Raw genomic sequence first — 269,874 nt, 5'->3', positions numbered from 1 at the left:
CTAATTGTGAGCGAGGCCGCGAGCGCGGCAACGCAGCTACTCATCTGGAGGATGGCTGTCAGCGCCCGGCTGACCTGCAGCCATACAAAGGTCGGCAACGAGGGAATCCATAACATGGCCAACCTTGGACAAGGGCTACTGAATAGCCACTCTGATTGAATGACCCCGTTCATTTTTCCACCATGTGACCTGTGACACGCGAGAAGTAATCATGAGTTTATGGCTGCGCGAGGAGCTAGCGCTGCTGCGCACGCTGAAAAGGTCTTATCCTCATGCACTTAACCCTGCAACTGAACCCAGCCAGAAAGACAATATAAATAAATAAATACATCAATGAAAAGGTAAATAGGAACCCGTGGTTTTCTTTCACAGCATTGTTCCTATATTTTGACAGAGGCACTTCCATCTGCTCTTTGTTGCTCCACAATGATAAATTATATGTATATATATATATATATATATATATATATATATACATACATAAAAAAAAAGAAATCGTTAAAACAAGTAACATTTTTCAGCACATATAAGCCCCAATTCCACTGCCCAAAAAACATGTTTGTTTTTTTTTTTTAAATAATCAGCATTTGGTGGCGGTGGAATCTGCTCACCGAGCCGCGCGACAAAACAGGTCAAACGAGCCGGCAAGCGACCCGGGTCAAAATCGGCTCCGATCGGCTCCGCACCAATGGGCTTGCGATGCAATCGGGTAACCCGGGACAACACCACCTTTCTTTACCTGCCGCACGGGGTGACGTTGAGCGTAACGTGCGCTAAATCATAATATCGCGCCAGTCGCGGCGTACATTAAGCACTGATGCATAGAGAAACACGCTGCACCTCAGAACATTAATTAAGTTGTAAAGAAGATTTGAAGGGTTTAAAACCTCATTTTGTCCCCAGGGGGCCTCAGAGAGCGGAGCCAACACTGATTTCCAAAATGCTGTGTTTAATTTAGAGAAAAGACGAGGTCATTGACAGAATAGAGATGCTAATTGTATAAATCTTGATGGGCACCTTTAAAGCGTTGTCTTGAAACCCACAGTGGTACTGTTATGTTTGAAATGGTATCCAAAAGAAATAGTGCATTGATCCTTTTATTTATTTATTCGTTTTTTTAGGGACACTCATGCTACTGTAAGTAGAAGTTGGAGGGAGGTTCTCCGGACTCAGTTTAATGCACCTTTTTCATCATTTTACATTGTCCACAAATGCACATATTTACTTTAATTGATCATTTCGGAGGCCCGCAAGAAAAATAAGCAATTCAAGGAAAAAAAACTACCCACCCCTCCCCCCCAAAAATCAACAACAACAACAAAAACAACAACAAAAACAACAAAAACTGCTGAAGTTGGGGAAGGGGAACATCATTGACCTTCAAATATCAGTGAAACACTTACATCATACTGTGCTGTCGTGCGTGCGTGCGTACGTGCGTGTCTTCGATTCTGGAAAACGATGAGAACCGGGTGTTTTAGATTCCTGCATGAAAGCTATGAAAGACGTTTTTCAGGGAACAGATCAGACCCCTGTAGGGCGCGCAGATCAAAGCCCCGCCGTTACAAAAGACCTTGCACCCCTCCGTATTAATCTCCATGCTCTCAATGGCCTTCGAGTGGACTGGCTCTGCAGCTGGAACCACTGTGCATCACAACAGTCTGTCGCGCTGCACAGCGTCCCCATCGGAGGGAACGCTGTGTAAACTACTGTGGTTAGTCATCAGTTGCAATAGGCTGTCGGTGCAATGTGCTTGGTATTGTGAAATATATTGAAACGTATATATACATAAATATTTACATTCTACGTGCTAACCATCTTAGAAGAACGTAAACGCCATTTAGTCCGTCCATTTTAGTTAGTGTGGGTTTTTTTGCGCCATTAAAACAATATATTTGTGTACGTTATCAACTCCGACTGCATTTTTGGATCTGTACAACAGTGTCAGAATATGTAAAAGTGTCTGTGCTGCAAAACAACGTGCACTGTGGAGGAAATGACTTTCACAGTCAGCCAAGTTCCACTGTACACACCCACTCAGCTGCACCCCAGATCCCCTCCAGGTCCACTCTGAAGAGCCTGCAGAGTCTCATTGTCACCATAGAACTGCTCACAAGCCTTTTAGCTTCTTTCCTCCTCCTCCTCCTCCTCCTCCTATCTTCCTATTTCATGTGCTGAAATAATAAATATAAAATAAATAAAAGGCTCATTTTGCAATTGTTGATTGTTGGATTATGTGGGATGTGTTTTTTTTCTCTTCTCTCTCTCTTCCAAGTTGCCAAATATTGATTGATTCCGATAATCATGCGGCTTAAAATTGTGGGTTGCCATTCTAAAAGTCATTGACACACTTGATTGCAGGTGTAAACACCTCCCCCTTGTTTTCTCCTAACATTAACATTCCACTCGTCTCATGAAACCATCCGGCGTGCTAATCTTGGACCACGTTAAAAAAAAATAGATTAAAAAATAAATAAATAACAAAAGTCTGATCATGTACTTGGAGCCTTTGCAGTGTTCAGTATATTGAATAGGTCTATATTGATAAAGGTCAAGTGCTTCAGCGAGATGTGCGGGAAGTTATCCATCAAGGCGGACATGGATGTGGTGTGCATGAACGATGAAGGGAAAGCTGGTGTTTCATGTATAATCTGCTCTCTGAGGTGATGGATCAGAGCTGCACATTGTTAGCTGTGTTGCTGTTGTTATTGCAGCATTAGGTCTTTCACTGTGGTAGGAACTTTTCATTTCTTACCAAAAAATTTCACCCCAAAAAAAAGTTTTTATAATAAGTCTATACATTACAAATCACCTTTACAATGGTGTGTTTTTCTGTGAAAAAACAATTGTGTTTCTGGTTCATATCGCATAAACAAATAAACAAAACATAAGAAACCTTGAGGTTAAAATGATCAGCAGCAGGCAAATTAAAACCTGGCTTGTTTTCTGCTGCAGGGCTTGATTGAACAAGATGATGCTGAAAAGGTTCCCACTGATGTTTATCTCCAAGAATATGAAAGAGGGGGCATGGGGGCGGGTGGGTGTTATTTGATTTCATGACTGAGCCATGTTTCAACCCTGGTGCCGAAATTGCATTTCTTTGTTGTGTGAATGCTTTATTGAAATCTTGCATTTCAATTTGTGTGCCCTTCTGTTTTAAAAATCTGGGACAGATTCTGCCTTTCCAAAGCCTGAGACGTCAATCTAAAGAGTTGTTTCCAAGAAATGCATCCTATCTGCTCATCATGGTCATAATGCTGTATTTTATGCATTTCATCACTAACAAATAATCATCAATAATAATAAAAAATAAATAAATAAATAAATTGAATATACTTTATTATGGTTTAATCCCACACAGTTGCCTCATATGAGGCTCTAAAGGGTCCGTATTATTAACTCATGGGATGAATGATATGAGGATGAGATCTATTTTACATGCAGCAAGGTCACCGTCAAAGGTCAAAAGGTCAAAGGTTTGTTCATTGTTTATCTGACTAAGGCTTTAGGCTAAGGATTTAGCGACAGTACGAGGCGTCTTGTGGAAAACCATATACAAAGATCCCACCTGGTCTTTGCTGGTGCAGTTGCAACTGATTTAGGTTTAATGAAAAAAATGAGTTGCTAGTTGGGTTCCTTTACTGCTTGTACGCTTGTATGCTGATGGGTCTTTCTTGATTATTTTTTTACTCGTTTGGCTGTTTTGATCTTCTTTCCACTGCAGCACTTTTATTTTATTACTAATGGTACAGCCAGTACAGTGCTGCAAACACAAGCTCTTCGCTGCTGTGTGATTTACGACCTTCGCGTGCAAGCTGGGCTCCTCCACCTCCCCCAGTAATAGCTGTTAAAGGCTCCACCCCTCTGTAACCTTACAAAAAGCTTAGGCGTTTATTGATTTCAGATGGAATGACAGAATTTTTTTATCTGACATACTTGATCCTCCTAAATACCCAAAGCACTCCACTAATCTATTCCCTCTCTTTTTTAATCTTCCTGATAAGTTCAGTTTTGCCTACCAAGCATGAAAAGCAAAGTTTTATTGTAAGCTTGTAATTGTAACGTTTTGGTTTTGTTTTTTTTACATTTCCTTCCATCCCCACGTATCCGGACATGCAAAAGTCGCCAGCAGATCTTCAAGAATACGCCATCTCGTTTGAATCGAATCAAACAGAGATCATTTCACATGGCACACTTTCTAAATTCTGCAGGTGTCAAGAGGACCGACTGGCAGACTCACGAGCCGAGTGACGCACGAGATGTGCACGCGAGAGCCCTGAGTTGCCTAGTGACACCAAATGGTACCTCGTGCCTGCGAACGATGAAGTGTCGGCGAGTGAAGGCCCAGGATGTGAATGTTATAATCATCATTAGGCCACGTACGACGTCTCGCCCCCTGAGCCCGAGTTAGCATTGTAGCCTGATTTGCTAAGACGTCCGCTCTGAAGCGCCATGCGTGTATGCTGAAAACACACAAGCGTGTTTTCCATCAGCAGCAGGTTTCACATTACTCGCTCTGCGTCGCCTTCTGCGAGAAATGCTAGCCGCGGCAGTCGCTCTCCGAGGGGTGATGTCATGTATCGAGTGCTGCCCCTTGCACCAGCAGAAAGCCATAAAGGGGTATTTTGGATATCGACTCATTGTGCTGACGTCTTACCAACGGTAGATTACTTTCAAATCTGCCTGGGTTCGGGGGAATGAAGCGGCCGCAAGCAGAGGATAATCCTTGACATTGTTCAGCAATATTGATCCTTTTCACCATTAAAAATAAAAGACCACCCATCCCAAGCTTAATTTTTTTTTTGCCCATGTCAATGAACTCTTTTCTTTTGGGTCTATTTTCCTCAAAAGAAAGCTGTGTGTTCCCATACACGGAGCTTTAGTCGTAACCTCTGTGCACTATTACACCCCTAGATCAGTAGATCAGTTGGGCTTTTAGTAAGAAATGAGCGAGTGAGTGCAACAGCGACAACCAGATGCTCTTCAAGGTGGCAATTAGAGAACACTGGCACGAAGAAGACCGTGCAGACGAGCGACTTTTCAAAATGGAAAAACTTTCAAGAGTTAATGTGATTATATGTGTTATATGTATCTATATGTTGGTGCAAAGAACAGGAAAACCACATCTTTCAAATCTTTGTCAAGGTTTGGAGATAAGACGCAGACTGGGCATTGAGTTTCAAGTATAACCTCACATCAACATGTCCAAACAAACCTTCAAGCCTTTTCTGGCTTGCAAAACTTGCAGTAACAAAACTACTAACAACTAACTAACTAACTAACTAACTAAATAACTAAATAAATAAATAAATAAATAAATAATGATTTGTCCACTTCAAATGTGACAGGCAGACGACTTGTGAGTACTCCTTCAGTTTTTCCCTTTAACAAACTTTTTTTAATGGGCTGCTTTCCAGATGCATGTGTGAAATGAATCACATTGGTTCAGTAAAACACCTGGTTTAACTGTTTGAACTCACAGCAATTGAACTTTTAAAAACGAAACACGGCCCACACTGTCAAAAAGTGAGGGCGAAACCCTGTCTGATAGTGCAGTCAAATGAGAGGGAAACGCAGAGCGTAGAGGTCTAAGCAAAGCTGCGCTGATCCCATCCCTGCTGTAGCTCCTGCCCTCATCAGGGGACCACTGTTAAGAATCTGCAACTTTCCTCTTATCTTCCCTCTCCCTCTTTAATCTCGACCTGAGAGGTTTTTTTTCTTCTTACTGTGAATGAAGTGTGCCTTCTAAGCCTCGCTGAAGGAGAGACAAGGTTATTTGGCTCCCAGCAGGTCTGAGTAGTTCCTAATGAGACCCCTCAATGAGCTGAGCCTTCATTTGATGCTCCAAACAAAGCCAGATCTTGACGTCTTCTCCATGCGGCAATCTGCCACCCCTCCTCCCGTAAACTTTTGTGTCAAAGTTTTGTGATTTATTACGTCCGATTATCCTCAATCAAAACAAAGAAACATTAGAAGTTTGCCCTAAATGGAGCATGATTGCGGTGGAATCGTCCCTAAATGTGTTTGGATGTCATCACATATGGTTTGGTTAATTTCACCAGAATGAGGTTTTCGAAAGAGCCACCTGTACTCGACGTTAGCAGCATTTCAATCAGGGATATTGGATCAAGCTTGAGACAGAATAATGCATTACTGTGAAGGACCCTCTGGGTCATTGCCTTTCTTTACAAGGGAGAAGGCCTTACCTGATTGTGCCTTGAATAAAAGCCTGAGACCAACCATTTGCAGTCTTTCCCTTTAAGGCAGTCAAGCCGCACAGCAGTGCACAATAGCACAAGTGTTGACACCGTCCTGCTGACAGACATGCTCTGAAGGCAAATTAGCAGCAAGGTAATTGGGACCTACTGCACTGTGTAGAAGGCAGGTGATTATAGCGTCCACTTGGATCTGCAGTTTCTCTTTCTTATGAGAAACAAAGACCAAAGACTGTGGGACTCAACATCTTGCAGCAATTAGCCACCTGTGCAGTGCGACCGTCCTCAGAGGTCAAAGCTTTTCAATATATTCCAACGTCAATACTATATGCCTTGAGTTTTGGACTATGAACTGCCTAAAGGAAGAGCATGAGATGTAGCTGAAGAGAAGGAAAGAAAGAAGAGAAGAAATAATTAAGGACAAAGTATCAGATGCCAAGCCAATACACCAAATTCTCCACTTAGGTAATTCTTTGTGTTTGAATAATATAGTTTGTCTTATGTGGCTTTGGTTACGGCAATGGGAAACTGGGACAAGAACTAGGACACAAACCATTGTATCCACTGATTATATGTGTCAGTGCTACTGTGTGCGTGTGTGAGTGAGAGACTGAGAGAGAGAGGGAGCTGGACAGTGGTGGTGGCAAATGTATAATTGTATAATGTATAATTGTCATTTCCTGTTTTATTTTGACAACTTCCTCTCGTTTCAGGTCACAACCTCTCCTCATGTTCCACCTGTTCGTCTGACCCAATTACCCATTGTTTCCAGCTGTGCCTTGTTACCTTGTGCGTTCAAATAGTCTGCGTTCCCCTTGTCTTGTGCCAGAGTGTCTTCGGCCGCCACAGCCACAGCCACAGCCACAGCCACAGCCACAGCCACAGCCACAGCCACAGCCACAGCCACAGCCACAGCCACAGCCACAGCCACAGCCGCTTGCCTTAAGAGGCCACAGTAAGACGGTTGTTCCTCGAGATCGAGTGATTTTCTGTTAAATGCTAAGTTTTGTTATTAGAATAGGATTTTGTTTACGAGTTAGTCTTTTTCCTCCTTGTGAGTGATTTTTTTTTTGTTTCGTCATTAGAATGGAACTTTTGTTAGTTAGTCAGTCCCTTTTCCTCCATGCGAGTGATTTTGATTTTGTTGTCAGTGAGAATAGGATTCTTACAGCCTGTTTTATTTGATCTCTCTGATCTGCGGACAATTGCTTGTGTGAAATAAATTTACTTGTTTTCCGTTAATGCATCTGAGTCCTGCCTCAAGTCCCGGCCTGACAATAATCTAATATTTGCTATCCATACCTACCAGAGGTGGCAAAAGTATTTGCATTCTGTACTGAAGTAAAAGTACTAATTCAACTCCTTTTTCCAGTAAAAGTACGAATATTACGTGTTATGAACTGTGAGGAAGTAAAAAGAAAAATCTTTTTTACAGTTAATAAAACAGATTTGTTTTTTTATGTTGCAAAAATGAAAAAACAAAAATCAAAATATGAAGCATTTGTACTTTGTTTCTTCGCATGTCTGAAACCTACCCACTATCAAGAGTCACAATGCTGTGGGAACCTTCACCAGATAACAATGATAACAACTGGGTTGCCTCCACATCCATCAAAAATAATAAAATCTAAATAAATTTAAAACCAAAAAACGACTGCGTAGCACTGTATCAAAAGTCTGGTGGTACTTTATTACAAAAGGACCTCAGTACTGTTGTACTGACGTATGACAGTTTCCCCCGGGAAGAAAGTGGAAATGGGAGTTTAAAGAAGGCCTCCTCAAACAGACAGCACCTTTCATCATTCTTTAATTGGCCTTATAAAATACTGTGGGTGACACATTGCAATGGTTTGCACTGTTGCATTATAGCAAGAAGGACGCCTGGTCAATCCCTGAACCTGGGACCTCTCTGTGTGGAGTCTTCATGTTCTCGTTGCGTCTTGGGTTGGGTTCTCCTGGGGCTCTCCTGCTTCATCCCACATTCCAAACACATGGACATCAGGTGAATTAGTGTTAGTGACTCTAAACCGGCCGTTGAAATGAGTGCGTGAGAACGCCGATGGTCGTCTCTGTGTGGCCCAGTGATGAAGTGGAGGTGATAGGCAATGGTTGGAAGGGCTGAATAGACACAATACTGATGCGCTACTTAACATAGATTTAATTTGATCTGATTGTGACATTCCTCTTAATGTCAAGTATCTAGAGGCCGTTTGTAACAGAGACACTCTTGCAGAAAAATTTTAACACTTGCCCGCCATCAAAATACTGTTTTCATTTCTCCCCACGTGATAAATGCCACGTCCTGTGGGGCAGGGAGATTTCATGCAGTATCAGTGCCTATGCCTGAATTTTAACAAGCAAAGACAGATCGATGGCTCTCTCCATCAGACATATAGGAATACTTTCTGCAAGACCTCTGATTTAATAAGAGGGGTGTCTCTGTACATACTGATTTACTGATTCTTGCTCTTTAAATGCTGCAAAATATCAGGGAAATCAATCTTAAAAGTTGGTTTTGATGTCGCCGCGGAAGCAGTCAGTGCTCGGCCATGCTCTGACAGCATGTCATTGAGAACATGTTATCGCGCTTGATCTGTTAGCAGCCGATCCCTCGGGCCTCTTCTGGTGTCCCTCTGACACTATCTGCTCTGCTGCAGTCAGACAAGCAGACTACATGACTCGCAAATCAACCAGGAGAGACTATTTTTCCCTGCTGATAACATCTCCCTGACGCTTTTCTGGCCGCTGCAGCATTCAGCAGCTGCTATTCAACACCCCATCCTATTCACTCACAGCCCACTGAGGATAAGAGACAGATGTTGCGCCACGTGCATGCAAAAGCAGATGAATGTGAGACCTACACAACATGGCAATAAGACATGTTGCTATTATTAGGCATGCTAGCTAGTAGCAGTGTGTATTTAACGTAATTATTGTCAGATGTCAGAATCTTGGTGAACCAAATGATACACGATCTGCAAGGAAATTCACCTGGAAACAGGACTGTAGCCACTATTTCCACGGTGAGGAGCACAGATTTGTCTGGAGTAAGTTGACTTTTAGTGAGAGATTTATCGCCCGTTCACATTCAGTTGCTTATCGCAATAGCGGCTGGAGAACCAAATGACCGCAAAATGCCACCGAGCAGCACTGAGCAGGGACTGACTGGAGTGCTTTAAAGGAGAAAAATCGCACATTCAGCCGATTCATCTTTAGCCAAAACAAATTTTGCTATTTACAGAACTGCCGGCATTGTTACATATACGATACAAAGTGACGTCATAGCCCTGTGCAGGCCTGTTAACAGATGTGCCTCTGCTGGCAGAACCGTGCCGCACCTTTTTCACCAACGACCTTGATTGTAACAAAATCGCTGAAAAACAGAAAATGAACGCCACTTGATTCTAACCGTGGCATAGCACACTAAAATCTTAGCGTGGATTGTTTAGGGCATCCCCTAGCTGGAATACTAATACTCTTACTGTATCGGTTGACGTCATTCACAAGGTGCTGATAGGCCTGCTTATCTGTGATCTCCTCCTTTGCTCAGTGACAGTTCAGAGCTAGCGACACTGGAGGCTTGAAAAAGAGATTTTATCTCAATGAGTCTTTTCACCTGGTTAAATAAAGGATATTGATTGATTGAGGCTGATCCGTATGTGCAGGGAGAGGGTTTGTTTTGGTGAACATGCGCAAAACTTGCAAATATGACTGTAAAGTAATCTCTTGCTAATATCAATGTGATGTAACAGACTTGCTTAACTGCTTTTTACCTTGAAATCAGTTGTTTTCTGTCTGTGCTGATGTAAATCACAACCTACCTCAAAGCAGCGACATCGACAGTGAGCGCAGCCAACTGCGTGCTTAAAGACATCTCAGAAGTTATAGCTCGTTGCAGATAGATGGAGCTCAATGGAATCGCAGGGAACTAATCCTGTGCATTGGCCTTGCAGTAAAATGTAAATTCCTGACTAGACCTTTCATGTATTATGTATGTGAGCAAATGGTATCAGGAGAAAACCAGAATTTAGAATGAGGATGTTTTCAAACTTTTATTTGACCCCGTAACCCCGCTGAAGCACGAGATATTGACGCCACACACCAATTATTCTGCGTGCACCATGGAACTGCTGTGAATATTTCTGAGGCAAGGGCGTGGAGAATAACACATAGTGCCAAGTGCTGGCAAGTTCAGCTGTATCCGTCCATAAAGAAGAGGGATCACTGGCCACGTTATCCGACATGGCTCTTCACTAACACGCCGCAGAATATTTCTGAATAATCTGAATAACAAGCTAATGTTAGAGCTAATGTTGGCCGTTCCTGAAAATGCTGAAGTCCATCCTGTATTTAGCACTCACAGAAGCATGTTAAATGAACAAAAATGCATTCATACAGGATCTCTGTATTTGCACGTGTTTCCAGCTGTTGCATATATTCCATTTTTTAACACGAAGAGCACGATCTTTGGGATGAAAATTTGCTCTGCCACTCCTCTCTGTGCGGAGCCGTCTTCCCAGACTCACCTAAACTGTCTCATTGCGAACCCAGCGCTCATCCCTTTGTACATCAGCATGTTTATTCATGGCATAACTCACACTGTGGCACATCAAGAAGTTGCCGGAGGAAGAGTGGCAGGGTGCTGTGCATTTCCAAGCTGACAACATGTCAAAGGCAGACACACAAAAGAATAATTTGAAAAAGAAGGTGGGGGGGGAGTTCAAATTCAATTGCTGTACGGCACTCGGCACTCTGATAGGAAATGAACACCGGAGGATTTACACCTGGCAGTCCATTCACATCGCCCCGACCAGGGTGACGGCTGGTGCACCGCACATTTCCCAGAAATAAACAGTCTGTTCTGCATCGATGATTTACAGAGAGGAGAGCTGGCGCCTAAAGACAAAGAGGATCAAAGACGTGCCGAGCAGCAATGTCACATCCTGTGGACCAGCAGACTTTGGCGGGGGGGGAGTTCAGGGACTCCATCGCCAGTGGCAGTAGACTCTTTAGCCAGCCTAAAGCAGTGGAATCCCAGATTAATTTACTCACTGAGGGCAAAGAAGGAGACAGGCCACGCAGAGAGGAGCTGGAGCCATGGATTCCCATTGGGTCTCCACCTCCTGCATCTATGTAGGCTCTGTGTTTGAACGTAAAGAACTGAAGAAGGGGGTGAAAGAGTGCCTCCTTCCTTTTACGCTAATGGGGCCTCAGGGTCGACATGCTAAATAAGTAACACCGACTTGACCGAGGAGCATCTTTTAAGCCTCCATGCATAATTCAATCAAACAGAGGAGAGAAAAGAGTGTATTTTCCACTGCGGAAGGTGCTGCGAGGATATCTCATCATCCTCTCCTGCACGGCTTGACAACTTGGGCTGCGCCAGAGAGCGGCATCCAGACAAAAGATTGTAAATTTCAATCAAGGAGAAGGGGAGCTGAGGATAAGACAGCCAGCGTGTGCGTGCATGTGTGTGTGTGTGTGTGTGTGTTTCTGAAAAAAAGTGGTGAGGGTATTTTGGGGCGGGAGAGGGGCGTCCGGCTCTCAGAGTCGGATGCACCGGCTGCTGCTGCTGAGTTGCTGCTGTCGCAGCCAACAGCTGGGAGTTGTGTTGATAAAGAAAAAAAAAAAAGGCATAGTCAATGCAAAATCGTGTTATAACACAGACATAAACATGTGCAGAACGGCACGGCTACACACACACACACACGCACACACACTAGCAACAAATAAAACACACACACTCATATTACTAAGCTCTGCGGCGCTTTGAATTTAGAGCATGGCTAATCTGTATATCGGCAAAAATATGAACCAGCGTCTTTAAAAGCTGTGTGGAGTGGGTAGTTGGCTGCACACGCACAGACTCAAACGTTGAAAGACACACACACACACACACACACGCAAGGAGCATTGACGCAAATTCCTGTGAGCCGTCTGCAAACTGATTTGTTGAGGATCCTGCAATTAATGGAATATAGATCTTAAAACGTTTGCACTGCAAAGTACACAGGAAACTTTCCTCCACCCTAAAGACAGTGAAGAAAAGGGTGAAAAATTCTTTAAACACCACCGCCGTTCACAGCCCTCAAGTTAATTCTGTGTTAATCCCCCCCATCATACATTCATAATCCCTGATCAAGATGCTCTCAAAAGGTTGTAGGCCTGGGCTTCAGCGCTACTTTAAAAGTTGAGCAGACGTTCAAGGCCAGCGGAAGCTTTGGGGGTCTGGCAAGTAGCGCGTTCATTAAGTGCACCCATGAAAACAGACAAGGGCGTTTGATAGACAAGAGACGCCAGGCTCGTCTGGTGTGTGGGCTACAACAAGCGAGGTATTAAAAGTAAAGCTTCTCCTGAAACGCAGCAGGAGAATATCAGTAGCACAGGTCGATCGCTGCCTGAGCGCTGCTGTCACAGAAATAAGAAACAACACGCGATATCAGACATTTCAAACATTAAGTGGGTTCAGCGTTGCCAGGCTCAGGGCGGATTTATTGTGCAACCTCCAGCCGTGTCATTCACAGTGTGTGAGCAGCCAGTCAACAGGCTGGGAAAATAGACTTGAATTTGAATAGGCAAGCACACCGACGCTGAAATCTAAGCAGCTACTGGAATGAAAAGAGGATCACAGAGGAGGAAGTTGTTGGAGCCACTGTTATTTTGGGACTGGAATTCAATTTGTGTTAGCATTTTTCTTTTTCTTTTTTTTTTAGATTTGTCCAAAAAAAAAAGTTTAAATACGGTAAAGTCAACACCTCGTAATCCAGCTGTGCTAAATCAAACTTTTCAAATCCTTTAAGGCTTTAAGAGCGGCACAGCTGGTACAGTTCCACATCTGAATGACGGCCCATCACCGTGTCTCATGTGCAGTGGCCTCTTTAAGCCACAGTGTTCTTAATGCCGTATGACCATTACGCCAGCTATACAGCATGCCATACAGCTATAGCGTACAAAACTGTCCACGCATACACACTGATGAAACACATACAGAGTGATTGGCTGACGTGCTTCTAGTTTGAGCACCTTGTGTCAGTTGTCATAGTTTTGTTTATTGACTTTGTCCAAGAGAAGCCAGACGCCACTCGCAGTGTCACAGATCAAGTCCCATCCAATATATCGCTGGTTGCAGTAAAAGAAGATGCAGCAACTCCAGCACTTTTCACAGCTAGGGACAGTTTAAATATTTTAGCTTGAGGCAGCTAGCACAAAAAAAAAAAAAAGAAATCTGACCCTCTCTGGCAAAAGCATTTTTTTTTTTTCCCCTCTCTCCAAGCGGTTGGTTGCATGCTGCCACGTAAAGTCTCTTCATGTTGCAAATAATTGAAAAAGACACCAGGGGCTCTGAAGCAAAACAAAGAGGGGACAGAAAAAAAAAAAATGCCGTGGACACAGGCTCTTGCTGCATCAGACAGTCAGCGCTGTTGCTAGATGGGACTGACAAAAGGAAGCCCCAGTGGAACCCAGCACTCTGGTAAATATCATCGCCATCATGTTCTGTTTAGCAGACACGAGGCGGCTCCCCACAGAGCCGCGGGGACAACACAAACCAGCGTCACAGCCTGAATAATGCCGCTGCCAGGGACCTTTGTGTGTAAAATCAGAGGAGTTACACTTAATCATTTACCACAGGAAATGAATGGAAGAGAAAACGTCGTGTTAAGAACTACGTCAGCAGATGTGCACCACAGTTTTCTGCCTAATTTGCAGGAAACATCATTTATAATGTGAGCGTTCCATTCCAGGATTCAGTGATTTTTTTTTTTTTTTTTAAGGAAACTCCATAAGATTACCAATGCCAAACAACAATAGCAAACATTCACGGAAAATGTGAGCTATTGCTTCCGCCACTCTTTGGTGTTCATTCTCTTGGCGAGCGACTGAATGTTAAACTGCTGTCCATGCTTATCAGGAGTGCTTGACATCCCCGTCTGGAAGCTGTGGCAATGGCTTGTGTGATATCTGCTGTGGGACAGATGAGTTCTTGAGAATATTAATTGGATTTTCATGCTTGGGTGAAAAGACATAGTATTTAGTCTATGGTATATTGAAAAATTGCAGCAGCTGAATGGGACTGGACACACCAAATGGAACGTTTCCGGAATCTTTTAGCTATACTTGATGCATCCATCCCGTGATGGAATTGGGAAGGGGATGGGAAGTGGTTTGAGAGGGAAAGCTGATTGGGCAAACATGCGTTAAGGAACAGTGACAATAGGATTTTCTACTGTGGTCAACACCGTAACCTCACAGTAAGGAGGCTGAGGGTTCGATTCCAATGCGGCGCCTCGTCTGCCCGTGCTCTTTTAACTCTGCGCTTTCTCTCCTGCTTCCCCCCAACATTCCAAAGACGTGCGCATTAGGCCAAGTTGGCAGCTCTAAATTGCCCGTAGGTGTGAGTCTGGATGATTGCTTGTCGACTTGTCCACAAGTGTAACCCCAACCTCTACCACAAAACAGCTGGGACGGGCGCCAGCACCCCCCCCTCCCCCGCGATGTGAGTGCAAGATAGCAGTGATAGATGCTGGATGGATGGATGGATGGATGGAACATTGGCTGCAGATCGCCACCTCATGGCCAAGCCAATGTTTGTCCAGTCAGAAGTCAAGTGAAACAATGTAACAATGTTGCCAGTCGATGAATAACAACTATTATTCATTAAACACATGCAAAAAAAGATAATCTCCCATACCAATTGTCACATTTGTATGGAGCCTTTCAGCAAGGTCCTTTGTTTGGTTTATATGTCGACCGTAAAACAGGTGCATTTATTTACTTTTATAAAGCTAAAATGGAAAGTTTGGCAGCATGGCACCGGTGTCAGCAATGTCCACTGAAACAACACAGATTGAAAATACATAGAAGATAGAAAAGGGAAAGGGTGCCGAAGTGAACTCAGAGGAGGTGAGGGCTTAGCTGACACTGGCTGAGCTGTGGAGGGAAAGGCAAAAACACCTCCACAGAGGCATGACTAAGGCACCGTGATGATCAGGAGGCAAGAAGCTTGATCAAGTTATCATGATTCGGAGGAAAGAAAAAGTTCCCATTGTGCTCCAGTAGGCGGCATGAATTGAATAGAGCGGTCATGTTATGTCAGGTAATATGAATTAGAAAAGACTCTGTCATCATAGGATGGGAAAGAAAGAAAAAAAATGTCCCAACCTGCTGCCAAGCTCCCCGTGTCCCTGCAGCAATCCTCAGATGAGTCTTTGATTGACAGGCCTACAAATGAGGGGCAGTACCTGGGAGCCTTAGAAGACAGGGATTGGGTATGAGCTGTCTGTGCGCATTCTAATAAGACAGTGCCTTCCAGAGGAGTTGGATTCACAGCAGGCCGGCCTTAATCTAGACGTCAACACCTGCTGAGTGTGCAGCAGGTTGCTGTGGGGGTGACATTGCCCATCTTCTGCTTCGCTGTGAAGAGTGAACGCGGCAACTGATTCCACCCTCCCTCCAGGAGCGAGAGCGGAGGTCGGCATCATGGTGCTGCCGTGCATGACTGTTCCTCCTGGCATTTTGGCTGCTGACCCTGTTGCTTGCTTGCCTGCTTGATTGCTTCCAATCTAATCTGGCCCAAATCCAAACCTCCTCTGTGACATTCCCAGAGGCGGGTGGACGGTCGGTCTTTGCGGACAGCGTGAATAAATTCGAGTGGGTTGAGACGAGGAGAGGCGCGGCACCAGCACTCTGCCTGTGCCTTACATAAGAAAATGAATGGGTGCTATTTAGATCACAATGGGGTGATGTGAATTAAAGGGACAGTTAGCTCAAAACTGAAATGTTACCTCTTGGCTACTAATCCCTATGTCGTCAGCTCCGGTCCGAGTAAATAGTTGAAATAACCATTCCGACGGTTACAGATAGACAGTGTTTTTGGGATTACTCCATAAAAGTAATTCAACTACTGATTACTCCTTTAAAAAAAATAATCTAATTACTTCTTTAACTACTTTGTTTCATAGGTAATCAGTTACTAATTACTAATTACTTTAGTTAAAAAACGATAAAGTAACAGTCGCTCAGTGCTTTGTAATGAACTTTATCAAAGTGCAACTTTTGCAATTCCAAATATTGCCTCTGTCCTCTTAACATGAATGCATGTTGGCTCTCGGAACACAAAGTCATGTACATCACTGGCGCCTTTTGCACAGCCTATATTGTTAAAAAAAAAATAATAATAATTAGGACACGGTAGTTAAGAGATTTCTCCTGTGCAGAGTACTGCTGACTTACCAGTAAACATGGCTTTCAACAATTCATGAGGTTCAGCGTGGATATCTTGGAAGCTGAGAACGTCTTGTTTCCTGATTTAAACGAGAACTCAGAATAATGTTTGTATTTCCAGCTATCAATCGCTGTTTCCTCTTTTGCCGCCGCCATGCTTGTTTTGGTGCGTCGTCACATGTCAGTGACGCTGCATGCACGGCTGCGTCATCAATCTGCGACGTCATCGTTGTCTGTTGCTTTTCTAAAGTTCAGACATTTTGTGGATAATAAGACATTATATAAAGTAATTATGATATAATTACCATGTTTTTTGCCTCAGTAATCCCATTACATTAATCCGTTAATCAGAAAGTAGTTTAATTACAGTAGTGGATTACTTAGTAATAGATCACTTGCCAACACTGCAGATAGAATGGATGCCAGGAGTAAACATGTTCCTAAAAGTTAAAAAGCAACCAAAGAAAAACACAGCTTGTCTCCAAACAGCTAGTGTGGTGCGCTTCTACCCCCCATATTTACTGTTCCCTCCTGCTCGGGAGCTGCGGTGCGTGTGAGATCAGCCACAGTGTGACACAGCGTCTTGTGTTTGCCCCAGCAGGTTGCCGTGGTGCTTGTGTGAAGTTATTTCAAACCGTACAAGAAATGTGAAAATGTCAGAGAATTTCATTGTAACTCAGGAATGTATCCGCTGTCTCGCTGAACATTGTGTGTGCCCTCAAAATAAATGCAAGCGAGGAGGCTGCAGTGGATATGTTTGGATGAAACGTGCGCCCTCATCAACAAAATGTCGAGGAGAAAACTGTGGAAATTAACATTGGGGGAACTGTCCTTCAAAACCATTAAAATGAAAGAATGAATGTTTAATTAAATAACCTGCAATTAATGTTGTAAAAAGTAATGCTGTATTACTTTAATTACTCACTCACTGACTGCTGAAAGTAACTCGTGACACTACTAGCGACATTACTCTTGGATTACTCCACAGTGTCACCTGAAATGCATCATGCCCTAACTACCAATGAACAATATACAACTTGTCTGGATCTGTTTGGCTCAATTTAAAAAAGAAGATATACACACGATATGTATTTTCACGTTCTTCAATAAGAATTCATAGCTGCAGAGAGCTGTTTGTCCCCAGGGCAGAGTTTACATTTTACAGTCACGTGATGTTCCTTCCTTTCACCCTACGGTTACCATCCATCATGCCATTGTTTCTCTTCCTGTTTATGTTTGTATGTGCAAGGTAAGCACACAAGATGTGTGTCACGGTCCCCACAGGGAGTATAGCAATGAATGAGGTGTTTTTTTGGGGGGGGGTTTAACTGTAATGTGATTACTGGCATTATCAACAGTAACTATGTTACATTACTGCGTGACAGACACATTTGATTACAGTTACACTGCCTGCTATCCAGTTTTAAATAACACAGGTTTAGACAACTCAAGCTTCTCTCACAGCATTTAATACAATGAAAGAGTGTAATATTGTGATTTGCCTTGTCAGACCAAGCCCTTTTCAGACGGACTTGAAGCGGCACACATGTGATTATGACTAATGCGCTGCCATCATGATGTCACCTGTGGTTGTTGCAGCTCTGTGTGAGTTCGTACCAAAGAGGTGGGTCAAGAGGTGTCAAACGTTGGTATAGCAGCAGAAGTGCTGTTGAATGCAAGCAGTCTTTTGCTTGACAGAGAAGAAAATACAGTGCGCAGCCCCATCCCTGTGTGTCATGAAGAGAGAAATACGATGTGTCTGTCCTTTGCACAAGATTTAGTGCTACATTTCTCCTCCTCGCCGCTGAGTGCTGGGGAGTGCTGTCCCCCTATGGTTATCGTGGTCAGGTGTTTAGCGTCGTCACAATACACATTGTAAATGTTGGTCAGGATGTCAAATCAGACAATGCTACGCTAGTTTTGTGCCGTCTAACCTGGCCTGGAATTAATGAATTAATGCTGCTGCTGCACTGTCTGAACAGAACCAAAGAGCTTTTGAACTTTCTTAAAGGTGCAGTGTGTAATTAACAAAATAAATAAATCACAGTGAGTTTCATATTTAGGGTGCAGTCAGACGCAGAGCAAGTACCCTATTGCTCTATGTACATTCATATATATATATATATATAGATATATACAGTATATATGATCTACATCTGCTTTTACTGTACTGTAGGTATACACTTTTGTTAATGTGTTTATGGGCTGTATGTTCAGCTTTTATCAATATAAAAATCATAAATCAAACCCTATTTTCCACACTGGACCTATAAACAGCAAGACTGTTCATCTATATGTTGTACAGCAGACCTGTGAAATTGCTGCAACACTGGTCGGTACACAGTTCAAGGTGAGGAGTCCAGTGTATCGCTGGGTTTTACCCGCTCTACCTAAATGATTTGACAAAACACTATTTAGGAGGAACCTCCAGCCGCGAAATCTCATTTCACCGATAATTGTAAGCGATTCCACATCACAAGAGTCACTTAACCCCAGAAACCTTCTTATAATCTCACCCCCACACTTTCTGTCACACTAGCTCCTCTAATCCCCCCTGCAACACCACCTCTTTTACATTTTGTCAAAATTCATTTATTTTCTCTACAGATCAACCTAATTAGAAGCAAGGCGTGTGGTGAAAATAAGTCTTTCATTGTTGTCATCATCAATATCGCGCTCGTTATCTGGGTCAGCGCTCGCTGATTGGCTGCATGGCTAATGGAGTGGAAATTTTCCATTTTGTTCGGATGCTTTCATGTTCCAAACGCGCTCTCCATTGGGAGAATGGTACGCTTATTGGAGACTGTAAACAGTTAACAGGTCTCCCCCACACCCACCCCCCAACAAACACCTTGTTTTGGAGAGAAAAGAAAGAGATGCAGAAATAGAAAATAGGCAAGATAAAGGTTAGCCCGTCTTCGGGGGACTGAAGGCTCTATTCAATCACACTTGATAAGAAAGCCCCGGGGATTAGTCAAAGGCATTCTCCCTGGGTGGTGAGAAGGCAGCTCTGGGTTCAGGTACTCAACAAATAAAAAAAAGGAAAAAAAGGCGCTGTTTACAGTCAGATAGCACCGGAGACTGCTTTGAGGCAGAATAGAAGATTATGATTTCTTAACTTATCATGCGGAAGGAGCCATTTTTGATCAACAGCGACGGGCAATTTTGCATTCAAGGTCAGTTCATCTGCAAGTGGGAAAGCTGCAAGGTAGTGGATTATAAAATGAGCGTGGGCCTAACTTCCCTCTTTGTTTGGACAACCCTTTCCTCAAAAACCAGCTCGCCTCCACATTTTTTTGGCCGAAAGAGCAGAATCCTCCACAACCCATTTCCTGTCCTTGTGTTTTCTATAAAGTCCGCACAGTTTGCAATAAATTCCAATGGCTGCTTTCATCCACAGCGAGCTGACACAGCTGAATACAGTTCAGGATTAGTTTGAGGAAATAAGATAGGCCATCTTCAGCAGGGAGAGTGAATCATTTCCTTGTAGTCATTTCGGGTTTCGGAGAGTCAGAGATGAGGGTGAGTCAGAGCCTGAATGCTTGAAGGTAGATGCACTTTTAAAGCAATTTAGAAATGAGACTTTTTTTTTTCTCCCCCCCGCCCCCCACTGAATATATTCTGAATTGTCACCCAAATGTCTTGGCTGTGTTGTAGCACTCGATGCAGACGAACAATATTGGAATACCAAAAAGCAATCTGCCAGGGACGTATGGCACATTCTCTTAAACATAGTCACAGCAGCAGATGTTTTTGCAACAAACTTGGGGAGCAGACAGTCAACCTCAAGACTCCCCTGCCATGATTGACTGCTGTTGTTACAGTGCCGCCTGACAGTGCAAAGTTCAACAACACGCACGAGGCAGTGGATCAAGAAAATAGCAGTGAGGGTGTGGGACGCGGCCCATCTCATAATGATTTATGCAAAACAACAACAGCAATATTAAAATTGATTTGAAGCGTTTTTCAAAACAAAGCAAAGCAGACAAGGTGTAAAAACCGTCACATTAGACTATTTTATGGAGGCCAATGCAGGAGTAGATGTTTCTTTTAGCACAAGTTAGAGGTAGACTTACAGTTTATTACGCAATGTGGACTTTTTCCCTCTCAGGTCTTTTCAAAACGTTGGATTGCTGGATTGATTTTCATGTCTTAGATGGTGCAGTTTTTATTTTAAACTTTGGACCAACTTTTCAATTAATGATGTAATCTTCAACCCATGCATGAGCTTTTTGAGGATCTCTGTTCGAGTGGAAGATTTGAAAATTTGGAAACCTAACTGTAACTGTTAATTAACGCGGTGGATCAGTCGCTGCCATTCGCAGATTTAATAATTAAACTGACTTATTCGTCAGTCGTCCGCTGCAGTTGGCGGGCTTTTATTGCCTTTCTCGTATTGACATTTTTCCTCCGTCCGGAGTGCATTTCGCGAGATGATGTTACAGGGCGGCACTTACACGCGTTACACGCAGCTTGGACATTGGACACTTGAGACACTCAAAAATAGAAATATGACCTCACGTCTACACACACAGAGACGGACGCGCGCACACACACGTTCACACTTGCGGCGAAACCAAACATGTGGAGAACCACGTCATTGTAAATCAATAAACAATTAAGGTGCTCTCATCATAACACACTGCCGACTGACCTCAAGTCCCTTAGCACCAACTGTGACTCCATTTTCCTGCTGTTTGTAAGACCGCGGGCCGAAAAATAATGGGATGGCTGTCGGCGAGAGTGGAAACTTGCCACTGAAGCATGCGGCGTCAAGAAAGCGGCGGTGACGCCTGGTTTTCTTTTCATGCATCACCAGAGTGTGAAGTTACATTTTGGAGTGATGGATTAGGTCTTTGAGGCAATGTGCAGATCACAGAACCACACATGCACATGCCAAACCACATGCACACTGGTGAGTTTCCTCACAACACCCCCCCAGCTGGAAACTCGCTCCTGTTTTATTCAGTTCTCCGCCTCGTACAACGGCGCAAATCTGTGAACAGATAAGATAAACTTGGAACAACAAACAAGGAGATTTGTGTTGGATGATTCCTTTGCTGTCACAATGCTGCTTGGTAATAAGTCGTATAGCCTCCGAAAGACTTTTTGTGTCTTTTAAATTGTGCTCCATTTGGAAGGAACATGAATTTGTGGGATTAGCTGCAGAGCCGAGTGTCGCACCAATGAGAAATATTCCACGTCCAGCGGCTTATTCTGTTGACTCTTTTTTTGGTGGGTCAGGTGATTGAGGCCTGATGAATTGAGAAATTTTGGCAATTTAACAATTCATTTGACAAAGAGCTCTCTACAGCTCAGAAGAACCATACACAGCCACAACAGTCTGGCGCCTCCTCTCCATGCTGGTCATGCACTGTTGTGGGGTGGCGTCTCATTCTTCAACCAGCATTATTCTCAAGTCAGCCGGCATGGTTGTGTTTATTGTGTTGTTCGCCCAGCACAGCCAAGCTGATGAATCATGCGTTTACGAAGTTGAGGTTGGGATTGCTGGGAGGCCATTCCATCCATTCCATTCCCAAATTGTGCAGACTTCTCAGAAACTGACCCTGCTGTGCAGGATTGAGCGTTGTCTTCTTAGGCGGTAGAATTCGACCAACACATCTGATATGTCAAGGTATCAGGTGTCATTTACACACCAAATTGCCCACTGGATGGTTTTACAATTCTTTAGTTCAGCTAATTAGTTTAAATTCTTGCCTTTATTTTTATTTGATTATATTAATAACTTCTTTTTTGGCGTGAGTTCGTTAATCTTGAGCGGAGACGTTATTCCATTCCTCACCTGTGGGTGGCGGTGAGTACGGTGTGCTGCCTTGGGGAGACAGGAAGCGCTCTATAAAGACATGTTGGTTGTACTCACATACACACGCGCGCACACCCACACATGCATACGTACACATTCGCTCGCACATACACGCACGCTTGCGCATCCACTCGTACACGCGCTTAACACAGTGGCTGTACCACTTGTGTAAACTCCGTTTAGGGTCTCGAGTTTATGATTTGATCGCTCTTTCTGTTATTTTCATTTTATGTGTAATGTTGACAAATGTGTGTTTGGATTAGCCAGTTTAAACATATGTCTAAAATAGCTGAGCACAACATGGAAGTCTGTCTTAAGTGAGTTGATCAAAGAAGGAATAATAATAATAATGATAATAATAATAATGTGTCCAAATTACTCATTAAGTTAAAGTGTGAAATGCTGGGTAAGCAATATAAGATATGTTAATGAATTGAGAGAGCTCATGCTACGCCCGAGGGGGCAACACGTGTTCTCCGCCTCTTCTCTGTAAATGTGTGTCTTCTGTCCAAAAGATGAGGTGATTTTTAAATGGCTGTCCGCACACCCTCTGCTACTGGGGTGCAACATCAGCGCAAGGGTGTCCCAAAAGCTCAAAAAAGGAGTTAAAACTAACAGCAAACTACACTGGTTGGCATTTGCAGACCAGCGTTGGTATTTTTATTTTTATTTTCACATTTTCTCATTCCTGACCTCACAAATGCCATCCTTCTAAATGTGGCACTGCTTAAAAGGAAAGAAACAGCCTTTTCAATGGTGACAGTAATGTTGAGTGCAGTACACGATGTGTATTTTAAAAGGCTTTGGATTTGCTGTCTGGTCTTTGAGACACTTTTAACTTAACTTTAAGAAAACGCTGCGTTTTGTGATGAAATGAAATGACCCAAAGGAGAGTTTTGTTCAGCAAAGTGTTTGACTAAGTTTGACTAAGATTGAGTAAAGCTGTGGAGTGAGAGGAAGTATTTTTGTTGTCTTTTTTTTCCGTAAGATCTAAAGACAGCTTAAAAAAAAAAATGGAGATAGCACAATACATGCTGAAACATATTAGAGTTACTTCCTGTCTTAAAACAGTGCGGGCGGTTGGAGGCCCTTCTATGGCCATCAGCGAAGCTTTCAAACATGTCGCATGCTGTACTTTTGACAGTTTGGTGTTGGTCTGATTCTATTTCGCTGAGGGTTGTGTCAATCTCGGATCGGCTGAGTACAGCCGAGTTCCATCGGCCTGAACGATCAACACGAGGAATCGATCGCTCGGATCCACAAATCTGTTGCGTAGCCTGGCGTAAGAACCAAGAGGCAGACGAAGCGTGAACATGTGTTGCCCATGGTTACGCACGCTGAGGCAAGCCAAAGCGAACGACGCAGACTTGTAATGGCGTACCGTTTAGTACAGTTGTCGTACTTTTGCACATTTTTCAGGAAATAAAACAGAGAAATAGATTCATCGTGTCAAGGAAGTACTGGAAATCACCATGAAGGAAAATAAATGGTTCTGCAGTGTGACATTTTCATTTGATCTTCACCGCTAAGCACAAATGTTCTGCAAAATATTTGCTTTTCTTTTTTTTAATCAATATTATATTTTTAAGTCTATCTTCTACTTCATTCCACATTTTCCCTCTCAGTAATCGCGAATGGCCTGGGTACATTTGATCCAGACAATGCCAAACAGTCCACAAACTGACAGTAGCCATTAGGCTTTACACCGATCATATCGGCTGTATCGGATCGGCCGATATTTGGCATTTTTTGAAATGTTCGTGATCGGGCGTCATGTCATAAATCACCGATCCGATCAATGACGTCATGGTCGTGTTGAAACTTTTTAAATCTGTCTCATTTACTCCAAAGTGTTCACAGCATCGACATGTTTATTTGTTTGTATCCGAGAGCCAATGATTCATGATTAAAAAAACCTTCATTTTCGTCTTCGTGCCTCTTCCTGCTTTGACTGCTGTCGCTATGTGACGGACAATAAAGTTTCTTTGAATCTTCACGACAGCAACATCCATGTGCGACACAAACAAACATGTCGGAGGTGTGGACGTTTTTCATAAGTGAGAGAAACAGACATAGCACGAGCTATCTGCAATATATGCAACACTACAGTACCTCGCGGGGGAACGTCGGCAAAAAATTTCAACACGACAAATTTAATCAGGCACTTGGAAAAGATACACACGGAGGAGCATGTCGAGTTCAAGAAACGCAGCGCGGAGAAAGAAAAAGAAAAGCAAACTCCGAAACGGATGCTAAAGCAAACAACTTTCGACAGTGCTCGTCCGCATAGTCGGGAAAGTGAGAAGGCAAGGGGTGGCACAAGGAAGCTGCTGGAGTTTATTGTGGTAAGTACATAAACAAGTCATTTAAATATTGCTCCTCGCGTGATCGGATTGGTGATCGGTTTATTTAAACTCACTGATCGGTGATCGGCACAAAAATGAGTGATCGTGTAAAGCCTAGTAGCCATGGTCCTTGCTGCAGCAGTAGCAGACAGCAGCACTTTATCACTGCATCTTAGTTTGCAGTCAGGATCAGGATGGCGGCGATGTGTGGGCTGAGTTTAGCTGCGGATCTGAATAATCTTCACAGTCACTTGAGAATTTCTTGTCCTGCATCTGCACCACTTTTCATCTCCTCTTTGTGCACGAGTACAGTAGCTCTTTATTCAGCAATCAAGAGAGATTTACAGTGGCTTTCAGCAGATCCATGCTTCCTGCAGCAGAGGTTTAGAGGTTTGGAAGAAGATGAATCTACTTTCCCGTCTCAAAAGTTTCGAGCTGAGCTTTTTCCCCTTCTTCTTGCCGGAGACGCCGCTGTCTGCTTCATTGTCTGTTGCTCTGCCCTGTTAATAGAATCAGCCACATGGTGAGTCCTTTAATTTTGAGCGATTGTGGCAATATTTTTGTTCTATTTAAAGGTGAGCCCACACAAAAATAGTTTAGACATAAAAAAAAAAAAAAAAAAAGACGACACTTGGATGAGCTGAGGACAGTCGAGCAAAGCTGTCACACATGATGCATCTGAACTGGAACATAACCGAAAATAACTTGGAATAAAGCCCACCTTAATTACACACACATACTGGGTAGTTTGCTATGAAAACAATACTGTGAAAGTGGGAAAGTGCAAAATTCACTTTAACATTATATATACAAAGTTAATGCGTGTGTGCAATCATTTTCTCTTCACTGAGACACATGCAGTAGGTCTTTGTCCTGTCAACGGACATGTCAGAAATGAGAAAGAAATGCATCTTTAACTTCTTCAATCTGCTTCACTTTTAGAAAGTGTGTCTTAAAGCGGTGGTTCAATGCCGCTGGAGTCTGAGGTCCCACATTTTTTTTCTTATCTTAAAGTTGCAACCCCTAGCCCACTTTCTATCGTGTGTAGTCAACAAATTATTGAAATTATGGTATGTATATATATATCCCACTTTTGGGTCACGCCCCACCAGTTGAGACATGCAGTCTTAGAGCACGGTCCTTGCAAGACGCCCTTTGTGATGTCACTAAAACCCGCCTCAGGTTAGTGACAGTACCCTCAGTAAGGTCTTGGCTCTCCCTGCTAAAACCATTTCATTTTTTCCCCTTTCCAAACTTACGGGAAGTCCAACAAAGCATCAGTCGGCCAGCGTTTTGGCAGGAGGCTGTAAACAGAGGGCTATCCAAACCTTATTTGGAGATCTATGGTTTTCTGTTTTGGCTATTTGAGCCGGAGTCCAGGACAAGCAAAGACGTGGCAATGGGTATGACTGATCATTTAGATGACAGCAGTTCTTCTGATGGACAACTAAACTTCTGTAGGGGCTTGATGGTACATGACCATGATCACCCTGTGACCCAGCACACACCTTCATGTGGTTTCGCTGGTAGACACAGTACATACAGTAGCGCAGCAGACAGGACAGAACGCACACTAAACACATGCCGTTGAGCAAGAGTTTGTTCAATTTGCACATCTTTATAAGACAGGACAAAATGGAAAAGGAGATCGTCTGATTGTTTAAAGACATTTTCTTAAGAGAGTCACATTAATACAAAGATCTATCATGGAATACCAGTATTTTATGTACTGCAGTTGTTATACCACATTTTTATATTCTGTAACATGTGTACATGGTAATATGCCAACTTTGCTCAAAAAGTGTTTCAGTAAGTTCATCCAAGAAAAAGGGAAAAAAAAGAGAGAGAGAGAGAGAGAGAACTTTTCAAACAACATTCAACTCACCATGAAAGGATTACAACACTCTGCAAATGCTCAGGCCTGTGTCATAATGTCTTTCAGCGTTTGTCTTCACCACAAGAGAATACACAAAAATCCAATGCTTCGGGTAAGTTGTTGGAACTCATCCTGGCTTTCATTTTAAAAAAAGTTGGAGTAGCGCGGTAGGGGAGGGGGGGTGTGAGTAAGCTCATTAATGATTTACACAGTCCCAAGACGGAGACGACGCTGGGATAGCAACCAACCGCGAGGATTCATGTCGAGATGATAAGGAAGAGATGTGAGGAGCTCCATCCACACCCCAATGCGAAAATATCCAGATAGAACAGAGAAATAAAATCGTTGCCTGAGGTTCATCATCCAGCGTGTGAGAGAGCTACAGGTTCCACTTCTCTCTCTCTCTCTTTCTTTTTTCTTTTTGCTGTTTTTTTTGGGCAGGGGTGGGTGGCAGGTCCGTCTCTCACACGCTGGAACTAAACTTTTCCTGTCTCCATAGACTTGATCAAATGCTGCGGTATTTCAAAAAAAAAAAAAAGGTAATTTTTTTGATAGCCTACAATTAAACTGCGCGAGCGACAATCGTTTTCATTCGTTTTATGCAACGTCCATAAATTAATACAAACGTCTCCCTGCTTCAGTGGCTTCTCTCTGCATTCGGTGAAGAGATTTTTTTTTTTTTCTGTTTTATTATTTTTTTTTGTCTTAAATCAAAGCAACGGACATTCGTGAACATGCAGAGGGTGAGAGTGCCTGGATGAAAGGAGGGACTGTGAGTCGAGCGCACGAGGCAAAAACAATGAATGAAAATGATAAAAAAAAAGAAAAAGAAAAAAAGGAAGGTTGGTAATTTCATTATTGTTGAATAGAAATGGGGAGGGGGTGGGGGGGGGGGACGACATTCTGCTGGCAGAATCCTAGTAGATGGAAATAGCTTGAAAAAGAATACTTTTAACGCTCCACTGTATGATTTTTTTGGGTCGGGTTTGTTTGTCAAGTTCAAGGTGGAAAACGTGATTGAATCTTCACACGCACACGACCATCTCGGATTCGATCCGTCATCTTTAGTTAGCATGTGGTGGTAAAAAAAAAGGGGGGGGGAATACATTGCAAAAAAAAATCAAAAACTGCTGAATCTGAATCCTGGCGTCTTTCGTGTGTGAACTCAGCAAACCCAGATCACAAATAGTCGAGAAGAAGTGCATCCTGGTGGCGACACGTGGTAATGCCACATGGCCACTTCTCAAGTGAACCTGTGAGTGATTATTATTCATGAATGAAAAAAAAAAACGTGATGAATTTGTTAGCACATACATATATTTTATTTTCCTTGTTACGCCAATAGATTCCTTTCAATATGGCCTTTTCAACTTTGCTCGTCAGCTTCTTCCCTGAAATGAACGTCGCCGCCAGGGTGTCGGGTGGATTCCTCGTTCTCTGTGCGTGTGTGCAGAGCTGTAGCCCAGAGGACGGAAACTCCTGAAGCCACACAGTAGCCTAACTTAACATGAAAACTGCCAGCCAAACTACAAAGTCCAAAACAAAGGCTCACCTTGTTCATTAATTTATATCTAATTTAATTATAATCATTTAATCAAACATATATACAAAAAAACAAAACAACTCAACACTGAAGCAACTAAAATTTAAGCTAAAAAAAAAAAAAAAAAAGTCTAGCAAGCCACTGACTTCCAAGCAAGCCAAACTCTTAACCCTTTAAATGTGTCTTTCCATGATTTTAAATAATTCAAACATGACGCTTAAGTACAAAAAAGGAACTTCTGGACAACTTTTCTTTCAAATTAAAGTACTTATAACCTTTAGCATTAGCAATAGCTTGTTACAGATGGTGTGTCTTTAGGCTGAGCTAGGCTAACTGTCCCTTGGCTTTAACCTTTTTTAATTTTTTTTTGCCCACTCTTAATGTTTCAGATGTTAGCATGTGGCTGATATTTCCATCTGCTGCTTGATATAAAGTCAATAGAATATGCCCCAAACTATCATATTAGTCCCTTGCAATATAGATTTAGTTATGGCTGGATAATGGGGTCACACACCTGCTGTTACAAAATAACAAGAACAAAAACCAAAAAAGAAGAAAAAAAAAAATCAGGCTTTAGTTACAAAAATGTCCCTTCCAAATGGAAAAGCGGTTTCACACCAAAAAGCCGGAAAATTACACAGTTCCTCAAAGCTTGCGTGTGCGTGTGAGTGCTTGTGTGTGTATTTTTTTTTTTTGTGTGTGTGTGGTCATATTACTTAGCAACGCATTATTACCGCCATAAAGAGCAAATGAAGTGGAAAGCGAGTGCAAGGTTTCATCACCTCTCCGGGAAAGTGTCGTGTTGATGGCTCTGAGTTTCCGCCTGTCCTCCAGAGTGTCTTTCTGTGATTCCGTGTCGGGGAACTCTCCCCACTGGATTCACGTTCATCAAGTAGGACAACTAACCAGCACTGACACAGGTAAATACCAAGAAAAGTCTCCTCTAGATTAGGATGAAAACAAATACCATAGCTTTATACTTAAGCCACCCAGGTCACAGTCAGAAAAAAAAAGAACTAAAGAAACACCAGAAAAAATAAGTTAACATAATTTTGACACATAGAATTTTACACTATGTACATTTGTTTTTTGTGTTTTTTTTTTCAAAATTAAAATAGATTTGTCAGTTTTCTGATTGGGTAGGTCCTCTACAAAGCGCTCCATTACGTGTACGTGTGCGTCCGCCCCCCCCCACCCTCCCTTTTTTTTTCCACCCCCCTCCCCTCTTTAAATCATCCAGCGTAATTCCACAGAGGCGGAGTTCCAGGGGCCAACCAACCAGGGTGCAAGTAAGGCTACCATCGTCAAGTCCCTGCCAATAGTTTGTCGGTGGCGTCCTCAGACAGGGCCGAGCCCTTAGCAACGTACATGGCAGACCCTTGAAATACTGGGACAAAAAGAAATAAATATAAAATATATGTAATATTTCTATATATATTCATAAAACCAAACCCCCGGATAGATTTGAACTCTGAAGCGTTCCTCTCCGTCCCGGAATCAGACCGTGTCCCGTATTCCCGCTTGCCTGTTCACTTCCCTTTTCGTCTCCGTTGTCGTGTTTTTGCAGTATCTTTGTGGGAAAACAAAAAGTCATCTTCAAACCTGTACATCGTATGCGCAAGTAAACAAAATGTAAAAGTGCGTTGTTGTTTTTTTTTGTTTTTCTTTTTTTTAAATATGTTTTTTTTGTTTTTTTTAATCCACTATATCCAAAAGTGTTGCAGGCACTTAAGTCCTTCCCGAACTTTGTAGCTGTTTATTCGACAGTGGAGCAGGTTGGTTTGGTTATTCCTGGATTGGTGTGGGTCGGTCCCTCTCTGTCTACATGTCTCTTGTCCGTCCGTCCGTCCCGGCGTAGAAACGGGCCGCCCCTCCCCGGTGCTGCTGCCGCCGCTAGCCCAGGATGTCCAGGTAGACCGGCGTGGCTTTCCCCATGGCGAAGAGGACCTTCTGAATGTCCTTAATGTTCAGCCGCTGCTGCGGCTCCCTCTGCCAGCAGCCCAGCATGATGTCGTACACCTCCTTGGGACAAATCCGTGGCCTCTCCAGAACCCGACCCTGGGTTATGCACTCGATGACCTGCAGAGGGAGAGTAGAGGGGGGCAGCGGAGTGAGACCGGCGACGCGGACCGACCTGATTGCTTCGGGTTTGTACGTAATGAGAAAGCGATGAGCCCGACAGGGCTCTCCTTTGAGGTCTGAGCTAATGAAAGCCAGATGAAAGAGGCAAACAGTATGCATTCACTCGCACATTTGTCCAATACTGAAGGCAGGATTGATTTGTTTACTTATTTTCAGCTTCTTCCGCTCGTCAAAGCAACAATAACCCTGGATATTTGCGGGCGTGTATGTTTGAAAAACTGCTGAAACGCCCATTAATTCTTTCTTTGCTGGACTCGCGCGCTAATTAGCCGCGCCATTCGTTTGCTGCTCCGAAAACCCCGCCTCGATATTTCAGCAAATTCAAGGCCGCGGCCGCTGTAATGTGGCGTATGGGGATTTATCGGCGTATATCAAGTGTGTTTGCTCTGCAACACCGTACAAGGTGTGCTGCTTTCTTTCCACCGTTTTTTTTTTTTTTTTTTTAATTCAGGGTTACATCCAAAACAATATTTACACTTAAACTTATGACGGCAACTTAATGTTCTTTCCATTTGCTTCTCCAGTTGTTAGGGGAGTGAAAAGTAATTACCAAAACACCTGAAGAGAGACAAAAACAGCAGGTTCTCTCCGGAAGAGATATTATTGTGTCGTGTAATTTCATGCTCATCAAGCCAGCAGAGGAACAACAGCGTCTGATGATCTCCTGCTATCCGAAGCTTAATTAGGAACCATAAAGCCACAGTAATCTGTGTTTATGTGTGATTTGATATCATCCAGTTTAAAGTCGAGGGGGAGTTGGCAATGCTGAACACAAAACGCAATACTGGAACAGGCCTATGGGAGAAACTCGTCTGTTCCTCCACCTGTTGCCTCTGCTCTGCTCTGCTCTGCTCTGCTCTGCTCGGCGCCCCCGCACTGCCACCGAGAGAGAGGAGAGGATATCTTCAAGCTGAGCGCGCCCAGTGCAAGGACCCCCTTTGCATCTGACCAAAGATCGGAGCAGATCAAAGGCAAAGAGGCGGAGCGGTCAAAGAGGTGCATCGGTGGCGGCGGCGCTCGGCTCAGCAGCTGTGAAACACAACGGAACATCCTGTTGGTACTTCAGGTTTCTCTCAGCTGGAGGTTTGCTGCTCCGTCGCCTTCCGCAGGTCCTCCAGACTGAAGCTTGAGAGCTGAGAGCGGCTGGAACGCCTGCTGTTACACTTAACACTGACTTTCTCTTGCCATTATCTGTGACATTATGGCCTAACTCGTGTTGTCACAATACTGGATTTCAGACTGCGATACGATATGTTGAAACGTATTGATTTTCTCCTGGAGGGAGTGGAGGGAACGCTCTGAGTGTGTGTGTGTGTGTGTGTGTGTGTGTGTGTGTGTGTGTGTGTGTGTGTGTGTGTGTGTGTGTGTGTGTGTGTGTTGGCGGTGACGCGCGTTGAGTATCCATGTACCGATATTACGGAAAAGTCATATTGAACCGTTTTCAATATCGATATTTAATCAATATATCGATATTTTTGGGCTAACTGTTAGCTCTTACTATATGTACACAATCCCCCCACCATTTCCCCTTTTATCTGGTTCCTTTAGGTGACCTCCGACCCTGTCTGCAAAGGGGTCAAAAGTGTCCTGAGATAACTTTGGCTGGATGAATAAAGGAAAATGGAATATGAACTGATTTGAACACTATTGGTGGTATGACTGCCGGAAAAAAATGATTGATTGATTAATAAATTTAAATGGCCCATATTACTTCCATTTTCAAAGTAAAGTAATTAGTTTTGGTCCGCTTCCAAAGAATAAGCAAGGTTTGTTTGGTCCAAAAATGTCCTGGTTTGAGTTTCCTGGTTTTCCCAGGGTTTCTCTCACAGAGCCTGACGAGGCTGTTTGGACTCTCGCCCCCCCCCCCCCCACCCGCTCCACCCGTGGCTCTGCCATGGAACAGCTCTCGCACTTGTGAGTGGCCAGCCGCTCACTGCTGCCGTGAGCTAGTGGCGAACATGGCTACTAGCTCTCGCACACTGACGCCTCACTCACATTTAAAAGAAAAAAAAAAAAAAAAAAAAGGTCTGCAGAGGTGTTACTATGATAATCATGCCGTCCCCCCAAAAATCCTAATGGCTCCTTTCAGCAGTATTCCGGAAAAAAAAAAGAACCGAGTTGTCATTTTTGTACTTGGTGTGCTAGTTGGCATGCTAGCAAGACAAGAGCTGAAAAAAAAAAAAAAAAAGAAATCAGTTTCCCATAATAATACCCCTTTAAGTAATTATGCCATGGCAGTTTTTGCCTTATGCTTAACTTAATTAAATTCCGTGAGGGAAAAAAGGGAGGAGGGGGTGACAGAACCCTGATGAACCCCAATTATTCATTTTCTGACTGACATCACACGAGTCCAGTGCCAAAGAGTTCAGTGGGCAGATTCCGCACACATCAAGACGTCTGAGACGTGGATGTTTTACTGCAGCATTTACATCGGGCCGACTCTGCCACCGGTTAGTTTGCAAATCGAGTGCACGCAGCTGTTCTCAATTACTGCGGCTGATTAGCCCTCTAGTCAGGTGTACTTTGAGCGGCGCTACGCCGGGAATAACTAATGCCGCCCAAAATTATACTAAAAAGAATGTGAGCTGTTGTACAACAAAGCCTTACACAAGGGTGAAGGAGAGGTGAGGACTGTAAAGGAGACGGATTTCAGATCTTTTGGCTTTTTCATCCAGCGGTCCGGATTTGTGAAATATTCGTTAGAACGGAAAACTCTCCGCTTTCCTGCAAAAAACTCCTGAATACATAAAAACACCAGGCAGGGAGCGTTGCCGCCAGCTTAAAGAAGTGGAAAAGTAGTTCAAGGCAAGGAAGTAAAGGACAGGAAAGGAAACTTTCGTATTTCCCAGTCATTTGAGCTACCAAAACTAAACATTAAATGTGTTAATGTTAGATATTACTCGGTCATATTTTCCAAGATTAATTTTCTCGGGGTAGGAGAGTAGTTCTTTTTCCCTTCAGTACCATTTCTATTGGGTTAGATCAGCCAGGAGTCGCATTCAGTGTTCTTCACACGTCATCTTGTTCGGTGCACGTGGTGAGGTGATGGCAGCGTGCGTCCCTGTTTGCTTCGAACCGCTGCAGCACATTGGTGCCTCTTACTTCAAAATGCCAGGTTGTTCTTTTGAGGTCAATGCGGTTTTCTCAATTTGGCTGGTTTACAAGAGTAATCCTAATTGAATTTTATTGATTCAAAGCGGGGGCCCCCAATGAAGGAGTTAACAAATCGTGGCCATTTTGTCTTGTTGCATCTTGTCTGATGACAAGCGGCATCAATTTATCACCTCGTCGAGTCAGCCCGAGTCTTAGAAACGGAAAATAAATAGCGGCAGGCTGCAGATTTAAGATCCAGTATGTTCTAAATGTTTGTTTTAATCCGTTATTAAAGACGACCATGCTTCCACCTTAATTTCACTTTAATTACTGCTGTGGTTCTTTGAATGTGTGTGAACCAAAATGACTGGTTTTGCTCAATGGGCAAAAAGGAACAGAATCACTTTTAACATTCACCACTAAACAACAACAACAACTTGAAGCTTTTGCTCTTAATGTGTGCACAAATACTGGAAGTGTCCTTTGGTAATATCCACACTAAATACCAGCACCAAGGGTTGTTTTTGAAATAGCTTCAGGCTGCTTTTACCTCGTTGTTGCCCAGCTGGAACCAAGGCTGCTTCCCGTAGGTGAAGATCTCCCACAGGATGACTCCGAAACTCCAGACATCGCTCTCCGTGGAGAACTTCCTGTACATGATGCTCTCCGGTGGCATCCAGCGAATGGGTAGCATGGTGTGTCCTCCAACCTGCGGAGAGGAGAGGAGTGGAGTGGAGTGGAGAAGCCATCTTTACTAGCGCTGGGGGAAGCACAGATTGAAAAACACAGTCACCCACGTGACTAACCCCCAGGGAGTCTGGGGATTAAATGGCCCTGCGTGTAACTGATACAGCCAGCTTTACATCTCATGAATGTCTGTTTTGCTTGCACGGAGCTGCAAACGCTGGCGCTCCCCCCCCCCCCCCGTACACCAACGTGGCTCTGAAGATATTGGAATGCTTTCCATATTCTTCGCATGGAAGCCGCCCCTTTGTCGAAGACGTGAAATAGCAATCTGAAATCCCTTCTGTGCGGAAGTTGTGGCCCAAAGCCAAGGAGCCAACGACCAGTCAGAGATCAAAGGCATGACAATAGATGTTATCATCATACCTCACAAAAAAACAAAACAAATATATATATATATATATTAGGGCTGTTGAAGTTAACGCATTACTATAAGTACGTATAGTATATGTATGTAATCGTTTTGGAATGTTCCAAAGAAAATAAATATAGAATATTTATGAGGAATTATTACTGTCCTCTCCGATTTCTCCAAGAGTGTAAGAAACACAATGAATTTCTTGTAAACGTTACATATAGAGCAGGGTAAAGAAAAAAAAAAAAAAAATTCATTCGCGATTAATCACGAGTTAACTCAGGACACTATGTGATTAATCACAATTAAAATAAAAAAAATTTAATCGACTGACAGCCCCAATATATATGTGTATAGATATATATATTTATATGTGTGTGTATGTATGTATGTATATATATATATATATATATATATATATATATATATATATATATATATATATATATATACATATATATGTGTATATATATATATATATATATATATATATATATATATATATACATATATATGTGTATATATATATATGTATATACGTATATACACACACACACACACACACACACACGTATGTAAATGTGCGTATACACTATATCAATGGAATTGAATGGATTTCCATGGATGGTAAAGGACACTTCCATTGCAAATCCATCTTAATTTATCCCCCCTCAAACACGCCTCCTGCATTCAAAGAGGCAGCGGAGGCATCAACCGTTCTCAAGGCTCGGGGACGTCTTCACACCGGCAGAACATGAAATGAAGTCCCCCCTTCTTTCACTGTAAATCCTCAGAGACGGGATATTAATCGATTAAACAAGCAGCCATTAATCACGCTCGCTAACGGCTTCCATTAGGCCGCATTGTTTTTAAATCCATTTCCCTCTCGTGCCAGTGGCTGTGCTTTTTAATCACGGCGGCGATGAGCTGGACAAGACGGATGCAGGGACGTGCGAGCGAAGTTTTCAGATCGCAATCCTCGGGCAGTATTAATTACTGTGATCACCACGGAGCTCGGGAGTAAAGACAATTATTGACACGCGCCGTTATTAACATGCCGCTGTGATTCCATGTTGTCAGAGCTGTCGGAGCTCCGACGACCTGCTGAATTGCTGCTACCGCTACTGCTGCTGCCGCTGCCGTGATTTGTTTCCATCCGACAGACGTGCCCAGAAGCACAACTGCTCGGTAGAAAGAGACGTCGTCGAATGACATCAGAATCACGTAGAAAATAATTTATGACGATCTGCTGCCATAATGAAGCAAGTTAACGCAAACACCTGTGCTGTTTACGATAACAGACATGCAGTTCAATGTTTTGCTCACTCGGGCTATTAGCTAAGACAACTCACATCTCTGATGAAAACATCACTCTGTTATAAAGATAACAGACTTACAAATTCAAAAAAAATTTAATGTATCCTAATAGTGAGCAATGGAAAAAGTCAACCCTGGCCCAATAATCCCATCTTTATTGTATATAGCCAACAACCAACCGCTCATCTGCATCAACGAATTATCAGCTTGACACGGTTTAGAATTCAAATATTGGTGAAATTGGAAAGTGGCAAAACACAAAGTGAAAAAAAAAAAAAGAGCGTAAAGTAATAGGAAATAGGGAAGGATTTACTTCTGCATAAGTAAAGCCTCCAGCGATTCCTCTGACTTGCAAATCATCTTGTGATTCATCTTAAATACACAGGTGCACAAGAGCCCAACACATCTACACAAGTACCAAAATGAAACAAAACAGGCACAGCCTGGTGATAACAGTGATGATTACTGCCTAGCCTTGGCCGAGGAATGCTAAAAGCACTGCTGGGAAAAGTAGATTTTTAAAACCTCGCTGTCCTTATGGTTTTATCTTCGTATTTGACTTGGCCACTGAGGAAAAGCATAAAACGCTTCTTCTCGCCCTCCCTCTCTACTCAAACTCACTGGAGGCGGCACGGCCGGGCAGAGGAGGGGCAGCGTGCAGCTGAAGCCACAGGAAAAGAGACAAACCAAAAAAAAAAAAAAACAGCCTTCGGTCAACAAGAGAGGTAAAAACCAATAAAGCCATAATCCCATTATATCCCCATTATAAGCCATAAACCCATTTCAACAGGAAAATGTCACAGCAGGCAGTGTGCACATGTTCACCCGCCACACCGTACACACACACACACACACACACACACACACACACACACACACACACACACACACACACACACACACACACACACACACACACACACTGCAAATTTCTTTCGGGGCCGAACAGGGAGGAAGATTACACACTGCGGCAGTCTCCAAATCTTGTACAAATAAGTTGGGAGAGAGCACACAGCCTGAGAGTGATGTCTGTGTGTTTAGCGTCTGCTGCGTCACTGGACGCCCTTAAACACACAAGGACTTATAGAAAGGAAAAAAAAAACAAACTTTGAGGGCTCACAAGTGAACGCGAACAAAATGGACGAGCAACTTGAGGTGCCGCAACAACGAGGCGAGTTTGTTTTTAGCACTCGGTAGATAATTGCGTTCCGTCGTCAGGGATGCTGAAGATGGAGCCGCCAGGTAAGAGGAGAGGAGCGATGCCGCTAAGGAGGTTCATGAATGCAGTGCAGGGGAGGCACGAAGAGGCTGGGGGCAGAGGAGGGTTCAGAGGACAGGATGGGATAGAGGCGTGAGAGCCGCCGTGGCGACCCGCTAACGGGAACAGCCACGAGAGAAAGAAGAAGTTGTAGGTAATTATGTTAATGACCTTGCAAAGTTGTTTTCACCCCTCACAGACAAACATCTATAAACCATTCAAAATAAATGGACAAAAGTCACAAATTAAAAAGAATACAGCTTACCGAGATTATTTGAAAACTATTGAAAATAAAATGTTAATTGTGAGAAATAATAAAACAGACAGTTATCTGCACGAAGATGAATAGCTCTTTGGTTTGACCCTTGATCTTGTAACGATCTCATGTGTTACATTTGAAGGCCCCGTCTATACAAATTAGCTGCGTCCAGCAGTGACAAAGCATATAAGCCAATGTTAATCCTTTCTTGCCCCCTCTGATGTCCCACTTGATCTGGCATCTTTGTTAAAGCAGCTGAGATGTCAGGGCAAAGTCACTGACATCCTGCACGGTGTCACTATTAGGCAGCGAGCTTATAAGGAGTCCTACTCTTTAAATCCAGTCAGAAATGCTTATTATTATTGGATTAAAGCACAATAGTCCTTTAAGTCGAGTGGCTTTTTCTCAAGAACCTGATTGAACAAAAAAAAAAAAACAAGGTGATGGATTTCTTCAAAAATGACACGCTGGGTGTCTGCATGACTTCTTTTTTATTTATTTTTTTTTTACATTTTTGCCACAATGACACTTAGCACTTAGATCAACTTTAAGATGCATAGTGTTTTTTTTTTTTTTTTGATTTCCACTGTTTATTTGACTGATCACCGTCAAGCCATCGCCCTAAATTCATTTTCTGAGCTTGGGGACAAAACGAAAACAAACAACAGTCGCATGGGCACCACATGGTGCGACACATGCAGCCCCTAATCAAGAAGAGCCTTTTGCTCTACAGCTGCATGTACCCTTTCATTCTGCATCTATCATTCACCTCCAGGTTACAAAACAATCTGAATCTCCATCCACCAGCTCCAACATCTGTGCGCCTCAAGCTGTATGTACCACTGGCCACTTAAGAGGAGGGGAAAAAACAAGAGAGAGAGACAGAGCGAGTGAGTGAGTGTGAGAGAGAGGGAGAGAGAGAGAGAGAGTGAGTGAGTGTGTGTGAGAGAGAGGGAGAGAGAGAAAGAGAGAGAGAGAGAATTACGAACTCCCACCTACTTCCACCCCACGCTCACAGAGTACTTCATTTGACAGCCAGAAACAATCTTTGACTGTTGTGTTAAAAAAAAAAAAAAGCTCCACTGACAACAGGCTGCACTATTTTGGGCATTTAATTACAATGTCCTCCAGCGGAGACACTTGTTAAAATTGAGCCAAGTCTGCTTGTTTTCACTTTGTCTCTCACCTTAAAGCCCCGGTGTCTGAGGTGTAAGAACGTCAACGTGAATCGCTGTCTTCCCAAGTACAACTTGATCTATAAACTTTCCCCGTCAGGGTAAAATCACAAAACCCAAGAAGATCCATATTCTGGGATGTCGAAGATACACGGTGGAAGTTTATGTTTACTATTAGAGCTGGCACTTACTTTTTAGCGACAATGTTCAACGTTGAATTGATCTTTAATTTCATACCATCAGATTCCTTCAGATGTTTACTATTAGAGCTGGCACTTACTTTTTAGCGACAATGTTCAACGTTGAATTGATCTTTAATTTCATACCATCAGATTCCTTCAGATGTTTAGCACCACATACAGAATGATGGAAGTTTAATGCATTTTTATGTCTTCTTATATATTATACAATGTTATTAAATATCTAAGAAAAATCTTTTATGGGACCAACATATGCAAAACCATTTTCTGTATAATTGTTTCCTAAAAAGTATATCCTGTTGATGAACGGCCATGACGTTGGAAGAACTGAGAAAAAAACACTTTTGCTGGCTCCTTTATTTTTATTTTTGGCTAAAACCTTACCCAGGTCAATAACAAGACCCCAGTCAGGTATTGGGTCCACCCTGTTAGGCCACCTTGTTTTTGAAGCCAAAACCTCCTTTTATTTATTTTATTCTTACTGGAGGCTGCAAACACAGGGCTAAAAGACTTTATTTGTTTTAGTTGTTTTTTTCTTCATTTTTAATTGGGCTTTATTAATCCTTTGTGCGAGGCATCTCTACTGTAGCCAATAGTTAAACAATAAAACCTGATTAGGAGTTTGATGAGGGACCTTCCCTGCAGGTCTCCCATTTTAGGTTCCACTTTAATTCATTTATCTCAAAGCAACAATGGAGCCCAGTTTGATTGCAGATTCAGTTGCGCAAAAGACAAAACGGACAAGTGAAAATCATCCTCTTCACTGTTTCCTGGGTGGATGGACCTGAGCTACATACAGTAACTAGCTAGCTATTGTATTCCGTATGTGCTAGCCATAATAGTAAAACAGAGCAATATGTGATCAAGCTGAAGGTGATTATGACATTGTGACTGCAGCTGTTTGCAGATGTCTGTGCCATCCAATCTGCTGAGGACAACATCTCCCCCCAAAATCCAAAACTGCGTCATTTCAATGAGGCACTGATTGGATGTTGAAATTCATAATTATCCCCTACGCTCTGAAATAAGCTTCTGGAGAGCCGATCCGCTCAGTTGGGGGCAACACCATCAGCTGGTTGGAATGGAACTAAAATGCACCAGTTCACATGGCTGCAACTTATCCGGCTGAAGAAGACACATTCATTCAACAAATTGATCTTTGAGTCCTTATTATCCGCTGGTTCTAAAGATTACCTAGTCATATTTTGCTGTTCTTGTTCAGGTTGTTTTGTCACGTCCAACATGCTCGGAAGACAAACTGGGGCACCACGACTTAGAATTGGAGATGTCATAAATGTCTGGTTTGCAGAATAATGACTTGTTTGAGAAACACACACAAAAAAAACAAACATAAAACAAACAAACAAACAAAAAATAATAACGAGCAACAACTGCCTGACATAATAATACACCTTCACAGTCTTCTTTGAGTATAGATCGTAGTGTTGGATAACAACCACCTCCATGCGATTATTTACCTCGGAGCACCTCAAAGTAACACTAGTGGATCCATCAGAAGTCCATCAGCTCGTGCAGGCACTTGCCTTGGAGCGACATTACAAGGTCACGAGCCGACTTTACATTGCACACAAATCAATAGTTGAGCGCGAAGCCCGGGGGTCAACAAAACCATACGAGACACTTCAACAGCACCCATGTAATGACTTTGAATCAGATCACACAACATCAACAGCATCAAACTCAAGAGTGCTCAACGTTTGGTTCTCACTTGTATCACAGCTAAAAACACAGAGGATCTTTAAACTCTCTGTTTACATTGCGACGCTACACAGATGGAGCACACTTGTAAAATGACTGACCTCCACAGAGTTATGTCATCAGAGAGTGTCTTCTCCCCCTCACATTAAACCATTGCAAGGTTTGGCAGTTTTTCTGCCTCTAATATTGGACTGTGTCTCATCAAGGCGTCTTTCCTCCGTTCGATTAATCTGTTGGAGAATTTTTTCATTATGTTGAGCATAATATTACCACGGCTCCTGGAGGCCCCTCTGCCTCATTTGCACTCGGAAGCCTTTCAAAGCAAAAGCAGCAGCAGCAGCAGCAGCAGCAGCAGCAGCAGCAGCAGCAGCAGCAGCAGCAGCAGCATTTCTCTGCTGTTTCTAATCTAATATTGCTGCATTTATTTTCACACATACCGTAGCGTAGCGTCACCATGTTTACGTTGTACCCTTGCAGAATATACCCGTGAGTATCGCCTTATGTGAGAATGCGGAAACCTTTCATCTGTTAAAGACGCCGTACCTGGCCTATTCTTGTATATATATATAGTTAATTTAAAGTTAAGTTAAAGACAACATGTTTTCTTTTTTTGTTTCACGTCCACAGAAAAAAAACGTTTTTCTTGTGTGAGACTTCGATAATTATTATTATTAGTGGGATTCCAGGCTTTTGGTTCTCAATTAACAATGATAAAGGTAAGTGTAAATCCACGTCAGTCGGTCTTCCCCTATAAAAGAACTCAGATGGTGTTTTGCCATCCAGCAGGGTTGGAGTTTTATTTCCCTCGCCACACAGCATTGATTGCGGTGGTTGGTCTGCAGGCCCCGGGCCAGACGTACGCTGACTTTACACTCCGCCCAGCCTCATTAGACAAGCCACATTTTGGCATTGTACACAACATTAGGGCAATATCGATGGCACAATCTTTTGACCCCGTCGTGGCTCGGGGGGGGGGTCAAGATAGGTGGGGTGGAATTGAGTGGTTGGCAGGGCGTGGGGTGGGGGGGGTGGGGAGCACCAATGCTCGTCCCGGTGGAGTTTTAAAAAGATTAAACCAAATTAATTAAGTTGCTGTTAGTCTAAACGACTTATCTGAGGTCTAGCCTGCCCATCGCATGCTCGGCTAAACCCCACCAGATGCATACTAATGACTGAGCCCCGGCTGCTCTGACTGGTGGACTCTCCGCTTCCCAAGAGATCAAATGCCATCACCTTGTGTTTTTGGTGACAAGGCGACGGCAATTAGCCCGAGACATTTGGGAGGGAAGGAGGGACAGAGGGGAGGAAAAAAACAGAAAGAAAAAAATGAACATGCAATAAAAATAAAATAATTGCCCCCCTGTAATTACCCTCATCTTTCTCACTCAATGTCACATGGAGATGCTGGCAATACTCTGCGGGGAGTGAGGAATGAGTCTGGGGCTCTTTTTTTTTGTTGCTGTGTAAACTGGATTAGTGCTCTGCCTGTCCCACCGTGGCAGGGGAGTGATTGGATTAACGGCGTGGAGAGCACAGCTGCATAGCAGGGGGATAGATTACCGGCCCAGTAGGGCTCTTCGATGGGCGCTTGGCGAGCCGGCAGGGAGCCCTGGGACGGCCCCAGACATCTTAAAGGCGCTCCGATAACCATCTATATACTGCCTCTCCTGGCTCCGAGCACGCTGCTATCTTTGGTCTCGCGTCTCAGACGGGAGCGAACACAAGTTCACTTTTAGAGGCTATGATGTCCATTAGGGTCTCTACCTGCTGCAGCTGCTGCCAAGTGGAGATAAAGTGGTATCTACTGGGGGCTGCCGGGTGGTGAAAGTTTCAGAGGGGTTTCAGTGCACACATGCGCACACACGGCTACAATTTTACTCTATTTGTGTATTTGAAATTACTTGTGCAACGCAAGACATTCCCCAGAGTTCCCGACAATTTTCTGTCTGCGAGTAGCCGTGTGAGTGTAAGATAGACATCAGTAAATTAAGGAAGGTGTTTGGATCTTAACTCTACCCAGAGAATATGCATCCTAGGATACCTAGAACTACAGTGTATGCATTCACAGCATATGCTGATAAACTGATTTACCAAGGTCCAACATCAGAGGCGTATTTTTTTTTTTTGTGTTGCAGGTGATCTACGCTATACACATAGGGGTAGATCCTCAAAGCGATTGCGTGGCTTTTGCGGCAGAAAATCCGTGTAAACAGCGCCAAAAACAGTGACCCTGATCCACAGAGGGGTGTTGGTGACTAACGCGTCTTGCGTCTTTGACTTTCTTTCCATTATGGCAGCAGTCTTGGTGAGACGGAGGAGGCATCGTACTGCCAGGCGCGCACAGGAGCGCGTTTATCCGAGCAGAGTTTCACTGTCAAACTCACGCACTCACGAACAACCTTTGGCGCAAACTGCTCTCGGGTTGCCAGACCGCAACATTCGCACCTGTTTCAGGTGCCGCATTCGTGGGCGTGTTTGCGCCTGCATGTCATCAGCGCAAAAACCTTTGTGGATCCCCGCATCTGTGGCGCAGATTGCGGGCGCAATCCCGCCGCAAAATGCGCCGCATTTTAGCGCTGCGGCCCCTTTTTTTGAGGATCTGCCCCTCAATGTTTTACGCCTTCTGTCAGAAACTGCTGCATCTATAAATTAAACAAGTCAATATCACTAAAGTGACTGTGTGTTATTTTGCCCTTGTGACAGTGGCGACCCCCTTCGTAGATCCGTTTCGTCGTCAATTGATGACGTCTGTTTCCGTTTTTCCCCACGTACAAACCTTTAATAACTCTAAGGGTAAGATGCACAAAGGAAGGAGCGCAGCGGTAAATTGCGCCGCAGTTTGCGGTGACTTGCCGGCCATAATCTCCGCCACCTTTGCATCATATCCAGAGAGAATGTTTGCGCTAATGATATGCAGGCGCAGAAACACCCAGAAATGAGGCACCTGGGGAGTCAGATGCGCAAATTGCGCCCTAGTAATCTGACCGCGCGATAGATGGTCAGATATTATAACGTCGGTGCACACCTCAATCAGCAGAAGTTGAATTTCTGACGGAATGCTTTATTTCTGTTGTTGTCAAATAACACGCGTATTGGCTTTCTCCTGAACTCACGTCCCTCCAAACTCTCTGTCGTCCTCTTAAAGGGGCATTATAGCATGTTCGCCCCATACCAACAGCAACATTAATAAACAGTGGAACACATACAAAACTGAACACACGTCAGGAATGTCACAATACGAATTTGAGTGTAGTTGTGCAGCAAGAACAAAGCCGAACCTTTGAATAATTTGAATTAGTCTGATTTCACAAAGAGAAACTCTGGCGCTCCTGTGCACTCCGGTAATTACGACCGCTGCCATGATCGGAAGGCCGTCAAGGCTCGTCAGTGTATTCGTATATATTTCATTGTGTTATATATTTTACAGTAACCGCCACCTGAGTGTGATTTGAAGCTCTTAAGTGGCTGATCTGATGGAGTAAGTGCCGCTTTCAAGTCTAAGTAAATACATAAATAGATGAATAAATAAAAATATTGATTTCATATTCAATAAGATGTGTGTGTATGATATTTTTCTGCATACACACACCTCACCATCGGAGAGAGTCGCTCTGACGGCACAAACACTGACGGAGGAAACTGCGCCTGGTTTTGGCTGGCGGTGTTTACGTCTGTCAAATTACGAACGACGCGAGCGCGAATTCTTCTAATCTGCCACTGTTTCCAATGAGGCACATTTGCATAGAAGGGGTTGTCACTTTGCACGTAATGACTAATATTTCACCTTTATGTCGCTATGTGGATAGGGCGCACTGTTTTTGGCGCTATTAACACCGGATTTTCTGGCGCAAAAGCCGCACAATCGCTTTGTGGCTCCGGCCCTAACCGCCACATTCGGGGGAAGCCACGCTATAAAGCAAGCGTCCAGTCCAGTATCGACTCAAGTCCTAGTTTTTGCAAGGCAGTGTGGAAGAATCTGCTCATCAAAGCAAAAACAAGGCAAACTACAGCCGGTTTTGCTGTTGTTATAAATTAGAGTTTCGATCTCGGAAAGTTTTTGGAAAATCAATAGGTTGCATTTACTCCTGGGGTAATAATAAATGTGTACACCAGCATCATATGTAAAATGCCAGCCACCTCCCAAAGGTAGCGCTGGAGAAAAAGTCAAGTTAGCATAATGTCAGCGTGATTTTACTTTTTAATTTACTGTTTTATTGTTTAAGAAAAAAATATAGCATGGAAGTCCTGCATACTCATTTGTCATACTTTCCTTTCATACTGGACTCCAGTGGAACAGCCTCACATCATTAATTATGCAAAACACTTTATATTTCTAGAAAACAACATACTTTGCTCTCCATTTACAGCCTGTGCAGAATTCAAAAACAAGAGGGACTTTTCACATTTCTTGGGAGTTGTCTGTCAGGCTGGAGACACATTATTGTGGGGAAACACTGGTAGATCGATTAATGTAAAATCTGTCCAAACATCATTGTGAAGAGCATCTTTCAGTTGAATATTTTCAAAGTAAAACTGATGCTAACCCAGACTTAAGTGGGAAGATTAATGCCCTTTTCTGCAGGTATGAATTCCCCCGCATCTGATTTTATTTTTCCAGCCACAAGTATTAGCAAATAGGCTTCACAAAATATTGAGCTAGCACAAAAAAGCTGAATAATTTATGTCGCTGGCTATTGCAGATAGCTACAAACTTAAAGGTTAACGATGGCATCGCCTTTATTTCTGAGCTGGTGTAAGAGTGCTGGAGCCAAAATAAATAAACAAATAAGGAGTTTTTTATTTTTCCTTTTCCCTGCAGCAGTAATAAGTGTGGCCTGTGTTCCTATTAGCGCCAAGCTGCAGACAGTTTTGAGGAGCTTGTGCTTGATAAATAATACAACAAAGAGTATATGTTTGATCCATGAAACGGTGGAAACCTGGGGAGTGTTTGCCTTTAAAGCAGAGCAGCAGGTGAGCTGAGGTTCCCCCCTTGAAGCCACAGCGAACACCGAGAACAGGGCGCCAGATTCGGTAACGCGCCCTTGCTTTGAAAGTTGTATTTTTTTCAATTAACTTGTTAAAGCCACCGCCCTTTATATATTTGAGAAAATCTAACTTGACTGGTGGTGGTCGGTTGCTCTTTGGTTGCACTCGCTGCAAGGGAATACGTACGGAAGCATGTCCTTAGAGCGCACATGCATACATATCAGCTTTGGACTGTCAGGCACCCAGCGTGAGATGCCTTCACTCGGTGTTGTTCACTCCCTGCTAATTGAAGGGAGAACAAATAACAAAATCCCCGCCCAAATAAAAGCATCTTCAAGGCTTTATTTGACCTAAAAATGAATAATTCAGCATTCACGCTCGCTCGCTGAACTCAGAGAAGTTACCTGTTGTGAAGCAGCTGCGCAATACATCGACATGCAGCCTCATCGACCTCACGAGCCATTGTTGTTGTTTATTTTTTAACTCATTTATTTTGTTCCCCGCCTCCCTGCTCTGAAACGGCGCATAAACACAGATAGTGCGGGCGGAGAACGAGGACGTAGCGGCCAGACGTGTTCTGAGTCGTTCCTTTTAATGAAGCTGCTCCTAGTCAGCACTGGGAGGATTGTGTGCTAGTTATAACCACCAGTCAACACGGGTGGGGAAAGTGTCCAACAGCAGTGGGAGCTCCTTATCTCAGGGCTCTGTCAATATGTCCCTGTGTAGGTGGCTGCTGATGCTATGAAGTATTAAAAAAAAAAAAAATAATTGGCTTAAAAAAACAACAGTTTTTATTATTTATCCATTTTAAACTATTAAAATCTATATTTTTGAGTGCAGCCCAGTGTTTTGCTTGCTTATCATATTGGCTCCATTCCACAAGTGGTCTTTGCACATATCTACATACATATGCAGTCAACACTATGCTGTCGGGATTTTCAGTTCAGCTCAGAACGCCTGGTGAAAAACTGTGAAAACCTGAAAGGTGAATTTGGTGGTGAGGTTTTTTTTTTTGTTTAGCTTTCACGTTTAAACTGGGAATGCAGTTGTGATCCAGCTGCCACTGGTGGTCCCACCAGTAAAATATTTTCCTCTTACTCTGCAAAACAGAATTTCACTTAAACAGTGATCAACTCAACCATATTTTGGTGTTCCACAAGGCATTCAGTTTTTGTCCAATTTCAGTACCGCGAAAATCTTAGGGGTCCGACTTACACTTAGACAGAAATGACATTTTCAGACAGAAAGCGCTTTTCCCCTTTGCTACTTGCACTGAGACACTGCAGCCCTTTTAGCTGCCGTTTCCATTTTCAGTCGAGGGAAAATGAAGATACACAGTGGAGTCACCAGCTCCTGCTGCCACTGAGGAGTATAATCTACTCCGGGAACTGGCTCTCACTTCCAGCTGCACTCATAATCCAACCAAAAGACTACGAAATGGGCTGGAACTGACTTTTTTGTTTCATTATTCTTTTTCAGAATGTCTCACTGTCTTTTGAGCATCGGCTGAATACTGCCAATACTTGTCATTTCAGCAGCGGATGATCAGAACATTCCACTATGTAACACCTGTGCTAAATCAGCAGTGGCTTTGTTCTCATGACACAACCATCCTACTTCTCGTTAGGACCAAAGCAGTGATGGATTGATAGGACTTGAGGCAATCGGCTACGAGAACTGACTCATAGAACGGCTTCAGTCGTACATTTAGCAAACTATGTCGATTAATATCACTCAGTAATTACGTATGAAATAAAACACATTTGTTCACATTTGTTTCAGTAGCAGCTTTTGGTTAATTGATAAACAAAACTTCAAGGCAAACCAATGATTATTGATATTAGGTTAAATGTAGCAAGGAAAGAACAAAGAGTTCTTGATTGCATATTCTGCTATAGAAAATAAAAATCATTTGGCCAGTACTAAAATCATTTGGCTTGTATCTCAAAGCCAGATTTCATGACAAACTTCAGTTTGGGACATTCCTCTGCACATCTATAAAAAAAAACAAAAAAAAAAACGATTTGTACATAACTATTCATTTACCCACATGACAGTAATGTGTCATTAAAAACTTAGTGCATTAAAATGTATACAGTTGTGCACATCAGAAAGGCAATAAATGAATACTACTGCAACCATTAAATAGTAACAGTATTTGCAGTACATCTGTGAAGGTTCTCAGTCATCCAGTCTTACTTACAAAGTCTGACTAAGTTACTACCAACAACTTTGAGGATTTAAAATGATTTGAAATGTCATAGTTAGGTCCTCATAATGCACCAGATTTGTGCGTTTAAATCAAATATATACAGAGTTTTCTTCTAGGGGACCATAACCCCCTGTACCCTGTAGAGGGTCAATATGTAAATGCATGTATGCAAATCATGTCACATCATCTTATATATTTCGAAAAAATATATTTCTATCTCTAGTATCATTGACAGACTCAATCTGATGCTAGAAACCAGATGGCGTTGATGTCTGTCAAACAACGTGAGGAGTGGATAAGGTGCTTTGGTTTTTCTAAAGAGGCATGTTTGCACAGAAGAGGGTGTCATTTTGGGCAAAATTATCCATTAGAAAATACATTCAAAATAGTCTGGCAAAGCCCTGCCGCTATCTACGCCTATCTGTGAGTTTTCAGCTGCAAAGGCCGGGCAATCACTTCACCCAAAGACTTCTCATATCACTCTGATGAGTATAACCACAGACAGTCAGGTGAGTGGAAGTTTATTTCTTTAGTTGAAGTGTGAACTTTCTCCAACTGTGTCCAATCTCTTGATTTGTCCAGTTGAGGGACATATAAAAAACAAAAGGTAGTTAACTTAACCTCTTCTTCCCCAAAATTATCTTGGTGTCAGAATAATGGTAACACTTGGGGGATTGCATCAGAAGTGATTGAACATGGCATAAATTTAGGATTTTTTTCCCCTCACCATATTATTTTTAGTGTATACCCTATATCCCACTTGTAGATGCTGATGAATAAGCTTTCTTGACTTCAGCAAACATCTGGAGCAACATCTGGACAGCACCTGGACCAGTGTAGTTTGGTGCTGGAGGTTTTAGTAAAAATAAACGTCCAAGCGTCCTTCATTTTGGCACAGCTTGGCACAGTTTGGCACAGGGTGTTGTTCCATTTGAGGTTTCCATGGAGCCAAGTTATAAAATGAATTTGACTTCATTTAAATGTCACCGTGGGTCTGAATGGATTTATTCATTATAAAAACATGAAAACAATTATCCCAGATCTACGAATAATCCCTTTTAATAAAAACCATGCAAAAGTATTACGTTTGTCTCCGAAAGGAACTCATTTATTCAGATTTATTTATTTGTGACAAGTAAATGACACAGCGGTAACATAAAAATCACTTAGCCGTTGTTGCCTTAGGAGAAAGACCTGCGTAGCGCAGATTGACGCCACCTTCCCCCAGTTAAAGCCCCCAAAATCCAACTCAAAGTGGTCGCAGGAAAACAGCAAAGAGTTGTTGTTGTTTTTTTGTCTTCTCTGACTGCTGGGTCAGTGAATCTTAAGATTCTGAAGATTTTAATAAAACTGCCACTGTTGAAATTGAAATGATCGATTCATTTTATGATCCCACTGCTGCAAAGGACGCATTTCTTTTTGGTTACGTTGCTGCTGTGGTTTCGACATCTGCTGTTATGACTGCTTGGTGGTTTAACTGTGTCTGATTGTTAGAGCAACGCTCTATATGAGCTTTTAGCCGAGTGTGCGACATGTGTACATTTATACAAGGCAGACGTGGTTTCCAGAAAAAAAATGGTCCCGGGGCATCAGGGAAGAAGAGGTTAATAACACATCACAGTGTGCAAAGAGTACCTCGCAAAACCTTAAAAAAATAAATTAAAAAAATTCCTTCCAAATTATCATTTGTGTGCAGACCTGCTCACCCAGCAGGCAGGTACTTTGCAACTGCTGGCAGTGCTCAGAGCAAAGTCAAAAACCGGCTCAGCTGCTGTGCTGGGAAAACAAAATAAAGGTCCAACTAAAGTCATTTCCGCTCATCCAGAGAAGCAGCAGCAGCAGCAGCAGCAGCAGCAGCAGCAGCAGCAGGATGATTGCGTTCACTTATTTATTTAACAAAAAGAAAATGCTTAAATTCCTGAGCAGCAGCAGCAGCAGCGACCGCTTCCTCTTGGTTTGCGGCATTCACAGTGGCTAATCGCGTTAAACAGAAGAGAGGACATGAATCTAAAGCCATTTAAACCTATATATAAACCTCCAAGCGACGGGCTGAAGGCTCATCACCGCATCATCTGCTAGCACACTGCTTCACTTCTCCACGCCGGCGAGGCCGTGTGAGGGCTGCCTCGGGGCTGCAACAGGGGAGGGCGAGCGCTTAACTCCGCTTTGAAATAGTGAGGACAATGAAAAAAAAAAAAAAAAAAAAAAAAAAATAGAGGAGGAAACAACGAAAAACCCAGAGGGGCTTTCATAGGGGGTGGAGTGACAAATTCATTCCAAACAAGACTCAACAGCAAAACTAAATTTTTTACTTTTTTTGCATCATGTGACCCTTTTAGTACATTCTAAATGTGAAGACAGTGGTGGCAGCTTCTCACAAGAAGCCACTGAACTGAACTGCTTTTAATTCATTCTGATTACTGTTGTAGCACTTTGAGATTTTCTAGTCAAGATAATTATAACACACTTTAATTATAATAATTATTATAATAATAATAATAATAATAATAATAATAATAATAATAATAATAATAATATAATAATAATAATAATAATAATAATAATAATAATAATAATAATGATAATAATAATATCCCCGTCCGCCAGCGTGCGAGTGTCTTACCCTGTAGTAGTCGCTGCTGTAAATGTCCCTGGACATGCCGAAGTCTCCAATCTTGACCAGCAGGCCGTTGCCCACCAGACAGTTGCGAGTGGCCAGGTCCCTGTGGACAAAGTGCTGGGAGGCCAGGTAGACCATGCCTGAGGCAATCTGGGTGGCGATGTGCAGCATCTGGGAAAGGCCCAGCTCCCCGTTGGACTGCAGCGGCTGGCCGTCCACCAGGATCATGGCGTCCGGGCCGTGGGCTCTGCGGTGCACAGAATCATAGCGGGTCAGTTCTCCAGTCAGCCTGCAGGGGTCCGTCAGCGTGGACACTGATTCAAACCTTCGCAAACCTAATTCAAAAAGAATGGGACACGGTGGACAATACAGACTTTCTTTTATAATAAAACATCTTGGAATTTGGAAAGAACAAAATAGACGAGAGAAAAACACATTGTTTGGTCAAGTTGGAATTTTTCCTCCCGGACTGCTGTGGAGGAGCCTCATTGGAAAAAAGAGAAAACCTCTGTTTACAGCCTGCCTAAAACTCCCTCCTAAAATGGATGTTTTGTTGCACCTCATTTGTGGGAAGTTCACTGACTGGCAGGGGACTCACAGTATTGTTAGAAAACATTGACTGAGTTAATTTTGCATAATATGGAAGCTTTAAAGTTTATGGCACTCTGAAAAGGGGCTTCTTCCAGACAATCTGCTTGATAAGCATCATGTCATATTAAATAACGCTTACATTTGGCAGCAGGGGCCATCAAGCTATTACAAAAATGCATATAGAACTTTACTGTGCAAGTCTTTCACATTTGCTCAAATGCAATTAGGCACGTGAGGCTTTGCTTTGGGTTTTCATCATTACATTTTGGAACAGCATGCGCGTCGTGGATGTGTGAGAGAAAACTATCACAGACGTGCTTTATGCTGAGCAAATTCAACCCAATTAGGATTAAAAAGAAATCTGGCCTCACAACACCTTTTAACTGTGATGGGAAATGACATTCTGCAGCTGCGAGGGTGTGACATAAACATATTCTTTAATAAATGCACTAGTTCACAAGTGAAGAAGCAATGGGGAATTAAATTATTGTGCAAACGGAACAGCAGAACTGTAGTGGGCCAGGCAGGGCTGTGTGAGGACGGGCCACCTTCTGCTTATCTGAAGGTTGTGCCGCACATCTGATAGTCTTTTCATTCCCCATCACCCTCCTCCCCAACACACACACACACACACAGACACACGCACACACGCACACACACACACACACGCACGCACGCACGCACGCACGCACGCACACACACCTCATTTGTTAAATGTGACCAACAGGTCCAATAGACCAAACATCAGCCTCGTCTTGCACCTTGGATGAAAGAATTTCATCACTCGCGACGTTGCCTTTCATTTCAGGAATGATTTCCCAGCAGAAAGTCTCCACGCACTTGAACGAACACACACACACGCACGCGCACACACACACACACACACACACACGTACCCACGCATGCACGCACGCACACACACACACACGCGCGCGCGCACATGGACACACACAATCGTGACATGCCATCGTTTCAACTACAGCTCTAACTTCAAAACAAGACACCTCCCTCCCCAATGCACACACACACACACACACACACACACACACACACACAAAGTGCTGCCATTGACGCACTTGAAACACCATCACACTTCCCTCCCAGAGTACCTTGCTGCTGATGTGACATCAACCACACTGAATCTCCCCCATTACCAAAGCGCTCCCTGTACAGCCATCGTGTCGCCTTTGTCAGAGCTTATCGGGGGGTCACTTCCCCCAGCACAGTCTGACATTACCCCAACAAAAGCGCAGAGGAGCCGCTGTTTGTCCGCCAAGACCGCCGGATATTACAGACGGCCCTTTCCCAGGCGCCGTTCTTTCAAAATCGCGGCGGCATTCACGACCTGTCGCCGCGTCCATTTGAAAGTGCGAGACTCAGGAGGAGGGCGATTCAACGAGGCTGCGGGTCGCCGTCGGCCCATAGCGCTAAATTTCTCACTTGGCTCGGCCGGTGCAGGTACAAAATCTGTCCGGCCTACACAATCTGTCCGGCTTCCACCATTTCCGGCAATTTCAATGACGTGTCAAACTGTCATTGGCTTAGCGGTGTCTGGAAGGCAATGAGATCTGTTGGGGGGGTTCGGCGATTGTCAAGGGTGATGGCGAGATGGTATCAAAGATTCGTAAGGAAGTGACGTAGATTCTAGCAAAGTCTCGTAGATTCTTTCCAACTCTGGTCGGGAGAGATGCAGGGTCCGAGTAGCCCAGGCTTCACTGCAAGCTTGAATCAAATAAAGTCAATCAATCAACGGTTAGGTTTAGGATCAGGACTCGGGTGACGGTTAGGTTTGGTATTGGGGTCCGAGTCACAGTTAGGATCAGTATTCAAGTTACGGTACCGGTCAAGAACCCTATCAATGGTAGCCACCCTCTTTGACGTTAGCTTCGTCTTCAACGGGATTTTTCGAGACTTTCTAAGAATCCACGTCACTTGCTTACTAATCTTTGATACCTTCTAGCCATGACCCTTAGACTGCGTCGCATACGGCAACTCTATTAGGACGGACGGACGGACGGACGGACGGACGAACTAACGATAGATAGATAGATAGAAAATGCTATGTCTATCTAAGCTCACATTCATTTTTCATTACTGTCTGGCCCAAAAGATATTTTCCTACCCATGTATTGCCCTCCCAAAATTTGCTATCTATCTATCTATCTATCTATCTATCTATCTATCTATCTATCTATTCGACCGCAATGTAGTTTGTCCTAATAGTGTTGCCGTAAGACCCCGGACCGATTCCGTAGGCCGGACAGATTTTGTATCTACACCGGCTCAGTGTCACGGTTCGATCGACTCCGCCGCCGGGGGAAGGGCTGACCTGAGGAATTTGTTGAGGTCTCCGTGCTTCATGTACTCGAACACCATGATGAGAGGGTCTCCGTCCACGCACACCCCATAGAATTTAACGATGTGGTCGTGCTGGAGGTTGGTCAGCAGCTCCGCCTCCCTCTGGAAGTCCTTCCTCGCAGACAGGTTGGGATCTTTTAGCGTCTGTGCGGAGGGGAAATTAAAAAAAAGAGAAAGAAAGGCAGAGCGGGTTAACGAGGGAGTGGACGTTTAGGGCAGCGGTTATAATGAGCTGACGCGGCGCGTCCGAGCAGGCAGAGGAAATATACTTTATATTTTTCCTTCCCTGAACGTTTTTTTTTTCATTTATTCAAGAAAAAAAAACAAAACAGCGATGTGACGTTTGAGTAAAAGACGAGAAGTTAGACAAGCGATAACTGAAGCCTGGGAGCTATACGATGCGTCAGTCTGATGTGACCTCAGCTGGCGGGTAACGTGATCGAACCCATCGGCTTGTTTGAGGAGGAAGAGCCTGGCCAACAGGAAGAGGTTAGCCCTGACAATGGCAAGAAGCTACCAACAGAGGGCCTCCCGCCGACTTGCACCTTCAGTCACAGAAGCCGCCTTCAGACTGCCAGCCAAAATCAGGTTTTCAGCCCATCCAAACCGGAGGGCTCTTTTGTTGTCTGAACAGTCACAAATCACATGAAATCCGTTTTTTTGCAAAACACATTGAAACCACCTTCGGGAGGTATTTTCAGATGGCATCTGGACAGATGCGTCTCAGTGTGAACAGCTCCAACAGAGATCAGATCCCATTTGGACACTTGGCAAAAACAGTGTGGACTGTCAGCCCCTACAAATGGGGGATTTGAGAAGAAATCTGTTTGGAATCAGATTCGCCTGCAGTCTGAACGCACGGGTGCTGACTGTACCCATAAAATAATAATTACCCCCCCCCACACACACACACACACACACACACACACACACACACACAATAATTGAAATCTCAATCTATATTACTTTTATATACACCACTGAACATGAGCCATCCATTTTCCATTGTTTTTTTTATTGCATGATTTAATATCTCTTTATGTCTCTGTACAGCATCGCAATCCAGCCAGTCGCCTCTCTGGCCTCGGCTCCCTCTTTAGAACCCAGCCGGCTGCTGACGTTAGAGATGGAGAGACCTTGGGATGGGAATACACTTACCTACGCGGGCGCGAGCGTCGTCGTCCGCTCCGCAGAGCTTGGAGGTTGGCGAAATACCGCGACGCACGGTGGGCTAAGCAGCCATAAAATTCTATTACCAAATCAAAGCGCGCTCTCAAGAAAATGCCTCTCTTCTGGGCGTTCCTCCAAAACAATACCTCCAAGTGCTCCACTTGAGTAAATTGAGGGGACGAGCGGCAATGAATTTTCCATGTATCGACCTTAAACTGTGTTCATACATTTCTGCCTTAATGTGAAGAAAAATAAGCAGATCGTTGGAGTAAATGGTGCCTTCGAAACAGCGGGAGACATTGTGACGCAGGCTGGTTTTAAACTGACTCATCGGGTCTGATGTCCCTTCCTTGTTTTGTTTGTTTGTTTGTTTTGTTTGTTTTGTTTGGGTCGGTGTGGGAGCTAATCTGACCGCTGTGAAACTCCAAGCTAGTGTTAAAAGCTCTCTCCCACGTTGCGGTAAGACATGGTAAATATTTTCTCTGGGAGCCTGGACCCCGTTGGGAGCTGTTCATGACTAAGGTCGCAAAAAAAAAAAAAGAAAAGAAAAAGTATTTTATATTTTGTGCAAGATGTTCACATTTGATACTTTAACTTAGCATAACTGAGCATACAAGTAAACAGGATTTTTTTTTTTTTTTCTTAAACCCACCCTAAATTCAATCAGCGACGCTTGTTAGCAATGCGACGGCAGCATTCACCTTGCAAACAACATCTTGACAGAAATGATAAATAATGAAGGTTAGGCTCTTACAAGAGTGCAACCAGAAATAATGAACAGCTCCGCATTAATCGCTCGCAAAATGAAAAGCAAATGGATTTTGAAAATCAAAGTAATTTTCAGTGTTCTAGAAAGTTCAGAGACACGAATGTTACAGGCCCTCACAGTTGACATGTCACCACACGCTTTATTTTTTGTGTTAACATATTATGCTTGAATCTGGCTATTACCTTGATTTATGAAAAAAAGTGTGAATTTGCAGATATATTTGTTTATAGATCTAAGATCAGACAATCTGAAGCCACCACACTCGGACATAGAGAGCGTTTTCTGAGGCCGGAATCTATGGATCAGCACACTGTTTTTTTTTTTTTGCATTTCTCGACTTAAATGTTGTTTTGCCTTCGTTGAGGTTTAATGGCCAAAGCATCTTTCAACATCGCAAACCGACGGGGCTGACAGATAAAGTAACGACGTACCTTCACGGCTACCAGCATCTTGTCTTTGGTAGGGCTGAGGTTGTAGCACTCCGCCAAGAAGACTTTACCGAAGGCTCCTTCGCCCAGCTCCCTCTTCAGAATGATGTCTCGCCGCTTGATGTGCTGGACCACTGAGGAGAGATGGTGAGAGAAACACAGGATCTTTAACGAAAAATCTGTTTTGAAAAAAATCAAAAAAATATATATATTCTTCCGCCATGCTACACACTGAAGAAAATGAAAACTTTCCACAAGGGATTACTTTACTGTATTGGAACGGGGATTAAACAAGTGCAAATCAAGGAAAAAAGAACACAGGGAAACAACATGCGAGTCTGACAGCTGCCATCTGCCGCACTGTGGGCACAGCTATTGTGAAGTTGGATTAGAGTTCAGATATTAAGTTGAATAGCACGTCAAGAATAAAACCCAGTGTCTTCAGAATGAAATAGTGGAGGATGCACCGCACATCCAAAAAGTTACATTTCTTTCTGACACCTTGAAGGTATAAAGGGGCCTTTTTACTACTTTACCCAGTGATAAACACCACGTGTCACTTTTCTTTTTACGAGACAACTTGATGTTTTAAGCATTTTTTTGAAGTCATATCCAAAACCATTGGTGTGTCAGAGGCTGAATGTAGAATGTCCCAACAGTGCTGAGAAAATGGATCATTTTTACTACCCTGAGTTTGTATGGGAAACTCACTTAAAATAATTATGTTCTAGAGTCATGAGTCACTGAGTCAGTCACCTCCATTATGCAGAATTCTGTATGCACAATCTTGGTTGCACCCACTCCCAGAGTAACTGAGTGACTCATTCATTCACAGCGCAGCCTCATAGAGAAGGGAAGAGGGTGCCAAGTTGAAAAAGTTAGCCAGCCAGCTGCAGTTAGTGAGCTAGCCAGCAGTAGGTAGTTAGCTAGCTAGCAGTAGGTAGTTAGCTAGCCAGCAGCAGGTAATTAGCTAGCCAGCAGCAGGTAATTAGCTAGCCAGCTGCAGGTAGTTAGCTAGCCAGCAGCAGGTAATTAGCTAGCCAGCAGCAGGTAGTTAGCTAGCCAGCTGCAGTGGTTTGGTCATGTCAATGAACGAGTAAGTAGAGACAAAGAATCATGATACAGGTCAGTAACACGACTCTTGGGTTCTGCAGCATCTGTTGAGGACATGCTGATCACTAATCCCTGTCTTGAAGTGTGCTGTTGAGGTCTGAATCAACTAAGTGCTCTTTTGCAAGTAATATGTTGCTTTCACTCTTAGGCCCTTTTCTAGCATCACATCACCACTATGATCCCATGATATGCGAATCTGTTCTGGGACGATAAAGGGTCATCTCATCTTTTAACAGCGCACACGATGACTGAACCACTTGTCTCGACTGGTACCGGTCTAACAAGTGTTTTCAGAGCTCAGCTCAGAGCTCAGACTAGAATTCTAAATGAAAAACTGCCTAACATAAAAATAGAACTTGGTTTCCAGTGGTTTTCAAAGATAACATAGGACCCAGCATATACGGATCTGATTTTGAATTCTTTTTAGTTTTTTATTTTGTGTGTGTGTGTCTTTCTTTTTCTTTGTTTTTCTACTGCTGACACTCAAGCAGCACAAGGCACTTTGCAAGTTGGACAGTTTTTAAAAGACCTCTTTCTGAGGATAATAAAACAACTTGCAAGACAGAGAAGAACAAGAGCACAACCCCCTGTCTCCCTCGTTGTACTTCTCGTTCAATTTACCAAACAGCCATAAAAGGATCATTTCAGACAGTTAAACGTGTTTATTTTTGGATGTGACCCCCAGTCTGCTTAATGCTATGGAGGACCCCGCTTGTGATTGCTGACCTGCCGCTTGCTCCTCTAAAAATTGCTCTGACTTAAATGCTAAATTTAGAGGGATGACAAACACTTGTCCTCATAAATAGTGGAGTTCAAAAGTACAGAGACAGACGCAGACAGAGGGGCGACAAAGCACACACTACGCAATGTGGGAACTTTAAAGCATCAGATGCATGAAAACCACTCCTATTCTGTCACGTGAATGATGTTTGCCATCCATAATAGAGAAAGACACCGGTGCTCGGTACAATAAAACTTTCCTTACAGATGAGGTCTGAACAATCACTGGAGAGTACCAGGTACCTACTAAAGTGGTCAGTGAATGCACATATATGCCATCATAATAATGGTATGTAATAATATTATTTGTGTGTGGAAATCTCAGTCGACGTGAGAAAAGATGTGAACAAGGCAAATACTTTGCACACTGGTCGACTATAACAAACCACATTTTTTGATATTTTATTATGATAATTTAGTAATTCTATATCTATCATCATGCAAAATTAGCTTAAAGATAAAATAGACACAGGGGCTATTAAGACAATTACTGTAAGTGACATCTGACACCAATTTTATTATTGTTTTATTATTATTTTTTGGCATTGTTTAAACAAAAATAACAATTGCTAGTTTTTTTTTTTTTAATGAATTATGCCTAAGTAGAAGCAATATCTTCAGGAAATATCTCATCTTCTGAAAAAAAAACAATGCTGCCGTCCTCTCTTGCACTTTCTACATTCAAAAAATACGCTAATCTACATCATGTGCTTGAGGTTTTTTTTTTTTTTTCTAATTGACTGGGTGGGCTTTTCATTGCAGGTATACAACTAAACCCTTCTGCGTCCCCTGCCTGACACAAAGAGAGTCCCTCCGATGCCCTAATGAGACACAGGAGACGACGACAAAATGTCAACATCTGACGCGGCTGCCGACGAGCACAGGCAGAGAGAGACTGGGGAGGTGGGGGAGCTACTGCGGCAGAACTGCTCTTCACGCTCGGCTCTGAATAAAACATGACAGCCTGTATAGGTTTGCTGTTCCTCCGAATGCACACACTCACACACTCACACACACACACAAAAAAAAGGGGCAATACATAGTTGATAGCACTATGTCTCGGCTCAGCTCTCAGCTTGAAATATAACGGTCACAAGGCCACCAAGCGCGACGTCGGACAGAAAGGGACGACGATGTTTTGAAAAAGGGGCCAAAGCCGCGTGCAGCCATTTGCACGCACTTAGGCGCCCTCTCGGATCGCTCGCCTCCTTCCTGTGCACTTTTATGGCATTCAATTCGGCATCGGCAGCTGTAAGCGACGTCTGCGCTTCATACCTGCACCTCTACCGTTCGGAAAAGATGGTGGTGAAAAGGTCAGCGGGTACCGAGTGCACGCTAAACTGAAGATGGGAGATCTGGTCGCTGTTGAGTCGGCGAATAATGACGGCGGCTTTGGACTGACTGACTTTTATTTTGTAATGTGTTGCATTGTGCACTTTGTTTCGCCATGTTTTCACAACAGTGGCTGTGAATTGCCACCTGAAAACATTTGCATAACATTTTCAGTGGGGCAGCTGGTCACCACACACACACACACACACGCACACACACACACACACACAAATAAAATAAATAAAAATAACAGAATTATCCAGCTGTGCTGCTCCTGAATGGAATTTTGAGAAGTGCTTTTCGGGACATTTTTCCCGCTCAGTCAACAACAATCTTGCTCACTTTAAAAAGTAACAACCAAGCAAACACACAAACAAAAAAATTGAGTTGGTTTCTCTGGAGAAACAGCGTACAACTCACTCTGGCACAATGAGTGTTTGTCTTCTCTTCCGTCCAAATTAACTGAACTGTCTTAAGCAAATCATTCAAAAGCCAAAGAGTCATTCCACTGACTCAAGTCACTCCTGATTCCTTTGTTGATTCATTCACTGGCTGTGTCTCAATTCAGGGTCTGCGTCCTCTGTCGGACGGCGGGTCCTCCGAAGGACCCGGCCGAGAAGGACGAACCCAAACCCAAACCACATCTAGCCTTCGCCGTATTTCCTGGTTGCGTCACCGCCGTTCCCTCCTGCTGGCCAACCCCGGAAGTGACGTTTTTACAGCATCAAGGTAACCATTGGTTCGCCATCAAACCATGACGTTGGATGTTCAAACAAGTAAAAACCCTACGGTAAAAACGTAATATTTTATGTGAAATTGGAATACTTAAATGTACATGTCGTGTCTCTGCCAGTAGATGTCGCAATTTCAGCTGACTTCCCAGGATCTCAGGGGTATAGAAGGACGTGAAGGATAATAGCGGTGCATCCTTGGAATCGGCTAAAAGTAGGCCGCATTTCAAGGGCGCATTTGGAGCGTCCTTTGGATTTTAGTGGATTGGGTCAAGCCTTCACGCAGTGCTATGACGCAACTGGCCTTCAAATGACAGCTTCGAAGGATGCAGACCCTGAACTGAGACACAGCCACCGACTCTTCCCACCTTCCACCAGCTAGATACCTGCTGAGACAGAGCTCAGACAACATGTCACCATCACGCCACTGCTTCTGAGGTAAAAGCAACAGCCAGGGTTTCAAACGCTCCCTGCCATCCTTACCTGCTATGAAGACGAGCCGTGAACGAAACTAATCAATCAGCTGCTCAAAGTAGCCAGGCCTCACTCATAAAATGAACAAGCCGCTCCGTCGAGAGAGAAAAATAAATGTTTCCCCTTAGAGAGCAGTTGATCTCACACTCTGTATTCACGACGAAATGGATCACTTTTCCATTTCGAATCAGAGTTTATAGCGATACAAATCAGTGGGGACTGGGAGAGGGAGGAGCTGGTGTGCTCCTCTGGAATCTGCACACACTCGGAGTGACTCACCCAGTGGCTTTGAAGACTCAAAAACCCCAGTTCCTTTAAGAGAGTTGCACATGTAAAGTTGCCTCGGTGGAAAAAGGAAAAAGGAGTCTCCCGTCACAAGGCTGATGTCAAAGTGACATCAAGTGCGAACGAGCTTGAACATGAAGCGACCATCTTTGGATGCTCAGCTCACTCTGGTCTCGTTCAGCTTGAGCCAGAACATGTTAAATGTGGCAGGAAGCCTTCACCAGACTGGTGCGCTATGCAAAGGGTGATCAGACTCCACCAGTTGAGAACTGCTGGTCAAGGCCATATGTTTAAGCTGTAGATGTAAAAAAATAATATATTATACAATATATATATATATATATATATATATATACATACATATATATATATATATATATATATATACATATACATATATATATATATATATATATATATATATATATATATATATATATATATATATATAGTGTTCTGGACAGACTGTGTTGTATTTTCCTGAAAACCAGAGTTAAATATGAAGGAATGTCCCAGTTTGAAAGCGGATCATAACACAGGAGTCGACTTGAACTGGCAGCCAGTTTGGCTGTCTGAGAGCCCCACCAGGGACCGTGACACATCACCGCTGTCGCGCTTTAAAAAACAAAAAACAAAAAAAAAACTAATAAAAAAAAAAAAATCTGCTCTGCAAGATTTATAGGGGAGGAAAAAAAAAAAAAACATTTTAATTTAAGATGTTTTTTTTCCCCTCCCCTGCATTTCACAGGCCGCAACGTCTCCGACGTTTTTCCACAGCGAGGGTTTGACATTTATTCCCCGTGGAATCAGAGCGCGACTTTTCCACAGTTGTACTTACTTTTTGAAAAGGGAAGTGTGAATAATCTACACGTTCATCTGTGACTGCCGCTGCATCCCGCCGCAGCCCTCCATCATTCGGCATCATTAGAGGATCAGCGTCGGGCTGGCGGCTGCCTGTCATTGAGCACGGAGGCTCGCCTATACGTCGCACTCGTCATTAAGCCTCCCCACGCGACAGGGCAACTTTAAGGTTTGTCATCCATCAGCCAGCGGTGGAGGCGGCGAGATCTCTTTCACCCACATGATGAATACGGCATAATAAGACGGGAGTTTGATCCCCAACTGACGAGAGAGCATTTGATTGTTATCTTAACTTTTATTCCATTTATCTTTTTTCCTTTGCGGGGAGGTTAGCACACATTTCACAGCTGGTGTCCTTGTCTGCCTCATGCTATGAAGGGAAAAATCACACTTTGATTACTTTTATCGCAAAGTTAGCATCGGATATTCGTCTGAGACAAATTTAAGCGCTGCAGTTGCTGTTTGGACTTCTTTTATTTTCCAAATAATATGGAGAGCCACAATTAGTTGCATCCAAGTCTTGGACAAATAGTTCCAAACAAAGAAGAGAAAAGGGACGTTTTGTCTTCAGTTGGACTTGTGAGTCACGACTCTTCATGGTGATTAACTTGTTTGCTGGCTGCCGCTAGCTAGCTAGCTAAGGGCCAAGACCAACAGATCAGACAATATCTCACGATTATGTGACAGTTATTCAAACTGCATTCAGATCATTTTCTTAATACAAATGCTTAGTGTTTTTATGTGAATATGTGTTGTGAAAAAAATCTTGTTTTAAGCTAGCGCCCCCTTTCCCTCCATGCTATAAAGCTGAACTGCCAATGAATGAATAACTCAGTCGCTCGTAGTAGCGCAGCCCCACTGACAGGCAAAACAAACACATCACTAAGTTGCTCTGGGTGTCTGACTCAGTGACTTAAATTATCACTAGTTCCAGTCACACAGCTTAGCCTATTAAAGTGCATTCAACCCATAAGGTGTGCGCTTAATTACAATTTTTTGCCTTCCTATTCAGCAATGGCTAGTCGCTTGTTTCTTGTTTTTTGTATTTTTTTCTTTTTTATGAAAATCCCATGCAGACACAGGCAGCTGTGGGCTGTTCCTGCTGTTCTCAGTGGATATTTAAGATAAAAACACGATGACATGGTTAAACTTTCAAGAGGGTTTCTGTGCACTGATTAACAATGTTCGGGCAGCATGTCTTTTCTTTCTTTTTTTTTAAATAATAACTCCTTCCACCTAATAGACTAGAAGACATAAAATGCCTCCACGTATGAGAAAATGTCAAAATAACCTCTTGTCAAAGTGGTAGAAGTACGAAAGGACTATTACTATTCAGTGAGTCACTCTTTGGGTCGGCCCTGAAGCGAGTGCATTCAGAATACTTGACTTTAAGCAGAAACATTCTCAAATGTGACTTGTTGATAGAAAAAGACGTGCGCCATGGGAACATGGGAGTGGAGAGAAGGGCCGTAACATTTCCCTGCCCTCGGGGTTGTGTTGTTTCAGAGACAAAGGGAGGGAACAGAAGGTTGAGCGCGTTTCTGAAGGTCAGCCGCTAACTTATTGATAACTCACTTGTTGTGTCTGAGCCGGTGATATTTTCCTCTAAGCTGACCTAAGCCCTCCGTGGCTTTACGAGTACACATGCGCACGTGGCTCCACGCTCGGCCCCCACGGCCAATCCCGTTCAGACCCACGATTAAAAAGAAAAACAACCTGCTTGTCCTCCGCGTTCTCCAGCAAGTGGAAATGAAATAGTGTCTGTCGGAGTGGGCGTTGCGGAACACGATTCCCTTTTTTTTTTTTTTGTTTTGTTTTGTTTTGTCTTGTTTTGGCGCCTTGCATGTTTACATTGAAGTTGACACAGGGGAGTTTTGATTCTAATTTCCATTATCCGAGAGGACTCACTTTGCTCCATTCAGCTGTACATTGTTTAGCTCGTAATTTATAGCAGAAAGTAGGATGCATCCGGAGCGGCTAACGTACACTTTCCGCTTTGTAGTCTTTAGAGCCGCAGGCGATGGCGCCGCTTTTGCACAGGCCTCTGGAGCCACGGCGGATTTTCTTTTTTTAACTAATTCCATTTTTTTTTTTTTTTTTAACTCACTCATGCTGAAAGCCAAGGAAATAAATATTGTGAATATCAAATCGCTGAAGCTCAGCGTCAAAAACATGTTTTGGGAAAAAAAACAAACACCTTTTCATCGTGTCTGGTGTGTCAACACTGACTCCTGCACACTTATTCAAAAATATTTTTAAACTCTTATTATTATTATTATTATTATTAATAAATAATGAATAGTGAACATTTCATATGAATATTGCATTGTCCCCATTGCTGGGTGGGTTGAAGGCGGAGGTTTTTCCTTTTTTTTAAAAAAAAATATTTAAATTAGTATTGCAATTGGCTGGCATTGACTGTAAAACGGCAAAATAACGTCTGCACAGCTGCGGCAAATTAATGCAGGGAAATGAGTTCTCCGGAGGATAGCGCAGTCCCCGCTACTAAATCTGCAACATCAAAATACTGTTTAACTCTTCATTTGTACCAGTTGCCCCCACTTCATTATTTCCTGGATGTGAATATTCAACGCGGGCGCACGCGCGCTACCCGCCTCCCCGAACACGCGCCAGACCACCGTCTTCCTCCCCGACGGATGGAAATAAAGCGGCTATTACGGAGGCGAGGACGGCAGACGGCGGCGAGGACGAGTCGCTTTAACCTTCGGTTTCCTCTGCGAGCAGAGCCAGGCAGCCCCCCCTCCTTGCCTATTTACCCGGAGTGGCATGCTGAAAAGGGCCCAGATTAAATGACCACCCTGCAGCTCAGCATCATTCATTTGTCCCAGCTCACCTGAGGCCAGGCACTCTCCCTGGAGGCTGCGTGACGAGGCGGTGGGCAGGTTTGCTTAGTCAGGTCAGGTGCTGCTGGGGGGCGGGGGAGGGGGTCGGCCATCAGGGCCAGCAAGGCCTTCTCTGCGGGCCTAAACATTCATTTTTGCAAGATTTCCCCTATATATGATAATAAAGTTATTATTTCTCTTATTCTTTTTCACGTCACACTGCTTCCATTGTTGTATATTACGGTAGAGTTTTTATCCAATCATATTTCAGCTGACTGGTGTTGTCAGGTTCTATGAAGTCTGCCTTCAGATTATACACTGCAGGCTGCTGGCTGCTGTCCGCTGTAAGTGAACGGACCACCGTCAGACGCCGGTCTCAGGCCATGACGAAACCACGACGGCTGAAGGAGAATATGAAGATTCAGGTGCTCAATCATCTTTAATTCATAATGTAAATAACGTGGCACATTGACGCTGCAGCTGCACCGACATGTTCAATTGCTTAATAATTCAATAGTTTAATGGTTTCGTTACCGTCTCGTTGATGTCTCATATGAAACACGGCAGCTTATTGGACAAGTTTAAGCTCACTGTACTTTTGGTGGACTTGTTAAAACTTTGTTGAGGAGTCTCTAAAAAATAAAATAAAATAATGCCTTTTATTTGTTAGTGTTGACAGTATTGCCTTAGTCTTAGTCAGTATTGCCACAGTATTAGCCTTAGGGTGAATTCCAATTCCTCCCTTAACCCTCAATCTCAAAAATGCGCGCTCCCGCGAGGTGCAAGTGCTGTCCCGATTCTAAGAACGTCAAGTTGAGGGACGAGTTTAAGGGCTGTATCGCCCTCAATATTGAGATTCTCTGGCACCACCCTTGACAGTAAGGGCTACCCAGAAGGCATTGCGTATTTTCGCCAAGACATCTTCGCGATGTAAAAGCGAGCTACAAATGAAAGTATTTTCTTAGTTAATAAAGAAATAAATATTACGAAACCATTTTATTGTCTTAGTTTAAGACTTTTTTATGGATTATTGACATCGTTGTTGCGTAACATTTTTCTTTTTTACTTTACGAAGTTTGTCAACCGGACTGGCGGTCCCGGCTTCACGTTACTTGTATACCTCGTTGTGAAGCGAAGGAGGACTTCTTCCTTTTTCGCCGTCTTTTTCTTTTTCTCCTTCTTCTTCGTCGCCGTCGTCTTCTTGACAGACTGGACGTAGCTTTGGCGTAAGGCCGCCCCCCCACAGTCTGAAGACGTAACTGCACTTAAGGGGTGTCCCATTTCTAAGCCCTTACACTTATTTTTGAGGGCCAAGATTGAGGGTTAAGGGCGAGGGTTGAGATTGAGGAGTTAAGGGAGGAATTGGAATTGGCCCTTAGTTTCTTGCTCTTAATTGTGATTTTAAATGCTCCAGAAACCATGTGCTGCTTGCCTCGGCCACCCATATGAAGATGATGTACTATGCAAGTGTGATTCTGCGTGGATTCTCTAGCCGGGGGGTCATATTGAGGATATGAGGTGTATTCATTTAGGGCGGGCCAAGTATGACGTCATTAGCTGTGCTTACGTGGACACAAATAATTGGAATAAAGGCCCAATCAGATTAAAAATGCTTCATGTAAACACGTCAATCGGAAGATTCTGATCCGATCCGGTCCGTTCGGAACAAAATTTTATTCCGAACGAGAGAGGTGATTTATGCCGATCATTATTCCGAATGGCGTCCATGTACGCATCCATTCGGATCCTGTCTCGGACTATCTCCACTGCGCATGTGTGCTACGTCCGCGTTCTGGAAAATTCGACAACATGGCGCGTGCACAAGTGATTCATTCTGATTAAACCCTCGGTGCATGCATACGCACGTCACGATCGGATCATTGCATTTAGCTGTCCATGTAAACAGTGGATTTGGAATATCTGCTCAACCAAGGTTCAGATCGGATTGGCGAAATGTACGCATGTAAACATAGCTAAAGATGGCCTAGGCGTGAAATGCATCTGTCCGGCCTACGGAATCTGTCCAGGGTCTTACGGCAACACTATTAGGATAAACTACGTCGCGGTCGAACGGATGGATAGATGGATAGATGGATGGATAGATGGATAGATGGATAGATGGATAGATAGATAGATTGTTGCCGTATGCGACGCCGTCGACAATCGCCGAACCCCCGAACAGATCTCGTAGCCTTACAGACACCGCTAAGTCAATGACAGTTTGCCACGTCATTGAAGTTGCCGGAAATGGCGACTGAAATCACTGGAAATGCTGGACCCCGGACAGATGCCGTAGGCCGGACAGATTTTGTACCTACACCGCCACTGGTGTGTGTGTGTGTGCGCGCGCTTCTTCCCACGACTGCCTGCAAAGTTCTGGTGCGACGTGCAAAAGATGCGAGTGCCCTCTGAGGCAACACCCGGCTCTCAGCGTCCGTGCGAGTGTTTGTTTCTGCCTCGCAGCGTCGGGCGCTTCCCCGCCTGAAAGCTTTTTCTGAGCGTTTAGCGGGTCAGTCGATAGAAGAAGTCTCCCGGTCGCCGACACCGTGTCTTTTTCAGGTCGGGTGATTTGACGGCGGGTAGCCCGCAGCTCGGTCGGAACTGCAGAGGGCACCGTCCCCCATCACTCATTTTATTCCAGGTATATATTCAGAGTGCATTAGAGCGCAGGTACAAGGGCTCTTTGGGTGCATTTTTGAAAAGAACAAAACACGCAAAACAGATGAGTGAAAACAGAGATGATCACAGAGGGCACATTCAAAGCGAAAAAAAAAAAATATATATTCCACAGCGGTGCTGAGAGACAGCCAGACAGTAACAGTGTGAGGCTTTGAACCGGTTGAAAGGCGAGACACTCGATGCGAGTCGCCGCCCTGCGACGAGCAGAGAGCCAATCCAACACGTATTTAATGTTTTGCCAACGACGACGATGTGAAAAACTCTTGTGCCATTTTCTGCTCATCTCTTAATGAGGGAAGGCTGTGCAGCTCTGACAAAACGTCCTCATATCGCTTCCCGTTTTCTGTCTAACTACCGAACCAAGAGTGACGCTGCCGGTTTTAATGTCAGCAATCCGGTTGCCTTGCAGAGAGAGAGAGAGAGAGACAGAGAGAGACAGACAGACAGAGAGAGAGATAGAGAGAGACAGAGAGATAGAGAGAGAGACATACAGACAGAGAGAGAGACAGAGACAGAGAGAGAGACAGAGAGAGACAGAGACAGAGATACACTGAGAGAGAGAGAGAGAGAGATAGAGAGAGAGACAGAGACAGAGACAGAGAGAGAGAGAGAGAGAGAGAGAGAGAGTGAGAGAGTGTGAGAGAGAGGGAGAGAGAGAGAGAGAGAGACAGAGAGACAGAGAGACAGAGAGAGATCAGTGCAGCCGAGTCAGAGGCTGGATGCAGGGATGGTGCTCCATGAATTCTTCCACTGCTGAATCCCAGCGGACGCCTCTTTGTCACCTGCTGCCGCGGGCTGACTACCTCCCTCCCTCCCTCCCTCGTCTCCCCGGCACTGGGCACAGAGTGCGAGGAGTCACGGCTCCACTGCATGTACGGACACCACCTACGACATGCATCTGCGGCTGTCCGGGTGGTGAAACACAGGGAAAAGGCAGCCAAAGACTTAAAGATCAGGCAAAGCTTTTCCAGAAGTGCCACTTCTGCTCGCACCTCTTCTCCACTCAACCCGAGAAAGCATCAGAAATATGGAGGACTAAAAGTGCCAAATGAAATAAAATAAATACATCATGAAATATATTTAATATCATATGATATTATTTAATGAAATGTATATATATATATATATATATATATATATATATATATAAATATATATATATATATATATATATATATATATATATATACATACATATATATATATATATATATATATATATATATATATATATATACATACATATATATATAATTATTTCACTATTTAATTAATTATTTCGTGGTCCTATGAATTTATTTTATCTGTCAAACTCGCCCATCAAAGTCGGAGGGTGGATCCTAACACCTGATTGGTTACCCTGCCCATCAAGTCAGGGCAAATCCGAATTGGTCGGAGAGTGCAAAAATCACTCCGACAATTTCAATAAATTCCTCAACTTTACACGCCACACGCTCGGAGTCAGCAGGTCCTGATTCCACATAGTCTGCAACTTCTGAAATATCTCTCACCAACTCCCTCGAACGTTCATGGAGATCCTCCACCAGCAAAGGCGCCATGTCTAGAAAGACTTCAGGCCAAAGCGGTGGATTAGACTACATTCATGTTAGCCCCGCCCACTGACTTTGATGGGCGGGTCTGACAGATATAATAAATTCACGAAGCGCTGCAACACAACCCTGAAATTATATATATATATATATATATATATATATATATATATTTATATACATAAAATGAATTGGTATTTTAATCAATTAATGACACATTTAATAACACATTTTTGTATTTAATTCAAACTTTAATGAATTAATGACACATTTAAATAATTATTTAATGATGTATTCATTTGTTTAATTTTGGCACTTTTAGTCCTCCATACATAAAAACGTCCCGGAGACGCGCTCAAAATTAAAGCACAGCGCATGAATTCCCGGGGAAGACAGGCGCGCTCGCACACACACCTCACGGCCGCTCAGGGGACGGCTGGAAGTCTATAAATGTTGGGCTGGCTCGCAGGGAGGCATTCGCAGCCTTGCACCGTGAAATGAGAGGAGCCGTGTCACGGTTAGCAGCAGAGGCTAAGTGAGCTGACGTACTGATGGGACCGCTGACAAAAACTATCGCAGTGAGAGTTCGAATGAGATCAATACGAAGCGACAACAGCAACTTCATTTGCACCTCCAGTCTTACGCTGCGTGTCAAATGCTACATGATTCATTAGACAATTTAATCTCTGATTGCAACCACAGTGGAAACAACCATATGAATGACTGTTGAAAAAAAAAAAAAAATTCAATGTTTTTTTTTCAAACAGGCTCTTTCCCCTGAGCTCCACCTTAGTGTCATTGCTGGATTAAAGTTTTAGCTCAAAGTACTTCAGCCATTAAGTGCTTTACACTGGCTGCGCAAGGGGATTTTTTCAAAGTCTCCAAACACTAAATAGTTATAATTGCCATCTGGGAGAATAGCCATTGTAGCCACTCTGACATGTCTTACATAAAAGTGAAACAATTAGACTCCATGCTACTGATACAAAGATGAAAGAAAAAATGTCAATTAAGCAGTCTAAAGAATTATATTCATAATATACAAATGTTTAGTAGCCACGTTCAGTTTGTGTGTTATTTTACAATGTATTATTGGGTCACGGCAGCTGGATCAACCCAGAAATCTTGCTTGTACATTGTTTGATCAAAACAAAACGCTTTGAAAAACCACAGACGACTACTACATACAACTATATAGACAACTGCATACTAATATCTAGACTACTATATAGACTACCACAGACAACTATGTATGTACTACTAAATGATGAATTGTAAACATAGGATGTTGCTAAATAGAGGAGCATGGATGTTTCCAACTAGCTTGCACTCTGCTAAACACACCGTCCAGCCGCGGCTAATGTCACCCTTTGCACCACTAGTTAGCCGTGGAAACAAATCACAAAATCACCTCCAGACTTTCATCTCCCATTTCCAAACAGACTATTTTGGCTCTTTACCAGATGGACAGAAATTTAAAGGACTTCCATATGTCGTGCCAATTCAATAAAACACAATTTATTAAAACATAAAGTGCTAAATTATTTATTTAAGTGCATAATATATCCCAGTGCAACAACAGCTCCCGTTGAATGATTTCAAGAGAGGCTTAACAGGGATGGATTTTTAGTTAAGAATAAATCACTTCAGGCATCAGGTTTCAATGTCTAATACTCATAATTATTTAGCACTTCACTGATAAAGACATCTGCAGAATTAGTACAAATATGCTGCGACCATGTGACCCACTATTGTTATAATATGGTAATACAGAAGGTTGCAAGCACTTGATTCAATCTTGGGGAATGTTTTGTTAATATTTGTGACTTTCCAGCCAAACAATTTGGTGTTTGTCTATTTCATTTATTTTTTTGGGTCTAATGGGATGTTCAGTAAATTATTTAGTCTATTTGGACCAGGCTCAGCTGGATCCTATTTGGATGGGGTGGGGGGGGGGGGAGAAAAAGTTCCCTTTTCACTTCTTTTGTGAAGATGAAATGAAGCCATCTTGGACTTCTTCACCAGCAAATTAAAAGGGGGAACGTTTGAAGTCACAACTGGCTCCTCAGCGGGGGCTGTCCTGTTTCCAGCAATAATTCATGGAATCATAGCCTTGGAACACGATGACTGCCTTTTAATCCATTTGCATTTTTCATTCGTTTGCTGAGCTTTAAAGCAGTCAAATCACTTAATTAAAAAAAAAAAAAAAAAAAATACCTTGAGCAAAATTAGACCATAACAGGGGAGAGAGAAGGAAACGCCGAAAGGATGGCGGGGGGGGAGGTTGTCCGAACCCTGTCCACGTGTGATATCCCTAATAACAAGGGCATAATGAAAGGCTCTGTGTTATACGCCAACATCAAAAGCCATTGTATGAATTTGGCTAGTGGGATGTGACAAATCCATAATTAAAATAGCAAGCCGAGTGATAAAACAAAGCCACTTGCTGGGAGACAGCGGATCCGGCAAGATAGGGATCTGTCATTAGGCTAAAGAATTGTCCTTTGCCTCTTCCAGCCTTATCTCCCTAATGCGGCTATATTTCCCCACGATTGGCCTTTCTCTAGTCGGCACAGAACGAGGGGCGAGCGGGGGAGGCGGCTTAATCGGTAAGGCTTCGTATGTTTACCGCAGGCAAAAAAAAAAATAATAATAAAAAAAAGAAAAGTCAGGGTCGCCACTTCACCACGAGATGAACCAATCACCGCCATCACGGCGGCGACTGGGGCCGAGTGGTCGACGCGACTCCCATCCAGTCTCCCCAGCTGTTTGCATGTGCACAGGTTCAACTGGAGGGCAGCTCCAACTTGATGATATTTATGTAACTTGTTCACATTTTTCTCTTTTTTTTCTTTTTTCGGTCCTCCAGCGAGAAAATGTCAAGCAGCAGTGGCAGCAAAAGCAGCAAAAGCGGCAGCAGCGGCAGCAGCTGTATTTGCGCTGTTAATGTTTCCTCCCAGAATCACAAACCTGATGGCACAATAGCCGTGTTTTGACCAGCATTGACTCACTCATGAATAAAACATGCGGCGGGGCATGCTAAGGAAGAAGAAGAAGAACAAGAACAAGAAGAAGAAGAAGGTGGGGGGGGAGTGGGGGTGTGGGGGGTGTCACAGAGTGATCTCCTCCGCGGCGGTTCCTCCATTAAGGTGCAGAAGCCGGGCGCTGCCTCGGCTACTTTAGCGCGGCGGCCAGAAGCCGCGTGGCCCTGACAGGTGGGAATAACCATAAATTAGACAAAGGAGTTGGCGGTGAAAGCAGAGCAGCACTGACCAGCACATTAGTGAACTCCCGATGGACACCAGTAAGGAGGCGGCGTTTGAATTTATGCGCGGCGTGCCTGGCAACTGCAGCTGGACCCAAGAGTGTGTGTGTGTGTGTGTGTGTGTGTGTGTGTGTGTGTGTGTGTGTGTGTGTGTGTGTGTGCGCGCGCGCGCGCGTGTTAGTTTTTGTGTGTATTTGAGACATTCTGGCAACAAGCTCCTGGACAAGAAGCTTTCAAGCAAATGAATAAATGCATTATGGATTGGGGTGGCTTGCATTATTACAGCAGCCACACAGTAGCAACGCAGATACACAAAATAAAACAACAACAACAACAACAAAAACAAAAACACAAACACAGGGCGATCAGGCTGAAAGAGGTCACATGGCAACAGGGGCCCTAATTCCCCCTCACCACCACTGACCTGACCTATGTGCACACACAAACACACACACACGCACGCACACTCACTGTCCACACAGGTCAAAAACAAAGGAGTGTGTCGAGGGAAGCTCGCCTGCATCCGCACACATGGCTGAATTATTATTTTTTTCTGTTCACGCCACCTACACACACACACACACACACACACACACACACACACACACACACACACACACACACACACACACACACAGCAGGTGCACACAAGGGCACGCGCCACTTTGGCCCCTCCCCCCCGTGTGTTTGCACCCTCTGGGCTGAAGAAAACATTCATATGCGGTGAAAGATGGGCATCTCTCTCTCTCTCTCTCTCTCTCTCTGAGCCATTTTTGTTATTTCCAGCTGATGGCAAAAAAACAAAACAAAAGGCAGCGGCTATTGTGACCTTGTGATGAAATCCAGTTTCATTTCCCCACACGCTTCCCTGTCTTTTCCTTTTGCCACGCAACAGGCGACGGATGGCCTTCAATTGTGGAAGAACGCCGGCGTGATGTTAATCCACAGTCTCTCTCTCTCTCTCGCTCTCTCTCTCTCTCTGTAGCTAGTTTGCAAGTTTCACTTGGCTCCACCCCTTCCAACCCTTGCCTGTGTCACTTATTCATTAGCCCGCGATCAGATATCCTGCGCGAGTCAGGAGACATTATAAATCAGTCACCCGGCCGCCCGCCCACATTAACAATTCATGCTATTCATAATACATAGAACCTGTCATTTATTTATTTAGCGCCTCTAAATGGGATTTCCTTCCCTCCCATTGGCTGCGACTCGGGCCCCTCGTTCTCCTGACCAGTGGTCACACTGAGAGCTAGTCGGCGCGTAAACAAAGCTAATTCGAGCTGATGGCGAGCGGAGGGGGGGGTTCACGCTCGCGTGGAGGGGGGAAGGGAGGGGGGCTCCGTCCCGGGCTAACTCAGCCGGTGTGACTGGTACCGTCTGGAAGTGAACAGCAGGCGCCAGACTTTGACTGGCTGGCTGGCTGGCTGGCTGGCTGGCTGGCACAGTTGTTTCCCACTCGTTCTGCGTTGAGCTGTCGACGCAATCTGCGAGTAATTAGGACGCGAATCTTTCTCGTCTCCAATCCCGAAGCCGGAAGCAAACCTGAGCTATGAATCCGGGGGAGGAGGGTGGGTGTGTGCGTGTGTGTGTGTGTGTGTGTGTGTGTCACATGCGCTCTATCTGCATGCGATGTCGCCACCAGATGCTAACGCCATATGATGGCCGTGACTCTGCGGGCGACACTAAATTATCCCGTGGCCCCGCAGGTCCCGGCATTTCTCCTTGTAAAGATAAGGAGCAAATTACAATGGAGATGAGGCAGTTAGAATGGGCGCCCATAAAGAGGCTGTGTTTAATATCGGGCTTGCTGACCAGATGCTGCACTCTTTTACTTTGCAGTATATTCCGTTCTGTGGGGAGTTACTAAAAAGGAGGGCAGGCCTGGTTTTTAAAAAGCCCTGGTGTCTAAGAATGGGGCCGGAGGAGGGGGAGGGAATTAATCCCCGCAAATCGTTAATGTTTGACAAAAAAAATAAAATAAATAATATATTCATATACACCAGCTGTGTCGTCTTTATTAAATGCACACATTCCGGGGACAGTAAAACAGATGTGGGCCATATTTAATTAATTTACTTTTAATTATAATTAAAAGTAAATTAATAATACATCTGCGTTGCCGCTACTTGGCCATTAGCTTGTCCACGTGATCCACTATGAGACAGGACAAGAAAAACACTCGATGGTATTTATAAAGCTCTCCCCCTCCCCACCAGCAGGGGGCTGTCAAGCGGCAGGCGTGATGTTGTGCGCTTCATGTTTCCCCCTGAGAAGCTAACGGTGCGATACCTGCACACACAGATTCGAATAAACGTACCAAATGAGTAAAACTCAGCATCCTGGGTTGCCAGCTCCAGCGATACCCACAATTGGCTCTAGTCGATTTGGTGCATAAACAACAACAACAACAACAAAAAATGTAATATCTATGCAACTTGTTCAAGTTTGGATTCCAGCAGAGAGGAAATAGATTTTTCCCCCCAGTGCCCAAACACATCCAAGCCAAAACACTCGCACTAAACAGCCAAGCGTGATGGATTTGGCGAAGTCACCGTTAGCGCGAAGCTCTGAGCACTTTGGGGAAAGCAAATAAAAAATGTGTATGATGATCTACAGTCGCCCTTTTCCCTCAAACAGCTACTCCAAGTGAGGTGTTGCTTGGCGGGGCCGCCGACTGCGGCCACCTATCATTCCCAAAACTCTGTTTATTTGACCGTCACTCAGTGGCACAACCACATATTTTACCTTGTAGCATGCAAGATCATATATCTCTAAACACACACACACACACACACACACACACACACACACACACACACACGCAGGGACTCACGAGTGGCCGGCTTGTTGCAGTTGTGTCCGTGTCTGAAGTACTGCGGGTTCTCCACAACGGGGATGCGGGTCATCCCGATGACGACCGCATCCGGACCCGCGTCCAGGGTGCAAGGGGTGATAATCCCGTGGTTGACGTGATGAAGGGGGCTGGCCGAGTCTTCCTCACCGCTGATCACGGCTACGGGACCTGCGACGAGACAAGAGGAGGTGATTGGTCGCCCGCTTTGACACCAACCGCAGCTCGCATATTAAAGGTCGGCAACACCGAGGTTAGAGTTCAGGAGCATCCGCGAAGAGTTTTCACTGTACGGGAGCTTCGGGCAGCGTGGGATTTAATTTTTGAAAATGGATTCTTTCAGAGATTTTAGTCCAGTCTTTTCAGAAACGATGACGCAATAGCGCCACCTCTCTCTCAAGCCACATGAATAGAAAAATAAAAGATATTTCTTTTGTATGCCAGGAAGGAAGAAGGAGAGGTTTGTTTTTAACGGTGACATCTTTGTTATTCTGGCTTTATGAGGAGTAGACGTTGTGAACATTAAGACGTTTCCATGCCAGTTCGGTTTTGTCTGTGTGAATTTGACATTTTGAGGGGAAGTCGAGAAGGACAGTGATTACGTGTCTTCAGCGATGTGGAGGAATCTATTGCTCATGTACTCTGTGAATGTAGCGTTGTGCATGATTCTCCAACTTTTTAAGTGCTTCATACCTGTTCACCAAAAATACGTTCTTTCCTATTTTACTCATGACAACGTTTTAGTTACTTACTTACTTATTACTTGATTCTCCCGTCAATTATTTACATACAAACACAGATTTCTGAGGACTAAACCACGAACCATGAATTCAACTTTCTTCTGAAATCCCTCACAATTTTAAATATCTTATAATTGATCTATTTCTGCAGTATTATGACAGCCTGATCCAATCTCAATACATCTCCTATAACGTTACAATTTCTGTTACACTCAATCAATTCAGTCTTTAGTGTACTCTGTATTCTCTGTGTATGTATGTCTCTTCTCTCTCTCTGTTTTCTCTCTTCAGTGTTGATTGCTACCTTGTTTCATATATTCATTTGTCTAGCATGACTGCATTACGGCTTGCTTGTCAATGAAGATAAATTAAAAAAAAAGAACCTGCACGTTATGGCCGTCAACACCAACGACAACGGCGGACTGCTGTGTCGCATTCGTCCCAAGTTGTCGCTATTCTCTCTTTTCCACTCCCGCATTTATTCGCCACCATGTTTGTGTTCTTTTCGTGTGCTTTTTCCTCCTTATTCTTGTTTTTTTTCCTCTCGTACGTTTTCTTTTTCAACGCGTTTCTACGCCGGTGTCGCAGCGCCACTTGTAGGCCTGGCATGCACACTGCAGCGTTTTAGTTTGTATGGCTTTCGCGCTGGCAAACGCGCTCCTCGATAAAGCGCCGTGTTTCCGAAAACCCTCTTCAAAACAACAAGAAACGGACTGTTTTCATCTCGCCTGGACGAGGCCTTCAAGTGTTTTGTCAAAGAGCTCCTGGCTAAACGCCTTTTGAGCTGCGAGCACGGAGCCACTGCACCCCTTGACGGGCACTCATTAAAGTTAAAAAAAAAGGAAAACATGAATGAATCCATCTTATTAAAAATAATCGAACGTCAGTTTTATTTAGAGGTTCAAATGAGCCAAAGAACGTTGGTTCCCTGAGTCCAATTACTTTCTGTCTCGTTTGCCAAGAGATGTAAAAATTCAGCTTGACTGGAAACAAACCTACAGCCATTGATGAATCATTCAAGAAATTTATCTCACTTTGTCCACCCACAGTTTTTTTTGTTTTGTTTTGTGTGTGTGTGTGTGCATATGATAGTAAACTGAATGTCTGAATTGTGATGTTTTAGCGCTGTGAAACATTGAAAAAACCCCAATGTATCAAAAAGAACACAACCTCTAAACATCCATGACTTGTGGCTCAGACCTCAGTATTTCTTTTTAAGCATTGCCTATTGGTGTGCTGCTGATTAACTGCATAAAATGTCCTCAGCAAAGAATTACCTCTTCCATTTAGTAATTAAAAATAAAGAAGAAATGTTTTACTGTCAGCTTTCTGTCATATTACTGGGATGTCAAGAGCGTCACAGCTGTAATCTTCAGGCGGGGGTTGGGGGGGGTTGGCGGAGGCTGGAAAACAGTCAAGAGCCACCACCAGCCAGCGGCTGATTCAAAGGAGCTGTGGCAGTAAATCTGTTTACCCACAAAGTTGAGTCTCTCGCTCACTCAGACAACCCCGTAAATAGTAATCAGGACCCAGTCATATCAAATTATAGTGCCCGAGTCGCGGGAGTCACGCGTGCGAGCGGCAGTTTATTTACAACGCGTTGCTTTTTTACGCAGTCGGCCGCGCGGCGGAGCTGCGAGGGGTCCTCCTGACAAACGCCCCCGACAGCTCCGGCAGGAAGGACACGCTGCTTCAAATACCATTAAGGTTTGCAATGGAATCGTTACATGAAAGGTCGCGGTGAGTCACGGGTAAGAGTCCTTAAATAATTTACAGAAAAGAGAAGAGGCGGCTCCGAGGGATTATCGTATGATGCTCGACTTTTTAATTGAAGACGACATGGAATGAAAAGTCATCCGTCGGTAATGCAGGAGCAGATCGATGAGGCCTGGACTCCCTCCAGTAGTCCTGCACAATACTGCACGCACACACACACACACACAGACACACACACACACACATACTTTCCACTTGATCTTTTGGACAATTTTTTGGTGGGGTGAAAAGGGGAATATTGAACACCTTGACCTCACAATGCTTGAAGAATTGCATCAACGTTACCTGGCTGATGAAAGGGTCACCGGCCAGCAGGGGAGTTTTTATCATCGGCGCAGAATGGAACTCGTTTTGCCCCCAAAAAAAGTCCATCTGTAGCCAAGGCTCCTTTCTATTAAAGCAACTGTGATTAATTCAGGAGAAATGGGGCACACCGTTTCGCAAAGTGCTATTACGCCGCCGCGCTCGGGCGAAATTCCGCCTGGTGCCGGCTCTCTGCCGCAGACCTTGACTCGGAGAGGTGATATCAGGCTGACTCGCCTCACAGAGAAAATTATTTTGGATTCTCGGTCTCTGCAGACGCATATACAAGGTCACTTTGAAGCATATAGAGAATCTTGCAAGCATTCCTACTTACATTTAGACACACGCTTGCACACACATACACAAATTGTTGACTTTTCATGTTGAAAATTGCTGTTCAAACATCAAAACAAAAGATCAGGAATTAACATACAACTTTCAGAACTTCCATATACACTATACTATATATATATATATATATATATATATATATATATATATATATATATATATATATATACATACATATATATATATATATATATAAAATCATAACTGCACCCAAACACACATAAATTACAATGGTAGTGTTTGTTTTTTCTTCAAGACAACCTGACTGATCTTTTGCAGCATGCGTCTATGAGCTCTGGCAGGTGCTGCGAGTCCTCGGCTGACTCTGCGTGTGCCGTTGTCATGGATAACGTTCCCGTCCGGTCAATTGCATGTAAAAGAGGGAACAGTATCATCATCGCAGCTCTGACTCAATTAATTGGTCAAAAATGACTCGGCAGCTGATGGTAACCTCACGCACAACAACCCGCTGAGCAACAGTCGACAGTTTTAAACGACTCCGCTTTCATCCGGGTCCAGAAATGAACGATTTTGAGACTCAAACAGCTGCATCGAGCGGACTAAATAATTAATCGAGATCTTTTTTTCTTTTTCTTTTTTTCCCTAATCACAAACACAAGCCCGCCTCCTCGCCGCACACGCTGCTCCGCTTCACGCACGGGTTGGCTGATAACTGATCATCAAAGGGCGCGACCACTGCAGGCGAAAGAAGGAATCGTTCTCTTAAACACGTCCACGGCAACAGACGCGATCGTCAGATCGGCGTGGCCGCCCGCTTTCAGAGGATTATTTAAATCTCAATGCTTACATGCTTCTGTAATTTGCCAACTGATATGCCTTATAGCAGCAAATGTCCTTTTAGCCTTTTTTCCCCCACCCCCTGCAGGATGCCGAGAAGGAATCTCTCCGGCTGGAAGTTTTCCACCATTAGCTTTCCGCAGGCGCGGCACTGCGTCGCCATTACTCAGTGTTCTCCTCAGCCAGCGCGGTGTAATTCCGGCGCCGCTCATGTTTTATGTCGGCGCGAGGCGCGGGTCACAGGTGCATTAGCTAATTCAGCCAGATCAATTGATCAAGTGCGACACCGAGATCACGCGTTGCTCCGAATTCAGTAGTCAATCCAATTTAGCCGACGGCGGCAGACACAGAGACACTTTTCCCCCCCTCGCGGGTTTTTTTAAAAATGGACCCGTTCATTATGATGTTTTACCATCACCGGGCCCGACACGCCTTGTGATGGATTACAGGAAGAAAAAAAAGAAGAAAAAAAGCGGACACAAGCCAACTTTTACATAATCACTTGGAATCTTCAGCGGAAGCCGAAGTCTCGCACAGTTTAATCTATCCCAGAAATAACCCTGCACCCAATCACGCTCCCGTGGACGATACCATCAATTTACCTCAGCTGTTGGTCCATTTTTCTTGAATGAAAAGTGCCTCATTGAAGGTTATTTTGCAGTTTGAACGCTAACCTGGATTTTGCACAGGAAAAAAAAACCCAGTTCGCTGCAAAGATGTGGCTAACGTTACGCTCTTCTGTGTTCAGAGGGTTTGTTGGAGCAGCAGTTTCCCAGTTTCCATCCCTTTTAGTCATTTCTGCCGTTTCTTCCTAAAGTCCTTATGTATCCCAATTGCCCTGCTAGCATTATCAAGATGAGCAAAGATCTGAGCTGATAAAGATCTCGCTCTTGGAGTCACCTTCAGCAACTACCGCGACCTCCGCCACCGGTGGCGGTGTTGCTCTGCGGATCCACGATTTTTCACCCTATTTGTCTTTTTGGTGAAGGTCGACGGAGTCGACACAGCATAAAGAATGATCCTGCGGAAAGCACTCTGGGGAAACTATAATTCTTTAGTTCTTTTAAAACTATCTGTATGGATTATTTATGGCCCAGCCAGTTTAGGGAGGTGAAAGTAGTTCTCTACAATAATAAAATATTTTTCCTTTTTTTTGTAAAAAACAAAATAAATGAATACAAAAATGTATTTTACATGTATTTCATAACTGCTTATCATTTTTTTTTTAGAAGAGAAACTACAACTCTGGAGCACACAGAAGGGGTGATCATGACTGCCGGTTTAAAAAAAAAAACACAAACACATAAGATTGATTGGACCAACTATCAGACCATGATTAAAAAAAATACAAAATCTCAGACTCCAGATGCTTCCTTGGGTGTTAAACTATTAAAGCATCAGTAAAGTCACCTCGACACCAGACTGTTTAGCCCCTCCTCTTGTTTACCAGCCCGGACCCTAGCAGCACTTAACATGCACTGATACCAAGCAGAGGGTTTCTGTGCCCGTTGTGACATCAGCAAAGGGACACTTTCAGGCCGTGCCTACTTCATGCCTGCTACAGGAGGGAGGGCTGAACTCCCCATGACAGGAACGACACACAGATTATTAAAACCCGGTGAAGTTCTGCACCATGTGGGACCTTTAACCCTTTAGGCGCCATGGTGGCAAAATTGCAACAAGCGTCATTGCTGAATTAAACAGGCCACAGCGGCAAATATGGTGCTGAAAGTAGTTACTACTTTACACCAGGAGATGGCAGACACCTGTGGCTTCAATCTGAGCAGCTTTTGTGGGGGTGTTTATACCCAGGATTCAGAGTATAAATAGAGAGAAAGCCTTGGTCGAGGAGAAGAGGAAGTGGTTGTAATGGGAGCAGAGAGAGAGAGAGAGAGAGAGAGAGAGAGAGAGAGAGAGAGAGAGAGAGAGAATTTTACAGAGAATACATTGCTGTGAGGTTTGTTCGTTGACTAAATTTACTCCGTCAATTAATGTCTGACTCAGATAACGAAGAGGAATATTCGCACTCTGACGATGATGTTCAGTCGTCCGGTGAGAGCGAGTCTGCCGGTGCGTCTTTACGCAGCTGCAGCGAGTCGATGCGCCACGACAGTCACCAAGCAGCACACGCTTCGCCTCAGCGTGGCCGGGGTGTAGTGGGAGTAATCGACGAATGAGGATGAGGGGACGTGGTGGAGGAAGCAGGAGTGCTCAATGCCCGCTAATGGTGACGGAGGTCAATTACAGTACGGCTTTATCTCTAACCAATTTCAAGTCACAGCCATTTGAAATCTTCACATCAAAATGGAATATTTTCTTGAATGAATTCTGGCGCTTAAAGGGTTAAGTGACCCTGTCACTTTTCTAGCTATTGCGGGTTTTATTTAGACCTGAACTGCACTTTTTAGTTCCTCTGTTGACTTTAGAGGTTATTGCGTGTTTTTTTTCACCCCTTCTCGTCTGATGAAATGAAATAATTCATTATTTATTATTTATTTAATTGTGTAGTTGTTTAATTTACCTGTGCAGTTTGTGCTTATGCAATGTTCTATTGCTATTATCATTATATATATATATATATATAATTTATTTCTTATGCACTTGAGGACACAAAGGACAAGTAGGCTACCCACTTCCTCTTTCACCCCCCCCCCCACAGTTCCAAAGTGACGGCTAAAGGTGATTCTCGGACCACCTCCCCGAAAAACTGGCCGGCGGGCGGCTCTGTGGGATTTTTCCCCGTGGTGGCAAATAAATTGTGCAGTGTGTGATTGCTTCCGTTCCACCTCCTTGTGGTAATTATCACGCGGATTCCTTTCAAAGGTAGTTAATTAGGACTGGAATTAACTTGAGGACATGTAAAATGAACAAGAGAACACAGGAAGGATAACTCGCTGAGGCAAGGTCTCACTACTGGCTCCTGACGGATTTGGAGCAAATTAAATCCATGCGTGGGGAGGGAGGGTCGACAAAGACATTTTGCCCGTGAAGAAAGGGGTTGGAGGGGGTTTGCTGAGCAGGTTAAAAAATGGAACAACTTTAAAGCCACTGAAAGCTTTTCAGCTATATATATATATATATATACATATACATATACATATGTATATGTATATATATATATATATATATATATAAATATATATATATATGTATATATATATATATATATATACATATGTATATATATATACATATGTATATATATATATATACACATTTTGGGATTATCAGTGGGCATTTTTCAGCTGCTACTGTAGGAGTATAGACCCCTTCCACTCATAGAAAACCAATGAACTCTCACAAAGTCTATAGGAGAACTTTGCAGAAAGCCAAATGTCAAGGGACCATGCATTTAGGCTAATTGAGCTAAACACACAGCAAATCATAAATATTGTTGCTGTTTTGCTTGCTATTCTGTCAAAATTCACTATAAATAATAATAATTTAAAAAAGAAAAATACAAAGTTATGACTTTCCAGGATTCTAACTGGGCAAAGCCACTGTCAATCAACATTCAATCCAACTGGACTGTTGATGTGCAGTTGAATTGGCAGCACACCAATGAAGTTCAACACTGGGCTAAGATGCCTACTTGTAGTGCTGTTGGCTGAGAGAACAGAACCAGTGGTGATGAGTTCTTCAGAATACCTGCAGGATCTCATCAGTTTCAACACAATAAAAGCCGTCTGTGACTCCAAGCACTGAAACAAGAACGCCGGAATGATGCCACTCCAGCCAAAGAGGCTTGTGCTTGTAGTGCTCACTTCATTTCATGTAAGATATTTAGCATTTATCAGTCTTTAATCATCAATCTTTTTACTTTTTTTATCAAAAGCCTGGGATGCATGTAAAACGTGGAACCTACGCTGCATGAAGTTATTTTGTGGCAGATGAAGGTAGCGAGCTTGCAATTAGCGATTGTAACAGTTTCTGACCATATGTAGGCTAGGCTACATGAATGTTTGCATTTGCATACAATGAAGGGTTGCAGTGACCTCAAGGAGTCGTAAGAATCAGCACGCACTGTTGGAGCCGCAGTTTGTGGTCAGCGTAGGCTGTAACGCAACACGGACTCTCAAGCTAGCAAAATCCTCAGCCTCTCGAGTTCTGGTGGGCTGCGTTAACGCGACCTCAAATGTTACATAAAGCCGTGCTGCTGCCAGACTGCCGCAACCTTTTCGACGCAGCGACTTGTTAGCCTTAACGGCAGCCGCTAACGAAGTTAGCGCGGTCTTAAAAGGTCATCGAAAGTGCCGTCTCCCCTCGTGGTTTGCGCGCAAAGATGACGACTCCCTGTGCTGCGCCAAGGAAACGCTGCGTAAATAGCTCTTCTGATAACTGGCCTCAGCTCTGCCCACTCAGCCTCCCACTCGCAGACAGCACGCTGAACATGTGACAGGCCGGCAGCAGCGGCAGCAGCAGCGAGAAAACCCACGCAGACCCTGTTCCGCCGTTTCTCCAAACACGAGCCCCGTGCACGCTGAGGCACCCCTGGAAAGGCACGCTTTTTTTTTTTTTTTTTCTTTCTTCCTTTTTCCCATCCTCGCTGAGCCATGAGAGAATATTGAGGGACGTGGGCTGACGAGACCCTGCGCTGCTCAGCGTGCCGGCTCTTCGCTGTGGCATAAACAGCGATGAGCACCGGTGGGAAGGGCAACTTGGGCGCAAACAGAAATAAACAGAATCAGTCATCCCGTCCGAGGCCACTCGCGCTTCCCCTGCAGTCGGGCACCGAGCCCACGGCCGGCTCGTTCAGCAATGACACAATAAGGACTGTGGCCCGTCGCAGGTCTTCCTGCTGCGTGTTTGCAGCAATGCGGTTGAAGAGCGACGGCCTCATGAAGTGAATCCGAATCCGTTCCCGAGGCTCTGTATCTCTTGACGCCGCGCGTAGCCTGTTAGCGGATACACGGCCGGCGTCGCAGTTTCACACGAGTCTAAAAACGATGGGAAGTGACATCACGAGGCAGCCGATTGGTCGCGGGTGTCGCTCCTTGATTTATGGCCGCCGCACCTGTGCACCCAAAAGACAAACTGAAAACAAAAAAAACAGGGCAACGCCCCCCTCCCCCTCCCCCTCCCCCAACGCTAACCCTGTGTCCCTGTCGTGTGCCAGTTTAATCAGGCGAGGCTCAGTGAGGAGCTCCCGGCTGCACCGTTGCCGAGGAACTACGTTGCTTCATAAACCCCAGCAGCAACACTTCAGCTCAAACATATGCACAGCGGCGGGCCGCGCAATGCATGGCCGTATTTTTTTTTTCTTTTTTTTCTTTTTCTCCCCGCAACATTAAAATATTAAACGATTGCTCAGCGTCAGACATCTGGCAGGGTCTGCATGTAAATCACGGAAGGAGAGAGGCGGCGTTGCGCCTGGATGGATGCTGCATTGTGATGCGGCCGCCGCCGCCGCCGCAACAAGTGTTTTACTGGAGGTGATGGGCTGTGAATTATTAGTGAGAGGGGCTGATAAGATGTAATTTCCGCATCGTGATAAATTCCCGGTAAAGCGGCAAAGATTTGGTTTGGGCTCCACTCTGCAGAGATTTATCGGCAAACTGAATCAGTTCAAAAGATTGAATCTAAAAGGCTCCCATTTATAAATATTTATGACTCGCCTTGTAGCAAGACAGACAGAAACCTCACTGCACTCCCAAGAGACAAGAGTGTGTTTTTGTGTGCGTGTGTGTATGTGTGCATGTGTGTATATACATATATATGTAGACTCGTGATCTACACTCTGCGAATCAACACTGAAATATCAATACTTCCGATACCAGATTGTCATGCTCTTAAATTGAAAATCTAAATATGAACACTTTGATACTTCAGTATATTTGTGTTAATGCATACAATTGGTAGGAACGCAGTGGAAGGTAACTAAACTATCGGGATCTGGTTGAAATGATAAGCAGTTGATGTCTGGCTCAGTGTGTAATGTGGAAGGACTGCAGCACTCTGATCACAGCTTCCGCGCTGTCATACAAGTCTGGGGCGCTCACAAGTCCAATTAGTGTTGAAACGGAAATGTTAGCCACCGTGTCGTTGGCGCGATTATCTACCGTGGACTCCCAGAGAAAAGCTTGTCATCGACATACAATGCAAAGTTGATATAGTCATGAGGCTGCAGTGAATCTTTTGAGTAATACTGTTTTTGTTGACATTTTTATCTCTGTAATTGTTAGAAATCCATTAATTCCCTGCACATCCCCTCCACTCCAGAAGGAGGCACTGCTCCTTCAAATCTGCAGCACCAGTCTCAGTGGGGCTATTCCCACTTCCTGGGGCGCCTCCCAAAGGGAGAATTGACCTTCTCCCTTTCGCCTTAATGCTCTGCCATGCGTCTGTTGTAACCACATCAATGTAAGTCACAAGCTACAATGTGCTGATGTGATCATTTATTTGATCCACAAGTGTATTTTGTTATTATTACTCGTTCTGATATGACCTTAGTTGACCTGAAATTTAATATGTTCAATAGCTGATGATACCAAATGATCATTTTTGCTCTCGTCTAGAACCATGGAAAACTCCACTTTGGGAAATAAACTTCATTGATTTCATTAAAAACTGTTTCCTGGTGGTGTGTGGCCCCAGTAGAACTCCACCGTACCTAAAAGTAATATTTTGATTGCCTCTGTATTTGATAACAAATTGGCTGGCATCATCTTTCACACACTTAGATGTCTGTTATATATGTTATATATCTGAATGTGTGGGTCCTCGGCCATAGTGAGCTTCCACAACTTGGTATTCATTCCCTCATCCAGCCATCTTTTATCATCATTTATCCTGAATTCAGGGTCATGGGATGCTGAAGTTCCATAGCATGCTATTAGTCACTGGCTTATCATAGGGCCACATCCACAAAAACACCCATTTGCCTAATGTGCGTATCTTTGGACAGTGGGAAGACGCCGAAGGTACCCAGATAGGCAACGAAAGCCCCCAAAAGAAAAAAGAAATTGGAAGAAGACGTTAACTTGACACAGGAAGGTCACAGGTTGGAATCAAACTAGCCACCTCCTTGCCGTGAGGAGCTACCTACTGCACCACTGTGGCAGAACCTCCGATATGGGTATGCAGATTAGTGAAAGCCACGAGAGCTTTGAAATTCACGGAAGTGAGTGGCAAATGTGTAAAACCCTCATTTATAGACCCTTTTACGGAATACATCATCAAAATGTATCCCTTGGCATAGTTTGACAAGCTCACAAACCCCAGCCATTTCCCATTGCCAAAATGTGCACACACATCCACACCTGCACCGCCACTTTCCAAACTGTAAAAAGAAGGTCCATTGGGTGGAACTAACCCTATAACCTCGTGGGAGCAAGGTTATTGTCTAAACCAGGAAGTGTTCTTTTATGCTTCATGGATGCTTAATATGCAGCTGACAAAGATAAAGCAAGAAAGAATGGGAGATGCAGGCCGTTGGGAGCAAATCAGAAACGTCCCAGCCCACTGGCCACATTGATTATTACAGCGTGCGCGCACACACACACACACACACACACACACACACACACACACACACACACACACACACACACACACACAAAAAAAAAAAAAAAAAACAATTCTAAGAACAATGGAAGAAAACAAAGCACACAACTGTATATACTTCTTAATTTTCCTCCCACAGTTTTTTCCATCTTTATGTTACATATCTAATGCGTTTTATTGTAATTATGCAGCTATTGCCAGGGGGCGAATGTTCACAATATAACTAAATCAGCATGAGCGTCAACACAAAGGAAAAGGCCTTGAATCAGCAAGTTTTATGTAAAAAGCACTTTGGATGAAGCAATAAAAAAGGGAAATGTGCTACTCTCAAAGCGGCAAACAGTAATTAACTGAAGGGTGGGCAGGCTCAGGTTGGACCTGCAGCAAAGAAACCGCAGGCCAAACACAGACCAGTCAGCACGTTTCCATGTCAGATGCGCACATACATCACAGAGTTACTTCCTTTTTGATTTGTGGAAATCTTACAAATCCAGACGCGCATGCCGACCGAACACTGTGTCCAAATGCCATTAGCTAGCGCACCAGGCTAAGCCACGCACCCTCCTGCCTCATTCCAAACCTCTCGTAGGCACTGCAGTTTGAATGGCTACAGCAAACTACACCAAACGCAACAGCACACTTTCCATGTCAATCTGTCTCCGATTGTGCAGTATTCCCGGCTTTATTTCCGTCTTAGGGAGGAGAAGAAAACAACGACTAACGTCTCTGGACACCCACTTCTAGGATAATGGAAGCTGGAACTGATTTTTTTGGGACGATCGTGGTTTTCGCAGAGGTACATCTCACCCTGCGAGAGAAACAGATTCATCAGTTTGTTGAACATTACTCCACTTCAGTCTTACAGTATTTTTTTTCATTTATATGTATTTCTTTTTTGGATTTATTATGTATTAGCCAGTGCAATACTGTGTTCTAATAAATGAGTGCGACACCTGTATATTTGCAGACTGTCAATATAACTCTGGCTTAAAGGGACAGTGTGTAATTTCCAGTATTGTCAGATAAGGTAATATATTGGCATGGTATTGTATGGTATGGTATGATATGGTATGGTATGTGAAGTATGTGAAGCTCTCGCAGTACTATTTCTTCTAGGGAAAATCACACTACACAGCCTCTATGTGTGTTGATTTCGAACCCTCTCTATCCTTTAGCTTACAAAGTCGGACCGGCCGTGAATCTCTACCATGCGAACAGTTGCCCTCCCACTGTTCCAAATAGCAACACACAGCCGCCCCTACTCTCAGCAGGTGTTTGTTGCTTTGCATACCAGACTTGGGAGGGGTCAGAGCGATGTTGGGGAGAGGAACCCAGAGCTTCTTTGTTTGGTTTATACGCTGAAAATAAATATTATTATTGCCACCTTTAAGATTAGCTAGTTTTGCTCGCTAAGAATTCCATATTTTCTTCGGGGAAAAAAAGTACATTCAGTACATGATGAATGCAGAGAGCTTTGAATACAGACACCCTTCCCTCAAAGCAATCAGCTCTTGAGTTGTGAAGTGCACGGGGCGATGGCAGTCAGGCTCACGACGGTAGATTAGATGATTGTTTTTCAATCAGACAGTCTTTCACCAGCACGTTAAAGTAACAAGAAGCAAGCCCTTGATGTGGCTTTCAAATGAAATGGAAGCCTGTTACAATCATTGCTAATGGCATTTCCCTTTACTTCTGCTCTTTGCCTGAGAGCACACACACACACACACACACACACACACACACACACACACACACACACACACACACACACACACACACACACACACACACACACACACACACACACACACACACAGATTACTGACCCACTGTGGGGAATCAATCAGACTTGTCTCAATGTTTTTATTTGCGCAGCTAGCTTGTTTCAGCCCACTATGTTGTTTTTCCCAATGCTATTTCTGTTCACTATTTTTTTCATTTGTATTTGTTTGATGTCAGGTAAAATATGCATGTTGTCACAGTCAAAATACTCAACCTCAATAGTTTTTTGGTTTTTTTTTTGAGAATTACGAATACAAGAACGACATAAACACGACGGAAGTGCAAACGGCAGAGCTGGCTACATACACGAAAGCCTCATTGGTTTAGGTAAGTCACAGCCACAGACAGACTAGAGACTCGAGTTAAAACAAACGTTTCAATGTCCAGAGCTAGCAGTGTGAGGCCACCTCGAACTGAAAGTGACGTCAGAGCAGGTCAGAACCCTGATTCCTGCAGACCATCCCGTAGTTTTTGCCAAGGCCACTGCTGCTTCATCGTGACTGAAGTAATATTTCCTCCTTTTTTCTGCACCTCCCTCATTGTATCCCCGGTTCCCAGCTACCGTGGTCTTAAATCCTGCCGTGGCACCTTTTACAACTGCTTCCCTCTGTAGGACAGCACAGTGCCAAACAGGTTTGTTCAACTCGGAGGTTCAGGAAGGGAAAGAGGATAAGTGGGAAAAGAGACTGGGAGGTGAGCATGGGAGAGAAATGAAGGATAAATATGTTGTGTGTGTGCGTGCATGTGTGTGTGTGTTGTTCTAATTACAGACTTGACTGAGACATATAGATGTAAATTAGCCTTCACATCCTCCGCAGTCGCCCTGTTTCCTGTGACACCGCCTGCTTTACGAGGCTGGTATCTTCACTCCTGGGCCAAGACATGCATTGATTTGATGCAATATTAATAACCGATTCCGATGTGTATTGTTCAGCAGGGTCTCGGCAGCTCTTCGTTAAAGATTTACATTCAATGTGTTTTGCTTGCGAGCGTGAACTCCAAAGGCCGCAATCTTCGCTCCCCGCTCTCGCCAACCGCTGCTTAATCAAACATCCTCCTCGGTTTTACGTCCCAATCACCGCGTAACCTCGCTGTTTGTTTCCTTGCTGGCGTCGAAAAAATTTAAGTTGGCTCTAAACGTTGACGCTCCAGGTCAACCTGCGAGGTTTTTGCACGGTCTCATCAAAACAGAGGAAACTTCTCATTTACAAAGAACTGAACCGCAAATGTGAAAGGCTACATTATTTTATTCCGCCAACATATAAAAGTCAGCTGCATATAAATCCCCCAGATTTCCAGATTTGTTCTCTCTTTGCCAAGTAGCACTTTGATGAGTGCTCCAGCAAAACACGCACGCACGCACGCACACGCGCACACGCACACACACACACACACACACACACACACACACACACACACACACACACACACACACACACACACACACACACACAGCTTATTTTAGATGTGTCACGCCCAGATTTTTAGATCTTTTCTATGGTCCTTTTTTTTTTTTTTGCTTTTCCTTCCTGTTTTGATTCATTTGAGACTCGTTTGACATCACAGAGGTTTGTTTCAAGGATGGTCAGAGACACGCTTAATAGATTGTTCGTGTTAATAATGTGGCATGAACGTGATATCTTTTAAAGTTGGACACATCAACCCGAACCTCCGAGTCTCTTTTTACGGAGCTTTCTGGGGCCGTTCAATGAGGACGGGTTGAATAAATGCATCCAAACTGACAAATCATTGATCAATTCACAGAACGTGCCTTTATGACGAACTCACAGGCAACTAATCAACCATTCACTGATCTGCTTCCCTGATGAACAGCAGAGCCAGCCTGTGGGGTGATGTACGACGGACAGGCACAGACTTCTGTCGTCTTTTTTACGGCTTCCTTTACGACAGGGCATATTTATAATGTCACACTTTTTTTATTTTTTTTTTATTTCAATCTTGTAACAGCAACAAATATAATGAAGTGCAGGCCGGTAATGGCAGTCCGCAGAATGAATGGATGAATGATCTACGAATGGATTGATGGGGATATTAGTGTCAATTACAGTGGGAACAATCAGCTGCGGTCCCCATTTGTTACATACTGTCTACTGTAGCCGTGACATACACCACGGCGCCGCCACAATCTCTGGCGTCTTCATGTGGAGGCGCTGCGGCAGGCGGCCTACTTAATATTTCAGTCAGACTCCCAGCTGACTGACGGTTACAGCGGGAGCCATGCCAAGGTGAGCCGGGACATGAGCCTCCCTTTATCCTGAACCCAAATACTGAACAACAACACCTGGAGAACAAGGCCGAGCCTCGTCGCGGATCCCTTCAGTTCCAGCAAGAGTTCAACTCTGATACTCTATTGTTAGCCATGTGCAGTTCATCCTCATTAATGTGAATGCACTGAATGGATAGAATTGTTTCATTAGCTTTAATTAGCAACACGAAAATAACAACAATGACATAATAACATCTGATGTAGCAACAACAATAATTACATTTTAATGAAAAAAAATGTCGTTGTTAGTTATTCTAAAATAGTAATATATATTGTAATAACATAATAATAACAACATAATAATAATAATAATGATAATGATAATAATAATAATAATAATAATAATAATAATAATAATAATAATATATTGTTATTACAAATAATGAAATGATAATGGATCACTTGATGGATTGAGCAGACTGGCATTTCATGAACAAATGCAAATACAGGTGTCCGAGCTCTTTGACTTCCACCGCTGTCTGCCTAAATCAAAGTGAAAACTGAAAAAAGGTAAACTTGCCACAACAACCTAAAAACATAACGCAGGGGACGTCAGAATGGAATGCGGAAAACGTCTATAGGCGTTCCAAACAACAACAACAACAACCACATCAACAACAACAACAAAAAAAGCATCCACATCAAAACTTTTCCAAGGGCGAGTGCTGCGGGCGACGCCATCTGAAACCCGGTGCATCATAACCGGCAGCCAGCTGTCAATCAGCGGCATGTGCATCGAGATGAGACGGCTAAATTTATCGTCCCCTGCGGCCTGTGCGCAATCGTCATGGATGACGACGTAAACGCGGAGAACTGTGGACTTGTCAATGTCTAACTGTGCGTACGCATGTACAGTATATATATCTTGTCTCATACCGACCACGGAAACACAACTCACGCGAGCCAATTTAATAAAACGGCAAAATAAAACATAAAAATAAAAAATTAAAAAACGTGCAAAACAAAAATCTAAATGTAGGCCGGCCGACCCAGCTCACTCTGGCTGAGGGGAGAGGGGCACACCAACCTAATGCAGCCAATTAGACTTCCACTGCCCCCACAGCAGCCGTCCTCCCTTTGCAAACACTTCAAAGTGCTCCCATCAGCGGATGGCAATAAAGCGAATGAGTTGGCTGTAAATGGGCTCAGACGCAGCAGATACGGGGAGGCGGGGGCCGCTGGTGGTGGCGATGCATCGAATGGTTCTCATCACACGGGGGGGGGGGGTGGCGCACGCCATCTCCAGCGTGGCGGGGGCACGGCGGCTTCGTCGGACAGCCGCCCGTCCCCCCGGAACGACGACGGCGGAGGAGGAACTGGAGAAGGGGGCGAACGCCCGAGCCAATTCACGAGGACGGACATTTGCGCTGATGGGAAATGGGGCGGATGGTGATGTTCACAAAAGGGGGAATCTACATTATCGCCCCTCTTTTGATGCAATGTCCTGGCAGAAAGGAGCAATCTCTCAGCGGGAAGCTCGGAAATGATCCCGCCAGAACGCACAAACACACAGGAGATAGAATGAAAAAAAAAAAAAAAAATGGGGGAAAAAAAAAAACACAGATGTGGTTGCTGTGTTTTTATTATTTTTTTGTTTTGTTTTGTTTTTGTTGTTTTGGTTTTTTTTTGGGGGGGAGGGAAGATAGAAGCAGTCTCAGCTCGCAACAGCTGGCCCAATGAGCGACTGGGGGAAAGGAGAGATGGTTTTTTTGTTGGTGTTGTTATTTATTTTCAAGCTTAAGGTGAAGTTATTCCAAAAAGCAGAATTGGGGCGTCTCATTACACAAAATGCATTTCACACAAATCCCTTATTTTACATAAAACCCCTCGAGTTTTCTCTCCTGCTTTTCTTGCTCTCTGCTATCAGCAGTGAACCCACCCTCCCCCTCCCCCTTTCCCTCCGTCCCCCCAGCCAAGGAGGAAAAAATAAATAAATAAACAAATAAATTAAAAAAAACTCCACCACAGCCCCAACCCTGCCTCTCTTTCTCTGTTTCCCTTCTAGAGCTCAGCTGTTTTGCATCCTGGGCACACGCAACTGGAGGCGGCTTCCGCGCCAATCCGAGCGCCATTCAAATAAACATCAACAGAAGATGCCCACGAGTGACACCGAGGGCTTATCCACTTCCGCTGCTTTAAAAGGAGGGAGACGGAGGGAGGGAAGGATGAGCCATCCAAGGTCTCCTCCTGCTTTCTTCTCGCCTTTCCAGCATGTAGGGCTGAAAAAAAAAAAACGTCTGCATCCATTTCTTGTTAGCCAGTCAGAGGAGGTCACGGGCATCTGCTCTCCCGATGAGGTTTCATGCAACAGACATGCCCTTTGCTTATGCTCACACATAAGCCAAAGGCGGTGGGGTGCCAGCGTGTGAGGACCCAGGACACCTATTTGTCTTGCAACAACCACTTTAACGCAGGCTCGGTCTGGTCTTCACCTTGACACTCTGCTCTTGGACAAAACAGTCTTGAGGGTATTTCAGAAAGCAGGCATGCTGGTCCTAATGCAGCATCTTTTTTTTTCACATGCCTTGAAACATGTTGCAATGTATGTATGTGATTTTTTTTTTTTTGTTGCCCCTAACCACACTCCCCAATCTGATGTGATTGTTTCATTCATTAGTGTCCGGTTAACTCTAACAGTTTTTTTTTTCTTTTTCTGTCTTGGTTAAGGTGGCCTTGACGAGATCGCTATTGGATCACTTTAGAAAGTACACCATTAGTGTGTTTTCAATAAGATGCCAAGCGAATTTAAAGGTAAAAGGTGCAATAGTTGTAGTAGTAGTAGATTTTCAGAGGAAACAGCCACATTAAGTGGTTGCATTTTAGATCGCAGTGCTCTTACGCTCCATCTCCCGAGCTTGCCAGTGAGCTACAGTGGCCTGCTGTGCACACAAACCTGGCAACCTTGTCCACCTTCTTCTCTGTTGGTTTATTTGAGGACGAAGAAAAATGGTGGTGCAAGATGGCAACTAATACATAAAGCTAATCCTTGCTTTACGTATATTCTTATAGATATATAATACCTGTTCTATTCTATTATCTACTGTTCTAGGTTATCAAAAAACTAATTAATGGTATTTTTCTGTGAGTATACAGCATCATTTATGTATTTATGGGCAGTACATTAAGCTTTTACCAATATAAAAATCATAAATGAGCCGTTACATCATAAGACACGCTACATTGGACAAGCTTTCCCACTGACTTCAGGACAGTGATCACCTGACAGTTATTAGTCACCAACTGGGAAATTTGATGAGTGAGGGGTGATTTACCCCAGATGAGTGATGAGTTTAACAGGTGGAGCTGTCAGCATCACAACAAGGTGCAGCATCACACTGTCAGGGCTGTTGGACCATCTCAGCGGTGATTAGGCTGTGGCGAGGTCAGGCCGTACCCCGCCGCTGCCACCCGCCGCACAGCCCTGCCCGAATTCAATGCAGTGATAGATGAAGTTCAAAGTCTAACCATTGTAACAATGCCAGCACTCATGGTATATACTGAAACTTTTCTGTCTTTCAAATAAATGACCTTATGATCTTCCAAAAATCTGTCAGAAACTCACAGCTATAGAACCAATACAAATGGAAAGTAAAGAAAGCCTAAGGACAGCTTAACAGATCTTCCCTCTTTGCCGCCCTTTACTTTACCTTCCTTGGTGTTTGCATAGCTAAACTGTTGGCAGCTCGTGTCAGTTCCTTCCAAAAGTGATAGCAATTACTATCCCAGTGCCCGGGATCAAACAGAAACCAAAACGGGGGGGTTTAAGACGGGAGAAAACACCAAACGCCACCATCTTCCCCCTCTTCTGTTTACACTGATAGAGGCTGAAGCCTAGGAGGCAGACTGGTGACTGACAGAATGGGAATACACCTCCTGTTTTTAATCCCAGAGAGGAGAAACTGCTTTTGTAAAACCAGAGCTGGGAGATATCGCATCAGTGCCACATCAGGACAGGAATACACCAAGTAAACTTTTTAGAATGTTGAATCAACTAACCAATGAATATGATATGAAAATGGAGAGTAGATGCTGCTGCGGTGGTTTTATTAGTTTCATCATATTGTGAGCAGAATTGTCATGTTTTGGCCAAATTGTGATATCTGCCTAACTTTACCAATGTGCTTGCTAAAAAAAAAGTGTTTTTTCTTGTTTTCTGAAAACATTAAATTATGACTTAGGCAACTATGCTTTTAGGCTAACATAGGCAACTATGCTAGTAGGCTAACAATATACAAGATATCTGTACTCTGGTTATTGGCCACAATAATACCCCTAATAATACAACCAAGCCCAAAAGTTCAAGTTTCAAATTTCTAGGACTCTATTGGTTATTATTATTATTATTAGTAGTAGTAGTAGTAGTAGTAGTAGTAGCAGTAGTAGTAGTAGTAGTAGTAGCAGTAGTAGTAGTAGTAGTAATACATAGTGATTATTTCAAATTTACTGTACATTATTTTAGAGCAGAACACAGCCAGTTTTTACACATAAAGCCTCCCAAAAAACCTTTAACCTGAATCTCAGCTTTACCACTAAACTTTGGTGGCATCCTTCCAAACTGTGTGAAATGTCTAAATCTAAGAGGTTTTAAAAGTCAACATTTGACCTTGTGTCTTTCTACCACAGTCCAAGTGATACATGGGACAAGGCTTTAACCACAATCTCCAGCCCACTGGTCATAGAGAGCAGCGGTCTCCTGGAAACAGACACCGGTCAGAGCTAACAATGTAATAACAATGCTAAAAGGAAAGAATCCATTGAAATTCCCAAGGAAACAAAAAAATACAGGAGAAACACCACACAATAAATTATGTCTCTTTGTACCATGCACTGACTTTGTGACTTTACATTGTTCCCAAAACAGTGAGAATCATGTTGTGTGTGTTATATTCTTGTTTGCTCAGTGGATGTTTAGTACTTGCCACACTGAAAATGCAGCGAGTCCCGTTTTCTGTGTATTCACAGCTTAAAACTAAACCAAGCAGCTACAAATAATGTTTCCCCTTTAATTCAAAACAAAAAGAAATAAAACCAAAACGTCAGAACGATATTAGAACACACTAAATCCTGCAACAGACAAGACACTAGTAGAGGAGAAGTGATTAAACCTTCATTAACCCAGTGAGCTGCACGCATGTTGCTGTGAGCCCAGTTTATCTCCACAGGAGACAAACTGTCCTACTGAGCTGAACGTCAAAGTTGTCTCTGACGCCTTTCTGGAGGAATTAAGAGTTACTGTTGAAAAGTGTGTCCAGTTGGAACAACACACAATCCTTCTGAGTGAACTGAGTTCCTTTCCTTTGTGTCTTTTTGCATTCAGCGCCGGACAACCGACTAATTTTGGGCTCTTCATAAAAAATGGTGAGGGAGGCACGACGGAGAAAATGGAACAAACAGAAAATCACTTTGGATTGATGCTTGTCTTCCTATTTTCTTGTCTTTTTTTTAACTGTACTTCTTTTTTGTTGCTTTTCTTAGAGCTGTGCCAATTGCACATCTTTGACAAGACAGAGGAGTCTTTTTTATTTTATTTTTTTGCATGGAAAGGTCAAGCTTAAGCACTCTTTTTCTAGTGCATCGATTGATCTGATGAAAATGTCCCCGTCACAGAAGTCGCAAAAGTGACAAGTAACTTTTTAAGACCTCTTACTTCCTCCTTCTCCATCCACTTTGGAAGTGAGACCTTTCTATTTGGTGGCGCGGCATCATCATCCACCACGGTAATACTAGACCCAGTTTCTCATCTGGGGATACTGCCACTTTCCACAACTTGACAACCGAAACTGTCTGGTTGGTTTTTCCAAATATGCAAACTCTTTTGGTTCGTGCTCAACACGTTTAATCCTTTTCAAACCTGGCATACTTCAAATGGAAGCCAGCACCGGGCTTGTTTCCGAAAGATGTCTCTCACGTCTCTATGCTTGTAGCAAAGCAGCAATGCCTGTGCTAACACCCCAACCGCCTCCTCAGAATCTTACAAGGTATTTTCCCTTTTTTCTTTGGTGCTGTGGACGTGGCCACCCTGATTTGCCATTCATGTCCAGGAGTATCAGGAAATGGGAGGAGATGCTCCAAAAGGGCAAGCTGGAACATTAACCAGAATGCCACCTCCTTCCTACAATGAATTAGTCACATACTCATCCGCCACCGCCCCCCACAATCCCTCCACCCCAGGTCTGGCAATGCTGGAAGCAATGAAGCGTGGGACAATTACACCAAGCACCCAGACACAGCAGGGCCTTGACTTTTAAATAATGAGCCCCATCCAGGCTCTATCTTTGCTAAAAACACAAACACAAACACAGCTTAATCACCCGCCCCTCAATCGTGAAACAGTCCCAGAGGAGGAACTGTTGAGTGAGGTATTGCTGCCTCCGGTTGATTCTTCAGGTGGGCAGAAGTGGCAAAGGAGGGTTTGCATTTACTGGAGCAGATACTCAAAACCAAAGCACGACACCCAAACCAGAGCAGACCCTGGGTTAAAATAATGGGACAAGAGGAGGGAGGGGAAACCGAAATGATGAGTCAACAAGTGGACCTCATCACAACACGTTTTCCATGTCGCGTGTTTGACTTGTTATTCCACAGTGGAGGAAGATCTCCCTTCGGATCACGGCCACCTACAGGAGACCTACAGCAAGTCTGATGGTTACGCAGAGCCTTATTTTCTCTTCCTGGACAATTTAACCTGATTAATTAGAGGAAGGAACCTGCCGGGTGCAGTTAATTAGATTTAAAAAATAATGGACTTTTTTTTTTTTTACACCATAAATCATTTCACAGGACAAAGGACGGGCTATTCTCTCTCTCCCTCTTTTTTTTTTTAAAAAACCCAATATTTGAAACCAATAATAATTTGTTGGGTTTCCCCGACATTATAGTTAGCTGTGTAGTCGAGCCTTTTTCTATTTTCCGCAGCCTTTTAATCACAGGCGAAAAGTACAGGGTTATAGTTTTAAAAAGTCTAATTGGGTTCTTGGCAGTGATTACGGAGCAGAAACGGAGCCACATTCTTCACTCGGAGAGGCCATAAATGCACAAATCAGCGCTAAATGTTTTTTTAAAATGCACGTTCTTGGTGTCGGTACACTTGTACTTGCACTGAGGGATTAATCAGCTGCGGAAGAGCCCAGCTGAACAATGTGCTTCGCTTTCGCCTTTCCTCCCCTGACTCGGAGAAGACAGCTTCCTGGCCCCTTCCCCTCTCCATGTAATGAAGGTTGGATCCCTCTTTTCCGCGTTTCTGCCCACATTAGCATCTCTGGTTAATTGGCACCATTTGCTCAATGGCATTGCTTGAGTTTGTAAATTACTTTTACAATTGTCACTAATTATCAAGCCCGATGAGTGGAATTGGCACGATCGGTCCCCAGTGGAGCAGAAACAGAACAGGCGGAAGAAGGATTAAGACTCCGGGGGCAACAAGAGGAGCTGGCTAGCCGAGGAATACAGTAGCGCTATATGCTAATCAACGGAGGATTACACACAGATGATGCCACTGTACCGCTCTGCCTCCTCGTGCTTGCATGCTTGATGAATTACTGATGCGTTTTGGCTGCGTGCTCTGGAGGGACAGGAGTTTAAATTCGCATCCGTTGTTTTCTTCCTCCCACTGTCTTTTTGCATATCATCTTCGCAGGAAATTTGCATGGGGCTTGTTTGTCGGGAGGCGAGATGAGCGAGATTTATGCAGGGCATCTGTAGCGGCTAACGCACAGATCGGGCCCTTTATCAGACGCTTATCACTGTTATCACAGCATTCTTCTGAGCCCCCCGCCCCTCCCCCCCCGGCGCAGCCTCCCGGATGCAAGGGAATTCTCTGAGTCTTATGAGTCACCGCTTCAGCCGTCACCTCAACGCCCCGGATGACGCGTTTCCGATGACGGAAACAAAATCGTGACTTTGAAATCTCTCGAACTGTTCGTCATCGGTATTCAAAGGCTGCATGCAATCCAGTCAACAATGGTCAAATGCAATGGAAGCCAGCTGGAGTTCCATAACAGTAGTGTTACAAGTAAAAAAAAAAAACTAACTTGTCAAGTGGATAATTTTATATGAAGGACCACCCCTTAATTTACACTGGCTGCGTGTGCATAGCTGCTGCGATCAGAGTCCCCCAGATGCTAGCGGAGTTCACCTCAACTTCACATACAACAGATTTCCTGAACGTGTTTGGTTCTGGCTGAAACAAAATAAAGCACCTGGTTTAATTTCAAAATAAAACCACAAACTCAGATAAACTGTTTGTTTTTTTACACGCACTGCTATGGCAACAACTACAGTGGTACACATCACACGCAAGAGATCACAAGGTACCAAAATGAAAAAAAAAAATCAAAGTCATTGCCATGTAACTTCATAGTATAGTGCAGGCATGGGCAAACTGCGGCCCGGGGGCCATATGCAGCCCGTTAAGATCTTTAATCCGGCCCTCCAAACTTGAAGAAATTATATTAATAGTAAGTAAGTCATAAAATAGCTGTATTTCATCTATTTTCTTAGTCTTGAAATGTAACTTCAATTAGAGCTAAATACCATAAAGGGCTTCAAAGACACATATTCAGTTGTAACTTTGCTTTGGTTCATTTTCGATAGACATTAAAGCAACATGTTTTCCACACAGCCCATGATATATTTTTTCCTCCTATGAGGTGGGTCACCAAAACACCCCATCCATCTGCTCCTGCTTCGGCCCCTCTGTCAAATTGTAGAACCCATTTTGGCCCCACCAGTCAAAACGTTTGTCCACCCCTGGTCTGGAGTACAAAACCTTGAATTCTCTCACAGAGAACGACCAGAATCTCTTTTAGTTTTCTCGGTTCCACCTGATCAACTAAATGGCCTTATATCAGGCAGTCCAGAGTGAATTTGACTATGGCAGTAACGGTGAACACCGGTCCGTGTGGTCACGTAGTGCAGTCGTATACCAGAGCAGACATGTATACATCAGCTGTGTATTAGGGCTCGCTTTTAGTCTGATGCAACAGCATCCGGAAAGGTGTCGTTGGTCATACTAATGTTAAAGCGTTTTTGCATTGAATTATGTTGACGCACAACTTGCTGCTCGTCATCTGCCGACCGTAAAATACGCACACAGACTGCTGTTCCACACTCCAAACAGTCATATGTAGAATGTGTGTGTGTCTGTGTGTGTGTGTAATATACAAAGCAAGCGCATGTGCAGTGCTGTTGCAGTGACAAAGTCCGGCAGTTAATCAGCAGAAGGGGCTGCAGCACTGCACTGTGGGACCACTCCTTATCTTTGGGCAGATGACAGACATGCACAGCACAGGGAACATTCAGTTCAAAGGAGTCTAATAATTGAGGATGGAGCAGTTATCAGAGAGAGAGAGAGAGGGAGAGAGGGAGAGAGAGAGAGTGTTTTGTCTGCCTTGTCAGTATGAAGTCGACAGTCCGGCCTCTCAAAGGCCAGACAATTTGCGCTGCAAATGTCAGGTTGCAAGAAGGCAAACACAGCCTGGTGGGAGAAGGCCAGCCAGAGACAAAAGCTCAGGTTAAAGACGTGCCGGCGCCGTCTTATCATCCAATTATTCTGCCACAGAAAAAAAAAAAAAAAAAAAGGGGGGGGAAGGATAGTCAAAAATCGACTGAGACCACAAACAATATGTTCAGCGCTTCACGCCGTCTAGCAGGAGTATGCAAAAGATAAATAATGGTCTCCTGCTGGGCACTAATCATTGATTAAAAATGATTTGCATTTTCTCCCTTAGCTTTCCTCTCTCTCTCTCTCTCTCTCTCTCTCTCTCTCTCTCTCTCTCTCTCTCTCCCCCCCCCCCCCCCCCACCTCTCTGATTCTTCATCCTGGAGGTGCGAAGGAAATTGGATTTTGCCCTATGGCACGGCGGCAGGATCAGATTGTGTGCTGCAGTAAGGTGGATCTTATCTCAGCACCGGCAGCGGCCCAAAAACATATTGCTGCGCCTCTTCCAGTGGAAACGGGCTTCAGCTCTGCGCTGGCGGCCGCCTGCAAAAACACACGTGCACTTACCTCGTGCACACAGTACGCTGACTGTTCGCTTGTCGGCGTGTGGTGGTAGAGGTGTGTGTTGGGGGGTGGGGAGGGGGGGTGGTCAATCTAAATAATGACAACACGCACATGACCTGGAAAGTTGCTGCGCTAGCCACAAAATGCTCTTAAATCAGAAACCAGGTCCCTGGAAGTGGTTTAAATCAACCCAGCGAACACACACACACACACACACACACACACACACACACACACACACACACACACACACACACACACACACACACACACACACACACACACTCTGTACAAATAGAAAGCCGCGACGCATCCAAACTCAAAATACCTTCACTTTCTCAGTGTATTACTTTCTTTTCTGTTCTTTCTTTTCTCTCCCTGGATCAGACGTGTTTTGTGCCGGTGGCCTTTGTGCAAAAGCAAAACCTTCAATGGCACAAAAGCTTTAGCCTGCAGTGGTAGTGGATCTCCATTCAAGTGGCCGGGTCGCCCTGTAAACACAGCTGATACGGCCTGTAGGAGCTCCCGCTGCACTTCCACATCCTCCTCCTCCTCCTCCCAACCCCACCATTACTGCTCTCATCTTTTCCTTCCCAGTCCCCCCCCCCCCAATCCCTGTCTTTTATTTTTCATCCCCTCCGCTCGGCTCTCACACAGTGTGAGCGCAGCGCGGCGCACGCTGCGCTCGGCAGCCTCCGCCGCGACACCGTTAGCCAGTTAGCTTGTTTGTTTAGTTCATCATCACCGCACTCCCCTGGGCAACGTGGAGTGCGTCTCTCCCTGCCAGGTAGCTGCCATGGAACCCAAACACACACACACACACACACACACAGACATCCACACACACACAAAAACCCTGTTGCCAAGCAGGTAAAGGAGAAAATTACAGCGGCAATGTGATTTCACAGCACGTGCTGGGTTTTCCCGCGGACTCTCGGAAGCGCTGCGAGCAGAGCAAAAGGACGCGCGGCTGGCAGAGGCTTTTGTCCAGAAGACAGTGGGTGATGTATACCTGGTGGAAAGAGATGGACTACAGCGACGGGCAGCACAGATACAGCCCTGCAAGAAAATAAAGAATGAAAAAGGAGGGCAGCAGCGGTATAAAGAAGCTTCAGATGGCAAAACAGAACTGGACTATAGAGCACACGTGTGTTTATTTCTGCACTCAAATGATAAAAACAGTACACTTTGGCTGAAATTCCTGTGGATCACTGAGCACGCTTCACAGTCGCTTACATTAAGGCAATTTGAACAAAACCGAGGAAACATTACAATTCCGCCGGCTGCTGTTTGTGCTTCGTACATCTGATTAGCTTCGAAACGCAGCGGCGCATCCTGCTGCCTTAGTGGAGCCTCCGCCTTCACCCGAGCCTGCTGAGTCGTCCTAATGCAGAGCCGACTCGCTGGACCCGCGAGCGGCGTTCGGGTGTCGCCGCGTGACCCCGGCGACCTTGCGAGAAACCAGAGGGGGAGATCGCGGCCCGTCCCATCGGAGACGGAGAGGTGCCCCGCCACTGACGTGCAAACCCGGACATCCCGCCGGCTCATTAACGCCGCCATTCCGGTGGTGAAGTTTGAAGGCGGAATAAAGTGGCAGATGCGCCGAGTCCAGAGCGAATAGGAAGCAACACCCGCAAAAAACCCATCTGGCTGTGCTGCTCTTCACGGCTCTTAATGCACATTCGAACCCGTGACTCTTCCGGACTCGTTACAGAGAGTGAAGGTGTCACAGAGAGGATTTCAAAAAAAAAAAAAAGAGAGAGAGGGGGGAGAAGGGGGGGGGGGGGGCATGACCCAAAGACTGTGACCTGTAAAATTGACATAATCTGCTGCCTTTGAGGGGCCAGTAATGACCTCCCGTCGCAGTGACACACTCTCCATCTTCATTTCACACCCTCTTAGAGCAGCACAGATGGCCTTGGCATTTCCTTAACAGCCTTTCAGGCCTTTCGTAAGCCCGGGTGCCAATCCCGCACATCACCCCCCCCCCCCGCGCAACCCCCCGCCGCCGCTTGCTTGGAAATATCGGAAAAGTGGCCAAAGACGAGGTAAGAAGAAAAAAAAAGAAAAAAAAAAAAAAAAAGAAAAAAGAAAGGACCGGTTCCGAAACTCAACGCTGAACTCTTCGCGCCCCATCCAATCTATTTTGCATTAATGTTTACAAACAACTCTCTCCCGCGGGTTAATTCGCGGGTTAATGAGGTGGGCCGGGGTCGCCGAAAAAAGAAAAAAAAAGAAAATGTTGCAAAAAAAAAAAAGAAAAATAAAGAAAATGCAGCCGTGCCGGATAATTTGTCTTGCCTCGGAAGCGTCGGCCCGCTGCCACCGCTCCCCGCTCTTTAATTCGTTCAAATGAATTTTGTTTTAATTGTTTTATCCTCGGCGCTCGCTAACTCCATTAGCGTGGGGAGGCGGCCGGAGAAAGGGAGAAGGAGATGAGCTGATGCAGAGATACATGGCGGGGAAAAAAATAGACGGGGAGGGTGGGGGGGGGAAACAAGATGCGGCTGAAGTGACGGAGGAGGTGGGGGGGTGAGGGGGTTGTGCGTATATGACTTGTGTGTGTGAGCGCCTCGATGAATAATTAATCCCGCCGTCGCGATAACACAACAATTACTCCGCAGAGCTAAAACTTTAACCGCGCTTATGAAAGATGGAGGCTTGCGGTCTTGCCGGGCACCTCAGACGCGTGCTGATGCAAACCTGGGATCCTCTGACGGGAAACATGAGCCCGGAGGAATTGAAAAGGGAGAGAGATGAGAGTGGAGCTGATGGACCGACAGCCACGTTCTTAACGACAGAAATACGGACTTTAAACAATTTGAAGAAGATTTTAACTCTGAAAGACGTGCACAATTCTCCACAAGTTGCATCTAGAAGCATCTCATGCCCAAATGTTGTGCTCACACTCACAATGAATGTGCAAATATAACAGAAACAGCACCAGCTTGTTTGATTATACCTTTAAAGACCATGAACGCTTTTCATTCCTTTAGGATAACACAACAAGAACAGTGTTGAACTAAAACAAATCCAATTTTTTTTTTTTTTTTCATTATTTGTTTGTGTTTAGGGTGCACGTTCCAAATAACCAGCAGCGAGTCTGGTTGTCTTGTCTCCTGTGCTTGGAGCTGGATCTCAAGACCACCAGGAACAGACATGAAACACCTCAATGGGACGTGTGTGTTTAAAAATGGTAGAGAATTCAAAGCAAGGCCAAGTCCTGTTAGAACACCTCCAGCTGCACTTCTAATGCCTGTACAGTGTTTTTATGATGCCGTCCACAGCGTCACAGGCAACAGTGAGATGTGGCGTCTCTGAGGTCTCAAGTACTGATGGTTAAAAACCTTTAAAAATGCAGATTCATTGCTGTGCAGATCCGGACTGGAACATTTGAAGAATACCATTTCTGTTGCAAAAAGGACGTGTGGATTTTTTTTTTTTTTAAAGTAACAAAATATCCGACTGAATGAATACATGAATTGGAAATGGAATTGGAATGGAAATGGAAATTAAATGGAAGTGAAGGAGGGCAAACTGGGGGTACAAAGAGGTGGAGGAACAGCCAGCTGACCACGCAGACAACAGGCGCTTCCTTTGTTTGTTCATAAGAGGAAGCCGTCATGGAAAAAAAATTATAATAAAATAAAGGACGAAAATATCGGCTCTATTGTTAACAGTCATTGCTGCTAATTGGAGCTTTCTAAGAGTATAAATAACAGAAAATGAATAATAGATAGTGCATTAATAACATGTGGCCCTCGAAATGCTTTTTTACTATTAGCGGACACCTTCGGCAGCACTTCCTCTGTCAGTATGAGAGATTCACAGCTCTCCCCAGCGTGGGAGTGAGCATGCAGCACCCTACATTTGGCTGTTACATAACAAGCTCCTGTTTGCTGGCTCTCCGGCTGAAATTCACACTGAATTAACTAGTGGTTGGAGTTGAGGGGCTGGAGACGCTCGCAGTGTTCATCTGCCTTCTTCTCCTCAGACGAGGCAGACGCATCATCTCGGGACCGTGCAAATCACCTTCCCCACCTCGGAGTGTGTTCTCCACGCGGTGGCATAACAAGCACGGCGCCCACCCTCAGCGGGAAGAACAATCCCAACTGGAGCCCTGCCAACGGGTTCTGGAGGGGAACAAACGCCTGAGACGCCGAGCCTCTGAAGTTTCGAAAGGATTTTTTGTCAGTGGTTTTATTTTGCGCTGAAAGAGCGGCTGGTGGGGGGAGGCGAGAATCAATGGACCCGGTTTATGTCATGGAATATGCTTTTTTTTTGGATGCAACTCAACTAACAAGACTTCTACACAGCAGCTGCAGTATCCTCACCTCATCAATAACAGTCTGGTTCGGCAACGTCGACACAAAAACTACAGCGGATTGTTTGCAGAGCATCCAAAATCACTGGCTCACCCCGGAGATTCCTTGACACTGCGCACAGCCCCGCAAGATCACCTCGGTTCCCACTCACAATGCACACTATGCCTTCCAGTTGCTGCCCTCTGGGAGGCGCTGCAGGTCAATTGCCTCGAAAACAATCTGGTTCAAAAACAGTTTTATCCCAATTGCTATTAACATTCTGAACACTGAGGAGGGTTAACCACGGCCTTTGTATTTGTCTAAATGTGTTTTATTTGGATGTATATGTATGTTTGTGTTCAAATGGTGGAACCTGTATCAGCTGTACTGATAACAAAGTCAAACAGCTTGGCTGGATGGTCAATAAAGAATCAATCAACCAATCAATCCATCAATATTAAATACCCACTGGCGTTCAAACTCAGACCCAGGTGTAAACAGGCTTTATTTGTTTGCTTTGCTTCCCTTGTGAAGCTTATTAGGATTTACTGGAAATGTGATGGTTCCAACTGCATTATTACAGTATCTTCCCCTTTTTTAAAACACATACACATCCCTCTCAAAAGCTCAGACAGAGCAGAACATCTTTGCAAATCAGCTTCTTTCACGTGGTTCTTCCAGAGATGGTAATTATGCTGCTTAAGCTCATATGGAACCCTCCTTAATTCTCTCCCAACTATGTTCTTAAAAGAGGTGAGAAACAATGCAATGCTTATGAGGAGCATCCACAAGAACAGAGTGAGTATTCCCTCCAAATCCAAACATGACCATTCGCTCCCATTAGATGACCTCAGAAATGTCCCTCTCGAACCGGCAGGTTCCTTTGCCACCTGACCGACATACAGTGGTAACCCGCACCTAAAGAGCAGCGTCAGCAACAGTCCCAGCCGTGAGGGTTGCATCCTTCCTTTGACGCCTGAAAGCAAGGGCAGCACTTTTGAAGCACCGCCTGCTGAAACGGTGTGGCCAACTGGGAACAGTCAGATCGGTATTAGCAAAATGTGCAGAACGCTATCCAAGCCTTAACTGCAACTTAAATCCAGAAAGGGGCGCTCTGCAGAGACAGAGTCCCTCAATGTTCATTAAAAGGAGGAAACTCATCAGTGCAAATATCACTGGAGTCTGTTTCAAGGCCTCACGGACGCTGCAGAAAATATGAGAGTAATAATCATTAGGAAAGTTCTCCAGGATGCGGGGAACAAACAAAGCATCTTCCAGAGGTTGAATGAAGGTTTGTGGCATAAAGCGTGTTTTATGGTCGCCAAGAGACTATGCTTGGCTGCTCACGCCAATGCAAAGTGTAGTCAGGGCTGCGACTGTTCCGACAGTGACACTTTATCGCAGTGGCGCGAAAAGGTGTCGGAATTCTCCAGTAACGCGAATGTTGGCAGGGAGCTAACCGTGCAAATGTAACCGTCAACGTCAAATCATTTTCTGAGAGAAAGAAATAGACTGACAGCTGGACGTGACACAAAGCTGTCCAATCGCTGATTAGCTGAAATACTTCGACCCACAAACGTCTGTTTGCATTCACCACTGAGCAAAGGCCCCATGACTTGTGGCTCCTGCAACTTTCCAGGGCTGCGAGAAGACGAAGAAGAAGAAGAAACTGTGATATATTTCTAGAAGAGAGAGAGAGAAAAAAAAAAATCTCCCTGGGGCTGAATGGCATGAAGAGAAGCGAGGCTGCTGCTTTTCTTCTCCTTCCTCCCTCACATCTGCATTCCGCACCATCCTGAAATTTTAAAGACGCTATATTAAGCCATTATTGAACTTGAAAGACGGAGGACAACCTTCTGAACTATTGATAGCCAAAACTTAAAAGGGGTAGAAGCTTCCAAACACTCTGTCAAAGTGCATTCAGCCGGACCACTTTGCCAGCTTGGCCTTTTACCGAGAAGTTACTCTCCGAATGCGCGGCACGGCACCGCCGCAGAAGGACACGGAGAGGAAAGGAAGCACTTAGCTATTAGCGCACTTGTGTGCTGACAGTCCAAACTCTGGAATACAAGAAAAGGGGGGTGAGGGCAAAAAAAAAATAGCAATGCTATTTGTATCGAGAACAAAGTGTACACCGTGAGGAGCTGAGGGCATCATCACTCTATACGCATCCAGCGCGAGGATGAAGCCACAGTCAAACTCCAAGGGGGGGGGCTCATGCAACTTTAAAGCGAGATAAATAAGTAAACAGCTCACTTATTTTATTTCATTTTATTTTTTTTGGCGTTTTCATTTCCCATGCAACATGCAGGAGGAACTAAGCCATGTGGGATCGAGCTGCGGCTGCGGCGGACAGACGGCTCGTGACAGTATCCGCGTCCCTCCCTCCCCAGGTCGACTAAAAGCTGCCTGGCAAAGCCGAGGCAGCGGCGGCGGAAGCAGGCGGGCCGGCAGACGGCACCGTGTGATGGCGGAGATGAGGGAAGGTGAATCTCGCTATTTTATTTCTGGAAAGAGAAAAAGGGAAGAGCGGTAAAAAAAAAAGAGAGAGGGAGAAGCAGTTGCAGGCGCGCCTGTTGCTAAGTCCCCATCTGTTGCCCGCGTTGGAAGAGAATGAATTGCAGCTAATTAAGACGGTTTGTGCTGCAGCGGCTGTGGAAAGGGTAAACAACATTTGTGCCGGAGAGACACAAACTTTGTGATCTCTTCTTCTGTGATTGAGCGGCAGGGTTTTCTTTTTTTAGTATTTTATTTTATTTTTTTATTTTTTTAAAGAAATGAGGGGGGAAAACCGTGTGACAGTACTAATAGCAGAGAAAAAACCTCCTGATAGTTCAAAAGTGCAGTGCTGCTTCCTGCGCTCTCCCGTGCGCATGTTTAACAGGAGATATCGAGCATTAACACTCATCTGCCCTCTGAAAAATATAAATGTTGGTTATTTAATCTAATCTGACAGGGACTTCTCTTGTTATCACCGTAAATGAAGCGTTTGCTCCCTTTTATACCAAGGCCAAGATACATGTTGGCATTTATACTACAGTGTTTGGTAAATTATAATTATCATTAATAAGGTATTTAATTGATGTACCGGTACATAGTGACAGGTAATGTCTTCCTTTCTTTTCTTGGCAATTAAATGTTCCAACAGTTCAGGTTTGTCTGGTTTGCCACTTCAGCAATAAGAGAGGTTGTGGGTTCAATCCCCGGTCCTGGGGCCTTTCTGTGTGGAGTTTGCATGTTCTCATTGTGTCTATGTGGGTTCTCTCTGGGTTCTCAGGCTTCCTCCCAGCCCAAAGAGATGCAGGTGCGAAAACTGGCCACAGGTGTGAGTGCGAATGGTTGTTTCCTTCCTATGCGGCCCTGCCATAATCTGGAGACTCGTCCAGGTTGTGACCAGAGAAGGTAAACAAGGTGGACATACTTAAGGCCTAAGTAATCTCTTGATACTTCATCTGTGTTGTTTTTCTGTAAATGATACTTCCGGCTAATATTTTAGCGGCTACATGAGGGTTAGCACCAGTTAATTGTTCATTGACATGGTGTCAGGAACCGTGTTTTCAGCTCTGCTTTCATTCCAAATCACGATTATATCCAAGAATTGAACACTTAACTCAAACGCTGCATATTAGAATCTCCCTGGAATCTTGGTGGACTCGCAGCCCGAGTGTTTGTCTGGCCATCTGTCTGCAGACAGCAACGCCTGTCAGCGGAGCTCACTCTGCCCACTGAAGGCCAAGTGAAGCAGTGATGCAGTAAATGCTCCAGATACTCTGTGTGTGTGTGTGTGTGTGTGTGTGTGTGTGTGTGTGTGAGCTGATCATCCCTGGGCCTGTTTCAGGTAATGTAGTGGAGAGGAGGGTAAGCTGCCTTGACACACGCCCGGATCACAGAGGCAAGCAGGGCACTCGGGGCTACGCTTTGTGTATCTGTGACGGGACGCGAGTGTGAGTCTGTGTGTGTGTGTGTGTGTGTGTGTGTGTGTGTGTGAGCCTGGCTTTCTTCAGGTGTGGGTGTCAGTCTGCACCACTGTGTTGGTGACTGTCCCTTGTAATCAAGCAACTTGCCGTAGTGGTCCAGTCAATGTTTGCTTTGATTTGTGTGATATTTAATTACCACTTTGAGTAGTTGTGGAAAACTGTTAATGATCTTGTCAATAGCGAGGCCGTGCATTTAACATCGAGGCCTTCAGTTAGGTCACACTTAGTCCTACAACAAGTTTAAACAAGTTTGTCCAAGAAACTGCTCATTCTTGCCATTCCATACAAGACACCAACGAGACAATGACGAAATAAGCCATTCAATGAAAATAAAAGTAAACAGATTAGTAAATTAAATAGATTTTTTTGAGAATAAACAGCAGTACCGTTGAACAACAGCACTGCACGTTATCTACATCATAAATTGCAGATGATTTGGCCATGTACCTTCTCCTCCCACCATCAGACCTCTGGGGTTAGTCAAGTCTGCCCAGCTCTCCCGAGTGCTCGTCCAATCCAACGACCTTGGCATGGCAGACTCGAGATCTGATTGGCTATCGCGACTGACTGTGGTCTGTTCACTTACGGCGAACAGGAGCCTGCAATGTTGATTCTGACGGCCTCAGGCAGATTTCATAGAACCTGACAACACATGCTGAAATATGAATGAATAAAATGTCTACCGTAACGTAGGGCAATGGAAGCAGCACAGCCAAGAACCAACAGAAAGGACGATGGAGAATGACTTTATCGCGATATTTGCCTCGAGTATGTTTAAAAACCCGGAGAAGGTCTTGCTGGTCCTGACGAGCCAACACTGGATCTCACAGTTAAATACTGGCATTAATCAGCTGAACATGCTGGAGCTCCGTGAAAATCTCTCCAACTGGTGCTCTGCTTACGTCTATAGGTTCTAGGCTGATGGTGACAGTTCCCTATCTGACACGAGGCTGCACCACAGGGATAACTGAGAACCACTGCCTCAGAGTGATGCGCGCCCATGAGCACACACACACACACACACACACACACACACACACACACACACACACACACACACACACACACACACACACACACACACACACACACACACACACACACTGTCCGTCTTCCCAACTGAGATAACAGCTCCAAAAGCCAATGATGACGGCAAAGTCTCCTCGGTGTCGGAGCGCCTCAGGAAGAACCATTCTGCCATTGTGTGAGACGGTTTGGGCTTCGGCCGGGTGCCTCCTTCTACACATTCCTCCCCGAGTTCCCGCAGTGCGTCGAGTCTGTTTGGAAGCAGATATTAGAGTTCACCGCCGCGTGGAGGCCTCCCACCTTGAGCACAATGAAAAGTGAGCCCTCACCTACTTGGCAAACATCTCCCTGCCTTCAACCGGCAGCAGCTCCCCCACCCCCTGCGCCAATGGCCAGGAGGGATAAAACGGGAGATCTCCTGGGAGTCCCGTCACTGCAGAGAGACTCTCTCAGATAAATTTCGAGCAGCGCTTTAAAAAGGCTGGACGAGGAAGCCCATGCCACCTGCAGAATAGCTGCCCCCGGGGCCAGAGAGTGGAGATAAGGCAGAACAAAGCGGCGGCGGGAAGAAAGAGGGACGTTTTCACTCTCTCTCTCTCTGGCTACCGCGCCGTTTCAGTCGGGCTTTTTACACTCCTTCTTCTTCACTCTCTGTAGCCATGGCGCCACACTGACACAGATGGCCAGAGGTGAGGGCACTGTGAAAGCTCTGCGTCATCCAAGGCTCACGTTTGGAGCGAGAAGAATCACAAGTCAGAGCGCGAGCGCAGCAGGAAGCCGCCCTCCGACTCTTTCTCACGCTGCTCGGGCTGATGCTCCCTCTGACGTTGAATTTGTTGTATTAAACCGTTTGCTGGAGCCAAATTTTAGAAGCAATTAAATATTGTTTTCCCATAATTAGGTCGGCCTGGGCGAGGGAACTTAGCGCTGCTCATGTTGACTCACAGCCTGATGGCCCAGCTGAACTCCATTTGACCATCTTGGTTTCTCAGCTTTTTTCAGTGAATTATCAGTTTTATTATTGACTGCACAGCACTGATGGTGACAAAACTCAAATACAATTTCTATCCGAATTTTTGTCCAAGACTAGAATTTTATCACCTCACGGCAAGTAGGTTGCGGGTTTGACTTCGGGCCAGAGGCCTTTCTGTGTGGACTTTGCATCTTCTCCCTGAATGTGTGTGTGTGTGTGTGTGTGTGTGTGTGAGTGAGTGTGTGTGTGTGTGTGTGTGTGGTGGGGGACGGGGGGACGGGGTTCTCTGCAGGTACTCTGGCTTCTTCCCACAGTCCAATAACATGGACGTGAGGTGAATTGGGTTTGGCGACTTGTCTGGGGTGCTATCTCGACCTTCGCCCACAGACAGTTGGGATAGGCTCCAGGACCCCCTTGCAACTCCCCTCCATCCTGACCCTGAGAACGGGAGAGTGGCAATAGAAAACAAAACTGCAATTTCACTCATTTTAACTTCAGTGGCCTGTTACACTGACAGCAGTGTGGAGAAAAAGTCCATTAGTATGTCAGCGTATTTTCTCAAATCTCAAAAGCTCTTCTTAGAATCCCAGATATCTGGATCTTAAGAAAGACGAGGTATTGATGATTTGATAAAAACATATAACTAAGCTTGTTGCAGTTCCAGGAGGCAGAGCACTGCTCAGAAGCTGAGGTGCACTTTTGGACAGGTATTTTTGCAAAAAGGTACAAAAAAAAAAATCCTGCCAAGTTACATTTATCAATCGTTGAGACGCTGCGTCATATCCTCGTGTGCCTTGGCACCCTAACATTAGGGTCACTCCGTGCCGCTGCATCCATCAGCCGTAACTCTCTGCTGACACGTATATCTGCCTACTTTTTTTTTTTTTTTTTGATTGCTCACTGTATATTTCCAATGCATAACTCTGCCGTGAAACACGGCCAAAAATAGCAGCCCTATCATCCGCTACTTATATAAACACGCAGCAGCTGCCAACAACTATTGTGGATGAGCCCCAGAAATACCCAGCATGCAGCACAATGAAGCATTGATTCCCTAAGTCCTTTTGGGAGTCACAGGATAAGTTCAAAATGGTTTTACCCCCTCCGCCAAAAAAAAAAATATACATAAAAAAAAAAAAAAAAGATCGAAAAAGATCTGAGCCAATAAATTGCTGCACCATTATGACGACAATTCCTTTGAAGGAGAACATTAGATCATGTTCGGAGTACAACAAGAAACCTGTCAGGGATCAGTTTTGTGACTGGCTGGATATGTTTCTAATTAAAAGAACACAGCCGTTGCCAGTTCTGCAGGGAAGAGACGCGGAGACAGTGTTTATTCACTTCACAGCATCCCACTGCATGGTGGCTCTTTTTTATGGATTTCAGAGTTAAACAAAATGTTTTGCAGGATTTCTAGCCTAGCCTAAAAACCTAGCTTGAATCTAGTGACGGAGTTGCTGGCTGTCAAGAACGATCACAATTTAACGATTTGTAACAATGTTCTGTTGAAAAAACAAAACAGCGATGCCTATCCCACTGGGACTGCTTATTGTGGCTCAGGAGGTAGAGCCGGTTGTCCAGTGACTGAAAGGTTGGGGGTTCAAATCCCGCCCCCAAGACACTTAACCCGAAATTGCTCCCGATGGGGCTTGGCAGCGCCTTGCATGGCAGCAGCCACCCATCGGTGTGTGAATGGGTGAATGAGAGGCCTTTGTAGAGCGCTTTGGGGTACCGCGAAGGTGCTGGAAAAGCGCTACATAAGTGCAGTCCGTTCACCATTTAGTGGGAACATGATGACGCGCATTCAGACAGATGCATTAGATGAACACATTTCATCAGGAACATTGTCTTAACAAAAATAATATTGCATGCAAACGCAGTCAGTGACAAGTGCAACAGCCACAGCGATTTGAATCGAATGTCTTTAACAGCCAATCAACATCCATCTGAAAGTCAAAGGTCCCAGTGTGTTTTTGTGCGTCACTTCCTCCTTCTGTAAAAATGCAGAAAGGAGACTTCTGTGTTTTCTTTGCAATAGTGGAACTGCTTACTTGTAAGTTCTTCAAAGTTAAAGTCGCGCCCAGGATGCAATGGGTCTCAACCTTTTGTGCTTTCTTGGGTGCAATTCTAGCTGTATTCCCATCTACCAATAGCGTGCGTAGAAGGTAACAGGCCATCGATATCCATGTCTTGGTGTAACTGTTTACACAGTACCATCTCTCATCCGTATCGATCCTCCCATCAAAAAATCGGGGTGATAAACTCTTTCAGGGTGTGGACGGCCCTCCAGTCGGCCGCTCGCAGGTCGTGAAATAAACCAGGGTGCCTCGCGCCACCCGGGGCTTTAATGTGCACAACAACATGAGGATGATGCATTATTTACCAGATTTGCTGCAGACAAAAGCGCAGCGCGACACCTAATGCCCGTCTCGGCTCACACCTGGCAGAGATACTGCTGTTATTCCAGAGAGGTGCACCGTCTTATTGACATATTTTCTTAGATTCTTAAAACTGTGGAGAGGCTCCCGGCTACATTTTCTCAAGCAGCCGCCACTCCGAGGATTGATGGAAGCCTTCATTTATAATATATGGAAATGTCTAACCCGGGAGATAGACGGGATGTCAAAATGATATATATTTGGCTTGATATTGGCTGCAATCGCAGTGGAGGTGTGGTGTAATTTCCCCCCCGGAACAAGGGGAAAGATGACAGGGCAGTGTAACACTTTGTAATAGTGACACGCTGAGTATTTCTGCTTCTGAAGACGCAGTATTGATTCTTTCAGGATGAGCAGCTGCGCCAAAGATGCTACAAAAACCATGCAGGGGAGAATCACGACGTGAAGAGTGCTGGTACCAGGCACATTGCGCCTAAGAAAGTGACTGGTGAATGCAAACCACACACACACACACACACACACACACACACACACACACACACACACACACACACACACACACACACACACACACACACACACACACACACACACACGTATATAAAAATGAAGAAAATAAAAGCAGAGTTTTTATTGTTTGCCCACAAACGGCCGGTGATCAAACTCCAAACAGGCCTGAAAGTGCCACAGTGATTTAGTGCAGAGAAAATCTATTACGGCTCCATCCAAAGGTAATGACTTCTTCTAGCCTTTCAGCTGATCCTCCAGAGCAAAAGAGGGAGAGAATAACACGCGCACGCACGCACGCACGCGCACGCACACACACACACTCAACGCGGACAAATCAAGTCGTTGCACAGGACAGCGTGAGGTCCTGAAAGGGTCTTTAAGTCTTTTGTGCCTTCGGTCTGGCAGTCGGGACAGCAGCGTGTCTGTGCCAACAGAGGCAACCACACACTGTCCAACAACGTGCACACCACGCCGACGGGCACGACGGCGCAGCGCAAACGGCAAAGACAAGCCACGGGAAAGAGCAGCACACCTGATTTACCACAAAAGTGACATCTATGTAAGAATGTGGGCCGGGAGAAGAGAATCCTCAACAATGGCAACAGCCTGACCTGGCAAAACTCAACTTTTCATAACCGTTTAAACTTTTTTTGTTGGTGTACTGTAACAGGAATTTATGGAAGCGTTGCTTTGAACGTGGTGGCTCAGCACAAATTAGAAACAGGAAGGGCAGGGTGGGGCTTGGGGGGTGCGTCTGAGTCCTGTGAAGAATGGACAGGCAGCCAAACCAGCGTAGCCACATTGTATGGAAGTGGTGCGGACGGGCCGGCACACAGCGCAATAGCACCAGAGTGTAATTTTTAAAAAGCGCCCTGCAGCGTCCGGGGGTCACTGGAGCCTCGTCGTCAGAAGACGAATGATGGTCTTCACCGACGGCAGCTTGGAGAGCACCAGAGCTGCATGGGAAGCACCTTTTAGTTTGGTTTTTGTCCATTCCCACTTCTACACTGCCACTACTTGGTGCTTATATACATTAAATATACATATGTGCGTGCGTATTTTTGTACTTCTTTTTTCCGCGCCGCATAAACAGTAAATCAAACTGCTTCCCTGAACATCCTCCCGTTGGCGGGACTTCCTCCGCAGCGAGGCAGCCTTCTAGCACAGCTTCAAATTCACATGACTTGCCATGACTTGGCAAACTTTCCCATAAAGCCTCATTAACTGTAAGACTCATCCTTGATTAGAAGCTAGTTTTGGGTCAATGCAATAATCGCTAACCCCTGAGTAATTACAACGGCGGGTTCTTTACCGAGGTAAGTAACGAAGCGTAATCCTGTAAAGTAGCTAATTAGGGATTGGCAGCGGCTAATGCGCCCTAACACTGTGCTTACGGTATGAAATGAAATAACATGCACGGTTCGAAGGTGCCGGGTCGCGTCGCGCGCGCCGTCATTACGAATTGGTTCTCAAGAGAAAGAGACGAGGCGCATGTCGCACATTTCGGAGATAAAAGCGTCCGGGATGTGTTTTTTTTTTTTGCAGCTGTCCAAAAGATAAGATCCACGTCTGGGTGGGCACGAGCATCTGAACTCCCGAGCACAGTGACCTCCACAGCGACCCGCAGTACTGCTGCCGTCTCCTCTTCGCAAGAACGGCGACGGGATAAAAGAGACGAGCGGGGAAAACCTGCAGTCGCCACAAAATGTCAACGCTCTGCACGCAGAAAAGCCAAATTAATCCTATTGAATTCCTCTACACGATTCGACAGCGTTGCGTTCCGCTAATTAGTTTTGGGTCCTTGATTGCTGCAAGGTAGCAGAAGGAGAGAATAAGTTGCTTCAACGTCTGTAGGTGGATCGATGTTGCACACGGTCCCTAAAGACTGACCTGTTGCCTGTTTGGAGCAAGATTCAACAGACTTGCAACATCCTCAGGGCCTCCTTTTAATCATAAGGTCCCATTTTAAATAAGCGTCGTTTACATGAGATGTGCGGCGAGTCGCCTAGCAGCCACACTGAGAGGTTTTCTGGAACCATTTCGACTCAGGAGAGAAAAGAGCGCAGGGAGCGGACTGCTGCCGCTCTGCTGTCTCTGCCCGACTATCAGCGCAGACTTACCTTTCATACCGAATTTGGAGCGCCGACCGTATTTGTTGATGAGGACGAAAAGGACGAGGAGAAGAAAGCAGGCGAAGCCCACCAGGCCGACGGCGATGGAAACCTGAGGAGAATGACACGCAGTCGTCAGGAGGACGTCGCTCGCACCGCAGTGATCACTGGAAACATGCACATTCCCACCGGAGTCTGTTTGGGGGGGGGGGGGGGGGGGGACCAAAGAGAAATCCCCTGACACGACAAAATCCGCTCTGGGAATCAGAATATGTGATCTGAGGCGTCTTCCTGGTGGCTGAAAACAGGCCGAGCTCGGTAATGGTCTCGCAGAATCCCCTAGCAAACTCGCAGACGCTCAAACAGCATCACAAGTCCCAGGAAAGCTGGAGCTCAACAAAATAAAGCTGAACATGCTGTTTTACCGAGATATTTGGTTGGTTTCTGAAGACAAGCAATTGTGCTATTCTGTGCGAATGCGAAACAGTCTCAATCACAACTATTTTAAAGAATCTGGCTTTCGTGCTAATCCAAACAAGCGTAAATCCTTCTCTCAGGTCCTTTCAGAACTGTTTGTGTCTGTTTTTCATTCAAATGCGATGTTATCAACCTGATTTCCATCATTTAAATAATCTTACTCTCACCCTCATTAAAAACAAGCAACCAGCAACATGATGAACTCGAGAAGCATAAGATGATTATTAAAGTCAACACTTGCTTATAGCTGATAACAACTTTGCGCATTCTTTTTATTTTTTTTATGCTTATTCTCAGGAGAAGCCACCGAATGGGGGAAAGACGGCGGTTTTCATCCACAAGTGGAAGCCAATAAATATTTAGCATACTATGCCTGTGCTGCCTTCCACACCGGGTGTTACTATGAGAGTGGCCTTTTTCTGAGGCAGACGTGTCCATGTGCAATTGCCGGAAAATCACAGGTTTAAATTAACACCAACATTGGCTCTCTTCCATTTAGTTCTCAAAGTAAAGCCGTGCCAGTGAGCGAAGTGTACGCCCGACTGGGGAGCAGCCAGAGCGTTCACACTCGACTGGCTGCAAGTTCTGCAGCTATTTTAAATGTCATTCTTAATCCTGAGCTCCCCGCTGCAATGACAAGTCAAAATAAATGCCATTTAAATCTCTCATTAACGGAGAAGCGGCAACGCGCCCTGCAAACCAACCACTCCGGCAGACTGCCTCCCTTCAAAACACACGCAGCGCTTATTTGGCGCTAAATCTACGACGCTGAGCGCACATCATTAGCACACACACACACACAGACACACACACACACACACACACACACACACGTCTCTGGAACCGCTGTACAATCATTTTGTTGTTAGGGTTGTTGCTCTCGCGCTCCCTGTCAACACTCGCCGCAAGGGTCCTCTATGTAAGAAAAAAAAGACGAAGAAGAAGAAGAAGACGAAGACGACACGTTTTGGATTTGTGCACAAACACACAACTCCCTCAGTGGCTGTGACATCAACATCATTATAGAGCACACCCACCCCGAATGTGTCCTCGTCTGGTCGACCGCTAGAACCCGGCGGCGTCGGAGTTCCTGCAACACAAGAAGAACAACGCAGGCGTTAGCGTGCAGGAACGAGCCGGAGGAAACGTTTATTTGTTGCGGTTTGCTGCTGCTGCTGCTGCTGCTGCTGCTGCTGCTGCTGCTGCTGCTGCTGCTGCTGCTGCTGCCGCTGCTGCTGCCGCTGCTAAAATAGAAGAAAAAAAAAAAAAGTAGCTAAAAGGATTTGATTAATGGTTTTGTTTTTGTTTTTTGGATATCATTGTGCCGTGATTGGAGCAGAGACTCACAATGAGTTGGTGAGAAAAGAAGGTGAGAAAGCCGCCTTCAAGTGTTACAATCAGGCAGGTGCGCCAGTGCGAGGCTGCGTCAATGAGCGCTGCGCTTCAACACACAATTTAGTCGACAACTGGTCGCACAATCAAACCGGAAGCCCTTCACAAATGCGTTCCAAAGCCAAACTCAACTGATGGAATTAAAAAAAAAAGAGAGAGAGAAGTCTACAACACGTTCTTGCCTGCAAGTACAACACACACAGACGCAAACCAATTAAGGAATAAATGGTTTTGGAATTAAACACAATTACACAGGCAGGAGTGGGGAGAAAATCACAAAAACACTGATACAGCTCGGGGGTAATGAAAATTAAATAGATATTTTTGAAATATAAATAATAAATGAGCAACCAAAGCAAACAGTTAATCTTGTTTGATTATTGTTAAAAGCACCTCAGCCAAATGTTCAGATGGAGCTGGAACCTGCAGCACTAAACTTTCTATTATTTTTGATGAATTACGGGAAAGTTCACCTTAAATTGAAATGTCACCCATTTTTAAATTCTAATACACGCAACTGTTCTTGAAGAAGAATTTCAATGACTGCTTCTTATTTTTTGGTTGTTTGCCTCAGTGTTTCAGACCGAGAAACAAATTGAAATGAAGTTTCGATCAAACTGAAGTATAGACAACAAGCTCAACATCATGCTGGGATCTAAAGAAATTCAGGAACAAATGAGAACAACAGTAAATGTGTAGTGTGTGTGGGTGTGGGTGTGTGTGCAAATATATACTTAATTTGTTCCATCCATTTTTCTCCCCTTCACAAAATCAGGGGTTTCGTGTGGTTAGAAAACTTCACCGCAGCCTACATTCTACATCAGTGGCGAATGGTGACTTTGCAACGCCAGGTGCTGCTGCCGCCCCTTCAACACCGGCCCGACAGCTGCTGCAAAATGATCCAGTGTCTGGCGTAAAACTGCTACATTCCGCCGCAGACGCGAGATATGTGGCCGAAGTCCGGCGGGTGAGTGGCGAGAAGACGAGGACGGACACAGAGGAGCCTCGGCACAGAACGAGCTGGTGTCGGGGAGGGGGGAAAAAAAGAAAAAAAAAAACTCCAGTCTGGAAGCCTCCAGCCAGGACATCAGAGAGTAATTGTTGGCAAATTAATGCCCACATGGTAGACTGGCTGCCACGAGTGTGTGTGTGTGTGTGTGTGTGTGTGTGTGTGTGTGTGTGTGTGTGTGTGTGTGTGAGAATGTGCCCCGACCATCATCTCTCCGGCTCTGTCCCTCCTTCCCAGCATCCATCGGGCCTCCTCTCGCCTCCCCTCTCCTCCCTCCGTCCTCCCCTCTCCTCAGCGGCGAGGGCATCACTCAGCCTGTCAGCCTTTCTTCCACGCCTCAACTCCCTCGCGCACAGCTGCGGCAACGCAACTCTCATCACCCATCAACGCCTCACCTGCTTCGCCTCGCCCGCCCGCCCGCCCAGAGACTACGTGAGAGCGCGCGCGCGCACGCGCCGCGCCTGTGCGCAGGCGACACGAAAGCCGCCGCCGCCCATTTATCTCCGCCCCTTTTTGGCCGCGCTGCAGCTTGATAATCCCCAGCTGAATGGGGCGGGGAGGGACGTCTTCATATGGAGATGGAAGACGACTCCTCCAATGAAGGTCGGAGGATCAGGCCGGCCCACTCTGTCAGAGCCGCCCGCGGGGCGAGGGAGGCTGGCACAACAAGCTGCACAACATCGTGCACGTTGGAGTCACCGAGCGGCGCGAGAGAGGAGCTGAAGCAGCGTTCTGGTAACATGACTGCATACCGGACTGGCAATATGGGGGCACAAAATTTTTCTCCCCCAGTGACCACTCGAGGTACTGCAGCCCAAAAAAAACCATTGGGCGTTAAAAAGCATTTTTCCCACAAAACGCAATATAAAAATAAACGGCTGTGAAACTGCTGAGAGGACGACCGTGACCTGAAACTTCTTTCTATGGTAGATTTTTACAGTGATGGTCTTTTAGTCTTTCAACCCAGAAAAGAGTTTTATATTCCCAGTGTGACGTCACACCGTCGTACGTGCTGCTTTGTCTCGGCTCGTTCTGATTGGCTAATGCATCCTGAGTATCATGAGAGTTCCAGAGGCTTGGTGTAAAGTGTACATGCTCAATGGGCCTTATAGTGTGGAATTCAAAAAACTTTTTTTTCTTTACTTTATTTGCTGGGTGAGCTACTACATTGAAATGAATGGGCTGCCATACTGGATCCTAGGGGCTTGGACTGCACCCGGACAGGAACAAAGAACAAACAATTAATGTTTTAGGGCGTTAAGGACTCACGGGCTGTTTTTTTGGGGCGATGGTACGATGTGAAGTGTTGAAAGAGGTGAGAGTAGCGCTGTAAACTCTCATGGTCAGGTGACCACGCGGCAGCAGCTACATGGTCGAGGCCACTGAACGCTTCTTAGAGCTACTGACTGAGATTTCTGAACGAGACCACCACTTGCAACATAGCTACTGGTTGCATTTCCCGTGTCAAAATGAAAACTGTTTGTTGTGGCAATTTTTCACTATTCCTTCGAGGCTTCAGTCAAACAGTTTGAGCACTATAGTGATCTTCACGCAGACTCAAAGACAGGAGGTCCAGTTCACCCTTGTAGATCTTGTCTTCATTGAAGAATGTCCAAAGTAGTACCAGCTCAACTTGGTGCTCTCCCCCTTCCTGTGCTCCTCCTTTTCGTCTCATCTGTGCCTAATATATATCATTTTTCCAATCGCTGCCACCTTGTGTCAGAAATAATAATGAGCGCTAAGTCTAAAGGCAAAAAGCAATAAAAAATAATAATTTGCATACACTAAATTAAACTGATCCAAAAGTTCTACCCACTTGGGTATTCAAGAAATTGCAGTGGTTAAAAAGTTCTCAAAGTCTATACAGGCGATAACTGTTATTGCCTTTAAATGGCAGCACACTGCATATGAGAGCTCAACATTCTGAGACCAATGAGGACAGGCCGCTTCAAAATTCAAGTCATCTGTGGACGGAGGTCACGTTTGTATGACAATAAATCATTTCTGGAAGTTCACTCATTGTTTTAAGAGGTCACATGTCAAGGAAAATTCTTCCTTCTGCTAAAAGTGTTTTAGCAGGAGGCTGTAAACAGGGGGCTAAATCAGCTGTTTTCCTTCTGAGATGGAAAGAGGATTGTGTTATATAATATAGCTTGTGAGGCTGCTCCACTATAATAGAGGGGAGATGAGGATATGATTGGATATGATACAAGACCTCTGGGCCAGAAACAGATTCATCCTCAAAACCTAATGAGGAACATTGTAACTTAGATTAAGCAGGCTAACTGTCTCAGCAAGCTCCAGAAATGTGCTGCATGACATTACAATTTGGTAGGGACATCAGTATAACACATACCCTTGAGCAAAGCATGTGGCAGATTTAACTGTCTGTCATGCAACATATCTATTCCCGTGAAGATTCATTTTTACCATGATTGAAAAAAACTAAAACAAAACAATCAACAACAAAAAAAGCCAGCAGGCAGAAATTTCATTTTAATAAACTGACAAATTTCTCCATGGTAACCTCCTCTACAGCGCTATCTCATTTGGACTGAATATTTGAGTGCATTTGTGGAAATATAGATAAAGAAATACCAAATCAATATAAAAAAAAAAAAAAGAAAAAACTTAGGGGAATTGCAGGGTTTAATTACAAAAGTAGGAGGACTCACCTAGTTCCACTATGTCTGTAAAAGAGAAGACAGAGTAAGTCATGCTATGTCAATATATTGACGTGTGGTATTAACCTTGGAATATTGACCATGGGGAGAAATTTGCCCATCGGTGTGGGTTTATTCCTCCTCCCTGTGAACTTGGAGTGAACTGTGGGCCAACAATCTACCTGACTGAACTGTGGATGAACCCTGGCTGCAATCCAGACTGCAGGGATCAGCTCCCTAACCTGCACCGGCAAGGGTGAGATTTGAATAAAAGCTCCCTACAGTTTCTCCAGTTATAACAGAACCCCGGCGTTCCCACAAAGAGTTTGGGCACAAAGCCTGTGCACCTGAGGATCCCTTGTTATTTAAATCCCAACCAGTGTTGAGGCAGTAAAAACGTACTAAAGACCCCATTGCATGAATCTCATTCTACCTTGAGTATGCTCTTGTTTACCATTACAAGAACTGCTGCTGAGATGTGTCAATTACCTAACAGGTGCAAGTGCAGAAGCCAGTGGCTGCATTGCCAAAATAATTAAAAAAAAAAAAAAAAAAATGTGCTCACCTTCAGGATCAATGAGGAAGTGACCGTAGACTGATTTGGTCACTGTTCCCAGACGATTACTGGCCTCCAGGGTGTAGTTGCCATTGTTGATGTGCGTTGGGTTTTGGAAGGTCAGGCAGCCCTCCAGATAGTCCTGGAAGAAGTCCATCTCGGTGCGGATGTAGTCATTCTGCAGGATCTCCTTGTGATTGTGGAACCAACGCAGCTTGGGGTGGGGGTAGCCTCGAACCGTGAACTCTATGCAGGTATCATGGCGTTGCTCGGGCTCAGCCAGTCTCAAGATGACCGGAGGAACTGCAGGGAGAGAATCATACAGTGATGGTTGGTGAATCCAACGTTGTATAAATGTCCCTTAGAGACACGTTACAGGTCCGTATGTTAAGAATGCTCGACGTTGCTTTGATTTCAAGTGTCAGAGTGTAAATTCTGGGTTGATTTACGATTTTTATATTGGCATAGGCTCAATATCCAACAAACAAATTCATTAAAGAGTATACTCACAGTACAATGACAGTAAATTGCTGTCACCTACCCTTCGAACGGTTCTCATATATGTAAGATTACACACAGAGCAATAACAGTCTTGCTCCTAGTTTGCTGCCATGTTGCGCCGCCATTTATTTATTATTTTTAAGGAAGCCCGCCTGACAGTGCCGTGCATGCGAAACGCGCTGTCAGGCGTGCTTCCTAAAATACAGGACTACGTTCATTGTCCATTAGGGGTGGGATTCGACAACCGGTTCCGACTTAAAACAGGTTCCAATTTATCCATCCCGTTAGAATGGTACACCTCCAATGTTATCGATTCTTCTTAACGAACCTTTCATTTCCTGGCACGGCGGCAGGTTGCGTCACGTAACGTCGTGTCGCGTCGCGTCACCTCATCTTGCTCATCTCCTTAAGCTAGGAGGAAACATGAAGCGAAGGAAGCGATCGAAAGCATGGCTCCATTTCGGAAAAAGAGACGAGAACACTGCCGTGTGTAATCAGTACAACGCTTTCGTCTCATGTAGAGGTGCAAATACCTCAAATATACATGTGTCGACCCGGCATGGAATTAAATTCCAGGAATGTGGAGTGTCCTACAGGCTCCGCGCTCGTGCTAATGCTGCTAACGTTGCTAGTGCTAGTGCTGATGCTGTTAACGTAGTTGCTGCAAGCTGTCGACCGTAATCTCAGTCGACAACGGTAACATCCACGTTAAATATATCATGCATTTGGCGCACTCTCACCCTCAAAGCAGAATGCCGTCCTACAAAGAAATATTTTCCTTTTCATACATTTTGAAAATGATGTTGGCGATGATGAGACAGTCATATGAGCAGATATGCTCATATTCTTGCATACAAATAGTTGTTCATTCTGTGTACTCTCTGACAAGTTTACAGTAAGAGTATTTTCAAAACGTTATCTAGGCATACATGCCTTCTTTTTTTTTCTAAACAGAGTGTATTTAACTATTGATTGGCTTTTGGTTTAAGTGTATAAGTTAAAGCAATAAAATTTGCATTTTTGTTTTGAATGTTACGAGAGTCAGACACTGTTAAATGACTGTTTAAGCTAAATATGTCCATGTTTTGTGCAGACATTTTGGGGGAAAATAAAAAGGTTCTTTTTTTGCTCTTTCAGGAAAAAGCTTTTATTTTTGCCTTGTGTTGATAATCATGTCTTTTTGGTTTGCATGTTGCAGGAGGTGCTAAGACTGCTGAATTACCAACATGAACAAGAGCGGTCGAGATGGTCCGGTTTAAATGAGGACGTTGTGCCCGCTCCCACTTTCCACCAGAGAAAATATGGGACAGCAGAGTGACTGCAGGCGACATGATTGCAGCCCCGCAACTGTGACCAGGACCGTACAGTCTGACAGGAGGTGAGAACCGTTGCCTTTGATGCACTTGTTCTATAGAGTCAGTGCTGGAAAAGCTATTTTCCCGGTGGCTGCTTGAGGTACTGCAGGCAAAAACTCCCCATAGACTGCAATACAAAAAGAAACGCCTGTAAAACTGACAGGACAGCTATGACCTGAAACGTGGTTCACAGTAAATCTTTCTATTGTAGATTTCTAAGTGGTGGTCTTTCCAAGCATGCAGACGCGCTGCTGCGTCTCGGCTTGTTCTGATTGGCTGATACATCCTGATGTAGTGTGTTTGTGTGTGTGTGTTACAGAGGCATGATGGGAAGTGACACTGCTGTGCCACATGCGCTGTGGATCGCATAATGTGGATACAACCCGACATGCGCTGGCTGAGCAACCCCATTGAAATGAATGGGCCACCATAGTGGATCCCAGGGGCTGCGTCTGGACTGACAGTAGACAGTGACATGCCAGTGACAGTATCACTGGCATGAGGGAGTTAAATTAAAAAAAGAAAAATCTGAAAAAAAAAAAAAATGTTTCATAGTGTGAAATACACACACACACACGCACAGCTGTGCAATATTTTAGCAGACTATCGCCAAGGACAGATCTCACACATAATTTCAGCTGAAAAAGACTGATGTATAATAATGTATATTGATATGTTCACAGTATTACAGAAATGACCGTGAACAATATTTCAGTACAATTTGGACTTGAATAAAATAAGAAAAAAAACACACACACACACACACACACATCTTTGTCATTCATTTTGAATGAATGAAAGACTCCTCTTGTTTAAAAGCGATTACTCTTCTGCTGGAGCCGCTCTGTCTTGACACACGGCAACACTCCCTGAAGATTCCTCCCAAAATTGCTGAGCCAAGAGGCAATTTATCACTTTAATTGCATAGGATACATTTCATAAGGAGTTCATCCACTGATTTGCCTCTTGCAATGAGTCACTCTGTGCAGCTACATCATCAAAAGGGAATCTTTGGCAGTCCCGGCGTAAGCTGGCAATCACTCTGCACGTCCTTCCGCCAAAAACAAAACGAAAAAAAAAAAAAAAAAAATCAACCCACGTCTGCTGAAAGCTCTCACACTACACACACATGAAGACATCATTGTTTTCTGCTTTGCAAGAGTGACAGTTGGATCATAAGCCCACGCCTATTTCTCTACTGAGGCATTTGTCGGTCAACGTCCCAACGGCACAGCTAGCTGTGCATCAGCGTAGGTGGTCTGGAGGACCGCACCTGTGTGTAGGTTCACGCCACTCCAACAGCCCAAGAAAGCACCGCACAGCTGACTAAACCACTCTTGTGTTGCTTCATTGGCGACTGGGCTGCAAGTTTTAGAAACATTCCACAGAATGAAACAGTTTGACGTGTTGGTGTCACTTTAAAATGTCAAGGATTTCCAGCAGTAACAGTTTTAAACCAGTCTCTCAAGTGGTTCTGCACCTTTTCGTTGTTCTTTTTTTTATTTAAAACATAGCTGAGGCAAGCTAAGAACTAATAAAGACTTATGAAGATCTTAAATTTGGATGAACCCTTTGTTTTTTTTTACTATTAGGATTGTGATGAAATGCTGCTGTCACAGTGTGAGTTTTCATAAACTGGATTGCTAATCCAGCCGATTAGTAATTAGCTAAAAATAAAAAATGTAGCACTGAGGAATTCCTTTTCTCTGTTAATTCCTGATTACAGACACTATGAAGTACGGACAACATTACTTTACAGTGGAGCCCCTTTTTTTTTGCATATTAAAGCGAGCATAATATATGTGTATACATATATGTGCTTGCGTTGAACACAGCAGTCAGCAGTATGCAATGACGCGCTACACGACAGCCCATTAGAACTGAGCTTCCACTAAACGCTGCAACGATACACACACCTTTTGTCAGCTTTATTGATAATGTTATGAGGTGTTGATTAAAGCGCTGTTTTTTGGGGGGTTTGTTTTTGTCTTTCTTTATGGCAGCTGTTGATTGTGTACCAATGGATAGCTCGTGTTTTCAACCCAGTAATCACGCTGCGGAGAGAGAGGACAAAAAAAGAGATAAATTAAGCATTTATTAGCGTTGGAAAGCTGTCATTTCAGAAATTGCTTTGGTGATATTGTTCCTGCTAGACAATGGCGACAATAAAGTCATTCAATTTGAACTAAAGGCTGTGTGTGTGTGTGTGTGTGTGTGTGTGTGTGTGTGTGTGTGTGTGTGTGTGTGTGTGTGTGTGTGTGCGTGCGTGTGTGTGCGTGTGCGTGTGGTGGTGTGGGCGAGTGTGCAGAGCTGCTAGTTTGAGCGCAAGGAAAAAGAGAAAAGATAGCAAAGTGAGAAAAACCAGAAGGAGGAGGTGGAGGGAGGGTGCGTAGCTGTGCAGCCCTGAGAGAGGGAGGGGGGAAAAAAAGAAGTTTTGTTGTTGATGGACAGTTGGGGACAGATCCATTTTCCCCACAGTGCGGCTGTCAGCGGAGCCTCAGTCAATACAATACAAATCAGCGCGGCACTATGTAACAACACGGCGTCCTCGTGGCGCTCCTACAGATGACAGGCTTTGATAAATACATGCCTTTGATCAGGGAGAACACCGAACACCAGGCCAGCAGCGCCACGTTACCCTGTAGCGACACTCGTGGCATATTTCAAATGCCATGTTCCAGCCAGACTACAGCCGGGCCTGTCATTGGCTGGCTCTGACGGGGGACCCATATCCCCGCACTCTCCCTCCCTCCGGGTTGGAACCGCATTGTGATTAAGATTTCAACCTGTAACTAGCTGCACTGTAATATTAGGTAGAGTGTCTAGAGGGTTACAATCACCTAATTTCCACATTAATTAGTCATAATGAGAGCCATTGTGCTCGGGGAGCAGAAATTACCAGGCCAGGCATTAGCAAGTGCAGCACTTTGTTCCGGATAAAGGGCTACATCATACCTATAGGACCAAAAAGAAGAAGAGAAAAGAAAAAAAAAATGGCCGTGAGTGATGTGAGTCCCCAGTGTTGCAGAGTCGCTATTGTTCAGGCAGCGGGGGAAAAGACAAGGAGACTGTGGAATTTGCATTGTCGTTAATTACAGTTTCACCAAAATAGGGAAGTCATCTCTGAATGCGGAGAATGTCGCTTGACGGATGGTAATTTCACTGTCACTCAGAGTACTCCCCTAATCAGAGAGGCGGTTTGGACTTTTTTATGACATTTTCAGAGACAATAGCTGCACGGGGAACGGAATGCAATTACCATCAGAGCATACGGTGAGAAATTAATAAGTTAATTTGCAGCACCAGCAGAGAGTGTCGACAATACAAACAAAGATGTCAGGAAAATGTACATCCCGTGGAGAGCGCGTGTCAAAGTCAAGGCCCGCGGGTCAAATCTGGCCCGCCGCCTTGTGTCATGCGGTCCACCAGTGCTTGAAAGGTGTGCGAACAGAAGTCCGAGCTACGCTACAGCCTGTCAAAGCATGTCGGTCTTGACAGGCGACGGCCGCCTGTCACAAAAGTTGTCACATCGGCAGAGGCCCCACAAATGGTCAAATGGTGAAGTGGTCATGAAATGAAAAGTTCTCAACGGTGTTAATGTGGAGATTTGAGGTTGCCACATTTGTCCTGTGTGAGAGGTTATTCTCACTGTCTGGACATGGTGGTGTGCAACTGACTCAGTGCAAAATAAATATATGAAATAAATATCTTGTTAAGTTACATAGAGAAATAAAAACGGCTCCAATAAAAAAATATATATGTTTTTCAGTGTAATTATTTCTGTTTTCCGTGCAATTTTTTTTTTTTTTTGCCCTGTTTTTCGTGCACATCTTTTTCCACCCTGTTTTTTTTTTTATTTTGAAATCCCGCAAGAAAACAGTAGACCGGTGACTCTACGGCATGGATTTGCTCTACGGGTGGTGACACATGTCACCGCGTAGCCAGTCTGAATGCACTTCAAATGCATCATTTTGTATCCATGGAGCATGCCATGATCAATCAATCTATCCAATTGATCCCGGAGAAACATTGCGATGTCGAGAATGTCTGAATGGGCTTTCCTTCGAAACAATCGCAAAGTCCTCAGATGCCTGTGTAAAGTTGATAAACTGATTGTAATGCCATCACTTAAAGACAGGACTATTTCCCAGTGTCTTAAACCCATGTCAAAATAGAATTTGATTGAAGTGAACAAGCTGGCCATGTTTGCTTCCATTATATCTAGCTCTCAATGAAAGAATGGATGCGATTGTTTCCGATGCTCTCTAATGGGGGGGCGGAAAAAAATTGCATTAGAAACAGCGCAGAAAAAAATTAGCAAGAAAAACAGGGCGAGAAAAAATTATATATATATATATATATATACATGTGTATATATGTATATATATATGTATACATATATATATATATATATATATATATATATATATATATATATATATATATATATATATATATATATATATGTATATATATATATATGTATATATATATATATATATATATATATATGTATATATATATATATATGTATATATGTATATATATATATATATATAAATATATACACATATATATATATATATATAAATATATACACATATACACATATATATATATATATATATGTATATATATATATATGTATATATATATATATATATAAATATATACACATATACACATATATATATATATATATATATATATATGTATATATATATATATATATATATATGTATATATATATATATGCAGAGAGAGGGAGAGAGAGAGAGAGAGAAATAGATTTTTTCTTTAAATCTATCCAAATGCATATACATTATTGGCTATAGTGTATATGTAATGATATACCACTACCAATGATTTATTGGTAACCTGACTAAGTAATATTTCATGCACAGACAGTTTACACCGTGTCAGGGAGTGGTTACATTTACGCAGTCGTCCTTTGAGGGCAACTGCAGTACCAATGTGTCTGAATCATGACAACTCCCCCACCGCCGCCCGACAGTGTGACACATTGCAAGAGGCTACAACTGATTGCGCAGCAAGACAGCGAGCTTGCAATGAAGAGGAAAAATGTCGAGCAGCCACGATAAAAACTGGCTGTGTCCCCCAATGAATAAATAAATAAATAAAAATAAAAAATCTGCCCACGGCCAATCCAGAGGGTGAACTTATGTAAGAGCTGAGGTGTACACCGAGCTGTAAATCACAGAGTGGATGTTGCAGGAACACTGCGATGTTCACCAAATCATTGTTGTATCATTGCTCAGGGTTACACCTCCCTGGTCCTGGCCAGATCAAGGCTGCGTGTGTCTGGATCTGGGCTGGAGGTTAAAAGTCTCACTAATTTAGTAGGATACGTCACTTTCACTCGGCTTTAAGCCGAGCAACATTTCACTGCATCCAAAATGTACCTGCATAATTTGGACGTTCTGCCTGATCGAGACTGTTTTTTTTTCTTTTTTTTCATTTTGTGATTTCTTTTTTTTTCCCTAAATTATTCTCTCAGACTATCACTGTCAGTAACACAAGACATTATTCCAGTCCATCACAACATATGTCCTTCACAGCTGCCAGAAAAGACATCTGCAGGCAGTCCTCTCCCTAACACGGGCGTATTTGCCCAGACGAATAAGAAATAAGCACCTATTTTATTAATTTCCTGCACTTGAAAATGCATTCTTCATTTTGAAATCCATGACATTAATGCATTTTTTTTTTTTTTAGATGAACTGGAATCACATTCAGTGATTCCCCATGTCTTAAAAACTAAGAGAAAGTCTCCAGCAGGTTATGTTCACTTTAAAGGTAACGTTTAAAGGGATCTACTGGCATGAGCCAACTTTGAATTGCCCGTAGGTGTGAGTGAGTGTGAACGGTGATTTGTCTTTCTATGTGGCGCTGCGATAAGCTGCCGACTTGTCCAGAGCGCCACCCGGGCCTTCACCCACGGATTGCTGGGGTAGGCTCCAGGGTGCATGGGACGCTGCGATAGAAAATGGATGAAGAGCAGGTGCAGTTGGAAGGAGGCGGTTAGAGATGCTAGGGATGCTATACAACATGCAAAAATCAAGTGGATTAACTTTCCTGTCATTTGTAATATGTTTTCTGACCATTCGGTCCAGCTCGATCTTAGACACTGGCCCATGCATGGATGAAATGATGGGGGCTGCGTTGACCTGGCGGTCAGAGAACTGAGCTCGTGGCCAGAAGGTTGTCGGTTCAAATCCCTGGACCAACACCAGGTATGCGGCAGCCAACAGCTCCGTATGTGTTTGGGTCAAGTACAGAGAACCAATTTCTCCGATCAATATAGTTACTTTAAATAAAAAAAAAAAAGACAGGAAACAGATTAAAATAAGGTTTAGTTAACCGTGCAAAGAACAGTTTTGTGTTGCCTCAACTGCAACCAGTCCATCCAATCAGCCAAAGCACTGACAATCATCTGAACGTGCGCACCAGCTTCATTTCTGAGCGACTGCTGGCTGAAGTTCAGGGTAGGGCACGCGTGGGTGTTTACAAACTATTGTGCTGGTAAAACATTGAACATTAAGCATTAAAAGACTTCCAGTGTCGCGCTATTAATTTTAATGATATCTAAACATAACAATCTGCGCACATTTAAAGACTAACGGCTGGAACTGTTGCAGAATCTTGCATTGCATATGGGGGTAATTAAAGTTAAGTCAGAATTTTTAAGGCGTAGCCGTGATAATATTTTAATGAAGTGGGAGAATCTGCGACCTGCAGCGCCAGCAGATGCTTCCCACTCGCCCTCCTCCGGCCCGCAGCGCACAGACAGAATTCACGCGGGCAGAATTTTGCCACTTACACTGGACGTTGAGCTGTATGGACGAGTTGGTCATCCCCACAATGTTCTCTGCGATGCAGGTCAGCTGAAAGTTGTTGTCGTCTCGACTGATGTTGACCAGGGTCAGGTTGATGGAGTGGATGTTGGGCCAGTATAAATTGGACTGCGAAGACACAGAGGACCAAAATAAATAAGAAAACAGATGAATAAATAAAATCCACCACGTCACATTGCCCCGGTTTTATGCCCCGGTTATTGGACGTGCTGGAGACTCGGCCGCTCGTCACACTGACTGATTGAAAGCTTTCACCTCCAGCTAGCCGAGTACAATGCACCCCACCCCCCCACCCCCCCTGCGGCCTTCGGGTTGGCCAGGTTCCCTTGCGCTTGGCTCCCCCTGATGAGCTGCAGCACACGCGCCTGTCCAAAAAAAAAAAAAAACCTCCAGCCCGAGGCTGCGCTGCCTACCATTTGTGAGGTCACGGCGAGCATTAAAGGCATAGCTGACAAACAGAGCCACATAGCAATTTCAGGAACTGCCGCTCGCTTCCTCCCGCTGTTTATCTCTGCTGTTGTTATTGCTGTGCCATCCCCCGGGCCCGTCTCGGGGAGCCAGATTAGCTTTTTAGCTGGCTCATTGTGGGTTCAACCCGGGCCTCTCAGTCGCACAAAAGTAGCTTATTTTGAACAGGCTAGATCATCGCGGTAACCTATGGCGCGCCGTTAATCCGGGAGCTGCAAAGCAGATTAAGCCGCTGTTCTTCGTGTGAGAACCAGTGAGTTAGGTGAGAATTTTGTGTCCGGGTTTTTCAGGTTCTCGCAGGCTTTGGAAATTGCGCGGCAGAATTTGTGCCTAAATATTGTGTACATTGAGGGTGGAAGTGTGAAAGGGCTTTGCGAACCTCTGCAGTCAAAAGGTGTCTTAGTACCGAAGTGTGAGATTTGGAAGACAAGAGCAGAGCTCAGTGGCAGTCTGTGCTTTACTTGAGCATTTCGCTCTCTGACTTGTTACTCTTACTAGCAACTTGTTACGATGACCAACATTTGTACACAAATATCTGTACTTTCTACTCTTTACATTGGAAAAACATGCTGGTCACTTTGGGGTTTAAAAGTGTGTTAATGTATAATTTCTGTTGCAAGCAATTTGTCGTTGCTGCATGAAATGGAGCTATTTGAACCATGCTGCTATGTAGTTTAATGTAAAAGTGGATCATATTTTAGAGGGAGATAGCTCAGCTTTGGGGTCAATCAGTCCAGATCATTCCATCACAACTTTTTTATTTTTTCAAAATGATCAGTGAATATATTGTTTCATTAATGGGAAAGGAAGAGACAAACCTATCTTTTTACTGACAAACATTTCAGAACCTGTACTTTCTCACTTTTCCTTGAGTAAAGGTTTGAATCAGTACTTACTGTACTTGGAGTATTTTTTTTACACAATTATCCATACATTCACGTAAGTACAGAATGTGAATATTTCTGCCACCTCTGCACCTCTGCAACCCAGCCCACAAAATCAAACTCAATATCTTTCACGAACTCCCATCAGCTCATCATCTAACAGACTGATTTCAATGTGGTGCCCTGGTGTGAAAACAATTCCTCCAAATGCTCCTCCAACGTTTACAGCTTCTGAGACAGTTGAATCAAATTCTATTTTGTAGAAATGCCTCGTTGCCTGGTGCTCCTTTCCAGTTTCCATGGAAGGTTAATGGCCTTGACTGAAGTGGGAAATTATGTGCAGACACAGTAGTAACTATATCTCTGCAAAAAAAAAAAAAAAAAAACTTAAAGCAAGTCAAAGAGCAGTGATATCAGCTGGCTGGAGGAGACCTAATGGTGACCAATGATGGTCGTATGAGTGAAAATTGATACAAATGGCACTTCTGCAATTCTTTCATTAGCGCCGATGGTGCCACTTCTTCAGTGTCAGGAAAGCTGTCCTGCTAATAAAGCCAAATGATAACAGTGGATTCTCAGGTGCTCATTCACAGCGCCTGTGCGTGTGCGTGTGCGTGCAAGCGTCTGACCAGGTGTGTGTTGATGGAGTGCAGGTCACCGACTGTCCAGTCCACCTCCGGCAGCGGCGCACCGGATCCATTGCAGCTCACGGTTACGTTGTCGCCTTCGGTCACCAACACGCTGCTATGGCTTACGTTGATCTCAGGTAAATCTGGTGCACACAAACGAACACACGCACACACACAGAGAAAACGCACACACACAGAGAGAGATGTGCATTAATGCTAACCCTGTTGTCGGCATTCGTCAACATATTTTTATGCCAGTGGAGGAAAAAAACAAAGATTTTATTATGCTCGCCCACACACACACACACACACACACACACACACACACACACACACACACACACACACATGTACACACGCATCTAAAGACACATTTACCTTCCAGGCATGCAAATATACACACACACACACACACACACACATACACAAACTAATGTCACACAGGGATGAGTCACCACCACGAGATAATACTGCAGAGTCTACAGCATCTGTCAGAATCAACACACGGCCTCTCACATCAGATTCACCCTCTGAACTCTGTCACACCTCCTCTGCCGCCCGCCCCCACACGGCTGCCAGCTCCTCTCCGTCGCTCCTCCGTTCCACCCTTAACCCTTTCCTCCCTTCTCCCGTCTCCTGCCATCAGTCGTCCTCCTTATTTACCCCCCACTGCCGCATCCCTCCGCTCTGCTCACCTGCTTTCTTCCCTCGGCTGATTCCTTTGGTTTTGGCAGCCCTCCTCTTTTAAATGCGGTTCACGCACACGCACGCACACACACACACACACACACACACACACACACACACACACCCTCCGTCATCCTGCCTCCCTCCACTCCACCCACTCCTCCTCACCACAGTTGTTGAGGTGCATGTTCCGAAGCCGTATCTTGGAGACTCCGTTGTTGCAGTAGAGCTCCTGCGTGTGGAGGCTGGCCTCGCCTCTCTGCAGCCACAGTTGGATCCAGCGGATCTCGCAGCTGCACTTGAACACCACGCCGTCCAGGCGCCTGCGATGCACCAGAAAACAATCGGTGATGACACTGTTTCCAACTGGCAGGAGTGATACTGCCACAATGACAAGTAGGGCGAAACATTCATTTTTAACGTAGGTTGTAGCAGTAGTAGATGTACAGCAAGGGCTCAGCCGTGAAGTTGGCACGCCTTGATTAAAACAACCACTTGCAGCTCAGAAAGCTCAAAAATCCAAATACAGAGGCATTTGTCAAGATAAGGAATGAAAACATGTTGGAGATTTGATCTGAGCAGATTAGGAATCACCACAGAGGAACAGCTCATGGATGTTAAATAAATTATGGTAAGTTATGGGAAATCATATGGTAAATAATTCAACTATGCCTTTTAAATGCTCACTGGTCTTTTTTATTCACTAGTGACAGAATTCTTTTGAGATTTGAGGTAATATTCCAGAAATCTATGTTGGTATTTGTGGCACACGTACGACATGACGTCACAACATTGATCGGTCTGTTTGCCAAGATGAAATGTGAGTGATCCAGCTCTGGTTCGAGTCTGTGAAACCTCCGTCCCTCCCTTCAAGCTCTCACATTTATTCAAAGCAAAAAAAATGTTCAGAGCCCACTAACAACAGCAAAACATTTTCAGTCTGGTGCCGAATGTCTTAAAACTGGAGAGTTCGTAAGACATTAATGAAGAGTTAAAACTATAAACTAGTTAGCGGCAGAGTGACAGTAAGCAACACACAACAGGCTTCAGTAGGATCAAAAGCACAGTGACAACACTGTCCCCTTATTAGCAACATTTTTCAGGACTTCAATGAAGAAAGCGCAAAAATAGACATTTGCAATAAAATCATCCGCTGGCACACATAAAAAAACACGCGTACTCCTGACATGTTTATGACAAGTGGGTTTCATTAACGCTGGATTGAAATTCAAATGACCAGATGAGAGGGGGAACAATGGAGACGGGCACGGTGACATTCAAATGTCAGAGGGTCGTAGGTCACCGATCCAGTGTTGGGCTCTCCGTCTCAGGCTGCAGAGGGCCCCTCTGCAGACAGGTGGGTATCATTAGGCTCCCTGCATTCATGCATCCCCACTGCGGCTGCAGCATGCATTATTCCAGGTCCGTGCATTTTGCATATGTCCAATTTGGTGGCTGTGATTGGTCAATTTTGTCAGGATGAATGCCTGTCCAAACGTCCTTGACAGGGGTCAATACAGATATTGCTGAGTGCATGAATAATGCATGCGCTGCGTCTACCGTGCCATATCAAGTAATGAGAATAGATTTCCTCAGGTGGATCTCGCTTATTATCAGGTGCTCACTGGATGTGGTAGTCGGAGCAGAGCCTGAACACGCAGGCTGTGTATGACACAGGACCTTTTGTGCTGTACGATGCCGACGAGAAAGAAATAAGAATTCCATTACATACAGTATATATACACCACTCAGATCAAGAGAGATTTTGCTTAAGTTGCAGCTTTACAATGATTGTTGATTGCATTGATTTTTTAAAAATTTTTTTTCAAAGAGATCAACACCCCAGAGACGAACGTTTGCTGTTTACCAGCCATGGAATTCCGGATTGTAATGCGGTGCCAGAAAAAAATAAAACACCGTTGACATCTACAATGAAAGGCTGGTGCACCCAGAATTAGTCATGGGGTCGGCAGTTATTTTTGGTCAAAATCAAAAATAAAATGCTCATATTGGTTCAACAAAAGGCTCTATTCAAAACATCCATTCCCTGACTCATTCAGTTCTACTGCACTTCACACGCAAATGTGTTGGCTTTAACAAACATGCAGAAGTCAGTTTATAAATCTTGCTAAACTCATGCCTCGAATGCAGTGCATTCGAATGAACAAGTCGGTTAACATGCAGTTCATCACACTGGCCAATTCTTCAGCTTTCACCAACACTCTCTGGGAATAATGAAAGGTGGAGAAATTCAAAACAAAGTTACAAAATTGAAGTGAGTTATCTGAGTTAAGAAATGAACAAATCATTTCAGGAAGTGATTCAGTACAATACGCTCAGCCAAAAGATTCAGCCGTTTAAACGCCATGTTCACAACACCACCCAATTATGACCAGACCTTGAAAGCACATAAAGACCCTTTGAAGAACCTTTATATTGTGGAGGAAGATTATGTGTTGAGGGAATTCAACATGAGGCCCAGTTTACAATACAATATCTTAAGAAAGAATTTGCTCTGGCTAGTTCCCCAACGGAGAGGTTCCATATCCCAAAATCCAGTTTCCATGACCAGGGACCACCATGACCCCCACATTGTGGTCCACTGCCCAATCCACAAAGCACTGGACCCCTTGGGTTCTTTTGTTTTATGGCCATAGCCTAAATATTTTACTCTGTTAATAACAATCAATGATACAAAATAATACATTTCATATACTTCATCTAATTTGCTGTAAACAATACACATCACCAAAGAAGCTTAACATCTCGCGTACAGTTTTGCCGCCATGCCTTTCCGTCAGAGCGCTTTTCTGTTTTTGTTTTTCCATTTTTCTATTTTCTTGTTCCATCTGCCATTTGCTCTCTGTTGTCTGCTAGACTCCATGTGAACGCAGTGTAAACATGGGGGTGGATGGTTGTTTGTCTATGTTGCACCTCCACCTTTGTACAGCCATCACGGCAATAATTAATTCTACAATACAGGGAACGTACAATAGCTAATGTTGCTAAGGATAATGCTAATGTGTGGACTGAAACAGCGTGGCCTTCTTCTGCTCATTTTGTTGATCGGAACATAAACAAACTTTCAGTGGCAAACTGATGAGCATTTTTTTGAAGAATGTTCACAGAAATGTGTTTTCCAGTTATAAAGTAAATAAACTCCTGCAACTCCATTTAATGTTTTAATTTGCTGCGCAGCGAGTCGACCCATGAGGGATCAAAGCTCACCGGCCTTCTCCCCCTTTTATAATGTAATTATGCTAATTATTAATAAGCAGGGCCGACTCCCATACATTACCCTCGGCTCCTGTGGGCTGTGCCATTCCAGGACAACAAACGGCTGTGCAGACGGGAATAATTTTTTTTTTTTTTTAAAAAAAGCAGACACGGGAGCAGCAACCCTTCCAACCCACCAACGACTGAAACACACACCCAGACCTCGCGCAAACAAGGTTGTGATTTTATAGCTCCGCCACCCTAACCAGTTTTGAGACAATAACAGACAGACGGGGAGAAGAAAACAGTTGGAAGTTGATAAATGTCAGGAAGAGAGCTGGATGCACTTCAAAAAATACCAAAGGCAAACAAGTGTGACCCCAGATATAGAGCGCTAACAACACACCGGTTCCTTGAAGCTGGCTAACGATCCAGCCCGCTACTCCAGAGGAGAGCTAATGATCACCGCCGCGGGCTGTTTTTTCTGGGAAATGTACACACAGGTGTTCCGGATGAGGAGACGTGGATCACAGGCAGCAATGAGCTACATATATGCAGCATTGTGCGCCACTGCTTTGATACCAGCTTGAGTGCTCCGCCAGCTCTGCTCGGCGTTGCCAGCAGTTATTTTATGGTTTCTTCTAAACCATGTGTATTTAACGTGTGGGTGTGCGCGCGCTTGTGTGTGTATCCATCCGGACTGCGGGGAATGCCAATCACTGCTGATTCTCTGTGCATTCTGAGGGGTCTGTGGCATGATAGCAGTAAAGATCCTTTCCTTACTGTTTGTTGCTTTGCTTTTGCGGAACGGCATAACCAGATGTCGATGCATATTAATTAAACCGAGATACATGTGACTCCTTTCATGACAGTCCTAAGCTAGCTAACATTTTCAAGGGCGATTAGCAGGCAATATCATTCAACCAGAAGCGAAACAACATATCTTGCAAATGTGTTTTGCGAACAAATGTAACGCATGGCTCCATCTGCAATCTTTCTGTTTTAATGGAAGAAATGTTTGCCAATCGTTCAGTTTGTGAAGCATTCTTTTCTAAGAATGATACATATCTCTACCTTCAGTTTCTTCTCTAGAAATGAGTCCAACGTTCTTTTACTTGCTCCACTTTAAATGTGCCAGGGGGCAGCAGCCTAGAAATCAGTCGATGGTGATTCAAACAAAGGGGGATGTGTCAACTGCAATGACAATCATACATTGGAAAATGCAAATGTTAATTTTTTTTTTTTGTGACGTCGGTTCTTTGACACGAATGTGATCTTTATAATCTGCTTCATGTAAAAAAAAAAAAAAATAGAATTAGTTCTTCCTGTCTGATGTCATCATTTTTGCCTCTTTTCTAACCCTTTTTTTCTCCTGTTGCCTTTCTTGATGCGTAGCACTTCCTACTGTTACGTTTTGTTCACGCCTGTCCCATAGACCACTTGTCAATCAAGCGCTGTGGCCAGTTCTGTCATTATCGTGGTAATGTGTAGAGGAGATAACCTCGCTGTCAAGGCATCAAATTGTTGGTCTTGAAGAGGCTGATTGACAGTTGGAAAGCCTATTCATAGGAAGCAAGCCAGGAAAAAAAAAAAGTCCAAACCATGTATTAGAGCCTTGTGTTTGCTCCACCATGCTGTGCTAAAGCTTTTTCTTTTTTCTACCAACCAACACCAATTTATGCTCACCGTTCAATAATGAGCAGGAGGTGGAGAAATCAGAGCTTTGACGAAGGCCAACGGCAATCACTTGGGGACAAGCACAAACAGCAAGAGAAGAGAGAATCAACTCTACCGAGGTTCAATTTAATAATCCTCCTGTCAGGCGGAGCTTTTTCAACATAAGCATTTTATCCTGATCCCGCTAAAGTCCCCTTTTACCCACACACACAAACTGTATCATCACTTCATTTCGTGGATAAGGTCTGTGTAAAGCAGCAGATAATAACAAATCACTGTGTTTTTCTTTTTCTTTTTTTGTCTTCGTCCTTTTGCTTTTGTTGTAATTTTGCAGCTACTCGGCCAAATGTCTTCCCTCCGGGCTTTATCGCTCCCTGTATTTTTTCATTTTTATTTTAGGGTTTGTCTGAGGAGCCCCACCTTGCCCAGGCTTATCAACTGCACCACCTGGCCAGGGAAAGGCTCGGGGTGTGGAGAATGAACAAAGTGAGCAGCAGGGAGAGGAAATTTAAACAGAGACCCTGGAGAAGAAGCAACTCTTGAGGCATGTATAAGAAGAGTCTCTCTTTCTCTCTCGCTCTCTCTCTCTCGCTCTCTCTCTCTCTCTCTCTGTATATTTCATACTCAGAGTGCATGACTTTATTTGCTATTCATGGTCTTTAGTAGCAATTTGTGAACATTTGAAATAATTGTGAAATTATGGACTCGAAGAAAGCTATCGTGATTTTTAAAAATTCTTTATTTATTCAGAAATTCACAACTCTAATCAATAAAAAAAAAATTCATTACAGTAATAATTGTCTTGCCTCCTGCGTGTTCTTTGTCTGCATTTGTCTGAAAAGATTGTTTACTTTCTGAACTTCGCACGGGCGAAGGTTTGGCCTATTTGTGTGCGTGCAATTTTTTGAAATCTCTCCTCTTCCTGTTTCCTCTGACTTGTCATTGGCGTGAGCATGACCAATGGAACCACATCATTAGCCCTAATATTTCCACCGTGCTGGATATTCTGCTGGATATTCTGGCCGTTCGTATGATTTTTAACTTCAGCATTGCTCTAAAAGACTTTCCAGAAGAAGACAGCTTTGATAAAAACACTTTGGTAAAATTCTGTCCACAAGAATGTTTGGAACACAATGGAAATACAAGTTGAGCTCAGGCTCGGGGTGTCTGTGTGTGGTTGGGGGTGTACCGCATTATGTGAAATTAAAGCACACAGCAAATCCCACGACACCGAAATGAATCATTCTGGCCAGTTGGCAGAGAAAAGTCGGTTACAAAAATTTAAAGAAAAAAAAAAAATAACCGAAAAAATGAATCATGCGAGGCTGTCCCACTGGAGTCTGCCATGCCAAACTAACACCTAAAAACTGGGGATAAGTACTGGACCTTTATGAAGTCCGACCTTCCCTCCTCGCTCGATACACGGAAGTGCAGCACAGGTTTTGTCAGCCTGAAGTCGAGGACTTGAGACGTCTCTGCGCCTGCGCGAACGTGCAACGACGACCCCGTGCGGGAAGCAAGCGCTGAAAAGATTGGCAGCGGGGGAGGCTCGTGCGGTTTCACCGTGTGTGCAAACTGCCGCGCTGGTTGCGCGCTCAGCACAGTGACGACGCCGGCGTTTGCTGGACTCCGCACAGCCCACTGCCATGGCAACGCAAGTCGGGCTCGTCTCTTGTTGCTTCTTCGCTTTTCGCTGGTTCCCGTTTGTGGAATTTTGCACCTTTGATCAAGTGCAAAGCGACACGCTGGACATAAGAGAAGCCCCTTTTCAATAGGTTAGCTGTATTTACATGTTGCGCTCCATCCTGAGCCGACTGGTGCAAGTACATCACAGTGGACTAAATCCATTCCCGACTCAGGTACATGCAAACTATGGATTAAATACGCGATTGCCAAAGCAATTAGGGTGGCGTCACAGCGAGGGTAGAACATTGGCTGAGTCTGGAGCAGAACGCCCCACACGCTGGCTGATTGAAGCCCCCCCCCCTCCGCCTGCCACGTTTTCCATTTGATTGAATCTCCGCTGCTGTTGCATTGTGAGCGAAATGAACCTTCCACGTGCCGCACATGTTGAAAACCCCACGCAAAAATCATTCCTGAATGAGCTATGAAAGAGACGAGCGAACGTCCGCCAGAGCTTGAACTTAAAGCAACCACGAACGTGTTGCTTCCAAGATGCCGATGAGGATACACGTAAAAAACGCTCAATTCGCACTAATTATTCCAGTCAACGAAAGTCAGAGGGGAACTGAATTATTACGCAGCTTCTGCTGCTAATTGCATTCACGCCATTACCTTGACAAGCCGCTGATTTTGCATAGCAAAGAGGGAGGGACGACAATAATAATAATAGTAATCTTTTTTTTTTTTTCACTGGACCATGACTTGTATGACTTTTGGTGCAAATTGGGTTTTAAACATCTTAGTTGGATAAAACATTGCTGAACCACATTGTGCAAAAAAATGACAAATTGTTGCCTGATTGCAGAGTTTCTTTTCTCTCTTTTTTTTTTTTAAAGCAGCAAATGTAGATATAAAGACATTTTTCACTCACTGGGGAGCCCCTGAAATCCTGAAAAGTTAATACTTTACTTCTTGTCCATTAACCTTAATAAAACACCACATGTATTTACGTGATAATGATTTAAACCTAAGTAATTGACTCAGAAACCACCAGATCTTTACCATAATACGGATAAAACTCAGTGACTTCAATGTTATTTTGTGACAGCAGATTCACTGACCTGACAGCTGACAGTGGAGCTTTGGCTTGGACTCCCAGAGGAGCCAGTCAAGGAGTCGAGAAAAAAAAAGCTGTGCTTCACTTTTCTTGTGATGGACGAATGCTGTTCAATTCTGAATTAAAAATAAAATGTATGAATAAATAAAAAGCTTCCACTGCAGTATCCATGGGGCCACCGCCATCTTCTCCTCGCTCACCTTAGCGTCCAGCCAAAGTAAAAGTCTCAGCCAGGTTCATTTCTATACCAAACTGCCTTATAAAACTATACAGACGTGAGTTTTTTTGTCTTTTTTTTCCTCTCTCTGCAGCTCTGCGTGAATCCACGCTTGAAAGCTCGGCGCTTCCTCGCTGACAAAAACACGATGGCGAGATTTCTTCACAAAGACTCTTTAAGTATTGGCCTTTTTGTCAGTAAGACCCCTGACACATGCTCGATTCCAGCCCACTGACGATGACACGGCTGCGGATCAACAGGGAGCCATGGTGCAAATATTTAACGTTCAAGACGTCGCCTCAGAAACGCCCCCGCCCGCTGTCAGCGCTCCTCCTTCTCCTCCTCCTCCTCTCTGCATGTGTGATGTGGCATCAGGCTGCTTTGCTTCTATAAAAAGCAAAAGCTTTTATTTACACTGATACCACTGTCACGGTATTTTTTTTTTTCTCCCTTCTCTTTGTTTTCCCTCCACCGCAGATTTTTTTTTTTTTTACCAGACAGTGAGACTTCTAAACGCTTGACCTCTTTTGATGTCACTTCCACTTTTAGCCCCCAAACAGTCTTTTTTCACTACTTAACATTTAATACTCCCTTTTCCTCTTGCAAGTCCCTTTAGTGACGTTTGAAGCAACGGTGCAAAGGTCGCGCATTTCGCTAAAAGTTTGCACAAGAATGCTGTCAGGCGCTCGCAAAACGAAGGCTACAGTCGAGCGGATCCACCTGCCGCGGCAGCCCGCGAGCCTTGAGCGCACGTCCAATTCATCCCTAATCCTAGCAGGCCGTCGTATCGGAAATTACAGGTTTGATCTATTCAAATTCCCCCCGCGCACTCAATGGAGAAATCCATTTTTGCTGTAAGAGGCGTATATGGTTGACTTTGCAACGGCCGGCCCCTGCTTCACGGAGAGGCGGGATTAAAGAAGCGCTAACAGAATAAAGGGATTCTGGGATGCACACTGCCTTGGGCAGATTGCTTTGGTTGCAAAGGAAGGAGAATATCTGCCTTTATATATATGTTTGTGTGTGCGTTGACCATACAGAATTAGCTTCCTCGAAGACGGCCGCATCAGTGACTGCAGCTAAATCCGCCTCGCATAATCTGGAATAACATCACGCTGGAAGCCACAGCGGCGAGATTTAGCATTTGGCTTCCCCTATTCACCCGACTCACATTTCCCAGGATAATGATTGGCTGCTCCGCACCGCCGTGCCCCTCTCGCTGAAGGCCGCCCGGGCTGAGAGGCAGAGCCGATTATCTCGCGCCTCATCCAGAGGTAACACAGGGTGGACTTGTATTGTGGAGCCTCGACTGCGATATTAGAGCCTTTTCACGGGAGCCACAAAGACACGGGATTGTTAAGATTTTGCTGATTATATTGCCATTGTCACTGATATTAAGATATTGCAGAGGAGTGGAGTATATCTATGCAAGCAACCGGCAAAAAAAACAAAAAACACCAGCCAAGGAGAGAAAGTAGCGAAATGGAAGAGAAACTCGAAGCGCGCTGGGAGTTGTAGTTGTAGCGCAGCGAGTCACCTGACCTGCGGGGCCGACTTGTGTGTCAAAGCAGCGGACTAAACGTTTCTCCGGGGTTACACGCTCTTCCCTTTTTTTCACATTTCAACACCTAATTAATTATGTGAGGTAGCACTTAGAAGAGGGAAATGTGGGCATTTAATTTGCAACCCGGCAAATCACCCTGCCTTGATAAGGCAGTCTAGTCAAGCGTAATGGTGGTGACTGCAGGGCAATGGCACTTCCCCTTTGTTTTCTTTTTTTTCTTCCTCTCCTCATCTTTAAATAAATGTCCAGCCATTGTTTTTGATTTAGAATATGTCTACTTACTTATTTTTATTAAAGGCAATTTGATATTATATATTATTTGAGATTAAGTTTGATGGTGTACACTATGCAACATTTGACTGTAATTAGAAACTAGATGAATTCATCAATGTTGTTTTCTGTTTGTTTTTGTTTTTTTTTTAGCACACATTTAACTTACTGGACTGCTTAAACCTGAATTCTCACCCCTCTATCTACAAAGAAACACAGAAAAAAAGAGTTCACACCAATTTCATTGCTAAAATACGGCAGGACCTTTGAGGCGATTGTTCCGTTTAGTACAGACAAAAAAGTAGAAGTTACTGCAGACTTGAGAACACAGTCGGCTCCAGCAAGGATGGGACAGTACAAGTTTGTTTTTTTTTCATATTACAAATAAACAAGATCCGCCTTGTGCCTGTGACAGCTGTCAGTCTTCCAGATCATTGTAGTCTTAGAGAATTAGGTGGTCGGCAACTGGACTCGGCTTACAGCCAGTTTCTCCGTAATTAAGAGAGGAGGAAAGAATGGACTTAAAAGTTGTTTTCTCAACTCTTCACTGGCTTTGGCAACAGCTTCGCGAAACAGAAGAGCGCATCACGACTCACCGCGGGTGGTTTTTCAAGCCAAGTAGGAAACGTTCCACCAGCGACGAGTGCAGAAATCTGAGGAAAGTTTGACGTACCAATCACTTTTTAAAGAATGTTTAAAAATCCACTCTCACTCCAAATTTATGTCAGTGTCTCAACGTCGCAGCTGCAGTGATGAGGGACACGTGGCCAGACCGTCGACAGTGTTGCCAGAAGGGAAATATTAGCTTAGTGTACCAGTGACTTAAAACGACTGACTTTTGGGGAAAATTGTTGTACGCGTCTAATTTGCATTCTGATGTGGCTCAGGACCATCTGCACAACAATAACCCATTATCATTGACCGTGGATGTCTTAGCATATCACAGTTTTACCATTAAAAGGGTCACATTATGAAAAAACATTTATTTTCAGATTTTTATGGTGTTGTTCAGCTTCACTGGTCTGACAACTAAGACACCAATAGCTTTCAGCGACAACTTCAGCCTTTTCTAAACAGGCTGGCTTCTTCCATGATTTAGGTGAGTGCTCGCACTCTCAAATAAACCAACAAGGAAAAAGGTGTAAGAGGTATCCAGGTTTGCGCTCGCAATCCAGTGTAGCTCACTGGCAAGCTCGGGAGAGGGAGGGTACGGAGCCCCTCTCTTGCGCTCACCGTTTATCAGTTATGTCTTGCATCGCCATTGCCCCTTGATTGACTAAAAAGACTGACTTTCAAAGGAGACCAACAATTACTGGGAACAAATTAAACCTATCAACGTGCAAGTGTTTCAATCACAATTACCATAGCAGAGAAATTAGTTTCAGTTTCCTGTGGCAGAAGTACAAAAAAAATAAAACATTTCCAAGCTGGCCTGACTCACACACCTTTCCGGAGTCGCAGGCCGGAGCGTTGACGTATGTAATCCTGGGGTCAGACTGACGTGAACATGGTGCCCTGACGGTTTACCTACTAACTCTGCAGAGCAACTTAAACATCCGGCATGAAGCTTTGAAGTGAAATTTGATAAAAGGACAGAGAGTCATTATAGGAGTGAGATAACAAGCTTGCAGCCAGAGGGCCGCGCTTTCACATCCACGCCGGTGATATTTCATGTAGTTTGATCATCTTCCTGTTGACATCATGTCGGTGTGTGTGTGTGTGTGTCGGGGGTATGGGGCTGAAGGGGGCGGACCAGCAATTGTCATGGATACCGCATTGTCTTTTATCCTCATAATAAAAAGCAATAGCCATCCGCCGAGCGCGATTCATTTGGCAAGATTGAATGATTGGCACTCGGCGGGCTAATGCGGCTCTGAGTGAGCACACAGACGCGGCGAGGGAAGGTAATAATGTCGGGGGCCACGCAGCCGACTCTGCCCATGATGGAGTGACTCATTTCCCATTAGCGAGGCCTGATTCCACATGGCTTCCTTCTTGCATAACGGCCCCGGCCGGCCTCGCGTCTGCGCCGGCACGCCACTCCGACTGACACCTCTTAACCAAACACGGCCGACGGACTGGACCGAAGAGCCTCGCCGCTCATCAGCATTCACCGGGACGCGCACGCACAACACCCCACCCCCGAACTCCCCCCTCTCTGCTTTTCATGTAGAACAACAAAGACGCCATTTGTGCTCATAGAAAATGGCTGCTTCGGGAGTAATGGAATTGCACATCAGAGCAAATCGTGCCCCGTGAGCTCGGCGGAGGAAGGGGTCGCGAGCTGCTTCGCTTTACGCGACGTCACGTGACCTGTCGACAGTTGGGAGGGAAGTGCGAAGAAAGCGGGGGTGTCCCGCCCCGTCCGAGCGGAGAGGCCGCATGACGTCACCCGCTGCTTTTTCTACTTCCTGTCTGAGGTTCGTTCAGCATGAACTCCACCATGAGAGGTAACAGGAGCTGCACACAGCTGCACATCTTTACTATCTGCCACGGCGTGTCGGTGAAATGTCAAGAAAAACATCTCTTTTTTTTCTTCTTCTCAGGTTCATTTTAATCTACTGTAACACTGTTTTTTTAAGATAACTGGCAATCAGTCATAATGAAACCAAGGAAGAAATGAAATCAATAAATTTACAGTTTGAGGCATTTTCTTTCAAAGTCTCACCCACCATCATCATTTATTTTCAACTTTTCACTTCTGCAGGTCTAATGGTTTAAATTTATGATGCTGAGGCAGTGATTGGTTAAAACCCTAAAGACTAAAAACACCTCTGAACACCACAGATCACATGGCTGACAAAGTGAATAAATAGCTTTTATTTCCTGAAATATTTAGTTCACTAAATCGCATGAGTTTCTTTCTGGGCCAATTTCCAGCACATATTTAGTCCACATTGTTAAATGTCTCTATTGGAAAATCTAATTTCTGATTCTGATTCTTTTTCATAAATATCGATAACTATAACTAATAGATTGGTATCTTTTCATGAACTGAAACCTATATTAAAATGTCATCTTTTATAACATAAATCCATCTTGTTAAATATTGAAGCTTTGGTTGTTTGTGTCACAATTACAAACACAACAGTCTATACAATATGCAATCATACATTCTGTGTTATAATATGATCCACAGCTATTATTATTGCTGTGGTGTGACAAAATTTTTGCTTTATACCAAAGTTGATATCAAATCTTCATCAAATATAAACAATCAAAGTTAAAACCATGTGTGTGCGTATGTATATATATATATATATATATATATATATATATATATATATATATATACATATATATTTCTTTGAGAAGTACTACATATATATATATATATATATATATATGTATATATATATGTATATATATATATATATATATATGTAGTACTTCTCAAAGAAATATGCTTCCTGTCCATACTTTGCATATCCAAGCATGGGATTCAAAGTTGGACAGCTGGTAAGACCAGAGAAGCACAGAGCTTCTACAGCCCAGTGAAGAATAAAATTCACACAACCCAATAGCAGACACAATGAGGGATTCAGAAACCCATCTGGCTCTGGTGATTGGCCTACAGTGAGATGACAACTGTGCAGCGCTGGTATGGGGCCTGGTGTGAAATGCTTCCTACACAGGATGGATAAAAATGACTGCATGGTAAAATGTGGATCCTTCCCAGGATGAATTCAGAGCTCATACAGTAGTTACAGTAGGAAGGTGGTTCTCAAACTTTTTTTGACCTAAGGCAGCCAATATATAATTTTTTCCCATCCATGCTACCCCAAAATTACATTCTTGATTTTCACTCTCCACAGCTTATATTTGAACATATTACAATTTCATTTTTCGTCTTATCCCTTCTACTCCCTTTCCTTGTACGAAAACCATTCTAACTTTATTAAATGACAACACCCATTGATTGACACATTGGATAGATTTAAATCAATTATGATTAAGTAATTCCATATCTAAATATTTTCATCAAATGTAAAGGTGTTTCCGGTGGCGCAGTGGTCAGCACTACCGCCTCACAGCAAGATGGTCGTGGGTTTGATTCCGGGCCCGGGCCTGGGACCTTTCTGTGTGGAGTTTGCATGTTCTTCCTGTGTCTGCGTGGTCACCCTGCCTTCGCCCTAAGACTGCTGGGAGAGGCTCCAGCAGACCCCCGAGACCCTGAGCTCGGGGAGAAGCGGGTATGGAAGATGAATGAATGAATGTAAAGGTGTTTCATCATTGAAATGTAAAGATATTTTAGGTGCAAACTCTGTTACATCCAAGAGACAACATAACCACCCCACAAATAACCTTGTTCTTCTTGGATTTTCACTTTCTGAATGATCACATTTTGTAATTCACAAAAGAAAATTCCAATCAGGGTTTAAGTATTTTGCTGACACGACATCCAATTTGAGGACACTATGGACATAATGAGGGAGTGCTCAGTGCCACTAACCTGGAACCCAACAGAACCTTTTTCCTAAATCTTTTGGACTGATGGGTGTGATTGTTCACTTCTAGTGAATGTATTATGCTTGCTGGCTTGAGTAGCATGTACAGTACTGCCTTGCACATAAGGCACAAAACGGTGATGTTTGTGTTGCGTCTGCAGCGTCTCAGAGCACATTTAGTGCTCGGTGCAGCGAATAATATTGAGGATGTGCAGGCTGTCGGGCTGCGCACGCAGAGCGGAGACATCTAGCAGTGATATCACATGCAGCCACTTTGTGGCCCTCTTGTGTCTCCCACCTCGTCAGCCGTAACCAGTGCGTCGGTGATTAGTTTGATTACGAAATCCATGGAAGATGAAGGTCAGCTGAAAATTCCCTCCACTGCGGCTGAGCAGGATGGATGAGCTGGATTTAAGAGCAGAGATCTGAGCCATTCGGATGGCGCGCGCGTTTAACGCGCAAAAGCAGTTACACAACCGCGCCGCTCAACCGACCGGCCATCCCGAGAGTTAAAGTTCCCCTCTGTGGTGCTGCCGGAGCTTTTATCAGGACTTTCCATCCACTGCCATGTATCGCCGCAGGAGCGACTGCGGCTGACCAACATTGTGCCTGCTGTCTCCGTGGACCTGCCCCGTTTCTACCTCTGAAAATAGAACAATAAGGAGGCCTCCTCAAGGTCCCGTATCACATCCTGCTAAACCTCGACGATGTACGCCAGGAGGCGTCGGGAGAGGGGGTGGGGGGGGCGCTGTGTTCGGAGCCCAGCCGAGGTTCAAGTGATGGACAAAGCTGAGCAGGTGCAGCGATGTGTAAATCACGTCACAGTGTTCTCCCCGGTGGCTACAGAGACCAAACTCATTTCACGACGACAATGATTGCTAAAATATTCATGACAAACAAGAAAATGGGGCTAGAACCTCTCCCCCGCCACTCGCATCCCCCGCCCCGGACCGCTACATCTTGCTTTGTGCGGGTTGATTAAGTCAATAAATGACTTATCCAATCACGCAGCCAGCGTGCTGCCTATAGGTTTGTTCTTTTTACACGTGCTCAGACAAATGAGAGGTTTTGTACGACAAAAGGTGGCAATTGTGATGAAATGTGGTGGAGACAATTTGTATTGAGGCAGATAACGCATTGGGGGGTGGGTGTGTGTGTGTGATAAATTGCCGTAGTAAAACACAAACAAAAGGTTGGAGGAGCTGGAGGGTGAGGAGGAGGAGGGATGAAGGGATGGAGGGATGAGCCGAGGCAGGGGTTGGGGGGGGGGCACTTACAGCTCGTTGAGTTGGAGATGCTGAAAAAGCTGCCACGACAGGGTGGTGAGCGGATTCTTTGACAAGTTTCTGTGGGAGAAAGACAAACAAGGAGAAAGTTAGAGAGGAGCATTGGAAGTCTCTTCCTGGACATCTGCTCTTTTTTTTGTTTTGTTAAATCCCATTTTCTCAGTGATTCATTTTGGACATCATTTAAATCCAAAAGTAACCCAATTACAAAATCCATCACTTTGACATTTTGTGACGTTTTATCCACTTTTGAGGTAAAATACATTTTGGGTTTTATTGCCGTCGCCGGCTCTGACATCAGCGTCCATGCAGGCTCCCCCGGGTGAAGAAACAAAGGCTAATTCAGAATGAGCAGCTAAATGAAAGCCAAGATAAAGTTAAATAAAATTAGCGGATGGAAAACTAGATGCAGGCCTGTGCTGATGTCTAAAAAAGGCAAAGTACTATTGACAAAGAAGAGGAAACAGACCCGGCTGCTCGGAGCTTCAGGGCTCGGCCAACTCAATAAAAGAAAGTTGACCGCTTTCAAGTCCAATAATTCGATTGACTTAAGGAACCCCCTCTGGCTCAGGAAGCCACGAAATTCAATAACAAATAAGTGATTTGACCAGAACCTTGAATCGGTTTGAATAATAGGCTTAGGCTCTAAAGGAAAATTACCAGGCTAGTTTTTCATCACTCTCTCAAATGTTTTTTTTTGCCACTCCATGCAGCATCGATGCACAGTCGAACAAAAGAGCCAACACTCGGTTGATAGTTTCTTTAACGTGCATGGGTTTTACTCAGCACACGGTGGATTTTTATGGGGTACCTGACATATGAATTCATTGTGTTCCCAGTGGCTTGCTACTTGCTGAAGCTTAATCAAGGATAGAGAAGATGTTAAAAAAAAAAAGAACAGTAAAATATTAAGTAGATTGTCAAAAGACAAAAATATTAGTGCTCAAAAGCAATTACAGCAATAGATATTTTAAAAGATCCGATTTTCACTTAGTTTTAATGCATTATTCAATTGACAACAAGAATCTGAGGAAAAACTGCTAATGAGCTTCATGTTTCTTGTCTGGAACGAAATCCCATAGAGCACTTCCATTTAACAAGAATGCAAAGAATAATAAGTAGCCCCTGTTTGCAACTGTTGGTCAACTATCTTCTCTGACAGACTTTTTAAGCGATATTCCACAGTCGGAAATTTCATCTTTGCAAATGCGTGCAAACACGATGCAACGAGTTCAACAAGAAGTGTCAAGATGATCATTTTAGATAATCGTCGTGACAAATTTAAAATAATGAAAAACATCATTAAAAAAAAGGTGCTACTGCTGCTTAATGTTTTACAAAAAACTAAACCCTGCCTTGTTTTACCAACTTCATTTAACTGCCAATAAAACGGTATTAATTTTTTGCCATAACAAAAATGTTTTCATCAGACATATTTTATTTCAAAGACAGCTGCTGCTAATGTGTACCTCCTTCCTGGAGGAGACTCATCACTTCCATTCACACTCACATGCAGTTTCATATAGTATAGGTTAATTTGTATGTGAGACCCATTAGAGCCTCCTTTACCAGAAGCGTCGCCATGGCAACAAGGAGCCAAGGATGTTGCAGGTCTCTGATATTTCCTGCAATGTTTCACGTGCACTTCCAAACACGCACATCTCTAGCATTAAGCACCTCAAGTGAGCGTCCGACCTCAAGACTAGTCAAGTCTTGATCCTCAAAAAAGCTCTTTTTAGGGGTCTAAAATTGTGACGACCAGCAAAAATGTCCTCACTCCCATGACGCAGAACTCAAATCGATTCCAATTGATTTTCACAAAGAATGATGAAGAATGAAGTACACACACACATACACAGGTAAAATAAAATGAAAAATGCGCTGTGTTCAGATTTTTCTCACAAAGCAGGTAAATATTGCCTTTTTGAAATGTGCACTTTTGCAGAGCGCCGCTGCTTGGAAAAAAAGAAGGGGGGGGGGGGAGAGAGAGAGTTGGTTTCTGAGGATATTGAAAAGATGCTGCATGAAATCTCGCCTCCCCAGTAAACGCCTGTGATCCCTCTGAGACTGTATTACACACTATGAGAATACATTTCAGAAGGAGAGCGGGGATGGTGTGGGAACAAACAGCAGCTCGCTCATCGACGCCAGGCGGGGCCGCTAAGCACAATTCTCACACACCCTGAAATAGACGCACATCGTCACAGTGACACACGTCAACCCCAAAATAGATTCACATCAAACTGAACGCACAAGCTCTGCAGCAGGGATCGGCTGCGATTAGGAGACGCAGTTTGAATGTATCAAATCTTTTAGCTTAAATGTAGGGCGGGGGCCAAGGTGACCGAGCTTTTAAGGATGTAAAAATGCCCTGTGGGATACAATCCAAATCTCATGTCAACTCTTAGAGAAACCCTGGAATTTCTGAGGCAAGTAGTCATTGATAAATTAGCTCCTTTAGCCTTTAGGCTACATTTTGACCTAGCATCACTGCTTTTGCTTGTTTCAAGGAAACAGTGCTAGATTGTCGTTGTTGTGACGTCTTGCTAATAGCTATGCTATTTTATTTATTTTTTTTACAGAGCTAACCCTCAGTGAGAGAAATGACACCCCCCGCCACGGCTGGAAGGGAAGCTGCTATTAGCAGGTGGCTAGCCAGGCTATTCAGGGTAAACATTTTGTCACCTGTACAGGCTAGTGTCTGTTCGCTCTAAACAAACATGACAAAACATGTTAATTAATGGGCTTAAGGGAGGCCCAGTCAGCTTCTGTTTACACTGAGTGGAGGAGAGGCGAGGAGGAGGAGAGCGGAGTAGAGAAGAAACCAAAGGCAGGGGAAGAGAGGAAATGAGAAGAGGCGAGGAAAGAAGAAGAAAGATGAGAAGGGAAGGCAAAGGAAGTTTAAGGCTTTTGGCGATGAAAACTACTTTGATAAGCATTTTGCTGAATAGCAGCAATGTCTGTGAAACTCAGAAATATGTGTCTGCTCTCCCTTACATTGCTTTTTATACCAAATGATGGACAAACCAGAAAAAGTAGGGGGAAAAAAAGCCTCCAAACCTGTGAAGCCGTATTTAATGAGAAAAGAAACCCAAAACAAAACAAATACTGACAGGATCGAGGGTTGAGTGAAGTAAGGGAATGTGAAGAGATGAGATCAGAAGGGAGGAGGAGGAAGAAAGACAGAGAGAGAGAGAGAGAGAGAGAGAGAGAGAGAGAGAGAGAGAGAGAGAGAGAGGAGATGAGTCAAAAGGAGCGAAAGAGGCAGAACAATAGAAGACAGGGGCCGAGATGAGAGGGGAGGGAGGGAAAGACCTCGTCCACGTTACGAGCAGGAAGTGTCCTCTTTTCAAAGGTCACCGTCGGCATCTCAACGAGAAATGTCAGCTCAAATTGGATTGAGGAGGGTAAACAAATTAATAAATATATAAACAAATCAGTGAATAAGCCATCAAAGTCGACGGAATGCCAAAAGACAGGAGGTGGAGGAGGCCAATCACTGTGGCGGCGGTGGGGGCAAATGATTATTACATTTCCAAAAAAAATTAAATATATATATATATATATATATAAATAATAAAAATTAGCGAAGGAGAAAATGAATCTATTTATAAGCTCAGCCCCTCTGTTTTTCAGCCCTGGAGAAGCAGAGGCGTGTGTGCGTGTGTGTGTGTGTGTCTGTCAGCGTACGCACGCAGACTACCACGAAAGCATGGGCATCCACAGCAGCAGCAGCAGCTTCCCAGCCACTGAGTCACAAACCCTCCCCTGTCCCTCAGACAATGCTCATTTCAATAGGAAATTATAATTATACGATTCGCATCAAAATTTCATAAGGCTGGGGTGAAAAAAAAAAAAAGGTTGGAGAGGGGGGAAAAAAATAGAAAAGAAACGCACCTCGGAGCGGCTGATGCATCTAGGTGTTAATATTTATCACGCTCCCCTGCCAGAGGGCGACGGAGTGAATGCTAAAGAGAACCTGGATGTTTGCTCCTCTGCAGAGGAGGTGCAACTCCTCCTCTCCCCTTCTTTAATAATTCTGTTTGGCACAGATGCCACTGGGAGGGATCGGCTACTCAAGGGGGTTGGCTAATTAGTGCAGTATCACTGGTAGCGACTGTGCGTGCAAGTGTGTGTGTGTGTGTGTGTGTGTGTGTGTGTGTGTCTGAGGTGACTTCCGGCTGCCGCGCCGAGTTAAAAGTTGCTGGCAGACGCACGACGAGCCACGGTTTTTTTCTCAATCTCTAAAATGTCTTCTCTGGTTGGCCAACGCTGATCAATGCAGAAGCGTCTAAAGAGGAAAATAAGTGTTTTTGGGTTTTTTTTTTGTCCCTTAAATAAAAAAGTCTTTTAAAATATCATGGCTGTCAATCACGCTGGAAAATTGTTTTTCCCGTCGCCGCCAAAAAGCTGACATTTCGCAGAGAGGAAGTCTGGGCTTGTCTCTTTTAGACACATCATGCCTTTCATGTAATAATAATAACAATGATAATAATAATAATGATAATAATAATACGGATAACAATGATAATGCAGCGCTTGGGAAGACGCATCGAATGGAAAGCAGATTTACAAGGAACATTCATACAATTTCTGAGCCATGCAACAGGAGCTGCTCTCCATCCGAGGTGCAAACACTGAAACTTTTGTGTTTCCAACTTTAGGCATAAGGTTGGAGGCCAAACTGAAATATGAAAAATAGCAAAATAACTGAAATTTAACTGGCAAAATGTGTTGACCGAGTTGACTGAGTTCAGGAAATCAATATGTTGATATCAATATGCATGAAAAAACTCAACAACCACCTTTCGTTTTTTTTTTGTATCTAATTCCATGATCTACCCATAAATGAAGCATTTTCTCAGTTACAGTGAATAAATTCTACCACAATCTCCTGAATTTGGAAGTTGCAGAGTGTCGGACGTGACCCTGAAGGCGAACTTTTTCAGACTCATCGCGCACAAAAGAAAAAAAATTCAAACAAAAACAAAAACAAAAAAATCCAACTCTGGATGCAGCCCGCAGCCAGAAGGTCACCACCAAACCCACAAGTGTCGCCCGGTAATAAGATGAGTCTTTGCGTCAGCCGGCATGTGTCCGCTTGACACTGCTCCCAACTCATTTCACGCTTCTCACCCCAGCCGGCGTCACTCTGCATCTCAAGGTCCAGTGCCTCATCCCTTCTCCTGCCGCTGATGCACCCTTCCTCAACACACACACACACACACACACACACACACACACACACACACACACACACACACACACACACACACAGGAGGAAGCTAGCAATACCTCACAGTGCTGTTAGAAGCCGCAGTGCTGTTTTTTTCTTTTTTTTTTATAGCCCATCAGTGTTATTATCAGGGGGCTCCCACCTCTGTCCTCTGTGTCGCTCCACATCTATTTAAATTTTATGCTAATCACCGGGAGCTTTTTTTTTTTTTTTTCTTTCTCCCCCATCAGTTGTTGCTGTGACGACGGGATTGTTCCCGACTGTCGGCGCAAGCACAGCTTCTGGACAACCTTAAAAATACACCTGGGCAGCTCTTTCTTTTAACACACACGTGAAGCGCTCCGTGCCACCGGGGCCACGCGGTCCATTTGCCGGGCCGCGCTTTGCTCTGTGTCTTCCAGCACTTCCAACAACCCCCCCTTCCCAATCACCACCGCCACCCTCCCAAACACCTGAGGCGCAGGCTTTCAGAGCTCGGCAATATCGCAAAGGTCTAATGTTATCGTGTCGGCGCACACTCGGCAATTCCTTTTCCTGCTCCGCAAGACTTTCCGGCTAAATATAAATGCTGCAAAAAAAAACAGGACGCTCGTTGTTTATTGCTTGTAATCAACGAGGAGGCAAACTGCCAGTATACACTTTTATTATTGGATTTATGGGCTGTATGTTAAGCTTTTACCAATATAAAAATCATATATCGAGCCAAATTTTTACACACCGAACCTTTAAATTCCCCCCCGGCCCCTTCTTCTTCTTTTTCTTCTTCTTCTTCTTCTTCTTCTTCTTCTTCTTCTTCTTCTTCTTCTTCTTCTTCTTCTTCTTCTTCTTCGACGGTCTGACGTTGGCTCTGAACTCCAGCAATGCAATGCTAATGCAGTAAAGCAGTACTTCTGCACGCCCTGAGTTGCTGCCGCGTGATTGGCTGATAAGCCGTGTGCGTTAACGAGCCGTTGAATGTCTAATAAAGTGTCCGGTGAGAGGGCGTGCAAGCGTCTTTGCAGATTCCCCTCCGTGTGAACAGAAACGCACCCCGCCGGATGAGCGGCATGAAGGGGGGGCGGGGCCAACTGCCAACCGCAGTGCCGCATGGCCTCTCGGCGATTGTCTCACTTTTGTTTACAGCAATTACCCAAATGTCCTCGAATCAATGAGACAATGATTGATTGCTGCCGAAATGTGGCGCATAATTAAAGATAGGATCCTTTGGTGGCAAATGGCGAAATAAAGATTTCTCCCAGTATTGCACACGCGTGCATTTCTAACTGAACGGCCCCACAGCGAGCTGCTGGTGTTCTTTGTCTATCTGCGCCAGACCAACTGCTAAAGCAGTGAGGGGCTTTTATCACTGCACGGCAGGTTTCATGAACGGTTGCAGTCATGTCGAGCACTGGTGAATATAGTGGCTGGTTAACTTTGCAGGGTGAGTGTCGTCTTGGTCGAGCTCCTCCAAACTTCTGTTTCCTTTCGCAAAGAAATTGAATGGATCTCTGTCAACCAAGCTTCCCAGTGTGCTTACGCCTCATTCGGTAACTCTGTGTGACCTCATGTATATGTTAAAAAGGCAATATAGCAGAAAAAAAAAAGATTTAGCAGTTTCTCAAATTAAAAGCAGTTGATTTTATGGCTACTTTCCTATTGCTGAGTTTTTTTTTTTCGTTTTTTGCTCATTGGAATGATTTAACCTGCTTTTGTGCTCTTCAGATTTAACGCATCAAAATATTTTGAGATGCATATTTAATGTCTTTACTTATTGACCCGCTGAGATTAAAGGGTTTAGTCTCAACAAGTTTTTTTTTTTTTTTTTTTTTAAATAAGGTATTCTGACAAGTGCTGGAAAGACTCAAAATGCGAAAGCCAAAACACAAGAGAATGATTTCAGCATTGATCCGTCGGTAACAGACAGTCGTGGGAATACAGGTAAGGGTGCAAAATTGTTAGACTTGCTGGAAAGAACAGTGAACTGAGCCCACCCAGGATAAACAATGAATATTAATATAAATTATAATTAAGAATTTGTGAAACCCACGACACAAAGGTGCAAAGAGCAATGTGGCACAAGAGGGAGGGGAGCACAGCACAGCTTGAATACATATGAAGGCAGGAAGCAACATCTGAAACAACACAGGGCACAGCCAGACTTTCAAAATAAAACGGGAAACAACCGACAGGACAGACTGCGTAGTAGAACAGTGAAAAGCACAATCGTAGTCACAACAATTGTGAAACAAAGTGGGAGTTACCCACGAGTAGCAGTGTTGCAGAGTAATCTATTACTAAGTAATCCGCTACTGTAATTAAACTACTTTTTTTTAGTAACGGTTTAATGTGAAGGGATTACTGTGGCAAAACTGGTAATTATATCATGATTACTTTATCAAATAACGATTCCATTACTTTTCTGAAATATTCTGCAAGCTAAAAATGTCTTATTATCCACAAAATGTCTGAAAACAACCGAAAACAATGTTGCAGATTGATGATGCAGCCGTGCATGCAACATCATTGTTATAGATATGCGACGACGCACCAAAACAAGCATGGCGGTGGCAAAAGACAAAAACAGCGATTGCCTTTGTAGCTCGAAATACAAGCAGTATTTTGAGATCATCTCGTCAAAATCAAAGAATATTGTGGTTCATTGTACGTCGTGTGAAGGAAACAAGACGCTCTCAACTGCTACTTTATCTTTTTTTGACTAAGGTAATTAGTAATTGATTACTTTTGAAACCAAGTAGTTAAAGAAGTAATTAGCTTACTTTTTAAAGGAGTAATCAAGTAGTTGAATTACTTTTATGGAGTAATCCCAACAACACTGACTAGTAGGATCATAATTCCATTTTTGACAAACACAACATCCCAGTCCAGGCCACTACCTTCCCTACCTGCCACGTTAGAAGAACACAAATAATGTGATTCACTAATGCACGTGTGCGTTTTAGCCCTTTTTGTTCGCGACTGATAAGGGAATTAGAGCCGGTGTGCTTTAAACTCCCCCTCGTTAAGTAGTTCGGTTGCCGGCAGCACAAAAGAGCAGGAGCGGGCTTGGCGAATGGTCCTGGTGGTACAGTATGGAATTGATATAGTCAGAAAAGTGGGGAAGCTTCAAACAGCCGGCGCTTCATTATAATCGAGTACATTATTCGCTCCAAATCTGCATCAAACATAGGTAGGGCTGTCTCTCGGGGGCCGTAACTGGGGTGCGGAGGGTGGGGATAAAAATAGTCAATTCTTTAATCCCGGAATAAAGTCAAATCCTCCGGTTGTGGAGTGTGCGTGCATGTGTCACGCTAATCTTTCAGGAGAAGTCCTCTCATCTGCCGTATATCATCATCTTATATGTATATATATATATATATATATATGTATGTATATATATATATATATATGTATATATGTACATATTTTCCTGATATATGTATGTATGTATAAATATAAATATATATATACACACACACACCTGTTTATTCCTCCTCCACATCAGCACATGTGGAGGAACAGGAAGCTACGATTGAAGGGGCCCTTGAGCAAGGCAAGCGAGAGAGAGTATTTCAAAGGCGGGTCAATGATGGCGTCTGATGATGAGACACACGGGAAGAGAAGAGAGAGAGAGAGAGTGAAAGGGAGAGAGAGACAGAGAGAGAGAGGGAAGCATCCCAGTGGAACATGAGTAAGTGAAAGTGAGATAGTTTCCCCGACAGATCGCACATCTCTGCTTGTTGCCAGTGTGACCGGTGGACTGTATGACAGGCTTCTTAATGTGCCCCCCCTGAAAGAGCTCCACAAACTCCACCAACTGTTTCCCGCTTTGCTTGAAGCTAGCTGGAAACAAACAAACTTTGCTGCAGCTGCTGCAGCTGCTGCTAGGTGGCGCTATGACTCAGCTTATCTCTTTTAGCACAATTGGTTGAACTCCATTATAACCAGCTGCATGAAATAATCTACGGGAATGCAGTAAAAACATTACTAGTGCACTAAAATCCATCAGGGTGTGCTCAAGACATTATGGGATGGCTTTGAGATATGTTGCCTTGAATGTCTAATTAAAAAAAAAATATATAGATATATATACATACATGTATATATATATATATATATATATATATATATATATATATATATATATATATATATATATATACATATATACATAACTAAAAACAAAGCTTTGTATTAAAATCACACTTAGCTGTGTGTGCTGAACCATCAAAGAGTCAACAAAGCATCATGGTCTATATTTCAGGTTCTTTTAAACAGCCTACTGTACTGTCGTGTGTTCACACAGAATTTTGTACAATTTTGTACACCTCAGTCACTTTCAATTCGACATTGGAAATGGTTTTCATTAAACATTAACTAAGATGTTCCCATATGTGTTCAGCACTACCTTACTGACTTCCGTGCACTCGTAATGTTCTTGGAGCATTCCAGTAGATTATCTCATGAAGCCGGGTCTAATGCACAAATGAGGCAGTGACCCCAAAGTTTTGAACAGGAGTGTACGTGCATACAGACTTTTTTTTATATATATATATATATATTTTTTTTTTGTCAGTCACAACTTTTACGTTTCAAACCTTTTCAGACAAATAGTGTCACCTCTATCACACACTTGGCAGCCTGTCAGGCTGACGAAGCCCAGAGCCAAAACCCGTCAATCCACACAGCTGAGTGGGAAATCAGGAGTGGAGGTTCGGGCAAAATGGTAATGCGCTCACAATTACAGGCAGAACGTGGCCACCATTAACATGCTAATAAGCAATAATCATGACGCCCTTGCAAAGCCTGCAGATTGGTGGTTGCATCCTCGGAAATGAGGGGAATTAGTGAGATTTGACGTGGTGGTGGAGCAGAAAGTCTCGTCGGAGCTGTTTCCGTCGAGCCCGACAGGGAAACAAGAATCAGTGCTTTTGGATGCAATGTAACTGCATTTACAGGATAAACAACAACTTTTTTTTTTAAAAGCAATTCCATTCTATTAGGCAATTATCCTCCCCTATTTCTGGAATTTCCGACACATAGATTGTCAAATAAACCAAAGTCATTAATCATGTAATGCCTGCCCTCTGCCAACAGTTGAGAAGCTCTTGTTTTGTCCGAGCTTATGAAAGAGTTCAGACATTTACTGAGTCAAAGAATATGTGAAAAGTTTCCTCGTCCGAGTTTTCTAAACAATAAACTTATTCCTGCAAGGCAAAAAAGCAGTAAAAACAATATCTATTCTCCAGAGTGTTGAATTAGACAGAAAAGTGAGACAAAATCGTATTCATAATAATAATCAACAAATACTTTTCTTTCTTTTTAAGAATATGCACATTTGCAAAAACGCACATTCAAAGCTGAAGACAAGTTAAATGTCAAACTTATGTTTACGGTGGAGTGTTTTTGTGTTTGTTTTCACAGGAATTCTGTCTGGCACTAATTTTGTCTACAATGATTGTGGGGCCAATATAATGTGTGGCTGCTGGAAAGTCTTTTTTGACGCACTCTTACGTCCCAGTTCTCGGAATTTCTGCCTTACTCTGCATCAGTTATATCAAAACTGGAATTTGCCTCTTCCTCCTCTTCCTGAAGACTGTCCTCTTTTCTACCTATAAAAGCCGCTTTATTTTATTCACAACATTTTTTCATGGGAGCCGAAGCAAATTCCAATTGCAGTTCGACCTGCTTCATTTGCTAAACTTGAAAATAAATGACCTTCTCTCTTCATCCACGGAAGCTTTCTCTCTCTCTCTCTCCAAAAAAAAAAAAAAAAAAGGTGTCCTTTTGGGGACATAAAAATAAAAACAAACAGACCAGCAAACAGCTGCAGATTACAAGGAGTGATTACTTTAATAAGAGCTTAATCCATAAACCTTTTCAGTCATATCCTGTCTTTTAAAATAAAATGAAAAAGGAGCCATTATGGCCAGATTTAACCGTGACAAATGAGCCTGGGTTGTTATTGTTTTCCTGATGCATATCTCTTAAGCCGCACCCTCGCGCTTTCCCTCAGTTAACAAGGTAGAAAAATAAACATTAAAAGGCAAAGATAAAGTGAGCAGGGGTTACACAGCCAGCACGGCAGGAGTCGCTGCTCGCATCCCAGGCTCCCCGAGCCACTCCGGTCAGGTCGGTCGCTGGCGGACGAGACGGAACACATCCGACTCGAGCTTTTCGATTTGTCAGCCTAATTAATGCGGGACGATATTGCGAACAGTCATCCGTCCACGCCAGTGATTACAACGGAACGGGATGCTGGGCTGAGAACCTGGAAGCCACGATTCCTATTATTTCTCCAGACGAAGGACGGTGACGCTAATATGAAGCGGGGCAACGTAATGAACATTGTCTTTAATGTAATGAGACGAGGAGAGACAGAGGCGCCACCGGGCTGACGGCGTCGCAGACTCCAACCTTTTAGCCGGCATCTTGATTGCGCTCGTTAATTACGGCGATGAATTACGTTCGGGGCCCCCAGACATAAAGGCAGCGGAGACATGTTTGTTCTGAAAGACGGGAGGGACCAGGGGAAGGAGCGGCCGGCTGAGTTCACCGACGGCGAGGCCTTCTTCGCAAAAGGTTCCCGCGGTGAGAACGCTGTTGCTGCTTGCTCAGCCCAAGGTACACACTGCCAGCGCTGCCGCTTTATGAAAGGCCCGGTGCGGAAATCGATAAAACGCCGGAGTTGATTAGAAAACGCACACACCGATAAAGACACCCCCGAGGATTTTGTATTTATTTTTTCTTCCTTCAGACAACGACAAGCAAGACTTTTTTTTGGCCACTTTTCCAGCGAGGTTCCTCCAGTCTCACCACGCAGGGCGCAAGTGAGTCAACCGATTTTCGGTAATTACGTTCTGTGTTTTTTAGATGTTCTCTTTATCGCAGAGGCAATAATGAACCTCACATTGCTGACCATGGTGCTCAGCTTATTGCTTATTGAGAGTCAACAGGAGGAATTGAAGAGTTTTTTTGGGGGGCTTTTCTTTTTTTGCGGTGCTTTTATTCCGCAGGGCAGAAAGAACTCAAAACTTTGCGGCCACAGTTTGTCAACCGTGATTGAGATGATTGAGGAATTGCAGAATTGGTCTCCAAGCCGCAGTGCTTGCAGCAGGCAGCCGGGCCGAAGAGCAACGCTGGCTGGGGCCTCAGCTGTGCCCACACGTAATTCCACCATCCCAAGGACTTGATTAAACATTGTTTCAGTTAATTAAAACGTCTTAACTGAGCTGCAGGCGTTATCTCCCCCGTCTGTCTTTCCCACAATGATTGTTTCGCCGCACCCAAAAAAAAAAAAAAAAAAAAAGAGACAACAGCCCCGAGGCCCGTGAGAAAACGGACATAACTCTTTAAAGCAAAGAAGAAAACTTGAGCAATCAAAGACCCTTTATCATGGCGATAGCGGGGAAGTCTTGTCACAGGCTGCTAGGGGAATATTGTCGAAAGCTGAATTTATTTATTTTTTATTTTTTGGAGTTATTTAATTTTCTCCTCACGCCGTATCTCGCCTTTGATGTTGCGACAGTTGCTTGGTTTGTGTCCATTATTGCCCCTGACAAGGCGGTCAAAGTAGGAAACTGTCTATACTAATAATGCATGACTGCTGTTTCAAACGATTCACTGTCAGCCCAGATTCCATACTCATTTCAAGCGAATATTTCACCGTGACGTACAATTAAGGACATAAAGAGAGATAAACTGTACTTTGCAACTGCACTTTCAACGTGGTCAACGACTATATTGTCACTCAGGCAACACACACCTCGCGTTGGGGTTCGTGATAATGTGGGAGTCTTTATCAGGGTTGTCTCTGAAGGTTGGTAGCCATCCAAGCCGTTGTAGTCTTGAAGCTAAAGTTAACGTTTTTTTGTGTGTCTTGAATATCAAGATTAAACCTAAAGTTTTATTCCGGGCTCCCCATTGATTGCATGATTCTATGATTCTATGTCTGAAACATCAAACAAACTCTGCCAATGTGCTTCCATCTCTCAATTTCAACTATGTTTCACGTGTACGGTGGTGCAGCGGTTAGCTTCCACCTCAGATGAGCAAGTTGAAGGCTTCAATTTCCTCTCTGCATGCTCCGCGCTTGGCTCCTCTCAAGGTACAGCCGCCGACGCAGTCCAAAGACATGTCTTTTGGAATTGTAAGTGTGGGTGTGAAAGGTTGTTTTTGTCTCAGTTGCCCAGTGACAAACCAACCGAGGATTTACCATGATCCAAAATACCGCACGCTTATAGAGTGCATGTGTTGTTTGTTTGCCTACTGCAGGTGACCTACTGAGATTGCAAAAGTCGTCAAGACGGCCCGATTTAAATGCGGACTTTGCACGCAATCCCGCTTTCCACCAGAGGGAATGTGGGACAGCAGAGTGACTGCAAGTGACGCGAGTGCAGCCGCGCAACTGTGACCAGGACTGTACAGTGTGACAGCAGGTGAGAACTGTTGCCTTTGATGCACGTCTACCATCAAGACACTCACAAAAAAAAAAAAAAAAAAATGTTTTTTTCTATCCACCCATCAAAGGGCTCATGACAAGTGGCTTTGGATCAGATCACTCGTGTCTGTAACCAGGTCAGCATTGATTGTCCAGGGTGGAGCCAGTTCGTTGAGTTAGGGTTAAAGGTATTGCCTGACTTTCAAAGGTGCTAAAAAAACACAAAACTAACGGCCGCAATTTAAAATTGCATTGGTAAATCAAGGTGCGCCTGCTGAATAATGGATTTGCTTCCTCGCCGTCCAATATTTTTCCTATTCTGCCCAAAAGGGTTTTGTCATTAATTATCATGTTTGATGAAGTTTTTGGCTGGGTTTTTTCCCAACCACAAACCTTTAGTAAATCAGGCCCAAAGTGTCCAGGGTGTAACCTGGCTTCATGCTAAGGCACCTGGGATTGGTTTCAGCAGTGCATGAGCCCGAGTGCAGGTTCAGTAGCAACAAAGAATTGAAGGACTGAAGAAAAGAAAAGACAAAGTAGTTGCTACTCTTGTCAGTAGATGACAGTGTAGAACGCAGAAGTAAAAGTAAAAAAACAACAGCAAATGAAACAGTCATCATGGCGACATTCAACTATTTATTTTACATTGAGCAAGGAATGTTTTGGTTAACTGAGAACCAGAACGATGCTGCCAACATGAACAGCACGACTTCCATTTTTGCTGCATCCAACAAATATTTGACGAATTACATTTTGTCTATCAATTTGGTGCAAAACTTGTTGTCAATTACATATGACATAATTGCACTACACTATTCCTTTCTAATGCAATGCTCCAGGAATGTGCACTGGAACAGGAGTATGGGATTGCATCCATGTGGAGTTCTGGACCACCTTCTGCTTCCGGCTAGGAAGCTGAATTTGAAATCTGTATTGCTTTAAAGCACCAGGGTGCCACGCAGTCACTTTTTCTTCACATCTCTGCCACGCATTCATCTCTTTTGCACATCGCTATATTTATTTCCACAAATAATCACACTTGGGAGCTTTGCATCCCTGCTGTGTACCATCCAGAAGCGCGACACATGTTTTTTACTTGTAAAAATTACAGTTCGGCAGCAACGCTGGGCAACAGCTGGCAAATTATCCACTTTCCTCTAGTCGATCACTTTAAAAAATGTGCCTCCTTTTCTGGACATCAAAGCCTATGGCAATTAGTATTCATTTGGAAAAATGAATTAAATCATCAATACACCAACAGCAACTTTATATCCCCGCCGTTATTAATGCACCGCAGGAAGATAAATGCGCACGCAAGTTTATGGCCGGTGCTGGGTTGTTTCTTTCTGAATCAATGGCACCCGACATGTTGCCAGCGCAGAATAATGCCGGCACTTTGCGGTAATGGAGAAACTGTTATTAATTTCAAAGTCCCTCAATGGCTGGAGTTTTTCCAAGCTCTGCGCGCATGCATCTCCGGGATAAGTGCAAACACAGGTTACCTTGGAAACCGGCGACTGCGGCAGAAGAAAAATGAAATATACAGATTTTTAATTAGATTTTTTTTGTTGTTTTTTCAAGACGCAGCTCGAGGGGGAAGAAGCGGCGGAGGCAGACAAAGATGCCTGAAACTTTACAGGTCCTTCACATAAAGGCTCTTATGATGGTTTTGTTAAAGGTTTTTGTGCATTTCCTGCACAGCCTCTGCAGCTTGAGAGACCGGAAACTGACAGCGTCGCATGCATGAACTTCCTCGTCTTCGGGGAAGAATCTGATGCACGAAATGTGGATTCGACGATTTTCCGTCCCTCTTTTTTTCCCCTCCCCATCTTCTTGAAAGAAAATCAAATCAGTTTTTTCCGTCGGCGCTCAAAAACACCGGTCTCAAGGACACTCACTTTGCATTGTGCCCACTCGCAAAACACAGCAATTCTAATTTATGGAAATGGCAGTTAAGGGTGCGCAGGAGGAGGAGGATTGAGTGTCTGGGAATCTACAGATAATGATTGTATCCTGACACTCACACCTCGGCAGCTTCCGCACGCGCAGAAACACGGGATGACATGAGAGGCTCCTCGCTGAAAGCTGAGGTCGAACGCACTGATAGAAATTATACCGAGAAGGTGATTCTGCCACAACAACGGTGTAAATAAATGAATAAATAGGAAAAGGAGCAGAAGCTGGGTATATATTTTTTCATGTGTTTTTAAAGCAACACGAAGTCCCTTATGATAGAGGCTCTCAGATGTTTGGCTCCAGACAGTATAGCTGCCTCGAAAAAAGTAGGTCTCCTGAAAACGGCAGATTTGACCATCTGTTTACAGCCTGTAAATGAAAGCTCATAAATTAAAAACAGGGTTTTTGGCTTCCCGATAAAACTGAGAACTGGTTTGTTGGACCGTCCACACGTTGAGAGAAGCAAGCAAGCAAGCAAACAAACAAACAAACAAACAAACAAAGTAGTTGGTTCTTACTCAGGCTCTCTCACAAGTCAAGCTATTCATTGCTCTTTTTTCAACATACTGTAACTGTAGTTGATGTGTGTTTTTTCAGATGTGTGGTCAAGTAAAAATACGCAGTTGTTTTTGAATTAATATGTATATATGTTTTCACTCTTGAAATAAACTGCCTTAATCTAACTACTAAATATCTATGAAACAGAAAAAGAAATGGTGTGCAGCTTTTTGCAGCTGAGCTGCAGTTAAAAGTTCACTTTACTGCAAATGAATGTATTGTGATTTAAAAGCTAGTCCAGTGCTACATTACAGATTTATCACCAGACTGAGGCAAGTCAGAACGGTTGACCAAAAACTGCCAAAGACTTTTCCAAGGGTTACACAGCCTTCATGGTTGGATAAATCCCTTAAAGCTTCCGACGGATAGAGACAGCACTCAGATGCTTGTTCAACATAGACCGCGGCCAGAGACGGCTGAAAACGAGACGGTGTGAATTATTTCAAGCGTGGCAACGCTCAGAGAATTCTATTCAAAACGAATATCCGCATTATTCCAATAAGAGGCTCTTTTTTTTTTTTTTCACGTCCTGAAAATCACAGAGGAAGCTGCTTCAAAATGAATAATGTTCCACGGGCAGTCAATTTGGAGGTAATTACTTGACCACCTCCCACAACAAGGCTGAGAATGCCTCATAAAAATACATATTAAAAAAAAAAAAAAAACATTTAAAGAGCAGGTTGAAGTGGTGGAAATGAATTAGCGTACGTGCGCACCGCCACCGCAAGCCAAACAAACACTGACAGAATACACGTGACTGAACACACAATCACAGTGGCAGGCAGGGCTGGAAAAAGTACTCACATTCTGTACTGGCGAAGAAGTACTTACTGATGTAAATACATGTGTGTGTGTGTGTGTACTGAAACAATACTCTGGTAAGAGTAAGTAAAGTAAGTATACTGATTCACCTCCTTTTACTCAAGTAAAAGTAATAAAGTACAGGTTCTCAAATGTACTTAGATAAAAAAAAAAGTAACAATGATAAATGTATATTTATTGCCATTAATGAAACGATACATTCACTGAGTACTTTGCAAAACCGAAAAAGTTGTGACAGAATAATCTGAACTGAAGTGACCCCTGTACTGAAGAGTCCCTCTAACACACACATGATATCGAACGAAGCGCCCCTTTTAAAGCCACCCCAACTGATCATCTTCCTCCTCTGCTTCTTCACCGGCGATCGAACAACCCACCTCCTCCCCTGCTCCTCCATCACGATTGAAACTAAGATTCTCTCTGTAGCTCTGGTTCTGCAGGGTTGGTTCGTAGTTGCTGCCGCTGGGCTCCCTGCATCGCCTTTCACGATGGCTTGTGAAGGGCCTATGACGCAAGCGCGTGGGAGAGGGAGTCCCCAAACCGAACCTGAGCTGCCCTCCGTGCCTTATGCCTTTCATGATGGCTCGTGAAGGGCGGGAAGGGCGAAGGGCTTCCCCCCTCGGGCTTCCTCGCATGCTTGCGCGGAAGGGCAGGGGGACCCCAAGCAGAACCACGTGTTGATTGTGTAATAAAATTGTCTATTTTTGACAAAGTGACCCTGTCTGAACTGTTTTTATATTCAACTACACAACAGTAGTTCAAATAGCTCCACTTCAAGCAACAACAACAAATTGCAAAACTACTTTTAAGCACAAAGCAATGAATGTGTTTTTTGTTCCAATATAAGAAGTAGAAAGTTCAGACATTTGTGTTCAAACGTAGGTGGTAAAAGTAAAACGTAAAAGTTACTTTTCGAATAAGAAATACTCAAGTAAAGTCCAGATCGCTGAGAGTGTTTAACTGCGTTACTTTCCGCCTCTGCTGAGATCGGAAAAATTGGCTCCTTCTTCTCGTATCAGAGGTTTGGCGAACAGCAGCAGCAGCAGCTGTTTGTCGGCCTCGGCAGCAACGTGTCGCGTCGAACATCTGCACAGCCGGAAGCCCCTCTGCCGAGGGAGCAAAGTGGCTCGAGGCTGTGCGCTGCATCACAATGATGGACTCCGGTGGATGGCCCTCGTGTTTCAGAGGCACAGCCCTCGCAGGTGACATCCGAGTCGTCGGTCGCGCACTGCCCGGCTGAAATGAGCGCGGCGACATTCAGAACATGAAAAGCAGATCAGCCGCTCAGGGGGAGGGGGGGACGAGGGGGAGGGGGAGGAAGTGGGGGAGGAAGAGGGGGAGGAGGAGGAGGAGGAGGCGGCGGGACACCTCCCGGCTGGGCTGCAGCTGGCTGCTGTCGGAGGGCACGGGAGGGTGCGAGGGGGTCTTTCCTCCCATCAGCCCCAGGAGCCCTTCGTCCTCTCATCACGCCGCAACACAATAACACCATCACCTTGGTATGCGTCGCACAGCGCGGCCGCCCTGGCCGGGTGTCACTTCCCTCCGCTTGGCCAGCAACGAGCAGTGGTTCGGAGGTGCAGTCCCACTCCGAATTAGAATCCCACCCGTTCACTGCCCTGGTGTCCGACGGAGACGCCTTGCAGCCCAAAAACAAACAGAAAGCATCTGCGGCGCTGTTCTGCTTTGTCATGCTTCACGTGTGGCGGCCGCGTCAATCGGAGCAGGTCCAATCGTTCAGGCAGGGAGTCAATGATTGGAAAAACCCGGTGGATCCGGTTCATTTTCATCACAATATACAATGTGGTGTGTTTTGTTTTCAGATGTGCTGTATTCCACTCCGAAACGTGACGTATTGGCTTCAACTCTGTTCAGTTCGGCCGTGAAACAATGGAGCAAATTTCACTTTAAATCTTAAATGAAAAAAAATGCAGCTAAACTTGAATTTTGGATGATGCAAACAGTTTGGTTTATGATCATTTTTCTGTCTTTTTTTTCCACACAGCAATACCTGAGACAATTTGGACTGGCAAAATAGTTTTGTTTTCTTCAGATACACACGGAACACCTGGCTCATTGCGCGATCTTGCAATCCGTAGAAAACGGTTCACATACCGCGGCCGTTGTTGCGTCTCACAGATGTAAATGGAAGCCTACCGTGGCGAAAGACTCCAGCGTAAATAAAAAAAAAATACGACAACAGAAGAAACCCAAAACCGCACGAGCGCTAGCAGCTAGCCACACTCTGAAGGCGTCTCAAGGGGCAGTTCCTCACAATCGACGTTTCAACCGCCTGCGACTCCGAGCCCCGATTTCGGCGGCGGCTCTGATGACATTTTCTGATCTACTTAGCCGTTCTCCAGTTTCGGGGAAGTAATTCAAGTTGGACGTAATGGAATCCTGTTGTGGCAATAGATTTAAGCGTCTGGAGGACAGGGGGCATAGCCGCTTGCCTCATACAACAAGGCGAATGATTTTTAGCTAAAATATCCACCGTAGCCTCCTCGGCAAATGCATGTGGAGCTTGTTGAGAGAGTTCTTGTGGGTCTGAAAAGTAGCTTGCCGTTATCCCTGGGTGGGGGGGGGGGGGGGGGGGGGTCTACTGATAAAAACATTGTCATTTTGCAACAAATGGAACTGCCAGCCAGGTTGTCTGGCTGCTTCCATGACACCAGAGACTGAGGTGAGCAGCAAATGGGAGAAATTTCAATTATGAGCGAACTATCCCTTTAAGAGCGCAGGGGTTTGTGTAGTGGTGATGGAGACGGAGGGGTGGGGGGGTGATGAAAGGGGTGAGACGGTGATGACATCAGCTGGAGCAGAATTCAACGTTTAGGGCTTTTTTTTATCTTGCACTTGAAGGCCCCCTCCTCCCCTCCCCCTCTCTCCAGTATAGACTAAAGCTGCAGAATATCAAACTTTCAAACCAAATGAGATTATTGCATTGACCTCTGGTGCATGAGACTTTATATTAATTCCAAGTCTTAATAAGGAAGCGTAATATATGATTTCTTCTTTGTGACTTTGAAAAAAAGAGAAACCCGCCTCTTTGATTTTGCCCAACCCTTAATGTCATCTTGCAAAAAAGAAAAAAAAAAATTCCTCAGCTCGTGTGAGAGTGTGCGAAGAGATAGCGAGGACAATTTACAATGTGTGAGAAAAGCCATACTGGAAGATTATCGCAGCGCATTAAACGTGCCCACTGCCCAAAAATCACCGACTTGACATTGTCGGTTAAAATTAGACATGACATTCAGGATTTGTTGCGATGCAAAGCTGCTCTTTCCCCTCCCCGACACGTCAAACGTGCCGCTCCGAAAGCCAACCGTCGACATTGTGACGCCCAATCCTAAACCGATGTGAACTGAATTGATCTCAGTGGAACAGAAGGTGGGAGATGTGAGAACCAAACCACCCATGTGGTCATACGACACGGCTCTCAGTGCCACCGTTGCACGTCTGCGATTGTCTTGGAAATAAATAAATAAATAAATAAATAAAATACATAATCCATCTGTCCATCATCACTCCTGCAGCTGCTGAGTCTCCCTGATGCCGCGCGCCAAAGCCGGCAGCTCGTCCTCCCGGTTCTTTCCCACGCTCATCCGTAAATCACCGCACGGTGAGGAGAGGAGAGGAGAGGAGAGGAGAGGAGAGGGGAGGAGAGGGGTTAAAAAAAAAAAGAGAGAGAGAGAGGGGAGGAAGAGGAAGAGTGGCTGAGAGGGGACCACACCCCAGGGCGACGGCACGGCGCTATTTATGTGCTCGCGCAGGACCATAAACAAAACGGCCGCGGCCGTAAAAGAGTTCAGTGCCGGCTTGTTATGAGGGCATTGCGTCAGCGGGGCGAGCCGCAGTGTGCAAAGACTGGAGGGCGACGCAGGATTGATTTCCACTTTGGCACCTGTTGAAGGGCGGCGCGCACGAGAGGGACCGGGGAGGGGTTGGGATGCACGCGGGAGCGCGGAGGGATTTGCTTTGCCTTTTGGGCAACGCTCCGGATGTGAATTCCCGTAAATGACCTGTCAAATAAAGGCGTCTCTCTCTCTCTCTCTCTCTCTCTCTCTCTCTCCCCCCCCCCCCCCCCCCCCACACCGAATGTATTATGTTTTCTGCCGCTTTGTGCCGCCGCTCACAATAGTCCGCGCGCCCCGACGACACAAAATAAATTAAACAGCACGCCGCCGCTCCGTTTTCAGCCCATTTCACTCAATTATATTCATTACGATTTGGACGCAAGCCAACTGTGCCAGCTCCTTCAAGTCTCACATGCAGCAAGGCGTCGGGATTAGGCCAGTGTTTATGGTGGCGTTTAGTTTAATGTGGCAACAATAACCAGCAGAGTAGCCAGCGAGTGCGCAACTGCAATTAGAGGAGTGTTTAAAGCAGTTTACGGCACAATGGTAATTTCTGGGCCTGCTAATGTAAAAATTATTTTTTTTTACTTTTTATGAAGGTATATTAACCCTGGAATCTGTATCATGGCTGTGATGTTGTTTTAATATTTTAAGTGTTTTAAGAGAATCTGATGACTGCTGATTGCCACTGATCCACCAACTGAAATTAAGCCACCAAATTAAACTAGTTAATAGCACAATGGAGATTTACAGTGACTAAAAAGCCTGGGATTTGTATTATACCACACGCTTTATCGATATTTTTGATGTTTGCTTTAAGTCTGCTCATCATTTTACTGAAATGCACTAAAATGAGAATGTGTCAGCAGTTCAAAGCACAATGCAATGCTCTAGACTTGAGAGATGCAAGTGTAACCCAGGCCTCGCAACACCTGCGACCATTACGCAGTCCCACGTGCAGTGATCAGCCCTGCCACAAGTGGCACTGCGATAAAAGACATGGCCTTCCGAGCCACTTCCAGCCACACTTCCCCTGCTGATACCGAGAGTATTGCTGAAATTTAATAGAACTCCCATAGACTCGACGGTGAGTTTCTTGTATTTGTCACGTTTGTTTGGATCGCTGCTTCTAGGTAGCGATCCCGTGTTGTTTGGTGTTAGCAGATGCTAATCTTGTTTGGATCGCTACTTCTGGGTAGTGATCCGATGCTGTTCGGCGCTAACAGATTCTAATCAAAACGATCAAATGCTGTGTATTATATTTCACTTTGTGTTGTTTTACTGAAAAGAACTAAGAAAATTGATTTATTGTGAACTTATTGAAATAGCTATTTCTGTGAAGGTTGAATGAATTGAATGAACGTTACTAGTTCATTACTACTTACTACTTCGTTACTACTAGCCTTGAATCCACATTATATCAGACGCTTGAACAATAGTGTCACAGTGCAGTCTACGGATAGTCAGTTGGCACTTCATTCAGGCAGTTGAAGAACAATTTCAAACAGAATTCTGCCCGAAATCAAAAGATGTCTCACTTTTCTAGAGTTAGAATTAGAACGACAGCCTCATAGAGCAATGAAGAGCATTCGAGGCAGAGAAGCAACATTAGTTAAGTCTAACTTTCCACTGATTTCCTCTGCTTTGATTCAAGGCTGGGAAGCATTAATAATTAACAGAGAGGAGCAGAGACAGATAAACAGCAGCTAAAGTGCCAAGAGTTGCCAGCTTTCCGAGCTGATCCAGAGCTTAAACTTCAAATCCCCAACCGCCACCAACCGCTCCGTCTGGAGGAAGTCAGGCAGAGGGGGGTTGGAGGGGTGGGGGTGGGGCAGCCTGCTGCATCCCGTCTCACAGCAGAGGAGGTGTCGGCGTGGCGAGGTGGTTGGAACGTGAACCCCGGAGCCGCCTGGTCGCTTGCCAAACCCCTCGCACAACAGCCCTGCGCATCTCCCAGCAGCCTCCTCTGCCGCGGCTGTCATAACAGCGCCACCTGGGGCTGCCATCTTGACTTGTTTTTGACGAGTTTCGGTGTGAGCGGAGGGAGGGGCCTGCGCAGATGGCACTTAGGAACTGGCGAAGGGTGATGGGGCTTGGCAGCGCTGGTCATCCCTGGGTGGTGCGTGTGGCTGTGTGTGTGTGTGTGTGTGCGTGCGTGCGTACGCCCCAGAAAGACAGCGGGAAGCCGCACCTTGACCCCGGTGTGCCAGGACTCCATTCCAGGAGACAGCGAGCCGAGTCCAGGGTTCAGACGCCTCGGCCTCCCAGAGCCCCCCGCGTCATTAGCTAGCACTCAAGCCGACATCTTGTTTGAATTTTTCATGTCCATTTTGGCCCCGCAAGTGTGGAGGCTCTTGTTTATGTGGCTGGAGTTTTAAATGATTCAGACCTTCCACGGTTCCGAGGCTCACGGTTGCGCATGTCATTCTCATACATTCTCTGATCTGAAAAAAAAAATAGTTCTGCATTTGGTTTCCACTGAGAGTTTGAGACTATTATCCAAAGTGTGAAAAACACTGTGGTGTAAGCATCTTTGTTTTAAAGGTTCCTGTTCAACAATTGACTATGAATTAAATACCAATGTTTCCTAATAGTAAAGTATTACTTATTTTGATTGCTCTTCTGTTTAAAAAAGCATGTTCTGGAAATCCCTCCAAATGTGAACGGTCCAACAAGACACCAGAAGGTTAAAACCAAGCCGTCTCGGAAAAAGGCTGTAAAAAAGGGGGCTAAGTATGCTGTTGTCAGGGGTCCATAAAGCTTTTTCTTTTGTTTCTCTCTTTCTTTTTATTGATCCTGTGAGGCTTCTCCGCCAGGATCCAGGATGAAAAACAGAGCTGAAGGAACCGAAATGGGTGTAATATGGGACCTTTACCTGTTGCTTCCTTTATTAACCTGCAACGTTGTCAAGTTTTAATGCCACAGTGGGTGCAAAAGAGTTGCACACACTTGGTCTTTTGTAAATGGCACCACCATTTTCCTTGACTCCGGAGAAAGCAGCGGCCCTGACCTTACAGCGCTATGGTATAGCTGCAAATGTGGATGTGATTCTCACACAGTGTGGCTGCTGATGCTCAAAGAAAAGATGCAATAAGAACGTGTGTTGCTGGAAAAAAAAAATACATTTTCAGTACCATCATTTGAATATTCTTCTTCTTGTCTTTAACGCCAAAAACTAAACAAAATGTGCAAAATGATTTGTCCTCTCCCACATATACGCCAAGCCTTCATGACATGTATCGGAAAAAGCAATACTGAGGTCTTTCATGGGCTGGCCGACCGCATATTAGCCCAACCTAGAGGCTTTCCTGAGAATATACACTTGAAAAATGTTCAATAAAACCACAAAACGACATCTCACCGCTGTCAAAATGTCTCCCCACTTTGCAAAATAATGGCCACGGTGCACCTGCCAGGTGTTGCGTCGCGCCGCCTGTGCGTGAGTCACATCAGACCTTTCATTTTGCTAAGCAGCAGGGGTGAAAAACAAGGCAGATTAATGGTGTGAGTGTCCGCAGGGCTGCTGGACAGATCACAGCAGCAAAGTAGCAAGCTGTGCAATGGGGACCGCGGTGCTTTTTCACCGCTGATTGCGTGTAGTGCGCACACACCATCGACTTGAAAGTGGCTCTGCTTGAAAGCAAGACTAAACATATAGCTTTTCGATTCAACTTCAAATGTATTTTTCCTGAGGGGGGTGTGCAGTGATTGCATGTATATGTTGCAGTTTATAACTGAGAACGATATTGGCCAGCTGGGAACTCTAAATTAGGTGTGTATTCTTAGTGTGAATTGGTGTATGTTTGTGTGTCTTTTCTATGTGGCCCTGCGATAAACTGGTGACTTGCTCGGGGTGTCACCCTGCCATCACCCCATGACAGCTGGGAGAGGCTCCAGCAGCCCCCCTGAGTTCAGGAGGGAGCAGGTATAGAAAATTGATGAAGGGATGGATGGATTTGATCACGTAAGAATCAAAAATCGGGCTCAATAATATGCATATTATGTGCATAGATGCTCAAATGATCCCAATGACATGCAGAATGAAGGTTAGAAACTGGTAATAATAAAATTTGAGTTCTTAAATGAGGAGCTGAAGAATTTGTTTTTGAAGCCAGAATCCTCCTTTATTTATTATTAGGACAGGAGAAGGACAAGTGTTTCATCAACGCTGGAGGTCAAGCACAACACCGTCATCAGCGTGACTGCTGGTTGACCTTCTCCACAGCAATAGATGCAATCATTTTCATGCTGTCGTGGAAAGTTTCTCTGCGAATCCACTGTAAGATGATACAACATGCCAGTGCAGCCGTTCCAAGTTGTTTTGATGTGGAAGGAATTCTCGGAATTCCTCGGAAATCGGTTGCATATGATGCACACAATCTGGAAAAGCCTTAAAAGAGTAATGTCTCGTTTGCACACAAAGCTAATTCAGGAGAAGCACATTCTGGTTTGCACAGGAGGTTTGTCGAAGATCCAACAAGTTTCAAGGCTGAAATTTTGACTCGGGGGATTAGCATTTCCAATGACATAGGCAAACACTGATGGCACACACTTATGGTGCAATCCAAACGCAATGTGGAGAAAGGAGTACTATTTCTTGAGCTTTCAACAGTAACTTCAATTAGCATGTTTTTTTTTTTTCCTACTGCTCCCAATTTAATCGTATCATTAACAGAACAAATTTAATTACAGGAGGGGAGTAATAGGTTCATTAAACTTTTACCTCTAAACACCCAGTGTAAATGTTCTCGATTAAAACAATCAGATCGGTTGCCCATCACAGGTCTGGACTTAAAAGAGCTGGTCTTCCTCGTTAAATTCATCTGGATTATCCAGACAAGCACATGTGTTTTATGTTATTATGTGCACTGTCACACACGCAAAACAATCTCAGGACTAGATTCACTGAACAAACAAAATGACAGTCACTATACCACAACCTTGAAATGAGACTCAACAATCCGATTTATCTCTATTGAGTTACATTCATCATATTAGTCCCCCAAAAAATTGATCAGCCGCGAGAGGATCCAACTCAGGTTTGGAGACGATGATGCACAGACACAGTTCTAAAACCAATTCCACAAAAAGAGCAAAATCAATACAGCCTTTATGCTCCAATCCTTTCAGGAAAATCTCTCTTTGAATCAGCAAGCAATCGATGCTTTCAACCTGTGCGACTGAACGTGCAGAGGAGTGTCTAGACCGCACACTTTTCCCACTAGTTATTGGATATTAATTAGACCCCACATTTCCCCCAACAGTGAGCAGGCAGTATAACCTCAACAGACCCCGGCTCTAAAGCGTGATTTATCCTCCTGCGCCGGCTCGGATCAGAGGCGACGCCGCACGCAGGCTTTTGTGAGCATTTGTATGCACGTCCGTGTGTCGGCGCCGGAGGGCCGGGAATTTGCTGCGCTTGTCCAGCCACCAAATTATGGGAGAGGAGATACATTTGAGATATTTTCTTGTGTCAGCAAGCTTATTAGAAGACTATTAAGTTTGTCTGCAACAACTCACATCAGTCGAAGCAACACCATACAGACAGACCTCAATGAGGCAGTGGGTGGACGAATTTAAAAGCCCGACATGGTGAAAATTTTACCTCACCTACATTTTGAAACAAAATATCTGGAAGACAGCCCTTTGTGAAGTCACAAAGGGAACTGATATCTCACCCAGGCTTTTGACAACACCCCCACCCAGGTCCTCTGAGACTGACTTTTTGTTTTTTTCATTTGTATACACATGAGAAAACCCAAAAAAGCATTAGTTAGTTAGTTAGTTAGTTAACAGCAGGAAACTGGAAACAGTATTCCATTTTCTGAGGAAATATATATATATATTTTACTATTTTGTTTTTTTTAGTACTTAGGGCGCTCATCAGGAGCCCTGGATGAAAAAAAAAAATTGAGAGGGAAAATGGGTTTGATGACCTCCTGCCTTAGGGAGACAGCAAAAGCAGTTACAGCTAGATCCAGCTAGTGAGGTTTTTAGTACAATAATCAAAAAAGACAAAAACATGTTGTGATATATCTGCAGAATATTTTGAACACTGGGAACAGCAGCAAAATCACACCTTCATGCTGTTTGATCTACATCTGCTGTGTTTACGTTTTTTCTTGTTATTTTATGTAAAACCAACAATTCTCAATATATGTCAATATTATCGCCATTACAACACAAACAAATCATTATAATAAATGTTAATCAACCCGATATGGGGATAATTTAAATGTCTAGTTTGCTTTGGAACAACTGATTTAATCTAACTGACTAATTTATTTTACTGGTAGTAGTGCTCACATTTATTTGGCCACTACAATAACAAAAATCAATCCAAAGACATAAATTTGATTAGGGAGCCATTTTTTGGATGGCTCAAGTGGACATATTGTGCCTCTGAAAATCACAGAGAATATTTCCAAATTTAAAGACTCACTTTTGTTCTCTTTTGAAATGATGGACTTAAAAAAAATGTAAACTTCTGCTGCTTATTAGCTTTCTGACAGAGGGTTGCAGTGCTAAACCCTGCGTGGGCTCGGAATATCTTGTACAAAGCAGGAATGATGATTTCAATGTCAAGTGTCAATTAAAATTCAAAGCAGACAGGAAGTTAAGGGCTGGTCTCAGATGCGGCCTAATTTTCATTATTTGAATATTCCAAATCCAATGAAGTAATAATGTAACAGATTTTGCTGGATGACCGACAAATGATAAAGCAATTATGTAAGTTGTACAAAAACTGAAAGTAAAATTAAAGTTTGTCTTAGGTTTTATATTTGTTTTTAAATGTGTCAAGTTCACGTCCTTTCGCTGACTTCTGCCAATTGCATTTGTTAATGTGCAACCAGATTGTCTGAGGATGAGAACAGAGGATGCTTTATTGTTCACATATACACATATATATAGTGCATGCAATGAACACTGAATATACACAGTGAGAGGACTTCCTGAGTTCCCTAGATTTGACCCATTCTCTTCTGAGGAGCAGAGGGCCGGAGGCTCTGCAGCGCTCAAAGACCACATCCAGATCCTCATCAGTGCGTCTTGTTAGGGATGATCGGGGACACTGCAGTATTTGTAGGAAACCCAGACGGACGCGGGAAGAACATGGGAACGTCATAGAGCAGCGCTGCCGACGTTGCAGCTCAGAGCTAATGGCAACCTTGCCTTTGCTGACAGGATGAGCCACCTCACACATCTAAATCCCTTGATGTCGAGCGTCAGCCCAGGACGTGAAAGTTTAATCGGAGAATCTGTCGGCATCAGGTGTTACACACACTCGACAACTGCAGAGCCACCCACAAACCGTTGCACCCCTTCTAATATTAATGCAAAGCAATCGCCTGGGTGGTTCAAGTAGAAAACATCTGCAACTGTCTGGGGCAACCAACAACAACCTAAACGGCCTGGTGTAATCAGCCCTCAACATTAACAGAGTACAAACTGACCACCGGAGATCAAATCATCCTCTTTTTTTTTCTGAAGACATGGCATTCAAAGCTGCTCTCAACAGAGTCGTGATCTGACAATGAGGACACGAGACTCAACAATCACTGGCTGATGCCCACAAACATCATCGACTCTGCAACATGTGAGCAGCTGCAAGGAAGAAGGGCATCGTCTTCGCACACAACTGACACTTGCTGCACACAAGACTTCAATAATATGCAGCCAACTTGCTACCTAAATAACTCAGTATGAAATCAGGCCGTCTCCCGTCGACATGCTCTATAAAATGATTGCACTAGAGTGGCGGCGGTACGACTCGGCGTCGTGCTCACGAGTTCACGTTGAGATTAATATCAAGATCTCTCCAACATGTTGAAGGTTAAGTGTGTAGTATTCGGAGATTTTAAAAAAGAAACAGAGACGTCAAAGTGATTACATTGTAGACGGCAGCGTCTTTCACTCTCTCTACCCCTCCTGAGCCTGCCTGTGAGCTACGGTGGCCTGCAGACCCAAACCAGGATCTACGTCATCCGCCTTCTTCTTTGTTGGTTTATTTGAAGATGCGAGCAGTCACCCTAATTATGACTCATGCTCCCAGGTGGGCTGGATTGTGTTGGTGTTGGTCAAAATGTGTTGTTTAAAATGACCAGTTATGATCCAGTGCAGCATGTCGTCAAGTTAGCGCAGGGCTGAGGGTGAAATCCGCCACTCATCTGTTTTGAAAAAAATTCATGTGTCATCATTTTGACTAACCACCATGTGGTATTCAACCAAATGAAATTATTAGTAGTGGTGGAGGGGCGGCAGGTGGCTGGGTTGGTTTAACTGCACTAATGGATCGTATTATTGATGGATGCTCTTCAGACAATGTGGTATGAAAGCTAAAAACTGTGGCTGAGTGAATTTTTGTAAAAACAAAAATAATAAATACACTATGAGATGAAATTAGGAGACAGAAAACAAATTTCCAACCAGCCTGTGTGAGTGCTCCAAGGGGGAGGGAATCTTATTTCCTGTCCCACATTATCAAAGCCAGTCGCCTCTATCTGCCTCTGTTGACGGGGAGGCAGCCCACTGCCACACTCGCCCGGCATCAACACGCATAATTTCAAGGCCGGGAGGCCACGGGAGTGGGGAGGTTGTGGTGGGGGAAGGAGGTCTGCCTCTCCCTCCACCCCTGCAGCACAGTAAATAGCAATCTGTGCGACTGAAATCCTCATCCTCTTGTCCAAACACATCTGAAGGTTCCTGGCCAGTGCCGCTTGACTGACAGCTCCTGCGCGGGAAGGGCTCCGCGTTGTGTACGCCGAATGTCAGGCTCCAGTCGGCCGACTGTCTGTCAGCGCGCAGGTTGCAGAGCAACTGCCGAGCGAGGCAGGAGGGTGGAGGGTGCCGGAGGTGGAAGTGGAAGTGAGCAGAGGAGAGGAGAGGAGAGGAGAGGAGAGGAGAGGAGGCGAGGGGAGGGGAGGGGGAGGCAAATCGCTACCTGTGCGGTCTGACTGATGGTGTGCCTGCTGGCCAAACAGATGAACTGCTGCTGCTCCATGTGAACAGACGTGGGGTGAACGCTGATCTGCTCCTAATTCTACCCCAGGGGTGAAAATGGGAAATAGGCCGGAGGACAAGGTATCATGGCTGCAAAATAAAAACCTCCCTTGTCACACCATAACCAGCCCTTTCTAACACAGCGACCTGTGTACCACAAATGAAGCACACGGCTTTACCTTCGATATTCTTGTAAAGAGCTTCTTGGCAGTCCATGTCTTGTTGGAAACTTGGCATTTGTTATCAACTTCTCTATTCTTGGCATGAGCGGACATCTTGAGTGTAACCTGGCTGGCGTCACTTGTCACCGCTCACCTTCACTCGTGCATGCGTGTGTGTCCATAGAGAAGTAGTACGAACGTAACGCTTTTCAAAATAAAAGCAACACAGTTGCATCGTATGCACGGTATAATTTTTTTTTTTATTAGCCTTCATGTCGCCTAAATTATGATTTGCCTCACGGACCCGTAATTTGCCGAGGTCTGGTCTGGGAACCCAGGTTGCCGTTTATAGTAAGCACACACCTTTAGCCTTTATAAATGCTATTGTTTGTTTATTGATTATTTGTGCCTCTAAATGATGGATTAAGGTTACAGTAGGTTAATACATCGTTTATAAAGTGTAGGTACACAATCAATGTAGAAATAATAGGTTTGCCTAAAAATCAATCAAAGATTGTGTGTTGTTGTGGTGTCAAAGTGTCCAGTAGACGTGGTCGTGCCTAATATGACATGCAGTGGCAATAGAGTTGGCCAGTGTACAGAACCCATAAGGCCTTGTGAGACACAACACTAGCAAGAACGCAGCTGTGTTTGTACATTTACCACACTATTTTGAAACTGGAACTGAAATACTTGGAACAAAAAAAATGACTTTGGGTGAATGTCAGAAATGATTTCAGCCTCAGTTGCTGGGCAGATTAAGTAAAATTTCTGAGCGACACGTTCGTGGCCAGCTGTCAAAGATGGTTCCGTGCATCCCCGCGCTGAACAAAGCCTTAAACAGGGTCCTGACAGGAAGCGTGACAGCACCGCCCACATAAACTCTGCTCTACCGTTCGGAAAGCGGGTCAACAGGTGCCCACCAGCGGGCCTCAAACTCCAGAGATGATAGGACCCATTTGCCTGCCGTCTTTTTCTGAAGAGAAAATGTTGTCTCTGCCACGTCACGTCTCCGCCGTGTGTTCCCTCCCTTATGGTTGTTAAGCACTCGGGAGATCAAAAGCGACATCGGCAAATGTGGAAGCGTCACGGCGAGGAAGTGGCGAGCCGCCGCTGTGAGGTCGGAACCGCGGGTAGCGGGTGGTGGAGGGCGGGGCGGGGGGGTGCGGGTGGTGTTCAGACGGTATCGATCCGGCCGCGCCACCTGACATGCGGTCCCCTGAGCGTGAATGTCCTGCACCGCAGATTAACTGAGGCCATTATTCCTGTGGCTCACCACGACCCGCAGCCTTCCAGCGCCGTCCGAGGAACAGCGCGGCTGTCATAAAGCATTAGTCTCTACTGGAGTGCCGTGATTATGGATGTAAAGATCGGCCGCGCCGCCCGGCCACTCTCCATCTCCCTGAGTGGGCCTTGAGGTGAAGGCCTCCGTGTCCCTCCGCTGTGCTTTCCGGCCTAATTCTGCCCTCTCCTCCCCTCACAGCTCTGTTATTTACTCGAGGAACCCTCACGGTGTCTGGAGGCCTCTTACCGTCAGTCATTTTTGTCAACCACAACTGTTTGTTCTGGGGAAAGCGGACTTATAAATCTCCCATGAAACATCAGCCTTTATTAGCTTTATATTCAGACTCTTTTTTTTTTTTTTTTTTTTTGCCAAATCCATCAGGTCATACCGGATGAGAAAATCCTATCTGGGGTTTTCATTTTTATTTTTTCCCTTCAAGCTACGTGATTACAAGGGGATGTTTGGAGGGAGAGGGATGGGTTGCAGTTTTGCAGCCACAGAAAGCGGAGTTGCTCAGGAACAGAGGCCTGGGGCCAGGCCTCGGGCTTCTCGAGGAATAAACAAGTAGATTCCGACCTGAAGATGTTTGCCACTTTATAACTTTTCAAATTAAAAAGTTGCCTCACTGCCGTGTTACTTCTGCAGTGTTTGGGTTGGTGAGTTGCAGCATGACAGAGTGGGATGCGACATTAAAAGGACTGTAAGATTAAAAGGACTCTATTAGTAAAAGAAAATCAGATAAAATAAATAAAACTGAACAGAAACTAGAATGCATGTGTCTGTTTATAGTTAGATAAAGTCAGTAAAAACAACATGGGAAAAGCACAGATGGCACACTGTAATGTAAGAACCATTTCTTATCAATCCTTTCAGTTAAAAAAAACAACTATCATTTTTTTCTAAAAATGCTCTGCAAAAGCTTGTCAGCATATGTTTAAAAATGTTGTTTGCTTCTGTAGTGTGTCGCTAGCTTATTTAGTGTTTTTATAGCGTCAGCCAAATGGCGTCTCCAGTGTTATTTTCACTAACAGTAATAAAAGTCATTTGCATTTACATAAAGAGCAAGTGCACTTGTGAGGAGGAGGCCGTGCTGTGCCAAAACATATCTACAGTAGCCGAGAATATGGACCTACTCAAGGTTCTTTTGTCGGCTGGTATAGGAACGATAGAAGGGGATGAACAGTGTGATGTGATGCACAACATTGTTCTTGGCAGTAGGCAGTGTTGGCGGGGAATCTATTACTAAGTAATCCACTGCTGTAACTAAACTACTTTAGGAGTAATGTAACGGGATTACTGTGGCAAAACTGGTAATTATATCGTAATTACTTTAACGGAACAATTCCATAACTTTTCTGAAATATTTTGCAGGCTAAAAATGTCTTATTATCCACAAAATGTCTGAAATTCAGAAAAACAACCAAAAACAGCGATGTGGCAGATTGATGATTCAGCCGTCCGTGCAAAGTCAATGACATGCGGCGACGCACCAAAGCAAGCATTGAGGCAGCAAAAGAAAAGACAGCGATTGCGTTGCTGGAAATACAAACATCATTTGGAGTTCGTCTCGTCCAAATCAAAGGATGTTGTGGTTTGTTGTACGTTATGTGCAGGAAACAAGACGTTCTCAACCTTGAAAATATCCACGCTGAACCTCATAAGTTGTTGAAAGCCATGTTTACAAGCAAGTCTGCAGTACTCTGCACAGTGGAGATCTTTTAACAGCTGTGCTTCTAATTATTTTAACAATGGGCTGTGCAAAAGGCACCAGTGCTGGGCATGTGTTTGTTGTGTGAAATGTGCAGTTTGTGTTCAGAGAGTAAACATTCATTCGTGGTAAGAGGACAGAGGCAATATTTGGATTTGCAAATGTTGCACTTCATTAAAGTTCATTCCAAAGCACTGTGAAGCACTTATGAAACAAAGTAGTTAAATAAATAATTGGATTACTTTTTTCAAGGAGTAATCAGTAATTAGTAGTTGGATTACCCTTTTGGAGTAATCCCAACAACCCTGCCAGTAGGCGTCATTCTACACTGACCGGGCGGACAAGCAGGCTAACTGACCGCCGCTGAGGCAGCGGAGACACGGCGGACCACTTTGAACATTATGCATTACAGCACCCTCGTCAGTCAACGCCTCTCGCCTGTTGGGATCCTCCTTTCGGACACGTGCCGGTGCTGAACTCGCGACTCAACATCGGGCCTTCGCGCAACCTCCGGAGCTCCGGCCCTCCGCGAGTGCAAACAAGCGTGCGGCGTGAAACCGAGACCGAGGCGCGGCCTTCACGGCTGGAGAGCATCCCAGCGGTGGAGGAGGTTGGTGGGGCGGGTGTCGGGGGGGGGGCAGATAGTCGGCCGGCGAGCAGCCGAGCGTCTCTCGGAGCAACCGGCAGATACCACGCTCCGTGACACCGCTATCAGAGGGCGGCGCTGCTTGTGTTTACAGAGAGATTAGCCGCGCGCATAATCCCGCGTCCCCGACGTGCCGGGGACGGAATGTAAATTTGAACCTAATATGAATTTATTAATGTGTTGAATCAGTTCGAGTTGCCCCGTTTGTTCTCCCAGGCCACGGCTTGCACCTGTGGGGGAGGCGGGGCCTCGTTCCAAGGTGGCCCGTTGTCTCGCTGCAGTTTGCTTTATTAATTTTTCCTGGTTCCCAGGCCGGCTGAGACTCCCCACTGCCTCTGCCCCCCCATGCTTGCTCCATAGCGGCGAGAGGGGAGCCAAGCGTTCAGCATTACTTAAAGGCAACGTGATTCATGCCGTAGCAACACAGCAGCTGGCGCTGTAACAACACGTCCCCTTGATTCCGTTTCCTGCACGAGGAGTGAATTTTCATGGATGGTGCATTGTGGGTGGTTGGTGAGGTTTTTCCTTTTTTTTTTTTTTTTTTTCTTCTCCGCTTCTCAAACGGCGGGGGCGGCGTACTACAAAAATCTAATGTTAGAGGGAGGTCCTGAAGCACCCTTCACCTCCCCCATCAGCTATCTGCGGCAATCACACGGCACCGAGCCCGGCACCGAGCGAAGCGGAGCGGCGGGGTCGGCCTGTGGGAGGGAATCAGGTCCTCGCAACCTTTGCTCGCCAGGCAACGCCAACTTTCAATTTAACGTGCTTGGAAAGCGGGAGAGCTGAGAGCTCGCTCGCAGCGGCCACGGCTGCCAGGAACTATGTGATCTCGGGCCCCGAACGCTGCCCATCCGAAGGGTGTGTTCGTTGCTGGCGCGTACGTGGGATTCGTCAAGCCCAAGTGATACATATGCATGATTGGATGGAGGGAGAAGAAGCCGGAGAAAACGAGGGCGGCCGGTCTTCAAAGGCTACAGCCTGAGCGTGGGCGGGAGTCCTCCTCCGGAGCGGCGCTATACGGAGGGGAGGATGCACAGCGGGAGGGATGAAACGGCCGTTACGCTCCTTTCTTGGGCAGTCGAAAGTTATGCGGCGACTTCCCACAGAGGTCCACGTCGACGGCGGACGGCTCGCCGCATTCCACTCCCAGCGCGTTTTGCAGGAGCGATTTATTTTCATTGCGTCGGGTAATTTGACAAACCAGAGCTGCGATGGAAACATTATCCTCCTCACGGGAGGAAAGTAGTCGGCTTTTAATGGTCTGGAGGACATGTTTAAGCGATTTTTCCTTCTCATTTTTCTTCCAAGGCCTCCTCCCCCTGTTGTTCGCCGTTTTTTTTTGTCCTGCGTTTCCGTCTTCGGAATCTCAGTTTGTTGCTTCTCTGAGGTTTCATTGTTTCCAATGTGTCGAGGAGAACTTGACCGACTCTTCGCGAAGGACAGTCGCTGTGCGTTGATCTTTCCTTACCACAACACATGCCAGTGGAAACACCTGACCTTCACCTTCCCAACACAGATACAACACAGACCCCCCCCAAAAAAAAATCCTAATTCGTCACCTTTCAGAACGTTATTTTTCTACCTTAGAACACGAGGTTCCAAGGTTGCCTTCAGAAACACGTATTGAAAGGCTGCTGTGACCTCCGTAGTAACGTTTGACCTTTCCACATGCCTCCAGCTGGGAGTAAGTGCGATGCTAACGGCCTCGATATTGAATGTTCTTCTGGCCCTGGCTCTGACATCAGGCTTTTTGACATTCATCGCCACCACCGAGATCACTGCTCCATTTTTATGTGCCTGTGGAGGCGCCAGCCAGAACAATATGGAGCCTGCAGGTGTCATCTGGGCATGACTGGGCTTTTATACCCCAGTCAGCCACAGCATGCACAGAGCGGGCTAAAGCTAAGAGAAACAAAAAAAGAAGAAGAAGAAGAAGAAGACTGGGCGGAAGGAAGATGGAGGAACAAAGCGAATGCCAGGCAGAGCTCAGCCTTTAAAAGACTCAACATGGTGAAAAGCGTCCGATAGGAATTCTCATTAAAGGGTTGAACCCGAAAGAAGCAGGAAAGCCGACCTGGTTTTCAAAGTGACATTTCGCAAAGAAAAAAAATAAAAGGGGAAAAAGACATAGGTGGGAAGATTTTAATGAGAGAGTCTCTTTAGTTCCCTCCCCCAGTGGGGAGTGACCTTTCCAGCTCCCCGGTGACAACGTTCCCTCCAGATTTATTGGGCCTCTCCCTCGGCTGCACCACAAGAAAGAGGAGAGTTGCCTCACCGTCCAGACGCTGACCTTTAATTTGACACGGGGGGGGGGGCGCACAAAGCCTGACCGGTCAGCGGCATCAAACAGACATCTGGACCCAGAAATCAGTTGAAAGCCCAAAGACCACGTGGTTTCATTTCCTTCCTGGTGATTTTGGGTGCAAAATAAACATGTCTGAGACGAATGTCACGGTGCCAGGGCGAAGACGTAGGGTTTTTTTCGTGCCCGGACACAGGGCAGGATCAGAGACGCTAATGGTGAAGCAACACGAACAGTTCCACGCCTGCGGGGCCAGCACTGGGCTCCTGCCACTGGAAAATACGATGATGAGTATTTGAGTTACACGTTCGGATTCGAACAAAAAAGCTCTTCTCCTAATTTACACGTTGTAAAGATTCTAAAAAAACAGCGCATGCAGTCAAAAGTATCCCCAGCTACCGGTTATTGTCTTTACAAAACAACCTGTATCACGTCTGTATATACCAACATGCCAACATGTAGCAGAAAGAAAATTGAGCAGTCTGTACATCTATCTATCTAGCTATCTATCTATATGTCTATATCTGTGTCTATATCTATATGTACATATATAGATACAGATGTATGTATGTATGTATGGTTTTCTTCTCAGGACAAGAAGAAACGTGTGTGTGTGTGTGTGTGTGTGTGTGTGTATACAGTATATCTATATATATATATATATATATAGATATACTGTATGTATGTATGTATGTATGTATGTATGTTTTTCTTCTCAGGACAAGTTTAGTAGAAACCTTATCTTGTAACTTAGTATGACTGAGATTTGTAATGTAACTAATATGATGTAATGGAATGAAAGACTCACACAGAGCAGCCCAGGCATGAATGACAACAGAAACAACACTGACCTATGGACATAAAAAAGTGAGATGGAAATAGACTTGTTGAGACTAAAGCTGAGCCTGACCTCTCACCCTGGTCTACGTTGTACACAGGCCCCTCGTTTGTCCACACAAGGAATTCAAGCTAGACATTAATAATTGGGGATTCATTAAAGATCAGCGTCGCAATCTTTCATTTGGAGAGGCTAAATGTGATACGGTTTCACTGCCACATAGTTCTGTGACACGTGTACACCAAAACAAACAGGACCCTTCGGTGCAGTCAGTGGAAAAACCCATAACAATACAACAAACTCTATAATCCATATGAGGCCATTGCTGTTTTTGGACAATGTGATGAAGCAAGTTCAAATTTTGCAGCAAGCAGAACTTCCTTCTGGTATTTTTTTTTGCACTGCTATGTTTTGTTTTTGTTTTGTTTTTTTTACTATAAATTAAAATTTAGGAATCCAGATTGTATCATCGAGCTGTATTTGTTCACTGCAGACCATGGTGCAGTGACATGGCGTCAGGAGCAGGAATGAGGTTACAATCCCAATGGAGTAGATTCACATGCATTAACATGAAAATTTAATTTGTGAAGTCTAATAAGCTGAAGGTGAGCTAGGGTGACTAAGATAATAGTGAGCTAAAAGGTTTAATTAAACCTTCTATTTTTATGTCTCTCTCAGCCCCCATCAAATGCAGTTTGCCCACGTCAACCTATAACAGTCTGTAATGGCTTTCATACTTGCTGTCTCTCTACGCAGGAAACAAAGAACTCCAGTCACGATAGACTCCTGATGTCCGTCCTCCAGCAACAAAAAGTGACCTGACAACTGATTTGCCAGTGACGACGGACATACAAGTTGTCATGCGATGTCACAGCGACTTATGCCAGAATACAGCAATCGCAGATCAGAATTGAGACCATTTGATGGAATAGCCCAACAGTGTGGCTACATGACTTCCAGTCGCGCAGACACGATCAAGTGGAGCCTTGAAAATTGCACTGAATAAATCCCCCTCATCTGTCTGAGATGAAGCGAAAAGGTCCGAGGGAATCGGAAACCCGGGCGACCTCTCGGCGGGGGGAGTCTGGTTCCGTTCAGGGTCACTGCTCAAGCACTCCGCTTTCAAATCAGGTATTTGCGGATTCTCGCCCTCACCCTGGTCAAGGTGGAAGTGATGCATCCTAAGCTGCAGAGAGGCACCGTGCGGCATTGTTGTGATGTTTCTCCTCTGGCATATTTCCTCTTCCCGTCTCACCAAGCGCGAGAAGGTCAACTGGCCACTTCGCAGAGGCCTGCGAGTGCACGAGCGTGGGAGATTCCTACCTGAGCGAACAATGCTGGGAAAAAAAAAAATGTATTTCTTATCAGATCAGTCTGTGAACTCCAAATCGGAGCTTCTAATTCCAACAAAAAAATCAAAATAAAAAGCAGTTTGGCTATTTATAATCCAGTTTTAATAAAAATTGGCATAGTGTTTTAGACTTAAATGAGCCTGCACTGCCTTTCAGCTTGATTTAAACTGAAACCAATGTGTCGTGAGAGTTAAATTGGACAGAAGGGAGACTCCTGTACTCTTTTAAATTAGATATGTTATTAAAGTTCTCATTAAGATATTTTTTCCATTAACTAGCTAACTAACTTTTTCATTGACTTTGGGGATGCTGAGTCGATCAATCAGATCATGCAGGAGTCAATATGTGTACAGAAGTCCCACCCACTTCCAGGATAACTGAGTGATTTGATCATTATGGTTGGAATGGGGCTTCTGTTTTTTGTTTTTCGCCCCCCACAGGCCAAAAACAGCACTTTCGCAATAGTGACGTCTGTTTGCTTCTTAGCAATTCCAGCAGCCCACTTTGATAATGTATCGTCAATGCTGTGTTGCGCACTGATTTATGTCTTTGAGGCCTTTGCTGTGTATTTTATGCAAACACAAGAGGTGGAAGTTAAACTCCATAGGTGTGAGACAGCAATGCACAGTTTTGGGCAACATAACCCTTGCTAAATGTACTGCACTCTGCTGTATTAAAGCATGAAACTACAAGTATTCAATTTGGAACACCGTAAATGTTGCATTAATATGTCATAATCTAATATATATAATAATATAACATTTTTTACTTATTATACTAACTGCTTTTTGTTGTGTCAAAAAAAAAGCACCTTGACTTACGATCAAAAGTTTTATCTTTTTGTAAAGACACAGACAAAGTGGGTTGGTGATGTCAAGGTCACCAAACACAAGGTTGCCTCTGGTGTCTCTAATGGTCATTTTTTTTTTTTTTTAAGGATATATGTTGGAGGGAGCAACCACGCTGTGCACAGACATCAAGACAGAATAAGATACACACACAAAAGTCCCAATTTGCTGTTACAAATGATCCAATTTGTGGCACTCCGCCTGCTTTATCTCTGACTTTAACTCTGGCCCTCTGCACACAAACGCTAGCCAACCCTGATTTACTGTGGTCATTGGCACAATGATGTAAGATGGTCCGAGCATCACCTTCAGAAGTACCAAGTGTGTGTGTGTGCGTGTGTGTGCTCGCGCCCACTAGTAATCTCAAAGGCCATTCTGAAGGAGACCAAAGCTTTTGTGCGATGGTTGTTATCTAAAGACATGTCATAAGGGCTCTCATCCTTTCACCATCTCACTCAGCAGGTAAGCGCAAAGCTGCCTTTTGCCAATTGCCTGCCACAAACACACCTCATTTAAGAGTCAATTTCTGACACAATGGCCACCATAATTGAGCTGGACTACAAAGGTTTAGAACATCCTGCCATGGCAACACTCGGGGGACTGTTACACCTCCATATTTTCTCCTGGCGAGCCAGCTGAAGGGAACATTGTTGTGAAATGTGCGTTATCATTTATTTCTGTCTCAGTCATCTGCAATGTGGGGCTTTAATCGTCCCGATGAGTGCGGTAAATTGGGTGCCCGGCTTTAAACAAGAATAGATCTGTGCCATATGGTGAGAAAAGTGGGCTGGAGGAAGAAAAATTAAGGCAGCTTTTAGAAATTAGAAAAGATATCTTAAGAGATTCACACTATATGGGAGGGCGGTGAAGGCTCAGTTATATTCAGCTCACCTCAAAACTGAACTGTAGAACGGGAACGCTGAGACTATAGTGAGAGTGACTGGAAATCTTGTCTATCGTTCACCAATCCCAAGCTGAAACATTCTCAGTCAACCTTCGCATTTCCTCACCAATCAGCACCCTTGAAGCCTGTGATGAAACCAGCAAGTGGCTGCCGCAACACCACAGAAGAAGGCGAAGGAAAAAAAAGAGAGGAATTGATGGTACTGATGGTTACTGATGCTACCACAGAGATTAGCATTAGCGTGGATGCTGCAGAGGCCAAAGATTTATCTCAAGTCAAAGCCATTTTCACATTATAAGAGCTTTTCTGGATGAATATTGTATTTGTTTTATTCTCTATAGGCCTTGGAAAAAAACGGCCCTGCGATGAACTGGCGACTTGTCCAGGGTGTCCCCTGCCTTCGCCCTAAGACAGCTGGGATAGGCTCCAGCAGACCCCCGTGACCCTGACCTCGGGACTAAGCGGGTATGGAAAATGGATGGATGGATGGAAAAAACACAAGCATGCATGTACTGTATACTTTTCACAAACAGGGAGCCTCATGCTGGGTAAAATGGCTTAACATCCAATTTCATTTCGTGTTTGAAAAAAAAAGAAAAAAATTCCCCTGAAAGATTTTCTTTTTTCCTCTAGATGTGATATGTGAAATAAATTAAACAAACTTAGTAAATGCTATATTACAGCAAACCAGTTTGGCTTTCAACACTTTGGTAAAAATAAATAATGATCCGTCTCAATACGAAACATTATCAGAACTTGCAGTACAAAGCGACTAAAAGGATATATATATATATATATATATATATATATATATATATATATATATGTATATATATATATATATATATACATATATATATATATGTATATATATATATATGTATATATATATATATATGTATATATATATATATATTTATATATATATATATATTTATATATATATATATATATATATATATATATATATATATATATATATATATATATATATGTATATATATGTATATATATATATATTTAAAAGACAAAATAATCATAACCCCATTAATAAACAGTTGATAGATCCTACAGAGGCCCCACAGACAACAAACAGCTTGTACTGGGAATCACAGCCGTCAATTGTCTCTGTCTGTTGGTGTAAAATTAAATCGCCAGACTCCCAAAGCAGACACATTCCTCTGATGTGCGATATCTGAGTGCTTCCCCACACGTGTAAATAAAGCATTTGTTGGGGGGAGGGTGGTCCAAATGCAATTTGATTGGGTGGTAGTGGAAGGGGGATTTGGGGGCGCAGTCCAGGGAGCAGAGGCTGGACGTGCACTAGATGAAATATGAAGCGGCAAACCACACTTGTTTACCCGCCTCAACACTGCGCCGTCCGCCGGTGCACCCGGAGACCCGGCTGGCACAGAGCGCGCTTATTTTTCTGCAAAGACAGTGCAAATTATTACTGATTGTTTCTTTAATGCCCCTTTATGGTACTTATGGGGTCGGGGGGCTGTTTCATCAGTTTCTCCAGCCACAGCAATTGGTGTGATGGGATTTTGCTGCTGAGTCACTGGTCACCGCGGAGAAAAGTAATATGATTACTTGATGAGTGGCCTTTTAGAGGGGGACGTCCCACGGGGGACATTTTTGAAGTAGAGACGAGGCTTTATAGAGATATTAAATTACTGGCCAACGACTCACACCCTTGGATTAAAGATGCACACTTTGTAGATTATGCAGCTCTGGGTCCAATCAGTGATAAAACAAAAATATATAAAGATGGTGGGATCATAGTGCTGGTATCAGTTAATCTACTGAACATTTTTTATTTGGAAATTCAATTAACGACGGTCGTTTCCAAACGCACCCTGTTTATGTGTCTGTGTGATTCCAGGGATCGAAGTAAAACTCAACACTTGAAATCAAAATTGCGGCAATTTGTTGCAGCCGTTATTAAAGAAATACGTTTTGTGACAAGGTGCCACAATAAAGATCTTCACTCTCTCGCAGGCGCAGTAGTAGCTTTGCGATCATAAAGGCATTTAATGTGGAATGGATAGATATTGCATTTCAATGGGTTTTTACGTGACATTTTATGGCCTTGTGATTTGTGGCGCTGTCTTCCACTGACCGAGGAAACCAAAGAGACAATAAAGTGCCATATTTATACAATATAACCAAAAATGATAAGTGAGCTCTATCGTCTAGACACATAGTTGGTCACAGCCAAGGTAAAGTCATATCTGTGATGTTTTCACATCAGGCAGGTAAAATATGGACAAACTCTATTGCCAATGTGGCCTCAGCTTGTTGTACGAACCCTGATTTCATCACAAGACTATCATCAGCTAGAGTGTTCAAAAATAAATTGCCTGATTTCCTGTTTTACAACTTTGAACTTGCATTAATTCAAAGTGTTGCTCCAATATTTGTATCACAAGTGTATGTTTAATTCTGGAAAGCTAATCACACTCCAGGGCGCCACGGTGCTGTTTATATTTACCTTCATGTCGCTCAGTTGGAACGCTCGGCCTGAGCCATCTTGGCAGGGGGGAAAAAAGGGAGGTTTCTCTGTGTCTTGCTCAAGGACGCATCAAACAGACTACATGATTTTGCAGCACACTGGCTGCTACGCTAACTCTCTGCACATCTTTCACGCTCTAATATCATGATGTTCGCAATAAAGTGATCAAAGATAAGGGTGTAGTGAGGTTGCTTTGTGCTGCAGTAAATAGCAGAAGACTCCACGCAGATCCTGCAGTCTGACAATGTTGCTCCAATGACGGGAAGTAAGGTCACAAGCACAATATGTTGAAGAAACGCTGTGCACAACTTAAAAACGAAAGTTCTGAAATCTATTTTCCATTTCCACTTTCCCGGTTTTAAGACGCTGGCAAGCAGACTAATTTATTGTGACAAAGAGACAAAAGAAGAAGATGTTGGAGCAAGGTAAAGAGACGGAAGACAAGCACAAGAAATGGTGCTCGGCAGGCAACCGGAATTAGACATCTTGTTAGCGCTGGGAACGTAATAAAGCAGCCAAGTGGTCTTTAAAAAGCATACACGGCTCCTAGAGTGCTAAGAGATGGTATTTTGCAGACCGTGGTTGTAATTATTAGTTATTCGAGTTCTTGCTGTGTTTATATGGTCTCCAACCAGGCTGCCCATTTCTCTCCACACAACTACTGACTGGACTGTTCTCTGCCAACACTGTGGTTGTGCGTGAAAATCCCAGGAGATATGCAGTAGGGGTGGGAGAAAAAAATAGATTCACATAAGTATCGCGATTTTTTTGTTCTACGATTTTTAAATCAAGTTTTTTGGTTCAAAAATGATTTATTTATTTTTTGTTCAAATTCAAATGCTTCATTTTAGTCTGTTGAGCCGGATTGGAAAAAGTCACCACTTTTCTCCAGCACAGGGGCAAAAAGTTGTTTGTTTTTTTAACTGTGCTTCGCAACATGCCTTTCACAATCATAACCATTCAGCTGTTTCACCGGTGTTTAAAAAGCAGACTAAAAAAATCGAGAAAATTGGCAATATCGTAGAATCGCATTTTAAATCGAATCGGCATCCAAAAAAAAAAAAAAGAAATCATAGAAGAACCTTAATCAGGAGAAAAGCATATGATCGAAGCCCTAATATACAGGTTGTGAAATACTTGGAAACATCCAGTGTTCGTCACGTTCACAGTCACACCCTTTCTAACTGCTATGGTGCTCAGTTAGATCGAAAGTCGTCTTCACCACTTCTACGTGGCTAAATGCAATGAGTTGCCGCCATGTCAATGGCTGAGCAGCAATTTTTCTCAGCAAGCAACATAACATTTTAAGCAAATGCCTCAATGTGACAGTTCACCAAGCCCGACTGACTCTGTCCATTTCAGCCCAGGGCTTGACTTGCTCTGGTCAAGTCTATTCTTTTGTTCAAACATTCCTCGAGCGTTCGGCGTCAGTGTGGTTGTTCCACTGCTTCCGTTCGACCCTCATTCCTCACCACAAATATCTAACATGGTTGATATTTGCAATGCCATGTAAGGCTACTGAGAGAGGTCTCACACTAATCAAAGAGAAAAGGCAGTCTGGAAAGAGTCAACAGTCAGACTTTTTTTTTTTGTTTCTTTGGTTCTTCCGCTGAGCATTGCCTCATTTTAAGGGTCAAAACAGGCCAACAAAACAATAACTTAGAAGAAAGGTTTTCAATTAGTTTGACATATGAAACAGAGAAAAATGCTTTTAAATGTGTTATATTAGAAGCATATCAGGACTAACATAAAAATATATATTTAGTTTGTTTGTTTGTTTTTTTTCCTAAAAAAACACCAACACATTCTAACCGGGCTGACAAGGATAAGAGCAGAACATGACTCGCTGATCCGCCTGCTGTGAGAAAGAACTGGTCCAATTAGCGCCTCTGTGTAAATAGCAGATGATGTTTGTAAGACTGTGAGGCAGTAAAACTTCTCTCATTTCCTCCCAACTCTGACTGGATTCCATTGCGCTAAAGGTTAAAAACCAAGACAGGTACTTGCAGAAATGTCAAGCAGGAGATGATCACAAGCAGCAGATGTCAGTTTTCACAACACGGTGTAAACAGGAAGTTACAAGGCAAATTCGAACAGTCTGGGAGCACACAGGACCTGTTTAAATTATTGTTAGTGCCCAAATGGCACTCCTAAATGTTAACTGCAGACAAAGATTTACCACTTATGATTTGCTCACAATATTCAAGGAATTTTTTTCCCAATCATCCCAGCTTGCTAAAAAAATATAAAAAGCTACCTTTTTTTTTTTGGCATATTTTTTAGCATAGCTTTTTTCCTGGTAAGGTGTTTGACAGTTCTGTTTGAATGCCATGAGATGTTTTGGTGTTGAATTAATGTCTATAATGATCCATAAAGCGCATCATGCTAAAGGGTTGACACTGAATAAATTGATAAAAAGGGGTTTAAATGGCCAGTGCGTGAGATCTGGTGGCATGTCATGATCAGATAGCATATTACAAACAATGTTAATGTCTCACACCAGCTATGATGTCAGGGTAACATCAAGACGCCCTGTGCACATCTATTTTCTCTTATGACTCATTTTGTGAAAAAAAAACAAAAAAAAAAAAACAAACACTTATTTTCAGTGACGTGCAATTAAAAATACAAAAATGTGTTTTCTATTCAATTTCATGCCAATAAGTCCCTGTAAAAATGACACAATGGGCCTTTAAAGGTGACAGGCACCTAATGTGCTAGTATTGATTTACAAGACCCGCTGCCATGCTATGTTAACCTCAAAAATGAATACAAAGATGTTAGCCAACACACGTTTCTGTGTGTTCTGTTGGCTGGAACCTTAAAGATGGTTGAGCACAGGACGCAGCGTGATAATAATTCATTACTGCCTGAATTGGCTCAACGTGGGTAAAGAATGTCTGTTACAGTAGCCGTCTTGTGGTCTGGATGGGCCCATTAAGCACATCGATTTAGACAGTGGACCAATAGTCTGAGTGGAACTGTACAGGCGGCCATTAAGCAGCAAGGATCGGGCTCCAAATGGTAACACTACCAAAGCAGACTATGAGCCAAGACCTAGATTTGATTAAATTCATGTATAACCTGCTGCTTAGCTTGCATGGAATAGAATTAACCAAAACACGACAGAATGTCACTCTACAAATCTCTGCTACATACCAAAATGTGAGAATGGACTGGATAAGTCTTGCTGCACCATAAACCATAACAACTCGTGTTTGTTAGGAGGGATTATTTATCCTCCATACCAGACACTATCTTGTGGTATTTATCCAAGATAAGAATCTCTTTTGCTCCTTAATCTGAGGTTTTTAGAAGGTTCAAGAACAAGAGGAAGAAGTGACATTACAATTGCTGAGCCAAGACAAGCATTTCTTTTTATTTGGAAAAATCATTGTGCTAAAAACAATTTTTTTCCTGGCACCAAGCTCGGTGGCGATCATCTTTTAGAGGTTTCGCATTCTGAACATTTTAAACTGATCGGTCAAGCACATTTTCTTATACTTGATGCTAATCAGTGGGGTTTAACTACTCAAAATGATGGTAGTCACAGGATTTTACATTACTTTGGCGAGTCAGAAGAGTTGCAATAGAAACAATATGAACCTGATATAGTACCAGGGCACCAATGCTCTTCAAACAAAATCAGGAAAGTTCATTTTCTTTATCCGCTTCCATTCTGTGATGTGTTTGTCGTTAAGAAACAGGCCAGCGCCACAGTGGACAACTGCATGCTTGGGGTTGCTCCACGAAAGGAGCCACGGGTTGAGTGTCCGGCGGCTCTTGCTCTGCGCGGTCGTGTCTGACACGTATATCAATGAGGTTGGCCTTCTGCAGGCTGAGTGCAGGCACATAATTCATTGGCTGTGACATCATCTCTGGTTGTCACCTAGCAACCATCCATTTACATTAAGGAGACAACGAAAGAGGGCTGTCATGGACATGTGTGGGCAGGGTCCTTTACTGATTACAGTGCAGACAGACGGATTGGAATGTTTGAAAGGCGAACGTGCGTGGTCAAAGTTTGATCATGTGATTAGTGGCACAGAATAACTGGACTGTCAAGCCCACCGTGGCAGCACAGTGGACGCATAAGCAGGTTTGTCATCACAAAACAAATATATATATATACAGTCCATTGACACGTCTAAGTTTCTTGTATCAGAGGTAGCATTAAATGAGCTTGTGTGCTATTCAATTCATTGTCTGGTTTCAAAAACATTATTTGGGGATCTTCTGCCATTTTTAATTCAAAGCTGATGAGCCCGATTAGTTCCACCAATCCTCTGAATAGATAAAGGGTCTGCACGAGGTCCACAAACACACACACACACATTCAGCTCAGACCACAACTTATTAGAAGATGCGTTTCTAGAATTAAGACTACTACTCCTTGTGCTCTTCTGCTTGCTGTTGTTTCTCTAACACACACACACACACACACACACACACACACACACACACACACACACACACAGGAAGATATACATATCTAAGGGGCGTGATCTAATACACAAAAATACAGAGAGATCAAACTATCTCTGATCTGACAACGGAAATTGCAGTTAAAATTGGGTTGAGGTGACGGTCGGTGACAGAGTTCCTTGCTGTGTTTGCTGGTGAATTACAGGCTGTCATACGGGGCGACATGTCCACCTTTGTTAAAGAAATTACCTTGTCCTCCGCCCGGCCCTCTGCAGCTCGGCCTCCCAGCTCAAATTGTCCATTTGACGAGTGCAGACTAAATGGAAGTGCGTCTTCGGCATGTTGCTCTGCCGCAGCACAAAGAGCAGGGCCAGATTGGAATCCAATTATCCAAGGCAAATAATGGATGTCTCGTTTAAGGCGCGCTGCGCTTACAACAGTAATGGCGGGGCCACAGTTTCCCCAAAGCCAGTCCCTATCAACTGCATCATCCTCTGCCTGCCTCTCTTATTCATCTCAGGTCACATAGGGGAAAAAAAAAACAAACGTTCATCACCGCGCATCGCAAAGGAAAAAAGGGCTCTGAAAGCACAGGAAGTGTGTTTGTCAAAGATGGAATATTTACTCACATGTAGCGTAGGTGTGGGTTCTGAGCAAACGCTCGCGACTGGATCGACTTCAGGTTGGAATTCATGATCGTTCTGAAATGAAAAAAAGGGGGGGGTGGGGGGGGGGGGGGAGTCACGCAGATGCATCTGTGAAGAGCAATGTCACATTTCCTGCAAGAAAAGCCTTACAAATGCATGCTTATGGTTTGTATTTTAAAAATAAAAACATTTAGGAAAAGGCTAAATATAAACCGATTTGAACCCTGCACATTGGTGGAGGAAATAACTCGCGGCTGGTGCACGTCGAGACGTTTTCCAGCCTCATTTGTTACAGTCCACTGTGACGAATCGCACCCGCTCCTTGTCTCTTCCAATTACTGTAACTTCATTGTGCATGTGTACACCCTGCAGAGACGACGCGCAAGTGGAGATTGGCTTTGAACTCCCATTTGATAAAAAGGTATTGCATTGGGCTTTTAGGGTCTGTGCGGCAATGGGAGTGAAACCGTCTGATTAAAAAGCGTGCACTCCAAGACGTGCACTCCAACACACCCAACGTGTTTGGGGTGGGAAAAAAAAAAGAAGTGAAGCATTGAAATTAAACTAATCCTCGTTTCGTCAGGGGGCTCCTGCTGGAATCCTCTCACACAGTTGTGGAATTCCCGGCCTCACAGTTAAAGGAGACATTGTGCTATGCTAAAATGGTAATGCCTTCTAATCTTGTAATCACAGATGTCCCTCTTTGCAAAAAAAAAAAAACGAAACAAAATAAATTTACTGAAATCACAAGTGACCGCGTGGCAACATGCAGGCTGCTGATTATGCAAAGCTGTATTGGTGTCAATAACCTTTCAGAAGTCTGATTAGAGGCGGTTGCAGCATATTGAAGATGCTTTTCATCAATATCTTGCCGACATGGTCACATGAAGCTTGTAAATGACCTTGTGAGCTCATGACAAGGTTCCCTGAATATTATTTGGACTCTCTAAATTAAAAACAGCATATGGTACCATTGGTGACAGTTTCCTTTTTTTCTTTTTTTTTTCTAATTTGGAAAAAAACAAGCAAAATGTGTTGACATGTACAGTGGTGGAAAAAAGTTTAAGGACATCTTAAGCATCTTAGGTCTCCAAGTGCAGTTTATCTCAGTGCAATCTGTAACATTTACGCACATGCTGCTCATCCATCCACCTCAGAAGTGGATTTTTAAGCAAGATAATGCCCATTGCAATGAACCAAAGGTACAATAACAACACATTTTCCATTTGTTTGTGTAACCTTTAGACCTTTAGACTAAAAAAAACCCCACAAAAAATACCTCTTGCAAATATTCAATGACAATAACTGGGATTGAGTAAAATTTTAGGGGTACCTGGAAACTTTTTTTTATCACTGTGATAAAAAAAAAACAACAGCAATAGACTGGAAACGACATCATTTTTTATTTTATTTTCCAAAACATTTTAGCAGCCACTGTATTGATTTCCTCATCGCTAGATAAATGCAGTTCCTCCCCTTGTGCCTGGGAGCTGTAGCGGCTGTTTGAAAGGCTCTTGCTCTTCCATGGGCGACATGTTTCTTTATCTCTATGAAAACGCTTTGTGACTTGATCCCACCAGTGCTTTGCCGCTGTTGCTGAAAATGCTCGCCAGCGACAATATATTATTTTCAATGAATAGCTGAACAGAGACCCTGATAAAACATACTCCCTGCGCACATGTTGTATGTTTGTCTCTCAGTTTTCAGTTTTAATAAATAGAGCCTATTTTTTGTTTAAAAAAGCAGCAGCATGAAGTCTATATATACGTCAATGCTATATTTTCAAGGGTAAACATGCAATTTTAATCAATGTCAGATGTAAGGTAATGATAAACTGCGGTTCTAGTGGTGTTATTTATTTTCGAGTAGAGCATCACGTCACATGGCCCTCACTGCCTGTTGATATTGAACCGTTCCGATCCTTTTAGTAACGAAGAATGGGTGAGCGTGTGTTAGTGCATGTGTGAACCTCTTCCTCCTCCTGCCCACCAGAACAGTCGCTTTACCACTGCTATTAATTGGCAAACACGCGACAACTTCAGAAAATATACTTTGGGCGCAGAGGGCCCAGGCGGGCTTCGAACCCCAGACTCCCGGGTAACAGCCATGCGCGCTTAACCATTCGACTAAAGGGACATCCCTTTGGCCAAGTAGCCAGGGCGCATGATCAATCGGCATTGTGACAGGACCGCCACTGTCACACTTTGGAGAAATGTCTCAGCAAAAAAATGATGCTGGACGTAACCAATATATAAGCCTGATTTTCTTTCCTTACCAGAAATGTCAAAATGTCGTGTTTCCAAGGGGACCACTATCAGTGACGGACCTGCGCCTAACACTCTAAATAACGCCAAACCGCATAAATGGTTTAGTTTCATTTTAAGCATTTGGCTGAATTAAATCAAGCAATGTGTTGGAGGAGGCAGGTTTCCTTGGAGACATCACACGGTAACAAAGTTCGGATATCACTCAAGATTATGCGTGTTCGCACAGTGGGAGTTTTTGCTGCATCACATAAGGCTCCTAATAAGGCGAACTGCAGAAATGCATTGTTGGAGGACACGGGGAAGAGATGAAGAGCACGAAGGGGAGCGACAGATGTGTTTTGGCAGGAGACCAATGCCATGTTTTCCTATGTCTGACCCGCAGGGGGTGCTGTGTTAATGGCTATGGTAACCTTTTTCTTCTGCATCTTCTCCATCTGAAAGTCACTGGACGTAAAGACCAATTCTAAAGTGTAATGGGTGAAAAGGTAACAAAAGTAAACAATATAAATGGACTTGACCTCAGGAAACTGTGTGGCTGACGATTGCGACAAAGCTTCAGCCTTCAATAATCGGGCATTTAAATCATCTTTTGCCATGTGTGAAATATAAGATGTCTGTGAGTGTCTGGTAATAATATATTGATGATCATTTCTTTTTCTTTGTAGACCATTTTAGTTCAGGCAGTTCACATGGCAAAAATAAATAAATAAATGAAACAAGAGAAAATGGCTATTTGGCATTTGGGGGATCTGGACTTCTGGGAAGGGAAGAATTCAACTGATCCCCCAACTGATGTTGAAATATTTAGATTACACATCCATGATACATATCCTGCATAGCCCAGACTGGAATAAAGGCAGAATTATTTCCATTAGAGTGAATAAAACATCCCGTCTGAGCTCTTAAGAGATGCAGCATCGTGACCCGTGGCGTGACATTCTGTCCTCGAGTGCGGAGTGAGAATCTGCACTCATCAGTTCCGCTTCGGTTCATGCATAAGTGGCGTCACGGACACAGACACCAGCTTCCTTCCTGATGAATCTTCAACTCTAGATCATGCTCCACATTTTCTGAGGCTAAACGTACATTTGGTTTGATCGGCTGCCTTTGGTCTTTCCTGTCAAATAATTACAGTTTTTAGTTTCGTTTCTTTTTTTGTCACCAGTGAATATATCTTCAATATCAGCTTCAAAAACAGTACTGCATCAACTGAAAATAATATCACTCATCTTTAAAGGAATTAATAAGGGACTTGTTTTTTTCATCAACACAAGTCAAGGAGAAAAAGCCGGTCAAAGCTCTCGTTTAAAGTGCGTTCTTAGTGCAGGTAAAGACTCCATTCTCCTCAATCCATTTCAGATGCCTCTCATCTAATTATAAGTCCCTGAACCTGTCTGTCTGTATATTATTTTTTTTTCTCACTTTCTCCTTAAATTAAGAAAAGCAAAAAGTCAAGGCTGCATCCAGACTTGCGTGCGTGAGCTGAGAACGCGGGGTGACATCTGGTCGTATTGTTGCTTGGAAATGTGTTTCCCCTTCCATGTCAGCCATATGATTGTGTGACAAATAAGGGCAACTGACTCTGCATTTCATAGGATTATACTGCATAACTCCATAAACTCATTTCCACATAACTTATTCTCTCTGAATGGTTAAATCTGTCTGGAATGGAATGGGAAATGGAAAACATTTCTAGCTTAGAAAAGTCCATATTTCAGAGCTTACGCCAACATATGAGCGGAGACGTGAGCAGACATACTATTAAAACACCCAACTGGGAAATTGATTGTGTTTTCTTTCTCTCGAGATGTACTTGGCTGTTGCGTAACACCTTCAATGAGTCAGTGATTACTGCGCGCTCTCTCATTTTCATTCCAATTAATATGAATGAGGCAGCATGTAAAATACGGTGATGTAACCTGTCCGGGAGAGACGCTTGTCCGACTCGTCCCGCCCTGCTTGTTTCTGAAGAGCCCTGCAAGGCATCGTTCAGAAGGTAACAGCGCTTTCCCGCCAAGGCCCGGCTGCAGAGGAGCAGGCATCCCCAGACGGTGCAACAGGAGAGAGGGGGCGGTAATGAGAAAAATGCTAATTTAGCAGTGGAGATATTGCACTTGGCCTCCCTGATGAGGGATCAAGGGGATCAGGGGGAGAGGCCGGCTCTGACTTTGGAGGGCAACGGCTATCTGTTGAGAGGGAGCAAGATAGCGGGGCGGGGGAGACGCGAAACAGGACGAGCAGGACGAGGAGGAGGAGGAGGAGGAGGAGGAGGAGGAGGAGGAGGAGGAGAGTCGGCCGGGGACGAACGCAAAGGGTTGCCTCACGGCGCAGCGTGGCGAAGGAGGAAAAGAGTGTAACATTGGTTTAAGGAGTGAGGAGATGGAAGGTGGGGGGGGGGGGGGGGATTCGCAACACAACAGCAGGGATTCTTAATTCAATTTTCCCTGCTGCTTTGTAGCGTTATTTGATCAGCGGCTACGCAAAGCGAAGAAGGGGTTGTTCCACTGGGGTGTGACTGTCGAGAATTAAAAGCTTGTTTAAACCTCGGCCTTGCGTTAAGGTTTGGAATGGCACCTTTAGCCCCTGCCGCCGCGCCAACGCGGTCAGGCGCCTCCTCAGGGGATCGCAGCGGATGGGATTCGTACGCGAGCGAATGTTGCCGCGAAAGGAGCAGTTCGCCGTCCGCCGCTTAACCCGGAGTGGATGGAGACATTTTGTAATAGATGTAACCCTTCAGGTGTTTCACAGAGTGAAACAAAAACACTGAGCAGGAGCTTATTTGTGGTCCAGTTTTCAAATAAACACAGGACAAAGACATACGATGTGATGCTGTATGTCTCCACTGTGTTTGCGTGGTGTTGTCCAAGTGTTTGGAAGTTGCAGCTCGATTTGTCAGCTGGTCTCAAAAAGGGCATTTTCAAATTCAGTTTTGCTCCCTTTACACCCTCCTTGCTGTCTCGATCTGTTTGTTGCTTGTTTGTTTTGTTTTGACTGATATTGTTGTTACTCATTTGCTGGGCGCTACAGTAACACAGACCGGGAGGGAAAGAAGATTCATGCGCCAAGGAGAACCTGCTCCTCCGAAGAGCAGAAGAACAACACAGACAGAGGGCGCTCTCTCTCTCTCTCTCTCTCTCTGAGTTCACTCTGTGCTCTAGATTCATGATAGCTCTGCAAATAGCTATCAACATTTCTCACAAGATGAGCTGCTAATTGCAGGAGCCCCTCCATCTTTCTATCAATCTGTCTATCCCCCCAAAAAAAATCCAGTGTAGCTTCTTAGCCTGGAGACACGTTCTCACGATTGCAGAGTTTGTTTGTCTCCCTAACTTTAGCCTCGTTTTTGTTGACGTTCCAGACAAATTGCATACATGTACATAATTTTACATGCATATATACACTTTTTTTTTTCTTTTTTGTGTTTTGTGGCTAACGAACCATTTGTGTTGTGAGCTCAGATGAGAAAACAGAGTCCAAACAACAACGATGTACTTTAGGATCCAAGGCCTTTTTTCTTTTCTTTTTTTTTTTTAACAGCGTTGCATTTTGCTTGTCTCTCATCATTTGCCCTCTTGATAAAAGCATGGATACTCACAGTCTCTGCAGTCCGGTGTACAGCCCCATATCGACGTCCCTCAGAGTTTGCAGGTCCGACCAGTTTTCTATGTGTCTGCAAACACACACAGAGACACAGAGGTGGTTAGTATACATGAATTAAGTGCTCATCTGAGGCCAACCTGGGAGATTCAGATTGTAAACCGCCCCCCCCCCCCCCCCCCCCCATACTCTCCCCGGGTCTCATGGTGCCGCGAGTTGTCAGAGATTTGGAAAGCACATGAAATGTAATTATTGGAACATTTTTACATAATTTTTTTTTATTTTTAAACCAAGCCTTACTGCACTCTGATGGGAGTCCCTAAAGCCTGTTCTATATGAGGAGGAGTGCGAGAAGGGAGCGACTAAATGGAGCGCTGGAGCGGACTTTACTACCACTAGGCACTCAAGGGAAAGTCTTTCCCTGTGATGGGACAAAAATAAAATAAATTTAAGTGAGGCTGGCACCTTGCGAGAGCAAAGGAGAAAGAGCCTCTGTGACTAATTTGTTTGGAAATGAAAGAGGCGACACACACAGTATGGGGCGGTGATGAGTAGACAGACGGAGTGGCATCAACATCATTGATTTTGCTCCGGAGAGAGGATATTGTAACCCGACACGACGGGGAACTTATTTCTTAGTGTCGAACTCCAGTGGCAGCGCAGCTCCAGCGAGTTCAGGCTCCTTAAAATGGAAACAACTGATTTTGTTTCTTCACCCCCCCCCCCCCCCACACACGCCCCCGTTCTATATGCTTTTGAACTGCAACTTGATTGGCGCGAGTCGTGTGGTTTTATGTGTCTAATCCAACACATGGAGTGTCTGATGCAGTCTCGTTAATAGCGGCACTCTGCAGGGGGCCTCGCCCGCTTTGGTGCGCAGACACACAGGAGGAACCCTGCTGCTTTGTTGCCGCTAATTTGGTGGCTGATTCTGCCGCGGTTATAATTTGTTTTATTAATTTGGTATTTTAAAGGAAGTCACTGTGAACTGTGAACGGTAAAATGAAATACGTTAGTTCACCAGGGTCGAGGAAGTGGTGTGAGAGCGGGCAAGTGGCCGTCTGTTTTTGTTTGTTTGATTTTTTTTTTCCCCAATGGCAAGAACTGATCATTTAGAAAGCCAATATATAACATCAATATCCCCAATATTGTATCTTCTCTTTGGCATTTCATTTAGGGGAAATTGGAAATAATTTTATCTTAAAATCTATCTTGACAGTACTGTTTGGCATCTTTTCAGTAAACACACTTGCAGAAATTAGGTCTATCTTTGTATTCATCGATTTATTTTGATAGTCTTGCCTCACCAGCAGGAATGAGCCGATTGCTTATTTTACGAAAATGCCATAAAATGTCCCGATTGATTATTCAATCTAGAGTACTGCCTTCATCAAAATTCGGGACACCGGAGGTGTATTTCTTATTATTTTATTCTCAATATTTCCCATCAGAAATAAAAAAAAGAGATTGAACTTGTTTCCCCACCACAAGCCTGCTTTTGCCAAAATAGTGACAAACGAGGGAGAGCAAAAATAATTTTCAGACCGGTCTCCAGCTGTGTTTTTCCATCGATTCTACTCCAGTCAATTCAATTCACGCCAAACATTAACCTGCTTACGCTGCCAGTAATTGGAATCAGTAATGGGAGGGAAGAGGTTCACTTCAGCAGATGACGGAAATGTATCGTGGCAACAATCTAAGTACCATCTTTGCAGTCAACTTTCAGCTGTTCAAGTCCCAAGTTTCTGCTACACTGCCTCTGTTGGCTGGGAGCTTCAGTGCTGGGACGACAACAGCAGAGCAATAGGAAATGAATTGAATCAAAGCTTTTGTTTGTTCTTTCTGTGGTATTTGTTCAATCTTTTGAATACAAAAGAAAATTGAAAGAATGTTTTCTTTTTTTATATATAAACTTGGCCAATCATTTGTTCACAGCTCCACCACAACACACACACACACACAATGGAAAGGTAGGATAGAGGATGGACACCTGAATATTTTAAAAATGGAATTCAGGAAGTAGTGTAAAAATAAATTGTAGTCCTTTTCTCTCTCATCTTGAACGTACGTCACTGCACCTGAACGCCCACCACCGACATGCACGTGCACGCGGTAAACAGGCAGTTACCGTGGCAACAATGACTACTTCAGATTGAAGGCTGACAGAAAACAGTGCGAGTGTTGGACACAGGCCCGAGTCAATAACGTCTCTCTTGGATTTATCGGATTCGAACAGTAAAATAGCCGTCCCAAGTCCCACTGTTAAAATAGAAGAGCTGACCACAAGTGTTGCCGGCTGAATAAATAAATGAAACGTGTCAGCTGTTTCCTGCCAACATGGCCAGCGTTAAGATTAGTGCTGACGAGCTGAAGGCTGACGATTGTGAGGCAGAAAGCTGAGTCATTGGCTTGTCCAGACCTGACAGATTCCCTATCAAGCTTTTCCACAGCAGCACTGACAGCCACTAAAGAGAGGGGAGAGGGCAGCTCCTGACCAAATAAGGATCGCAGCAGGATCTCGTGTAATAGGATGATATCTGAGTCTTCCTAAAGATCAGAGACACGACCGAGGAGTGAGTGATAAAGATGATACAAGGAAACTGTCAGCCCATGAAATCTCTGCAAAGTTCCATCAAATAAACTTTCGAAAATCCACTTAAGAAATGGCAATGATACAAATGTGAGTGGCACGCTTTAGTGATTTGATGCAACCTAATGAGGCTACATAAAGTGTATATCACAGGAGGGCTCCATATTTTTCCCATAGGAAGCTAAGGTGAACAAAACCAGCACAACAATGGAGGAAGGAGTTCAGAAATGACTCTCAAGCAGTTTTTATTCATTTTTGTTTTAGTGATTGAGGTCAACGAGCACTCGAGCGGCCTCATCCGTCCAAAAAGATCTGGTAATGCTAATGACCATGCCTCCCCGCTTGTTGTGGAAAAAGCACAGGGTTCGGTCCTGCAGGGTGTTGGCTAGATCAGAGTTTGTTCAAAAAACCGACCCCCATGACACATTCTGTGTTTTGCTTAAAAAACACTAGAACCACCTCAACAATGTCTTACAAAATTGCAAATTAGAGGAAATTATTTTGAATTATGCACTTTGCTTCAGGTTTGTAATGCAAATTTCTTCTTCGTGTGCGTTACACGGCTTCAGCACATAACTGAAAATACATTAAAGGCAATATATTACGCAAAGGTCACTTCCTGCTCGTCCATTTTCTTTCTCCTTGTTTTGTGTGCTTAAATGTTCTGAAAATCAGCCCGTCGCAGGTAGCGAAAAGCCTGCGTTTCTGAAGAAGCTTGTTAGCAGAGGGCTTGTTGTGCAACCACTGGACTACACTGGAGTCAGGATCAAGAGCGCAATAGAGCTCTACATGCATTGGTCGCTGGTTCAAAGGCCCAGCAATGAGTCTCAGTCTCAGTTCAGGCAGACTCAGTTCATTTGTCTGCCATTAGAGATTGTTTGCGTCTGATATTTTGGGACTGTCAAATGGCAGTAAAAACACAGAGGACAATAGCAATATTCATTCATATCTGGTCTCTACCTGTTCATGCTGATGCCTTATTCGCTATGATGAAATGAAAAAGGTTTGATACAGCTTCCACTTCCCCCTATTTTCCCTTCTCTTTTTGAGTTCATGGTTATTTTGAACTCCAACATCATGCGGGAATGTGTTGTCTGCCTTCACACCTCTGGTAAATGTGACAATTGGATTCACACATGCAAATTAAAGCAGGCGCTGATACATAAAAAACACATGTCAAAGAAAACAAAAAAAAAAACGATCACGTTTCGACACTTACATAGAATCATTCTGTCATTGGGGGTATTTTTAACCTTGTGCAGACACATCAAAAAGAGAGAGCCATTCTTGAAAAATTCCAGATCATCTCTGTAATAAATATAGCAGTATTACCGAGCACTTAGACATGGAGACTTTGTTCAGGATGACACAACAAAAATGACTCGGTGGAAAGTGGTTCTTGTCACACTAAAATTAGTGGAGCTGCACTTTACCAGCCAACAGTGGCCATGAAGCCTGACCTCACTCCTTCGATTGACGCCAAAATGACGTCCTTTTCCCATTTACTCCAAATTCAACAATTTAGACAAGCACATGTTTACAGTGAGGCAATACAGCATATAAAGCATTATTTTTTTCCCCCAAAAGTTATCATGTTAAAAAAAAAAAGGCTAAAAAAAAAAGGTGTTTTTATTCAGCCATGCTCAGTCAAACCTGCCACTTGATTGCAGTTTCTGTCTGCAGCAGCAGGGAATTCAGCCTCCACTGTCATTAAATATGCAAGGCCAGCTTTCCTTTGCAGAGTCTACTTTCAACACTGTTGCACACAAAAGTGGGATAAAGGATGCAATACTGTACGGTGGGTAGGGGGTGAAAAAAACAAACACATTAATCTGAACACAAAATGATTATTTGCAGCGCTGCTTTCTGCTCCATGAAATCGACTTGCATGCATCTGTCATCTTATTACTTTTGTCCTCCCTCCCCCCCTTTTTTTTTTTTTTTTTTAAATTCCAAGCAGGAGTCAGCAAACAGCACAGATGAAGGAGGCAACACCTCCCAGCGGAGCCTTGCTTCAAACCCTCAGATTGTCCACGGCACGCTAAATATGCATGTGGATTATGGTGCAGTGAAAAGATGGGTATGAATAACAAGAGATACTGTGATAATGCGGTGGGACATTGAGCCGCTGTTCTGTTATCACTCCATCTTCCGAGCACATGCGAATGAAAAAGGCACCAAAATAAAATCACCCCCCTCTGGTAAAAAAAAAAAAAAGAAAAAAAAGTGGTGGCCGTGCGGCTACTTTCATCTACAATTTAAATGAATCAGGCAGTACAATGACTTCAAATCGCTGCTTTGTCAAAGTGAATGTTACAGAGAAGAAAGGAGAAGGAACAGAGGGGAAAAATAGGATGAGAGCGTTGTTTTTATTTTCTTGGCAGCATGATTAGAATGAACGTCTGGCTCCGTTGTGTCCGTCTCGTCTCTCTCCTGCGCCTTTATATGGTCTGTTACCTGTACTTTATGACTTCACGTCTGCTTAAAAGGCTTTCTAAATAAATTTTCCATGGCACAGCTTGATTAATAACCGCTAAGTACAAAGGAAAAGAGCGGAACACGATCAGAACAAATTGTTCGGGCAGATCTCGCAGCCTGCGCGTCCCAACGTACGAGCCTGTGAAATTGCAGCCATGTTCCATCTGCTTCAGAAAATGGCCTCCAACAAAGTACAGTCTGAACTGGGTGGCAGGATGGTCTCATGCTCGAGGAGAACACCCTGAAACCAAACAACAACAGATTCCATCCCAGTAACAGCCATCTGTTGTGCCACAGTGGCCCGGAGCAAGGCACTCTACCCCCTACCTGCCATTCTGTTTGCAGATTTGGAGTTCAGCGCATCGCCTTGTGAGGGGAGCGCGACAAAGAACGTCACGTTTGTGAGGGATCCCACCATGGGTGGTTTGCCCTCAAACGGTTCCGCTTGTGTGAGCTTAATTATTGGATGAAATACTCATGGCAAAATTACAAGAGAAAAAAAAATGAAGACAAACACTACTTATATAGATAATTTATGACTGACAGTGCTGGCGAGTAATCTATTACTGAGTAATCCACTACTACTACAAAAGAAAAAACAGCGATTGCGTTTGATAGCTGGAAATACAAACATTATTTTGAGTTCATCTCGTCCGAATCAAAGACTATTGTGGTTCATTGTACGTTATGTGCAGGAAACGTTCTCAACTTCGAAAATTTCCACATTGGATCTTATAAATTGTCGAAAGCCATGTTTACAAGTAAGTAGAGATCTTTTACCTACTGTGCTTCTAATTATTTTAACAATATGGGTTGTGCAAAAGGCGCCAGTGCTGTACATGAGTTTGTTTTGTGTAATGTGCAATTTGCATCCAGAGAGAAAACAGTCATTCATGTTAAGAAGACAGAGGCAATATTTGGAATTGCAAAATTAGTACTTTAATTCCAAAGCACTGAGCAACTGTTACTTCTTTTTTTTTTTTTTTTAACTAAAACAATTAGTAATTAGTAATCGATTACTTATGGTACAAAGTAGTGAACAAAGTAATTACATTACTTTTAAAATGAGTAATCAGTAATCTAACTACTGGGGTACTTTTATGGAGTAATCCCAACAAAACTGATGACTGATGTATCTTTCAATGAACAGGTGTCTCTGTTTTTAATGAAACTACCAGTTGCTAAGATCCAAACTCCAAAACTTGCTTTATTTAGCATGCATACATGTTAATGTACCCAAATGCATTGATTTATTTATTTAGGGGTGTATATTTTACCAACTTTATTTTCCAATGTGACTCTTCCTTGATATTTTCCCTTCGGTCTGTTAGTCGTTGCAATATGGAGGAATGAAATCTGAGAAGATTGTTGCATTATTTGGCATTTTCAATGCCTCAAAAAGAGCATTAAGATGAATGTCACTTTAAAAGAACCATAATATACCAGTGGACCAGCCTTTGGAGGGAAACAACAAACAGAAAACAACATAATTATCCCTCAGTTTTTACAGCCACCTGCAAAGAACCGTCAGCGTTTCTGGACCTTCCACATGTTTTATAAGGGGACACCAAAAAGGAGGACACGGTGTGTTGCCAGTACTTGGAAGTTCTGTCTCTCACCCGGGAGAAGTATTACATCATCACAACACAAACATCACAGCTCTGGCTGATTTCCAAAAGAGTGGGTTTTAGGAGAGTAGACCGGGTGAACGGAGTCAAGGATGAACTTTTCTCATCCCTTAGAGATCACTGACAGGCCAGAAAAACATCAGTGTTCGAGACCACCACCGGGAAGTGACAGAATACTGCATTTGGTTACTTGAAACCATCCATCCTTTTAAAGTAACATGATTCTGTTTTAGGGTGTTTTGGGAATGGAAAAAAAAAAACCCAGAAGCATCAAAAAATAAATTCATATCAAGACCACTCAGTTTAGTCAACAGTTAATGGAACTCTTTGGAATAGTGTTCAAAATCCCTGCACCATTTTGTCTTACTACTTGTGCTTTTTCACATTTTAATGTGTGTTTTGTTTTTGCTTTATGTTATCGTCTGTTGCTGAAAGAGGTCTCGCTATCAATGGATTTTATATGAAGCAACATTAGCATTCATTGCGCGAAAGCCCGAAATGAAAGATGCATTAACAGGCAACATGAAGGCCCCTTTTGTTTTGGTCTTACATGTCGTTTTCTAATTAACCTCACCCATTCCAACAAAACACGCACCAGTGTACCATACATTTTTTAGGTTAGGCACGCAGGGCTACTTGCTTTGAATTGTTGATTTGAAAATAAATCCGAGAGAGGAATGTCCAAAGTGTAGGATTAAACTTTAATTACATGTTTTGATAGAAAAAGTATCAAAAGCGTGACTTCAATCCGTCTCCCTCAAAGAGAGAGATTAGACGCAGGTGATTATCTCCCGAGCCGCGCTCGCTTAAAAAACGCGCACGTCTGAGTTTGCGATGAACACAATACGATTTGGATACGGCGCTATCGCTGAGCCGATCCCCCGACTGAAACGCGCGATAGCATGAAAAACAAGACACGTGAGCCTCCCTGTAGCGAGAACACCAAACATCTCGTGTTTCCCCTTAATCTCCAGCGCTTCCACCCATTGTCTCCAGCGCCGCTGTCTGTCTGTGATTTATGACTTTGTTGGGATGATCTACAACGCTCGCGCCAGCACCTTAATGGGAAAATGTTTAATAAAATAGAATGTCTCTGGTGTGTTCTGGGGATATTGATCTACATTCGCCCTACCCTTCCCCCTGTTTGTATAGAAAGCAGAGCGGCACTCCTGCACAGCCACTCAACAACACTTGAGGGGTGGGTGAAGCAGCACTCGTCTAGATTAAAGCGCGCACCTCACATAAATCAGATAACCTGTTTTCTTTGTGTGCGTGTGTGCGTGTGTGTGTGTGTGGCTTTGTTGTTGCTGTTGTTTATGCCCGGGCTCATAAACGCGTGCAGGCTGCACTGTTTAAAGCTGGAAGATGCTTTAAACAGTGCAAAGAAAGGAGCGAAAGCATTTACTACGACCGGAAAGTCGTTACGAGGCATCTTCTCCAAACCAACCATGAGGGACATCTGACACTCAGAGCTTATAAATGCGAACCAAGAGGAACAAACTCTGCAGTCTCACTCGCCGAAATGAACCTGCGCCTATCACCTGATCACACGCACGAGGCAGAGAGATTGCACAGGCTTCCTCTCTGATGTCTGGGCCAATGAGATCGTCTTCAGTCTGTTAGACTGAACGCGATTTACAAAATAGCCTCAAACAATGGCGAGGTGTTTGTTTGTCACCTGTTTGTCAGAATAGTTCCACCGCCATTAAATTTATTCAGATTTATGGTTCAGACTTAACCGTATTACCGTGCATAAAACCGGCACGCGTGCGCGCTAAGTGACTTTATCTTGGATTAAACGCTTTCGATGTGGGGATATCATAACGTCATGGAGACAAATGACTTTCTTCTGCAGGGAGGGGGGAAAAAAAAAAAAAAAATGTCACGACCAGGCAAATTGTGACAGTTTGTCTCAATTACATTAACAGCGCACTCCACAAGCAGGAGAATATGATATCGATACCAGACTGAGGGGCAGAATTGAGAGAATTACGGCGAGATTAAAAATGATTCCGCGGCACGCTGCGAGAGGATGGATTCAGCACCAAGGACAGATCCCGATTTTTTTTTTTTCCCAAGCTGCGTCTGAAAATTCCACGGGGACGGACGCACCGCAAGGAAAGGGAGAGCAGTCTAATAATTCAGCAATGGGCAAAATGAAGAGAAATATATAAATAAACAGCGAGATGGAATTCCAATCGATCACTTTAGTTATTTTAGATTTCCTTGTTCTCCGAGGAGGAGATGGTCTGCAGGGTGGACCCATATAGATATATATTTTTTCATACTGAAGACTGGTCCCAGTGGACGTGGCCTTCAGGCAACAAAATCATTACCACCCACTCTGTTTTGAAGATACGCGATGAACAAGGTTTGCGACTGTAATCTGACTAGCACGTAAAGCAAATGGCGCCAACCAACACGTTCCACAGGGTTCATCCCTCAACCACCTGCACACCTGCGTCAGTGACAAGTACAGCCAGGACCCCTTTTAGAAAAAGAATGTTCAGACTTTTCTCTTCTTTCATTTCTCATCTTTGAAAGATGAGAAATATGTTTCTTTAATTGGACCTATACATCATCAGTGGTCTGTGTTCTAACCCTGAAGGGTTACTTTGTGTTTTCACCGCAGTGTTGACGAATGGCACCAAGTGTGTTATTGCGTCTCTCTTTTTTTGCTGTGCATGTCATTTAAACCTCCACATTATGCCTTTTTTTGGGGCATTTTTTTTTAGCTGCAAATGTCAAGGGAAAAAAAAAAAAAAGAAAAAAACTTTCACCCACAGGAGCATTTTTGTGTTTCGTTGGCAACCGAGCGTCAGAGAGTTGATTTATTTTGAGCTCCATCCATTTATATTCATTCGGCCGGCCCTGCCATCCCATGCGGTAATACTGTTGAGCTACGGACGAACACAAACACACAGGGAGTGTCACCGTGTTTTCACCGCCATCTCTGAACTTGATTCATTTCGTTCACTCCACAATATGTGAGGGCTGTGCCGCTCTGAAATGGAGCCAGAGTGGAGTCATCAGGCGCTAAACGCTCTTAATTCTCCCGGCCAGGCTGCTCTCCTTCGGCTGCCCCCCCCCCCCCTGCGGTCCGCTCCGTGTCACCGCTCTGCCGACGCTGCCCTGGGTGGAGAAGCACCTCGGCTGTCACCGCTCGCTCCTCACCGCAGGCTCAGCCAATCCGGAGCAGATTTTTGGCAGCGCTAAAAGTCGTGGGAGCACTCGTCCGTGCTCTAAAAAAGGTATCAACACTTTGCACATGACTAAGCTCAAGCATTTCGGCCCAAAATGAAAATGACTATAATTAGGGCAGCATTTTGCCAAGTGTCACTGGACCACAGGCCTCCCCGGATTCGGCTCCCTTCTTTAGCTGCTCAGCATTTCCTCCGAGGGCAGCGGATCTGCACGCAAAAATGTCAAACTCCACACTTAACACCTCCATCTGGGCGGCATAATGATGGGAGCTGTCAACCCACTGTTGTCATTATGCCATTAACTTCACTCAATCTAAAATTTGACCCATTTTTTTCTGCTCTTGGTAAGGGCCTCACTCGTGGAATCAGGGATCCATGTTTAGCAATTTTCAAATGCAGTTTGCTTTGGCAATAACGTAATTTAGATTGATTTTTTTTGGGCCACTAGGGACGGTAGAAATGGTGGCGAACAAAATTGATATTTTGTTTCCGTCAGAACATGAGACACAAAGAAAAAAAAATATTTAGAGTCACTGGTCTGGTGCTAAAAATTCAAAATTGATTTCAGTGTTCATCAGGAACAAGCAAACTAAACTACCATTCCATCAACAGTAACAAGGCATTTTGTAAAAAAATAACACGACAATAAGATGACTGTATCAAAATCGGATTTTTGTGCACTATTGTAAAAACAAAGCTTTATGTTCTAGTTTCCTATCCTGCAGAAAGCAAATATCTAATACCCGAAACCTTCGCAAGGTTTGGGCTACAGTCTGTTTCGGGTGTGAACACAAAGAGAATTGGGAATTAAACAGCCAACCCCACAACATTACATTGTTTACATGTGTCAGACGGGATGGAACACTTGAAAGAGGGAAACCATGCATTAATGATAGTAGCGTCCAAACAGGACAGAAACAATAGTCTTAGAGTGAAGGAATGTGAAAATAACAATATGGCAAAATTCATTGAGGCCGTTTCTCACTTATTTCACAGTAAAGACATATTTCACTTAGTGCCTCTTAAACACCGGAGGGTGGATCCTTACGTTTAACAGCACAACAAAACCTTGGCAAGATCCACAGGGCTTTCTGCCATCGTCAGCACTCAGGCACACACATGCACCAACTCTTCTGCGAGCCCTCTCCATCCTGCTGAGCACGATAATGTTTAATCAAATAAGTGATCGTATAGCTCTGAATTTCTGCCAGGGCTGCCACACTGCATGCAAATAGTGGAGACTTTAAGCGCAGAGATACGCCGTGAAATATATCCCCATCTGGAATCATGCATAGTTATGGGAATAATATACATCCGATCCCATTCAAACTTCTAATCTTCGACACACACCAGATCTTACGAGGTCAGGGTATTTCTGCTTATGGCGGCACTGTGCAGTGAGGGGAAAAAGTAGGACAGGCCACACAGAAAGGACAAGGCAGGATGAGGCAGGGATAGGAGGGTATAGCACAGGATATAGGATAGAATGCCAAACTTTGTCGTACCCTGCTTGCATAAACAAAACATAGCCCCGCACAGCTGTGGCACGTAGTGTCGGTTACTAAACCACCTCCTTCCCTCAGGAGACAGCACAGCTCATTACTCACACATCCATGATATATAATGAACCGCATTCAGGACTTATTTACCATTTCATTTGTTTCATTGTGAGTAGCATGGGGAAAGTACAAAGACAAGTATAACAGTATAGGACAGAGAGGACTGTAGGACAAGATGTGGCACATGATCGGACAATAGGATGGTATACATGAAGGCACTAGGATAGGATGGGATTTAGGAGAGAGCAGAATAGGATTTAGGATAGGATGGGGTAGGATATACAGTATCAGATATAGGATGGGGTATGACAGGATTGGACAAACTGGGGGCAGGTGATCGGATATTTCCTAGGCTACAGGATGGGTTTGGTTGGCTGGAACGTAAGGTGGCATTTAGGGCACCGTTTTGTCAACTCTTTACCCTCTAAAAGTAAAGAATTGCACAAGAGGCAGTTCTGATCAAAAGCATGTGATATGGTAACGGACAGCAGATGATAGAGAAAAGGTGATTGGCATACAGATGTCTTCAGATACAACGACTCTTTTAGAAGACGGGACAACACAGGAGAGCTGAGAAACTGAAGAAGCACATTTACAACAGGGCAGGCGTTGACAGGTTGGGATATCATTATGAGAGATAATAAGAGGGCAGTTCTGACGGTGTTAGTCATAGGCCCCGTTAGTCGCGCACAGCACTGGGCTATTTATATAACCTCCTACAACTGTCCTCCACAACTGTCTCCTCTTTATGATGCACACACTTATGCGCACTCCATCTTTATGTTAACAAGGGCCCGCAGTCCACATTCAGTCGGAATCCTGAAGTGGCCCTCCAAAACATGGCTGTCTGTGCCTCGGATGTCAAAGCTGGAGATTATTACATAGTATAAATGGAAAGGAATGGAAAGGAAAGGAAATGAGAGGAAGTGAAAAGAAAGGAGAGGAATGGAAAGGAAAGGAAAGGAAAGGAAATGAGAGGAAGTGAAAAGAAAGGAGAGGAAAGGAAAGGAAAGGAAAGGAAAGGAAGGGAAAGGAAAGGAATGGAAAGGAAAGGAAGTGAGAGGAAGTGAAAAGAAAGGAGAGGAAAGGAAAGGAAAGGAAAGGAGAGGAAAGGAAAGGAAAGGGGAACATAAGGTGGAATACAGGGACTCGGAGCTGTCGAGACATATTGTGCAGCTCGCTGCATTTAGGGGGCTTTGATTAAAGATTATGATGCCATCTGCTGTAAATGCTGGTCATGCCGTATATGACAGGCACCATATTTGATATGGGGCGCATGCACTCCCTCCTTCTGCCTCCGCTCATCCCAGGCACCGCTGAATAAAGACACGTCCCCGAAGGCCGGCGGTCCACAGTTAGCGCGAGTCCAGTCGGCGCTGAGCAACATGGCGCTCGGCTGACAGCGCTGAGGAGTGGATTAAATGTTCCGTGCACGTCCTTCATGCAGGCCCGTCTCCGCAAATTTCGGGAAATGATAAATCCGCAGCTGAGGGGCATTTCTCCCTGAGAATTCAATTAGGTGAGAAAAGGCGTTGAAGTTCGCAGTGATATTAGAGAGCTGATATTAGAAGCTCCTCAGCCCTCCCAGTAATGAACTGCTCCAGACCTCCACCGTGACTAGATTGATTTGGCTGGCTGGGCCCAGAGTTCATCCCCTCTTGAAAGTCACTCTCGGAAGGCCGGGCGTCGCGGCCGAGTTGGGCAAGTCGCTAAATTCAGAACTTGGATGGGAAAGTGACAGCGCCCGGCCCTCCCCGAGGCTGCCTGCCAACATGTTGAGATAACCTTTAAAAGAGCTCCTCTGATCTTTTATGAGCCAACAGTGCTCGATGGCCCCTTTGTGTTCCGAGCCGATCGATGCGGCCGCTCCGCAATTACTCGACATCTTGATTGTCAATTAGATGAACTCTGGGTGAACCGTCATCGGGCCTAATCGTAAATTCGAGGCCACGTCAGTTACTCCGACATGGGCAAAGTGCGCGCACACACACACACACACACACACACACACACACACACAGTTCCCCCTGCATTGCATATCACAGCGCTCTTGTCCACCTTCCACATCTGAAGTTGGGATAAGCTGGCGGTGCCCAAGGCGAGTCTCAAGGATGCAACTGTACGCTCGTTATAAATAATATCATTAGCTCCACTGGCATCTGATAAGACTCGTGCACTCTTTTATGAGACGGTGTGGCCATCATTGCTACTGAGGAGGCATTACCTGGCTTCAGTGTGTCTATCTCATGATGCTTATCTCCAGCATTAGTTATGGATCTTAAACTGTTTTGCAAAACGCAAACATTCTCTAACCAAAGTTTATTTACAAAAATTTTTTGCTGCTTCTTTTCAAATTATTATTATTATTTTTTATTATTATTGTTGTAATTTTCTCTAAACTGCATAAGTGTTTTTTGGGAGTTGTTTTTGTTTTGGGACACTGAGGTATATGAAAGCTGTGAAGAGTCTGCGCCCCTCCTTATCCAGCCAGCAACATTTCCAGAGAAAGAAAAAAATAAAATAAATAAAATTGCTGCAAGTTTGGATTGTGATATTCTATCATGAAGTCACAGCCACAGAATTGGGCGCCCGACTGATTTAACAAAGAAATATTTATAAAAAAATAAAAATAAAAAACAAAAATAAAAAAAATTGTTTCATCAAATCTCCGTCTTTATGTTAATTAAGAATCTATTTCCCTCCTAAACGCTTTACTCGGCATGTTCAACGGCGGCTGTTCGAACGTTCAGCAACAATGGTGAGATTGAATAATCTGGCAGCAACATTATGCAGAAGTGCTGAGCTCTGCCCTCAGATAATAAGAGCACGAAGTGGCAGAATTACATCGCAATTATCAAGACCATCCCATAAAGCCACAAACCTTGCTATACAGTGAACCGTATGACAAAAAACAACATAAAAAAAACCTCCCTGAACATTGTTAATATCAGATATTAAATTTGCACGCTCACATATGTGAATTATTCAGTGCATTGGAGAAATCTTGATGTATTGCTGTTATGATTAGAGGTGTTATTATCATCCCAGATAGAGAAAATAACGAAGAAACAAAATACGACATTTCTATGAAATACGATGGGACCATGCGGGGGAGAAAATGTTTGGATTTTAGCTGGAGGCAATTGAAAAATGAGCGGGACCAACAATCAGAGAGGGCAACACGGTGGTAGAAAACAGCTTCATTACGGCAGGGAGCAAACAGAGGCGTGCGGCAGAAACCAGGCTTAGGGGAAATCAAAGCGAAAGGTTAAGTCAAATCATGTGTGAGACACTTCTCCACCTGAGTCCTGGCGCTAATTAGAGCCGCCGATGAATTCGCATCTCCGCTACCTGATGGAGGACTCCGACGGAATGGATACACACCTGCGGCAAGAAGGAGGCGCCGGCTCACAGCTGGAATTAGACTCAGCCACTGTGATATTTAGCCAGGTGTCAAAATAACAGGGCGCCGTCGGAGCGAGAACACAGAGGCTGGTTAACGGCGTTGACAGCGAGCGGCGCCGTGCTGCTTTCTGAAGCAAAGTGTGCCGCAAAAGAGAAAGAGATGCGCCAAGACAAAGTGGCACCTTCAGGCCCCTCAAACAAACAGCCAAAGACATTTTGTTCGGCAGGCGATAATTTATTCGGAGTTTCACCTCAAGAAGAGAGAGGAGGCGAGCCGTGGGTGCAACTAATTTTAATTTTCCCTGCCTCCACTGCCGCGCTCACCTGTCGTTGTCACTATCCCTTCTAATCTAACAAAACTGACCCTGTCATCTGCATTATATATATATATATATATATACATACGCACAATAAGTGTTTCTGGTCTTTTTATTAACTGTGAAAGTACAAATATATAATGTAATATAATAAGGGGTGCATCAAAAATGTTCCTATAAAAATATATAAGTGCACTTCAAGGTGCAATCCAACTGTTAACCACCTAAAAAATCAATTTAAAGACATTTTCAACATTTAGTGACACCCAAGCCGCTCTTCTTATTAAGTCCACCTTGTTGTTTGCTTATTTGTTTGAATGCTCCAATAAAACATCAGTTCAGGAAGCCATAAAACAGAGGTTTTTTTTGTTTTTTGTTTTTTGTTTTTTTTGCAGGAGGTTGTGACCAGAGGGCTAAATATGCGGAATAATTAGTTAAAATAAATAATTCAAGCAAGTATGCTTCTTTGGAGCCTGGGATGAAAAATATGAACTAGAAAAACAAGAACATTTTTTAAGGGGTAAACAAAAAAAAACCACTCAGGATAAAACCTTGTTTAGCTACTCTGCGCTGCTTTTGTCTGTTGGGCGCTAAAGAGCAAATGACGCAAGATGAAGCAGGATGAAGCAGATTGCCTCCTCCCAGGAGATGGGATTTTAGTCTCGGCACAGTTCTAAAAGCAATTCTTCCAGATAAGCACCAGAGGAGATGCACCACAAGGATCCTTCAGGTGGTCTTTAAAGCTGCTAAAGCCCAACCACGACAAGAGGCAAAGCAAAAGGTTAAGAAAAGCAGCACGCACCTCTGGATGAAGCAATAAATAATAAATTTTCCTTCGTTAGTTGAGGGGAGAGCCAGAGGGGTTCATCTTTAATGGCTCTTGTCAACTTTCCCCTTGTTTTTGTCACTGTCACTGTCACAAGACCACGGGTTCTGGTGCAATTCCACAGCGTCAGCCAGTGACTACAAGGAGGAAGGAATGAACTGGGACGGACAAAACTCCAGCTTGATCAAAACTTCATTTTTGCCAAATATTTCTTTCGCGACGCCTCCTTTTAAGTGCAAAATTGTAGAGAATATTAAACAAACTAATGGTCTTTGAGTGTTAACTCCCAAACTTAAGGAAACATCTCAGCCCCCCCTCCGAAAAAAGAAAGCCCAATTCCTCCAGTCAGTTTATTAGTCCATCTGTCCGACTGCTTGGAGGACAGCCTGAAATTTGTCTGATGCAAGTGTCCACACTTGTTGATGGCATTTTATTTAAATGAACAATAAGTGACCAAGAAAAAAAAAAAAAAAAAAAAAAAACCCTGAAAGAAACTACAAAGATATGCAAAATGAGCACGAGAAGAAACAGGATGGGAACAGAGAGATGCAAAATAACAATGAAATGACGCAAAAGTCATACAGAATCCACTCCAAACGCCGTAGCGGTCGTGTGGTGTGTTTGCTCCGCTTGCTGGATTACTCCACCAATTAGTCCATGCACGCAGAGGAGACCACGCTGCATTAAACGTAACAGAAAAAAAAAAATCATTTAGCTTTTGAGGCACAGAGGCAGCGCACTTCAACAGGCAAGCGGAAATAAATATATAAAGGAATAAATCTATGCACGCACTGTACCTCCTCCCACTTTCTACTCTTCAAAATAACCAGAGGGGAACAAGTTGATCTTTCCAGCAACAATAAAAACATTAGTGACGCTTGACAGGTGATGGCTTCCTGTGGAAACAAGGAGCCTCTGCAGTTCAGCTGTGACAAACACAGACAGCTGCCGCTGCACTGAGTCACCATCCCCCCACCCCCAACTGACACCGTGTCAGCCGCTTGTTCCATCAGTGTCCCGTCAGAGGAGGGGAGGGGGAGGGTTGGCGGGGGTGGTACCAGTTCTTTAACCCGAACGCGCGATACCATCTTTGACCTAGGGGAGGAGCTGCAGCCCTGATGTGGAAACACAGCGTCACGGTGGTTGTTGTTGTTTGGCCCCCTGGACAATGTTGCCATGGGTTCAGAGGCATTGGCCGCCACGCTAATCAAGAACCGTACGCCACAGCGCCTTTTTCAGAGCAGGCCTGAAATGACGGATGACGACATTCGGTGAAACTCTCTAATAAGTTGGGGTGTGGGCCAAATGCTGCCAAAACAGTTAAAGTTCAAGGTTTTCATAAATCTGTTTCCAAACAAGGAATTTTCTCGCTGTGACTCACCAACAGCATCTGTGGCAGTGACTACACCTTCTGTCTACTAATTCAACATGCTAATGCACCTCACAGTCCTGTCACGCATTGATACTTTTCATAGTTTCCTTCAATGAGAAGGACACCTGAGTCATAGCTGCTAGTGTCCTCTCAGCTTTATCAATATTGCAGTGTCCTCTCTGCCTTTTCTGTCAGGGATGGGACCGAGTACGTGTATGTTTTGTTTTTTTTAAAAATCTCAGTTAAATACAGCTAACAATAAACCGTATTAGCATAATGAGCTACCCACTGTTAGCACCAGGCACTCATTAGCTGCTTTTCGAATCTGAAAAAAGTGAATTATCCATCTTTCTCCACTAACTGTCAATTGCATATGCACTACAGCTGAAAATTGCAAAAGGGAGTCTTGCTAATATTGACACAATACTCATAATTTAACATAATAAACGCCGTTCAGAGGAAATAGGTTATTTCAATTTCTACCTATGAAATCACCCTGAAGCACGGCCAAATCTCGCTCCACCAGGGGCACAAAAAAGTGGTGACATTTAAACACTGCACAATTTATGTCCACGAGCGAAGAGGCCAATCTCCCAGAATGTCTTGTGAAATTGTGAAGAAGTACCATGTGAAATCGCAGCCAACAGCTCTACTGGGTCTCTGACGTCACCGCAGGCCGGGAGTTAGTTCCGCCCTCTAAGGACGCACTCGCGCTAGCATGCCATACCGTGCCCAAGCATGTTTCACACCTAAAGTACGATACACTTGGCTAGTGTGAGCGCTCCGTTCCGCGCTGTAACACGTTACAATTCCTTGCAGAAAGTGGGCTTTGGCATGGCACGGCTCATGCATGAGCGCCACCACGCTCAAAGATGCAGTGTACGCAACACTGGCGTGACATGTGACACGCCACTATCGCAAAATGCCGAGTGCTAGCAAAGGAAGAGCTAACTCTGAATTTACCAGTTTGGTTAAATTCAAATTTAAAGAATTACAAATAGGGACATGAGGAAGATCTGAAGAGAGAAGTGTGTGAGGGCCGAAAGACAGTGAGTGAACCAAGGTCACTGCACCAACAGGGTGGGAGGGTGGCTTCATGGAGGAGAGTTCAGTCCCTGCGGATCATTTACTTTTAATGCGTTCTCATTTGCCTCTACACAAAACTCTGCCGGGGTCTTAATAGACCCTGGCCGTGCTCTCCACCCCGATGTGGCCACCAGGAGTGTGAGGCTCACTGAGAATGATCAGTGGCTACTGCTGAATGGCCTGCCAGGTCTATAATGTTTTGATGTAGTGCAATACCCACCGATAGCCGGCAGAGCAGAGCAAATACAGATATCAGGCCGTCTGAGGAAAATCAATAAATACAGGCTGCCACAGTGTACAAGGCCAACATGAATCTCTCTGCTTTCCCGGGAAGGCGCATTTGTGCGGTATATTTTCTCTGCATAGCTGATAATGGACACAGCTGTATAGGCGACATTTGTTATGGAAGTGGAACACCACCCTTACTGCACTGCTCTTTTATTGCAGTGATGGATGGACAGCTAAGGCCATTTCTTTGGGCAGAACAAAAAAAAAATGCCCAGAATAAAAGGGCAATCTGTATTTTTTTATTTTTTTGGGCTCGACAAAGATCACAGAGGGGTGGAGTGACATAAAAAGCAGGTTCTTTTGTGAAGAGGCGGCCATATTGTGCCCATATGCTGCAACTGTAGTCTATAATGTGCATCTGCTCTAGGTTTTAATGGTATCATAGCTGATATAAAAAAAAGAGATAGGACATCTGATGACAAAGATCATACCATCAGTATGTGATGAAAAGTGTCTTTCATCACATGTTTGCTATTTATTTTGGCTGGCTGAAGCTACAGTGGGGCTCATGACCACAAGCAAAGCATTGGCCATGAGGAGGAAATGGGTATGAATGGGTATTACGCACTGAGCCTCTAATTCCTTAGATGTGTCATCTATCAACCGGTATTGTTGTTTTTGAAAACTTGCACAACATTGGAACAGCACTCAGATTTGCGAGATCATTACGGCACTCATACTGAAGGTACCCATCCTGAAATATGAAACTAAATATATAATAGCACATTAGAGAAACCCTATGAAAGTGTCCTTTCAAGGTTCAATGTTTATTTGTACCTGACATTGAATTTGATGTATAGTAAGGAGTATAAAATAGTAAATTCAATTTGCTTGTATTTTAATGGATTGTCAAACTACATTATTCTGTATTTTCGTTACAATATGTGCCACCAAAGGAAAATAAATGTAGTTACAATCAACTACTTCCACGTCTTAAGTTGATTTTTAGCTTTTTTTAGAAATAAATAATAATACAATTATACAATTTATTATACAATACATTGAAATAGTAAATTTCAAAGTATTGCCAGCAGCTAAAAAATGGTCTTCAGCAGATCATAAAATGTATTTCATATACAACAAGTAGTAACACACGTCATTGCAGTCTGTTGGAGGACGTGTAACAGGTGACAAGCACACAGAAACAAACTGCACAACCTGGGCTCACAACTCTTCCAGCTGGCTGTGAAAAACACCCATTAAAATTCCCTTCCATGAAAGAGAATATGGCTGCAGTGGGGTTGAGAACCCAGCGCGCTGCATTATTCACAGTTCTGCCAGTCACGGCCGACCGTGGAGGGCAGCGGAGTGAATCACATCCTTGATCACACGTCGAGATTGATGTTTAAAGAAGAAAAAAACAACAACACCAAAACATCCGACACCTCAAAAGGAAGAGTGAGAAACCGCGAGAGGAAGGTGTGGTTTCGGGGGGGGGGGGTTCGCCGTGATGGACTACGTGGAGGTCAGACTCATGTCCTCGACTGAGATGGAGACGTGGTTAAAGGGAGATTAATAGCGCGTGATGAGGGTGAACGGAGGGAAACGTCGGAAAAAGGAAAATAAAAACCAGCGGGAGAAAGGAAAGTTTCCGTGCCGTCACATTAATGCCTCGCACAATGAGGGCGGAGGGCCCGGAGGAAGGAATTAGCCGTAAAGCTGCTTTCGCTCTGGCTCAACTAGCCAACAGGTACCGCATTTAAACATGATTAACTGTAATAAAGCTTCGGTGACGCTCGCGCATAAAAGCCGTGTGCTTTATGGTCACCGGCGGGCTGCATATCTAATGGCAGCAGGCACCTGATAATTGTTGTGCGCTAGTGAGCGTATTTATGCTAAAAAGGGTCAGAAAGGAGAAAAAAACACCCGGACGAGCTCTGCATTCGAGTGGAAGCAGGTTGACAGGCAAGAACAGCAAAAAACAGGTTATTGTGGAGCGGGTTGCACTTTCAGTAGGTTTACATGGGACCCCCCACCCTCCAACCCCTGTTCCTTATCTTTCGAGTTTGACATGATAAACTGTTGCGCACAGTAGCAACACTGACTCATAATCTGCTGTCTAAAGAGCAGCGGCTCAACTAAATGTCAACAGAAAGCCTGCAAAATGCGACCGCGAGGCTTTAAAGGGCTCCCCTAATCCCGCCTGAAACAGCGGGGCCCTTGGTAGTTTTCACCCCTTCCATCCTCAATGCGCCTTTTGATTGTTGGAGGGTGACGGGAGGGGCGGCGGCCTCATTAGCATGCCGCTTTTTACAGCGATGAAGGCCGGCCCCGGCAAGACGCGAGAGCTGGGGGAGGGTGGAGGGTTGGTGGGAGCGTGGGAGAAGTTGGGTCAAGCCCGGACCTCTCGCAGGAAGAAGAAGAAGGAGAAGAAGAAGAGGAGGAGGAGGAGGAGAAGAAGAGGAGGAGGAGGAGGAGGCTCTGCATGCTCGGGATCTTAACGAAAGCGGCGCTCTCTCCTCCTAATTCTCAGATGGCAGCCGTGACCTACTTTCCACAAAGACAGGCTCATGCAAACTTGATGATATGCTTATAACAGAGGAGCCCGGCCTGCACTTGCCCGAGGTGAGCCTCGGCTCAGGGGTGGGGTGGGGTGAGGGAAGGTGGTGGTGGGGGGAGGGAGGGAGGAGGAGAGCAACGCGGTGAAGTCCAACTGGTTAGAGCGCCACCCGCAGTTTGGGTAGGGTGCAAGTCGTGTGGTGCAACAGGGTTTTCAGGTGCTGCTTCAGCAAGTGGACACCTCACACCTTAGCATGATCTTCTCCACCCACCATCATAGAAAGGTGAGGCTTAATGTTAGAAATAACAAACAAAACAAAAACCCACGAGGCTCGTATCAAATGGCCAATCAAAATCTTCTCTATATGCTAAAAAATGAATGCCACACCTTCTAAACTACTAATACCGGAAGCTATGACACAGCTGATGACGCACCCTGAGCCTGAGCCACATCAAGTACAAGCTGCTAAAGTTTCAAACAATCAGCATAAACGTGATCAATTTTTTTCTTCTTTGCTGCCATGTTCAAACAGGAAATGGCAAATGGGTTGACGTTGTTGCGTTGTTAGTGTTGGCACACACTGATTTTCACCACCAAATCCCAAGTGTACGTGCCCCTACAATCCCCTACAATGTCCCTACGACATCTTGTTACTCAGTTTTACTGTGTTCAACTCTCCAGAATTGACAGTTTGCCTATTTTGCTGCCCCACTTGTGCGTGTGCTAAAACAGCTCTTTATGATGTCACAATGGGCAGCGATCCACCCCTTGGTTAGGCAAAACCCCCATGCCAGGTGAGTGCACTTTTTGTGCAATTACAAACATGCAGAAGGTCCAACAAGAACATGAGTTCTTGGTAAAGGTTTTTTTTTTTACGCATCACCAATTTGTCTTTTCATCTTTAAAAGAAATGATACATTGGTCCCGTTGACCAATTAAAATAATTCTTCAAGTCGATAAAACGTGCTGTTCTGGCTCTGGTTCTGGTTTTCTTTTTTTTTTTGGTTCAGGTGAATTTTCTGTGATGCATAAAGTATAATTGTGGTGAGGAGGTGTTGGACCTGATCCTCCAGAGAGTTGGTGGATTTAGGTGGAATTCATTTGTGTAAGTAATAAGGCAGAAAAGTCCAAGCAAAAGGTTCAGTCTCTTCACAAACACCTCATCCTGTGAAAAAAAAAGGAGCTAAAATCTGGGAGGATAGAAGTCATTGTGAAAAAGTGCAATGAATCAAAAAGAGAAGAAGATAGAGGTGAGTCAGGCATCACAAAGCCAGACATCATGCAGAACAGGCAGGGAAACAAAACAAGAGGGCAGGAGGAATACAGAAATAAGGAAGGAAAGGGTTGGGGGAAAGAAGAGGATGAAAGTCCTCTGTACATTCACGCCCCTTCTGTACTTCCATATGACATCCCAGATTGGGGCGGAACAAAACTCTTTGACGGGGTTCCAGCCGACTGAGCCGGGGAAATCCTGGATGCGGTGGTTGTTTTCCCCAAAGATATGAATCAAATCATTGTCAGAAAAATATCTGACATTCCTCAGCAGTCTGATAACACCAAGCAAACAGGATTTCAGCACGACACGTCATAAACCTGAACTAAACCCAATCGGCTAATCCATTCAGATCTACGCTGCTCGAGAACTTTGATGTATTCTAAACTTTTGGATGGACACGTCCAACTATTCATTGTTTCAGCACTGCAATGCTTTTCCCCGGCCAGGTCATCACAAACCACAAACCTGATCCATCAATCCACCGCTAAATGTGCGGCTTCAATGACAGTCACATCACAAGACCAAGACAACACCAGCAAAAGATTGAGACATTATTTGTTGGGGTCTATCCATCAGTTAGCTTTTGCTTCACTCCACTGTTGGAGATGAAGCAGCTACCATCATGTGCTTCTGCCTATACTCTCTTTACTTGCATCATGGCATATCAGTGTGACGTGAACGTTTTACATTTTCCAAAAATTTCACTCAAAAGTCAAAAATCCTTAACTCTTGGTGAGTAATGCGTATATGTGTTAGTGGGAGAAAAAAAAATCCAGGCAAGTTTTAAAGGTTCCACTCTACACCCACGTCAAGTTCAGATCTTTCTTCCGGTAGTTTTCTTTCAAAATCCTTGATTTCAGTGGAGCCAACGCATGAGTTATTATGCCTAAAAAAAAAAAAAAAACAAAATAATACAGCACAGCATCTAAAAAGCATGTTGAAAAAAACTGATGTTTAATTTCCCTTACTTTTTAACCAAAACATGCTCCTGCGTATGGAGCCCTCTGTTTAAAGTCTCCTATGAAAATGCTGTGTTGACTTCCTGCAGAAAATGATTCATTGTTGGAAGCGGCCAAACAAAGTGGTCTCAGGGGGGTGTTGTCGCTAACCAAGGAGAGGAATTAGTGGGCTATCAGTGCCCTGAGTGATATCACAAAGGGCGGATCTGCATGTCGCACAGCTCCTGAATTGTTTAGCAAGTAAAAAGAGGGACCTGTTCTCATTTAGAGGGAATGAGTTGTTTTGTTCAATTACTTTCAGAAAGCATCTTTCAAAGGCTTTAAGCTGAAGCTCAAGGCTGAAAAATAAATGGACTGAATGCGCCCAAACCATTCAGTTACATGTCATATATCACTGCATTCCACCGACTCCCCGCTAACAAGCATTCCTTAAGTTGGGCATTAGGAAAGTATTATATGACGTCTAATGAGCTTGTCGAAGTAAAGAACAATGTTGGAACCAAAAGGGCTCTTTCAAATAAAACTCATCTGGTCTTTAACAGTGGAGGTGTTGGCTGAAAAGAGCTGCAGCAGGATTTATGTATTGATTTTTTTTGATTTTTTCTTTGGCTCCTTAGCTAATCATATTGTTCACATTTCAAGAGATCTTGACCTGTGTTCCATCTTTTTTTATTCTGTGCCTTTCAAATCCTCCAACTCTTCGGAAGTTCCCTACTTGAATTTGCCTGGAGTGCCCCTTTAAATGCTGAAAAAGGAACTTTTGCAACACAGTGTAGATGGGGAGGTCAACCTGCACTTCAACACTTCAAAAAAAAAAAAGCAAAAAAAAAAAAGACTCAGGTGAGCTGGAAATTCGCTCCACTCACGTCAAATATTTGAGAAAGCTAACTCATCATCATGCCCATTTAGAGGCCTTGCGTAAGAAGTGCAGAGCTTGGGCGCCTCAAACTGCAACTGTAATTCACTGATGCTCAGTGTCTGAGCCGTGGACACGTGCGGCCCACACAAGTCAACTATAAGCGGACCTGGGAAACATTTCTGTTTGCGGCAGGGCTTCTGTTCTCTCGGCAGCATCCGCATGCTGGCAGGCTTCCTATAAGATGTGGAGGTAAAGGTGCAAATAAAACAAAACAAAATCGATGCTCTTGAACAGAACAAGGCTGCGCTGAAAGTTTTATTACAGTAATAATAATAATAATAATAATAATAATAATAATAATAATAATAATAAAAAAGAGAAAGGAGTGAAAAATCTTTCATGCCTTCGGGGGAGGCAGGGAAACGTTTAGTGGAGTGTACAGTCAGTGAGGCAGCTGACGGATGGATGTGACAGCGTTTTCCCTCCTTTTCACAACATGTTAGATCACATCGTGTCCCGTGATCATATTTGTGCAACGTGAAATTGCATTTTTCTAGCCGGTGGAGGTCAGGGATCAGGCGCAGCCACAAAAGGCTGCTCCTTTCTCTACTTTAAAAGGTTTGCCGGCAGCTCAGGACGCACGAGCGTTGAGCACAACAGTGGCACCTTCTAATCGTTATAGCGCAACATTCGGATTTTAAAGATACCCGCTGATAAACTTTAAGCCCGATTTGGCGCCGCAGATAAAGAGCGGAGCCCTTCAGTGCGGAGGAGTCTCAACTTGTTTGCCGATAAACAGATGGCAGATCTACAAGTGTGCCCCTGATTGAAGGGAGGAGGCGCAGACATTAAGGGAGCCGACGCGACTGACGCCGCTGTAGTTGCGTTTGTTTTTCAAAGGCAAATAGAAGACTTTTGATTTCGAACACCCCCCCCCCCCCCCGGCGTTTACACAGAGCATGACCTTCGAAAGGCTCTTTATGGTGAATCTAATAACGCACGGCCCAAGATGTTCAATTTACATCACATTGAAGAGCGGATCTGGATGTTTTTGCGGCGCCGGTCCGCTGCGTGTTAAATATGCGCTTGTAGGAATGTATGCCTGCAGCCTTGCAGCTGTCCAGAACTGACAAATGTATTGGCTGCCGCCCGCTTTTAGACATTAGTTTGTGGGACACGCCAGGTGTGAGCTTACAGCTTACTTTTTCAAACCGGAACTATTTACACATTGGAGGATTTGTGACAAAACATAAAGCGTTATAAATGTTGATGATAGCATCGCTGTTTTGTCTGCGCTTATGAACGAGAAAAAAAAACATAAACCTGTGGGGGGGAAAAAAAAGATGTGCTAATATATCGGGAATAGTAAAGTGAGTTTTTTGGCTGAGGAATCTCAGTTATACTCTTTATGCTAAAATAAATGAAAAATATTGCATTTTTTTGCCCCCTCACCGCAACAAAACAACTTATAAATCTCAAATGTGGAAATACTTAGGAACCAAAAATGAACAGATACCAGCATTCTGGCACCAAGATGAAGCCGACACGTGTTCTGGTCCGCGACGGCTCTTCCCTCACAAAGCAGGCACTCAGGCGCAATGCAAAACGCAGCGTTTGATGCCATCGCCACAGGTGGAAAAACCCTGATTGGATCGTGAAAATAACTGCACTTCTGTAGTCGACGGCGCACTCGCAGCAACCTGTCAAACGCCTCGGCTGCTCTCAGAGAAGCACTCTCTCCACGACTATCGCGGCAGGGCCTTATCTTATCCACTTCAACCAGTGATGCTCCCACTGATGGATCTCTAATGCGAGGGAACTGGAAAACTATTATCTGGACTTGGCACTTTTCTTTGGCTGGCTAATCGTAGCACACTTCCTGCCTGGATGCCATGGCTTTTTGGTTTTCCCATCTCAAAAAAAAGATTCCCCCTCATCTCTGCTTCTGATAAGATGGGAGGAAATGGACTTAGTGTGAGTCAACTTCAGGCACACGCACAGCCCAGGAAACGAGAACGTCCAAGGACATTTTGTACGGAGTGACCTCTCTGCTTTGCCTGATTATAAATATTAGTGTCGTGGAGGAGAATCTGCATGTTTCCTTCCCAGAAAACAAACAGGCTACTGGCACTTACCCTGTATTATCTATTCCATTGGTTTGTCTTCATTTAGTCAAATGTATGCTGTATGAGATTTGCTGTTTTTTGTTGCTGTCTTTTTTTTAAATAATAAATTGTTACACCGGATCCTCCTTCTGCTTACAGTCATGCAGGTAGCCAGTTTGTGGGATTTCACACCACATCTTTCAGGAACCCACAGCTTCCTGTCCAACAGGGGCGACATTGGGAGGTATTGTCTCTGGCAAGTTGTCATTGAGCTGCTGGCAGCGTTGCGTAGAGGTTGCTGTCCATGCTGAGCAGCAGCATTTAGAGAAGGAAAAAAAAAAAAAAAACAAGGGTAGGAGGCTGGGGGGGTTGGGGGTTGGGGCGGTTCTGGGGGAGGGGGGGATGGGCTGCTGGCGTCGGGCCATGAAATGCACAATTAGTCCAGGGTCAATTGTATTAGGCTTTCTCAAAGGCAAACAAGGCGAACGGGTACTTGACTTTGAGCCGGGGGTTTTTAAAATTGCATTTTGCCATTTGGGAGATGAAAATCCAAAAGTGAGGGCATGTATGCGAGCGCACACACGTGTGTCTGCCAGTGGGGTTGGTGGTGATGCTGGTGATGCTGGTGGTGGGAGGGTAAGGGGGCGGGAGAGGTTGCTTTTGATTCCAGCGACACGATTTGTATCCTCAACCGAGGGGCATCGCTGCGATCCCACGTCTCCCGATTCCCACTAAAACGAATCCTTTCACATGGCGGGGATGAGAAATGGGGGGGTTGGGGTTGGGGGGGTGTCGGACTGTTGCAGTCACGTCAATGACTGCACTGTTGCGCGGCGGAGCGCGCCGTTTAGAGGGTACCAGGCTACCCTCTAGTGGCCCGGCAGAGCGATGAACCGTGTCACGAAGTAAGTTGCAGCATCCCTCACACGCATGACAAGGAGGGGGGAGGGGGGAGGGGGGGGTGGTACGGATGGTGGTGGGGGTGTTTGGTGGGTACCACAAAAGTGAAGGGGAGGAGATCGAGGTCCTTTGAGGCGTAGGAGGAGGCGCGAGGGGGGAGAAGGGGGTCCCTGCGCTCTGACGAGAACGGGGGTGTTTACTTTATATGTAAATCAGCCTCGTCGACGCACCACACTTCTTTTTTTTTTTTTTTTTTTTTTTAAAGGCCCCCGACTTTTCAAGAAAGGGAAGCTTTGATGTCGGCAGGAAGGATCGATGCCGGAGAGAGAGAGGCGACGCAGGAATTGAAAATGTGCGCCTCGCCTCGGGAGGGAGGAAAAGAGAAGGTGCCTGCCTGCCTGCCTGCCTGCCCTCCTTCCCCGCCGTCATCACACCTCCTCCTCCTCCTCCTCCTCCTCCTTCTCCTCCTCTCTCATGAAGCTCCGTGACTCCGTCACAGTAAACAAATGATTCAGGGATCGGGGCATCCCGCCTCATCTGCCGCCACAGGAAGAGAGCGAGCGGCAGAGAAGCCACAAGTGACGCCCCCCTTCCTCCCCTCCGACACACACACACACACACACACACACACACACACACACACACACACACACCACCGCCGCCGCCGCCGCATCATCTGGACATAATAAAGTTCGCCTCGCTCTCACAGGAGCCCCGGCTTGAGATGTAACTGGGCTGACCTCGGCGCGCCGCTTATTTCTGTTTCATTTAGCACAATCTGTCGGGGCAGTTTGCCGCACAGCCTAACCCGGGGACGGGGACCAAGTGGGATGGGTGATGATGCGAGGCTCTCCGCAGCATCCCTTCCTTCCCTTCCCTCCCAGTCTCCTCTCCTCTCCTTCCTCCATCCTCCACCTCCACGCGTTTGACCGCGCAGGCCTGCGGGTGGGGGGGCTGCGGAGGAGCAACTTTATAAGGCAAGGGGGGGGAGATGGATATTTGAGGGGCGCAAAAAAAAAAAAAAAAAAAAAGATCTGACGGCCCTCAACGCGCACAGACTCGGTTGGGGTGGTGGGGGGTGTTGGGGGGGATCATGACGAGGTTTGCAGCGGATTTGGTCTCATTACGCGCGGCGGACTATTAATCCTGCACACCAGAGCGGTCGCCAAACATGGCATTATCATAAAAAGGCCACTTAGCTGACTGATAGGGACGCAAGGAAAAAAAAAAGTCCTCGAATAATCACACGGGAAACAGTCACACACACACACACACACACACACACACACACACACACACACACACACACACATCGCATCACTGCAAACGAAGCAACAGACACCCCGAAAGCGCGCGTGCACACATACACACACACTCACGAACACCCCCGCGCGCGCGCACGCACACACACACACACACACACACACACACACACACACACACACACACACACACACACAGACGCGCGTCTCCCAGAGACCGGGATCAATTAATGATTCAAAAGGTGGGGAGGAGGAAGGGGAAGGAGTGGAATTTAAAGAAGAAGGCGAGAGAGGGGGAAAAAAAAACCCGCATCCACTTACATGGAGCTGATGTTTTTGAATAACTCTGCGATGTCAACGTTGGTCCCGTTGCTCCCGGTCTCCTGCAGGGCGAGCAAAGGGAAAAACCTGCCGTTGTCGGACTTATTGCAATAGATCTCTGTTTGAGAGCAGCTGCAGGACGGCGGGCAGTCCAGCATGGAGCTCAGATAGTCCTGGAAAACACTCATCAGGAACAAAACCTTCCACCAACAAATCCGGATCGAGTGAAACCATAGATCCATGTCTCCGGGCTGCGAGAGGACGGGGTGTATAGGAGAAGAATACAAAAGAAAAAAAAAATTAATCGGGGGTGGGGGGGGAGGGGGAGAAGGAGAAAAAGAGATCCCGACGTCCTCTAGGTTGGATCGGAACGGGGGAGAGGGGAGAATGAAGAGGAGAGGAGAGGAGAGGAGAGGAGGAGAAAGGGATGCTGGAGGAGGATGTCTGTACAGAGGATGCTCTATGCGAGCGTTTCTGCCGTGGATGGATGCTGTAGTGTCCTTGCGCGTCAGAGACTGGGTGAAAAGAGGAGGAGGAGGTGGAGGAGGAGGAGGAGGAGGAAGAGGAAGAGGGGGATGGAAAGAAAAGAGTAACCCCAACCCCCCCAACAAAAGAAAAATAAAATAATAAAAAAAAAAAACGAAAATCAAAGACGATAAAGCGCGCTGGTCGGAGGCTCCGCTCGTCTCTTCAGCTTCAGATGCATCGTGTTTCTCCGGAATGATGCTGCTGCTGCTGCCGCTGCCGCCGCCGCCGCCGCCGATGTCGTCGTGTCTCTCAGAGCAGGACCAGGACGACTGACTGGAGAGGAGAGAGACACCAAATGTGAAGTTGGAGCATCAAGTCCCTCCTACTGGCTACAGTCATACCGACACCTGCAGAAACCGCATGCAATCAACTGTGATTACAATGGGCTATTCATGTGGCGGCTGCGGGAGAAGGCTGCAGAATAGAAACACAGCATCACCGTCAATAATTCATGTTTTGTCATGGTAAAGAAAAAAAAAGAAAAAAAAGAAAAGATTTTTTTAAACGCATTGATCAAAGTCAGAAATATATTATTTGGTTCCCTTGAATTTTTGAAATGTTATTGTGACGATCAAATGCTTAAAGATTCATCGGACATTCTTCAGATTAAAATGTAATTAAATGTACAAATAAATGTCTACATAAATTAATAAATAAACGTATAATCAAATCTATGAAATAAATAAATAAATAAATACAACAATAACAACATAAACTGTAAGCCCCAAATTGCACATTATTGTCTTTGCTAACAGTAGGATTCCCTTTACTAAAAACGAAATAGCTTCATTTAACTAACATAAATGTTACAGTAGCTCATTGCGGCTTTCTGCAATTTGTACATTGTTCTTTTCTTTACTTAATGGAAATCACACTATAGCTGCACACTTCACTGTAGTCCTTAAAATTTTGGATTATTGTTTTTTGTTTTGTTTAGTTTCTTTTTTTTTTTTTTTACACCATGTGCTGTAATCTAACGTGCAGTGTAGAACTGTACAATGACACCACAGTGATCTTTAAGGTGTACTCTGATATTACTCATAATCTTAACAGACCCATTATTTCTCTCTTTCTCTCCGACAACCTGTTCTCCATCACTGCTGGAGATCCAGGACGGCTCCGTCACCGTGATTGCTGGCAGGCCACCATTATCTCTGCAATGTCGCTGAAAGTTACCAGCAGCGGAACCTCTGTTTGTAATGACGGAAAATCATATCGCGGCTGGCCTGAACAGTCTGGATGAGAAATGAATTGTCCACGAATATCCACACAATCATGACTTTTATTGTGACGCATCCGCTGTGTGATGGCCTTAACTGCAGTATCATATTCCCGTCCTGCGTGGACAAAATGAAAGTGAAATTTTCAGTTTATCCCATTTTCTGGTGAAAATGTAAAAATGTCATTTGGTTTCCCTCGTGTTGCGGTCTAGAAACGTCACGATGCTTCCGTAACCACTGGAAACTACTCTACTTCCCATTATAGAGCCTTCGTCCAACCTTTGCTAGTAAGTTAGTAAGTATAAGAGTTACAATTTAATCTCCAACAATTACTTGAGTAGCTTTTTGGACAAATTGTACACCACTATATTAGGCTGAGTTTGTTACTTTTCCTTTTGTTACCATTTGGTATTTTTCCAGCGTCCGTGGCTACGCAGTCACATCACATCAATCTCTGCGGCGGGCAGTTAACACAGGAGCTACAATAACAGCTAAAAGAAGGCCTAGCCGCAATAAAAAAAATGTGAGAATCCTTATCCGGCAAAGATGAGAACCCAGACTCGACACCTGTGGAATCATCTCTCGGCCTCTGTGGCTTCCTGCTGCTCTGGAGGGATGAGTGGGTTTCCTCTTTGATTGTGCCTAGCACTCCCAGACACCTTTGACAGGGGCTTATGGCTTTGTAAATAAAAGTTGATTGATTGATTGATTGATTGACTGATGGATGGATTTCTAACGTCAGAGTGAGCTACACAGTCACGCCTCTAACAAATCCTGGTTGAGGAAGCTATGCCATCCCACGGCCACATGCCATCACCTTGCTGACCAGCATGAGGAGATGGTGTCGGGCCGTCGCGGCCGTCCATGGTTCTTCTGCCGAGACCTCTTTTTGTTCGACGAAAATCAACAAAACACAAAATCATAAAGTTAAGAGAGTTTAATCCTCCTCAAGTCCCCAAAAAACAACAGTCAAGTCAATACCAATAGGGAAATAGCCTAAATGTTTTTTTAATGCACGATAAATTTGGCACATTTTTCTTTGGGACTCAGACACTTCGCCACAGTAGTTAGTGGGAACTGCTGCTCATCCAACTAATGCACAATCCTGACAAACACAGCAACACTGGGAAGGGAAATTAAGGAACTCTGACAAAATCTAACGCTACAATCCAAAGCTAATGATAAATGTGATGGATAGACGTAAATAGACAGACAGACATTTGCAGCTATTTAGCACATTAACACATCTCTGCATGTAGACATGGGAAGGAGGAAAGTGACTCTGAACATGGCATGGTTGTCGGTGCTGGACGGGCTTATCGATTGATTGACTAATACTTTATTAATCCTGAAGGAAATTCAAGAAAATGGCAGCTATCAGAGTGTTTAACACTGATAGCTGCCATTTTCACACACACACACACACACACACAAACACACAACCATCCTGAAGGTTCACAGAAATGGTTCCAGAAATAGAAAACATTTCACAATAAATCTCCAAGTGGCGTGTTTTTTCAACCAGTCAGAGAAGAATGATGTGAGCGATCAGCTGATGGGTCACATGCTCTCCTCACCTGATAGGGCGGGCTGACTACCACCTTCCTGGTTATTCCTGCTATTCATTCCTGTAATGTGTGTTTCAGGAAATGAATAGATTGAGACAGTCTGACGCCAAATTTGCTTCATTGCGTCTATACCTGCTGCAGCCATATATGCTGAGTACATGTTTAAAGATTCGATCCAGAGTTTTCTGTTTGAACCACTCAACATGGTACGAAGGATGAGAACTCTTTTCATTTTTACGTCTATGAGTGAAAAAACAAGCACACTCTTTTGTCAGTGGGAATCGTCCTGCAACTGACTTCATGCTGGACTGTAACTTTCCAAACTGTTCAGTAAAAGACAAGATGGGATCAAATGAAATAAATGTGGGTGAAATGTTGAGCCCAGCCAAACTCTTACAAGATATTTTTATTCATCCATTCATTTATTGCTAATTAAATTGAATTTGTTTCTGGTTTTCGCAAATTATCTCAATTCACACATTTTAACCACGAGTGCTTAATTTTGGCAAATGAAAGTTTTGCCGCTGCCTCACAGGATTTGAACATCTGCGGGCTAATGTGCAGACCCAAAGCTGTGAGTTGAAAAACACTTCAGCATGGCATGGCCGTGAGAAATAATCGAAGCCAGTGACACCGTGTTGAGCTGATGCGATGGAAGCAGCGTCCCAGGATCTCCACCCCCTCTCTTTAACTGCATCTGCTGCACGTAACTTCACTTATAATGACCGATTTAGCGAAGCTCTGCTATTATCCTGCAGCCCCACGCATGTTCATTCAACTTCTGAGAGAAACAAAGCTAACACAATCTGAAAGCCAGTTAAATATTAAAGACTCGAAGAACAGGAGTTTTATATTGGATCCAGCCAAGGCATTGTAATGCCTCATTTTGAGCTTTATAAATAAAATTGATGTGACTACACTCGGCATAAGGAATAAAAAAAACAAATTAAAAAAAAAAAACCCAACAGGGTCTGTCAGTTCAGGTCAGATCCAGGTCAGACTAATTTTAGCTTTTATTTTTTTGTATGTATTTTTGGTCTCATATAACCTGATATCTCCAAAGAAACGTTACATTGTTACATATATATATATATATATATATATATAGGTAAATGTATATGTATATGAATATATGTACATATGTACACATGTACATATGTAAATATGTATACATATATATATATATATATATATATATATATATATATATATATATATATATATATATATAAACTAGTGATTTTTGGTTGGTCACAGTATTCCACCATCAATCAATTGCCAGAGTAGGACTTTTTACACAAAAAAACATCACGACTAAATTAACAAAATGTCTCAACGGTGCAGTACATATAGAGTGTCACTCACATTGAAATCACAATCACCGAAAGACGCATTTAATGTTTGTAAAGGTCTCAGTTGGAAGCTGTGAACTACGGAGAAACCGTTTGCTGTTAAATTACACTTTGTAATCAGCAAAACAAAAATAAAGAACTGCTTCCAGGAAATTAACATCATGTGACAAGAGAACATATGTATACATACATGTATATATATATATATATATATGTATATATACATAAAGTACATTTGCAAAGAGTTTTGGAGCCCAGCTAGCACCAAAGGCAAAGTAGAGAAAAAGTCATTTATTAGAGAAGAGAAACTTACCATGTTCTTGGAGGGTAACAAAACCAGACATGGTTTCATTAAGCAGCGATATTAAGTAATCCAAAAAGCAACTTTACAAATCCAGTTTAAATGCCAAATGCAAAAAAAAAGAAATGCACCTTACACGGACTTTCTCTACATCATTTCTTTCAAGTCAAGTTCTTAAAAGGCACCCATCTGATCGAACGATCTACACGTGAGTGACATATCCTGTTCTTTGTAATAGTTCCTCTATTCTCAGGCATATCTTGTCTTGCATGTAAAGGTCAATGGCGTCCTCTTTGACGTCATACCAATCAATACAGAGGCTCCCTGTGGTTCTCAAATAGATTGCACACTCTTCAGGAATGCGAGGCAACAACACAGGTATATAATTAGTGAGTCTTCTCGGAGGGGAAAATGTCATTTTGCATGGCTTCCACAAATTTCTAAAACTGTAAAAGGGATGGATGACCACAACCAAGCATTTTGTCGGATGGTGAGAGATGTTAGGCCTTATCCACAGCCAACGTTCAGTGCCATGTACGAATTCTATTGGGTTTCAAGATGTATAGCCGCGCTGGGGTAACCTATCAGCACAGTTTAAGTCCAGGTTTTAGCATCTTGCTCCGACCACTGTGAAGGGCAAAGGGAAGAGTGAGTAGCAGCCCTGTCAATCTCTATATAAAAGCACTCTGCTCAAAGAGTAGAGAAAAAAATAACCTCATACTGAAAATACAGAGTGGTCGAGTATTGGCTCGACCACTCTGTATTTTCTCCTTTTCAACAAAAGCAATAAGTTGCTTTTGTTTTGATGGCCGCATCTCATACACGCGTGCAAGTATGCAGATTCAGTGTTGTGGATTAAAAAATAATAAACTATAAGTTGAAGTCCTTATTGTGTAACTTTTTGGGAAGGCACCCGGCTTGTCATCAATCTCCCGCACCTTGCTGCAACCACTTCACCCTTCCCTTCTGTTTTGTGCGTTCAGTTTTAGGTGTAGGAAGTTCCAACTCTCAAGCAGATTAAAAGGTGGGGGTGAAGTGATGAATAGCCCTTGAAACAAAAGTTCCACTTCAAACACAAAGCCTCCCGGAGTGTCTTCTGTTTTTCCAACTTCATGAAACCTATTTGGAACAGTGATTATATGCAGATGTCTCAGATGCAGATTATTATTCCTATCTATCTATCTATCTATCTATCTATCTATCTATCTATCCATCTATCAGCATCCAAAAGATTCCAACGTAACAACACAGCACTTCTTCAAAAGTAAAAGAACACAAAATGTTGTTGAGAAGTGTTCCATTTCGTAGGGGGTCAATGTCAACCACCATTCCAGATGGCAGAAGTGGTTATTGTTCAGGAAATGCCAGCAGTAACAATGACCTCAAGGCTGCTGTGAAACCTCAAGATTTCACTCACCTGAGATGAGACAGTAGCCCATCACAATGAGAGGGCGTCATCGCTGCCACAGTTGCATGACAAAATTTGCCAGTGTTATGTGGGAAATGATTTTATACAATCTATAAAAAAAATATTGCACCCCATAAAGACCGAGCATGAAGCGCTGCAGCGCAAATATGGTTTAGGCAGCCGACATCAAACTGAAAGGTTATCCAAGATTCACGAGCTGGTAATAACTACACATGGAATTAGCAAGATGGAAAAATACGTGGAGCTCAGATTTGTTGTATTGTGCTGTGATCCACACGTCCAGGGGTGAACCTGGCATGGCTGCCTCCTGCCAGCTAAAGGCAGTGTGCAAGGCCAAGGCTGTGCAAGGTGTTGCCACCAGGAAAATGAATCCCCCACCACCACAAATCAGCAGCACAGCAAACTACTGGCGATGATAGGCTGCAACGTTTCCCCACAGCAGAAGCTGATGATGCACCTCTGTGATTCCACCACCCGTAGCTGTAAGACTGTGAGGTGGGGGGCTTAGGTGGGCAAAGACAGACACTAGCAAACCGAGGGTATGCAGCCTCTAGGCTGTTGCTGAGCTGGTTTTTAGTGGGATCCTCAACTTCCTGCTTGGTGATGCACAGCAGCCTGGATTACTTCCCTACTAGTTACCCTCAGGCGTACTTCAAAGAACAGCAGATGAAGCTTTTCTTGCCGCGCTTTCTGTGGCAAACCTGATCGTTCCTGCCTCTGTCCTTCGGTGTTACTAAGTACGTAGCGGCAGAGCAGCAGCAGCAGCAGCAGCAGCAGCAGCAGCAGCAGCTGTCTTTTTCAGCCGTGCACCCAAAACTCATACTTTAAATGTATGTTTGGCCGTGTAGCATCCATCTCTGCAGAGCTATTTAGCAACTCTGGTCTGGTCTCAGAGAATCAATCAGGAACATCCTGGTCTAACTGTGCAGCCTTCAAAGCATTGGGTTAAAGATGAAGGGCTGCATGCACACAACATGGAGTTGTTAAGGACTAATTAAATGGCGGGAGAGCGGCCGCCATCTCTCTAAAAACCGAGAACTTAAAAGACGCTCTCAGATGTCTTCCACACCCGTGAAACCTCAGCAACAAATCCATCTCAAAGTTTAGCGGAAGGCTGTGCTTCATCTGCTTCTCCAACAAACTGCCACGGTGGGATTTAAAACAACAGAGTTGTATTACACAGAGTGGATGTTTACAGTATTCATGTTTAGGGCCAGGCAGGACGAGCACTGGCTTCTTTAATCTATTGCTCAAAATAATCCGACAATTCATTATCACAATGAAAGTCTGAGATTCAAAATTGAAAAAAAAAAAAAAAAAGAATGTCACCATTATGTAGTGACAGAAAGTGCAGTTGCACTGTGCTCTTGCACTTTTGCGTCACTCAGCTTTTGCTACCCACATCCATCATTGCACAGACCTGCAGCCTTGACTATTTTTTTCCCCCTCTGGAAGACAGTGAGAATAGAGCTAAAAATGATTTGTGAATCGATGCATCATTCTGCATCACTTTTACTGTATCAATGCCACAGACATTGCAAGCAGACAAAAGTATGTAACGTGCTGACATGAAGCGCCTGAACAAATGTTCACCATTACCAACACGTTGACAAACCCACTGTGTTTGCCGTTGACCAGCTCTAAAACTCTTTGAATCACCAAATATCTGTCACAGCGTCAGAGGTTTGTCAGATTCTGCACCTTTCTTCTGTCTCCAAAATGACTCAGCCGGGCTCACCATCAAACCACTGCGACTGCCTTTCCTTTTTTTCCTTTTCGCTGAGGATTTTAGCTGCTCTCATCTCACATTTGCAGCTTTGCAAACTTCATTTCTTTTTATGCCGCTTTGCACACTTTGCAAATGACAACAATAAATGGATTGTAAACAGAATGATTTCGCCATCTCTGCGGGAAAGGACTCCACCTTGAAGTCGTAACGAAAGTTTTTTTTTTTTTAGGGGCTGGGTTAAATTTAATAATGAAATGAATCGATGACGCTTGAAGCATATAAGAAAGAGTTCTACCGCAAAGTTTTTCAAAACACGAGTGCAGACCAGTAGATGGGCTGAGCAGCTAAATGTACTTTCAACATAAAATATTCAACACGCTGAACACTACGTTCTCGGCTTCCTTGGCTCTTGACTGATTTCCTTCTGCGCAGCGTTTTGCTATCAAAGCAAAATGTGTCACTCTCTAACTGTAGCCATGTATCACTTGCACGTAATTCTGTCTCACACCGGACAAACCAACTGAAGAGTCGGGAAGAAATCTCGCAATTGCTCTGCCAAGCTGACCTCCATCACTTTTTCTCATTTACTTCATACGCTGGACACCTTTTTTTTTTTCTTTTTTTTTACCATCTTACAAGACAATAGCTTTTACATTTTTGACCTGTGTGGCTGGCATTCAGGGGAACATCGGCCGTTTGCCGGAGGATGTTTGTGCCAGATAGTTGTGAGTGCTCTTACTGGTCTATTTAAAACTTTCTGCAGTGTCTATAGGCACCATCAAATCCCCCATCCCCCTGCCTCTCTAACGACATTAGCATGCCCTTCTGTCTCAACTATTAATGAAACCATCTGCATTTTTCATTGTCACTTATTATCTTTGCAATATGTTTTACTGGTTTGTACGGAGCCCCTTAAGGGACATGTGGGGTGGGTGGGTGGGATTTGAAGAGTACAAATATTTTATAGAAAACTTTTGATTAAAAATAAGTTTTTTATAAAGTTTTGTGAGATCTTGCAAAACTTATTGCGGGATATTGTGAGACCTCAACAAACTGTTTACATCATGAGCAGCGTTTTTCAGAGTGATGGAGGAGGATATGGAACATTTCCTGCATCTGGGAGAGGTCCTGGATAAGGCCATTATGTCGGTTCTCAGAACATTCTCTGCATTTCGCGTACATCCAACTCCATCTCTCAATCTGTCTCGAGAATTTCAGTTGGTTTTGTGAGATCTCAAAAAAATTGAATCTATTATTTTTTTCTCTTGACCCGCCTCAACCCCCCCACCCACCTGCCCCCGGGTTGACACGAAAACCTTTTGTAATAAATAACTTGATGCTATTTATTCACTTATTGTTTGTAATAGTAATACGAATATATTAATACTGGCTTTTATCAAGGTCATGGGTGTTATAGCAGATATACAGCTCATATCTGTATATCTGTTTTGGTAAGTGGTATTTATCATGTACGCATGATAAATACCACGTATTTGATTATGATGATGATTATGCACTCTTTCTCGTGCTTACCAGGTTCTTCCTTTGCTGAAGAACCTGGTAAACCAACTACAACAACTACCTGCGCTCTTTCACAAGGTCTTCCTTGAGGCCTCCTGCTTGCCAATTCTAACTTAAGCATCTTTCTTCTGGTATAGTCACTGTCTCTTCTCTGTATATGTCCAAACCATCTGAGGCTGGCCTCTCTGACTTTATCGCCAAAGCATCTGAAATGCTGCCTCCATGTCCCTCTGATGTCCTCATGCCTGAGCCTACCCACCCTAGTCAACCCAAAAGAGAAGCTCAACATCTCTGCGACCTCCAGCTCTGCCTCCTGTCTTTTCCTCACTGACGCTGTCTGTAAACCACACATTGCTGCTCCCACCACTGTTTCCAACACCTTTACTTTCATTCTTGCTGATTCTCCTTTATCACACATCACAGCTGTCATTTTCTTCTGTTCCAATTTGCTTGCACACGCTCTTTCATCTCTTTTCCACAGTCTCTTTTGCACTGGACTGTTGACCTGACTTAACTTTGATGCTTATCATATACAACAAAAGTTTCAGAGGAAAAATAAGATCACTGTAGCTTTTTTTTGTGCACCTGAATTCCCAAGATCCTATATGAAAGAAATCTAAAAATGTTTGCCGAGTTTAATCAACTTAGGATGCATGGCAGAGGAATATAAATGGAGGTTTGTGTATGTTTAATATTCCCAATAGAGAGTTTATGCATAGGGCATGGTGAAGTTGGAGGAAATGGTACCTTGGAAGAACTTATTTTTTTAAAGGGTGCATTGTGAAGAATACCCTTGCAGACAGACCCAGAGGCATTCAGTGAAGCCTGTTCTCACAGCTGAAAGATGTTTTGCTGATGACCTAGCTCTTCTCTCGACTAACTCTTCCCACAAACAGACCAAAAATGGGCACCAGAGTTAACAGCTTTCCAAGACAAGTTGGACTCTATATCCAGAAGTCTAAAGCTGAAGTAATCTACGTGAACTCCCACCCTGGTGCTGAATCCCCTCAGTTTGAGGGAGACTTCACTTACCCTAGTAGCCCACTCAGTGAGGACACTAGGGAATAGTCACTGTCACCTTAAAACAGAAATCCCTTAGTGTAGCAGCAATATCCTGTCTGTTCAGTTGTGTAGTTCAGGAGAGCTGGTGTATGGTCAACAATGAAAAAAAAAACAGCTCTGGATGGGAGTAAACAAAAGCTGAGCAGAAGAATTGTGCGTCTAGTGTGAACAGGAGGGTTGGGGCTCAGGCACAATTTTCGTGGGCGCGCCGCTTTGTGGCGCTTCCGCGTCCAGTGTGAACCCCGCGTAAGCCTTTTTGTCCCTTTTACTAACCCGTAGTCTGTCCCTCTGGCCGATTTCTGGTAAGAAATACTTGAGATTATTGATTATGGGGTTAAAACTGCCTTGAAATGCAAAATAACAGAATTTCACACATGCAATTCGAACCGCGATTAATCACAGTTAACTTTGAAGATTATGCAATTAATCGCGATAAAAAAAAAAAAATCGTTTGACAGCCCTAATTTAAATAAATAAAATTACAATCTCTTCTATGCAAATGTGCCTCAACAGAACCTCATCCTCAAACATTTTCACACATAGTTTGACAGACATAAATACCGCCTGCAAAAACCAGGCAGTGGCGTCAGAGCAACTCTCTCCTCTCTGAAGAGCTGATGAGGTATGAATGATTATGTAAATATATATGTGCAGTATGAAAACAAGCAAAACACACGTGTGTGTGTGTGTGTGTGTGTTCGAACGGGAACCATTGAAAAGTTCATACCATTTACACCTGAAACCTGCACTTACTCAATCAGATCAGCTAAAAAACAGCTACAAATTTCAGTCAGGGGGTGGTACCTGTCAAACATATAACATAATCAAGCCCCAGGGATGGCAGCCCAGTCATTTCAATGTAGTTGCTCAACCAGCGGAAAAAAAATTGGCTTCCACATTATGCTGCCCACAGCAGCATAATGCGTCACATGTCCTGCATAGTATGCAGCCTGACGACGTGACGTCATGCTGGGAATAAACTCTTTTCCTGGCAATTTTGTGGCCTTTTTTTTTTTTTGAGGGATTAAAAGTTCACAACTTAAAAATCTGCAATTCAATGATTTTCTATGAACCAAGTCACAGTCATCCAGTCAGCCATTTTACAGGCGATTCCTTTTGGGGTGTGGGAAAAATATGGCCTTATGGGGTTTTTGGCTGAAGTACCTCGAGTGGCCACTGCAAATAAAATGGAGCACCGCCATACTGCCAGTCTGGTTTCCAGTTGTTATAATACATCCATGAACAGAATGTTTAAGACCGACATGCCTTGACATGCCTTCCAATCACGACAGTGGTCAAAGTAAGCAATGTATTGCCAGGCATGCACAAAGGATTGGAAATTATAGGAAGGTCCAGGTTGCCAGGATTGATCTTGTCACACAACCAACCACATGCAGATTCATATCAATCATAACGATCACGGGCGCAAATTGCGGCCAGGTAACTAGACTGCAATTTGCGCATGTGACTCCTCAGGTGCCGTAGTTTTAAGCACTTTTTTTGCGTGCTTTTGTGGATACGACGCTAATGTGGAAATTACAGGTGCAAAAAATAAATACTGCCATTTACTATTGTGCTCCATTCTTTGAGAATCTGGCCCAACATGTTTTCGACAAAAGGCATGCCAAGTCCTTTTGCCCTAACAGAATCTCCCACCATCAGCTCTGTGGGAAAACCTGGTAGCTGAGACGGTACGGTAGCAGTGCCGGATCGCAGGTTGCCTCAAGATAGACGCCACCAGGCTAAAGAAAACCCTAGGAAGTCATAAACCAACTGGCGCTGAAATGTAGCACAAGACTTAGAACAGATGAAGCAGTCACGGGGGAGGTGCAACATGCTGCCAAGGATCGGATGCAATGGAGAGAGTTCACTGAAGCCTGGTGTCCCATAGGGGATGATGAGGGATAAGTGAGCAAGTATTACTGGACAGATTACTGGAAAGAAATGCAATATCTGACAGGAAGTAACTTTGAATCTGACTGTTTCCTTATCCTCAATCTGCAATGACAGCAACCATCTTCTTTTGGGTTTTTTTTTTTTTTTGTATTTGGCGCCTCTGGTTAGAGAATGTCTGATTTTGCACATTCATGGGCGACAGGGTGAAGCGGGTGTGGAAAATGGGTGGATGGATGAGGGAGAGGGTAGCATGGCCACAATTTTAAGGACAGTCTGTGTTGATGTGCATGTTTGACAAACACAATAATCAGCGCACCTGTTTAGTAGAACCACTTTCACATTTATTGTCGGGTGATATCTTGTTCACATGGCAAACCTTTACTAAATTAGGCCAACGCGCTCTCTGACAGCAACAAATGAAAACTCTGTTCCCTCAAAATTGTGGAAACGATCCAATTTGCTGTTGCCATCTTTGTTTTGCAGGTTGCTGCTTTGTTTGGCAGCAGTTAGATAGTCGGACAAGGCTGACACATACCCCAGTATCACATTTCCTTTCTCAATTCTCTTGGTCTCAAAGTCATGTTTCTCAAAATCAGACCACGTTTTTTTTTTTTTTTTTCTTGTTTCTTTCTTTCTGAAAAAGTAATAAACCTGTTTAGATGCACACTATTAACAAAACAAAAAAAAAATCTAAATTTTCAAGGGGTTGGATATTGCATGTTATCTTTTTTATGGTGCTTGAGCTTTTAAGTGTATAGTGGACAACGCAAAGTTTTAAAATCATATCCACAATACTACAGAAATCTCTGTCAGAAAAAAAGACCCCCATTTTAGCCGCAAATAGGAGTCTTTTTTTCTGACAGAAATTGAGCCGCCGTGTGGTCACTAATAAAAGATCACTGTTGAACCAAGCTGTGCCCAGCGGCCAGCAGCTAAAGACTGATTATAATTGGCAGCATCCTGTGGTGGAATGAACTTGAAAAACTTCCTGGGTAATCTTATTGGAGAACTCCACACTGACAGAAATAGAAGCATGAGCATGGAGATAGAAGCATTCACTGATCAGGAAGCATGTCACTGGTCCATCTGGCAAAGATCCCATCTCAATCAATCGTCAATTCAGGCACAGATTCATCAAGATCATAATTCCCTTTGAGAGATTAAAGCATCCGTGGCTTCCAGGGACTCATGGAGGCGCTTTGCAACCAATCGATATCAAACACGCATGACCAGGGGTGGGACAGTGATCACTGTCTGGCTTATTTTAAACACTATTTTGTGGAAATTGTCCAAGTATGAGGGAATATCGCAATAAAAACCTTTTTATAGGGCATTACAGTGACATCATGTCGTAACTCGATGGGCCGGCATGTTAGCGGCAAGCTTTAACTAACCTATGCATGGAGATTAAACGCATACGTCAAGCTGTCCTACCAGAAAGGGGCGACAATCTTTTCATCATTGATATCTTCTTATCTCATCTATTTTTTGTTTGAGTTGCTGTTTTTTTCTCCTCATTTTTTTCTTTCCCTAGCTTGCTCCGCCCTCAAGACATGGTAACTAAAGTACCAATTAATTTATCGTGATTATATAACGTGATTTAATGTTATATAACACACATCTATCGCATAATAAATGGGCAATGTTGGTAATAACTAAAAAATAATCATCCAGAGCAAAAATACCAAATAATAAATAGATGTTTGCCTCTTTCTAGAACTGGAGCAATGAACAAAACATGTGACTCCAGTTAACCAGACCTGAACACCCATCGCACGCTTTGGCATGATAACGTGGTTAAAAGAAAGGAAGGAAAGGAAGGAAGACTGAAGAAAGGGGAACTTTAGACAACTTGAATGGGAAGCGTGGAAGGAAAGAGGAGATTAATGCCATCGGGCAAAAAGAAGGATTTGGTGGAAAGAAAGTGTTTGACAGTGACGGAATGGGAGGGAAGGCTCCTCCAGCCATTCCAGCCGCCGGGGCCGACAGCGGCAACCCTGCCCCACCTCCACGCCTGCTCCTCCACATTTCCTGTTTTCGTATCCATTCAGCTCCTGCCATTCAAAGTGCTACAGTCAATTAGTCAAGGTGCATTACACATTGTCATCCTGACCTGAGATTTACGCCCCTCAGCGCCTTCGCCGCGCACGAGAAGGATGTAATCCCCTCAGACTGATGACAGTTCATGTTTCTCGGCAGGAAGCATGGATTTTTCTGACTCGGCTCGATGTGGATTAACGTGACTGAAAATTATTGCACTGAAGTCACATTGAAAGTTGTTATCGTAAGATCGTGAGCCCTTAACCTGAGGGAAGAGCTGGTCAGCAGATTTTGGAAAATCACTTTGTCAATACAGCACTAGTCATGCTAGGATTTTCTCTTTTTTTTTTTGGATAATGAATTTCTGACTTTAATTTTGTTTGTTTCTTTTAAAAAAAATGCAGATACAGAACTCATGGCACATCAATAAATACGCATGAATCTTATAACATATTCTGTATTATCCCATGTATTTTATATTTGTTTCACTGTTTCTCACAAAATTTGGTAAATGCTCAAATTTGTGCTCATATGATGAAATTAACATGAGCTCTTGGCAGATTGGCCTCTGTTTTCAAAATCAAGTCATTCAACCAGCAGCGAATCTTAAGCTTTTCAGTCTTAATATTTAATATTTAATAATAATATTATGTGTAATATATGTTTTATTGAAGTAAAGACACACACACACACACACACACACACACACACACACAAAAAATAATATGTTGTGTTTTCATTGACATTTGAATAAAGAGCAGGTCCACTCTTTAGCTACATTCACGGAGCATGGAGTGTTTCGTTATTTTAGCCAAATCCACATCCCAACACACAGATGGCGTGGATGGGGGGGGGGGATCTGCAGTAAGGTTTCTTACCAATAACTGGCACCTATCCATACACATTGGGCCTTTAAGAGTGACAGCATATTTTCATAGGTCAAGTACTGCTTTTCAACACTCTGTCTGCTGACCTTTTGGCCGCTGGTTGACCACCAGAATTGTTTTTCTTGGAACACCAACTGGATCGCTGGGCCTTTTGCTGCGCTTAGCTTCGCATTGAGAGAGCAAAGGTTCCTTTATATGAAAGCATTTCTCTTCCCAGCATGACCACTGGGAGGAGGAATACCGCGAGGGAGCCAGACCATGCCCGTCAACTATAATTAGAAGCTATTTTCCTATCGGTGTGCCTTTATCCCACAAACCCCCCGTGTAGTATCTGAAAAGTGTGTAGCATTTTCTTTTTTCTTTTTTTTTTTTCACTTTTTTGGGGGGGATAATCGAGCTACTTACACTCACAAATAACATAAAACACACACACATTGCCACCGTTGCACCGAAGCTCCAGCCGAGCGAAAGACGTAGGAAGGAGTGAGAATTTAAGACAATCTCATGCTCCCTTCGTTTTGTCTTCAAAACGAGGGCTCAGTGTTGACCCGAACTCAAACGTGAAAGGCGCTATCATCTCAGCTGTCAGTCTTGGTTTAATGGAACATCAAGGCCGACGCCTGCCACAGACTGATTAAAAATGGATTAATCAAGTTTGGTTAGGGGCAGAACAGTATAGAAATTCAATTTATCACCAGTGCCTATTTAAAATGTAATTACATCACAGTCATTGATAGATTTAAACAAGACACAAAGGCTTTTTTAGATGTTTCAAATTAGTCGAGCTCCGACATCGTGCCTTCGTTCGCTCCATCTCAGTGCGACAGCAGTGATTTTCTTGCCAGACCTTTTTGCCAGACAGCTTTGAGGGAGCACACACATACACACACACACACACACACACACATATATATAGATACATATATAACTTGTAATTGAAAAAATATCACCATGCTAAACCCTGGTCTACTAACAACAGAGACATGGATATATGCTGTCCAGTGATAGTTTGGTTGGTTTATCCAGTGATGTGCCAATCAGCAGTACAGTGAAAGGAGTTTGCAGTGCTCTGTTTTTAATTTGGCCAGAGCTTCACAAATCATCGTAGAAAAATTACATTTGTAACAGCAGAATGATTCAGTGCCAGAGGGTTTGAGGGTGAAGTCATGTTTGAACTCCATCAGCCATCAGCTTCAGCCAAAGACTAAAAAATAAACGCTATTTGGTACATTTAGGTGACTCTGACTGTAGTTATTTGACTAGCTCATCAATAGCAGATGCCTATCCATGCACACTGTCTAGGAAACAGTTCTATATCTATGTTCAATTCATGTGATGAGTTGGATGTGTTACCTGAGGTTAGTTTCAACCAATGATGTGAAGTCTGGATCGCTAAAGTCATCTGAATGATTTTTGAGTCACGTGTGTTTGACATGACCACAGAGGCGTGGTGGTACTTTGTGTGAGCTAATGCAGAAAATATATATGTCAAAAATGGCCATTAGAGTTGTATCATTGACCAGTGTCACAGTTTGTAATGTGTGCAGCCTCCTCTCAACACGTCCAAAAAGCAAAAAAAAACCAACAACAAAACAAAAACAAAAAAAACTGACACAACTGGGGACTTCACATCCATTCACGCTCAGGTTTAAATGGAACTGAAGTCCTGGTGAGTGGATTACACTGGATTACACTGTTATTATGCAAAGTCAAAACGTTGGGCTAGCCAAAACCATTACTTAATTGAGTCTACAGTTCCCATGCAGCCATGTGAAGCGTTGAACAAGTTGGCTACTCAGTTAAACTCAAGTTCCAGTGTCCTCTGGCGGAGGACACCCAGGTGTGCGACAGGATGTTGACGGTACCGTTGGCTCGCTTCCTAATTTCTACAGCCTCCGTGATCCAGCACTTATGATTATTAATATCCGATCCTATAAGCTTGGCTTTGACCCAGTCCATGATGTGGCTATTTATTTTATAGTGGTCCGATACTGCTGATTTTAGGTACTTGTTAGCTGCCCAGAACCAATTTGTTTCCTTCCTCAAGGAAATACTACTTCTCATGCACAGGAAATCTCCACATTTTGCAAAACAGTCCATTAATATGCCAAGCAACTGAAGTTTAAACCATGGAAAATTAATTTCCAGCAATCACCATGCCAACCATACGTGCCATAGCTTCCCAACTTTAAACAAAGTGTAGTGCCAGGACTAAAGACATTTTTAAACTTAGTGTGAGTTCTGATGTCCACCACTCTGATCTTTTCAGAATCAGTAAAACTTATTAAACTTGTCTACTCCCACATTTTTTGCTCAACTGACCACAAACTTGCAATGAAACATCTTAAGGCAGTCCTGCATAAACAATCCATACATTTTGATTTGTCCACAATTGAGCCAACAGTGCATAATTGAAACTTTACTGTAAATGGTGCTTGTTCTCAATGCAATGTCTGTATTTTCAGATTTTTGTCTTTATACTATGAATGGACAGCCGCTGTCTGGAATCCTGGTGACTGGCCCAGTCAATATGTGAAACCGCACCGGAGTCGTTGCTTGCTAATTAGCTCGCTGACATAGACGCTGGTTTCAAGCAGATAGCACAGCCTAATGTAAAAAATCTTCTCATCCAGACATCATGCTGTGTGCAAGAGAGACTAATTATGTTGTAGGCAGCTTTGTTTAAAAAAAACAAATACTTTATCTCAAGCTGCACTTTTCCCTATTGTCATCTACCTGTTCTCTGCTTGTTGCTCACAATTGCCTGAATTTGGCCGGCATGGACACCTAGAATTCTGCTTTTCTTTCCTGGTTATTCTTTCTCTCAGTCCCTCTGATGTGGTTTAATGTGATGAATTCCCTCACTGTCTCCCCAATGTGTGTTTTGTTGCATGAGCTGTAAATTACACTGCATTTCTTCTCCTGTTTGATTTTGTCTTGAGGGTGTACTAGGAGTGGACACAGTTTTGTGTATGGTTTCACTGCAAGACTTCTTCTGTTACTATACCTCTGTTGCTATCCTCATTTGTGAGTGTGTGTGTGTGTGTGTGTGTGTGTGTTCCATTCTTTTTGCTTCTTGTGTTTTCTTCTTTTGACTTTTTGCTTTCCATTGCCAACGGCCCATTTGAGACACTGGCGGCGTTTTTTGGTGTACGTTGTGTCTTCTTCTTCTCCTGCTATCCGTTCTCTTTGTCTGTGACGATAGCCAGATCGTATCATGTCCTGATTACTGACAAACTGTGTGTTGTGGGATGTCCAGAGAAGACATCGCTCAGTGCTTGTTGGCTTCCTATAAACTGTGAATTTTATGCTCCCATCATCCTTGTGACTAATTGTCTTGTCCAGAAACACTACAGTCCCTTTTGCTTCTTCTTCAGGAGTAAATTTTATGTTGTTGTCCATGTTGAGCTCTTGTGTGCTCGTGTTTTGTTTTTTGCAGTAAGTCCACTGTTTTCTTCTACATCCCCTCAAGAGTGTTCGTCTGCTGTTTTCAGTTGATGGTCCTGTTCTCCAGGTCCAGGTTCTCAAATAATAGATAGATAGATAGATAGATAGATAGATGCATTTTAATGATTGATCCTAAACTGGGAAACTACACCATTGCAGCACAAAAAATAGATAGCACAAAAAAATAAATTATAAAGTAATTACAGTACTTACAAGAACATTCAAATCAGTCTACGTACAACAAACAAGCAAAGCAGATATGCAGAAGACAGTCGAATTGTGCAGAGGCAGGGTTTAGCAAGGTTTTTTTTATAAAGCATTAGTATGTTATTCATTTGCCATTGAATCCAGAAAGCATCCAGACTGTTATCTGTCACACAGCGAACATTCTGGACTTTTTCTGGACTCATTGTTAATAAAAGCATTGTAAACCATGAGTGCATTATTTGCCATTGAGTCCATTGAGGCAAATAAATAAACAAACACAGATTACAATGGCGGCTAGTGGATCTCATGCTATTTTTACATCCTTGTGTTTATAGTGGTGTTTTACTTGTTGCCTTGCACACAGGTCATAGCGAATGAGAAAAGTGTTGTTTTGATTGTACCATCACCAGTTGGAGAATTCTGTTTGGCGCTGATTCCAGATTTGCCACTCCTGATGCTAAGTGCCATGCTAATGTTTTGGATGAATGACGATCCAGCAATAACTATTTTGAAATCGCTGCATGTGTGTTGATTCATTCATCAGTTGCTTTATTTATTGAGTATATGCATAAATGTATGTGTTTTTTATTTGTCTGATTTACTAATTTAGACAAGCTCATATACTTATGTAAAAGGTTGTAATAAGTGTGGTTGGCAAAATCAAAATCTTCTTCCTAGAAAGATAATTATTTATTTATTTACTTTTTTTTTTTGCTTTTGCCATTGAGCTCAAATATACATGCTGGGAGTCGTCATCAAAGATTTAGGATCCTTGCTCAAGGGTCTCCAGGTCTCCTGCTGGGATGGGGTTTGGGACCAGTGACCGAAGCTTTCTTTCCGACCCCCAGGCCGCCACCCCACACCACTCTCTCAACACGAGCTGTTCAACCTGGCCTTTGTAACAGAGCCACAGTCAACAAAGGCGGAGGCTCCACACTGTGATCTCCAAGTACGTCCTGCTGCAACCCAACCCCGAACCTCCAGCAGGGTGGCACAAGATCTGCACCCCAAGACAGCTTTTGTGCTGTCGCAATAGCTGATGATGGCCATGTTTTGAGCTACAGGTTGACGATGGTTACCTTTTCCTTTTCCACAATTAGTCTAGTACTTTGACATGCAGTTTTACTGGAGCATCGCAGTGTGCTACATCAATACTTTCACTTTAAACCTTTTTGCTTACTGGCCCATTGAGACCTGCAAAAAGGCTGTGTATGATTGCATCTATGATACGCAAAAGTCCCCGTCATGCAAAATCCACTTACTTCAGCATGCTGTCAACCGCTGGTGTGACTTGTGTCAACCGGCTGTCCTCTCTGCGCAGCTCCGTTGGCGTGACCTCCAGCTGCCCCGAGGATTGCGGGTCACAAAAGCGCCTCGGTTTGCATCCTTTGAAAATGCACCCGGACGCAGCACCGTGTCATTTCTGACACGCGAGCAAGAGTTTACTGGATCAAAAATGTTCTTGTATTTTTCTTGGTTTGTACTCTTGGCAGATATTTGAGGAGTTCACTTATCTTAAAACCACATTCTCTTGGATGGTAACTAATGGGGCCAACCTTGTAGTTTCACATTATGAGTGCAAAATGAAAACCTTTTACTAAATAATTTGACAGAACATGAACAGGACACCTTAGTCTTCTTACAAGTGGCCTTGGATACTTAAAATCATGGCAAAAATTATTGACAAGTTCTCGAAAATCTACTGGGATTTTTATTTTTTTAAAGGTCTAAGTCCATAATGCACCATTTATGGACCTATTTATATATAAAATCAACTTGCAGGACCAAAAAAACGTGTTGGTCTTCAGTATTCATACAATACTATGGATTAATAGTATAGGATAAGAAGGATTTTGTTAAATCAATGTATGCACCTTAATTTCCAATAAAGTTGAGCATTTGTCAACTGTCAACTTGACTTACTATTACCTTAAAATCTTTCATATTCATTAAAAAAAAAAAAAAAAAAAAATCCCATAATATCTTTTGTCTGACCTCTCAGTGTGGTTCAAATTCAACTTTACCCTTTCAAGCCAGAAAGGAAAAAAAAAAAAAAAATCTAATCTTGGTTAAAATGAATGCAATTTAAGAGTCTTCACAGGAGCCTTGCTCCCTTTCAAACTGCTGCTCAGTGCTCAGAAACCTGCTCTTCCATGGGACTTGAACTGGTACTGGAAGTTAGTTGTAAGGAGAACTGTCTGAAAAAGTTAAGTACTAACATTAAATGGAAGGCGAAGAAATATATATTTTAAAAGTAGTCGTCAGTTGTCAGGCGAAGCGTATGCTTTGCAGAGTTTAAACAGTTACTATTTCGGTGCAGGGCAATAAGGGCAGATCTGTCAACTTCATGCTGCACCAAAGGAGTGGGGGTAAAAAAAATAAGAAAATCCCTGCAAGCTGCAAATCCTTAAAAATCTAGCTGGAAATGGCTTAATGGGGATATCAATCAAAATATTGATGATATCGATTCCAATGTTGGAATCCGTATTTCTTGATATCACTGTAATGAGATTGAGACCATAAATTTGTATCTTGATATTTCATTGTTTTTATGACTATGTTTAAACCACTACAGCGTTTCCCATTAAGTTGGAATACAATGTTTGGTGGTTTTGTTTTACTTCATTTCAAATGAAGAAATGAACACAGGGGGAAAAAAAAATCACAAACAACACTTAAAGGTTGTGAAGACAGTAGTACTGTGTATGTGAGGTACAATCTGCATTCCCTCTAAAAGCCCAACAACAGGTCTCTGTTGCAAAAAGGATTTGTATTGTTGTATTATCTTATTTTTACATTTGCATCATTGTTTAACCTTTAAAAAAAAAAATGCTAATAATGCAAAGGCTTGACTTTTTTTTTTTGGATCCACAGCAAATGTTTCGAGTTCTGCTGCAATGCCACTGTGCCAACAAGCCTTGCAAGTCGCCGACACCGCACTCAAAATCACCTCCCGCCGTAACCTGCGCTACATTAAACAACGCGCTAAACATGGTCGCAGCGCCTGTGAGGAGTGCACATTGAGGAGCGTGTGCGCACTGCAAGAAAAATAACACAGCAAAAAAAAAAAAATCCCACCGAAAACCGGCCTTCACTTCCTCCTCCTGATGCAGGATCTGGCTCATTAACACGCCGCTGCATTCAGACATCGGCGCTCCGACGTGTCTGGGTGGGAATCCTGTCTTCCCCTGCCAGTCGCTGAGATGCAGCCACACGATAACCGCTAGCCAAGCAGACTAGCCTTGCTGGCAGCCGCGCCGCAGACAGATAATATCCTTATTATGTACACATTCCCACTGCGGAACGGCCAGATTGATGCGAGCGCTGCGCTTGCCGTTATTGTTGCATTAATTATTCAGCGGCTACTTTTTTTCCCCGCTCTCTATCGAATGTTTGTGTGTGTGTGTGTGTGTGTGTGTGTGTGTGCGTGCGCCACCCCAAGGGTCTCGCTTTTTTTTTTTCCCCTTCCTTCTTCTTCTTCTTCTTCTTCTTCTTCCTCCTCTTTCACTGGCACAGGCGTGAAGTTCGTGTCCACAGCAGGCTGAGCCACTGCGCAGCTCACACAAAGTCCAAGCCGCACGAGCCTGGACCAATCACCTGCCGCTGAGCTGGCCCGTTGAGTGGGGCGCGCCAGGCGCTCCATCCAGTCCTCTGGCTCACGGCGAGCAGGAGTAAAGGGAGTTGATGTTGAGGGGCTGACAGGCTGACAGACAGAGCCACCCGACACCTTCAGCAGACAGGCGGCAAAAACACCAGCGCTACGTCCACTCGGCACCGGAGCAGTGGCAGCAGTGGCAGCGGTGGCAGCGGTGGCAGCAGCGGCGGGTCAGTCTCAGGACCTCGAGAAAATAAGGGAGTCAGACTTGATTTGTTTTCCATCTCTGTTTCCCGAGGGGGGAATCAAAGTGGTGTGTGTGTGTGTGTGTGTGTGTGTGTGTGTGCGTCCGAAGCCGTCCCGCCTCACCAGGTCCGCCTCACTTAGGAGGCCCGTTTTCGGCTCGCTCGCCCCCCCTGAGCTTTGTTCACACATCCAGCACAGACATGGCATGTGGGGACAACGGTGGCTTAGCTCGACTGCAGCAGCAGCAGCAGCAGCAGTGAGGAAGAGCAGGGAGAGGGAAAAGGAGGAGAGCTGGCTGGCTGGCTGGCTGGCTGGCTGGCTGGCTGGCAGCGAGGCAGCTGAGGGGGTCAAACAGTCCTGCGGAGAGATGAGAGGACGCATTATGAGGGCCAGAATGGGGCTCTTTCTTTTTTTTTCTTTTTTTTTCGGAGGCAAGAAAAATTTGCTGAATAAGTGCATTTTGAATGCGTTACCTCCCAGGCCCCGGCCGCAAAATCCAACCCTCTATATTTAATGTCCAGCAGTGTGTGACGGCAAGAAAAGGGGAACATGACGAGCAGCGTTTCAGCAAAATGTCAGGATGAAATTTATACTTCGGGACAAGCTCCTGGTGAACCAGAGTGAAGTCGCAAGATAGAAACATTTGCTTTTGTCAGGACTGGACTTGAGGAACTGAACTCAAATGCAAGACTCAAGCAAAAGTATCCAATTAAGCTTCTTTCTTTTTTCATTTTCAAAAGCAAAAATCCGAATCACTCCAGTTAGGAATAAATCAAAAATCAATGGGTTGGTTGGTAAAGTTCAAGAAAAACACTAAATTACTCAAAAGAGGAAAAATACACAAAGCACAAAGTAGCAAACAAAACAAGAAGACCTGATTAGAAGACGTGGCCTGGAGTTGCTGGCTGTCTGGTGTGATGAACAAGAAAAACTGGCACGTCTTCTTCTTCTTCTTCTTCTTCTTCTTCTTCTTCTTCTTCTTCTTCCATGGAATTTCATGGCAGCCAGCATCCAAAAAAGTTGCATTTCTGCCCTTTATGGGACCATCAATTTATGTTACTACATTCTCTTGTACTTTTTGACCCAGTGTGTTTTAAGAGTTTAATTAAAACTGTTTTGACTGACACGCGCGGAGGGAACAGAGTCCCAAAACAAAACTGGAAGTCACTCGACAATCAAAAGAAGCTAAACTAGCACACAAAGACAAGACACCTTTCCTGTTCAAAGAGCCTCATTGGCTGTTCCCCGATCATCACTCACAAATCACAGTGGGGGTCCAACGAAGAACAAGCCTCTTCCAGACCAGTGGTTCTAAACTGGTGGAGTGTCAGGACCCACATTTTTCCCTTGTAACGAAGTTGTGACCCAAATTTATTCCACAAAAATGAAAACGCTAGCCCACTTTCAATCATGTCTAGAAAATAAATTATTGAAATTGTTAGATTGAATTGTGTATTCTGCAAAATAATTTCTTTATAAATATATATATATATATATATATATATATATATATATATATATATATATATATATATATACATATATATATTTATATATATATATATATATATATATATATATATATACATACATATATATATATATATATATATATATACATATATATATACATATATATGTATATGTATATATGTGTTTTTTTTTATCCGGCAAAAAAAGGAAACTCCCCACCAAGCTGCGACCCAATTAAAACTAATGTTTGGGTCGCAATCCACCAGTTGAGAAACGACTAGACTAGATTGTTCACTATGAGCAGTACAAAATGCTGAACCATAAGTCTCCTTGGTGAACACAACATCCAAACTCTGCAACTGCGACGTCCTAGAACAGAATGCAACGTCTGCAAGCAACCACTGGGGACGATATTCCCACATGTTGTTCCTTGGACGCCGGAGACCACCTGCCAAGTAGCGCATCAGAGACTCCAGTCTACCAGGGAGCAGAGTAGGCCGTGTCTGCACACACCGCTTGCTATCTGTCCTAAGGTTTGATGTGGCACTAGCCCTATTTTGCACCAAAAGCATCTGCGGCGCGGTCGCGGCTCTGCAGCAGAATGCGGCCATTCAAGTCAGTGTGCAAGTTCACACCGGGCGTGGCGCGGGCGCATTTCAGAAGCATCCCAGAAGCGTGAAACCGCGCCGCTCTGGTAAAAAAAAAGAAAAGAAAACGGGGCTGTTTATATTTTTCACGCTTCACGCGTTGCGACCGCGCCAAGCGCTGCAGGTAGAATCGAATCGTTCAGGCAGGAAGTCAATGATTGGAAAACGTGGTGGATCCGCTCCATTTTCTCCATAGTATACAATGTGTTGGATTTTGGTTTTTATATGTGCCGCATTTTGCTGCGAAAGGTCAACTCGATGTATCAGCTTCACACTGTTCAGTTCGGCTGTCAACCAATAAAGCAGATTTCACTTCCTGTGTGGGTGTTACGCTGATTTTGCCTAAAATCAGCAAGGTGCAGATGGTCTGGGCGGGCTTTGAGTCATGCGCGCTAACCAGTCGGCCAAAGGGACATCCCCTTGGCCAAGCAGCCAGGGCACATGATCAATTGGAGGCATAGTGACAGGACCCTCAACTGTCACACAAACGTGCAACATTTATTGTCCATAGTGTACAAAGCAGCGCAGTACATTACACAGTACGCTGAAAAAACAAACATACAAACACTGACAAACACAACATAAAAATCCCTTCATCCACTCCTTGATTTAAACATTGATTGGGCAGTTAGCATGTGGATTGATTCTGTAAGGGGCTTCTTTAACAAGCCCCTTGTGAAAGAAGGGAGCTTGAGTCACAGCGTACCGCCACAAACTCATGGATAGTAATTACAACAGTAGAGACTGATTGTTTCTCACTTTACACCTAAAAAAAAAACCAAACAACAACAACAACAACAAAAAACTAGCTGTGCCCCGATCGTTATTTTATTGCCAAATTCAAGAATCACAATCAAGCACAATGTGCAGTAGCAGCGACCCAGGGCGAGAGTGAGACTTCCAGTAAGCAATTTCAGAGAGTTGGAGGTAACGCCGGGGTTTTCTATCACCTTCACTCCATTTCAAAGAGCGGCAAGACCTGCCCGCCGAGCGCGAGCCGCTTAGAAATATTAAGGCTCCTGAAATGAAATGTCCATCATTTTCTACAGAATATCATGCCGCGCCGAGGGAGCCACGCACAAGTGACAGCAGCGTGTGTTTGCGCCAGATACGCGTGAGGGAGCTCAACCTCGCGGCGGCATGCAGCTCTGCCTCGGTGTTTCTGAAAAGAGAGAAGAGTTGTGAAGCGAGAATGCTCGCACGCCCCGCAATGTTGGTTGCAGTGACGTCGGGGCCGCCGCCGCCGCCGCCACCGTCGCAGCATTCTTACATCCGCGCTTCAGTTAGCAACACCAGGCTCCCCAAGTCAGCTCCGCCGCAGCTGCACTCTGCGGATTGTCCTTGGGACCGTCCTGGTACGCAGAAATTATATCCATGGGAAATATTTCACGTCGGCCTGAATCGAACACCTCGTAGCAAACCTTTGGATGGGATGAGTGCGCGTTCTGTCTGACACAGTACGGGCCGGTTCCATTTCTTCACAACCAGTGGATCCAACTGGAAACACTGCAACCCCCAGTTACGCAGTGAATCTTTTCTCAGACACAACCTCAATGTTTGCGGATGGCATGAGCTTTGGTAGATGCCTGTGATCAAATATTGCTTTCCTGTAGTGTTTTGGTGGCTGAGCAGCTAGAAAAGTGTTGTTTTGCACATATCGTTAGCCTAATAGCATAGTTGCCTAAGTCATATTTGAACGTTTTCGAAAAACAAGAAAAAACACATTTTTTAGCAAGCACATTGGTATGTTTGTTTTTTTTTATATCACAATTTGGCCAAAAAATGTACTTAGGCAGTTATGCTATTAGCCTATTAGGCTAACGATATATATATATACATATATATATATATATTTTTTTTCCTCAACCCTTTTTTCTGACGGTCCTATTGGTGCATCGTTTGGTAGCGCAGCTGTTTGCTCTTTCTCAAATGTATTAGTAAAAATGCCAATACAGCAGCAGCTGAAGTGTGACAGCCATCGTATCTGTGCTTAAATCACAGCTAAAGCCGAGCCACAGATCCCGACTCTTTCGCCACAAAAGCTGCTGACTGATCCAGTCGCATTACAACTGGCTGAAAACGGTATTGATGTTCTTGTTTATTGTTCTTTTTTTTTTTTTTTCACTTTTATTTTTTTAACAATACTTATCTGCCAGATTCCAGATTTGAAATCTCAGCAGCACAGCTGTCATCCACAAAACTGTTTTGGCAAAAAAAAAAAAAAAAGAAAAGAACAACAACAACAAAACCAAACAGGTCTCTGATGGAGCTTGCAGCACTTTGCTTATATTTTTTATGGACTGTATCATGATCTTATGGAAGTCTGGAAACACAATTTAGACGTATTATATTCTCAATTCAATTACCGTGTAAAATCAGAAGACTGTTGATGAATGTGGCTCCGGAGCCAACAGTTGGAGTTATAGACATTCAATGCAAACAGAAACTGTTTCTGACATGTTTTAATCTGCTTTGCTCTGTTTCCTGTCCATAATACATGACATTACATAGTTGGATTGAGGGAGGCCGCGGCCTGATTTGGTCCAAACTGCCGTCTTGAAATGTCTGGGCACTGTCTCTCTTTGTCTTTCCCCCGCTGGAATGTTTGAGCCTCGCTCTGAGAAGCAATGCACGTGCCATCTGGAAGTGCACACGTCTGTTCTCACTCTCACACTGCTGTAAGTGTCAATTTTCTCTGCTCTCACTCAAAAAGCTGATTTTAAAGATGAAGGCCTTGCGAGACATAAATAATTGAGGAGCCAATTCAGCCCCAGCATTCAACTTTCAAAGATGTGACGTGAAAATCTGAAGCCTTAAGAGAGCACACACACACACACACACACACACACACACTGAGGAGTGGGGGGGGGAGAGAAAGAAACGGCTGTCAACTAAAAGAGGAAAAACATGTCAACCAGCAGGATCAGTTTGCATATTCATAGATCCGGTGTTAATGCCCTCTTAAAGATTTTTACTGTGGAAGTAACACCTCCAGTCACTCTAAAAAACTGTCATCATAGTTTCAGGTTTCGTAGTAAGTCCCTGTAGTGATTCTCTTACTAGGATCTGTTTGCTTTGGCTGGCAAAAAGGAAAATGTTTGATTCACCGTAGGACGTGAACCTGGATCTCCTGGGTGGTTGTAGCGCGTTGTAAAATGAAGTTGCACCACGTCTTCCGTTCAGGGCAGCCGTTGTCGAGGAGGACAGACTGCGCTGCTGTCTATGCCCCGAGGCCAAAAGGTGAATTGAGGCAGGATGAGACTTGAGAGGCCTTCACCAAGATTCAAAATTTTGACAAACCTGGAATGAAAATGGCCAGACTTTCTTTCTCTTTCAAAATGCTCTTTAAATTCTTTCTAAAAATGGAGGACGGGACATTTTGAAAACAGAAGGCACCTGCTAAAATTGATGCTCTATTGACTGTTTTGGAAGAGGTACAAAAGCTGGGTGTTCTCAGCGCCTCACTAGGGTTGTAGTTCAGTAATTTATGGGATTAATCAGTGCAGCTGTGTCACAGTTGCCCCTGGTTTAGCACACGGTTTGGAAAGATGGACAACTAAAACAGCCAAGAATCAGATTTCTAAAGCAAATACCCAATATGGCACTTTAGAGCAAGCAAAACGGAGAAAACACAACATTGATTGCTTAATACAGCATTGTGTGTGTGTGTGTGTGTGTGTGTGTGTGTGTGTGTGTGTGTGTGTGTGTGTGTGTGGGGGGGTGTTTAACATTTTATAAAGAAAGAACGGTGGGGGTGTTGTTGTAATTCCGCTTGTTAGAGATGAATCTAAACTTCATCAAGTATTTAAATGTTCCAAAAGGATCCAATACATTTTCTTTGACACATCCAAAATCTCCCCCTCTCCCTCTCTCTCACACACACACACACACACACACACACACAGACACACACACACACACACACACACACGCACCTATCTCATTTATCTCTGTCTTCCTGTCAGGCTCTGAGCAGGCAGAGAATTTTATGGTCGATGATTTCTATGGTCCGTTTACTAACCCGATACGCCAAGTTTAATGTTTTCCAAATCTTGTTAATGCACCATCAAACTATTAAGGAAAAAAAAGTGAAAGGAAGAAAAAGTGACTTTTTGGATCGAGCTGGAGCAGCTGCATATTTAATGTTTGTGTCTTGGTTTGGACAAACCAAGCAAAGCAACAATTTCAAACCTCTATCAGGTCACGGCTAAACTTTTGTTTTTGCGACGCGCTCGTGTGCTTCTGCCAAAGAAAAACATGGAGACTCGGTCAAAGTCATTGTCAGCCAGGTCAAGAAACCACTGAACGGCTGTTTGTGTTTGAGCCAATCAAAATCACACAGGTCATGGCAATAGTCAAAAAAGAACAATATTGTCTCCTCAATCACTTTATGATCCTCGAGCGATGCAACTGCTAGTTCACATCATGTAACATGCATGTTTATCTTGAGGATTAAATTAATTTAATTAATTTAAGTGTGACCCCCCCACCCCACCCCCGACCTTCTTCCTCTCTCCATTCCCGAGCCTGTGACTCCACTTGGAATATATCTCAAGACTGTATAATAATCGCATGTAATTAAAGGTTGCTATTGCATAAACGCGGCCCCCGAGCCTCATGCTGTCTTCCTTAAGCACTGATTATCAGAGCAGAAGATATTTTTCATTACCAGGAGATCAAGGAATCACGGAACTAATTTCAATCATAAACGTCTTCTTTCACCTTCGGGTGAAAGAGATAGCGGGTTTGCGAGCCAGTGATACAACAGAAGGGGTTTCCCGACTCAAATTGTAATTTTGCAAGGTGCAAAATAAATCAGTGACCTGTTTTTTTTCCCCGCCTGCCGTCGCCTTCATGGGGCTGCCATGCGATTCTACCCCCACATTTAGAAAAAAAAAAGAGAGAGAGAGAGAGAGAGAGAGCAGCAGGAGTCACGTTCCAACACTCTTCTCTGCAATTAGCCCCCCCTGTGCAACATTGTGTTTGTGAGCAACATGCAGTCTGTGTCAAGCGCAGACTTCATCAAACTACAGCTTGTCAAGCTAAAAATAATAACTGTTTGCTATTTTCTGTCTTTTTTGTAGATTTCTTTTTTTTTTTTTAAATCTCTACTAACCAGAAATACCTTTCAGTGCAGTTTGTCACTTAGTTTTCATTAGTATGCATTTTATGCATGTAGGTTATTACTTGTTTGCTAGTGAAAAGGTGCGCACAGCCAAAATCATTACATAAAAAACATGGATGGATGAATAACAAATAAAAGTCATCTCAATGAGGATTTGGAGCAAACTGCAGTTTTTCTGACATCCTGCTCAACAGCATGAGCGTCGCACAGTTGTATAACACACAGCCAGACCTAACGTTTCAATCTCCCTTCATATCAAATCATCATTTCTTGCATTTGTTTACGGTAAACAATTTATAATGTATGGTAGTACAAAGTGTAGAGTTAAATGCTCTTTACGGGAACAATGAAATGTCTCCTTCCTACCACACACACACACACACACACACACACACACACACACACACACACACACACACACTCGTCTGTGTGTGAGAGCTGACAGCAAAGACTGAATAAAAAGAACAAATGAATTTGAATGAGGGAGAATGTGAGGAACAAAGGGAACCTGATAAATGTTTTAACCCCAAAAACATCTGAATGTTTTATTATAAGTGCTAAAGAAACAATTCAATGTTGCTAATAATAATAATGATAATAATGATAATAATAATAATAATAATAATAATAATATAATAATAACAATAATAATAATAGATGTTTTTCACCTTAAAACATTGAAAGTAAAAGTACGCTAAAAGTCTCAATGCACTTATCAACACAAATACAATTTTAAAACATGCAAATATCTATCAAAGGAAACCCCAATCAGACAGTGAGACCCGACAGCTAAGAAAGTCCCAATTTAAAAATGAATTAAAAAAAAAAAGAGATATGAGCTCCATTCAGTGAGGCTTATTTATATACTAGTCATCCTACTTTTTTTCTTTTCTTTTTTCTTTTTTTTACAGGATATGATATTCTGCTTTGTCCCTCCTTAGATAGTCTTATTACATGTTGGCACTGCAATAATTTGAAATAGGCAATTTAAAATTCGGAGAAGCACTAGTATTGAATAGTATTGAATGGGGAACCAACACTATTGGTATCTTTGCGTTAGATTATAATGAAATGACTGCTATTGTGTGTCACTGTGTCATTTCCAGACGGAACACAGCTTTGATTTGACACTCCGGGAACATGAGCCTCTGTTCCTGAAAGGAGATTGGAGAAGCTGAACCTCTTTGTCCTTGTGCCGCTGCCGCTGTCTGGTGCACAGGGCCACTGGGATTCCGCCATCAGCTTACTGGACCATTTCACAACTTGATGAAGTGAGTTCCTGTTATTTACTGACACGCTTCCAAACTCTGACACCGAAGGGTAAAGATAAAATCGATTTGACAGAAAGCCCCCCAAAATAAGGTCATTATCTAATAAGTACGATAGTCTCCTCTGAGACAAAGACGTCTCTGGTGCTCGTTATTAGACACAACCCAGCCGTCGGAGTTCAGCTTAGCATCAGGCGCTGCCCCAAAGGGACAATATGAGACAGAGTTCTGTTCCCAGAGAATTGAAATCGAATGAGAGCTCTGCGGGTTAATATTCAAACACACCATTCAGAAGGTAGCATGCGTCTGTGTCTATTCTTTCACATGTAAAATTGCTTTGCAACTGACTGGCTTCAAGTTGAAGCGACGGCAAAAAAAAACTTGAAATTTGAAAACACAAGCGTGCTAAAACTCAGCTATACTGAAAAAAACAGTTATTTTGATTCCAATATAGTCACCATAGTGTTTTGCTTTTTGTGATTTAAAGAGCCAGTGCCTAAGGTTTAGCGCCATCTATGGGTGAAGAAATATATAGCAACCACTATTTATGTTTACCTCCATTTCCTAATGTCAGCGTAATATTGCCATAAATACTCTGCTCTTTCTCTGAAATTAAATGCTTATTATTAGTATGTATAAAAACAGCAGTTGTTTGTTTATTTTATAGACTTTATCTAATTAAAAACTCACATATGTATTTTGTATTCCAACAGGCAGCAGATGCCTTCAAATGTTACAGAGTGGCCCTTTTTAAAGTAGGAGCCAATTCTGTTAAATCTTTGATTTGAAACATTAAACATTTAGAGATATGAAAGACACAACTACTGAGCTGGAAGAGTAGCCAGGCACAGTACCAAACTTTAGTTTGTACGTTACCTTCGTCACAGGTTTCTAAACAGAGGCAGAGGCAGAAGCTGCAAAACATACTTGTTTTTTTTTTTTTAAACAGCGATCATTACAGTTCCTCAGCTGAAGGAATTCTAAAGACATACCGCCTCTTAAATCTCTGTGAAAAGATTCTTTTTTCTTTCTTGGCCGCCCCGGCCAAGAAAGATGCTTGCTCAGCAATATGAGCAGGCGGCAAATGCCAGTGTGTGACGTGCAGACAAGGTGTAAGCCGCAGATAAACACTGACAAGGAACAGGCAAACAGGAAGCAAGCGGGAGTTGAAACGGCCACCGTGGCTACAACAAACGCTTCCCCGCCAGCCAAGTCAAGCACGGCAGTCGGAAGGCGCCACCGTGGTTCCTCTTGCACCACAGTTAAGAGTCGACGCCTTGAATGGCACCCAAGAGGCCCCTGGTGTGGTGGAAGACGCGCGAGGGAGGAGAGGCCTGATCCAGTAGGGTAGCTGCAGTGGGGATATTGTACACTTAGCAGCACAACACAAGATCTCTGTTTGATTTTCCTCAATCTCTGCTCGCCACGTTTTACTCTCTGACAGATGCTTGATTCATATATTGCTGGCATCTCACCCCATCAATGTGGCTTTAACTCTTAGATGAGGCCCCCCGGTGGAGCCCAGGTGAGCTCCCACTTTTCTGCTACAGAGAACATACAAAAAAACCAAACAAACAGTTGTGTTTATGTCCCACCGGGTGTGTACTTGCAGGCTGGACTAAGGACATATAGGCCAGCACTACATCACATGGTTCAAGTGACCCAGTTGGTTGATTGAGTTGATTTTTTTTCCCCCCTCTTTTCCATGTGGCACAGATATGACTCCCGAACACTAATGTGAGAAAAAGCGTTAAACACTCAAACAGGTCGAATCAGGTGCGATTTGAAACGGACACGTGCCTCTGCATGCTGTTACGCAAGGTTGGAAATACACTGTGGTTCTCAGCCATTGCAGTTGAGGGAACGCTATAGTCTAGAACTCTCCAATGTCATTTAGCCGACGCTTTTATCCAAAGTGACGGACGACACCACCAAGAACTTAGACGGGAGGAAAAATCCTTAGTAAGCGCAACAATGTGCTGCAAGTTTAATTGGCTGCAGGTGCTGCTGGTATCTGGTGCCAGGAGAAGTGTTTGTGTTTGTTGTTTGTTTGTTTTGGAATCTTGTTTTCTTATCATAATGTAACCAAGGCCAAGCACAATTAACAATTCAACGTCAGCAGCGAAAATATTTTTCATCATTCAGCAACACTCACTATTCAAAATTGCAAGTTCTAAGTATTTACTAAGCTTTAAGGCTTTAGAAATTATATTTGCCACATGTTACGTTCCATGGCAGTGAAATGTTGGATGACCTCATAGTGTTGACGCAACTGTCGCTGATGTTTGTTAGCTGGGCCAAAACCAAACCAAAGACTGGCAATGAAGTTCTATTTGTGTGCACCAAGATTGAATCGCATGCGTCATCGGCTGTGGTTCAGTTTGTGATTTCATCAGCGCCCAGAAAGCTTTACGTAGCGCCCAAGTTTATTAGCGTTATCTTGACGTGTGCAACTTAATTGTAGCGAACTCGTTAAATTGCACGCACGCAGCCAGCGGACAGATTGGATATCCTCCTGTCAATCAGTCGGGAGCCGTTTCGACACAGAGAGCCCCCTCAGAGGCGTGTCAGTTGATTTGCCAATAGCCATCAGTTATTCACACGAGAGAGCCGTCTTCCCAGAGTGCAGTCCGTGATCCGGTCAGCGTCAGTATTGTCGAATACGATAAGTGCTGACAGCAATGTATGGGTCTAAACAATGGCGGCTGGTGAAAAATGGGGCTGCGCCTACAGTCGGTTTTTAATGACGATCCCAAAAGAATTGAACAGAAAGAGATTGATACCAGTGCAGTGTGAAGTAGTTATTATCTAATGCTACTAATAATGTTCAGATTCAAATTGGACACAAGAAAGATTTACACATTTTTACAGACAAAGTTGTTGACTTTGACATTTTTATTTCTTCTTCCCTCTTTTTAACTTCTGTCCAGTCAAACAGTAACAGTCCCTCTGAATCTGCAATATTTGCCACAGCGATACGCCAGTGTGCACAAAAAAAAAAAAAAAAAAAAAGCAGCCTCACTAATCTTTAAAGTCGGTTCAAAGTTCAGCCTGCACAACAGAAAAAGCAATCTGACAGGTGCGGAGGTAGACTGTAATGTAAAATACAATTTAGCTGCCATATCTGATGGGGGAAAATAAATAAATAAATAAATGAATCCCTGAAGCTCTGCCTGTGCGGGAAATGTGCAACTATGATCTTATGTTTCTCCTCCTGCCTCGTCCTCAGAGCACTGATTTGAAACTGGAGTGAGAGCCGGAGTGAGGATTGGTCCTCGCTCGTGAATGCTGATTTTTGCGAGGAAATTATTTACCCTGGCGTTTGTTCAAAAGATGAGGTCCGGGACACGAGTCGAAAGCACCAGCTATTAGCAACAAATAAGCGCCATTTGTGAATCCAGCCTGAGAACAGTAACCAGGGGAACGTCAGTGAACAGCAGATGCATCACTTGTTTGACGTCAGCCTGCTTCGCCACGCACCCTTCACACGCCATCCCCGAAAAACAATATGTATTTTCTTTTCGACGAGACTTTAAACAAGTGATTTCTTATTTTATTTTACCCCTGTTTCTCCCCAAAGACGGCAGCCATTTTCATTCAGCGCTTTGCTGTGACTCCAACAGGATAAGCTAATCAGCTGCCGCCTCAGGGATTACATTCCTTATCATATCTCTGCCACCAGTCAGGTTAAGCACGCTGCCACATTGTAACTCTTTTTTAATAAAGCCCCATTTTAAATCAAGATTTGGGTAAAGCCACCCACTCAGTTAATTGGTTTCTATTATATTAGGAGATGCATGTATGGCAGCCAGTGCAGCAGGGCCAGCCGCGTCTAAAGAGTGCCTGGCCCTGCTGGCTGGCATACACTTGCTTTATCTCCCTCCTTCACACACACACACACACGCACACACGCACACACGCACACACACACGCACACACACCCTGAGAAAGAGAGTGGGCTCACAGTGTTAGTGCGCGGCACCACTGGAGAAGAAAAAAAATACTTGGAAAGTACTTTAATGCACATCTAATAAGTGCCGGGAGAGAGTAGAGGGTTGGATTTTTTGGCATTTTCTAGGATGTCATCACCTGGGTCGTGGTGACTGTGTCAATGGATGTTTTCAGCTCCGCTGTTAATATCCAGCAGCCTAAAGGATTTTAGGACGGTCATGTCATCTGTTCAGAGGAACAGTAGTTTAAGTTTCCACTCTCAGGTTTGGAGAAAGTGAGACTCAAAAGTAAGATTCCTCATGGCGTTATTATCGTAAGACAACAGCCTGGTGCATGTGGGCATGTTGCTGCCAGACTGGCAGGTCAGAGTATTTCACAATCTGGGATTTTAACACACAACCATTTCTGGCCTTACTGAGGGCGGTTGAAAAGGCGGCCCAGTGCTGATGTCGAGGAGGTCAGAGGAGAATGGACCAACTCGTTGGAAATCACAGAAAGGCAAAAGGAACCACGGTGACCAATGGTTATAACCAAGGTCTGCAGAATAGCATCTCTGAACACAATCACTGGCAACTTTTTAGGTATGAAGTGACCAGTGTTTGTAAGTATTTATATTTGTAAGTATTTGGCAATATAGATGGATGACTGGCTCATGTAATGCACATATTCCCTTGTCCATACGCTCGATGTAAAGCTTTGCCTCTATTTTTTTTATCTACTGAAAACTCCCCTGTAGGAAGAAACGAAAAGGAAATACAATAAATGAAGAGAAAGAGACAGATATGTTGTAACTGCATACTTGTACTTGAGGCACCAATGAATCAGAACCGAGACGAGGTGTTGATATTCTCAGTTACATACTTTCTGGGGTGCCAACTGGGCTCCAAGTGGGCGCCCTCCTTTTGGGTGTTTCACATATGAGCCCATATAGGGTTCAAATCCAATCTTGTTTCGTGACTGTTAGGGTTGTGGTCTGGGTCTATTGAGGTCCCTTGTTGGGTTGTTAGGTGATGTGGAGCAAAGCGAGGCAGAACAAAGGAGGGACGTCTTTTCTGACGGAGCCTTCCCCCGCCAGATTTGGCCGTATGTTCTACCTACCCATCATCACCCCCTAAAAGGAGGGAAGGGGAAGAGAAATATTACGTTGACGGACATTTCCAGTGTTTTCTTTTAGATTTATTTTATTTATTTAGCCTTGATGTTGAGGTAGGTACGGATCTTCTACTTCCACTGGGCCTGTCTTTGCCCTCCAGCCCCACTGATGCACATCTGCTGCAAGTTCAGCGTACCTTAGCCTCTTCCACTCAAAGACTACCTCCACTGGTCGCAAGTCGGTAGATGCGATCTTGGCACGGAAGCGGAGATTCTGGCCCAAGTCTGCCAGCATCTTCATGTCACATGCCCCACCTAGCTGGCCAGCGTCTTGCCCTACCGGACAAATGAGGTTGCCTGCCAGCAGGATGACATGGGGTATGGGGTGTTCATGCTTGTCCGTCGGCTACCTAGCACAGCTGCAACACTCTTTAAGTCTTGGTTGTGATGCCAGGAGATCTTCCTTCTCTACTACTTCCCATTTCATCCACTGCGCTTGTTTTGCAGTGCCACAGCCGGCACATTTTCTGTTTAATAGAAGTAATCAAAGTGTCAGACGGGGAAATTTCACAATAGTAGACTGTTTGTGCTCTCCAAAATCTGTATAAATGTATCCGTAGGGCAGATTGGTCAACGTCCAGTCTATTTCTGCCTCAACACTGGCCATCCCCTCACCGTGGTTATTGTTCAATGTACTTAGGGGCCTTTAGGGAAATGGCCTTTTCATGTGCTGCACTTACGTGTCAAGTAATCCTCAGATGTACTTAAAACTGGAAGGCCCTGATATGATGTATTTAAAGGTATCTGAAAGTGAAGGATGTGAAAAAGGTGTTTGTCTTTAAGTGCAAAAGGGCTGCTGTGTTTTTTTTTTTAATTTCCTTTTCTATTTTGTTTATAAATTGTTGATTATGTCTCAGTATGTTCAGTGACGTGCAGTAAGGTTTGGGGAGGCACTGACTGACTCACACGTCAGATTTACAAACATACAGTACGCCTATAATGCTAATAGAATACCTTAAATTCTTGATGTAATCCCATTTTAAACACATCAGCTGTATAATCATAATCCACTAAATGCATGCAGTTCATTTTACCTTAGCATTGATTATGCTTATATTAAGTCCCCGTTGTGTATTCAGAGCCAGATCAATACGTGAGGTTCCAAATGTTTTGAAAGAGATCTGACTTTGAATGTGAGTAGTTGATCTTTCATGTTTGTTGAGGCCTCCTGGCAAGTTGTGCAAGTCAGTAAATCCCGTTTTGGTCCAGACATTGTCAACCGTTGAGAATAAAAGGCTAGGAAAGCAGTAAAGACTGTTTCTTGTAGCACATCCACAAAGCCAATCTTTCCGAGAATACCAATCCGTTTGAAAAGAGCGAGTCGTTTCTCTTTTCCGCCTCCCTTAGTTTGAAGCAAACCAGGTAATTCTGGCGGCGGTTTCCCAACATTGATGACGTCTTGCTTTGATTGAAAGTCCAGTTTTGAAAAATGTCTAAGTTTAGAGATCAAATTTTCAGAGCGCTTCTATAAGTCAGGGTGAGAAATCACATCTAAGCACCAGCGTTGTGTTTGTGTGATGTTGTTGTTTTTCCCTCCTTTTTGCAAGAGGTTACCATCATTAACTCCTGATTAGAATGAACCCTTGCTATCGCCCCCTGCTTTGAGGCAGAGGTACTGCCTGCCTCAGCGCAAGCTTTTTCCTTGTGGATTTCACACACACGTGAAATACATTACTGAACGCCATGGAAAGTAAGACGCATAATAAATTGTCTTCAAACATGATATTAGAAACATAAAGAGAAATGGCGACAAGCACGCGCCATTTGCACACGCTCATACCTGTTTGTGAGGGATTGCGTAATCTGGGGGGAGGCTGTACTTGAAGCTGCCTCGCCTCTTGTCTCCGTTAGGAAACAGAATTTCAGCAACTTTCACTATTAAAATGATCAAAATATATATGGGACCCACACCAGAATTGCATTGAAAGCATGGACCAGAGGACAAATATTAATACTTCATTATTTCTTCTCATGATGTCAGGTGCACAGCCTCACCTGCCTTCCCTGACTGCACATCACAGAGTATGTTGGAGCCTTTTCATGACTGCCGACATACTGGAAAGTTTTCATTGCAATTACAAGATTCTGTCTTTGAATGCTATGACTGTAAACTGACCTGGACATTAGCCAGATTTAGAACCTGGAATAGTTTCAATTGGGAAGGGCAGATACATCTTCTGACTGTCGGAACTCGAAAAATACAAAAAAACAAAACAAAAAAGAACACAGAGTTTTAGACAGAGCAGGGGAAACAAGTTAAGATTTAGGATTGGGAACAGGAAGGAATTACATGGAGTCATTTGGAAACGATAACCATCAGCACACAATGTGATTTCTAGTAAGTATTTATTCATACAAAAAAGGGCCAAAAGTTTGGCTTAAAAACAAAGCAGCCAGTTTGACTTCTGAATGCTGCATTCTGATGCAAATGTCACTAATTTCACCTCCAGACAAGTTTAATTAGCCGGTGACAGAGAGGAACACTCTGAGTTGCGTTCTAAATGTTATGCACTAGACAACAAAATCATGATGAGCACAGACAAATTATTTCTTTTCCTTCCTGCCCTTAAACCAAGAACAGTAGAAAAGCTCCCATGCCAATGTTTTACGAAATTTCTGGGGAAAAAAAATCCCGTTGGGGGCCAAGCATTTCACGCCTATAGGCCTCCAATGATGTCATGCATAGTCCACCCTAAATCAACACACCTCATAATACCCTCAATGTGACACTGTGGCTCCACAGTCCACACAGAATCACACCTATAACATGCTATTCAAGAAAAATGTAATTTCGGAAGCATTTAAAATCATCATGGAGTCGCAGACCTGAGATTTGATTGGCTATCGTACGTGACTGTATCCGTTCACTTGCAGCCCACAGGAGCCTGCACTGTTGATTCTGAAGGCCTCAGGCAGATTTCATAGAACCTGACAACACAAGCTACCCGAGATATGAATGGATAAAAAAAAATAAAGAAAATCTACGACAATAGAAAACACTGGAATCATGTGGGT

At 43.9% G+C, this 269,874-nt stretch overlaps 1 protein-coding gene across 1 annotated transcript; it reads right to left on the bottom strand.

Annotated features, from left to right (window-relative positions):
- Positions 1 to 29,670: 29,670 nt before the first annotated feature.
- On the bottom strand, positions 29,671 to 231,209 carry ntrk3b (neurotrophic tyrosine kinase, receptor, type 3b). Its single transcript, XM_076030768.1, has 17 exons — positions 230,216 to 231,209; positions 201,280 to 201,354; positions 195,400 to 195,471; positions 147,936 to 148,004; positions 132,695 to 132,849; positions 131,840 to 131,982; positions 129,825 to 129,966; positions 121,133 to 121,430; positions 117,959 to 117,972; positions 116,545 to 116,597; positions 115,040 to 115,142; positions 74,167 to 74,355; positions 55,424 to 55,554; positions 53,025 to 53,197; positions 50,108 to 50,351; positions 33,810 to 33,968; positions 29,671 to 30,103 (listed from the first exon to the last, which is right to left on the bottom strand). Exons 1-17 carry the CDS (start codon positions 230,455 to 230,457, stop codon positions 29,918 to 29,920), a joined length of 2,448 nt encoding a protein of 815 aa, XP_075886883.1. The 5' UTR covers positions 230,458 to 231,209; the 3' UTR covers positions 29,671 to 29,917.
- Positions 231,210 to 269,874: the final 38,665 nt, after the last annotated feature.

Source organism: Nelusetta ayraudi, unplaced genomic scaffold (assembly GCF_046127955.1).
Source record: "Nelusetta ayraudi isolate G7.1 ecotype Tasmania unplaced genomic scaffold, CSIRO-AGI_Nayr_v1 ptg000002l, whole genome shotgun sequence".
Taxonomy (NCBI): Eukaryota; Metazoa; Chordata; class Actinopteri; order Tetraodontiformes; family Monacanthidae; genus Nelusetta; species Nelusetta ayraudi.
The sequence above is the reverse complement of the archived record's forward strand: the minus strand, read 5'-3'. Positions and strand labels throughout refer to the sequence as shown.

What these genes read in the sequence shown, in the direction of transcription:
- ntrk3b (XM_076030768.1), bottom strand. Translation starts at nt 230,457, where the DNA reads ATGGATCTATGGTTTCACTCGATCCGGATTTGTTGGTGGAAGGTTTTG. An exon ending in CATGCACCTCAACAACTGTG is followed by an intron (nt 131,983 to 132,694) that starts GTGAGGAGGAGT and finishes TGTGTGCACCAG; the next exon opens with ATTTACCTGAGATCAACGTA. An exon ending in GACCTCAACAAATTCCTCAG is followed by an intron (nt 50,352 to 53,024) that starts GTCAGCCCTTCC and finishes TGTGCACCGCAG; the next exon opens with AGCCCACGGCCCGGACGCCA.